The 288358-nt window shown below is 37.7% G+C and overlaps 13 protein-coding genes across 25 annotated transcripts; 8 read left to right on the top strand and 5 right to left on the bottom strand.

Annotated features, from left to right (window-relative positions):
* The first annotated feature begins 29119 nt into the window (after positions 1–29119).
* On the top strand, positions 29120–50199 carry LOC131430175 (golgin subfamily A member 6-like protein 25). The gene is made up of 2 exons (XM_058594910.1): positions 29120–29222; positions 47526–50199. Exons 1-2 carry the CDS (start codon positions 29184–29186, stop codon positions 48417–48419), a joined length of 933 nt encoding a protein of 310 aa, XP_058450893.1. The 5' UTR covers positions 29120–29183; the 3' UTR covers positions 48420–50199.
* A 44234-nt stretch (positions 50200–94433) lies between these two features.
* On the top strand, positions 94434–108728 carry LOC131429231 (uncharacterized). Its single transcript, XM_058593281.1, has 3 exons — positions 94434–94532; positions 100991–102571; positions 108543–108728. The coding sequence occupies exons 1-3, from the start codon at positions 94434–94436 to the stop codon at positions 108726–108728; spliced, it is 1866 nt and encodes a 621-aa protein (XP_058449264.1).
* Positions 108729–108934: 206 nt separating this feature from the next.
* LOC131430172 (uncharacterized) lies at positions 108935–132461 on the top strand. Its single transcript, XM_058594908.1, has 4 exons — positions 108935–109027; positions 130339–130779; positions 131042–131575; positions 131633–132461. Exons 1-4 carry the CDS (start codon positions 109004–109006, stop codon positions 132050–132052), a joined length of 1419 nt encoding a protein of 472 aa, XP_058450891.1. The 5' UTR covers positions 108935–109003; the 3' UTR covers positions 132053–132461.
* A 6090-nt stretch (positions 132462–138551) lies between these two features.
* On the bottom strand, positions 138552–174134 carry LOC131430170 (uncharacterized). 2 transcript variants are annotated; one of them, XM_058594907.1, is made up of 3 exons: positions 172735–174134; positions 145668–145735; positions 138552–138622 (listed from the first exon to the last, which is right to left on the bottom strand). In XM_058594907.1, the coding sequence occupies exon 1, from the start codon at positions 173564–173566 to the stop codon at positions 172769–172771; it is 798 nt and encodes a 265-aa protein (XP_058450890.1). In that variant the 5' UTR covers positions 173567–174134; the 3' UTR covers positions 138552–138622; positions 145668–145735; positions 172735–172768. The 2 variants fall into 2 exon arrangements, with proteins under 2 accessions (XP_058450890.1, XP_058450889.1); XM_058594906.1 differs by having other exon boundaries at positions 138553–138622; positions 172740–174133.
* Positions 174135–182757: 8623 nt separating this feature from the next.
* Positions 182758–185278, bottom strand: LOC131430169 (calcium-independent phospholipase A2-gamma-like). 2 transcript variants are annotated; one of them, XM_058594904.1, is made up of 6 exons: positions 185084–185278; positions 184846–184931; positions 184359–184770; positions 184083–184303; positions 183594–184026; positions 182758–183273 (listed from the first exon to the last, which is right to left on the bottom strand). In XM_058594904.1, exons 1-6 carry the CDS (start codon positions 185103–185105, stop codon positions 183032–183034), a joined length of 1416 nt encoding a protein of 471 aa, XP_058450887.1. In that variant the 5' UTR covers positions 185106–185278; the 3' UTR covers positions 182758–183031. The 2 variants fall into 2 exon arrangements, with proteins under 2 accessions (XP_058450887.1, XP_058450888.1); XM_058594905.1 differs by having other exon boundaries at positions 185151–185264.
* Positions 185279–189107: 3829 nt separating this feature from the next.
* LOC131430167 (Fanconi anemia group I protein) lies at positions 189108–194289 on the bottom strand. The gene is made up of 10 exons (XM_058594903.1): positions 193999–194289; positions 193253–193943; positions 192544–193199; positions 192144–192481; positions 191695–192082; positions 191472–191636; positions 191261–191409; positions 190326–191182; positions 190048–190264; positions 189108–189986 (listed from the first exon to the last, which is right to left on the bottom strand). The coding sequence occupies exons 1-10, from the start codon at positions 194092–194094 to the stop codon at positions 189161–189163; spliced, it is 4383 nt and encodes a 1460-aa protein (XP_058450886.1). The 5' UTR covers positions 194095–194289; the 3' UTR covers positions 189108–189160.
* Positions 194290–205929: 11640 nt separating this feature from the next.
* LOC131427020 (CD63 antigen-like) lies at positions 205930–207325 on the top strand. The gene is made up of 5 exons (XM_058589893.1): positions 205930–206242; positions 206313–206501; positions 206574–206744; positions 206813–207040; positions 207107–207325. The coding sequence occupies exons 1-5, from the start codon at positions 206159–206161 to the stop codon at positions 207266–207268; spliced, it is 834 nt and encodes a 277-aa protein (XP_058445876.1). The 5' UTR covers positions 205930–206158; the 3' UTR covers positions 207269–207325.
* A 177-nt stretch (positions 207326–207502) lies between these two features.
* Positions 207503–218421, top strand: LOC131430166 (tetraspanin-21-like). The gene is made up of 4 exons (XM_058594902.1): positions 207503–207754; positions 217428–217616; positions 217687–217857; positions 217923–218421. The coding sequence occupies exons 1-4, from the start codon at positions 207629–207631 to the stop codon at positions 218289–218291; spliced, it is 855 nt and encodes a 284-aa protein (XP_058450885.1). The 5' UTR covers positions 207503–207628; the 3' UTR covers positions 218292–218421.
* A 1429-nt stretch (positions 218422–219850) lies between these two features.
* On the top strand, positions 219851–231539 carry LOC131430165 (tetraspanin-7). 4 transcript variants are annotated; one of them, XM_058594900.1, is made up of 6 exons: positions 219851–219985; positions 220080–220301; positions 220397–220484; positions 230500–230688; positions 230746–230916; positions 230986–231539. In XM_058594900.1, exons 3-6 carry the CDS (start codon positions 220404–220406, stop codon positions 231406–231408), a joined length of 864 nt encoding a protein of 287 aa, XP_058450883.1. In that variant the 5' UTR covers positions 219851–219985; positions 220080–220301; positions 220397–220403; the 3' UTR covers positions 231409–231539. The 4 variants fall into 4 exon arrangements, with proteins under 4 accessions (XP_058450883.1, XP_058450880.1, XP_058450884.1 ...); XM_058594897.1 differs by having other exon boundaries at positions 220394–220484; XM_058594901.1 differs by having other exon boundaries at positions 220080–220332.
* Positions 231540–236441: 4902 nt separating this feature from the next.
* LOC131430164 (NADH dehydrogenase [ubiquinone] 1 alpha subcomplex subunit 13) lies at positions 236442–237124 on the top strand. Its single transcript, XM_058594896.1, has 3 exons — positions 236442–236466; positions 236530–236633; positions 236689–237124. The coding sequence occupies exons 2-3, from the start codon at positions 236537–236539 to the stop codon at positions 237045–237047; spliced, it is 456 nt and encodes a 151-aa protein (XP_058450879.1). The 5' UTR covers positions 236442–236466; positions 236530–236536; the 3' UTR covers positions 237048–237124.
* Positions 237125–239144: 2020 nt separating this feature from the next.
* On the bottom strand, positions 239145–254472 carry LOC131430162 (zinc finger protein 236-like). Of its 8 annotated transcripts, none has more exons than XM_058594890.1 (4): positions 253873–254472; positions 247546–247967; positions 240481–241662; positions 239145–240345 (listed from the first exon to the last, which is right to left on the bottom strand). In XM_058594890.1, exons 2-4 carry the CDS (start codon positions 247938–247940, stop codon positions 239451–239453), a joined length of 2472 nt encoding a protein of 823 aa, XP_058450873.1. In that variant the 5' UTR covers positions 247941–247967; positions 253873–254472; the 3' UTR covers positions 239145–239450. The 8 variants fall into 8 exon arrangements, with proteins under 8 accessions (XP_058450873.1, XP_058450877.1, XP_058450876.1 ...); XM_058594894.1 differs by having other exon boundaries at positions 254145–254472; XM_058594893.1 differs by lacking the exon at positions 253873–254472 and adding an exon at positions 248174–248629 and having other exon boundaries at positions 247546–247971.
* An 8361-nt stretch (positions 254473–262833) lies between these two features.
* LOC131430161 (peptidyl-prolyl cis-trans isomerase sig-7) lies at positions 262834–265294 on the top strand. Its single transcript, XM_058594887.1, has one exon. It carries the CDS (start codon positions 263176–263178, stop codon positions 265156–265158), a length of 1983 nt encoding a protein of 660 aa, XP_058450870.1. The 5' UTR covers positions 262834–263175; the 3' UTR covers positions 265159–265294.
* Positions 265295–268589: 3295 nt separating this feature from the next.
* LOC131430159 (zinc finger protein ZFP2-like) lies at positions 268590–270818 on the bottom strand. Its single transcript, XM_058594884.1, has 2 exons — positions 270318–270818; positions 268590–270260 (listed from the first exon to the last, which is right to left on the bottom strand). Exons 1-2 carry the CDS (start codon positions 270629–270631, stop codon positions 269162–269164), a joined length of 1413 nt encoding a protein of 470 aa, XP_058450867.1. The 5' UTR covers positions 270632–270818; the 3' UTR covers positions 268590–269161.
* Positions 270819–288358: the final 17540 nt, after the last annotated feature.

Raw genomic sequence — 288358 nt, 5'->3', positions numbered from 1 at the left:
GTCTGGTGTTGGTGCGATTTAGAAGAAAAATTTTCAGAAACAAGTTTATGTTTCGCTTATGTCTTTTTCTCCAATACAACATCGTATTCATACCTGCCAATATAGAGAATACAACCGCGACTGAAATTTTTTTCGGTAGTAGTCATTACGGTGTTAACGTTTTTTAGGTGACAGAGCGCCATATAGCTGCCAATTGCAGAAATTGAATTGGTTGAAAATAACGTTTTATTTCTCTAATTCAACTAAAAAATTAGTTGAATGGAAATAAAGTGTGCCTTAGCTAAGAAATGACAGCACGTTTAATTGGTGAATTCAACTAAAAAAATAGCCATTTCAACCAATATTTTATTATTATTAAGGGAATTAGAATTAAAAAATCTAAATTACCAAAAGTAAGATTTTTTTGTTGTCTCAAAAAATAACTAACTAAAATCAGAAAATCAACTAGTTTTTTCGCCAAAATGCTGATTTCGGTCTTTCCGTGTGAAAGTGGGTTTTTGCCATACGTTAAATCTATAAATTTTCATTGATCAGACCAGGTTAGTTCTAGGCCATTCAATTTGATAACGTGATTATTTTTTGGTTTAAGGAAGGAAGCTCTATTTTTATCCTAGTGGTGCAATGATGCCGTTCTCATATAACTATTTCATAAATATTACGAAGGGATTCTTATAAAAACTTCCCTTGAATCTTGAATGAGAACAAAAAAGTTTGTCTGGGCATACACCAACATAACCTTCTCAGTTTATGAACAATTTTGAGCCAAGTTTATAGTTTATCAGAACCTTCAAGCTTTCATTTGTGTCTAAGTTTGTGAAAATATATTCTCTGAGAAAATAAAGAGCTTGAGTTTTTGATTACTATTTCCAAGACTGCCGGAACCAGAAACTATGGGATTGTAAGACCTTTCATTTAAACCTAATCTTGTAAAAATTCATTCAGCGGTCTCTGAGTAAATCGAGAGCACACTCGGCCCTCCGAGCCTTGGTTCAAAAGCCGGGTTCCTCAATGATATCCTTTCTAAATGAGAAGGGCAAACAAAAAATTTTCTAACTACATAGTATCAAAAAGAGAAAAAGTTTAGATATGATACTCAGACGAAAATATTTTGTGAATTTGCAGTTGATTTTCATGGAGCAGGCAGTTGAATGGAAAGTTACTTTACAAAACTATGCGTTTTTAAATATACAGTCTTATTCAATAAAATGTTCAAATAAATGAATCCGAATGAAATTTTACATTCGATCATGGTTCTAAATCAAAAATGGCTTTTCAAATCAAAAACTTCTTCGGAAATTTGGACACCTTCTTTGTCCGTAAATGCTTAACAACGGCGTTTTTCCACATAGCGGTATAACAAACCAGATCCGGAAGATGATTGGAGTTTTCAAGCACGTATGTTTTGTCGTTCATTATGGTACAAATTTTTACAAAAAAAATGGGATTTTTTCTTATTCAAAAGACATTCTTATTCAGGCCTATTTGAGTACAAGCTTTACATGGCCGATTGAGCCGATTTTTAAAATTTTTTTTTTGTATTCGATCTCGTTGTCACCCTTTTTCTAGGGGGAGAGGAGCTTCCCTCCTGCGAGGATTGAGGGGCACTTTGTTCGTGGCTCGTCTCGTCATCCATTAACGCATCGGTGTTATTGTTGATTTCCGTCTTCTTTTCGTTTTCCTTTTTATTCGTAGTCTTGATCTCGTTGCTAGTTACTGTAGAAGCGCCTTGTTGTACATTGGTTGCAGTTGCTTGTTGGTTAGATGGTGAAGGTGTTTTTGAAACAGGAGCACTGAATTCACTAGTTTCCGTTGTTGAGCGGTTGTTCTTGTTTGTTTTGTTTGTCTTCGCTGTTTCAGTGCAAGATTTGCCGTAGTGTGCAGATTGTTCACAAAACTGACATGTAACCAGTTGATTTTCATACGTAAACAGAGTTTTACACGGATGTATCCCGTCTTGATCACAAATGATGTAGGTTGGAATTGCTTTACGTAGTTGCATACGTACCACTCGTACGCCATTCCGGATACCCGGGAAAAAAATCCGCCATACTTCCCTTTCGATAGAAAGAACTTGACCGTACTACGACATACTTTCCCGAACATACCCATCGCTGGTCTGCGGAGGAAGGTCGTGCACGCGTACTTCTATGGCATTGTTCACCATGTACACAGGGTTTTTAAATTTAACATTGTCATGATCAACACTGTGCACCCCGTTATTAACCGTAGCAAATGCAATTGCATCTTTTTCACGTTTGAACATAATGTACACACAGTTAGACGCATTGTTAAATTGAATCTCACTTATATCATTAACGTTTAGATGCATTCGTTCAGTGCTTGAACTCAATACAAACTGAATTTCTGGCTTTGTTAAATCGTATTTGCCCATTTCTCGCTCTCTATTGTTCACTACACTGTATTGTCTTTGTTTCTGTTGTCTCGGCGACTGTGTCGGATGAGATGCGAGCACGAACTGTGAAAATGGGATGAAGCTCCTTAGTAAGACTTTTTGTAGTTAAATTTGAATTGTTATCACGGTCGGATACCTTTTTACTTTTCTCATATAGAAAGGTTATGCAATCACAGTGAAAACCGATTTTTGAACCGAGGCCCGGAGGACCGAGTTTCATATACCATTCGACTCAGTTCGTCGAGTACGCAAAATGTCTGAATGTGTGTTTGTACGAATGTTAATTTTTTATGCACTCACTTTTCTCGAAGATGGCTGAACCGATTTTCATGAACTCAGATTCAAATAAAATGTCTTGTAACCTCATACAAAGTTTCTGAATTTTTTTTGAATCTGACTTTCGGTTCCGGATTTACAGGGTGATATGCGCAAAAAAATTAAAATAAGTGCACTAACTTTTTTCAGAGACGTCTGAACCGATTTCTACAAACTTCAATTCAAATGAACGGTATATTTGTCTCATACAACGTTCCTGAAATTTATTTCGATTCGACTTCTGGTCTTGGAATTACAGGGAGAAAAATTGTAAAAATTCCTCACTTTTCTCAGAGATGGCGCGACCGATTTTAACAAACTTAGGTTCAAACGAAAGGTCTCGTATATCCACACAAAACTCTTAAATATCATCCGGATCCGACCTCCTGTGTCGAAATTATAGGGTAAAGTGTATTGAAGATTTTCTACTCTCACTTAAAGCGGCGAAAGCTATCCTGATTCCCGGTTTTTGATTAACGATGGGAGATAATAGTCATATTCTCAAAAAAAGATCTCACATACTTTCCTCAGATATGACAGAACCGGTATGCCCAATCTTAGGTTTAAATGAAATATCTTCTGCTCCTACCAAAAATTAAGCGTATTGTTCGTATTCAACAAAAATTAACACCATCGTTTAAGGTATGATGTCAAAATCGTATAAAATCATCAAAACTTGAATAACAACTGGTAGAGTTTGTACGTCATGTTAGTTGATGGTCATACGAACCGACTTCGATTATTTTGCATCTCGGGTTTCGGTGCCGGAAATATCTAAAATAGTTTAACTCACTTATTTTTCTCGTGGATGGCCCAACCGATCAGAGAACTGTTTCATTATCTAGATTATACTAGTTAATGAACAAAGATTCTATTTGGTTCCTTTCAAAAATCGAAGAGAAACATTTGGAATAGAATACCTTAGTACTAAATATGAGAATATGATTGATATGAGAAAGGCATCATTACACCACTAGGTGGATTAAAACAGATTTTTTGTACTTTGTACGCCTTCAGTCCTTGTCTCTGCTTTAATTTTAGTGCATATGATTTTGATTTCCTAACTTTGCGAACCACATTTCGCAACGAAAGATTGGGATTTTTCTCAATAATGATTACCATTTTCTTCGTCCCGGATTGGCGGTTCAATGCATAGGACGCTGGCCTCACAAGTCAGTTGTCGTATGTTTGATTCCCGACCTGGAAGGGTTCTTAGTGTCAGTAGGATCCATTGTACTAGCCATGCAATGATTCTGTGTGCTAACAATCGGCTGCGAAGTCTGTTGAAACAGAAAGGCCAAATTCCACAAAAGGAATGTAATGCCAAGACTTTTCTTTACCTTCTTGTGCATTTGTCTTGAGCATACTAACTGTACCAGTTTACAACCTTCTGATCCACGGTTAAGCGCTGGTCAAATGATTTGCAAATATAAAAACGATAATTTTCGATAGTTTTAGTTTATTGACAAGAACGCCTACCGACAAATTCGTCGTTCGTACAGAATACGATTCCTTGTCATTTTACTGAATGTAACAAGAATGCGGAGAGTTGCAGGTGTCTCATGAGTGAAACGTCCTAAATTTAAAGTGCACAGGCTTCATAGTAAAAAAATGCTCTTGATTTTAAATACACTCATCCTATCATTGAATGTTTGCTATCCCTTCTCGTTCTGGTACAAATTCTCTAGTATTATAAAACCAATCCCTAATTAAAAGCCACAGTTTTTAACAAAGGTAGTCAAACATTCCATCACATTCAACAAAGTTCCTGCAGTGTGACGATATCGAATCTGCGATTTTGTAACTCACCGTGCAGCATTACATCCACAGAATCCGAGTGATTTACGATTTCATGTACCATCCTCGTTCACACCCTATCATCGTTTTGCTACATCCGCGGGAGACTGTAGCTGCCAGTCAACTCCGCTACCAATGACGGATCTCTATAGTAGCATGTCCGAAAAACGAGTAATTTTTGAGAACCTGAGGTACAGGTTCAAAGCCCTGGTAAAGGAGGATGGTTGTGATGGCACATAAAGCATAAGCGAACAGCAAGTGCTGCATCGTGCCAGCATTGAGAAGGCAGCCCCTCCAGCATGATGTAGGTAGCGCAATCCTGGTAAGGTGGCCTACCGAAATTTTTACCAACTACGAAAGGTAATGCCAGTCATTTAAAAACAAACGCGGAAGTTTGACATCCCAAAAACCGTTCTAAAAATCTCCTCCATGCAACAGCGTGTACAAAATAAAATGAATATCTGATGAATAATATGATTCAGTCGAATCACTTGCATAGGGCGAGCCACAAGCTTCATACGCATTCAAATCTCATATTTCGTGACACTTATAGAAGAGTCGTTATCCTTCCGTCGAGTACATGAAGCATCAACTCGCGAAACTTGACCCTCTGTTTTAACGTTGTCGATTCGTAACGTGATCAGTTATCCGGAGAGGTTTGACAGTTTTCCTGGCGCACGTCTAAATTTCGTTAACTTAAACTTGTCTTGATAGCAGCTTGCAACGACTCATTACATAAAAGTATAAGGCAAAGATATTTATTTAAAAAGTTGAATGTTTCTCGACATCAAGTGGAAAGGCATGTCGTTTACAGGTTTCATTCATAAGACATTTCTTGTTGACACGATAATAAATTACACAGCTCACTCTCGTTTTTACACTAATTCTGGAAGCATAATAAAAAATACACACACTAAGGACAGTCAGTAGTTTCGTTGTAGAAACCATCTCCTTTTGTGAACGTCAGAGAATGTTCATCAAATATATTAGCACAAAGCATACGTCGTACGTCTTGAGCGGTAGCAGCAACCCCACGCTTGGTCGAAACTTCTCGTGCCACTGCAACATTTAAAAGCCTACTCATGCACCCGGAAATTTTTGTGCTAGCAGAAACGCGGTTGACTTCGCCATCAAATGTGTCAAGTCCAAAACTAGTTTCTCAGTTTATAAAATACACTTACTTAAAAAGGATACGGGTTCTTTCTATTCCACCGAACCAGCGAAGCCTGTTATGCCGCTTAATGCTGACCCTCTTCGACCATACCAATGGCATTCATGCTATTTACTTCTATACTACACGGAATGTATTTTCCATATACCGACCAGCACCGAAGTCCGGCATGGCTGCAGCCTAAAAAGACTCCAACGTGCGACATATCACGAACCTTTACTTTTATCGCACGTGTTCAACAAAGGGACTGATGGAAAATGAATCGCAGACGTAATAAGTTTTTTTGCGTGAAAATAGCACACAATCAAATTTTTCTGCATGTTTCTTCCACAACATGTGGTCACGATGGTGCGGAGCCGAGATCATCCAGCAACCCGCTGGATGTGATTACGTTGGCTTTATTGGTCACAGTTGGACCCGGTAAAATCGGTCACTGTTTTCTGCAAGTGCGTTGGAATTTTATTTTCGTTCGTTCATTCCCAAACGGGTCGGCTAAACGTATGCCGATGGACCAATTTGCATGCTAATCCTAAAGTTGTTCGTATGAGTTTAGTGCGCGTTTAATCAGAAAGCTGGTAAGGGAGTAGAAAAAAAACATTTTGCTGCAAACTTGTTCAATGTTTATTGAATGTTACATAATGCTGTGTCTGTTGTGACCATGCCGGTCAGTCTATAGTTGGGTAACCGTTTTTTTTATGATCAGGGGAAGGTCGACGAAAAAAAAGTTAATTTCACGAGAATCTGCGAGCCATAATTACACTTTCAGATCAATAAAATATTGGATTATGGCATTTTTATGCATTCCAATATTAATTGAATCTCGATCTGTTCAATACAGAAGGAAATGGATTCAAGCTAATGTATACTAAAAATTTATTCTATTATGATCTCGGTAAAGGGTAAAATCATTATCGCTCTGTATCTGTATATCAATGATGGAAAGGGGAGAGTGAAGACTTTTGATATTTGGAAATATTAGATGTTCTGGTAACATTGCATAAACTGATCATAATAAGTCATAATATAAGAGCACTAACTTGAGTGTTTCTGTTGTTTAAGAAAATCGGCAAAATTCTAGATTTCATTTCTAATCTGTTTGAATGAATTCTGGATTACTACTTCTGGTATTTCTTGAATTGAAGCTTGAAACGACAGCCCGTTCAAATATTTTATGTCACAAGTTCTTTCAACTACAGGAACAAACAGCTTGTCAGATAAGTGATTTCTTTTCAAATGTTATGTCGAGGGTATTCAGTCGTTTATAATATATCTTTCAGTTCTGATCTGGTATGTGTTTTTGATTAACTATGACATACGTCGTGTTTCAGAATTTAAAAATGTTAAAACATTTGGGAATGGTTCACGACTCGACTGGGTAAGTTTTTTTTCTACGACCGCCCTTACTATTAGTCAAAAAGTAAATCGAATGTGTTTATATGGGAAAAAATGCCAGATAACAAACCTACAGAAATCACTCAAACAATAATTGAATCAATGAACATAAAAAAAATGGGTGTGAGTAAGCGAATCTGATTCGTACTGGTTGCTACAATACTCGCACAATAGATTTGCGATTGGTAAATCGTCCGTCAATGTACAACTTCCGATAACCTATATCCAGTTTTGCAAAGAAAAAAAATGAGAAATAAATGTGCCTTTCGATGCAAAAAAAAACATCTAAACCAAATGACGAATGAGTTTTTTTACACTGCCCCATAACAATATCAGAATTCGTAAAATCGCCCGACAAAAATTTATTTCTTGTTCAAATGTGTGAATTCCATTTTATCATTAAAATGACTCTCTAAAAGAAACGTAGACAAATGGTTTAATTTATTGAAAAAGTGACGAAAAATTTCATTACACAACAACTTTTAGAAAACAAGAATTCTAAAATTTATTGTGAAATGAGATTTTTTCTCATACCATTTTTGAACAAATAAACAGATATTAATGAAACTTTCACAGATCGTAGATAAAAATGAGTGATAGTAGCTAATACTATAAACTTCAACTTATTGTATAAGCATAACGAGACAATTTTTTTCATAATTATTTTATACAATTTTTGAAAACAAGTGAATGTTTTCAATGTTCTGAACTTTTGAAAAATCGGGAAAAAATATCATATTACAATAAAACATCGTTAAATCTATTTCCTTTAAACATCCTGACCAAAAGTTTGAGTTCTTTGTATTACCTTCGATCTGTGAAAGTTTCATTCATCATTGTTTATTTATCGAAGGATGGTATGGTTTTGTTGAAAATGTGACGAAAAATTCCGTTTTACTATAACTTTCAGATTTTTTTAACGTTTTTTTGGAACGTCATTTTGATTATTAAATGGAACGGAATTATACACAATTGAACAAAAACGGCGGGTGGGTAATGTCACAGACATAGCTGGGAGACGTGACATACGTCGCATGACACACCATAAAAATTTTTTTTTTGTGGATTAAGATACTTAGTAGAAGTAAACTTAGCATAGTCTTTTGGGAATATTTTAATGGTTAAAAAAGAAGTGATTTGCGGAATTTATTGGTTGTTTACAACTGTTGAGTACTTTATCGTCATCAAAACCAAAATTCTGGACCAGGATTCAGAGACTGAAACAAAATCCAAGAACTAAATTCTGGAGCAGACTCAAAATTTAGTTGCAGAAATCTGTTTCGAAATTCAGATCAAGAAATAAGGTCATAAATTTAGTTCAAGAATAATGCAAGTGAATTCATTTTCAGAATCCAAGTTCCGAATTTAGTTCTAGAACTGAATTCAAAACTTGAACTCCAAACCTTATTAAAGAAATTGAATCCAGTTCGAAAATCTAGTTCCAGAATTCATGTTACGAATTTATTTCCAGCATGCAGGTTCTGAATTCTGGTAATGAATCCTGAATCTGAATTAAATTCTGGTTCAGAGGTCAGTTTTAAAATTTATTTCCAGAATCCAGATCTAAAATTCAGATCCTGAATTTTGTTCATGAATTCTGAAGAATACAGGCTTCAAATCCCGAACATTGATTAAACAAGTAAACTCAATTTCAAAATCGAATCAAGATTTTCGTTCCATTATCCAGAATTCAGTTTTCCAGAGTTTTTAAACTATTTATGGTTATCTCGCACGCTCTTATGTAACAGACTGTAAATCCTTTGAAAATTTGTGGACCAGAAATTTGACTAGCTCCAGAATCCATATTCCGAATTTAGTTCTAGCATGCAGGTTTTGAATTGTGGAAATGAAATCAGAATTCAGTTCCTAAATTTACATACAAAATCCAGATCTAAAATTCATAATTTTGTTCATGAATTATGAAGAATACAGGCTTCAAATCCCAAACATAAATTGAGAAATTAAATTCAATTTCAAAGTCGAGTCAAGATATTCGTTCCATACTCCAGAATTCAGTTCTAAAGTTTTTAAGTTATTTATGGTTATCTCGCATAGTTGAAAACTTTATCATAAATTTCTGATAACATGGAGAAAGAATTATTTTGTTGTGTTTAGTACAACTCGAAATATTTACGATAAAGTTTTACCCATTCTTCCACAGAGCGAAAAGGCGTATTCATGGGAATATAAAAATGATCATTTTTGTATGGATGATTTCACGGATTCTCTATACTTTACAACATAAACTTAACAATATTCATCAATCATCTGCATCCAATGCACAACTACCCAACGGACATAACGCTTGGAAAGTAAACCAGCGGAGCCCATTAACGATGCTTCCAACGACAGTTGCATCGTTGAGTGGATGGATGAAAGCGTGAACTGCGAACGATTGCTCCGTCTTAATTCCACCTCTTCCCCAAGGAAAAGAGTAGGAATGAGGTCATATACAAAAAAAATGTAAATTTTTGTAAAACCGATCACGTTAAGATGAAACAAATAGCTTTTGTCCATCTCAATGCAAAGCTTTTTCAGGAGTCTGGAATATTTTTAAAGTATTGTAATTAAATGTTAAAAAGTGATTTTACGGAGCTTGTTTTGATCAGTGAAAAGAAAGTGTTATGTTAACATATTCGTAATTTTGAATGTTGCTAGCATCCTGAAACAACAAATGCCACACTAACTTAAATATTGGAAAAACATCATTTTCTGTACGTTAACTTCAAGATATTATTTTCCATGAACCTAATTATCCGATTTGGCTCAAATGTTCACCGTTTAGCTCTATAATTAGCTGCCATTTTAAAAGCTACTCTTATGTCTCTCTATGTATTGGTCCTATGATTATAATATTGTGTCTCAGAGTGCTACGTATTGTGCTTTAGAATGTGAACGAACGTGCTCAAGTGTGTCATTTGTGAGGAGTCCAGTCCCGGCCGCCCGGAATGGTGCGAATAGACTTTAAGTGTCTGATTCGATTGAACCGCTATCCCGGCATGATTGCCTTCAAATGCAAAGCAGAACCTTCCTTGTTTGGCCAGCATTTGAGTTACTTCATCGCGCTTCGACCATGTTCTTTCTCGCACAATGTTGTCATATAAGACTCACTTCTCATCCCTAGTTCCATCTGTTTAAAAAATGGGTTGATTCTGTTCTGTTTAACTTTGGCTTCGCAAATGGAAATTCTGTCCAATATGTTTATTTTGTGTTAATTGGTGTGGTACCCAAACATCAAGCATTCATTTGAAAATCCATATTTGTGCAAATGCTTCAATTCATAACATGTCAAGTTCGACTATCTTTGTGACATTTTTAATGTCTGCTCAGCGACATTTTTAACGACAGGTGCATCAAACATTCCTTAATGCAGACGATGGCAAAAAATGGCCCATGAACAGCTGTTACAGTTACGCGACCATAAATATAATTCACGATTTCAACCGTCAGGCTTCAATTTTTGACTTGGACAAAGATAAACTGTAAAATATAACTTTTAACTTTTTTTATTTATGACTTCTGGTGAGTTCTTGCTCTTCCTTGAGTACCATGGCTCTATAATTTCATATTCTTTCTCCTCTTATAATCTCTAGTTAGTCTGATATCGTTAAAAACCGAAAATGTAAAACATACCGAATACTCTCTTTGTTGACTTCCATTTTAAATACCCTGTAACTCACAACTGAATGCACCGAACAACAAGTTCCTGTTTTAATCCATCTAGTGGTGTAATGATGCCTTTTTCATATCAATCATGAACTGCTTAGTGCTAAACTCGGCAGTTCAATTTGAACCGCTAAGCAGACGTAAAGTTTCTGCTATTTACAGAACACTTTTTGTTTTGCAACGGAGTGCAATGTCTTTTCTGACGTACCGAACGAAAACGTGTTTTCGACTATTTCTGGCCGATGCAGGTTTGGTCATTTAGGGGTTATGTGCCCTAGCACAAAATTTGGCTAGCCCCTAAATGACCAAACCTGCATCGGCCAGAAATAGTCGAAAACACGTTTTCGTTCGGTACGTCAGAAAAGACATTGCACTTCGTTGCAAAACAAAAAGTGTTCTGTAAATAGCAGAAACTTTACGTCTGCTTAGCGGTTCAAATTGAACTACCGAGTTTAGCACTAAACAGTTTAATTTGAACTGCTCTGCACTGATGAGTCAAAGACGAAACGTAAAAATAACATAAAAAAAATTTATTATTACAAAATATCTAAATTAACTAATATAAACTGAAAACCTTATGCTACTAATCTTAGGCTAAATCGGCGAGTTAATTATCAATTTATTGGTTCAGTAATCAAGTAACAGTAACAAGTTTTGATACCGTCCGTAACTCGAGAGTCTGGCAAATGTTTCCATAACATTGCTTTGAAACGATATCAACATGAAATAATTTAACAACATATTTTATTTTAACAAGACAACTTACGACCATCACGAAGTTAGAATCTTTTCGCAAGATTTTTTTTTCAGTGTCGGAGAATAATTCGAGCAGGATTATATTGACAACGACAAATAATTGTTCCACTGTAAAATTTTATCTAAAAGTTAAAATAATTCGCGAGATGGTCCACAGCCTAAATGTATATAACACTAACCTGCTATTGATGAAACAGCAATGTTTTTTGGAATGCAATGTTGCAGTAAACAAATTATAGTCAGTAGTCTCGACGATGAGACATATCTTGAAAAAATCCCGTATGGTATGTTACAGCAAAAAAAACTCATTTGTCTTGACGATAAACTAATTTCTTTTAGCAGAGACATCTTTTGATAAAATCCCGCATTATTAACTGGCAATCCTATCGTAATCGTTTTGTTGATCGGACTCCAGTTTTTATTTTTATTCTCAGGATCGCGTATCTGTACGACTATGTCGTCCAAGCTCACACGAGTGACTTAGCTTTACTTCCTTTAAAAAGGATGGTTTCCTTTTACAGAGTACACACTAAATGAAAACACGAATAATTATAGTACCTAAGTCCTTTAATAAAATGTTCAACGATAAAATGTCGAAATTTACGAATAATTGCGGCATACAGTTTCTACTGGGTGCTACCATACCTAGTATATATCAGAGACTCTGGAGGGAACCATTAACTAGAGATTTGCTTAGGAACATCATCTCTTGAACTCTACTTTGTCGTCATCATTTCAGGATGTAGCAGAGTTATGGCGGCTAATGGTAAGATCTATCATAACGAGCTCTGAAGTTACCTAACCAAGATGAGTCCTTCGTGAATATCTTTCCATATTTTACCGATTACATCATTTGCTGCATCGGAGGGAACATTTGTTACCACCAAAAACAAACGTATAGTTATCTGAATATAGGCAATTCATCCGAGATAGTGATCATTGTGCAATAGTAACACACTGCACTACCTATAGTATAATGAATCGTGCTACCCGCCAACCGATGGTTTGCAAATGGTAGGTGGGTGGCAGAGCAGTGATGCAGCTCTTTAACTACCATTTGTAGCAGCAAATGACTTTGCTCGGCAGATACCGACCGACATATGCACCAACAAGATAATGAATACGGTGAGAGTCCGTCGATCGTTGCGTCTTTGCCAGCATCTTGATTGAGGCAAAGGAAGAGGCACCTAACCTCAATTGACAAGAACGGTTGGCTTTGCTCACTTGTTGGAATGAAGGCAGTATTTATTGTGGTGGCCGCAAGAGTGCCTCTACTCTCCAGACTCAAGTGGTAATGCACCCTGAACTGAAATGAACCGATTGTGGTGACCACGGTTTGCCAAAGGTTGAGAGTGTATGTATGTTTCTCCAGAAATGTTGTGCATGTTTACAGGTCGTTAAAAATTTCAACCATTCGTGTAAGTACTGATACAAATTTAAAACAATGGCTGGTTCATGCTGTTGTTCGCTGTGTTTCTGGTGCCGAGATAGAGTGACGGATTTGGAAGGCGTGTGAAGTTTCCGTGATATATAGTCAAGCGGTGCGGTTGATTTTAGGATAATTTACGGTTAAGAGTATGTATCTAAAGAGGTGTGTTGAGTAAATCGCTTTTTTATATGTACGTAACACTTCTTACACTAATTTCGATCATACTAGCATCAATCTAATAACTATGATGCGATCAAGAGATGTGTTTTGAAATATTTAGCTTCGTTTTATTTGGATGCACAACTTGGTGTGTTTTTGATCATGAACGATTACTAGAGTCTATGCAATCATCTGAGATATATTCATCTTGCTCATTCTGAGAATCGTTAGACGTTCGCAAGACGTTTAAATGTTTGTTACTGAAGATTTTATATAGATAACCTTTCATATCAAGTACCATGAATACCTCTGTACATCACTAGATTGCATTTTAGTTGCTGAGATGGTGCATGTCGTATTGGGTTAAACCTAAATTATAGAAACTTTCATTTTAGTCACGATTCTTGTCTGGTTCATCATGAGCACGTTTTTCGTTTTCTTTTTGCAGCCTATACTATTTGTATATGGCATCACGAGTCAATTGAATTAATTGTTGCAGCGTTGTGCCCTACTTCACTTGTCAGTCCCATTCTGTAGTTGCATAATTGATACACTCCCCGAAACTGTCTTCGAAAGTGTTCCAAGAAACCGAATCCCCATTGTTGGCTATCAAGTTTCTTCCCTTTCAACCGCAAACTGGTATATTACATAAATCTGATACTCGACCATTCATCCCAAAACGAAGAGGTAGCATCCATTCTAGTCCTTCAGAAGCGGTTAGATGTACAGAAGAGGTACTCATTGAATAGCCAGTAGTAAGCCAAAGCATCAACTTTCCCAGTTTTCGCCTTGCTTTTCCATACCGGGGTTCATTGCATAATATCATACTGCTCACGATTGTGGGTGCGATAATCCTACCACTCACTAACTATGCTATGTGATGTATGCAGCATGAAGGTTTCTGGGAGTTGAACAGGCTTGCACACAGGAAAGTCTGGGGTGGTTTTTATGCTATTTGATTGCGGCCAACTGGATTGCTGTTTGGTTCAGGTGGTTGAGATCAGCCGCAAAGAATTGAATGGGTGGCACTACGTTCTCCTGTCTCATACATTCCGGTTAACATTTTTAATACCGGGACGAAAGAAGCGTAACATACAATTAAATGACGTAAATCGGGTTGTTTTTACAATAGTTTGCTAACAAAGATTTTGGGTAGTTTCGTTTTCAGTATTTTGTTTATTTGCATATATTCATATTTATTCATGGTATTTTTTGAAACAAATTAAAAAACTACTTTTACGTTATTGAAGCATTGAATAAAAATTGCATCAAACCATTTCAATTGTTTAAATTTTGTGTTTGTGATATATAACATTGTAAAGCGAGATAACTATTTTAGATAATTTTCATGGGAGATGAGTTATTGTTCATGATATCAATCATTTTGCCCATGAAAGCGTAACTTATTATTCATGATAGACATTGTCGAGAATCGATGTTGTAGGGGCCGTTTGCTGATCGGCAGGCACGCCATCACGTTGCTCGGCTGGAACAGTAGTCGCTGTGACTCCGGAGATTATCCTTAGTCAGTCTCACGCGCTTCGTTGCACCCTTCGAAGAGCCATTATTGACTAGCCGCATCCGTTGAGGATGCTTGCTTGCAGTGTCCTCGGTTTGGTCCGATCCTTCCACCTCGAAAGTAGTCGCAAGCAGGGTTGCCACATTTAAATCTGCATTTTTCAGAAGAAAAATCTGTAAATCTGTATCGGGAGCTCAAAAACCTGTACATAGAAAGTGATAAGAAATCAAAGCACAACGGAATGAAAAGTCTTTAGAACCGAAATTTTAAGAAAGCAAAACTTTTCTTAGTCTGAATTTTATGTTGTTGTAGTTGAAAAAACGCTGGAAGTTGTTTTTGCGTTTGAGCCTCTCGAAATAATGATTTGACGAAAAACTTTTAAAATCCAATTTGAAAGTGAGAACTTAGTCTGATTATTTTCACTTTCGTTCATTAGGTATAATGCAATTAGCAATCTTTTTTCTTTACTACCTTACGTTATGGCCGAGGCCGTCATCTTTCCATCTTATCAGAAGCCATTTTTGAAAGCATACGCAATTACACTACACTAGTTGTAACTAAAAGTAAGCATAAACAAATCTTTATTAGCAGATATAACATCTGTGTTTACTGTCCTTAACATACTCTTTTATATAAGTTTTATCCTCTTTTTAGAATTAACACACAATCAGGATAATGTTTTCACTTTGAAAAAAAAAAATCAATACCATTACTGCCCATACTCGCATATCAGTCCCATATCGATTTTCGCCAATATTGAGTTAGCTTCAGGAATGCAATCTATCCTTAATATACTCTCAGAAATTGCAATAAAAGTTGATGGTTTGTTTAGAAAAATGTGAAAAAAATATCAACCTTTGTCTGTCCCATATGAAAAGTACCCGCATATCAGTCCCATTCAGTGCGAATATCAATAATTTCATTTGTTTCAATATTGGAAAAGCAAAGGTGTATTACCGATATTTCATGTAATAATACCACGATTTAGCATTAGGTAGCACAATAAATCAAAAAATTTGAAAATAAAATTTTAATCGTCTTTTTCTCGACATGCCGATTTTCCATATGGGACTGATATGCAAGTATGGGCAGATTATTTAATACATTTTTTTTCATTATACAATTTTTAATCCACGCTATCAAAAATCTGTACAAATCTGCATATACAGAATCTTGGTCACAAATTTATCTGAAAAATCTGTAATTGTAGATTAATCTGTATATGTGGCAACCCTGGTCGCAAGAATGAGATGCCGGCGAATCACGCACGAATTTATATGCTCGCGATGCATGTCTGCTTTTTCTTCTTAGAATACGAAACCCAGCTTACACTCGAAATTTGAACCAACAAGAATGACGGATGATATCATATGGTAAATCACAAACGTTAATTAGGGCTTTCGGAGTTCAATACTAAGTATAACATTGAAAACATTTTTTTTTGTATTAATTATTAAAACTCATATATTCTACAGACATGTTTCATGATTTTTAATCCGTGTACATATCCGTAATAAAGCGGGCGCAACCTCGAAATCAAAAATATCAAAATGGCTGGGATGAAAATTGCCATTCACATTTTGGCGCAGGAAACAATCGAACATGACCAATTATTGTATGTAATTGATGTTGCCTTGTTGACATGTTGCAACGTTTTCGTACATGAAAAATATCATTACATCTTAGAGTTGTTGATTTTGTCAAAAAAAATATGAAAAATGACGAGAAAAAAATATGTACAATAAAATACAATTGTTTCTGAGTTAAGACAAAAATTTAAACGAATGAAAAAACATTTGCTTCATAATCTAATTCAGGAAAGCAACTTTGTTGCGCTTATTATTGAGTAATTTGTCCCACTAAACGCAGCATTTGTCCAAATCATGCGATGATTCGGAATCTTCGCTCATCTTTTATGCTGCCGATTCTGCTTTGACAACGTTCAGAAACGTATACACCTCATCTGTAATATCGTATTTGTGTTTATCGATTATACTCGGATTATGAGTTTTTTTTGACTATTTTATTGATACGTGCTCGAAAGTATCGTTGAACTTCATAAAATCAGCAAGCTTTTCTAAAAAACAACCCACCTTTTTTGCCCCACCAAAATATGGCCATTTTCGCCTCACTGCTTCGTTTCGATTTTACCAAGTCATAATATAAACAAACATTATTTTATCATAGAAACCACTAGTACCATTTGATTCAGCGCATTAGCATAAACATTCACCAACTCAAAAGTTTTGAAACTAGAAAATTTGACTTTGACGAAAAAAATCGACACTTTCGCACGGCATCTTAAATGAACATAATCCATCACTGGCTTTAGTTTGTCACGCTAGTGATATAGCAAATTATAAAACAAAAGAATTAATAAAGATTCGTTTCAACTGATTCAGTTTCATCGTTTCTAGAAAACGCACTAAAGGGTGATTTTTTGCTGGTATCTTTTTGGCAGCACTGTTTTCGACAGATCACGCATGAGTCGTTTCTTGTGTCATTGTCAAACTTGTTCAATTTGATCTATAATTAAATCATTAATCGTCGTTTAGTCTATAATTTAATCATGAATGGGCGCTGGCAAAGATCCACTTTTTTTTATTGAGAAATTGTGTGCTAAACTCATTTCTGGTTGAATGGATACGTCAACAAGCAAAATTGTTGCATCTGGAGTGAAGACCAGCCAGAAGCATTGTAAGAACTACCGATGCATCCCAAAAAAGTAACTATTAGGAGTGGATTATGGGCCGGAGGCATTATTCGTGAAATACCGGCCGATATGTTGGAGAGAGTGTGCCGGAATTGGAGCTTGTGCATGGGCCATACAAATTAAAGCCGCGGCCAACATTTGCATGAAATCATCTTCAAACATTAAATTATATCAATTTTCTCATTCATTTATTGTTTTTTCAATTATTAGGTATTAAAAAATTACCTTTTACAAAGCTAAGAAGCTATAACGAAATAGGTTCAAAGAATTGCATCTTCGAAAGTACTTGATGTATAAGAAACTTTGCAATTTCGTTCTCTGACACTGTAGATTTAAATTAAAGCGTACATTCATCAAAATAAACAAGTTTTTAGAAGTGTTTTTCTGCACACATTTTATGCTTTTATATTTCTTAGTGAACTCGAGAACGCTACATTTGTTTTTCAAAAGTTTGGCTCATAAATATAAAATGTGTCGTCATATGACATGTGCGAGTGTCAAAATATTTTGAAGATTCAAATGTGAACATCTTGATATCGAATGCTTTGAACATAGGACTAAAATGTGTAACTTTATCTACGTAAATCAATGTCATAACATATCGACTTGAAGTGTCGACGAATTGATGGTTAAATGTTTTCGCAATAGACTTTACTCTCTTACAATAGCGACAATATCAAGTACAAAACACACACACACGCACACACACACATGTATATATATTTCCTACGTTCTTTTCACAACACTTTGTAAATGGAACGAAGCCTGAAATTATCGAATATCGGTTATTATCTGGAAATTAATGGAAATGTTTAAGTCACAAGACTAAGAAAAGAGTTGAGTTTAAAGTTGCTTGCTAATGCAGCCTTTTGTAAAATAAACCAAGTATTGTTTGTGTTTTCAATTCAATTCAAATTCAACTCAATTATGGACCTTCAAACAACATCGTGTTCATGTTCATGCGCAACAAGGTTTTTTTTCATCAGTCGGCAGTAACGAAACTAATCAAAATAATTTGGTTATCTAGGGGTTTGGATAAAAGCCGTTTTGTACTTTGGGCATATAACCGATTTCACTATTCTTCACGTATCGTTTTCGACTCGTCAGCGCAGAGCAGTTCAAATTGAACTGCTTTGTTCAAAAACTTACAGTTAAAAAAACTTTACAGTTCAATTTGAACCTCTTAGCAGACGTAAAGTTAACGCTATTTGCGATACACTTTTTGTATTTCTCTATAGAAGAAAGGTATTAGAATTGCTGGAAAAACCGACTATCGAATGGAGCCTCGGAGACCCATAGTGTGGAACCATTCGACTTAGTCTGACGAGATCGGAAAATCTCTCTCTCTCTCTCTCTCTCTCTCTCTCTCTCTCTCTCTCTCTCTCTCTCTCTCTCTCTCTCTCTCTCTCTCTCTCTCTCTCTCTCTCTCTCTCTCTCTCTCTCTCTCTCTCTCTCTCTCTCTCTGTGTGTGTGTGTGTGTGTGTGTGTGTGTGTGTGTGTGTGTTTTGTGTGTGTGTGTATGTGTGTGTATGTGTGTGTATGTGTGTGTATGTGCACTTACCGAAGATATTTTTACCGTTCATTTTCCTCGTTAGAAAGCTACTATTGAGCCATTGATCAAGTTCAAAGATCTAATGACTGCGACTTCTGGTTTCGGAGATATGTTGGTATAAGTGACGTAATCGACAAAACGCGTTGTTTTTTATCGCGCAATTTTCTCAGAGATGGCTAAACCGATTTTAACAAGCTTAGGCTTGTTTAAAAGCTACTATTAGGCCATTGATCAAGTTCGGAGATCAAATGATTCTGACTTTTGGTTCCGGAGATATAATGGTATAAGTGACGTAACCGACGAAACACGTTGTTTTTTATCGCTCTAATGTGTCAATGTTTTGGGAACACCTCTTATTTCGTTAAGCGCTATTGTTCAAAAGTTTAAGCACCTCAAAAAAGTCCTCATGGAAAATTTGAGCTAAATCGGACATAGGTAAAGTCGGACCTGACGGTTAAGGTTTGAAAATGTTCGATCTTCAAAAATGAGATTTCCGAAATTGAAAAAAAAAAATGTTGACGTCAAACGTCTTAGAATTGCATGAAACGTCGAGATTTAGTGTCATCTCAAAAAAAATTTTTTTGAGATAATCGTCCCAGAAGGACTTACAAAAATTTCGAGATTGAGGCCCAGAAAATCGATTTTTCGAAAAAAACAATTTTTCTAGATGACACTAAATCTCGACGTGTCATGCAATTTTAAGACTTCTGGCATCAACAAATTTTTTTCGATTTCGGAAATTTCATGTCCATTTAAAAAAGATTTGAAGTGTTTAAGTGTAGAGTTATATGCGACGAAATAAGGATGAAGATGTTTATCTGTGTAGAAAAAGTTTCAAATTAATGTCTTAGCATCATGAAACGGCGTAAAGGCAATGCATTATTGTCTTCGAGTCTAGTAGTCATTCAAACAAAAACGGCTATTTTACTGCCCGACGCTTCGACTGCTGATTTTGTTTTTGATGAATTTCTGACAAGAAACGTTAAAATATGTCTTGTGATTCATATACAAACTAGTGATCCAATTGTCGGGCAAAAACAACTGTTTTTGTTTGAGTGATCGCTAGTGCCGAATACATCACATAAATAATTTGAAAACAATCCAATTCGTTCGTTTTATTAAAAATATTGGTTTCCTAGATTGATATGACGCAGCCACACGACCAAAGTAAAAATAGCTTGGCGGCAAAAAGCCGGCGAGGTTACGTCGGCAGAGTTATCTTGCGACTAGCTGCCGGAAGCTACAGTCTCTCTCCTAAAAACCTGTAACTACCTCGTATACACAATGCTAGGTTTTTTTTGCCTCAGTTAGGTCCGAACGAGCGGCAGCGAGGTCAGACTGCAAGCGAACCTTTTTATCATTTTCAAAGCAAATGCTTTGATATCTAGAAATGATTTTTTCGGTGAAATGGCTCTTTCGACGAAATGGTGTTTCCGGAGAAAGGGGTTTCAGTGAAATGGCTTTCGGTGAAATGACAAATCAATCACTTTTTTGCATAAATAGTTAAAATATTATCTATCTCAAAAATATGCCTATAAACTTTCAGAATGGGATTCCCGTTATTTATCACAAGCTTATCAGAACTCATTGAAGTTCTTTATTTTTTACCGAACGCTATTGTTACTCACTCTTATTCTGAATACGACGTATTGATTTTTCGTTCGTATTACGTTTGTATTCCTCATAACGCTAGCAAAAGTAAAGGTAGGTAGGATACGATCGAAAATTCAATAGGGTATTCAGAATACGGGTGACTACACCTGAGTGCTCAGCTATCGTTACCTACTGTTCTTTACGTTTCGTCTTAGACTCGTCAGTGCAGAGCAGTTCAAATTGAACTGCTTAGTGCAAACTTAAACAGTTCAATTTGAACCGCTAAGCAGACGTAAAGTTAATGCTATTTGCAAAACACTTATATATTTGGTACCGAAGTACCACGTCTTTCCTGACGTGCCGAACGTTCCCTGCTTTTCGAATTTCTAACCTTGGGGTCTTCTATATTGCCAATCCACGTAGATAGCTACAAAAATTCCCAAAGTTAAAAGTTATTCAAGTTCTCATTATTCTCACTGTTTTCATGTGTCTAATTCGCTGCAGAAATAAGATTAGCATCAATTTGCATTGTCTGTTGTACAAAGCACCGGTTGGACACTTTTTTCTTGACCGACTGACATTCGACCATCGATGACTATGATACTTTTGCTTGATTTCATGTGATCTGAGTGACCAATTCAAAATTTTTACGGAAAGAGAAAGTCCTCGATTTCTCTACATGTTTGAAATGAGTTCGATATGTCTATAATAAGTGTTACAATGGATAAATAAGTTTTAATACGATAGAATAAACTTTCGATTATAGGTATGCACTCTACCGAAACATTTATCTTCAAGGTCTTCTCCAAGGTATAAATCATCCACGAAAAATATGCGGTACTTACGACCCATATTAGCCACAAAACTACTCCCAGATGAAGATACGGGTCAGTGTGCAAAACTGTTCCTCTTACTTTTTCTTCAGTTACCAATCGAAGCCGAACTGCGAGCATCAACAATAAAAAAAGTGAATGTACTTTACAACACACCGGAGAAGACAAATGCAGACGGAGGAACAGCTGGACAGAAACTAGCGACCTTGCGTTCAGTATGATGTAACATCAGTGTGAATCCGAAGCGGTGAGATATCCCCGATGTTGCTCCTATTTTCTTTACATTGAGTAATTTTCCTTAATTGACCGGTCAGAAGAGTCTAAAATCATTGCGAAAATATTGAATATTCTTGTTTTCAAGGCCAACAGTTGGGAGTTGATTTCATTGATCTGAAGTATTGAGTAAAGTTCTTCATTTTCAGTGAATAATATTTCGATAAATAGCAATGATTATGGCCTTAGTCAGCTATCGAAAGTAAAAGTTGTAGTAGCATGTCAAGGTTACTATCTCAACAAGGGCTACCTCGCTATAAAATCTGTAAGCTTTATTTGTCTGCTGTCGTAGTCGGAGATGGTATTCAGTTGGAGGATCCCATATATGGTTGGTTCGTTTAACGACGAAGATCGGTGCACATTGCAATATTGTTGATGAGGTCAAGCTTAAAGTGGTACGGTGTTTTGGATGCATGTTAAATTTAGCTAAATTTTAGAGGATTTAGATTCGGTAGTCCATATTTTTGAACCAGAAGCTGACAATGGATTAATTTTTTTCCGTTACTACTTATTATCATGTTACAAGAAATTTAATAATTTCTTGATAGAATTATCAAAGTCATTCTAGTGAAACATCAGGCATTTGGAATTGGTAAAAGAAAAAACGGTTTCTGAGAAAGTAATAGAAATAATTCATAATCTCGAAGCTGCCTCCAAAGTGCCTATCACTTGCAAATGTATGATATACAGTGACAATGCTCAACCTCCATCATAAGTTCAACGCAAAAAGCTTCTCTCATTTGCAAACGCCTTCGTCTGCATTTACGTTCATGCATGTCAATCGGGTACTACGCAAAGATGCAAAATCACCAGCGCCAGCCGTTTTATGTACACCCGGTGTGCTGTCGGCGGGAATCAACCATTTGATCGGTTCGCGCACGTGCGGTAAAACGACTCATTGAGCGGTGCCTATGCTGTAACAGCTCCCGTTGACAGCTGGAGATGAAAATGTGTATCCGGTGAAACTGAATAGCTCTGGTTTGCAATACAGATTGCTGTATCTAACGTTCAATATGATCGATGGATCGGTAGCCGGTAGTGTAACGTTGATGTAAGATACAGACTAGTTTCAAGGAACAAAGCAATGATCTTGTTTTTGTTCGGTTTGGGATGGAAGCTTATGTTTGCATTCAAAGCTAGGCCAAATAAATTTGGTGTTAATGAGAATAAAATCAGTCCGAATTCCAGTGTCGTAGAAGAGGGAACTGGAAACATTAACAGTTCACAAATTCTCAAATTTCCTCATCCGTTTAATTCAAAATTGCTTAGGACGTCAACTCATCCATTCTGTTCATGGCAATTTTGCAAGTATTTGCACATAATACCAACATTAAGCGTCACGCATCAGTAAAACTTGCGGCCCGTTTCCTTATTATCTGTATGCGGTTCTAGGCATTGCCAGCCGCTTCGAATGTGATTAAACTCTGAGCTGAATTCAGACTGGCAGATACTTCACAGATGATGTATTTTTTCTGGTGTTTCGTTTTCTTCATATTGGATTATGAATATCAGAGTGACCATCCGATGGATGTTGAACTGATTTGCATTTTTATGGTATTAATCCTGCGCGGCGCCAACATCAACGTTGTGCCAACAAAGGTTTGGATCATTACTATGCAAATAGATGAGGAAACCTTTTTCTGCTCGTGGCGAAGTTCACTGTTTAGAATGTTTGCACTCCTGAACTACAGTCAGTGTGATGGTCGTTGGAAGACAAATTGATGGGAAGCATCTTCATTGACTGTTGAAAATGAAACACCGGAACGATAGCTGTGCTAGCTCTCTGGTAAATTTGGTAAAAGTACGACTTGATGCTAGGGTCTTTCGTTAGGAGATTAAGCGCTAATCTTACTAACGCTTAGTCGACTCACCACATTTCTGCAGTGTTTCTAGTAATCGATTTCGCAAACCCTGATTTATTGAAATGTAATATTGCCATACAATAAAATTCTAACAAATGCGCCATCAGGAAGATGCAATTTCATTAAAGTTATTGTTCTCATCATGCCACCAAACAGGCAAAAACATGAGTTCCAAAAATATAGAGGAAGGTTTCCCAAAGAGCTGTGATGTATGTAGCAAAAAAAAAAGTATGTCAATATACCTACTTTTTGTGAGCCCAGATCGAGGAGGCGAACCTAACAAATAAAGGGTGTTTTTTGGCTGGTATATTTTTGGCAACACTGTTTTTGATAGATTACGCGTGAATCGTGTCTTGTGTCATTGTCAAACTTGGTCTATAGTTTCACCATGAATCATCGTTTGTTATATAATTTAATTTTGGAGGAAAATCCACTTTTTTTATCGAAAAATTTTGTTCCGCGACGAAGCTCATTTCTGGTTCAATGGATACGTCAACAAGCAAAATTGTCGCATCTGGAGTGAAGCCCAGCCAGAAGCATAGCAAGAACTTAAAAAGTCACTGTTTGGTGTGGATTATAATGCCGGTGACATTATTTGTGAAATATCGGCCGATATGTTGAAAATCTTCAAACATTAAATCATATTAACCGTTCTATCGATTCCAATAAAGATTTCATAAATTTCTCAATTTTTTGTGTGTTTTTTTAATCTAATCCCATATCTCTTTAAAAATCACCCTTTATAAGAACTTTTGAATTGTCAAACAAGTTGCAGCTGCGGGTAAAAAATTAAGTTTTCGTTACAAATTAGCTTTGAGCTCTAGACGAAGCATATTCTACCGTTCAGCGCGCAAAGGTCTTGTAAAGTTTTGATCTGATTTATGTCGTTGCCTCTTCAGGGCCTCCATGTGGGGTCGGAAATGATTCTCAATTGGTATATTTTAACCAATCCGTTTGTCCCGATAATGTAAGTTTAAACAGGTAGACCGTATGGCAACAAGGGGCATTGTGCTAACCAAGAATAATCCAACTAATATTTAATTTCTTATCGTAAATGGTGCCAAAATCATATTTGAAGGGTGTATTCGATGAAACTGGGACATCGCAGATCATTTGTAATGGTCCATGAAAAGATTTTCTGAGCTTGCAAATAAATTCCAGAGGCGACCCATCAAAGGATCGCTAAAAAAGATTGGAATCGCAAACACAACTGTGTCTTATGTGATAAGAACCCTCAAAGAGCGTGTGAGTGAGAGGGAGTGATCGTAAAAGGAGTTCAACGGAGAGTAGAATATCCAGGAAAGTGCTGCCAGGCATGTACATTCAAGATTACATTTTTACATATTTTCGTATTACAATTTATAACTAATTTAGCGAGCGGAAGAGACTGTCAAGAAACCCGATGAAAACGTGTTTGATAGGGAGAGTGTAAATGTCAAGCTCCTACTTTTACCATATCGGAAATTTTATACATTGGTACGAGTATATTTTACACCGATTCGAAGTGTATGTATGACGATCTTTCTCTTACAAGCAAACAATGGTCTGTTCTCATATTGATCGTCTATCAATGTGGAAATAGATATGTCTTAATTTACTTATTGTGGCAATGTCCTTATATATTGTAGTAGAATTCTGAAACAGAGCTAAGAGGCCTAAAGATTCAATTGTGTCTGCAGTAACGGATCTTTTTTGCCTTTCTCATAGAAGAAAAACTAACCAATTACTGTGAAAACCGACTTTTGAAACGAGGCCTGCAGGGCTATTCGAATCAGCTCGCCGAGATCGTAAAATTTCGGTGTGTATGTGACTAAAATATGCACTCACTTTTCCTCGACATGGCCAAACCGATTTTAACGAACTTAAGCTCAAATGGAAGCCACTATTGCACCATAATATTGTTCAATTTTATAAGAACTCGACTTTCGGTTCCAGAACTACAGGGTGACGATTGAAAAAACCTGCAAATTCAATAGTTAGATTTTACGAAAGAATACGTAAAGATGAGGTAATTTCTCAAAAATACTAAATAAATTCCTCTACAGGGTCCGCCATCTAACATTTTTTTGAACTAGCGGTTATTTCGACATTGGTAACCTTATTGTCACTTCTGATTTGACAGAAACTTAGTTTTATCCTTCCGCTGAATTGTTGTGTTGTGTATACGCTTGAGGATTGCGTGAAAATAGTGCAGTTTTAGCTTGAAGAGGACGCCGATTTTTGCCAAAAAACATCTTCTCGGATGAGGCACATTTTCATCTCGGCGGGTATGTTAACAAGCAAAATTGTCGCATCTGGGGGACGGAAAACCCGCACGTTATCATGGAAAAGCCGATGCATCGTCAGAGAGTGATGGTTTGGCGCGGATTTTGGTCTGGCGGCATCATTGGGCCATTTTTCTTCGAAAATGAGGCAGGAGTCGCCGCCGCGGTCAATGGCGAGCGCTACTGCGCCATGATTAGCGATTGGTTCTTCCCGTTACTTGAAGAGGAAGACTTGGACACCGTTTGGTTCCAACAAGACGGCGTTCCATGCCACACAGCCAACGCTACGATCGATCTTCTGCGCACAGTCTTCGAAGATCGAATTATCAGTCGAAATTCGGATGTCGTTTGGCCGCCTCGGAGCTGTGATTTGACGCCGTTAGACTATTATCTTTGGGGGACTGCCAAAGATAAGTGTTATGTGGACAAGCCAAAGACAATTCACGCCTTGAAGGACAACATTCGTGCAGCCATAGCTGAAATAAAGCTGCATACAATCGAAAATGTACTAAAAAACTGGCCCGACCGTATGGCGTACTGCAAGGCCAACCGAGGCAGCCATTTGAATGAAATTATATTCCACAATTAACCGGAAGGATTGTACTTTAATATGAAAAAATAAATTTTGAAATCGGATGAACCGTTTGTGTTTTATTGCATGTTTAAAAATAAAAGTTACATGGCGGACCCTGTAGTTCACAGGTCTGGCACGTTCCGGAAAAATCAGAAAAACCACTAAAATGGAGCTCCTTACTCACTTTTCGCCGAGACAGCTTAACCGATGATCTCGAACTTAGATTCAAATGAAAGGTCTTACAATCTGTTACGAAATTCATGGATGATGGCCGGATATGAATTGCGATAGGGAAAAATCTTCTAAACTGGACTCAAAACTGTTCCAATGTATAAGTCACGTAGTGGCCATACACACTTATAAAATTTCGCAGAATTCGGTTATTTTTTACCGAATTTTCAACAGATTCGATAATCAATTCGGTTATTGAATTGATTACCAACCGTTCGGTAATTGCTGAACTGTCAAACAACTACCGTAAACTGTATACCAAATGAATCTAACGGATTGTTCGGCTTTTTTTTATGTTTGTTTTCTTTTGGTTAAGATTCTGGGTTTTAGGATTTCAAAGTGATACGAAATTATTTCCTGCCTATAAGTAAACAAAAAGCTTTGATTAGCTGTAGTATTTTAAAAACTTTAGCACCTGTACCTCAATCAATTCGATGAACCCTTCCAGATTTTTTTTGTTTGGGTAATAAAAAGCTACTTACTGAAAATTTTAATAATTGTTTGACAGTTAGTTTTACGATTATCAGTTTTAACTGAAGTTCAGCTATGGGAAGATAATTTTACCATACGGACAGTATGGTTTTTACCGTACACGGCGACAATTCAGATTTACCGTATGAATTCTATATCTATTTACAGAGTTTTGTAATGAAAATTTACGTAAAACTAATCGTCCAAAAATTTGCATAATTATTGTAAAATAAAACTCATGTACCGAAATATCGGTTATTTCTATTGATTACCGAAAGTTTTCGTCAAAAATATTACCGAACAAAGGAATTTAATTTTCGTGTGTACAAACTTACTACGACTATACATGTCTTTAGAATCCGGTTCCGGAAGAACTGTAAATAGTGGTCAAAACGACCAAAATGAAACTCACTCACTTTTCTCCGAGATGGTTCAACCGATTTCCTCAAACAACCGAAACGGGAAAAAATTCTTGTAATTTCAACGCAAAACTATTTCGGTTTGTAGGCTATGCTAGTTTACGCTAAAAAAATTTTTCCTGTTTCTATTTACTGAAAAGTTCTTTTTTTTTTCAAGAATACCATAGTATTATTTTGGGGAAATTGAGTAATATGAGGCATCATCACTTCACAACGTGGATTAGAACAGGTTTTTTTCAACTAAAAATTATAAGAAACGGATCATCTCTATCTGTAAATCAAATGTAGTACCGAGGAACCACGAGGATAGGGATCGATAGTCGAAGTTTTGTTTCAAATTTTCATCTATTTTGCGTTATTACTTTGATTGAAATACTCGTAGCTCTGGACCCGGAAATCAGATTAAAAAAAATCTTTTACAATTACTAAATTAAGATCATCTTTCATCCAAATTTAGTTTTGTGAAGATTGATCTAGCAATCTCGGATGAAATCGAAGGCATTTTACACACTTACGAATATTTTGATATCTAGACGAACGGACACTCAGCGGTACGGGCATCGGTTGAAAAGTCGTTATTTCAGAGATTGTATAACCTTTCAATGTGGGAGAAAAAGAAAAAAAGTGATGGGTAACAGGCCATCGAAAAGTAATCAGATTTTGTGTCAATGAAATGATTTCGTGATTTGGGTGTCTTAAATTGCACAATTATTTATCGATTAACATATCCCTCATATGAAATATTTCCTTGGCATTTTGCTGGTTGTTGTTGAGTTTTTTTCTTTATTTTGTTTTTGTTGATGATTCTAGTTATACCAATGATACTGCAAAATTTGTATTTTTCATTCTATTAAAATTTTATTACTATGTCATCTTTGAATTTAACTTTTGAAGTATTATTCATATTTCATAAAAATAATTTTCGATACATTACCTCTATCTCAAATTGCAAAGTTAGACAAAAAACAAAATAAACCGATTATCCAGAATTCAATAATTGACCTGGCTTTAATTAGTGAGTAAAAGTTTGCCCAGAAACATTTCCCAAGCTGAAAGAATAAAGTCTACGAAAACCATTGCAACAATTTAATTAACAACATCAATTAAGAAATCATAGTTTTCGGCCCATTTCGCTAGCCCGAACCACCGCCGCCAATGTTTGATGTCTTTACGAATTCCATCGAGAGCATAACTAGCTGGTTTCTCATGAGCCGGCAGTAGGCGGCCGTTGATAGATTAACAACACCTTACGCACTCAACAGTTGGTAAACACATGGTGAGTGTGAGTGACTTCGCGTGTAAAACAGGTTTTAACAACTAGCAGCAAATCCTTACGCGGTCCCGAGTCACCCGACGGCAATGGGAACTTTCGTTTTCATTATGTTCATTTCTGGGCTCTGTTGACACGCGGTACCCACATTGCGTGCCCTGTTGATTTCATTCGTGACTGCATTCGAGTAGTTGCACGTGTTGAAAACAAGCTGTCTGCGCTCGAAAAATGGGGTGCACATGCCGTGAGTGAGTTACTCTCGCCTAGAATTGGCTTTCGCTTTTCAACTGAGAGTAGCGACTGAGCGCCTTCACTGGATTCATGCCGGCTGTTTGGGGGGTTTGAGTTTTTCGCGCGGTGAACCAGTCGGCGAAAGAGTTTACGCGCCAGTCGCGTGGAGAGAAAAATTTACCTTCGGTATAAAACGGTTGATCTTCTTCAATTTATTAACAGTATCAAGACCAGCGTGGTCAAGAAGTGTTGTGTTTGCTTTAGTTTTAGTTCAAAACTGATGCGTCGACCATCTAGGATGAGGTCGTTAGCACTGTTGGTTAGTGTCCTTTTTTCGATTATGTAATCTAACTAGTGTTTAGTGTTATAATAATTCTGTTCGAGAATATGGACTGATAAAACAACGAGGTTACGGACTGATTTACATCGTGCAACATACAGTGATTGGGATTCGCAAAGTCTCAATTTAATTTTAAATTTAAGTGAGCCGCCTGAAAACATTCAATACGTGGAAAATACTGACATATCAAGATGAAGCAAAAAAGGAAGGAGAAACATATCAAGATGAAGCAGTTGATTAATCTACATCTAGCCGCTGAACAGTAACTGTTTAAGGCTAAGGAATCTAATTACGTTGAACAATTTTTGAGCCACGTTGTGTTGACTTCCATTACCGGACAATCTTGTCGCAGAAAATGCTTTGCGTTGTGAAGGTTTCTGTTCTAGTGGATTTGATTAATTGGCATCGAATGCTAAATAATGCGATCGAAATCGAACTGCACTGAAGTGATGTGATTAATACAGGTCTCAAACCAAACTGTTACTAACAAGAAAGGAACTGTTCTAATCCAGTGATTAGTGATGCATTCTACATCTTGCTACATTAGTAGTGCTATAAAAAACTTTTAGAAACAAACATAAGTTTGTTACTAACAAGATGTCCGTGATTTCGTATAAGGTGTTGGTACTAGATATTGTGTGTTTCTGGGATGTTTTACTATAGTTTGATTTTCAATGATACTTAGGAACATACTCATACTGCTCGAACGGTGTTAAAGACGTAATCAAAATTTTTGCAACAAATTTTTCAATTTTCAAAGACATGAATTATGTAAAATGTTCATATCCTAGATGTTCGTCATTTTTTCTCGTACTTAGTGTACAAGTTGATGTCTGCTTGAAGCTGTACGAGACAGTTATCTCCGACAAAAATGATTGAAGTTTCTTAATCTTAAGTTATTCGGAATAACCTTCTTGATCTTCAATAAAAATCGCATGATTGCAATCCGTTTTTTCACACTACTGCTTCTAAAAAAAATGGAAAAATTTGTAGTTAAGCTCTTTCGTCGTGAGACGATTGAATGGTTCTATACGCTGCTGATCGGTTGTGGAGACTCCAAATTCCTGTTAATTTATGCTTCGCCTACAAAAAAATTCAATGCATTATGTTTCAAGAGATTGAAATTTGTAGACAATGAAGATTTACAAAAATATTCCAAGTAGCGCAATTTTAGTATTTAGCTTAAATCGTGGAAATCTTGTATCTTTTAAATGTTTAGTTTTCATACTGCTTTGCAAACTTAGAATGTAGTTTATCGAGAAGGGTGGGGTCTGTTTATTTCGTTATCACTTTCTAAGGATTTTTTGATTTGAGATTTGCAGAGCAAATCGTTACAAAGTAGTTTCATTTGGTTCTTCGTTCTGACAAACTTCGAACTTGATCCTTAAGTCAGAGGGCTTTTGCATGAGTTTCTTCGCCGAGATTAAGATCAACGTATTATTTTATTAATAAGAATTAAAAGCCAAGCCAGTTTACAATCCAGTTGTCGTATATAGGAGCCCCGGCCTGCAAGGATTCTGAAAGTCAGTAGGATCGTGGCACCTGCCATGCAATAGTTCTGTACGCTAAGATTCGGTAGCGAAATCTGTTGAAACAGAAAGTCAAATTCCACAAATGGAATGTAATGCCAAGGCTTTGCTTTTACATATCTAACAAAATTAAGCTACAATTGCTACATGAGGTGCATACCATGCTTGTCTTTCTTTATGTCATGTAAAAAAGTTTAAACAAGTGTTGAACATATTGATTGAAATTATTTTATTGACAATATTAGGTGTCACACGGGTAGTAATGAAAAATATGCTTTGTTATTAACGAAAGAGCCGCTCTTCGGATAGCGTTCAGCCAATAAATAGGATATGCAACAGAATTCAATATATCGTGATGGAACATATCGTGACATCGTGATCGAATATTCCTCTATCATACGAAAAACTATCGACTCGCAGAACGGTTACATAACTGTGCTAGAGAATATGCTGCATGTTTTTAGCATATTAGGACCCAGAAACGTTCTATTTGTACAAAAGGATCAAACTCTAGATTATTGATTTAATTTAATTTCTAAATAACTTATCGAGAATGAGTATACTTCAAAATAATAATAATCTAAAATCAAACGTAGAAAAATTCTAGCTTACATAATAACACAATCATATCGGATATCATCAGAGTCTATGATATATAAAAAGAAGTTTTTCGAATTGATTTGGAAACACTGGTAATCGTTTATACTGCTAAAAATATGTAATAACCGAGTTTAGTAGTTCTGCAGTTTCGAATTAGTCGTTAAACTCTTCAGATACGAGCCATTTTGTGAAGCCTAAAGATTGCATCTAACGTTTCCTCTTTCACGAATCATACAGATTTTAGTCGATTTCACGCCGTAGATAAGTACAAACTTCATACCTGACAATTCGGCTTCTGTATTGTTATTGCATTATTATTAATGAGGCGGATCGCAAAATTGCATCTTGACAGTAAATAAAAGGATGCATATGATCAATATACAGATTGATGTTGTTATACTATTACAAGTAAAATAGTAGGAAACACAGTAAGAAGAGCACCAAACCTCATCAGTTTGATTATAAAAGATGTGTCAAAAGTATTATGCATGCACTATGCATTTCCCGTTGATTTGTCACACTTATCTCATAGGAACTTGCGGAGGTGTTATTTCCAAACTAGAGTTTACTATTTTAAAATACAGTTATAAAATCAAACTGTTTTTGTGTTTGAGCTGTTGTAGATTGTTTTTCCCATGAATTTTGTTATTCTACTATGCAAAAGCAGCCCGTTTTGTGGAATTTGACCATTCTCGATTCTCAGTGTGCAAAATTACTGACACTAAGAACTCTTCGGGACCGGAGCACGAACATACAAGCACCCTACGCATTGAACTGCCACTCCGAGAATCTTCTATGCAAGTCACTATGAACGTCAGGTTCCAATGCTCTTGTCTCATAAACGTATTTCGACAGATTCTTACATTCAATATCAGTGTTGAAGATCAATCTGTTTTTGTATGAAACATCTAATGATAACTGTAAGAAACAGTCGAAATACGTGATAATTGGTAAGTGCACTGTGAAATAGTAATATAGAAGAACTCAAAGGAAAAGAAATCCTTAGTTTAGAAAAAATCTAAACTTTATTCAAGTTTATTGTTAAGACGATAGGCCGATAGATGCCTAACGAGTAAACAAAATGGAAAAGTCAAATAAATTGAAATCGTAGAAGTGAAAAATTGCATAAAAATCAACGCAATGGTGGGACTCGACTGTAGTTAAAGAAATGACCGTCGTCGATTTAACTCTCATTGAAAATTCGTTTCAAAGACAGCCAATGGAGATTCCCAACTCCATGTTTTCAGCTAATTCTGTTTTTTTTCGCTGATTATTTCAATTATTTATTTTGCTCAACATTTTCATATCGAGCGGTTTATGAAACTAATGCCGTTTTTCATTGAAAAACACTGGTGGCGTGTATTGCTCTGGTTTTGCACTTTCGAGCAGAAATGCAATATTTTGACGTTTCATTGCCATTTCTGCTCGAAAGTGTAAAATCAGAGCAATCCACGCCACCAGTGTTTTTCAATGAAGAACGACATAGGTTTGTTGAGTATTTTATTATCCACAAATGCAGATATAGATTATTCTACGACAAAAATGTAATTCTGTCTAAAGTAGAGTTATTACACACTTATTCATTGTACTCGTACTCGTACTCCCACTGCCACAGAGAGCAGTAGCACTTAGTTGACGCTGGTACTCAATCGCATGAGATATGATCGTCAATAATCACCATTTGTCGACCTTGTTAGTTATAAAAATCGTCAAAAATTGCTTTCGTACATATGTAAGCATGTTGCTTCATTCGCTTTGAGACTATTTCAGTGGAAGGCAACGAATTCGCACCAACAACATCAGGCTATAATTATTATTTTATCAAGAATACTCAACTGTAAGATTTCATTTTTTTATAAATCTTTTTTATAGATTAGCACAAGTTGATGACAAAGAATCTTTTCATGGGATGCACAACTCAGTCTTTAAACAATTGAATAGAAACAAGTACAGAGAACAATGAATAAATTGGATTCGGAAAATGTGTAACAAAAAAGTATATAATTAGTACCGCTTAGTACAAACCGTTCCTTGGAACCAAATCTTCAGATAAAGTATAGAATATTTTTCTATTTAAATGCAAAAGTTTAAAGAATAGTGAAATTTCTTTACACTCGCCTGTATAATGTAAATGACTGTCACAGCCTCATCAATTAGACTTGATTGGTTTAAGTGAATGACCGAGTGCATAATTTGAGCTCATTTGTTCTAATTTCAATCGAATTCTGAATACTCATTTGTACAAGTAAATTAATCTTTTATAACAGTTCGGCTGAAAAGTTCGTATCGTTTAATAGAAACACACATTTTTTTGCCAAAGTTCGTTTTTATTATTCAACATAATTGCCATCAGAGGCGATACAGCGATTATAGCGATCTTCCAACTTTTCGATACCATTTTTGTAGTACGATTTGTCCTTTGCCTCAAAATAGGCAGCGATTACCTCTTCATTGCTTCTAAATTTTTTACCAGCGAGCATTCTCTTAAGGTCTGAGAACAGGAAAAAGTCACTGGGGGCCAAATCTGGAGAATACGGTGGATGAGGGAGCAATTCGAAGCTTAATTCGTTCAATTTCAGCATGGTTTTCATCGACTTGTTTTTGATCGATTGTAAGCTCACGCGGCACCCATTTTGCACAAAGCTTTCTCATATCCAAATATTCGTGAATAATATGTCCAACACGTTCTTTTGATATCTTTAGGGTGTCAGCTATCTCGATCAACTTCACTTTACGGTCATTGAAAATCATTTTGTGGATTTTTTTCACGTTTTCATCGGTAGCAGCCTCTTTTGGACGTCCAATGCGTTCATCGTCTTCGGTGCTCATATGACCAGTACGAAATTTTGCAAACCACTTACGAATTGTTGCTTCGCCCGGTGCAGAGTCTGGATAACACTCATCAAGCCATTTTTTGGTATCGGCGGCACTTTTTTTTCATCAAGAAGTAGTGTTTCATCAACACACGAAATTCCTTTTTTCCATTTTTTTCACAATAACAAAAGTAGCTTCACTCAAAATGCAATATCTCACAAACTAATAATCAGACAGCTGTCAAATTTATACACGTATCTTTTGAAGGTTGGTACTAACGGAAAATGGTATGGATTTAATTCTAGTGGCGCCCTCTCATAGGAACGATACGAACTTTTCAGCCGATCTGTTATTATCCTTACTTGTTTTGATTTAGCAAACTATTTGTTTTGATATTTTCAGACTCAAACATCCGAAATGCATATTAACTATTATATTTGAAATAAATCAGTTGAATCTGTTATCAATATGTAAAACTTGAAATCTTGCCAAAACTGTTCAGATGTGCGAATCGTCATTTGTTATTTAGTAATGAAAGAGTTATATTTAAGTTGTGCTTGAGTGCAGATGGAATCCCACAATTCCCCAAAGACTTTCAAAAATCATCTGATTTGTTTTAAACGCTATAAGGAGTGTATCGAAAATAAGCTATCCACAAATTTCTCTTTCAAATTATGATAAAAAACGATATTTCATTCAAACTAAAAATTGATCCTTTATTGTACGAGGTCAAACTTGAGCATAAAGAAAACCGGATGAAATTTAAGTTATTCCTTCACGAGTTTTCGAACTTTTGATCGAACGCTCTTCATTAAGTTCCGGACAAGTGTTACATCGCATTTTTTTGACGCTTGAGCCCAATTTTTTTCGAACTCCTGCATGTTCCCAGCTGCCTAACCAGTCTTCTTGAAGACCCTCTTCACGATTGCCAGTAACGTTCGATGGGTCAAAGCTGAGGCCAATTTGGTGGATTGATATTTTTCTCAATGAAATGTATACCCTTTTCCGCAAGCCAATTGAGAGTGGTTTTGGCATAGTGAGCCGACGCAAAATCCGGCCAAAACAGTGGAGGTGTACTATGCTTCTTATATAAAGGCAGCAATCTCTTCTGGATTCACTCAGATCAATAGATTTCTGCATTTATAGTTCCGGTAGACCTGTCCGCATCGCTCACATCCTCCCCAACGACGACAGTAAAGTATTGTAGCACTGGAAGGGTTTTTGAGTCCTCTTTTACATAAGTCCCATCGCCCATCAAAACACATGCATCCGGACCCTGCAAAAGACGCGAATACAATTTCCGGGCCCTTGTTGCTGCTTGCTTCTTCTGTTTTACACTTTGTTCCGAGATTTTCTGCTTCTTGTAGGTCTTTAGGTGATTTCGCCTCTTGACACGCTGGACCATTCCGACACTCGTTCCTGCTGTTTTGGCAAAATCACGCATTGACATTGATTTGTTCTTCATGATTAGAGATACAACTTTCTGGTCCAGTTTCGGGTTGGAAGAACCGGGTTTTCTGCCTCTTCCTGGTAGCTCATCCTAAGAATAATGTTCCCCAAACTTATTAATTATGTTTTTAACACTAGCATGATGAATTCCAAACCGCAATTTTCGCATAGTAATACCCTTCTCACTTAGCCATGTGTCCAGAACTTTAATTTCCACTTCCTTTTCAATACGCGACATTTTGAAAACGCAGAATTTCAACCACACAAACAAGCAAAGAATCGAAAGCTGACAGCCAAACGCACAGCATGCTGCAATCTGAGCATAAAAACCATCACAAATACATGCGTACAACACAAATGTATGTGGATAGCTTATTTTCGATACACTCCTTAGTTTGGCGAGGATGTGAATTCTGCTCATGTAGTTATACCATATTTCAAAGAGCTTGGACATGAGACAATTTCCCCAGAATTTCAACGCTCTTACTGTTATATTGATGAAGCAAGGGTAGTTCTTTTGATTTCGATTTTATTTGATTTCTTAAGTTTACCGAAAGGCGTGTTTGAGGTATTCTCGGAAACTTTTTATTACACTTACGCTTGTGGTACCACTCTGGATAATAAATGAATAATTTTTGACCCCGGTGAACGACCAAAATGGTTCAGGAATCAGGAATCAGAACAAATTGGCTCAAATGGCACGTTCCCCTTGATATTTGGAGATTTGTGCCTTGCCATCAATTTGTTTTTAGCATCATTTTCCCGATATATAAGAGGGAAGGATTGAAAGGAAATGGTAAGGGTTGGACTAGGAGGATGGGAAAAATTGACGACACAAAAACACATAAAAGCAGAAGTAAATTCTGCACCCCTAAGGGATGCTGAACAATCTGCTGAGGATCACATTTAGTGGAAGCAGAAGGAAATTCTGAACCTCTACGAGGTCCCGAACAGTCTGCTGTTAATAAAACCTCCAACCCCCGAGAGGATTTAGAGATCTTACAAAAGCGACACCATTCTGCACTCCCGGAAGAATGCAGAACGACTCGCAGTATGTACGAGCAGAAGTAAATGCGGTACCCCCCAGAGGATGCCAAACAATCTGCCAAACCCTATTTAAGGTGAATACAGAAGGGATTCATTCACTCCAGGAAGAACGATGAACCCTTCTGACTATAGCTCCTTACCACATTGGGTGAGAAACGAGAGAATATCCTTCAATTTTAGCTCCGCATACACAGACTCAACCATGTATGGAGAACCAAAAACCCGGATACGTAGCTGCGTCAATGCGGGACAGTTACATATCAGATGATATGAAGTACCATAATCGCATTCACACAAATCACACGAATAATACTCAGCACGTTGAATAGTAGCCATGTGATAATTGAGTTTGCAATGTCCAGTCAGAGCTCTGACCAGAATACCTCAATGATACTTGGAGAAATGCAGTAGACACTTTGACATTTTCAGATTTAAATCTGGTAGAAATGCTTTTGTCTGAGCGCAAGTTTGCAAGCTGCGCCAGTAGCTGGCATGTTTGGATGCAGCCCAAGAACGTATCTTGTGCTTTATCCAACTAGTTGAAAGTGGTAAAGCTGGTTCAGGACCAACGAAATCATTCGTTGCACCAGCTCTAGCCAACTCATCAGCCCATTCATTTCCAGTAATACCAGAATGGCCGGGTACCCATATGAAGTAAACAGCATTTGAAATGCTGAGGTCTTCAATTTGAGTTCGACATGCGATCACTAGATTCGACCGTGAGTCATTCGAACTGAGTGCTTTTAAGGCTGCCTGACTGTCGGAACAAAAATAAATACGTTTACCACAGATCCTCTGCTGAAGTGCCGATTGTACTCCACACAGAATTGCGTAGATTTCTGCTTGGAACACAGTACAGTATCTACCAAGTGAATGAGACTGCTCCAGCCTATTTCACGACAGTAGATACCAGCACCAGCACGACCATTCAACAGAGAACCGTCCGTAAAACAAACTATGTGTTCATCAAGTTGTCGTTCCAGACAACCAGACAATCATTCCTAACGAAGAGGATAGCTCACATTGAATGTTTTAAAAGGAAAACTGCATGTGAGAGTTAGGTCACTAGGAGCGAGTAAATACTCATCCCACGGAACCATTTGAGACCACAAGCGAGTGTGACTGGAAGCATATTCTAATGGGTTACTGTTCCAAAGCCCTGTAACCCTAAGACGGTATGCACAAGATAATGCTTCTTGTTTTAGGAACACATGTAGTGGTTTAATGCACAGTAGCGCCTCTAGAGCAGCAGTAGGAGTTGTCGTGAATGCTCCTGTCATCGCCATTAGGACCATCCTTTGGAGATGATTTAGCTTTGACTGAACGGTCGCGACTTCTCCTTTCTGCCACCATACAAGACATCCATATGCTAAAATTGGTCTAACGATAGTTGTGTAGATCCAATGAATATATCTGGGTTTGAGTCCCCATGATTTTCCAAAAGCTCGTCTGCATTGGCCGAAAGCCATGCAAGCTCCTTTAATCCTGAAATCAATGTGAGCAGACCAATTCAGTTTTGAGTCAAGAATAACCCCGACGTATTTAACTTGATCGACCACAGTGACCCCTGAACCAAAGAACTGCAACGGACGAGCTCCTGTAATTATCCTACGATGAGTGAAAAGCACCATTGATGTTTTGCCCGGATTTACAGATAATCCAAACCTGACAACACCATTGTTCAACAGATCGCAGGGCTTGCTGCATTAAATCAAAGAGAGTGTTAATGCTTATACCGGTCATCAATATATGATAATCGTCGGCAAAACCATAAGTCGGAAGTCCAAGGTTATTAAGTTTCCTTAACAAACTATCAGCGACTAGGTTCCATAAAAGTGGGGATAGTACACCACCTTGAGGACACCCACAGACACTCAGCTTTCTAATCTCTGGCCTGCCGAAGCGATGATCAAAGAAGTTGATTGCTAAGCATTGCGTGTATCCAGTAAGGGAAAACCCAAGATATTCCGTTCACGACTGCAATGTTTAACCTCCTGCAGCCATTCAGCCATCGGCACGGAAATACACCTTGACTTAGGAGTTCCTATTTTTGTGGCCTTTTACGACATGGAATAGGAAACCAGTGGATCAATTCTTGGTAAAAAATAATTCCGCCGGATGCCACACGGCTTACCTGTTTGGTGGACTTATACCACCGGTACAGGTGGACCGTAGCGTTATTCTTAGCCAGTTGGGAAACCGCTACCGACACTACACGGCTATCTAGGCTGCTCAGAGAGGGAAGTTAACATTGATGGTCAACTTCCATGGATGGCCGAGCAGCCGGTCGAACGACCAAAATGGTTAAAGCCGGGATAAAATAAATGATATAAAAAGGTAATTTTTGAACACATTTTCAATTTCATATTTTTTGAAAATGTTAAAAACAGTTTTGAGTTTTTCTAAAAACAATAATTTTTAATCATCCATCAAAGTTATGTTGAAGCACATTGATGCATTAAAATACTATTTATTTATTACTAAAAATCCAGAAGTGCGAAAAAATACGTTTTAAAATTTAGGGTAATTTTTTAAAGCAAGAAATACATACTCAGAAAATTTGAAAGAAAGCTGAAAACCTTTCTGACAATGCCTAGAATATGAACAGCTAAGGCAGTGTGCCTTATTGAATTTATCGTTGAACTAAAAAAATGCCTAGAATATTCCGAATCCGCGGACCGGTTGCTTCCAAAATCAAATAAAGTGAAAATTAATTAAACCTTAGCTCCGTCAATATGACAGTTGCCGTCTTCAGTCTAAGGTCTTTCAAACATGGTGCAACAATATGAATTCCCTTTGGTGACAGATTTCACATGCTTATCCGTCTATAGCCTTTATTAGGTATTTGTAAGATAGATTATCGACTTAGGTCTCAAATATACTACAAACGCATTCTTCTCTTAATCAATCTTTTTGTATTCACAAAAAACAATAACTTAATTCGAAGAAACTGTCATCACATCGAATGATATAGCTTTATTAGTTAATCTCATATCGCCCATTCGAGGACCATCAAAATTAGCATAGACTGTTTCCCACCAATTAATTTCTTCTACTATCGGCGCTGAGCCTAAAGAAGCGACAAAAGAAGCATCAAAATAAAATGCTCATTTACACATATGGCACGTGTGAGCATATCTGCTTTCATTTGCATACAAATTAGGCGTAGCAAATACGGTCTCTTGGACTTTTTTTCTTCTGTTGAACCAATAACGACACCGAAGATATGACTGCCCGGGAATAATAAATCATCCGAAGAGGCACATTCACACTAATTATGATCATCATCCGCATCATAAAGCACCGGTTATGCGTAGAGATGAATCCGAAGCTGGAACTGGAGATGAACTGCGCAAGCGGGAGGCGTCTTCGATAACCATTCAATGCGACCGGTTTCCAAGTTTTCCATCCTCTTTCACCAACCGCTCGAACGTGTTTTCGTTTGTGGTGGCGCTTCGGGTGCGGCAGATGAAAGCATCAAGTCACTTGTCTCGGCATAGTCGGTTCTAAAGTGTGAACATATTACCGTGCTGGCAATATTTATGATAGCAATGATGACGATGATGATGGTGATGAGGTACTCTTGTTTATGCTTCCAGGTGCTCATCGGAGGTCTACCGGCCCACTGCACTGGACCACCGAAGCACTTGACATTTCAATGTCAAGGTCTATCGGCTTTTCTTGCTGATGCGATTGTTGCTCATTTGCGTGTGCTCTTCTACGTGACGACGGTTTTTGTCTGATATTCAAGGGTTTCCGATGCATACAATTTTTGTTTGGAGGTCTCATCAGCCTGTATTTCCGGCATTGCCAGCATACATAGTAGAGTGTGATTGGATTGGGTAGTAGGATTCGTTGTTTGCTTGGTAAGCAGGCACTAGCATTGGGATATGATCCATTGGGCGTTGAAAAGTCTTTTTCACATTCGTGCTTAAATTTTTTAGGGTAATATTAATAAAGGATTTTTTTTGTACCTGATAATTTGGTAGCTACGTTTTTCTACGCTAAGCTAGAATGCAACGTTTTTTGATAATGAGTATTAAGTTATGCATCCAGATGTTATCTAGAATTTGTTATCTGAAAATATTTTTTATATGTTGATGATGACTGATATTCGAACATTTTCTTCAGTATCATCCTGTCCAGCTCTTTTCTTAAGAAAAAATTTTATATAAAATTATTTCACTGTTCGTCCTTTTTCGAAACGAGTTTTAATTTTGATTTAAACATTTAGTCTATTTCTAGTCTGAAGGCGATTATCAATTCCCATTTTTTCATTTCTTTTCGTTGCTTTAATAATTTGCGTACCTTTTAATTTAGGTTATATTTAATTTTAATTTCTATGTTCCTTTTATAAATCATGTGAGAGATTTTCGGTCAAAATGCTATACTTTTGAACAAGTCGATATTTATAGAAATTAGTTATAGCTTCATAGAATTATTTTCCGATCTACCTGGATTCTCTGGTATTCAAACAAAAACGTTGCTTCTGAGATAAGTTATATCTTCATACCCAGAACTGAATTACTAAAGGAGTTTTGTATAACAAAATTGTACCAAAAGACATCTAATCAGTCTTCCTATAAACGGATTGCGATGTAATTCAATAACTATATCTTCAAAAACTTCGCTTCAACTGTAAGAAGCAATATCATACCAAAAAGAAAAATGTAAAAAACGTGCAAAACACTAATTAGTGCGCGGCGAAAATTCGTACCGAATGCATCTATTTTCAAGTTATCCTTTAAACCAACTGACTTGGACATTATTTTGCTAGCTAAATCAAGAAAGGTGAGCATTTTTATTTTGAGCATTTCATATTCTGAAGATATTGAACCTGGCAGAATTCGACCTGGTATCTCGATGAGTTTTGAGTTAAACAATTCAAAACAAAAGGTTTTTATCTAAAATGACTATCGTTTTACAAAGTATTCTTCCTGGAGATCAATACACTCTAGCATGCGATTGAACCAATTTCTGATGCACTTGTTTCATCCCGAAGAAAGTATCAGCGGAACATGCGTTGCCACCGTAATTTATGTTTGACATGTGGAAATAAGAAGACACAATCAAGGCTGTACGGTTTAGAGATGGGCTATCCGTTCGCGCACGGTTCAAAACTATGTATTTCGATACGGTCGGTGATTTTTAGAATGCAGTAGATTTTGCGTACACAAAAGTTAACGATTACTTCTTCAAATACATACAAGAAATTTCCATTGAACATTTTGTTACTAACTATATATAATTAATTGCAGAAACATTCAAATTTTCTGAAGAACGAATGAACGGTTTAGGAAAACTAGTTCCTACCGACTTCACAAATCCTTCCATATATTGAGCTTTGCATGTTTAAAATCATTAACTACAATGTAAAATTGATGGACGAATGGGGTGTGAATTTTTCGTTGAATACCTAATTTGTGCATTATATTTGCTTAAGTTGCTTTTTGGAGAAATACACTGGCATTGACCGAACCAATAACCTCTCGAGTTAACGGAAGCCAAACAACTGTCCCGTTCTATATGTTAAATAAAATAAAGCAGCATATCTTAGTTCCGTGGGATAAAACGATTCAATGTGGAATTCAGTTGAATGGAACAATTTTATCACGCTACAATGACTGCACCGAAAACCGAATGCAGTTCGGTTCAACACTGGGACGCCATTGTGAGAATTTCCTCCGCGGCTGGCAATTTAGTGATCTTTTATTATTCGCGTGCAGTGCAGTAAGCACTTTGCACGCAGATTCCGTACAGTAGAGTTTTGTTTACTTTTCAGTGCGAATTTAGTTTCAATGTAATGCTGTAATTATAATTGATGTTTATGATTGCTAAGACCTTTTGCCTTTTGAGTAGTACAGATGAACTTGTATGTCAATCAATCAATCAATCAAAAAATTGAACAATCGCTTAACAATAAATATAAATCAGACTGCTGTCGACAAGGGGCAGATCACTTTAAACATTCACATCTCCTTTGTTACATTATTCTACTAATAAATTATCCATTTCAAGTGAAATCTCATTAGATCTTTGTTAAATGCTTTGGATTCTGAAAAGAAGTGAAGGTTACCATTTCTCAAACTTTCAATGCAGTTGACAATTATTTCAACGAAAAAAATTTCGAACAAATCGATTACCTCTCGTTTGGTGAACGGCGCACAAAGTAAATCTGTGAATCCCTACAACACTAACGTTTGGCACAGAGTCGTGGCACCCATGATATTGAATGTCGTATTGATTGAAAATCGATTTCATAAAATCAAATTAATGAATATGAGAATGCTTGGTTCTATGTGGATACACTGAATTGTTTAGGAACTAAATGATAGTAATTGCAGATTATAACACTATCATTTACGGCCCTTAGAACTGTCGATTTGTATGAGTATTTTCTCCCTTCGGGTCATACTTTGATGAATTCTCCGCCCTTGTTTGAAGCGAAAACCGCACTGCGAACGAAGCGAACAATGAACGTAATAGATCAAAAATTCAAAAGAGCGGTTCTAGTGGCTACAAAAATAACAACGTATAGAATTTAAGGGTGGATTACTCAATTGCGGATTACCATTTTTCATTTTTTCGGGTCGATAAAATGTATTTTTTCTATTACTTGCACGCAAACGACCAGCAGCTGAAAGATGTAATCACGGAATTCATTTCAGGCTTTCAGAAGGTGGTGTTTTCTACGATATTGATATGCCGTTTGCTGGCTTTATTTGCATTCGTTTGGTGCGCCCAGAGAAAAGTGCGTAACCGTTTACCGTTTATTCAATAGTACAAACACATATCAGCAATAAAAGTACACTCGGAGTAGGAGAAAATCGATTTCAAACTGATTACTACTACTTTTTTAGTGTAAACTACGATTGAACATTGAAAAACTCTTTGGAAATGTGTGAAATTGGGTAAGGTTGAGTTTGTTCGGATCAACATTTTCTAAACAGAAACCAGTGTAATTTTTTTAAATTTAAAAGATTTTTTATTCAGGCCAATTTTCGTACAAGCTTTACGTGGCCGATTTAGCTATTTTTTTTTGTATTGGATCTCGTTGTCACCCTTTTTCTAGGGGGAGAGGAGCTTCCATTTTCCTCCTGCGAGGATTGAGGGGCAGTTTGTTCGCGATTCGTCTCGTCATTTATTGCCGCATCGGTGGTATTATTGTTGATTTCGTTGCTAGTTGCTGTAGATGCGTCTTGTTGTACATTGTTTGCAGTTGCTGGTTGGTTGGATGGTAAGTTGTTAACTGCAGCTGGTGTACTTTGTTCTATAGGGGATACGTTGGATGGTTTCGTTGAAGGGGATGCTTCGCTGTTGTTGGTGACTGTCACAGGTGTACTGGGGTTGCTTGGGGTTGGTGTGAAGGAAGCACCGTTGTCCTTTGGTGTTGTTGTCTCCTTGTCCAGTTTATCACATGGCTTACCGTAGTGAACAGCTTTTTGGCAATTTGACATGTGGCCATCTGATTGTCATAGATAACAAGTGATTTGCACGGGATTCTTGTATCCTGACCGAATGTCACATAAGAAGGTATAGGCCTCCTCAAGCGCATGCGTAACAAACGTACACCATTTAGAATACCGGGGAAAAAATTCTTCCACTTTTATTTTTCGATAGAGAGAATCTCTCCGTATTGGGACATAGTTTTGCGGATATAAGGATCGATGACGCTTGAGGGAAGATCATGCACATGCACTTCTATGTACAATTGAATTGCATCCAACTTTTTATAGAACTGGATATAAACAACATTATTGGTCTTATTGCATTGAAGTAAATGCACACGTTTAATGTCAAGATGCATTTGCTCCTTAAGCAAACCTTCAAGGTCTCGTATCGAAGGTCGAATTTTGCACTGTCTGAAGTCAACAACAATTGTATTCTTTCGTGTCGGCGGTAGCTTTTGTTCGTTTGGTTCACTCATTTCGAGGTCGTTCTATTGTTCACTACACAATACTGTACTTGGTTTCTTCTGTCCCGAACGTAAGCGGTTTTGTTTTATCGACTGACTTGGATGAGATGTGAATGCGAACTGAGAAACCAGTGTAACGTTGATTTCTCGAGTACTAGAATGTATAGTGATTGAGTACCATATATTTTGGATACATCATTTGTTATTTCCAGGCATTTGAAAAATGGTATTAAACCAAGTTTAACGCTCCATTCTAAATAAACGTTAGTTTTCGCACAATGAATTAAGATCAACATTACCATCTCAGAGTAAGAACTTTTCCTTCAACTTCTACTATAATTTTTCAAATGAATTTGCCCGTTTTTATAACAAATCGTTGAAAAGGTGGAGTAATTAAAAAATTTCCTAGCGATTTGACAGCTCTTGCTGAAAGTATCATCTCTAAACAAGCAGCGCCTCTACATTTCAGTTTTGCGACAATGCGCCAATCAATTGTGTGAATTACTTACTTCACTACTAGAATTTGAAACGACGCACCTACACTAAAATACGGATTAGTTACATCAAACATCCTGACACACAATTAAATATTACGAAATAATTTGTATAGTACTTTATAATAAAGTAATTGTGGTTCTGAAAAGAATCTTCTATGAAGGCGTCATTTACGTTGGAGAGTGACGAGTTGAATTTCAATGGATGCGGCAGACTTCCGTCATGTATTTCCAGGCTGACCTGCTGTACGTGGATGCGATACTGATATGGTTGGCGTAGGTACAGAACCGATTATATTTTTCAGGGAGGAAAACATCAATTCACTGGATTGATCAAGGATACAATAGGCCTATGATATGAAAAGTATTGAATATATCTATATGAAAAGTATGAACTGGCCACCAAATTAGCAACATACAGAATTTTGATGTTGATAATTTGTTTCATATGCATATTCCAGTGAAATAAAATATCAAAATGCTTTACGGGATTCATTTCTGGATTTTAGAAGGGCCAAATTGTGAAATTCTCTACGATATTAAACACTGTTCGGAATTTTTCTCGAACGCGAAGCAGGCAAATGCTGGCTTTATTTGCACATTCTAGATTTGCACTAAAGTGATGATTTTGATTACTCCGATATGCAAAAATGTACCCTTAATAGTTATTAAGATAACATTTAGAGCCATTAGAAGGACTGATTTTGTAAAATGTTCCCCATCGTTGTTCACATTTCGTTGTGTTTGTCTCCATGCAAACGACTTGCATCAGACTATTCACTAAATTTATGTTTGAGCTGTTAGTAGAATATTCTCACTAATAGTACTGTTGTTGTACCGTTGAATTCCACTATGTCACGTCATTAAACTTTCAGAAAGTCACTATTTTCACAGTCACTATTTTTCCGAAAGTGTGTCAAACGTTATAATACAGATACGTATTTCGGAATGTTATTTACATCCTTCTTCAGTGTATCGGTTTTATAAGTTTATTGAATAAACTATTGAATAAACTTATAAAATCGATACACTGAAGAAGGATGTAAATAACATTCCGAAATACGTATCTGTATTATAACGTTTGATACACTTTCGGAAAAATAGTGACTGTGAAAATAGTGACTTTCTGAGAGTGTAATGACGTGACATAGTGGAATTCAACGGTACAACAACAGTACTATTAGATCAGACTCTTGTTTGAAGCGATATTCACGATCAAAAACTTATCACTTTCTCAGAGGGTAAATTTTGAAAAGGTAAAATTAGTCGTATTCTTGACAAAAAATCATGTCAAACATCTTTATCTATCATTTAGGGGTTAGCCAAATTTTGTTCTAGGGCACATAACCGTTTTTATTATTTTTTACGTTTCGTCTTTGACTCATCATGACTGCCGAGTTTAGCACTAAGCAGTTCAATTTGAACTGCTCTGCACTGATGAGTCAAAGACGAAACGTAAAAAATCTTTATCTAACTAATAAAATAACAAATATACATCGACGACTGTATACAGTTATGACTCTCTTCTATCGTACAAAGGTTTTCTATCACTCATTTCTAAATTACATTTTTCAAGTGATAGAATTCATCAGAACGTAATTTATGTTGGCTCGCATCATTTCCCTTTCTTCGTCATGAACATATTATGTATCCGACCATCCCTTCACTCACTGCAGGTTCATAAAAAAGTCAGCCTCTCTACGAATTTCGGTAGCTACTGACGGGATAATCACGGCTCTTCAGAGCTGGCAAAATTATCGCGGACATTGTTTACTGCACGCACAAATAGGCATATAATTGCAGTATGCGAATAGTGCACGTATTGAAATATAAGCAAACAACCTTTACTTTTCGTGTTTACCTCGTTAAAGCAGTTCTTCGAAAAAATAATTATTTTCTTATTACTAAGATTAACCACTAGCACCTCTCAAAACTGACCTTTAAAGAAGAGTGGTTCAAAGTCATTTTACCGAAAATATTTATAAGAATGCCACCCCGCCGAAAGGGTAACTTCACTAAAACATTCAGTTGTCCTACAATGGCAATACAATTGATTTCAAATTCGGAAAATTTTCAGATATTAGTGTTTAAATCCAGTAAAATTTATGAAAATGCGTCATAAACTCATAATGAACGAAATATTGCTACAAACCGAAATCATTCTTGTAAAGTTCAGTATGAAATGAACAAGTTAGATTTTCATTAATTGCATAGTATGTGTAATTAGGTTTCTGTGTATCTAACTATCAACTTGAACATCTGTTTGAACATAAAAGAATTAGCTCTGCATACTTTCTATAGGCGTATGTATGCACAACTAGTAGTAAGCGATATTCATAATTTTAATATGTAGTAGAATCATGTTTCTTGTTGATCAAAATTCGATATATTTGAATTACTAATCACCATTTCCAATCTATCTTGCTTACCGCAGGTAATATCTGGCTGCCTTTGTGCCACATGGGCTCTAGCGGATGAATCGGTCGCAGTTCGCGAGAAACGTAGTCCGACTCCGTTCTTCTTCAACAAAGGGCACGATGATCACCACCACCACCCGGAACCGAAATGTGTGTGGGAGAAGAAACTAGCCTGGAAGGAGGACTGGAAGAAGGTCTGGGAGTCGAAGAAGATCGAAGTGTGGAAGTCCGAATGGAAGAAACAGCAGATTCCGGTCTGGAAGAAGGTCGAGGTACCGATCTGGCGTGAAGTCAAGGTGCCCGACTGGAAGATTGTGAAGACGCCTTACTGGAAGGAGACCGAGATTCCGGCCTGGAAGGAAGTCAAGGTGCCTGACTGGAAAAAGGTAACGAAACCGGTATGGAAGGAGGTACAGGTTCCCGTGTGGAAGGAAGTGCAGGTTCCCGAATGGAAGCAAATCTGGGTGCCGGACACCGTGAAAGTGGGTATCCCTGGTGAGAAATACCTCGGTAAGGACGAACACGGTTGGGAGTACACGAGCCACGATCTCTGGAAGAAAAAGATGGTCTGGAAACCACTGTGGAAGAAGGTATGGAAGACCGAAAAGAAGGAAGAGTGGAAGACTGAGAAGAAGCTGGAATGGAAGGATGAATGGGTTCAGGTATGGCGTACGGAAAAACAGCAAATCTGGGTAAAGAAGAAGGAAGAAGCGTGGAAAGAAGATAAGGTTGAAGTGTGGCGCATAGAGAAGAAACAGGAGTGGGCTACTGAGAAGAAGCTCGAATGGAAGGATGAGTGGAAAGAAATCAAGGTCCCAGCCTGGAAGGAAATTCAGATACCAGCTTGGAAGAAGGTGTGGAAGCCGGTTTGGGAGAAGGCCTGCGTCCCAGTCAGCCATGGATGGCATTAGTCTTGTATGTTAGTGAATTAGGATTTAAATTTTAGTTAGTCTCGTATCACGTAGGCTCCTCTTGAGATGTGCGCCCCTGCCGAGTACGTAACGTTAATCTAGTACACACATGTATCTTAAGCTATATCTTTCTCTTCATTTTCAATGTCGGAATATTTTTCCTCTATTACATCCAAAGAAACAGAGAAAGAGTGCTGCTCTGGACACGAGAGAGAGAGAGAGCGCGAAAGAGCCAGAGCTAAAGATCGCCCGATTTTTTATTGCAATTTACACACAGAAGCCATAAACTTGCACCTTGGTTACAACTCCACAGCATCGCAATTAATTGATCGTCTTCGCGAGGCACAGCAAAAAAGATTTCTACTACACTTTTCGCAGTTTATGTAAATACTTTCTTCTCAATTGGTCTATTATCTCACACTACTTCCCAAACACAAAATATTTCTTCCCCAACCAACAGTCATGCATCGAAAGCAGACGTTGTAATAGTTTCCTATATTCGTTTACAATGAAGCAATAACATAATAACTGTTCTTTTTTGGTGAATTAACCATTTTACGTCTTGCTTCGAGGCGTCCAACATCCCAAGCCGATCGGTTACAACTTGTCCCGGTCTCTTGATGAAGTTATCGAGTTGGACATCGTGTGCCATTAAAATGGGTAATGATTTGTCATAGCCTCGTCTATCTATGTGACAAATTCACACAAAATCAACGGGACCAGCCATGATTCAACCCACGAACATTGTTACGGAAACCGTTCCGTGAACTCAATTCAATTTGCTACCTGCTCGCAATTGGACGCAACCGAAGTTGGACAAAGTACTGAAATAGTCTCCGAAGCAGAGAAGTAATTCGAAGTGACAATTAACGGTCAACGTTCATTCAATTTTGGTGCAGCTCTATTTATCTCATAAACATTAGCTCATGTTCCGCGAAGCCCTGAACAAGAAGGGGGCGCGAGTACTACATTCATATCCGATCCGCCGGATAAAGATTTCCCATCACTTATTTTTACCAGCAGACAAAACTAAGCAATTGCCGAGTCCATCCAACATCAAGAGCCCCGGGAAAACACCTTCGAGCTGATTTTGTATTTATGATGTGGAATAATTAAACGCGAAACTGGCGAAATGCTCGAACCGAAAGGTAACTTTCCACCTTGCTTATGCACTCGTTGAAGTCACTGGATGGGGCTGATACGGTTTCGGAAATGAGTGCACAAAAATGGTAAATAGTATGAGGAGTCTATCCGGAAGCCTCGGGTGCGGAACAACGGCTCCGAGACAGACGCGTTAAAATGGGGGAAAAGAAAAGGTTGGAAAATCAGTTGGCTGTTTATGGTGCGTCGGAGGTGAAGCGAATTAGGAAGATTCAGAGACCGCGAAGAGCGCTGGAAAATGCTAAGTAGTGCGTAAATGAACTTCCACTATAGGGTCTAGTTGTTACCATCAGGTTCACAGCAAAGCGATCGTAAAAGTGAAATAATTTTAGATTATGATTTATTTTTGTATATTTTCATACAAAAAGCAAATTATAAATCATGTATTTAACAACGAACGGAGAAACTTTTTGGTGTAACTCTTATTATGATTTTATTTTCCTTGAATGATGCTATCGTGATTTATAACTATTCTATTTTTATTTACGAAAACGAATCCAATTTGCGAACGAAAACTGTTGAAGAAATTTTGTACATATTAAATGTAACGAGTTAATTATTTTGTAAATAGACTTTCTAATCGACAAAGAGTTCAACAAATAAACCCGAAGAAAAACAACCATGCTCCAAGCGGTATCAAGTTCATTACTGATGACCTTATCGGGCGCGGAAAAACGATTTTCACCTTGTACTAGGAAACACCAGCGGCGTATGTGTCCACTTCCCGCTGTCCCATAAACTGTCACAGCTGTTCCGCAACTGATTTGGAGTCGAACAGGTAAGACCACGGTTTCGTAACCTGCAACTTGTCGACTGTAGTCAACAACTTTTAACTCCGAATTACGCAAAAAAAAAATCCCAGCCTCATAATTATGGTCCGCTTCGACTAGCAGTCGGACAGATGAAACCTTTTTGTCCACCACCGTCCAGAAACAGAAGTTGTTGTGTTGGATCTTTTAAGGTCTCCGTATGTATGCCAACGTCTGGGAATGGAAAGCACCCATTGCCTCTTAAATTCGCAAGCCACCTCAGTAACGTAATCCATTTCCGCTCTCGTCAGTAGTTAATTCAAACGTAATTTAGGAAAAACTGAGTGTGTGTGTGTGTGAATTGGCGCGAAAAGATACCGGTCGCTTATGCTGCGATGTAGTTAAGCGAAGTTTGAGATTCAAGCGCGAGTCAAGTTTATGGTTGTGGAATGTACTTTTACTTTTATTCCCACGCTGAACCGTAAACTTGAAAAAAATAACATTACGCGCTGGTGTGTAAAATGGTTGTTAGTAGAGCAGACCGCATGTAATGGAAAAATGGCTCTTTGCTTTGGATGGGTGCAGCCGATTGAGGAATATGATTAGTGTTTTGATATGTTCGGTGGTGCGGCATACAGTGCAATAAAGACCGGCATCCGAAGTTGTGACCTAGAATGGCTGAGCTTATTTTATATAAGGGATGAGGGATCGGAGATGAGTCCAGCTGTTAAAAAGTTGTATATCTAACTGCACAGTATGTTTGTGTTTTATCATTTGAAAGCATTACGATGTTCTTGAAATACATTTTGAGCGGTATCAACCTGTTATTAATCACAATGTACAAAGAAGAAAGATATTTTATGATTAGTAACTTTCAAACTATTCTCTTTAAGGGGCTTCTGTTTTTTTTATTAAATATTTTTATTCAGTCCTTTTCGCGTACAAGCTTTACGTAACCGATTTGCTTACAATTTTGTTGCTTGAGAATAGTTTTGTTTTTTGCTATTGGATCTCGTTGGATCACATTGATTGCAGTTGGTTGGTTTGAGGCTGAAAGCATTTTTGAAGCAGAGGTACCGGGCTCATTTGTTACCGTTGCTGAACGGAACGGTTGCCCTTGTTTTCGCAGTTCCAGTGCAAGGTTTGCCGTAGTGTGCAGGATGTTCACAAAACTGACATGTAACCGGCTGATTTTCATAGGTAATCAGAGTTTTACACAGATGTATCTCACCTTGACCACTAATGATGTAACATGGAATTGCCTCACGTAGTTGCATACGTACCGCTCGGACGCCATTCCGGATACCAGGGAAAAATTCCGCCATACTTCCCTTTCGATGGAAAGAATTTCGTCGTACTACGACATATTTTCCCGAACGAACTTATTGCTGGCCTGCGGGGAAAAGTCATGCACGCATACTTCTATGGCACAGGGATTTTGTATTGAATATTGTCACACTAAACGCTATGTCCCTCGTTATTAACTAAAGCGAATGCAATTGCATCACTTTCACGTTTAAATATAATGTACACACAGTTAGACGCCTTGTTGTATTGAATCTCAGTTACATTATTAGCGCCTAGATGCATTCGTTCTTTAGGTAAAATTTCAATTTCGTTTGCTGTGGGTCTAACTTTACAGCACTTGGAATCAATACAAATTGAATTTGGTCTTGCAGGCCAAGTTTCAGGCTTTTTTAAATCGTATTTGCCCATTTCGTACACTCTATTGTTCACTACACTGTATTGTCTTTGTTGAGACGCGATCAGATGCGAGCACGAACTGACTTCTGTACTGCCCATACTCGCATATCAGTCCCATATCGATTTTCGACAATATTGAGTTAGCTTGAGGAATGCAATCCATCCTCAATATACTCTCAGAAATTTCAATAAAAGTTGAGGGTTTGTTCAGTAAAATGTGAAAAAATATCAACTAATGTCTGTCCCATATGCAAAGTACCCGCATATCAGTCCCATTCAGTGCAAATTTCAATAATTTCATTTGTTGCAATATTGGAATAACAAAAGTGTATTACCGATATTTCATGTAATAATGCCATGATTTAGCATTAGGTAGCATAATAAATGAAAAAATTTGAAAATAAAATTTTAATCGTCTTTTTCTCGACATGCCGATTTTCCATATGGGACTGATATGCAAGTATGGGCAGTGTAGTTCATGCATGTTTTGGAATGATGATTGTGACATTGCGAGTAATCAAACTATATTCCATAATGGAAATGAAATCCAAATGAATTTTTTTATGCAGTGATATTGACGATATTAAATTAATACTTGAAAAATCGATACCTTATATTATGAAATAGTTGAATACTCGACGACAAGACAAATGCATTAATACCGATAATTTCGGTAATTTTACCTGCCAACAACGACATTGAAAACACCGGGTACATACTTGAAACCGGTTCTCGAGTTCGGCGAATTGAATCGGCAACAGGACATTTTACAGATATTTCAGTAATTCACATACTCTTTTCCGAATTTGTTAAAGTAATATGCTGATATCTCGGTAAAGCGCGTTCTTTTGCCGAAGTTTGGCATAATATTATGCAGTAAACGTGTCAGTAAACAATAAACATACCGAAATTAGCAAACCCGTTTTCCGTTCTATCATTGATGACTCGGTAATTCATGATTCAAACTTGATCCCTTTTGTCGAACTAATAAGAAAAATTTCTGCTGACAAGTTTGGCAATAATTGATAGTTAATAAGTTTAGGTTCGCCGAGATTCTCAGTAATTATAAATTTTTTCCGGGACGGTTACCGAGCACTCGGCTGTGCAAAGCAAAGCATTTTTTTATCGAGATTCAGCAATAAAATTTTTGTGTGTATATTCTGTCGAGATGACAGCTGATAGTTTGGCTATTATTATTCATCAAAAACTAACACACAAATCGTTGGATCGTTTTCCCATTTAAAAAGCATTTAGTTTCCAATTTAGGAAATATTTTCGTTTAAAGTTTTGCAGTTCGTCATGTCTCTGAATATTTACTAATTGATTCGTCACAAAACATGATCAGTACTTCACATAATTACCCCACTATTCAATGTTGGATGACTTATTAATTGATAATGTTCACTTACCACTTGTTTAATCAGCGATTTAAAATTTCTAAAATTACCCGCTGTGCAATGAAAATCTTCTGAAATATGAGATGAAAATTTGCACTTAATTTTCTTGATTGGCACTTCTTTTTGTCTCATTTCGTATCGCAAGGCTGCCAAGTTTTTTCATAATATTACGTTTTGCCTTTCTCATATGGAAAGGTTATGCAATCACTTGAAAAACCGACTAGTGAAAATTGGCCCGGAGGGCCAAGTGTCATATACCATTCGACTCAGTTCATCGAGCTGAGCAATGTCTGTGTGTGTGTGTGTATGTGTCAAATAATCTCACTAGGTTTTCTCGGTGATGGCTAAACCGATTTTGACAAACTTAGATTCAAATGAAAGGTCTCCCAGTCCCATACGGAATTCCTGAATTTCATCCGGATCCGACTTCCGGTTCCGGAGTTATAGGGTAAAGTGTGTTCAATATTGTACACCGTCTGGTCTCAAAACAACACAAATCGATAGTCATTATCAGTAGGCAACTAAACAAACCGATTCCGGCTATCCTGGTACCCGGTATCCGGTTCCGGAAGTACCGGAAATAGTGGTTATATATACGAAAATGGATCTCACTTACTTTTCTCAGCGATGGTTTGACCGATTTCCACAAACTTAGATTCAAATGAAAGGTCCTACGGTCCCATACGAAATTACTGCATTTCATCCGGATCCGACTTCCGGCTCCGGAGTTATAGGGTAAAGTGTGTTCAAAATTGTACACCGTCGCTTAAACTGGCGGAACAAAAACCGTAAAAAATGTTATAAACTGGACTCTAAACCGTTATTTCCAATCTTAGGGTTAATTGAAAGGTCTTATGGTCCTACCAAAATTACTGCATATTTTCGTATGCGACTAACATTTAAATCGTAATTTAGAGTGCGTACTAGTAGAGTTTGTACGTCATGTTAGTTGGTGGCCGTACGAACCGACTTTGATTATACCGGTTCTCGGGATCCGGTGCCGGAAGTGCATATAATAGTGAACCCACTTCGTTTTCTTAAGGATGACCTACGAGAGCAAAGTATTGTTTCATTCTGTATGTTATACTAGTTAATGCACAAACAATCTCTTGGTTTCTTTCAAAAATCGAAGAAAAAATTGTTGAATAGAATACCACAATATTATACATGAGAAAGGCATCATTACACCACTAGGTGGATTAAAACAGGTTTTTTTTCTTTTATTAATTACCATCAATTTTTTTTCGGTATCCGTGACATTGGTTTGATGATATTTTTATTTCAAAAGAACAGTTTTGGCTCCGAATATTACTAGAAAGTGCGTTTTATAACCTTACAAAATGAGCTGGATGAACTCCGATTGACAGCTATCAGTGGTTTGTTTAACTGTTCATTCCGTATCATTCTATTCTGTTCTAGGTTATTCCCATATTAGGTTTTGCACGATGACAACACAAATGAATTGCCGATGAATCAAGTTCATCTTTGACAGTTGCCGTGTTTTGTTTTGCGACTGCAAGTTAAAGATTGAAAAAAAAGACGAAAAAGTGCCTGTTAAAAACGTATTCTACAGTGAAAATAACTAAAAAGATTGCCCTGTATGTGTTTCCAGCATCAAGGAGCGATATATGTATGAATCTGTTGAGTGTTAGGCGACTTGCAATTTGTACATTCGAACGATGAACTTCTGAAAACTTTTAAACTGTAAACAAGTACACGTCGATTGTCAAGAAAAGTTCATTCTGTTCATTTTTGTGAGGTTATGTCATGTTCGTGCAAAACCTAATTTTGTTCCTCGTTATTCCAGTGTAAACAAACCAGCGATTTCTGTCAAAGGTGAATTTGATTCATCGACAGTTCATTTGTGTGGTCACTGTGCAAAACCTCATAACCACACGGAACCACCCGCGATCCCATTTCAACCAGAATATTAGTTGATTTTCTGAATTCGATTGGTTAAAATTTGGTACAACTAATCGATTGTTGTTTTAACTAAACTGTCATTTTTGTTTTTCGATTAGCAGAAACGATGGTTGAAACAACTAATTTAACTGTTTGAAAAACAAAAATGCTGTGTTGTTATTGAAACAAAATTCTGTTAGTTGAAAAATAAATCGGTTTTATTTGTTTGTTTGTTTTGAGATCAGTAAAGATCTAAATTCTAAAAAAAATACTTCTGATTCGATCGGAAATGATTGATGTAGAAAAACGTTTTTAATCAGCGAAAGTGCCCGGAGGGGCGAGTAAATTAGCGAAATTATTAAATTTACCTAAAATGATGCCTTCAAACGGTTGAACTAAAGTTATGCACTGATAATTTTAGTCAATTTATATGAGCTTGTGTGTATCAACCGCTGGGAATTGGAATTTTGCGACGGCAATTCAAACGCGCCTTTCAATCGCACCGCGTTCTGCGTGTTTGAAACCCTTCGCTCCTGTTGCCTTTATAAATTAAATTCATGTCAAAAAGCGTTTTATTGCTAATGCATGAACATCATCATCGGTATCAAACAGCTGGAAGTAATACAGTCTGCTGGAAGTAAATCAATGATCGAATTTGAAGCATACAATTTTTGCGCATACCTGAAAGATTACGAGATGATCATTCATTAACATTTTCTAATTTGTCACCAAATCTTTTTCATCTTAAACAAGGTTAACTTTATCACAACACCGCTGTTAGATAAACACTTGTTATGGAACCATAAATTTCTCAAATCAAATGAACACAATTTCACCAAACGCTTTAATCATCGATGTTGTTTTCATTGACATTTTGAAGCGACGCGAACAGATTTCAACTTTAATTTTGCATTGCGATTATTGTTTTGCTTTCAACTGTCTCTGGCATTTGACAGCATTCAAAACAACATATTTTTCAACTACTTGAATATATGCAAATCAAAAATCATATTGGTTGAATCAAAATGAAATTAGTTAAATCAACTATCGCAAAAATCAAAAACTGCGATATCGCAATTTTATGATTGAAAGGTTCTCCGTGTATATTCTATAATGGAAATTAAATCCAAACGAATTTTTTTATGCAGTGAAATTGACAATATTAAATTAACACTTGAAAAATCGATATCTTATATTAAGAAATAGTTAAACACTCGACGACAAGACAAATGCATTAATACCGATAATTTCGGTAATTTTACCTTCCAACAACGACATTGAAAACACCGAGTACACACTTGAAACCGGTTCTCGAGCACGGCGAATTAAATCGGCAACAGGACATTTTACAGATATTTCAGTAATTCACATACTCTTTTCCGAATTTGTTAAAGTAATATGCTGATATCTCGGTAAAGCGCGTTCTTTTGCCGAAGTTTGGCATAATATTATGCAGTAAACGTGTCAGTAAACAATAAACATACCGAAATTAGCAAACCCGTTTTCCGTTCTATCATTGATGACTCGGTAGTTCATGATCCCTTTTGCCGAACTAACAGGAAAAACTTCTGCTGACTAGTTTGGCAATAATTGATAGTTAATAAGTTTAGGTTCGTCGAGATTCTCAGTAATTATAAATTTTGCCGGGACGGTTAAGGAGCACTCGGCTGTGCAAAGCAGAGCATTTTTTTATCGAGATTCAGCAATAAAATTTTTGTGTGTATATTCTGTCGAGATGACAGCTGATAGTTTGGCTATTAATATTTATCACAGACTAACACACAAATCGTTGGGTCGTTTTCCCATTTAAAAAAGCATTTGGGAAATATTTTCGTTTAAAGTTTTGCAGTTCGTCATGTCTCTGAATATTTACTAATTGATTCGTCACAAAACATGATCAGTATTTCACAGAATTACCCCACCATTCATTGTTGGATGACTTAATAATTGGTAATGTTTACTTTCCACTTGTTTAATCAACGATTGAGAACTTCTAAAATTACCCGCTAAGCAATGAAAATCTTCACAAATATGAGATGAAAATTTGCACTTATTTCACTTGATTGGCACTTCTTTTTATCTCATTTCGTATCGCAAAGCTGCCAAGTTTTTTCATAATGTTACGTTTTTTTTCTTTTATTAATTACCATCAATAAGTATTTTTTCGGTATCCGTGACATTGGTTTGATGATATTTTCATTTCAATAGAACAGTTTTGGCTCCGAATATTTCTAGAAAGTGCGTTTTATAACCTCACAAAATGAGCTGGATGAACTCCGATTGACAGCTATCAGTGGTTTGTTTAACTGTTCATTCCGTATCATTCTATTCTGTTCTAGGTTATTCCCATATTTTGTTCCTCGTTATTCCAGTGTAAACAAACCACCGATTTATGTCAAAGGTGAATTTGATTCATCGGCAGTTCATTTGTGTGGTCACTGTGCAAAAGCTAATAACCATTCGGTTTTTTACCGTCACTGCTAACCTCACTCGGATGAACACATTTTGACAGTTCAGCAGTACTGTTTGTAAACAGAAATTTCTTTTGTTTGTTTATTGACAAATTAAATCAGACCATTTACGGTTCGTATCGCCTAAATAAAATTTTAAAACATTTGTTGACGATTGAATACGGGTTGTTTTTGATATTTATTAAATAAAAGTGACTAGTTGCAAAGTGTAAAGATGATTGTTTTAGATGTGCTCTTTGATTTTTGTTTAAGCTTGTTTGTAAACAGTACCGCTGAACTGTCAAGGATGAATACTTGTTCATTTGTGTCGTCACGATAAAAAACCTAATAAGGTTTTGCACGATGACGACACAAATGAACTGCCGATGAATCAAGTTTATTTTTGACAGTTGCCGTGTACTTGTTTTGCTTTGCGACTGCAAGTTAAAAATTGAAAAAATGAATAAAAAGTGCCTGTTAAAAACGTATTCCACAGTGAAAATAACTAAAAAGATTGCCCTGTATGTGTTTCCAGCATCAAGGAGCGATATATGTATGAATCTGTTGAGTGTGAGGCGACTTGCAGTTTGTACATTCGAACGATGAACTTCTGATGAACTTTTAAACTGTAAACAAGTACACGTCGACTGTCAAAAAAAGTTCATTCTGTTCATTTTTGTGAGGTTATGTCATGTTCGCGCAAAACCTAATACCGGACGATAAAATTACACACAAAAATGAAAAGACCGAATAGAGTCAAATATCAAGATACCTTAATAAGTATGAAAAAAATAAAACCATTTTCGAATGGATTGTCTGTTGGTTCCATAACCTTCATGAAACATAATCCTGCTCTCCAGAAATACAGTACCCGAGTAACAATTCGAATGCCTTACGGTTCTAATTATAATTTATAAAAGTTTTGTAATTGACTCTGCGATCACTACAAGTTTTATGACAACTTCAATAATTGCCTCTTTTGACTTGACTTTTGACAGGAAATATAAGAGTTTTTAAAGCCTCTATATACCCTTTCACCCGATCTAACAACTAAACTAAAAATAATACAACTTGTGCTAGAATAAAACCATACATACACCCTTAATATTGCTTTCAAACATTCTCTTTAAAACATTATTGTCAGTTCAATTCTTTCATAAACAATTCTGTGTGTGCGTGTTCATTGGATGGCAGTTTCACTCAGAGCTAATTTGATGCTTCTGAAGTACATTTATGACAAATTTGCTGTGGGCTACTTGATTTAGTACTTCTTAGGTTAAATATAATTTGCATCAAGAACAATTTCATGGTCGTCATTTTGATGTTCTATACCGTACCATTTAATGACATCAAATAAACTACGAAATACAAAAACGAGGAAATATTATGCGCTTTAATGATTCCTTTGCACAAGTGTTGATGCAACGAAAACGATTTATACAAAAATGACGATGAATCACAAATAATATTTTTACAAATCATGAAGACTTTCTCAAAACCACATTTATTTCAAGGCAAAAATTTAACTCTTTTTTATCTCAACCCTAACGATAAAAATAAAAGCGCACAAAGTTTTTGCATTCAGAAAAAGGCTCGAACTCGTAAATAAAATCTAATATATTCTCAACAAAAAATTTGTTTGAATGCTCTGTTACCGTCTTATGTTTCAATATTAATTTACGGAAATTAAACTAAACATTGATGCTTTAGAATGCAAATGCAAAAAAAAGTTTGAATAAGTTTGCTTAACTGTTTTTCCGTTAAAAATCACAAAAGTGTTTTTATTTGTTCAATTTATGCCAAATAACGTATTTATGGAAGACTATTTGATTGTTTCGCTAGATATAATGAATGTTTTGCATAAATTTATACTATTTAAAGTTTTAATATTTGATAAAAAATAGAAATATGGATATCAATATTTGAGTACGTCTCAAGAATCCGTTAAGAAATTAAAGTGGGAAATTATGCGTCCGATAAAGCCATACTTTTTGTCCGACGTAGCCCCGCACAGACAATTCATTTTCAAGACGCAAGGTCGTACCTAGGATATTAAGCACCCGGGGCAAAATATGCTCCCCGGGAGATCGGTTTAGTGATCAAATTAAAAAAATGGTCCTACCCAAGGTTGCTTTACCCGGCCTAAAAAAAGTCGCGCCCGTAGCGATCCTTAGAGTCAATGGAGTGAGCCGAGATAGAAGAGATCACTTTAACTTATGGTTTGACTAGTTTGACTAGTCACTAGTTTTAAAGGTTTTTCTTGTTTGTTTTGTTTCTATATTAGGCAATGAAACAGTAGCCACGACTGCTATTAATTTTCGTCACTGTGAAAAAGAGAAGAATAAACATACCTAAATAGAAAAACTAAATCGTAAAAGTTGTTTCTTTTTATAAAATCCGAAAAACCTGTTACACACCATATTTCTATTTTGATGTCATCTGTCAATGAACTAACAGATTTTGGCAAATCGTATAAAAATATTACGGAGCATTCATTTTTATATTACTGATATGATCAGTAAACTCGGAAGTGAATTTTCAAAAGTAATTACTAACTTTTATTCGAAATGTCCTAATAAATAAAAGTATGCAGAATCAGTATTACCACCGCTTTTTTTGGATGGATGAACTGCTGTTAGAAATAAATTTGAGTTTGAATCTTCCAAAATTTTCCATATTGAAAATAACTCAACAATGGATCTCTGTCTGCCGAGTTCAATGAACGAAAAATATAACGCCCAGTAATTATCTGTTTAAAAATCGACGAACGAAAGTCCCGAATTGGCCTCCCGTTGGACAATTTGTTGGACATTCATCGGACCAACGGTTCAATGTATTGGACCAACGGAGGTCTTCCGTTGGACGTTCCTTTTTTGTTAGAGGGAATCTAGAATAACAAATCGTCCCACTTAGAAAAAAACGTTCAACGGTGGTCCTTCATTGGTCCAATACGTTGGATCATTGGTCCAATGAAAGTCCAATCAATCGTTCAACGGGAGGCCAACACGGGACCTTCGTTTGCCGATTTTGAAACAGACCGTTGAACCGAATACAATTTTTTTCGTTCAACAAACCGGCAGACAGAGGTCCATTGTTGAACCATTTTCAATATGAGGAGTTGGAGCCCCGTTGGAGTAGTTTTACTGCAGAATTTCTGAAGTTTTATCCACTTATTTGTTTAAATTAACAATACATACCTGCACAATACTTCTACTTCACGTAGAATAACAACAAATTTTCTTTCTATGTAAAGGTAACACTTAATTTTCACACTATTTTTGCAAGAGAAAAAACAACAACAAACCGTTCCAGCAAATTGAACGAATATTTCGTGCAATATGTCGTTCAACAAGCGCTCAAAAACTAACAAAATTGAACAGCCTGCTGAGAGGGGTTTCACCTAGCCGAACGAAAAAGGGCTTCTCGCTTTAACAAAATCTTCTCGCTTTCTTAGTGGGTACGGTTTCCAGCGAAACAGCATTGAACTTTTCACGATCAACAAAATCGCCTTTTCATATGCAATCAACAAACGATCGGACACAGTCAATCCATTGTGAGTATGGACAGAAGGGTGCTCGATGCTATAAGTTTTGCCCTAACAGATCTAAGATGAATTATAGCAACAACTGTTTAGAAAATGGTCTGAGTTACTAATATATTCTTGACGACACTGGCGATCTTGACCTAAATAAAGTTTAAAAGTGAAATAAGAACTCAAACGTGTGTTAGCTCAATTTCGAGACTTTTTAACATAAGGATCTGAGTGTACCAACATCTTTTATGTACTCTGTAGTACTCTTTCCAATGCTTGCATATGGAAAGGCGCATTACAATTTGCTTTTCAACAGTTTGCTTCAATAAAATGAGTAAGTAGTCAAACAATTCGTTTCATACGAAATCTGTACTGAGCCAAGTGATTTAGAATCTCGACGATACATGCATTTGAAAGACAACCGACATAAAACAAGAAGTTCGAAAAAGCTCAGAAATTCACATTAAAACAGAATAAAAATTCGGATCAAAACTGCTTAACTTTCGCATTACAAACGCACAAACACGTAAATAATTTTTTTTTCGGAATTCTGTAAACTTTGATCTTTGGCGAATTTCACAGCACTTTTCACTATTTTTATGTTTATTGATAGTTAAAAATTACCAGGTTCCGCTTGAAATAACTAGGTTCCGCTTGAAATCAACTTTATTTCCTTTAAACGTTGTTCCCTAACCGGGTAGAAAATCATGCAAATCAATAACAAATTTTATTCTTAGAACCAAACATTTCAATAGTAGGAATTGACGTTGTTTAGTTTGAAATAAGATTTAAAATATCAAAAATCAATACAAAGTCTGCATGAGAAAATAGTATAAAAATATTGTAATATCAAAGTAAGAACAAAATATTTATAGAAGACGAATTTTTCAGTTATTTGATATTCTAGCATTTAGAATAGAAAAATAGCACAACCATTTATCTTACCTGATTCTGATGCGGTTCATCTGCTAGTATATTATTTGAAGATAGAGCTACTGGATGAATTGAACATAAAGAAATTGGAATAACTCATCAATAACGAAATAAATATAATGACTAGTTTTGATGCTAAACAGATATTGTACAATTTCTTGATTCCTTCGATGAAATATCAATAACTATTAATTATCGGTATGATAGCACAGAAACATCGAGACAAATTATGATGGTAAAATTTGTTATTATTTTTATTTTCGTTTGTTATTTATATCTATCCGGAATTAATATCCTGGTTCGTGTAATTCAATCCGGGAACATTTGGTGGACCTTCAAGAGGGTAATTTGACAAATAACTGAGATATCAGAAGTATTTGCAAAATAGTTGAGATTTGATAAAATTCCTAAAAATTTCCAACCTGACCATGAAGTTTTTTTCCCCGTACTGTCAGTGCCAATCTGGCAAAACAAATAGCCTGCAATTTTTCGTGCCGGCAATGTGAGATAGAGCATAGTGGCCGATAGGAGAGCACCAATGCAGGATGATTGGCGAAAGGTTTCCTGTTTTACCGAATCGCTTGTCGCTCGCGGGGGAACCCGTCACAAATATGTAGGCCTTAATTGTCATGTCATGTGCTTAGTGGGTTGTCAATTGGGTTGCTTTGCAGTGATTGCAGTATTGGTGCTTTCACATTGCACCGTACGAGTCCGGGGAATTTACGTTGCATTTTACATTGTTGCACAATGGGATAATGTTTTGTGCTGCTGAAATTGTTAAGAGTATTGAATGCTGGTTGCAGAAATAATCAATATTACAGTCATAGACTGCAAACTGATATATTCTATAAAAACTTTAAGATGTGATGTTTCGTGTATGCGTATTAAAGTTTTAGGACGGAATTCACCCGTTCTTCGTAAGGAAAATGTTTTACTATTTTCACAATAAAATAATGATACAGAAATTCTGTTTATTGCAAAAATAATTAAAGTAAATAAGCTCAAAGACAAAGACATCTCGTGTGAATATAATTCCAATCGTATACAAGAAAGGTAGAAAGGCACATGAAAATGTTCTCTTGAACTACTTTACAGTTTTTTTTACAGCACACCTTAACTATATGGGTACAAGTTTCTGCGTGAGCAATTTATACGCTTCCGGTGCCATAAATCTGTTTGACTTTTCCAAGCCAATCCAGCCGTGGTTTTTCGCACTGTGTCAAATATCGCGTGTAGAGTTTTTTTTATCGCATTCATCGATGGCACCGCAGAAAACTAACAAGTAACATGGGGCTTATTGATCACCTATTGATGTGATACGTACCTCGGAAGCTACCAGCCACAAACACCGTATAGCGGAGTGATGGGAATCGCCCGAAGATCACGTTTTTCACATTTAGTTTTTCCTCATTTACCTATTTCTTTTTCCCGGTCGCCTGCAATATGGAGTGTATTGCGCAACCAGCGAAATATTATGCAAGTTGGTTGTTGTGACCGTTTAAGGGAAGACTGTTTCAACTCGTCTGGATGTAATCAAATAGCGTACTTAATAGTTTATATGGTTATCCAGTTTGATACAAAATTGAAGAGGAAAATGAAGTGCTTCTGAATACTGAAAAGTTTACTTCCAAGCACTACAGTTTTTTTGGCACAAATTTTAAATGTTTCCATTCTCCTCTAGTTTGAATTGGATCATTAAGTATATTTATTTAAAACCACTGCAATGTGATCCTCAAACAAAAGATGTATTAAGAACTAGAATTTGGCTCTTCGATCAAAATGCATAACTAAAATTCATACCGATTATTTTTTAATAATATTTCTATTGAATGGTTGTACTCGTTTCAGAGAAATTAGTTTTTTCCTAAAGCTATTTCGTGGAAGGTAGTTTCACAGAAGGGATCATTTTACAGAGCTTTACATTTACAATCCCTGGCCATATTATTAGACCCATAGTGAAAAATAATATATCGCTGAAGTATTGTTTTTATTTCCAACGTTGAAAAAATGGTTTGAAATTTGTATTTAAAAAATTACAAGACCACCGTTCTTGGTTGGCCGATTGATTCTCCAGACATGAGTCCTAGAGAGAATATTTGAGAGTTTTTGAAATGTGAAGTTTCCAAGATTGCTCCTACAACCAAGCAGGATCTGATTCGTGTACACAAAAAACCTGAAAAAATAACCAAGAAATAAGAAAAAATATTGAAATTTCATTGACAACATGCCTCGTCGTATAGCATCCGAATTGGCTGCTGAAGGTGACCATACAAAATTCTGAATTTACATTACCTGGCCATATTATCAGACCCATGATGAAAGATCACTTTTTTGGCAGTTTCGACACGTCGTGTACATTATTAGACAGCGTTGATTAAATTTTGAGAAAACTCTGTCTCTGCACGAAAGCTATTTTCAAAGCAAATATTGACAGCATACGAAAGCATTTATTTTAATGAAAATACTGAAATGAATGATATTTCACTAAATTCATACTGCTATACAATGAGGAATATTGTCAATGTAATTCTCAAACTTTTCTCTTATCCTTTTTTTAATTTTTTCCGAGTTTGTATTAGCACGTTTAAAAACTTCACATTTCGTAAAGTACAAAACATTCTGTACAGAATTCATGTCTGAAGAGTCACCCGTCCTGTCAATAACGGTGACTTTTTTCTTCTCTTAATACATTGATAAACGTTCAAAACGGTGGCATGGTGCACCACTATTTTTAAACCACTTATATATCGTTATGGCTTTTATCGTATCAAAAAACGCTCACTAGCAACTCTTCACACGATTCATTCAGTGCCATCAAAGAGAGACGGATATCATCGCAGCAACAAAAATCCGGTATGGTTCATTTAACATAGAATAGACACCAGTGCGATAGCGAATGTCTCTCGATGACCTGTCTGAGAATCAAAGGTTAGCTCGCTGCTGTGGGGATTCTCTCTGAAGCAACAAACGGTCGCTTATTCTCGTCTCGCGATCCGATTCTGTATGGACAGTGGATAATTGCGATAGACCCATTTTACTATTGCCGCTTATTCTAACTATGTGCATATAACCTTTGTATAAGTTGTGTCTATGAAAATGTCTGTGAATGCTCCACACAAGGGTTTTGAAATATTGCAACCTAGTACGAGAATCATCAAGTTGAATCATCGACTCGATTTTCTGCGATAATTGCCAACTTGCGATTCTCTCTTGGTAAATTTCACACAGCACCAATCATTATCATACTGTAATTTTTTTAAGGGTCGTGAAATACTCAGAGTATGAGGTGGAGCGAAGATATGTAGAAAAATTCTCTCACGGTTCATGCATTGAGAGACACGAGTTCTGGTAGCATCTTGTACCGAATTGACTATGACCACTTTTTGCCTTCATTTGGTCGATCCACCTTGCGCGCTATGCTTCACTTTTTCTTGAGCCTTCTGAATCACATTCAAGAACCGATATTATCCTGATGACATGTCCTGCCAATCGTTGCTGCCCAATTTCAGCTTTACGTATGATAGGTGGATTTTCAAGCAGCTGTTAAAAACCGTGATAAAACAAGGAATACACTAGGGAACTAAAGACTGTTTCAGAAAGTATGGACGCACTTTGATTTCGCTGTAAATAATTCATAAGTGTTAGATATTCAAATTTTATTCGATATACTGATAATATTAGACTACAACAACAGAATATTATTCTCAACATTTGCTACTTAGCCATTGTAGACTAGCTGGCGCACCTTCTTGCGAACGTTCCTCATTAAATTCCGTACAGACAAGTTTTGACACTTTTTTCCAATCTTTTTCGAACTGTTGAATGGTTTCGGCTGCCGAGACATGTTTCCTAAGATGTGCCTTCGTTAATGCTCAAAATTCCTCCATTGGTCGAAGTTGTTGGCAATTTGGTGGATTCATGTCTTTCGGGACGAAAGTGACAGTTTTGGTAGTATACCATTCTACCGTTGATTTCAAGTAGTGGCAAGAAGCAAGATTTGGCCAGAAAACAACAGGATCCTTGTGGCCCTAAATTATGGATAGAAGTCGTTTTTGTAAATAATCGTTGATGTATATTTCGCTGTTCATTGAAGCAGTGGTGATGAAGGGTTTCGAAATCTTACCGCAGCTACAAATTGCTTGCCAGACCATAGCTTTCTTACCAAATTTTTCGACTTCAATCGATGTCTCGGACTGGTTTAACACTTGCCCTTCTCGCACCGTATAATATTGTGGTCCCGGCAAAGATTTGTAATCGAGTTTCACGTAGGTTTCGTCGTTCAAGATTATGCAGTTCGAATTTCTAGCAAGAATCGTATTGTACAGCTTTCGAACCCTCGGCCTGATTGATGCTTCTTGTTTCGGACTACGTTTTGGTTGTTTCTGCTTCTTATAGGTGCGAAGATTCAAACGTTCTTTAGCACGAAGAACATTTGACTTCGAAGTGCCCACTTTTTTTACCACATCCCGAACCTTCTTCTTTAGCTAGAACGCCTTCAGTATACGTTTATCCAACTGAGGGTTAGCAGGACTTTTTTTCGACCGAACCGAAAAGGTTTATCCTCAAAAGTGTTATCCTCACCGAACTTCCTGATTGCATTTCGCACGGCATTTTCACTTACTCCTTCCATTTTTGCTATCTTTCTCAGTAACAGTCCGCGTTCTGTGCACCATTTGTACACAATTTTTCGACGTTGTTCTGCTGAAAGTCCACGCATTTCGAAACAAACTAATAAAAACGAATAAACAACTGCACAAGTGGTTAGAGAATAGTGTAAACAACAGGACGCAGCCATAAAAATTGACAGATTCTGAACCATTGCGAAATGGCAGCGGTTTTTGGTTGCGTCCATATTTTCTGGGACAGTCTTTACATTAATTAAATATCTCTCTCAGTCTATGCTTAAAATGACGCTTCAGTCTAGCCCCGAATAAGGCACGGCTCTGTATGTCAAGAGAAAGTGCGTTATATTTTATTGGACCAACAAAAAATAATCCTTCTTTGACCAATGTTTGTGACTGCTCGTACCCGAAGTAGATTTTTACTACGACATATAGTTCGAGAGTGAGTTAAAGTTGGAAACTGTAAATTATGGTGAGTTGATGGGTTGTGTAGGATATCATGAACGAACAGTAAGTAATGTTCGAACATCACATAAGTATGCTAGAGGTAAAATGTTATGGGAATTATTGGAGTACAACAATAAGCTTGAAAACATTAGAGGTTTATTGAAGATGATTTTGAGACACCTGTTTTGTAGAGTTTGCATTTTTTTTAGATGAGAGCTAGCGGCGCGACCCCATACCGATACCAAATAAATGAACTGTGAATGGATGTAACCAAATAAGAAGTGAACACGCTTAGGAACATATGACTTGACCCTCCACAAAATACCGCAGTAGGATGCCACATGTTTCTCAATAGATTTAATATGGTGAATCCACGATAACCTGCGAAGGGTCAAAATATATACCCAAATTTAAAATTATTGTTTGATTTGAATACAATAAATGTAAAATAAATGCAAAATGACTAATCAGTTCATAAATAAAAACTTTGAACCGTATATTAAAACCTAAATATTTGTCAATTCATTAGTTCTGATTCATGTTTCTCTCACTGGTCCTTCCTTATGAAAATTCTTTCTTAAGCTCTGAACTCAAGTTGTAGATAAAAACGTATGGTATTTAGTTCTAAGGGCATGTGATATATGCTTTTAAAACTAAATACCATGCGTTTCCATCGGATGATGACAATTTGATGGAGACGCATGGTTTTCCGAATGATTTAGAAAGTACCTTCTTTCTCCTCTTATAATCTTCAGTTAGTTTGATATCGTTAAAAAAACCGAAAAAAGTAAAAATTACTGACTGACCAGAAGTCATAAATAAAAAAAGTAAAAAGTAAAAAGATTTGATGGGATTCCATCACACACAGCGATGAGTGGAGCGCTGTCCGTGCGCCGCTTGCACCTTGGGACGCATAGCCATACGCTACAACTCCAGGCACTCAAGCAATAGTTTCGGACAAATCTTCCATTCCGGTGTTAGAACTAACTGTATGAGAAAATATCAACACAATGAAAACACATTGTGTGAGAAACCGTCGTGGGCAGAATGTGACAACTTCTCGTAACTTTACTTTTGCCGGTTCGGACAGTAAATGGCAAATGACCTTTTCCTTTACTTTCTGACATATCAGAGACTCGGATAACTCGTATCGCTAAGATGCCTAAGTTCGACTCCTCTGGTAGAAGGTAAAAGTTTAGATACGAGAAGCCTTCTGCTTACTTAAATGACCCTTGTCACGTCTCACTTTTCCGCACTTTATTCTTCACATCCTTGCTCTTCCTTGAGTACTATGGCTCTATGATTTCATATTCTTTCTCTTCTTATAATCTCCAGTTAGTTTGATATCGTTAAAAAAAACGAAAAAAGTAAAAATTACTGACTGACCAGAAGTCATAAATAAAAAAAGTAAAAAATAATTTTTTTTTCACATGAAATGCATTTTGAAAAATTCTGAAAAAAAATCAGAACGGTTTCCCATAATCCCTAAAACATTCCTGAATTTTTTTCAATTTTTTTGCTAAAAAGGTTTTAGAAAAAATTAAATAAAATGAAAATCAGAAGAATCACCCTAACTGCACCAATATGGCAGTTAAAGGGTTAAAATTTTGGGAAAATCATCTCCAATATAAACACTTTCAAACAGCGTATATCAATTTTTTCTGTTTGGGGGCAGTTTTTATATGCAAACCCGGCTACACCCTTTAAGCGATTTGTATGGGATCACAAAACGTTTCATTTGAGTTAAGTTTGTTAAAATTGGTCGCGTCATCTCTGAGAAAAGTGAGTGAGATCCATATTGGTATATAACCACTATTTCCGGAGCTTCCGAAACCAGATACTGATAATAGCTATCGATTGGAGTAGTTTCGAGGCAAGATTTGATTGTTTTACGTTTTTGAATTCACAGTTTTAAATGATGGTATCAAATTTTTAACACACTTTACCCTACAATTCCGGAACCGGATGTAATTTGGAAGTTTTGTATTTGACTATAAGACCTTTTATTTGAACGTAAATGTCATCTCAGAGAAAAGTGAGAAAGTAATTTGAAATTGGAATTTTTACACTAATCAACATGTAATTCCGGAACCGGGAGTCGGATCGAATGAAAATTCAGGAACTTTATATGAGACAATTATTCCTTTCATTTGAAACTACGTTCTTGAAAATCGGGTCAGCCATATCCGAGAAAAAGAAGTGCAAAAAAATGTTACATACATACACACACATGTAGACATTTTGCATACTCGACGAACTGAGTCGAATGGTATATAACACGCGGCCCTCCAGGCCTCGGTTTTCACAGTGATTGAATAACCTTACTATATGAGAAAGGCAAAAGCTGTTTCAATCCACCCAGTAGCGTAATGATGCCTTTCTCATATTACTCATATCTTCATAAATATCACTAGAGGATTCCACGAAAAATTTTAATTGAAACTTGAATAAAATCTAGAAAGTTTACTTGGGAATAAACTTACAGAATCATTTTGAATTTGAAAACAATTATGAGTCAAATTTCAAAGAACTTTTACATCTTCGCTCTAAGTGATGTTTCGAAATTTTGTACACACTTCTCTCTCGAGGTTTCGAAACCGGAAGTCGGATCCGGACAAATCTCGATAGCAGCTTATGGGACAGACTTTTGATTTGGATCTCAGTTTGTGATAATTGGTCTAGCGGTCTGTGAGTTTTTGACAACTATATTCGCTATTTACAGAATCAGGAACATATGGAACCGATATAATTAGCATCCATTCGATTGACCAGCAATCATGAAAAACTACAAATTGAAATATTTGTGTGCCAAATTTGTTAGATTTCTTGTCTTTTCTACATTTTAGCTTTAAGTGGCGATTTGTAATTTTAAGCACACAGTAGTTCCGAAACCGTAAGTCGGATGTGGATTAAATTCAATAGCAATCTATGGGACCATATGACCTTTCATTTGAGACTAAGTTTGTAAAACTCAATTGTGGCATCCCTGAAAATTTTTGAGTTTTTGACAACTATTTCCGGTACTTTTGGAACCGGGAACTAAAATGCGGTATAGCCGAAATCGGTTCATGTGACCAGCAACTAACATAACATACAAATTAAAATAGTTTTGAGTCAAAGTACCTCTTGAAGTGCCTCGTATTATCCTTCGGACACTTCTTTCATCAGCTTTAATAATCATTTTAATTCAACATCTCCTAATCTCTGAATTACAATGATTCTACAATTTTTTGGCTCCGCTCAACGAATGCTATATATTTCTCAATCGGATTAAAGTAGTGGTTGAATAACTTGTAACCAAAATTTCAGATAAATTGTATAAATGTAACACAAACTTAAGTATTCGTTTAAATATCAGAATATAAAAATCTCCTAGGTTCATTATGGAAACCAGAAAGTTAGCGACTGAGAATTCAGAAGTAGAGCAACCATTAGAATAACTGGAGAGTCGTTGCACATGACGAAGGTTTAGGAATGTCTTTTACCGGTGAGTTAGACATAATTTTTTACTTTCAATTCCAGACAGTTTCTTTTATATATGTAATCTTAATAATCATATGCTCGTAGAATACCAAGTCCTAAAACCGTCTAAATAACTAACTACGCGACACCAAGGAAAGAAGAAAGTGCTATGATCGATGTAAATCACTTTCCAGCTTCTAAGTTTTATTCTGAGAACAGATCATAGCCACTGGGGGCTAAACCTGATGAATATGGCGGATACGGTTGCAATTAGAATTTCTATTCATGGAAATTGGCCATCGAAACGATCGACTTGTGACACGGTGCATTTAATCAGTTGTGAGAGAACGCGACACCCACTTTTCTAACAATTTTTTTCATATTTTATCATGTCATTAACACAAAATTGAGAAAACAATTTATTTTTGTATCGTTCTGAGGTTGCCCGAATCTTCATTTTTTGATTTTGCATAACAAGAGAAGGAACTTTTGAGCCAATTTCTGGTAGTGACAGCCTTTTTGGACAACCATAGTGTGGGGCATTATCGGTGTTTGCACAAACACGTTTTAATTAAGCCTACCCGTCAATATTGGAGCACAGTCCGAATCTCTTTGCTTCCACAGTATTTTTTTACTGAAATTAGAAAACAGTGTTGATAACACACGAAAAAACTACATTGTGTCTAATTTTTGAAAAGTAGCAACACTGGAAGCGCAATAACTGATATGAACTGAATGTCGAAAAAATGTTAAAAATGACTTCAGAACGATATATTTATTTAATGCTTGAGAGATTTTTAATTAGCTACGCTATCTGTCTGTCAGATCGGAGATTTATTGATCATATCTACATATATTATACACGCCCTTTGAACATAACTCATGGTTTGAGTCGCGATTACTCAAATTCATAAACTGAAACAATATGTGAAAATTTGAGTATGGATTTAAGTACAATTTGCTCAGGCCATGAGTTCTCTCGCATTTGTTCATACAACAGAGTAAGCGTTGAGTTTTCAAACATTTGACAGAAAAAAATGCTTCTACACGCTTAAAAATAGTTACTCAAAAAATGAGTAAGATCCCACTCATCTGTAGGAAAAGTCGAACAACTCTAATTTAGAGTATCTCCTTAGTTACTCAAATTTGAGTTCTTCCACTGGAAACGATTTTTGGGTAAAATCTACTCATTTACTGAGTAATGTTTAATTTGCCCATGTGCCAAAAATATAGTAATTGGTTAAATTCTGAAAGAAAATTTTATTCCACATATACCAAATTTGCGTAAAATTGCTCCTTTTTTAATTGTATTGTATTGAAATATTAAGTAATTGACACGCAACACATAAAACAATCTTACTGTGTTTTTTTTTATTTTTCCGTTTACAATTGATTTCTAACTTCGAGATATCATATCAAGTAGCGATCGCTTGGAGTAGTGTGTCAATCGTAGCTTAACACACATGTCAGTACTGCTCAGACAACAAATCAGACACTTGTTCTTCATAAATGCCACACTTGAACATATTTGTTTCCGTCGATGGCACAACCAAGAGGACAGTCTAAAAATTGTGGTTTCTGCAGACACAACACCGTTTGTGTTAAGCGACTCACTCTTGAAATACGCGATCTCACTAACAAAAAAAGAACCTGTGTCTACAAATGGTTATTACAACTTTTAGACTGATCTTGCGAATAGTAACATAAAAACGAGTTTTTGCGTTAAACTCAAGTTTAGAGTAAGAGTTACTCATTATTATTGATGGTAACTACTCAATTTTTGACGTTTCCATGTATCATTTGAAAATGAGTAACTAGTACTTAAACTCTGAGTAACTTTTTCTAAGCGTATAGCAGTTCAGTGCACAGTGATTCAAACGCCCAAATTTACGCTCCTAATTGATAAAAAGTGGTTTTTTGAGGTACAGTATATTCAGCAAAGTTGCTTAGAATGATAGGCGCCATCTTTTGAAAATTTTATTTATGTGATTAATCCCCCTAAAAGTTAGATAAAAATATCAGGTGTACAACTTTGCTTCCGCCGTTTTCCGATAGGTGGCTGTACCGGCTGGGGCTGGTTAAAATACATAGATGATAATGCCTTTAAAGTGAGTGTGTACAGTGCCTAACGAATTGTCACTGAAACGGCAGTGACAGTTGTTCTTGTTTTCGTATTATTCACGCTCGAAAATGTCTGTTTATGTGCCCAATTCTCGCCATTTGCGGGAAGTTACAATTCGAAAAAAAATGCAACTGAAGCGCATCGAATGCTTTCAGAAACTTACGGTGATGCTGCTCTGAGTAAAAGAACGTGTCGGGAGCGGTTTCAACGTTTTAAAAATGGTGATTTCGATGTCAAAGACAAACATGATGGTGGAAGAGAAAAAACCTTCAAAGATGAATAACAATTTACTACGAGCTCTTAAAACCGGGTGAAAAAATCACAGGAGATCGCTACCGAACGCAACTGATGCGCCTTAGTTGCGCGCTAAAAGAAAAACGGCCACAGTATCAAGAGCGACATGGCAAAGTCATCCTCCAACACGACAATGCTCGGCCTCACGTCGCAAAAGTGGTCAAAAAGGACCTGAAATCGCTGAAATGGGAAGTCTTGCCCCACCCGCCGTATTCCCCAGATGTCGCCCCTTCTGACTTCCACCTATTCCGTTCGATGGCACACGGCCTGGCAGATCAACATTTTCAATCCTTCGAAGAGTTGGAAAAATGGATTGCTTCATGGATAGCGTCAAAAAAGGACTACTTTTTTCTAGCCGGGATCCAAAAATTTCCGAAAAGATGGGAGAAAGTTGTCGCTAGCGACGGACAATAATTTGAATAATACATCTGTAAGCACTTTGTCGCAATAAAGCTTTAAATTTTGAAAAAAAAAACGGTGGAAGCAAAGTTGTACACCTAATATTATTTTAGCTCAGGGTTAACATTAGGGCTAAGTAACTTCGACAAAGTTATGAAGAAATTCATTTCAAACAAATTTGCAGAAAGTACTATTCACGTAACTTTATGTGTAATTTATGGTATAATATATTTTATAAAAATGGTGTCCTAAAACCTTCTATAAGAAAATTTAAATATTTTCAATTTCTATAAGTTCTTTATGCACGAAACGACCGAAATCAGCTCTGCGCCTAATTCGTATTACTGTTTTTGAATTAGTTGATTTGAACAACAAAATTTCCAAAATAATTATGAAATTAGTTAAAATTGAGAATTTACTTTGCTGAAAAAACTCTTATTTTTAGAGTATGTGTTTAGTTGGCGAATATCCTGGACACAAACCAGCAATATTTCAATCCAACACGAAATTCTCATTGACAACTGATTTTGTTATTAAAATCAGAGAATTGGTTTCTATTTGTCTATCACCATCATTGCTGAAGGACAGTACAAAGAAAACAAAAATGAAGTTGGTTTTATTAACAAGTTTATTAGCCAAAAACTCATGAGAAGTGTCGAAGCAAAACAATCCATTAAAAATCTAAAAAGGACAGCCTTGTTGAAACTGCTTCCAAATTGTTTTGATGTTTTTCGAATGTGTTACGATATATCCACATAAAAATTTCTAAACAAATATGTAAAAATGACGTAAACTCTTAGTGGAAAGTGTATTTGTTCAGCATTTGTGCGCATTTGAAGTGATTGTGCGTAATAATGTTTTTACGCGGAACACTGAAGTGAGTTTCGAATGTTACACTCTAATTGTATATGTCAAATGATGTTTTTTGTATCTTCCAACCTTCCGGGCTACGCCGTACGGTGTACTACTTGTATTCGGTTTTTGTTTTCCGAGTGCTCAAAATTTTCAGTGAGAAAAATTGTCAAAAAGAAGTTCATGTTTCGTTTATGTCTTTTTCTTCAATACAACATCGTATTTATACCTGTCAATATAGAAAAGACAACCGCGACTGAAATTTTTTTCGGTGGTAGTGTGCCATATAGTGGCTAGTAGCCATTGCGGTGTTAACGTTTTTTCGGTGATATAATTGCCATATAGCTGCAAATTGCAGAAGCCAATTCAACCATTTATGTTGGTTGAAAACAACGTTCTATTTCTCAAATTTAACTAAAAAATTAGTTGAATGAATATGAAATGTGCCTTAACTAAGAAATGACAGCACGTTTAATTGGTGAAATCAACTAAAAAAATAGCCATTTCAACAAATACTTTATTATTATTAAGGGAATGAGAGTTAAAAAATCTAAATTAGCAAAAGTAAGATTTTTTTCAGTTATCTCAAAAAATAACTAACTAAAATCAGAAAATTAACTATTTTTTTCGCCAAAATGCTGATTTCGGTCTTTCCGTGTGTCATACAAAGTTTTTCATCATTAAAACTACACAACTTTCTCAAACATACTATGCCGCTATCATTACAGTGTAATGAAATAGTCATTTTTCGTGTTTTTTTTTTACATAATTCCAACTCGTCTATCATCAAAATGCACAGAAAGGTGCAGATGAGACCACTCACATATAAAACTACTTCAAAAGAGGCGTGGTTGAATTACTCGTCTGCAAGCGAGATATGTTCTTTTCAAATATCCATTTGCAATGATAAGATCATTGTATATCAGATCAGATCTCAGTACATATTCGTTACCATGGTAACTCTCGCATTAAATGATTTTTATGGAGTCCAAGTCTATAAATAGAAAAGTTTAGTCACCGGCACAGACGTTTTTTAAAAGTTACTGTCAGATGTTCTTCAAAAGCGAGATAAGATTTGCACGATATCGAAAAAAGGCAACCATCATGTCGAATTACGTAATGTCATTTTTTGGTAAGTTTTCCTATAGAAAAGCTCTGCGGATAAATATCGTACCTTGAAAACCAGGTTTTTAACGTGTTATCAATTTAGAGCGTAAAATTGAACTTTTGAACCACTGTGCAGTGCGTTTTTATTCTTATCGAATTTAAGAATGCAAAAATACGTCGTTTTTCATTGCCGTTTCTCGATCCGGTTTTTGAAACCATAATTCATCAATCATAGATTCTTTCAATAGAAATGTTGTGGTTTCAATAATGCGAAATGTACAACAAAAGGATACGATATCAAAATCGTTCAATGTCGACTCCAAACCGGTCAAAAGGGAACGGTTTTGAATCACTTTTTTTTTGGTTTTCCATTTGAAAGAAAGAAAAATGACTTCGTATATAAACATTTACGAAAAAGAATGCTTTATTTTGAGTGCAAGGAACTCAAGTTTTGAGTTAAACTCAATCAAATTTGTAAAAAATATGTTTTCCTTATTTTTAGTGAATAATATTCAAATTTTGACTGCTTCGTCCCTTAACTCAAAAATGAGGAGATTAGATGGTAACTCAAGATCAGAGTACGAGAATTTTTTTATGAATTTAAGTGGTGTGTCACTCAATTTTGAGTTATGTTCAATGAGAGTGTATATTTAGCATGGCAACGAAAATAGTTAAAATTAGAAGTTACTTCTAAGAAAGACCTTTGTGATATTTTGAATTAGCCAATGAAAAAATTCTGTGTAATGGAGACCATTTTGATTTGATATGTTTCCTACAGTGCATAACGTAAAACTAATTGGAAAATCAATTTCAGGATCGCTCCTTGGTCAGCTATACTTCAGTAGAGCAATCTGAAAACACTCAATATTAATTGTAATTTATTTCAGATACAAGGAACAGATCCACCGATGGAAAATATATCGTTCGTTCCTCTGCTTTCCGGACGAAAGCGAGAGCTTTACAAAACGGCCAACCGTGCAGGAAATTCATCGACGGTTATCTAATCTGTCTAAACTCGCAGGAGGGCGTAAGCTGCATGGAAACTCCGCCACGTTACTACTGCTGCGTAGACTGTACGAATTGGGCGGTAAGAACCAGCTTCACTGAAGGAAACGACGCACTGAGTATGATTTCGTTTTTAATTAACTTTGTGTCGTAATCTGAAATAGGCATTCGAGGAAATGCGTCTCGTTGTAAAACGGGAGTTTTTTTTTAAACCTCATGCATAAGTTAAAGTCTACCCCATTGATATCTGTCTCACGCAGCTGTAGGGAAATTATCACCACTACTAGGTCTACATTCGAAACATGCTATCGTGTGGAAATAAATTTATGGACATTGCATTGGTCTGGAAGAAGACATCACGGGTTGGGCTTAAATGAAACTAAAAAACAGAAAATAGTACCATTTACCCAATCACTCGTTCATTTTAATGCCCGATTCAATCTTTTCCGACTTGGCCTCGTGCCTTAGTACTGAATAGCACCGCCAACTGAAGAATAAGGAAGCATTTCAAAAACCAAAACGCGATAGGAAACGGGTATCCCAGACTGGTTATAGATGAATTACTGTTCCGTATGATTTTACAGGTTTATCTCCTCAGGCGGCCACCAGGTGATGGGATATCGCTTCGGAAAACTCGTTTTTGAGTAGCATTACCTAATAACAGACATTTTCCTCAGTACGTCTGCACAGTCTGCCGCATGCCTTTCTGTGATTGGGAAAAGTACATCGCACTCAGTTCCTACGCGGCAGGTAAAACCTTCCCGAATGTACCACCACTCGGACACCTTCATTCAAGAAGAAAAATGGAAAAACAACTATGTCCCCTTCGTTCGCAGAACCCACCCCTCTTCGGGCCGAAGCGTGGCTGCTAATTTTCTAAATGGCATTTACGACCTACCCAACTGCATTTTTGTGTCTGATTCCATAAAACGCTTCTGTTAGTGCACTCCATCGTCAGAGTTCAGACCCGGCCAAACTCTCACCAGGAAGTGTTCGGGTTGCTGCACTAAATTGGAATGTAATCTACCAGGCGAAGTTATGTGATGAGTGTGATAAATACTGCTAGGATCAAGCCGACAGCCGAGATTCACATTAATCGATATTACCACCAGAATTAAGTGAAACCGATTTAAATTGGCAGCAAATTGAAGAATCTTTTTTTACTGCTACTCGTTGGCATAATTCATAACAATCTTAATTATAAACAAAATAAGCGTGTTGTAATTTACAATTTCAGAAACTCAAATGGTTGTAGTAAATGTGAAAATAAGGCTTAACTGATATACAAACACCAACAGTCAGATGGCTGGAGACGAACATCCACCTTCACTATCAGATCATGGCATGAATTCGCCGCTCGCAGAACTGTCCTTTCCACTCTCATCCATCGAGTGCTCTTCAAGCAAGTGGAAGTGTTCCACAGCAGGAATATTATCCATTTACAAGTGTGGCACATGTTTACAACTCTGACTGGAAAGAAATATTGTTTGACTTTCTTTTTATCAACTTCCTTGAGCTGTCTATGTCGGATTCGCTGCAAAAGAGGTGCTTTCTGGTGCTCTGTCACCTTGTACTGCATGCAAACCGCTGTCTGCTGACCACATTGTATAACACTTTAAGGTGCTCTAAATCTCACACGTCGCATTCAGTGCACTGTCGGTGGATGTGAATAAAGCTTTTTAAGCTGTTGGTTGACCCAGTCGGCTGACGGAACCTGATCATGTTTTTATTTCAGTTATTCGTCAGTTGCACAACTCAACTTGATCAGAAACGCGAAAAACGTTAGTCCTTACACCTCAATGTGGGTTATACAATTCGACCACTTTCCATGCTATCAATTCTTAATTTTGTTTAGTTTCTTTGTATTTTTTAATTGCTTAGGGTGCATGACCAAAAGTGTACGGGAGTGCACGAAATTTCCAAAATCGAAAATTACTTTTTGAAGTCAGTTGTTTCAAGGTTATTCGAATACAAATAATCGGATAAAATAGAGTTGATTTTTGCTTTTTTTAGATACTTCATGTTTATTAGAATAGATACATAAGTCCGTTTATTGTTTCTCGACGCGGGATTAGAGATAACAATTTTCATTGCATCAGTGGCACTAAGTACAAGGTTGCACATGGAACACATTTATTAACCAGTAAATAAAATGAAGGTTTATTTTGAAAACAACAATTTCACGGTGAATGTTGTCCCGCTTACCGTCCAAGTCCCTGAGCTTGTTGTAAGTTAACTTTACTTTTTAAATTACATCATAAATAGACGCCACAGCTTGATTAGTCAGGCTATCGTGGCGTCCAAAGAAAATCAGTGCTTTCTGGAAATCATTCGCTTGCGGAAGTTTATTTTCCAACACTGCTAACATTTCTCGCGAGGTATAGCACGTGACTCCATCCTGCTGAAAGTACCCTCTTAGAAAAAAACGTTCAACGGTGGTCCTTCATTGGTCCAATACGTTGAATCATTGGTCCAATGAAAGTCCAATCAATCGTTCAACGGGAGGCCAACACGGGACCTTCGTTTGATGATTTTGAAACAGACCGTTGAACCGATAGCTGATCGATTTGTTCAACAAACCCAGCAGACAGAGGTCCATTGTTGAACTATTTTTTTCTTCAAGGCATTGGACCGCCATTGGACATGCTTTTGAGGGAGAATTTCGAATAGCTGGTACAAAACAAAAAACTTCGATTGAAATTTTTGTATTGTTCATATTGTTGTGTAGGAGATCTATCGCCCCGGTATTAAAATTTAAAGTATTTGCATTTCTCTTATATTAAACGAATATTGGGGATTAGAACATTTGTTAATCAGGTTAGTGAACTAGTTCCGAGTTTGAAGTAATACCCCTCGCATAACGTCGTCGCTTGCGTGCTCTGATGCTTTAGAGCTCTGATGAACGTTGTGTTCACTTCTTTTCTTTCTACGGAGAATTTATTCTGAGTCACATCTAGAAACAGATAGAAAATACATTTAATTTAATCAGTATCAGTATTTCTATTTTCTGCAAAAAAAAAATAATGAAAATTCTCCCCCTTTTCCAGACTATTAGTATGAGTGTGTCTTGATCATATAAGCACATTACTATTATACAAGATGCGGCGAAAATAAACATTAGAAAAGGTACCTTCAGCACTCGATAGTTGCTCGTTGTTTGTTTTCTTGTTCAATTAGTACGGTATTATCGGCAAACCTTTGCGTAGAATAAAAGCAAACCCAATAAGCTGCGTTCAATATTGCAGACATTTTTCAAAAATACAGGATATGACACATGGTAATTGAAAGAGAAAATAATCAACGAGAGACTATCATTTTTACATAAGACCTTTTCTAATTTACATTGAGAAAGAGGATACTATGATTCCAGATAATAAAAATGAACTTTGGATTCGCCGACTTGGAGTTTGATATGGGTCTCCTAGTATTTTTTTTAGTATTTAAAAATCAAATGTTCCAAGTAATATTTGAACAAGATTCATCTCCGATGCTCGCTTCGGTTGCATCAAACTACGAGCATTGTGAGCAGTATTTCCACTCCAAGTGATGTAGCTCGTATGCTCAAATAGTTGCCCCGAGAAATGTCTGCAATAATTGTATAGAGTTTCGGAGTTCTCTCCTTCAAATCGTTGACGCAAAACTGCAAGCTGTTTCCGAGTAATTTTCCAAATTCGCCAACTCTTCATCATTGAGAACTGGCATCTTGATACCCGCAGTTGAAATTGAAACATTGCCGAGGTGGGTTATCACATATCTCTCATCAGTGTATACAGGCATCGCTTGTTTGTTGCATGGTATAAATTCGACGCATGTAGCATTTTTTCTGTAACAATTTTTGTTTAAATATTGATTCGAATAAATGCCTTCCAAACAAACTCACCTATCTTGATGAGGCGCTCAATAGTACTGGATGATAAATCTGAAAATGTATAAGATCTGTTAGAATGGTATGTTATAGACTATGTATTGCGATCATAATTTCTGGTCATTTTTTATGGTGGAGAATTTCGGGCCAATCCAAGAAAGATATAAAAAGAAATCAAACGATTTGGATACCGAACTTTATATTAAGATCAAAACACATCAGCAAGAAATTTGATAGACGAATGACCATTCAGATCTGTTAGTATGTATGCATGTGTGTTTTAGTGATTGTTTGGTAAGTATATCGTAAAATTAGATGTAGAAAAGCTGAACCGATTTTCACAAACGAAAGGATTGATGATCTCATAGTCTGCTTTTGGTTTCTGATTCTAGAATAGCAGAGTGATTTTCAATTTCTAGGACGTTATTTTATAAAAGGTTGTTTCAAATGAAGTCCCAGGTTGACGGTTCAATGCAAGGTTAATATGACCGTAGAACTAGCCATACAATGACTGTACGCTAATAATCGTCTGTGAAGTCTGTTGGATTCGGGCACCCACGTAGAAACATTATACACCGACTTTAGCAAAGCTTTCGACTATATCAACCTACCATTACTATTCTACAAAACGCCGAAATATGACAAAACGAAAAAAACACAATCTACTTCAATGACTCAAATCATATTTGAACAATCGAGCACAAGTTGTTAGCTTTCATAACATTCTCTCTGAATCAAGGACTTCTTCTTTTCATACTGCATGTAAACGACCTTCCTTCATACTCAAATATCTCAAAGTAATTATATATGCAGATATGAAACTCTTAATAGAAATTGAAATTATCAACGATGCAGTGATATTCTAGAACGAAATCAATCTAGCAAAATTCATTTCAAAATCAATGTAAAAAATGTAACTCAATAATATTCAATAGGTAAAATAAAATTCTATCTTTAGACATAGATGTAGGAATTGAACTTGTAGAAAAATATAAAACAGAACGAGAACTCTTGTGACAGCACCACAATCAATAAAGCATAGCGCTTCCGTCATAACTTCCATGACCCATATAAAATTAAATTATTATATAGTACATATGTCTGACCTATTTTGGAACACCGCTGTTTAGTATGGAATCCATATATTTTTACGAAGAACGATTTTTTTTGTTCCAGAAACAATTTCTTCTATATACGCTTCGTAAATTACCTGGACAGCATTTTCTCTACATGCTGGCTTATCAATCAAAAAATCTTGCAATGCTATATTCCATTAACGACATTAATACGTAGCGTATGTAAACATTGAGAACTATTTGGTTTGCATTTGCTTGACGAAAAACAAAATAGAAATATTAATTTCTCAAGAATTACTACCCATTCGTGTGAGTATGCGCGAGTTTCTCAACTGTTCATGTAAATAAAATACATACCTGTACAAATGATACACTATTTCTAACATTTACGATTCTCGTTTTAGCAGAACAATTATGTTATATTTGTATAATATCAACACAAGCTGACGCAACAAACAAACTCCACGAATCAGCGATGCTAGATTGTTGTAATGCCATTTCCGTAGAAGGACATTTATTCCGGAAACCTAACCGGGGTAAAGCACGAAACGTACAATAGGCGACTTTAATTTTTGCTCAGCAGACATATTTTCCGCAGGAAATGTGAAATTCCGTTGAAATTGCCAAGTCCCGTAGATTTCCAGAGGAAAATGGATCCGAAGATTTACGAAGATTTCCGTAGATCTGACATCGCAGGTACGAATCTGAGTTTTGAGCTCGATTCATTTTCACTACCGTTTCAACCGTTTGCAGTTCACACAGCTTTAGCTCAACAGACGTTAAACGTACAACAAGATATTGCCGATTTCGCACTGGGTGGATAAGTGCGACTGAGACGACGCACAGTGGTCCAAAACTGGAAAAAGACGGTCAAAAGTCTGTACTGACTTTCACTGATTATTAAGAGCTAACATGTCTACGAAGAAATTTTACAAGATTATATTACGCTTCTTTTGAAAGTGGCACCTTAATTTTTGTTAAGGGGGTAGTACCAATCTCGAATAAAAAAAATTTTGTTTATTTTCTATCTCATTTTGAAGAAAACAACATTTGAAGTATTTTTGCTAGAGATATTAATAATGTAAAAAAATATTGTATGAGATATATTCACTTTATTTGAAAAAAAGTTTTTTATCTGCGTAGAAGCTACCTCTATAACCTAAGTATCTACTACAAACTGCGCTTAAACACTCATAAACAAGCTCATGCTTGCACGCGCAACTTAAGCAAATTGTTGTGATTTTTATTTTGTTTACTTTTTGACAATTAACAATATTAGAAAAAAACTAAGTGGAACTCGATGCAACTTTTTTATGCCTTTTCAAAGTTAGTTTTAAATATTGAAAATCCGAAAAATTATCAAAAGTTCAACACATATATAAAAATGGGAAAATGTTTTCCAAACAAAATATGAAAAAGTATTGTAAAAGTACAAACCTTTACGAAGAGATTTCATTTTTAAACGTGTAAATAAATTGAGTTATCGCGAAGCAACACGTTCTTTAAGACGATATGTTGATCGTGCGACACTTACTTAGAGATGTACGAAGCAGCTCATACCGGTTAGCAGCTCCGAACCGATCAGCTCACTAAAGGGAATCGACTAAATGGGCCGTATGAATAAAATGTAGTAAAGTATGTTGTTTGTAGTATCTTCTCAAAAACAAAGTCCACAGAGTATAACGCGGTTTGATATGAATAAAAAACAAGTTCGAACATGTAGTTAATGCTACTTCCGAATATAAGCATTTACTGAATACCGTATCGACACAGAGCCTGAAAAGCTGACATAAGCATCCACAAAGCAAGAAACGAACTTACATCTGTAAAAATGCCACTTTTCAATTTCTGTACTTCACTTTATCAGCAAACACACGAGTAGCAACCTCTAGAGCTACCTACCAAAAACTTGTAGTAAATACTACAGTTTGTAGCATGTTTTGACAGGAACGTGATCCACACGTAGCATTTACTACCGAAATTCAAGCATGCTACGTTTTTTTCATACGGCCCAATAATGTATCAGCTCATCAGCTCATTTAGATTGAACTGAAGGTTTGTTTTGAGCGTCGTTTTTTTTGCGCCGTTATTATTATGTCATATTTGAGAATATCTGCAAAAGTGGCATGCCTGAATGTACCTTAGCCTACTGAGTGAGAGGAAGGATTTCTTATTGACAATGGTTCATTCAATCTTTTAAGGAATGATGGATACACATTTGGAAGAACAAACACATTTGGAACTCGCTCTTCAAGACCCGAAGATTCGTTGAGCTCGTAGCTTGTTTCCACCTTACCAGTAGGCAAGGATAGCTTTTATCATATCAAAGAACGCTCACTGGCAACTCTTCACACGATTGAATCAGTGCCATCAAAGAGAGATGGAAATCATCGCAACAACAAAAACCCGGCATGGCTCATTTAACATAGAATCGACACCAGTACGATAGCGAATTTCTCTCGATGACATTTCTGAGAATCAAAGGTTAGCACACTGCTGTGAAGATCCTCTCTGAAGCAACAAACGGTCGCTTATTCTCGTTTCGCGATCCGATTCTATATAGACAGTTGATAATTTAGCATTAGCATTAGCATTAGCATTAGAGACCGCCCGTGTGTTGCTACTCCGTTATTGATCTGGACCAATTGAGATTGCAAAATGATTTTTTGAAGTAACATGTTTGGGAATAACACATTGTTTCACACTGTGCAAACTGTATTGAACCATGCATGCTGATCAATACCGACGTCGGCCACGTCCGAATGCAGATCTACTTGGGAGGGAAAGGATTGTTAGTTCGATGCATGTTGCTACTAAGAACCGAGGAACCCTCTGCATTCCCATATGCATCACAGGAGAGGATACTTTGTTAGTAAATGTTTTAATAATGTTATCATGTGTTTATTGCTCTGGGTAGCCGACTACCAAGAATGTTTTAAAGTATTATCGTTTTATGTGTTACTTTGTGCTGGCAATATAATGCACGAAACAGTCAATCTCCAAAATTGACAAAACTCCGGACAGCCGGCTGTCGAGTATGCAGTCACTTGTTTATGCATCTACCTTTCGCGTTTTTTAAGTCATGCAAAAAAAAAACACATGTGGATTGATAAAAAAAGGTATCATCTCACTGCTAGGTGGATTAAGTACGTTTTTATAAATGAAACTACGTGATACAAAATAAACGAACGAATAGGATTCAAACAAAAAAGTTGATTCATTGCATTGAAATATTCTAAACAGTTATTATAAAATCATTTTAAATCACCAAACAAAGGTCAACAGATTTCACACGCGTCTTGATTCTTTATTATTTCCGCTTTATTATTTTAATAATTTATTAAAATTATTAATTGGTAATATTAGTTGATCTGGGCAGCCGGCTACCGAGAAAAATATTAATTTACTGTTTGAAATATTAATATCAAGTGTTTTTTACTATGTATTCGAAATACCGATATATGTTATCTCTGTTATTAACTTTGTAATATAAACGGATTTGCGCAATGGTTGAATTTTATCATTCATTTTATAATCCTGAAAGACAATCAATAACATGGAAGAAGAAATCATTCCTAATAAAACTTTTCTCCGAAGCTAGACGGAAATTGATATCTGATAACTGAAAGGAAAAAGAAACTCCTGCAATTGTCGCCTTTTACGACATGGAGGCAGGAACCCAGTGGATCTATTCTTGATTCATTTTTTCCGCCGGATTCCACACGGCATCTAGGCTGGTACAGTCCGGAGAGAGCTAATAGGTACTATCAATCTCCTAGTGGACCCCAGCCCCTAATCTATATAGACAGTTGATAATTGCGATAGAATCATTTTAATATTGCCGCTTATTCTAACTATGTGCATATAACCTTTGTATAAGTTGTGTCTATGAAAATGTCTGTAAATGCTCCACACAAGGGTTTTGAAATATTGCAACCTAGTATGAGAATCATCAAGTTTAATCATCGATTCGATTTTCTGCGATAATTGTCAACTTGCGATTCTCTCTTGGGAAATTCCACACAGCAACGATCATTATCAGACTGTAAATTTTTTTTAAGGGCGTGAAATACTCAAAGTATGAAGTGGAGCGAAGAAATGTAGCAAAATTATCTCACGGTTCATGCATTGAAAGACTCGAGTTCTGGTAGCATCTTTTACCGGATTGAAAATGTTGTATACAATATAGATAGCAATATAGCAGCTTCTGTCAAATTTTCGGCAATCACCAACACTGATTGCGACTCTACTAGTGAGATGACTATTGGTACAATAGCCCGATATTTGTTTATATGTTTGTATGTTGCTAAAGATTCAATTATTTGATTTAATATTTGGATGTACCAGAGTTCAGCTTCGGACGATATCGGATGAACGGAGGTCAACTTATTACGAATCATGGGACCATGACGTGCAAATTTTTAAAAATGTTGCCAAATTACTATAATGACAATTGTCGTAAATCTGCCAAACTTATTACCATTTCACCTAGTCTCCTGGATCAACTATACCCGTGCCATTCACGCGAAAACCGCAAGTAAACCACCGACAATATCAACCAATCATAACCATTTAATAGCCATAATCAAAGCAACGAAGACAGGGGAACATAAATACAAAATAATTCGAAGGAAACCACACTATACCAACAGCAATCGCAAGCAATGGATGAATTTAAAAATCGGTCAAAATTTCAAGAAAAACACTTTGATTATTCACATTTAAGTATTGTTCTGTTTCGGTACGCGTCATGTCATAAACCGGCAATGAGGTGGAAACAGGAAAAGGTGAAAACAAATCCAATTCAATTCAACTACTACTACTAACAAACAGTGGGATCGTGAAGTGTAGGAATCGTTTTTTTTTTGTTCGATAAATCGATTCCCCCTTACCATGGTGGACGACAAATCATATTTATCCGGACGCAAATTATTCTAAGTGCCACTGCTTGTGAGTGAAGGTCAATGGAGTTTATTTTCTCTTAAAGCAAATCATAACTTTTAAATGCGTATTTGTTTTTGAAATTTCATTTGATCGAGGACCAAAATATGTTTATTTATCATATATGTCGTCATACTGAAGCACTTTGGACATGTTAACAGAACTTTGGTGTTCTACACCAACCAGTAATGTGCTCTGCCCCACCTGTCTCATAGCTCATTGGTCAAACGAAGGTGTAATATAATTATTAAAACCTCATGTAGTAAATACATTTAAGCATTTACAATTACTCAGCAAAACTTGCATGAACAAAAATTATTATTTTTTAAATATATAGTTATATCACAAACAACTGCGAATTCCCAGGTGACTTATTTCTTATCGAACATCTTGAAAACATAAACAAGCATTTAATCAATCAACGGGTGGTACATCATCATCCAACGTCAACAAACGAAAATATTTTATGACTTCGAATTCCTGCGGGGCGGTGTAAAGTACCACCTTCGTTTTAAAATTATGCCGGCTTGTTTGAGGGTTCAATCAACGTGCTCTTATATGTAGTTCGTACGCTTGCAATATGAATAATACCGCGCGGTGAATGTACCCTACTTGGTAGGAAAGCATTTACTGATCACATCCAGACATCGCCTGTACCGGTATTGATGTCACTCCGACGCCTTCGCATTTAGTTTTGTAGTGGAAAGCAACTACAACAATACTGAAGCTGAAGTGCGTTAAAAGAAAGAAAGAAAGAAAAATAACGATTGCTTTTTACTGCCGTTAATATGTAGGACTGTTGCAAGCACGTTTTTTGTATTTATAATGTTGTTGCGTAATGTAGCGCTTCAATCAAGCATGAGATATCGGAAATGATAATTGTTTTCGACTGAGTCCGAGTTTTCAAGGTTGCTGCAAAGTTAAGTTATGTCTGGATATGTGTCAAGGTTTCGATTCGTTGGATTTGTTAGTATCGGCATCGTCTTGAAAGTGTTGATGCTTATCCATCAGATAAAATAATCGTAACAAAATCGTTTTCTTTTTCTTCGACTCGAACCATACGTTATAGGCAGTTAATTATATCACTATTATATCTTACTATCCTGATGCAAAAGGACAAAGAGAACTCATTAGCTTACCCAACTGTGCTTGCATTGGTCATCGCTGGCTTTGCATGCCCAAAGTCGCTTGCTATTGTTCACTGCCATGATGAACTTTCAATGGCTCGCATAACATATCGTAATTTACAGGTGCGTGTTCGTCGCCTACCGTTCAAGTATCAGTCCTAGTTTTGCCGCTAAAGCCATACGACACGTGTATTGATGGATGTAACTTTGACAGAAAAATAACCGTGGTACAACCCGAACATAATTTTCGTGTTAAAGTCTGTTTACACTTATAACGTTTTCATAATTGATGTAGTAGCACAATATATTTGCTCTAACAAACTCAAACAAAAAAGTCTGCTTACTATTTGCATTGATGCAATATGATTTAATTCAATTTTATCGGACAATTTTGATGAGCTCTAAGGGTAAAAATTGTTTTTTAAAAATATTTGATAATCTGGGTAATGAGCATAAATTGAATGGCTAATGAACATTTACTTTTCAAGGCTTTATCAACACTGAAGATCATTCAGCACATTTTTACCTTTGTTTATAAATATAAAAACGTGTTTAATCCACCTAGCAGTGAACAAAAATGACAGTTTAGTTAAAACAACAATCGATTAGTTGTACCAAATTTTAACCAATCGAATTCAGAAAATCAACTAATATTCTGGTTGAAATGGGATCGCGGGTGGTTCCGTGCAGGAACCAGCATAACCCAAACCGATTCATATGGCCATATGACGAATAAATTACAACAGTTTTGAGTCCAACTTTGAAGCATTTCGGGATTGTCATCTTCTATATCGATTTGAATTTTAAAAATTCATCATCATGTAATTCGAGAACCGGAAGTCATAATTGGATAAAATTAATTAATTTTGTATATAAGTATATTTTAATTTGAATTTTTGTTTCTGAAATTCGATTAGGCTTTTTTTGAAAAAAGATTGAGCTTTGAGAAACGATTCGATACTGGAACCAAAATTCGGTGTAGCCGAAGTCAGATAAATTCACCTGAGTAGCTGTATAGTTTACATTTGTTTCAAAATATTTGAAAATCAGTGAAGACATCTTTGAGAAATCATAGCACGAATTAAATTTTTAGGTGCCTTCTGAATCGACAACTGAATACCACTAAAACTGAAAAAGGTAATTTTTTTATCGACTATCCAAATTTGCTAACCCGATAAACCTGAATAATTTATGTGGAATAGACATTTTTATACCAATCACCCTGTATCTCCGAAACCGGAAGTTGGATCTGACTGAAGAGCAATATGTTTTATAGAATTTTGAAACTTTTCATTTGAATCTTAGATTTCATTTGAATCTTAGATCGGTTCAGCCAAGAATGAGTTATACAATTTTGATTTCGTTTCACATATCATCCTGTAGTTCCGGAACCAGAGGTCGGAACTAAACATAATTCAGGAACTTTGTTTGGGAGCATACGACTTTTCGTATGAATCTGAATTTGTAGAAAAGAAATTTTCCGAGAAAATTGAGTGAAATTATTTGTCACACAGGCATTTGCTGATCTCGACGAACTGATTCGAATGGTATATGGATGTTATGTTCTTCCAGCATTTATTGCTGTAAGTAGTTTAAAACAATATAATTAAAAAAAATCTGCCATCATCAGGTTTATATATGTCATATTCGAACGATTATGTTGCCAAAAACGAGTCGTGCTAAAATCGGTTCGAGGCTAAATGTCATGAAAAAGGATGCTGTACACAGTCTTTTCGGTACTTAGAAACAATTGTATGTAACAGTATAAAAAATCGTGTTTTCCGTTGCTCCCAAGCTTTTCTTTGTCATACAGCGCTCAAAACTCCTACTGTTGGAATAGGGGGAAAAGTCGTTTACACAAAAATTTCGATATCTCCGTTAAAAATGGACGGGTTTTAACAATCTATGGCTTTTTGGATAGCTATTACCGTACGGAATCAAAGTCTGAAAACATATTCTGTCTCCCCGTCACCCAAAACGCTATTGAATGGTTTTGAGATCGGATGTTTACTTTTTGAGTTATACGAAGTTTTATGTCAAAATTTTCAGTTTTTTGACAGTATCTGTAACAATTGACCTTGAAAACAGAATATATTTTCAGACTTAGATTGCGCACGGTAATACCTATCCAACAAGCCATAGATTGTTAAAATCCGTCCATTTTTACGGGGATATTGAAATTTTTGTGTCAGCGACTTTTTCTCCTATTCCAGCAGTAGAAGTTTTGAGCGCTGTCTGGCAAAGGAATGCAACCTAAAACACGATTTTTTATACTGTTACATACATTTGTTTCTAAGTACCCAAAAGACTGTGTACAGCATGATATTTTGCCTCGGACCGATTTTAGCACGGTTCGTTTTTAGCAACATAATATTTCGAATATGCCATATGTAAACCAGATCATGGCAGAATTTTCGAGTTGAAAGGAATTCCATAATTGTATTGATTTAAACTACTTACAGCAATAAATGCTGGAAGAACATTACATCCATATACCATTCGAATCAGTTCGTCGAGATCAGCAAATGCGTGGGTGACAAATAATTTCACTCAATTTTTTTCGAATATGACTCAACCGATTGCTACAAACTCAGATTCATATGAAAAGTCGTATACTCCCAAACAAGGTTCCTGAATTATGTTTGGTTCCGACCTCTGGTTCCAGAATTACAGGATGATATGTGAAACGAAATTAAAAATTGTGATACTCATTTTTCTCGTAGATGGCTGAACCGATCTAAGATGCAAATGAAATCTAAGAATCATCTAAGATTTAAACGAAAAGTTTTAGGATTCTATAAAACATCTTGTTTTTCAGTCAGATCCAACTTCCGGTTTTGGGGATACAGGGTGATTAGTATGAAAATGTCTATTTCACATATATTAATCAGGTTTATCGGGTTAGCAGGTTTGGATAGTCGATAACCAAATAAACTAATTTTAGTTTTAGTGGTATTCAGTTTTCGATTCGGAAAGTACCCCACTACCATTTCTCAAAGATATCTACATTGATTTTCAAACATTTTGAAACAAATGTAAAGTATACAGCTACTCTGGTCAGTTTATCTGACTTCGGCTACACCGAATTTTGGTTCCAGTATCGAATCGTTTCTCAAAGCTCAATCGTTTTCTTAAAAAAAGCCAAATCGAATTTCAGAAACAAAAGTTCAAATTAAAATAAATCCAATTTTATCCAATTCTGACATCCGATTCTGGAATTGTAGGATGATGAGTTTTTAAAATTCAAAGCGATATAGAAGATGACAATCCCGAAATGCTTCAAAGTTGGACTCAAAAATATTGCAATTCATTCGTCATGTGACCATACGAAACGGTTTGGGTTATGCTGGTTCCTGAATACCTGCTCTGGAAGTACCTTAAATTACCCTAAACTCTAAAGTGGAAATTACTTCGACATATCATGAAATGTTTAATCGATAGTTACACTTTTAGATTCAAATTCGATCCGATTTGCAGTTTCGACATTACAGAGTAATGAGTGATTAAAATATCAAATTGCCACTTAAAACGACGGACATTAGAATAATGTCATGAAAACTGAAACACCGAAGAATATTCATGCAAAAAAACACATGCGGATTGATAAAAAAAGGTATCATCTCACTGCTAGGTGGATTGAGCACGTTTTTAAATAATAACTCTTATCATCATACTTGAAATATTTTTCAACAGCATGAATCATTAATGAAACATTCTCATGGATTGTGCAATCACATATGTTATGTGAACCAGAACTTCCAAGCAACTTGCAGCGTTCTGGTCTTAATGCTGCAAATGTACTAAATCCAATATTTCGATCTAGAAATTCCTCCTTATAACCCAGAAAAATTTCTTTCAATGGTGAATAAAGCAATCGTTTTTGTTTGCGTTCACACTTACCATTCATTTTTACTGTGACTCAATCTCTTAATCCCGGCATTACTCTGCCGACGTCATCGCTGTTGAAATATTGAAGCACCTAGTTCTCTATCGTTTCGTTCCTGCTGCGTCCCGTTTGTTTCTTGGCTTTTATTCGTTGATTCTCTTGCCTCCGACACAATGTATTTGTTCGCCTTGAATTGGGTGGCTATTTTCTCCTTTGACCACGAGTTTGGCAAGACTGACAACTAACGCACTTTTTCATTTCTAGTGCAATCAGGCTTAGCAAACTGCTCTATCATTTTAGTAATTACTTCATCCAACTCTGCTGCTTTCGTTTTGAGTAATTCTGGATCTTCTTCATCCGCCGGGAACCCGAATATTTGCTTGTTCATACCTCTTGAAATATCCAAATATTTTTCTCGAGAATAATCAACATTCTGGGTTTTCTTCGTTGATATCGGAGACACGTTGATTCCTACGATGCCCTTGTTGAAGAGTTCAATGTTGTGTGCTCTTGAATACTCCGCTGCGACTGATGCCTCAGTAGATGCTGAGTTGATTAAAGCTGCTGAAGGTACTTCTTCTAAATCGTATTGCGATGTGGATGGTTGTGGTTCCTTATAAGCCCGCCTACGACAGCGATCACAAATGCTTAACGTGGTATTCAATTTAACCTTGCACCTTTGAGCTTCTAATTTTCCTATTATGGTTTCTGTTAATTGGAAAAATTTTCCGGAACACACAAAACCAGGAAAAGGTTTACAAGACTTTGAGAAAACCATATTGTAGTATTGTAACTGTTTCGAAAGAGATTTGTTATAAACTGATATCTGTTCTATGATGCATAGCTATTTATAATGGAAACAGGTAGAATTTAGGTATTTAACTTTTTCGGATTATTTTGTAATTATTGAAAAAAAAATCAATTTTTGTTTCAGTGTATATTTTTTTAGAGTGCCCGATCGATTTCCTACAACTTCTTCCTAGACGCCATTTTTGTACAAATAACGGTTTCCGAGTTACAACGATTTGAAAAAGGCAATTTTTGTGAAATGCAAAAATACATACGCCCTTTTTAAAAATCAGTCGTGAGTCGGATTGACCTCTCCATCCGTTCAAAACTTTTGGTTTGCCATACTGAAGCCATGTGCAAAGTTCCATCCAAATCGGAGAAGGTCGATTCTGATTTTGTCACTTTTTCGTCTACTCATTCTTGGAATTGCTCAATGGTCCTACGCTTTTCTGGCCGTATTTAGTCTTATTCAATTACTAGAAAATGTTTTTAGTGGTACAAGGTCAACTTCGTGTCGAAGGACTTCAATCCCTTGAACGAATTGAAACATCGGCGAATTGAGAAGTACTCATGAAGCTCTTTTATTCAAACTAAGCAAATTGGTCTGAGATGTCATTGCAATCACTCAACGTTAATAATATAATATCATAAAATTTACAACAGAAATACTCGAATGGGACAGTCAAATTGATAAAACGGTTTCATTTCGACGAGAGTACAAAAATCGCATCCATAGAATGAGTCAGAGTCGCCAGATCTTCAAGTTACATCATTATTGGACAGGTTAAATTGGTTCCATCCTTTCCATCGACTTCTTTCATTACATCATATCCACTGGTAAGGCGTTTATGCGTTTTCGGTATAAACCTCAAGGCTCCATCGTTTCAAAAGATGTTGAGGCATAACCTCAATTGGAGTTCATCGGAACACGGAGAATGTGCAAATTGTAGAGTAAATAAGAAATCGCTTAACAATACTGATAGCAGTTGTTTGGCATACTGAACGCATGATAAAAATCGGGCTGTTATCCCTAACATCAAGCAGTAACAAGTTTACAACAAAAAGAAGTTCTATTAACAACTGCTGATATAGCTCTAGTCTCGTAAGTAGTTAAAATAACAAAATGTTGTAATAAATAACAAAAAGAATTATAGTTTAGATACTATGTGTTGATAGAGATTTGAGGTCAAAGTTCGAATCATCATACATAGAAGGTCAAAAACAATTAACGTGTACCTTTCTATCTAGTTTGATGGTTTAAAACTATATGACATAAACAACATGCACTAAGTGTTGAATGGATTTTCCAGTGCAATATCGTCAAGTTGCTAATTTTTAATCATTGTCACCTAGACGATGAATTCGAAACCACACGCACATGTAACCTGCTTCGATAAACAACCTATGAAAACAATGTAGGTTTTCGACCAAACACCTTGCGCCAATGGTTTAGTTCACCATATACGACCATCAATTCAGCTGGCTAAGTAGCGAAACGGATTATAAAAACAGAGCATAGAGCACTGCTACTTGAACGCTATAGTAGCATGTGTGGAGAGATTGAGGGTTACAAAGGCTCGTTTCGTATAGCCGATCAAAGTCTTCTAAGTAACTTGCTATAATTATTTATTTCTATAGTAATGAAATTCTATCAACGTCAAATATGTTTACAACATCCTTGGATGAAAAAATGGTTATGAACTATTTTTTCGGCGATTACCTCAGATTCATCCACATGTAAAATGTATATCAAAAGACCACATGTAACACATTCGCTCCTAGCAGTTCCACGATGCCACACTGCATCCTGCTTCTCCACGAGAAAACCCAAATGGGCCAAACGAAGATCTGCAGATTTTCGCATCACTCAAGTAGCTTATAATTAGCGACGGCCTTGGGGCCAATTCACACACTGTACCACGGTAGCCACGGGCTGGTGGACGAGGTAAGAAAATGCAACACTTGTCGCCGCAGGGAAACGACACGATGCGGTGTGATGTACAACCACCCGATTGGGACGGTTGTAGCGCCACCACCACCGCCGCCGCCGCAGCGCGTATGACGTCGATGATCTGGACCAAAAAGGCCGCTGTTATTATGCAAAGAAGTTGCACCCGTCACTGGGAGAAGGTGACCCGGCGTGAATTGGAAGGCTGGAATGGAGTAAAGCGTAACGAGCGCAAGTCACGCCAATGACGATCGGTGCGATTGCAGAAAAAAAGCTCTTCCACTTTGTCTTCCCTTTAGCGGGAACATTGGAGGAAAACTACTGGCTGGCTGGCTGGCTGCAGGTAAGGAAATAGCAACCGGTAAGATCGAAAAAAGTTGTACCGATTTCGTGAGAAAAAAAGTTGTCTCGTTAGGCTGCAACAGCATCAGGCTTCAGGTTACAATTTCACGTCTATACGCGGAACGGTTATCTTACCGGGATATAATGGTGACACAGTGAACGGATTTAGCGAAACTGCATTTCGAAGTGGGCCCCGCAGGGAAAGTAGTCTGGACTTTTATCTTGACTAACTGAATAGGTTTGTAGAAATGTTGCTCCTTGCCGAGGAGTGTTCACTGCGAATGTTAGATAAGTATCGATCGTGTCGGAGGAAGTGCTCATGCTAGCGAGAAAAATGTCATTTCCCGGAATAAATTTACTTACGTTATAGCTGCGCTGAACAAACGGCAAGTAATTCTTGTTTATTCTCTACGTTCGTCATAGTACAAAAACGGCTTTTAGTCAAATCCCTAAATAACCAATATAATTTAAATATGTATATGTATATATACAGTCTGTTACATCAGAGCGTAATCACGATTACTCGCAATCGGTAAAGTGGAATGGTATGATTTTTTAACATAGAGAACAATGCAATGCGAGAATAAATCAGCTGACTATTGTTTAAAATTCGATCTCAGCATTTTTCCAAAATGAGTATCGCGTATGCTACGCGCTTCGAAGCAGTTATTCTGTGCACGTTCCCGAAAGGTCCCAAAATCACCCACTTACTCACAAACTGTTTCGACTTTTGCATGTATTTTGTGCGGCTGCTTGGGTCATTTTGAGACCTTTCGGGTGCGAGCACAAAAAAACTGCTTCGAAGCGCGAAGCGTACGCGGTACACATTTTGGAAAAATGCTGAGATAAAATTGCTTTAATTCCATTTTATTACCCTCGTTTTTTTTTCATTGGATTTTGGAAGTTTTCATTAACTAAAACTCCAAACATATGAACATATGAACTCGTGTGAAAGGATTGGAAGAAACATTTAATTTGATTTTCTTCTGAAAAATGACCTTGAAACTAAAATCGAAGTTTAGTCAAGAAACATTCATATTGAAATATTTTTTCGGGGTTTCTGAACGTTTTAAGAAAGCGATTTTTGATGAGGATTGCTCACGAACGTATCGAAGCAAAAGTGTCATTGTCATGTTCAACAAAAACCAGTTAATCCGTTACACATTAGCGGAAGACAAGTTACTTATGTTGCTCGCAATTATTCAACTGGCCGAAGAGGTATCAAACGGAAGTGAAGACGATTCTATTCTCAATACCGCTGAACGTTTTTCAAAGTTTTTGAACTACATTACACCTGGATTAAGTTTCCATTGCACCAAATATTGAATATGTTAATTTCGTGTTGGAATAGTTCTTTTACATTTCTCATTTTTATAATAAGCTTCATGTCGTCTGCATATATAAGTTCTTTTTGATGTTTGAGATGGGCCAAATTTAAATGTTGGAGTACAACTGAAGTGTCATTTATTGATTTAATGTATGTGTTTTGATTACTTGAATCAGAGTGTTAGGTTTCTACACAGTTTGAATTGTCTATGGTATCCAAAGTGAATATAATGAACTTGTTGAAGTCGAGCGGCCTTTGAAAAATCCATGTTGTTTTGTGGTCATGTAATACAAGGTGAGATGAAAAAACTGCAACAAAGTAAAACGCCATAATTTTTTCATTTTTTTTTTAAATTTTATTGAATGAAAGCAAAAAATGTCGGAAATAACATCAAATTTGAGAATCGGTTTAGATTTGTTCGAATTGGCCACCTTTGGCACGAACTATGGCCTTCAAACGGCCAATGAAACCATCACACGCTGCCCGAAAGTGGCTCTGCGGTATTTTGTCCCATTCTCGGCGAAGCGCTTGCTTGAGATGATCGACACTTTGGTATTTTTTAGTGCCAACCTTGCTTTCCAAAATACCCCAGGCACAATAGTCCAACGGATTGGCATCCGGAGATTTTGGTGGCCATTGTGCGGTGGAAATGAAGCGAGGAACCTCATTTCTTAACCATTCTTGGGTGGCGCGTGCTGAGTGCGATGGTGCTGAGTCCTGTTGGAATGTCCAAGGTCTGCGGCCGAAATGTTTGCGTGCCCAGGGCTTCAGAACTCCCTCCACAATATTTTCGCGATAGATTTGCGCATTTATTTTGACCCCACGGTCGATGAATACGAGCGGCGAGCGACCATCGGCTGTTATGGCGGCCCACACCATCACCATGGCCGGCTTTTGAGTTCTGGTGGCCAACCGAAGTTGCAAATTTTCAGCTGACCTCTCTGGCAAGTAAACACGATCATTTTGTTTGTTTACAAACTGCTGGATAACGAATGGTTTCTCATCGGAGAAAACCAAATTCGGCAGTTCACCACTTTCGGCCAAGCGAAGCAACTCTTTAGCTTTTTCGAGTCTAACTTTTTTTGCGCATCAGTAAGATCTTGCACTTTTTGGAACTTCAATTGCTTTAGTCCAAGCTCATTTTTCAATATTTGCCGAATGGCATATTGCGATATGTTCAGCTCACGAGCCATTTTTCGGCCACTGCGACGCGGATTTCGTTCAATTCGCTTCTTCACTTTTCGAACCATTTCTGCCGATGTTGCTGTTTTTTTTCGTCCACTTCCTTGACGTCGGGCTACGCTACCAGTATCACGGTAACGAGCGATGGTACGAGACACAAAAGATTTATTCACTTTTAAATGCTGGAGGGCTCTAACGATAGCCACTTGTGGTTTTCCAGCCAAATGCAAAGCAATCACACTATCACACTTGAATTCCATCACAAATAACTTTTTTTCTGAAAAATTCCCACCAAAATGCTTTTGTGCGCTTGTAAATAATATAATGAGCTGTCACTAGAATAAATCTGACAGCTGTGGGACGAGCGGTTTAGAAATGACAGCAGTCTGAAGTTGGTTGCAGTTTTTTCATCTCACCTTGTATTTCACCTATGGAAAATTTTTACCATTTTTAATTTTTTCAAATAATTTTGTAATGCATGAGATAATGGCAATCTTTCGATAATTACGTAGGTGAAGGTATCGAACCATGAGGAATTTCGATTGACGGGTAATTTCGAACCATTCGTCGCATCGAACATTATCTTCCATAGATCTATACGAAAATATTGCAATCGTATTATCTTACATTCATGTATTTTTTCTGTAGCAGTCGAGCCGATCAGAAGGACTTTGTGGACTCTGCGAAAATCAAATGGTTTTTTAGACTCCAAATGTGATTTTTTAATTTTCAAAATTACCTTATTTTTCCAATTTTTTTCGGTGAAGCCAAACAGGCAATATCTTTATATCATTGTGCGTTTGAATATTATTAACACCTTAAAAGAATTTGTTGCATGACATTTTGTTTTCTGTCTCATTGGAGCCCACTTGCTTGTGGGCAATGTCAAAGCACTATGCAATGTATCATCAATTTACCGCTGTTAATTTATTTATTTCGTCAAGCAAATGTAAACTACATATAAATAATTTACAATGTTTACTTATACTACGCATTATTTCTACAATAAGGTTGGGTTTTAATTTGACTTTCCACATAGCAAGATCAAGATGATTACAAAATTGATTATAGTAACGAATAGTTCGATTGACTGGTTTGTATAATTTGTTCTATTGTGTCTTTATAAAAATAATTTTCGTGTTCGTAATTAACGGTCAGGTATATGAAAATTCAATTACGATCGTAGTGAAGATGATTGTTCGCGTTGAGAAATAATGTCGTTAATAAAAAAAGCCATTGAAAGATTCTAACGTTTTTCAAGTGTTTGTATATTGATAAGCATGCAGCGTGCTTCAAACGATGGCAGAGGAAATGCTGTTCAGTTTAATTTATGAAGTGCATTTGAAAGAAATTGTTTCTAGATCGATTCAATGCGTTCTTCGTGAAAATTAATAAAGGGATTCCATACTAGGCTGCAATATTCCAAAATAGGCCAGACATGACCAAAAAAGAACCGGACCTTATGATCAAAAAAGAACCGGAATATTCATTTTAAAATTCCCGCGCTTGTCCAATCGGTGAACTTTTATTCTCTCAACGTTGGCAACACTTTTATACACATTCTGTCAAATTTTGACGCATATCGTACGATTAGGTTTTGTTTGGCGTCTATACAAAGAAGTTGAAAAATTTTCGTGTGGCGATTTTTAAAATGGATGAAAATTTAGATCAACGTGCGTGCATCAAATTTTGTGGTGCTAATGGATTTAAGTGTTCCGAAACGTTGAAAATGTTAGAAAAGGCCTTTGGTGAATCGTGTCTAGGAAAAACACAGGCATACGAGTGGTATAAACGCTTCAAAGGTGGTCGTACAAGCTTGGATCATGATGATCCCTGGCCGCCCAACAACATCTGTTACATTTAAAACATTGAATCGGCGAAGCAAACCGTGTTGCAAAATCGTTCTGTACCGATTAGAGAGATTGCTGTGTTGTTGGGCATCTCTTATGGATCAGCCGAACACATTTTAACTGATGTTTTGGGTTTGAAACGCGTCGCTTCTCGGCTGGTGCCAAAAAAGCTGAATTTCATTCAAAAACACAGCGTTGGTTTTTGGCCGAAAACTCAACCAATATGATCAACCAAGCACCGTACTCTCCAGATATGGCCCCGTGTGACTTTTTCCTCTTCCCCAGACTCAAATTGCCATTGCGGGGAACGCGTTTTGAGATCATAGAGACCATAAAAGAGAATTCGCTGCGAGAACTAAAGGCCATACCTTCGGCGGCCTATAAAACTATGGAAAATTATGGAAAATTGGATCAAGCGTTAGCATGCATGTATTGCCGCAGGAGGAGAGTACTTTGAAGGCGATAATAAAGAAATTCATTAAAAATTGAAAATTTGCGTTTTTACCTTTTTTTATTTATATAAAAAATAGGTATAGAATTCGCTCAAACTTTCGAAAATTTTTCCGAGGCCCGGAGGGCCGAATGACATATACCAATCGATTCAGCTCGACGAACTGAGCAAATGTCTGTGTGTGTGTATGTGTGTGTGTCTGTATGTGTATTGTCAACTAAGAGGTCGAGATCTCAGAGATGGCTGGACCGATTTTGATCAAACTAGTCGCAAATGAAAGGTCTCCCCGTCACCCAAAACGCTATTGAATGGTTTTAAGATCAGATGTTTACTTTTTGAGTTATTCGAAGTTTTATGTCAAAATTTTCAGTTTTTTGACAGTATCTGTCACAATTGACCTTGAAAACAGAATATGTTTTCAGACTTAGATTCCGCACGATAATACCTATTCAACAAGCCATAGATTGTTAAAATCCGTCCATTTTTAACCGAGATATCGAAATTTTTGTGTAAACGACTTTTCCCCCTATTCCAGCAGTAGGAGTTTTGAGCGCTGTATGACAAAGCAATGCTTGGGAGCAACGGAAAACACGATTTTTTATTCTGTTACATGCAATTGTTTTTAAGTACCAAAAAGACTGTGTACAGCATCCTTTTTCATGACAATTTACCTCGGACCGATTTTAGCACGGCTCGTTTTTGGCAACATAATCGTTCGAATATGACATATATAAACCAGATGATGGCAGATTTTTTTTTAATTATATTGTTTTAAACTACTTACAGCAATGAATGCTGGAAAAACATAACATCCATTTACCATTCGAATCAGTTCGTCGAGATCAGCAAATGCGTGGGTGACAAATAATTTCACTCAATTTTCTCTGAAAATTTCTTTTCTACAAATTCAGATTCATACGAAAATTCGTATGCTCCCAAACAAAGTTCCTGAATTATGTTTGGTTCCGACCTCTGGTTCCGGAACTACAGGATGATATATGAAACGAAATCAAAATTGTGTAACTCATTCTTCTCGTAGATGGCTGAACTGATCTAAGATTCAAATGAAATCTAAGAATCATCTATGATGCAAATGAAAAGTTTCAAGATTCTTTAAAACATCTTGCTCTTCAGTCAGATCCAACTTCCGGTTTCGGATATACAGGGTGATTAGTATAAAAATGTCTATTCTACATAAATTAATCAGGTTTATCGGGTTAGCAGATTTGGATAGTAAATAAAAAAAAAGATGTCTTCACTGATTTTCAAATATTTTGAAACAAATGTAAACTATACAGCTATTCAGGTGAATTTATCTGACTTCGGCCATACCGATTTTAGAATTCCGGTTCCAGTATAAAATCGTTTCTCAAAGCTCAATCGTTTTCTCAAAAAAGCCTAATCAAATTTCAGAAACAAAAATTCAAATTGAATTAAACTTATATACAAAATTAATTAGTTTTATACATACATACAAAAATTAATTAAAATTAAATTAAAATTAATTAAAAAAATTAAAATTTATCCAATTAAGCTTCAAAGTTGTACTCAAAACTGTAATTTATTCGCATATGGCCATACGAATCGGTTTGGGTTATGCTGGTTCCTGAATACCGGCTCTGGAAGTACCTTAAAATCCCGTGTTGCAGAGTGATGAACGAAATGAATATAAAATATGGGTATACTACCAGAACGTTCGTGGTTTAAGGACCAAAATCGACGAGCTTTTCCTGGCAGTGTGTGACTGCAACTACGATATCATCATTCTTACTGAAACCGGGCTCGACGATCGGATCAATTCCCAACAGTTATTTGGAAATGCATTCAACGTTTTCCGCTGCGACCGCAGCTTAGCAAACAGTGTCAAATCAAAGTTTGGCGGTGTTTTAGTTGCTGTTTCTCAAAAATATGCCAGCTCTGTTGTACAAACGGTGAATGGTCGTTGCCTCGAACAAGTGTGTGTATGTGCTACCGTGCGGGACCGAAAGATATTTCTGTGTGGTGTGTATATCCCTCCCGATAAAAGCCAGCAAGTTGGTGTGATCGATGAGCACATTTCTACTGTTTCGGAGCTGTGCAGCAAAAGTTCCGCAAGTGATATTGTTTTTGTGTGCGGTGATTTCAACCAGCCACGGATAACGTGGGGTCATGGATCAAACGTAACACAATCTCCTTCTCTTCTACCCGTTGCCAGTACGACACTGATAGATGGTATGGATTATTTGAATTTATATCAAAGGAATCGCCATAAGAATCATCTCGGACGAACGCTCGATCTGATATTTTGTTCGTTAGAGAGCCAATTGGTAGTTGATCGTTGTGTTGCCCCACTACTACCCGTAGACCTTCACCATCCGCCTTTAGCTGTTTCATTGCCCGTTGATTGTGAAAGCGTTTCATGTGATACCCAGCTTATTGTCGAATCAATGCCATTGAACTACCGAAAAATTGATTTTACTGCCTTTCAAGCATATTTGCAGGATGTTAATTGGTCTGTTTTGTATGAAATCGATAATGTGAATGAGATGTCTTCGCTATTCTGTGATATTTTGTTTCAATGGCTCAGTTCTAATCTTCCATTAGCAAAACGACCCATTGCTACTCCTTGGACTACAGCGTACCTACGTAAACTCAAGCGGGATCGCAATGCCTGGCAACGCAAACATCGTCGTTTTCATAATGCTGAGACACAAAGAATGTTCAAACACTCCAGTGAAAGTTATCGTAAATTGAACGCGCGGCTATACAAAGATTACGTCATGCGAGTTCAAACTGACCTTCGACGGAATCCCAAGAAGTTCTGGACATTTGTCAACTCAAAGCGAAAATGTTCATCCATTCCTCCAAATGTTTGTCTCGACGGCGTGGAGTCTAACTCAACGGTGGATTCGTGCGAGCTGTTCGCAACATTTTTCGCTTCGGTATTTGCTGGAAATACTGCTTCCGACGCCGAAGCTGATGTCGCTGCTATGGACGTTCCTGAAAATTTAGTGCGTATGGATACGTTTATAATTACTCCTGAAATGATTCTTGCCGCTGCGAAGAAACTGAAAAAATCATATTCAGCCGGACCTGATGGAATACCCGCTGCAGTTTACACTAATTGTACTGCTGCTTTAGCTGAGCCTCTGTGCATTATTTTCAACAAATCCTTCGAGCAAGGCATTTTTCCTGAGATTTGGAAGCAATCCTTCATGTTCCCTGTATTCAAGAGTGGTGACCGTCGTAATGTAAGAAACTATCGAGGCATAACAAGTTTATCTGCTGCTTCAAAGCTTTTTGAAATAATTGTAAGCAATGAGATGCTCTTTCGCACTAAACATTATATCTCAACTGAACAACATGGGTTTATGCCTGGACGCTCGGTCAGCACAAATTTATTAGATTTCACTTCGACCTGCATTTCGCGTATGGAGGAAAAGGTACAAATCGATGCGGTATACACGGATCTAAAAGCAGCGTTTGACCGAATAGACCACCGAATACTCCTTCGAAAGATGTCGCGATTAGGTGGAACTCAAAAGTTCATTGATTGGTTATACTCTTACTTGTGTGGTAGAGTTTTACGAATAAAATTGGGCTCGAGCGTTTCATCTCAGTTTACGAATGTGTCAGGAGTACCTCAAGGCAGCAATATGGGTCCGCTTCTGTTCTCTTTGTTTTTCAATGATGCTATTTTGCTGCTCAGTAACGGCTGCAGATTAGTTTACGCTGATGATTTGAAATTGTACCATGTAATTCGATCTATTGACGACTGTGTCCGGCTCCAACAGCTCCTCGATACATTTGTTGCTTGGTGCAAAAGAAACTGGCTGATTATCAGTACTGCGAAATGTCAGATCATAACGTTCCACCGAATACAGAATCCATTGCATTTTGATTATCAAATTGATGGACAAACGCTCCAAAGAGTTGATCATGTTAACGACCTTGGTGTTTTGTTGGATGCCAAACTTACATTCAACCTACATCGCTCATCTTTGATTTCAAAAGCAACACGGCAACTGGGTTTTATTGCCAAAATCGGACGTGACTTCAAAGATCCCCATTGCTTGAAGGCATTATACTGTTCATTGGTTCGACCGCTACTTGAGAATGCTAGTTTAGTTTGGAGCCCGTATCAGATTGTTTGGAACTTACGGATTGAACGTGTTCAGAAAAGATTTGTCCGACTGGCTCTAAGAAATCTTCCCTGGCAAAACCCGCTTGACCTTCCACCGTACCCCGATCGCTGTCGTCTGATAGGTCTTGATTCATTGGAACGGCGCAGGAAAATTCAACAAGCTGTGTTTGTGGCAAAACTAATCAATGGCGATATCGACTCACCGCAACTTTTGTCTCTACTTGATTTCCGTGCCACGCAACGATTGCTGCGTTCTACTAGCCTATTTCAACCGAGATATCATCGAACGACGTTCGGATTCCATGAGCCGATAACTACATGTATAAGAACATTTTCCACTGTTGAAAATCTTTTCGATTTTAATGAACCGACACATAAGTTTATTCAGAAAGTGTTACGATCGAATATTTTATAACTTGACTGATATATTCATTAGGACTTATTATATTGTCAGATGAATAAATGGAATAAATAAATAAATTAAATAAATTAATAAATTAATTACCGTAAACTCTAAAGTGGAACTTACATATCATGGCATGTTTAATCGATTATCACACTTCTAGATTTAAATTCGATTGTATTTGCAGTTTCGACATTACAGAGTAATGAGTGATTACAATCTCAATTTGTCGCTTAAAACGACGGTCATTAAAATAATGTAATGAAAACTTAAACACCGAAGAATATTCATGCAAAAAACACATGCGGATTGATAAAAAAAGGTATCATCTCACTGCTAGGTGGATTAATCACGTTTTTATATATATAAAAAATAGGTATAGAATTCGCTCAAACTTTCGAAAAATTTTCCGAGGCCCGGAGGGCCGAATGTTATATACCAATCGATTCAGCTCGACGAACTGAGCAAATGTCTGTCTGTGTGTGTATGTGTGTGTCTGTATGTGTGTTGTCAACTAAGAGGTCGAGATCTCAGAGATGGCTGGACCGATTTTGATCAAACTAGTCGCAAATGAAAGGTCTCCCCGTCACCCAAAACGCTATTGAATGGTTTTGAGATAGGATGTTTACTTTTTGAGTTATACGGAGTTTTATGTCAAAATTTTTTGACAGTATCTGTCACAATTGACCTTGAAAACAGAATATGTTTTTAGACTTAGATTCCGCACGGTAATAGCTATCCAACAAGCCATAGTTTGTTAAAATCCGTCCATTTTTAACGGAGATATCAATATTTTTGTGTAAACGACTTTTCCCCTTATTCCAGAAGTAGAAGTTTTGAGCACTGTATGACAAAGAAATGCTTGGGAGCAACGGAAAACACGATTTTTATACTGTGACATACAATTGTTTCTAAGTACCGAAAAGACTGTGTACAGCATCCTTTTTCATGACAATTTACCTTGGACCGATTTTAGCACGGTTCGTTTTTGGCAACATAATCGTTCGAATATGGCATTTATAAACCAGATGATATCAGCATTTTCGAGTTGAAAGTAATTCCATAATTATATTGATTTAAACTACTTACAGCAATAGAAGCTGGAAGAACATAACTTCCATATACCATACGACTCAGTTCGTCGAGATCAGCAAATGCGTGTGTGACAAATAATTTCACTCAATTTTTTCGGAGATGGCTAAACCGTTTTCTACAAACTCAGATTCATATGAAAACTAGTATACTTCCAAATTTGGATCCGACTTCTGATTTCGGAACCACAGGATGACATGTGAAACGAAATTAAAATAATGCAATTCATTTTTCTCGTAGATGGCTGAACCGATCTAAGATTCAAATGAAATCTAAGAATCATCTATGATTCAAATGAGAGGTCTTAAAATCCTATAAAAATTAGTCAGATCCGATTTCTGGTTTAGGAGATACAGGATGATTAGTATAAAAATGTCCATTTCACATAAATTAATCAGGTTTATCGGGTTTGCAAATTTGGATAGTCGATTACCAAATAAATTTATTTCAGTTTAAGCGGTATTCGGAATGTACCCCTAAATTTTAATTCGCACTACAATTTCTCAAAGATGTCTACACACTCCTCAGGTGAATTTATCTGATTTCGGCTACACCGATCTTAGAACTCCGGATCCAGTTTCGAATAGTTTCTCAAAGTTTAATCATTTTTTCAAAAAGGCCAAATCGAACTTCAAAAACAAAAATTCAAATTAAAGGACTTAAGGTGAAATGTAGCGGAATGCGAAAATCGCGTTTTTGATCAATTATTCGAAAACTAGACCGATTTTCGAAAAACCAAAAACACTTAAGTTTTCGAAATCAAATTTATCATAACTAAGTATTCTTAGAATTTTGAAATTTTGCTTTGCCGAGCCGTAATTGGTTTTTGAAGTGTATAAACGGTAACTGTTCCGTTCCACGGGGATGATTTTAGAGCTGAAAAGTAGTGTTTGTAGCAGAATTTCACAAAGAATCTGAAAATGCAACTCAAAATTATAAAATTTTAGCTAAAACAACCGAAATTTGAAAAAGTTTATATAAACTTTTCCGCATTTTTTTTATTGCTTGCACGCTGCTGTTTCGTATTGAGGTGGTGTGAGAAATGCACGGTGGGCACGGTGGCATCATATCGTGAGCAAAAATTACATGTAAAATTATGAAGCGAATTTATGCAGCATTGGGTTTTGTGTTGAAATAAAAACGAGTTGAATACAATAAAATGGGTATTGTAAGAAATTGTTTATTTTCTAAGTAACTGTCATTTATAATGCTAATAATGTCCAATTCTGTTGAGTTCAATGCATTGATGTTGCTGAAGCAATAAAACTTGGCTGTGTGATATCGTATAACAGGTATTATTTTAGATTGTAGCAATTTTTATAGCAAAACTATAACTTCATCATTGACAAGCTACTGAATGAAATACAAATCAAGTATTATTGTGATATAAACAATGTGATAAACGTTGATAAACAACAGGCATATACATGGTTATCAAGTTGGTTAATACATATACATATAACCTCATGTTAGTCATTCATAATTACTCATGATTTATAGCTCTAATGTAAGAGTAATCACTAACAATAACGATTGTATTAGCATATATTCAAAGTGTGAAGGATTCAAAATCCATTACGTTCAATCTTTTTTACAAGCCAATATAACGAGAGGTAAACCCACTGCGCTCAATCATTGAAAAAAGTTCTTGTTTCTATGTGTCCGTTTTTCTTGGTATGCTTTGTGCGACGGTTCGTTCAACTGAAGCGGATAAAATTTTGCGCGCATTTTATGACGCTACATTTCACCTTAAGGTCCCATACAAAATTGGTGAATTTTATCCGATTCTGGAATTACAGATGATGAATTTTTTAAATTCATACCGATATAGAAGATGTAAATTGTTTGGCGTATTAATTCATGGCCATTCGAATCATTTTGGGTTATGCTAGTTCCTGAATACCAGCTCTGGAAGTACCATAAATAATGACAAAAAACTCTAAAGTGGAACTTACTTCGACATCTCATGGAATGTTCAATCGATTGTCACACGTTAAGATTGAAATTCTATACGATTTGCAGATTCGAAATTACAGGGTAATGAGTGATTAAAATCTCAATTTGCCGTTTGAAACGACGATAATTAAAATAACGTCATGAGAACTAAAACACCTAAGAATATCCATGCAAAAAAAAACACATGCGGATTGATAAAAAAAAGGTATCATCTCACTGCTAGGTGGATTAATCACGTTTTTAATAAAATTCCGGTTCTTTTTTGATCATAAGGTATGTACTATATAATAATTTAATTGTATATGGGTCCTTCAAGTTATTACTGAAACGTTCAATAAAGTCCAGCATACTATTTGCTTTATTGATTATGGTACTGTAGTGTTCCACAAAAGTGAGCTTGGAGTCTATGTCTATGTCTATGTCTATAGATAGAGTTCCATTTTTCCAACTGAATGTTATAGAGTTACATTTTTTGCATTGAGCTTGAGTAGACTTTTGCTGCACTACGTGGAATAGATTGATTTCGGAATATTGCAGCGTCGTTGATGTTTCTAATTTCCATGATGAGTTTCATGTCGTCAGCATATGTAAGCACTTTTAGATATTTGAGTTTGAAGGAAATGTCGTTTACAGATGCAGTTTGTATAACAGTAATGGTAAGTCGATACAGTCGAGAGCTTTACTAAAGTCGGTGTATAGAGTTTCTACGTGGTTGCCGGAGTCAATGATATTCAGATTGCAAGTGATAAATTCTAGAAGATTTGTTGTGGTTGTAAAGCAAAGTCTTGGTATTACATTCCTTTTGTGGAATTTGGCCTTTCTGTACAGAATCATTGCATGGCTAGTACTATGGATCCTACTGGCTCTAAGAACCCTTCCAGGTCGGGGCTCGAACATACGACAACTGGCTTGTAAGACCATGCGTCTTATGCACTGAACCGTCAGCCCGGGTTGTGGTTGAACGACCTTTAAAAAATCCATGATGTTTGTTTGTTATTACATTTTAAGCTCACACAAAAGTCTTCTGTGCAATTTGTGAAAATAAAGTCAAAATATGCGCTTTGTTGAATTTTATGTAGTTTTCAGGTCAAAGTTAGAAAACGACGGCAACTCTGTGGAAACAACATCGGATTATAATTTAACCTCTATTTCTCCAATTTTGAAAAATAACGATTTTGGTGGTGAATTGTCAGTCTGAGTCAAAGTGTTGTTTAAAATTCCCGCTTTCCCCAACGTCCGATTTTCAACCTGATTAAAAGACAGATACTAAGATATTAAATATTAGATATTACATACTACATATTTAATATTAGATTAGTTTTTCGTGGGTATATGTCAGTAGAAACATAGAATAACTTAACATCAAGTAGAAGTATTGAAGGTCATTCTCAAAATATAAAAGCTATTAATGAAGGTATATGAGAAATGTAAAAACTCAAATATGTTTGAGTTTTTACATTTCTCATTTCATATATTTAGTTGTTACATTTCACTTTTCATATTATTTCACTAGTGAAGAACCGTACCCCACACTGTCAACTCATTAGTGCTATAAACAGCGAGAACTCAGCTAACGGTACCGTTTGTGATCCGTGAATTATTTCTTGCTCAACCCACGTGTTAACAGTACCCCATTCGTAGCAAAGTAGGCGGGCACCTTCTACATTCTCTGTCTGTGTCTCAAAGCTTCGTCATAACACTGCCACCCTCTTCGAGAGCAACTGAACTCAACCTGCTGACGCATGTTTGTTTACTTGGCGGCACCGACGCCGGATTGTGGTCACACGCTCGGGACATTACGAGCTGCCTATGACTGCCGGCACGTTCCACGGTGAAGAGTGAAAGCTCTCTGCGCCCTATCGCACTGACTTAATGCACTCTCGCTTTCGTCGAAAAGCTTGGAAACTTCGTCGGGTGGTTGGATTCGGCATTGCGAAGACTCCGCTAGAGGTGGTAAAGCTGCCTCACCGTTCCATATATTAAATAGTAGCGGATGTAAACAGTTGCCAGTCAGTGTCAAAAACTTCCTCGGAGAGGATCCGTACTCCTAGTGATTGCGGCGAGCGAGACCCCCAAACTTCGGGAACCATGAAGCCCCGATGGAATCTTGTGGTTAGTGATTGTAATTTTGGTTACTTTTTTCTCAGTCCCGGACTGTTAACCCGAACTACAAATAAAGGTGTTGTGAGAAACAGTTTAAATGATAATGGTGCATATTCGGACGCTTCACTGAAGTGATACATGAGCTTTGTAATTATGTAATTATGGACAATGTTGCAAGTGTTTATTCTATTATCAAAAAGTTTGGAAAATCTTTAGCCTAAGTGATTTATTTATCTCAAAAATAAGTGTTAGCGTATTTCAAAATAAGATATCTGATTTGTGCAGTATCTTTTCTGAGAACCCTTCAACTTATTATCTGGGAAACTAAGAAATATTTCTGTGAAATAACACTGTAATAAAACCTATAATAGACATTATAAGTGTACTCACCAACCAACCAATGATCATTACCATATTTCTATTATGCATCAGGGGTAAAAAAAAAGTTAACCGCGGTTAATCGTAAATGTTTGTTTGGCGTGGTGAAATTGACGATCTGAGACAAATTTCACTTATGAAGATACCGCCACCATGTGACTGGACAGCGATGTGTCCAACTAGCCGGGGCAACATCCGTATGTTTGCTGTTTACGCGCTGAACCGCGCACTGGTTGTATAATCGGATCTGCTTCGTTCACTCCCATCGCGGAGGTTATGAATTATTCGGAAGTGGGCAAAAAATCATAGCAGAATAAATTTGTTAATTTGTGTGAAATGGAATTCTCTACGACTGCTTTGGAGCTGTCAGACCGAAATAAGACTGAAAGATGGAATTGGGTGCATGAAAGCGGATAGATTAATGATTTGGAATTGATATATGCATTTCTCTTTCGAATTGTGTAATGAGTGGGATCTGGAGATGAATTTTGTAAAACGTTTGCTTTCAAGTACTAAGGAAAGACACGATTCTTCCATTAGTTGACTTCATTAGAGGAGCATAGTTACATCACTTAATTAGAATCACACTGTCTGTTTGCTTCCTGCAAGAATCATTAAGTATTAATAGATATTTGGAGGCTTAATATTGCATAAGAATTTATTGAATTAATTGTATTTGATGTGAAGAATTCTTCTCATTATTAAACAAATTTTTCGTACGAATAATTGGCGAATTAGCATTCGGTCTCAACTTTTCATTTTTCAAGAAAGGCCTTAAAGCAACATAAAGTTGCTACCTACTTATTTGTTTTCGCTGAATCTCGGAAAAATAATTGCCGAGATTTGCACCGCCGAGTACTCAGCTTCATCTCAGTAAAAGACAAAATTGCCGAGTCTCGGTAATCTCAAAATTGACAAAAGTCAATTATTACTGAAATTGTCAGCATAAAGTTTAAATCACCAGCAAAAAGTTTTCGTCATTTCCATTACTGCATGTTCGGCAAAAGCAACGCCTCCAGCAATTACAAGTAAACAAAAAATTCGTTTTTTTAATTGTAAACATCCAATTGGGAATCAAGATTTCATTTTATTCTGGCATAAACATACAAAAAATACACATTAAAATACTTATGCTTCGAGTACGCACCATTGTAAAATATGCAATTCGAACCAAACGCCGATAGTCGAATATGTTGGTTGAAGTTCTTCGACATATCCTACGAAATCTTACAGAAAGCAGAATCTGGAAGGAGCTATTTATAAATAATCAACAATAATTTGTAATTATTATACTTACTAAATAGATCGTAGATTTTCACGTCTTCCTGTCTTCCTGTGATGGGTAAGTCGATACCATTCACGCAGCACACCTGAGTTCGATTTCTAACCCCAAAAATAGGGTCAGAAAGTTTTTCTGGTCCGAAAAGGGGAATGATCTCAAGGTTAAAGCCTCTATAATTGAATACAAAAAAACGAATAATTTAAATTTAAAAAACAATCAACTGTGACAATGGTCTGTGGAAGCTTTCGATGAGGTTTTCAACTCAATTGTCCTCCTAGCTGACGTGACAAAGGCGGCTCCGATGTTTAAGATCATTGTCTTATTGAAGAACTCAATTTCTGTTATTAGGTCTAATCATCTTCTTGACCAGCTTAATGAGGCATTGTTTGTAAGTTTTGAATGTTTTCACAGCATTCAAATTTTGCGTGAAAACTGGTCAAGGTGTAAATATTTCGTTCTGAGACAGACACTTTTACCGACCGCTATTTGTCAACAATGCGTTGAAAGAAATCGATACAGTTTCCTAACCAGATACGCTTCACTCGAACCCACACCCAAAAGTAACTTCATACAGGAAAACTCTGTTCGACCAATCGCGATCCAAATGATTCCCCATCCAGCTGACACATTTTTCCATATGGACTGCGCTTGGCTTCGTAAAAACGTGCTCTGATTGTATTTAGAGTGACATGAATTCTTGTTAGTTTAAATTTGTTTTTACGCTGCCGAAGAGTATGTTTTTTCTATACTTCTGAGCTATCGCTTTCTGTCTTTTCACTCACTTCTCAAAAAAAACTTCGAATAGTTTTAGCTGCCGTTTATTTTGTTTCCTGAGGAATAAGCTCGTCTTGAACTTGAACTTAGTTTATTGTTTCATCAGTATCCCACGGGCAAGCAGATTAGAAAAAGACTGACGAAAGGGATAGCAAAAATGAAAATTTGCATGAAACACAACTTGTACCGGTTTGATTCGTTCTTCAATATTGTGTCGAGATCACAATCAGTTTCAGTTTCAAATTTCTATGTCATGGAACAAGTGCGATGTTTCATATGCTTAAGCGTTGTAACAAGCATAATTTGTTTGTGCTTTTGAATCTTTCAAAATTAGATCCCATTTTCTTCTTGACCCCAATGTTTACTGAAGTAATTGAATCTTGTTCTAGATAAAAGTGAGTTTTAAATCCCATCAAACAACGATTGAGGGGTTGTTGTTTCACTGATCACATCTTCATTCATATATCCGTCGCTGTTATTAGTCTGTTTGAAACGGCAATTTGTAATTCATCACTATATTTGACACGGCTCAAAACCCTACTGGCTATACAGAGCCGGTTGCTTATGACTATTCAATTTATGTCAGTAAAATCAATATTATCGCTGTTATTATGAATCTCGAATAAAAGACGTTCTCAGTACTGTTTATTGCTGCTATTGAATTCCAGAAGTAGCAGCGCTAAGAGTCAGAAGTGGATCTTTCAACGGTTTTTTAAAGATATCTCATAAACTACCAATGAATTTTATTGGGATCCAAAAACTGATTCTGGAATTGTGAATTCTTGAGTTCGATTGACTAGAAAATTTCTTTTTGTTATATAACGTGAATCCGAAAATATGTGCACTTCTCGTTCCATTGACGACAAACTAAAGTGCGATTGTTTACTTCATAAAGTTTGCTTCATTTAGAATTGGAACTAACTTTTGCTCATATTGTGGCGCTCCTGGTGGACGGATTTGGAAGCTCTTGGCGCCCACGTGTCGGGAATTTTGCCAGCTTCACGTATGATTTTTGACATTCCGAAAATCGACTGTACTTTGTAAACAATCAACATGGAAGCCGAAAGAAGAAAAAAAATTGTGCACAGTTATTTGGAAAATCTATTGTGGTCTGCATCTAGGCTAGCTAAACAGCTGAAATTCCCCAGAAATACCGTATGGCGCGTTATGAAACGGTATAAGAAAACATTGACGACGATTCGGAAGCCTCAAGCCGATCGTCGGAGTCGAACTGACGACCGGAAATTGCGTGGTAAGATTTTGAAGACGATTAAGAGGAATCCAAATCTGTCGGACCGTGATTTGGTCAGAAAATTCGGTGCTGCCCATAGTACCGTGAAGAGAACTCGACTCCGGGAAGGAATCAAGTCGTATCGAGCTAGCAAACAGCCAAATCGGATCATGAAACAGAATAGTGTGGTCAAAATTCGTGCTCGGAAACTATATGACCAGGTGCTGACCAAGTTCAACGGGTGTCTTCTGATGGACGATGAAACCTGTGTCAAGGCTGACTTCGGTCAAATCCCAGGTCAAAAATTTTACTTGGCAACGGCTCGGGGGGATGTTCCAGCCAAATTTAAATTTGTTTTTGCCGACAAATTTGCAAGAAAATTTATGATTTGGCCGGGCATTTGCACCTGCGGCAAAAAAACGAAAGTTTTCGTTACAAATAAGACAAATGACATCGGAACTATACCAAAAAGAGTGTCTCCAAAAACGAATTTTGCCGTTCATTCGATCCCACGACCATCCTGTAATGTTTTGGCCAGATTTGGCAAGCTGTCATTACAGCAAAGCCGTTTAAGAATAGTATGCAGAGAAAGTGGTCCAGTTTGTTCCGAAAAACCTTAACCCACTCAACTGCCCCCAGTTCCGCCCTATTGAGAAATACTGGGCAATCATGAAGAGGAGACTCAAGGCAAAGGGAAACGTTGTCAAAGACATCAATCATATGACGACCTGGTGGAATAAGATAGCTAAAACGATGGACGAAGAAGGTGTGCGCCGCCTACTGAGCCGTGTTACAGGAAAAATTCGAGAATTCCTTCAAAACCGTGACGAATAATTTTATCCGTATTTTTTCTTAAAAGTATGAAGAAAACGCTATAAAAAAAGATCTTGAATACAATAATAAATAACTGAAATACAGGCAACTGTCTTTGTTCCAATTCTATTTGAAGCAAGCTTTATATTATTTATTTGTAATTCTCTGAATTTGAATGTTAATAACGAATTCTCCGAAGAAGCTCAATCCTATTAAAAAATATGAGAAAGGTATCATTGCACCTCTAGAAGATTCCAACAAAATGACATCGAAGGAGGACGCCATGGCCCATTGAATCTAGGTCGCTTCAGAGCACCCGTGTCGGCTTCAATTTCTTGCCCGGAACTCATATTGTTCTATAACGTCTGATAGTGCATCTCGGGTTCATCAACAGTTGATACCAGTAGTCCACTCGATACCGATCATGTAAGCATCAGAAATCAGAACTAATTGGCTCAAGTGACAAATTCCCTAGTTATTTGGTGATTTATACCTTGTCGTGGCTTCTCATCATTTTCCTGATAGGAAGGGATGGATAAAAGGAACATGGAAAGGGGTGGTGTGGGAGAACTGAGAAAACAGCACAAAACAAAAAGAAATAAGTCATTTTACATTCACGAAATGATGCTGAATTATCTTCAGGTGGCAAAACGAACATTTTATAAAACCTCCAACCCCCGAGAAAGCGACACCATTTTGCATTCCCGGAAGAATGCCGAACGGTGCGTAGTAGAAAATTGGGGATCCCATAAGGGATGCCAAACAATCTGCTAAAGCCTTTTATGGTCTATACAGAAAGGATTCATCCACTCCAAAGAGAACGATGCACCTCTCCGACTATAGTTCCTTACCACATTGGGTGAGAAAAGATAGAATATTCTACAATTTTTGCTCACCATACATAGTTGGATACGTAGTTGCGTCAATGCGGGACAGTTACATATCAGATGCTATAAAGTATGCAATTGTACTTACAGAAATCACAATAAACATACTCAGCACGAATAGTACCCATGTGATAGTTGAGTTTACAATGTGCAGTCAGAGCACTGAAAATTCTTGTCCTGCAATGGTGCTTGGAAAATTGAAATTGACATTTTAGACATTAATGCTGCTGTCTGAGAGCAAGTTTGCAAGCTGCGGAACTTCAGCAGAGAATCTGTGGTAAACGAATTTATTTTTGTTCCGACAGTCAGCTTTAAAAGCACTCAATTCGAATGATTCACGATCGAATCTAGTGATCGCATGTCGAACTGAAATTGAAGACCTTAGCAATTCAAATGCTGTTTACTTCTTCTGGGTACCCGACCTTTCTGGTATTACTGGATATGAATGGGCTTGAATCGTTGGCTAGAGCTGGTGCAACGAATGATTTCGTTGATCCGGAACCAGTTTTACCACTTTCAACTAGTTGGATAAATCACAAGATTCGTCCTTGGGCTGCATCCAAACATGCCAGCAACTGGCGCAGCTTGCAAACTTGCGCTCAGACAAAAATATTTTTACTAGATTTAAATCTAAAAATATCATGGTACTGCATTTTTCCAAGCATCATTGCAGTATTCCGGTCAGAGCTCTGACTGGACATTGCAAACTCAATTATCACATGGCTACTATTCAACGTGCTGCGTATTATTCGTGTGATTTGTGTGAATGCGATTACGGTACTTCATATCATCTGATATGTAACTGTCCCGCATTGACGCAACTACGTATCCGGGTTTCTGGTTCTTCATGTATGGTTGAGTCTGTGTATGCGGAACTAAATTTAAAGGATATCCTATCGTTTCTCACCCAATGTGGTAAGGAGCTATAGTCAGAAGGGTTCATCGTTCTTCCTGGAGTGATTGAATCCTTTCTGTATTCACATTAAATAGGTTTTTTTAGCAGATTGTTTGGCATCTTTTATGGGGTGCCGAATTTACTTCTTCTCAAACATACTGCGAATCGTTCTGCATTCTTCCGGGAATGCAGAATGGTGTCGCTTTTGTAAAATCTCTAAATCCTCTCGGGGGTTGGAGGTTTTATTAACCGTGCATTTTGGCACCTGCAGATCGGGATGCAGAAAGCCAAATCTTTTTGCCTTTCAGATTCAAAAAACGACCCGTAATTCAAAGCTCAAGAGAGATAAGAAAGATTACGTAGGATTTTAGCGTGATGAACTAACACTATATACAACTAAGTATTGCTTGAGAGCAAATAAATAGAAATGAATTTACTAGTGATGGCTTTAGCACCACTGGAATTCATATAATATGGAGAATATATAGTCATCGCTCGGTGAAGACCGGTTATACGTCAAATAGGCCGAAAAATAGATATAATTTCTGGCTATGCCTTCAATTATTCAATCTAACTGTGACACGGAGTTTTGAGCAACGCAAGGGCAGAGGCCACAAATGTTCTGTTTACGACTGCCGTTTTTAAGCTTTGGCACGGAAATTCACCTTGACTTGTGAGCTCCCGTTTTAGTGGCCTTTCACGACATGAAACAGGAAACCAGTGGTTCATTTCTTGGTTGAAATAATTCCGCCGGATGCCACACAGTTTATCTGTTTGATGGACTTATACCATCTGGACAGGTGAACCGTAGTGTTATTTTTAGCCAGTTGAGAACCGTTACTGACACTACACGGCTATCTAGGCTGCTCAGAAAGAGAAGTTGACATTGATCGAATTCACTTGGTGGCCGAGCAGCCGGGTAAATCTGCAGAATCTCGTCTTAAAAATTGTGGTTTCGTTGAAAATTCCACAATATCTTTTAGATATTCCATTCTTTATTGTTTTCATACCACCATTTCTATATTTCATTTCATGTTCAATTTCCGCCTAACAATTTCTCAGTATAACTCGGCTGTGCAAAATTAGAGGTAATTGTGTAGGTTAAAGTTCAGGTTGAGGTTGAGAGCAGAGGCATTTGCGCAAGGACTTTTCCAGCCACTTCGCTCAGATGTTTGTAAACCATCTTTGTGAGTCATTCGAGCTGACAGCAATTCCTTCAAGTTATATCTGTATCGAAGATTCGAAGCATTTCTGCATAGATTCTAACAAGTTCATTTAGAGCTCACACAATTTGAAGTGGACATGCCTCTTTATATGTTACAACTACGAGTAAACTGGTCTCATCTACAATTTCATCCAAACCGATCGGGAATCCAATTATTGGATGGTTTGGGATTACGATAATTTTTCCCTTTATGGGCTACTCTGGTCGAGGGTGGGGATTTTCAGGTTCCACACTTTCCATACCAGACGGACTAAGCTATTGTGACTCATTTTTGACGCTCGAATATGTCGGTCTTGGAAGACGATTTATCCGATTTTTTCTAGGCTTGCATATAAGCATAACGGTGTAATTGATGAATGAGAAAGTGCAAAGTATTCTACAATCGACAACAACAAAAAAAAAACAACTAAAACAAAAATTCCATGTAGTTCGGTTTTACATCTCCTCCAAGTCAGTCGATAAAACAAAACCGCTTACGTTGGAAACAGAAGAAACCAAGTACAGTATTGTGTAGTGAACAATAGACCTCGAAAATGAGTGAACCAAAAGAAACAAAAGCTACCGCCGACACCAAAGAATACAATTGTTGTTGACTTCAGGCAGTCCAAAATTCGACCTTCGATACGAGAACTTGAAGGTTTGCTTAAGGAGCAAATGCAGCTGGACATTAAACGTGTGCATTTACTTCAATGCAATAAGACGAATAATGTTGTTTACATCCAGTTTTATAAAGAGTTGGATGCAATTCAATTCGCAAAAGACAATAACAATGTGCACTATGTGGAACACGAGAACATTAGGTACAACATTCCAGTATATATGGATGATAGTGCTATAGAAGTACGTGTGCATGATCTTCACTCGAGCGTCACCGATTATTATATTCGCAAAACTATGTACCAATACGGAGCGATTCTCTCTATCGAAAAAGAAAAGTGGAAGAATTTTTCCCCGGTATTCTAAATGGCGTACGTGTATTACGCATACACTTGAAGAAGCCTATACCTTTTTATGTGATTTTTGGTCAAGATATAAGAATTCCATGCAAATCACTTGTTACCTATGACAATCAGATGGCCACATGTCAGTATTGTCAAAAAGCTGTTCACTGCGGTAAGCATTGTGATAAACTGGACAAGGAGACAACTACACCAAAGGACAACAGTGCTTCCGTCACACCAACCCAAAGCAATCCCAGTACACCTGTGACAGTCACCAACAACAGTGAAGCATCCACTTTAACGAAACCATCCAACGTATCCCCAATAGAACAAAGCGCATTAACTGCAGTGAACAACTTACCATCCAACCAACCAGCAACTGCAAACAATGTACAACAAGGCTCATTTCCAGCAACTAGCAATGAAACCAACAACAATACCATCGATGTGGCAATGGATGACGAGACGAACCACGAACGAAGTGCCCCTCAATCCTCTCAGGAGGGAAATGGAAGCTCCTCTTCCCCTAGAAAAAGGGTGACAATAAGATCCAACTCAAAAAAAAATTTATTTAAAAAATCGGCTCAATCGGCCACGTAAACATTCTAACGCAAATAGGCCTGAATAAAAAAGTTTGATCACGGTTTCGTAGGAACCGAATCAATCTGGCCAATGAATTAATTCTACAAAATTAAAATAGAATCCACTATCGTTTGTTAACTGTCTCAATAGATTATCATATTTTTCCACAACAAGAAACATTCTAAATAACTTCGGCGTGGCCCAGATGCTACGAATTTCATATTATATCATATCACTTCTCATAACCTCGTTAACACACGCTGGAAGACACGGAAGAAGAAGAAAGCATAGGTTATGGAATAGTTATGCGGCATTTAGCGCAGTAGTGCTAACTTATTCGATCAGATTGTTCACACTTACTGTGCATACAATACCAAGCGGTTCATCATGAAAAAAAATATTATGCACATGCTTGTTTTTTTTTTACTATCTTAGACGGATGAAAGTGAATTTTCCTGCTTCAGATATGGTGCTACTGTGTTATACATAGACTTCAATACACATCGTTGCATCGTACAATTATGATTGAGAGATAACGAATATATGATAAGTATAAATCAGTAATCAACTGCAATCTCTTCATAAAAAAATGAGTGCTGTGTATGCGCACAAGCATGTGAATATGGGCAAGCTGGAAATAAGCCATCATGCGTGATATGTTTCAAATATCTGTGAATGCATATTGAGTGCGCCAGTCATATTTTTTTGCTACCCGTACGCCATAATTAGTGATCATAAATTAATTTCAGCCGATATGATGAATGAAAAGTCATATGGATCAAACCACAACGAAATTTTCTTGAAAGTATCCGCTACCTTTATTTCTAGTTCTGTTGAATCGAATGTGTCAACCTAAATCTTGTGAAATATGTTGCAATTACAGTTTGCGTCTTGGTTGTTTATCATAACTATCGAAGCAATTTTAACTATTGCTAATATCAGCCTGAAATTACCAATAAAAGCTCTCAAAATGATATGAATAATCCAAATCAACTCTCGCAAAAATGCTAGTAATATAAATGAATCTGTCATGTTGTTATACGATTATAGTAGCGTTATGTTAAATCAATAACATGAATATGTATGATCACTTTTAGTAACTTTTGGTTTTGGAAGGCTATGCAATCGCTGTGAATACCGACTTTGCAACCGAGGTCCGGAGGTCCGAGTGTAATATACCATTCGTACCATAGTTCGTCGAGATCACAAAATGTCTGTGTGTATATGTGTTTATGTGACAAATAATACCGATCAACAAGGGAGAACAAAATTGTATCTGGGGTTGTTTCGTTTTTTTCTATCTAAATTAGTCATAATCTTGGTCTCGTTAATAGTTAAAATAACAGAAATTTTAACTCAATTTAATCTAGGTGGTAACTTTATATCTAAATTTGTTACAAATTTAATACGACTTTTCAGTTATTATTACCCATTTTTTGGGGGAAAGGCTTTACCGTGCAAATCTAAAAATAGATTTGCGACGTAAGATGAAATTGCATACCTTTAAGCGTTTTGATTTGCCATAAAAAAAGTATGCAGTTACGCGACTTGTGGTTTCGAACCGGGAAGTTTTGAGTTGCTGACATACGCTACGATTGCATTGGGGCATGAGAACCCACTGAGGATAGCAGGATATATTGGCGTCATATAATAACTCCCCACCTCTTTCGTCGTTTCTTTTCAAACGGCATATTAATGACAAAGGGGCTATTATAGAACTATGAGTAAGCTTTTTGGTACTGAAGAATAGTAATAAATGAACGGAAATGACTAAATTCAGTGAAACAAATTTCTTACTACCTTACAGAATATGAGGAAGTTTACTAATTAATGATAGTTTTTCAGTTTTTTTTCTTTTTTGTACCAAGAGGGCCGACTTTCAAATAACATTCGAATCAGTTCACTCGTTCAGTTGAAGTAGTGAATTGTCTGTACGTGTATGTATGTCGATTGGCGGGAATATTTGATTGAAATGTGCACTTAATTTTCTCGGAGATGGCTGAATCGAATTTCTAAAATTTAGATTAGAGTAAAAATTCGTTGGAAAGACAACGCAAAATCTGAAGAAGTGTATATTATATCGATTCGATTAGCATGTTTTTATGATTGATGATCAATCAATTGCCTATTAGTCAGATTAGTTTGCGATATCCGCTGCCTGAAGCTCCGCAAGTAATGTTCAAACACCATCGAAATTAAACTTTTATTCCGGTTTGATTGTTTGATATCTACCTAGACATAATGCGGATCGGTTGCTTTAAACTCAACATTGCAAATTTTAAAACCCAGCTCACGGTTCCGGATTGGAAGTAATTATAATACTACGGAATGAGATTTAAATTTATCAGATATGAATAAATTGAACTTTTCAAATCGAAGGTGCGATAAAATGTTTTTGTCTGAATCATGAATATAAAAATGTCCATGCAATGTAATTCGTAGATCTTATTAATTGATGACCTAACCAACTTATTTCGATTTTACTGGTTTTGAATCCAAAAATTGTGAAAGTGATTCGATATCACTTTAGTTTGCTTTAGGCCATGATATCATCAGCGCCACCAGTGAACATTTTTCAATATAATATTAGCAAAGAGATATAGTAAAACAGCTATCTTATTAGCAAAACCCTTGTTACCTTCTAAGTAGATGTTAAGAATTTATGAATGGGAGTGATAAGCATCTAATATCTCTACAAAATCGGCATATCACAAATAGAGAATAATATTCATCTAAAGTTTAAAATTAATATCCTTGACCCACCACAACTACGTAAAGAATCATCAGATTAACAGAGTATAAAGTACAGCAAAAACTAAAGATAAATCCATACGAGTTTTTTTAAGAATTTTTTTTCTCTATTTCCAGTATATCCGAGGGCCGGTAAAACTAAAGTCGCTATTTTCAATCTACAACTAAAGCTACTAGATATCGAAGAAGTATTGAGCTGAGTTTAGATTCTGATTTGAGCCCAGTTTAGATTTTGTTTTTCGTTTATTGCAGCGTCACTTTTGAAGACGTTTTGAAATTTTTAACACTTCTCACTCTATTTTTTTTTTCGGAAACAATCGGTTACCGATAAAGTTAAAGAATTCAAGCATTAATCTGACTCAAAGCTTATGAAAATCATCTCTGAGGAAACATTACAGAAATCAATGAACTGAGTCGAATGCTATATCACTTTATAAAATATTTCTTTGTTCGAAGTTTTGTCTTTTCAAAATCAAATACCAAATTATTGTTTTCAAAAGCATCTTCAGGTTTGTGAAATTGGAAAATATGTTTGTTAATGCTCTTTATTGAAGCATAACATTACTCGGGTTGAAAGTCCAAAACAAGATCGACAAAAGTGTTTGAACTCTTTTTTATCTCAGTATAGTTTTACTTGAAATATAACGGCCCTTAATATAGTATCTGGACTTGCTATAATCTTAATAAAATCTGAATGTTTGTTTCTGATTTGGAATCATATTTATAACATAATGAGATATAAATATTAGGATCATATATAATTTTGATATGATCCTGTTATGCTCTGTTGATCGGGATGCCACTCAATTTTCTCAGAGATGGCTGAACCAATTTTCGCAAACTTAGATTCAAATGAAAGGAATTATAGCCTCATACAATTTTCTTTCATTTCATTTGGATCCGACTTCCGGTGCCGGAATTACAAAGCAATATGTGCAAACTTATGAAAAAAGGCGCACTCAATTTTCTCTTAAATTTCCTAATTGATTTTCACAAACTAAGAAGCAAATAAAAAGTCCTTAAATTCGTTAAAAAATCCCCGAAAAGTTTATCCAGATCCGTTTTCCGGTTCCGGTATTATTATTAGATCGACAAGTGGAAATTTTCACAAGCGATAGCGAAACGAGGTGCACATTTTTATAAATCTTACTGCTAAATTCATCTAGTTGGTAGATCTTGTTAGTTAGTGAACATATAAAAATACTTTTGGACTACTAGTCCTCGGTTTCCGCTTCCGAAAGCGCCGATAATAGTGAAAAAAAATCTCCAACAACGGAACTCACTTCGATTTCTCAGCAACGGTTAAGCCGATTTTCACGAGTCATGATTCAAATTAAAGCTTTCATTGTCTTTAAATGTACTGTGCAATTTCATCCTGATCCGACTTCCAGTTCCGAAATTATAGGGCGATTAGTGTCAAAACATTCAAATCGTCATTCAAAATGACGATGCAAAACTAGTACACGACGGTACGAGCCGTTTTGCTCCATTCGCAGCGTGCTTTGTTCAATTTCGTATGGCGTGCAGGGTTGCAACATTAAAATTTATATTTTTCAGGTGAATAAAATATAAATTACCAATTCTTTTATTCACTTTGTACCAACTTGTTATCATTTTTTAACAGATCATGATAGCGATGCTTTGCTATGAAAGTAAATAAGTGCCTTTCTCATATAGAAAGTTTATGCAATCACTTGAAAAATTGACTAGTGAAAATTGGCTCAGAAGGCTGAGTGTTCTTTATAATTCGACACAGTTTATCGAGCTGAGCAATGTGTAGGAATATTATCTGTTCCTTGTCCTTAGCAAATCTATGTTCGGGCCTGGCCGGCGCCGGTATTGTTCAATAAATTCCGGATTTACCAGAAGTTGTACATTGAAAGTTGATTTGTCAGTCCAAAGTCTAATCATCTAGAAATTCTTTGTACATTTTCAGCTGCTCTCGGTCAATAACAGAATACCGACGAACTGCTACTGCCATTGAACAATTTCACGAAAGTTTGATTTCTTTAATAATGTGTGTTTTTTAAGAGGTATAGGATTTGATTTACAAAAAAGTACAAAAAATTAAGAAAATTGATGAAATCTTTATCGGAATCGATAAAACGAACAATATAATTTAATGTTTGAAGATGAATTCACGCAAATGTTGACCGCGGCTTGGCTTTAGATGAATTTCCCTACAAGAAATAGTCAGCCTTAGAATTTCCCTACAAGAAATAGTCCAAAGGTGTTAAATCATACGATCTAGGCGGCCAATTGACGGGCACAAAATGTAGGATAAACTGTTCACCGAAGGCGAATCTCAATTTAGTCATTGTTTCACGTGCCGTGTGGGATGTGGCACCGTCTTGTTGAAACCACATGTCAGGCATGTCCAATTCTTTCAATTTGAACAAAAAAAATCATTAAACATCACACGGAAGCGCTTGTCATTCACAGTAACGTTCCACTCATCGTCGCCTTTGAAGAAGTACGGCCCAATGATGCTACCGGTCCATAATCCACACCAAACAGTGACTTTTTCGGGTTGCATTGGTAGCACTTGCAATGCTTCTGGCTGGTCTTCACTTCAGATGCGGCAATTTTGCTTTTTACGTATCCATTCAACCAGAAATGAGCTTCGTCGCTGAACACAATTTTTTCGTTAAAAAGTGGATCTTCCTCCAATTTTGCCACAGTTCACCCAATTCACCAAATGTTAGCAGTTGTAAGTCGATTCATGATTAAATTATAGACGAAACTGAACAAATTTCACAATGACACAAGACACGAAACACGCGTGATCTGTCAAAATAGTGTTTCCAAAAGATACCAGCAAAAAATCACCCTTTAGAACACTTATATTACCTCAACAACTAATGTAATTTCAACCAAAACATTTTTCCAGTGCTCATATGATTCAGAAATTCGTTGAAGGATAACTCATTTTAAGAAACGTCTTGTTATGCCTAAGGGGACACTATTACGCAATCAATGGTGTTTTTTTTTCTCTCCAATCAGTTTTATGATGTTCTTTTTTAATATAACGACTACACAGTAATCATACTGGCCATATTCAATTATAAACCTTACTTTTATGAGTTTATGATTACGCATGATTACGCAAACATGTGTACATTGCTAATTAAAAAGTTGTTTGTTGGGACAAGAAAATCAGTTCTTGTCCATTTCAACAGTGCTTTCCATCTGATCTGACTGTTCAGTTAGAAAGCAGTAGTCAAAGTTATGTCAAATGTTGAAGTAACACTTGATTAATCTTTAAGCGTTATTTTGTTGAAGAAAGGAGCTTGACCATCGTAACGACCTGGTTTTTTTTATGGTATTAATGTTGACCAAGTAATGATTATATAATGTATATGTGTTAATATATGTTACTTGTTCAGAGTACTTGATAGACGTGAAACTGTATTTGTACTATTCAGGCTTTTCCTAATTTCGATCCTTGTGGATTAAGATCTTAAGAGAAAATCAAAAATCGGATTCCCTCAATGCTCATCATTACATGTTCTTCCGTCAGCAACCGGATCAACTAACACTTTTACAAAACATGTTTTTCTATAAATCAGCCATACCTACACTCTTAGAAAAAATGAAATTTACGCTTGACGTAAATTCAAACATGCCATAATTTCTTCGGTGATGACACAATATTACATCTACTAACATGTAAAAATAAACTTCGCGTCTATATCGATGTAAGCTTAAGCTACATTAACTGTGAAGTTACTGATATGACTTATCTTTACATGTTTTGAATCGTGAATGTAAGTGAATCTCGACGCTCCATTTATGTGCATCTATAAAGATGTAAACTTTTCTTAGTGTGTAGATACTATTTGTCGTTTGGGTTTCCCTGTTTGATTTCAAATAAATGAATCAACACGTATTTATTTAATTCTCACGTCATACCTTCACTTCAGATACAGTTCAGAAAAAAATAGTACAACAAACAAATTCTCCCAGATCCACCGTCTGACTTGGTCAGCTACTGACCAACCGCACTGCAGACACAATTCCCCACATATCGGATTTACTTTTGCGAATCATTTATAACCGGTGCGATTATGCAATGCCGGTACGTGTAGGAGTTCAACAGAGGAAAACCTGCCTCCTTACTCAAACTGGTCTTCGGGACAGGAGCGTCACCAGTGCAGTGATCGAGTTGTTGTTGGTGCGTTCATTTCAAAGTCGTGATGTCACATTTAGCGGAAGGTAGATTCGTGCGCAGTCTTCACATTCTGTCATACCTTTCTCATTCATCTCGATATTATGGAACACGGCACACGTGGAGTGCCATATAAAGAAAGTATTAAGTAACATAAATAAATGTGCTAAGACCTGACGGCTGATGTGAGCTGGTTGAGTGGAAACCGGTTAGGTGGATAATTGCTAGTTTTGATATTGAGATTTTGTTTTGGGTGCGAGTTTCGCATCAATATCTCAAGGTTTAGAGACGTGTAATTCAGTCTTTTGTACGCTGTAGTAATTTAGCCTTGGAAAACATCCCGCATGTGCTCCATTGACCTGGATAAATCTCGGTGTTTCAAATTTGGAAAAGGACTCAGGCTGCTTGTTACTTTGGGGTAGCAATATTATAACTGTGAAACTATTTGATTAGTCATCGATGATATAACTGAATGAATGGGCAGTTATAAATCCGCCCTATGCTCTACAAAGACGGTGTACGTGTGGAGTGATAGAGGACGATCGGAACAAACTGTTTATTAAATTAATTTGCATAATTGATGTATGGTTAACTACTGCATAATTGCTCAATCTAAACGATAATTAAACGGTTTATTAATTGAAATATTAGATCAAGTGACAATTTGATTACATCGAGAAACAGCTTTTAACTCATTATGAACACCACTGTGTGCACTTTTCGAAGCTAGTTGATCAAGTTCGAAGATCAAATGACTGCGACTTCTGGTTCCGAAGATATGATGGTATAAGTAACGTAACCGACAAAAAACCGAGAGCTTCCCGCCCCAAGGTGACTCCTCTGGTCGCTTCGGAATAAACTAAGAAAATTTTTCTATATCTTAACTACAGATTAATAAACATGAAAATTTAATGACTTATCACCATCAATTACTATTGTTTCCCATAGTTACGAACAAACTATCGCATGTTTCATTGAAAAATGCAAAAAGCTTGCCAAATCTGCTAGGAAATTCTTTGGATCTTTAGGTGCCTCGACTAAACCTTTAATACATACACTCAAGTCTCTTATTATGCGAATTTTCGAAGCTGTGGGGTTTTTCAAGCGAATTTTCCAAGTTATGCGGTTTTCATGTTTCATATTATAAATGCACGAAACGTCGTGATCTAGTGTTAAATTAAATCAAAATCTGGGACTTTCCAACAAAATCCGAATAACACCTGATCTTGACGTTTTATGCATTTCTAAATTATTTCTTTTTTTTTTCATACCGGACGAACTAGGCTATGGTGCCCAAATGAACACTAGTAACGAAGGAGGAAACCCTCCAACATGTAACCCAAGCAACAGATTCCTTTACGGTTATCAATTTGCAACGAAAGATACGAATATCTTCTATTACAAGTTCACCAGAGAGTTTGTTACTTGGGCAGGAAGTGTGTGCTTCAGCCTGTAACCAGTCAATCATTGAGTCGTGCGTCTGTATCGTATTGGTATTCTGTCATCCTACCAGCTGCTTCAGTGTCTCGAATGTCCTCGTCGATGAAACTTTGGAAATTTTGCATTGTATCCGCTTCGGTCTTGGCCCTGCTTTCCTATATAGTCTTTTATGCCTGAAGCGGTACTTACGATTATTATTTTAAGGTTCTTAAATCAATGTAGATATGTTTATAATAATAATTACAATAACAATAATAATATAAATAAAAATGATAATAGTGAAAATCACAACAATAATAATAACAATAATACTCATAATAATACAACAACAATAATGATAATAATAAAAGTAATAATAAAAATAGAAATATTGTGACTTACCAAAAGTGAATATGTTATCAAATGAGTTATTACATGAAAATACCTATTTTTCGTCGTTTTATTGGGGCTCTGGTTTTTATTTCAATTTCATTTTGGTATTCCTGTGGCACCCTAGGATTTTCCCGCTCCATATCGTTTTTGTCTATAATCTTTTATTTCGATAGTTTCTCGTGATACAAATAAAATAAAGTCATGGATGGATGCGCATTTAACACTAGATTGCCCATCAAAGACACTATATGTACACAATAGAAGGATTGCTTAAAATTCTGAGCTCTTATTTTATTCTTTATTTAACGGTATATGCACTAAGGCACACTGCACTAGCTTTTAGTTATTTTGTCACAGTTTTTTTTCTTCCAATCATTTTGACTGCTTTTGATCAATTTAGGTCTATACTAAGTTTTGGGCCTTCTAGTGTTGAACACGCATCCATGAAACAAGAACTACATGTATTTCGTGAAGAAATACTAGGTGTTGTTGTATGAATGGTCCACGTGAACCGCTCTCTTCCAGAAACACACATCTCACACTCTTAGTTAGAAGGTGACATCTGTGTCCAAGTTGGAGAAATCTAAGTACATTCAAACCTTTCCCGATTTGAGAGTGTATTTACACCTAATCAATCAGTTTCGCCGCCATTGCAATTTGTAAACATTAGTACCGATACTGAACTGGATCGCAAAGGTTTGAGAGTTCCTTAACGGTTCATAAGATGTCAATTTACTCCTATTCCTGATAGCACTAGTCCTCCTTTTTGAATTAAATTCTCCAAGTTCAAGACGAATATGATATATTAATATTCATCCCAACTGGATCAAGATAATTCAAATTGGTGATCAATTCCAGGCATAAGTATGCTCGAAACCACCTAATGACCTATTGTCATTTTCAAGCATTATTAGTCCTATCCACTCCGTGATCGATCCAGACAACATAATAATTTTCATCTTTTACATTTATAAGCGAACGATCGAACTCGCTATGGTCCGACTTTGTCAATACGAAGTATAAATTGACTCCCACCCCCATCCGCCTAAGGGGGGTACGCGCCCTGTAGCTCATCATCCAAACCCTAGAGTATTTCTAAATTATTTCGCAACAAAAAAAAACTTTCTATTTCGAAAACCTCTAAAATTTTTCAAGTTCGAAAGTCGACATTGTTTAACACTAGATATACGGATTTTGATTATATACCTATTTCTACTGGAATGAGCCACAAGAAAATTGAAATTTTTTGAAAAGAAAAAGTTCCAGATCAATTCAAATGAAATGTTTATTATCGGAACAATCATGGAAAACATTTTTTATCAATAATCTCTTGTTTTGAAACACATTTTCCACAAACGTGTCTATTAGATTTTACACGATGACGACACAAATGAACTGCCGATGAATCAAGTTCATCTTTGACAGCTACCGTGTGTTTGTTTTGTTTTGCGACTGTAAAATTAAAATTGAAAAATGACGGAAAAGGGCTTGTTAAAAATGTGTTCCACAGTGAAAAGAACTAATAAGATTACCATGTATGCGTTTCTAGCATCAAGTAGCGATATTTGTATAAATCTGTTTAGTGTGAGTCGACTTGCAATTTATGAATTCAAATGATGAACCTGTGATGAACTTTTAAACTGTAAACAAATACACGGCGGTTGTCAAAAAAAGTTCATTCTGTTCATTTTGTGAGGTTATGTCATGTTCTTGTAAAACCGGTCTTCGTAAATGACCGACACCAGAACAAACGAAGAGAGACGAAGCATTTTCGTTTCTCATAGAAAAAAGAGAGTATAACTGTCAACATCACTCTTTCCTCTATGACAAGACGAAGCCAAACTATCGTCTGGGAGCATCAGCAGAATTTGAATTCTCATTATTTCATCGATGTATTGAAAATCTGTGACGCTTGGCTACAAAGAGTGACTAAAATATGACAAATCGAAGTAATTATACCCCAGGACCTATTGGAAACCAAAACTACTACAGATTCGAGCAGCAATAGGTAAAAGAAATTGTGAAACCATTTTCTGTCATTTTCGATTCTCAAATCTTCGGTTGAATATCGACATTGCATACTATGGGATTTTCACTGAAAACCGCAAATGACTGAAAAGGCAAAGAACACAATTTTTGAAAATACTGTTCCGCTTATGTCATTGACTGGACATGGTTTCCGTTCTCATAGTTTGCAAGCGAAGCTGAGAGTGACATTAATTTCTCGTCATTTTCGTTTATTTTGAGTCAATGAAAATGACTTATTTGAAGGTTGACTAATATTTGATGAAAATACAATCATTACTCTTGAATGGTAGCTTATATTGAAAAACTTAGTTGAACAAATTTGTGCGCAATATTTAGTTTGACAACGCTTCGGAAAACGCTGCTCACAAAAAAATTAGAACAAAAAAAAAAAGATTTTTCAGGAGCCGCCCTACTTTCACTCCAAAAAATTGATGAAACTCGATCAAATGAAGAGCTACGAAGGTGGCTTCTTCAGTAAAGTTGTTCAAAAGAAAATTTACTACAATTTTCCTGTAAAGTGCAATAATTTTTGAATTCAATTAAGAAAGTTAGATTCCAGATTTCAATCAAAACATGGATCACCCATGACTTTTTACATGAAAAGATGCGCCAGTTGATTACAAACAACTTTTTTGAAGACACCAACTACAGAAAAATAATATTTAATAGCGAAAATATATTTTTGTCTCGCTAATTTCCCGTGTCGGACCACTGTGCATTGTACATTGACACAATTACGATCTCCCCCGTTCGACGAATCAGTGAATTGGAAACTTCTCGAGTTCAATATAGTATTGGCATAAACAGTAAAAGATTTTTTTTACTCGTACTGATCCTCTCTTCGCACAATAATAGGAAAGCTTCTATACGCTAAAGCGGGTATTGTTTGTATGTAATAATTACACAAAAATCATGTTCCTCCGGTTTGCATATATTTTTCTCGAAACGTCGTCACTAATGAAATGCAAGGTAGGCCCACAAAGAAAGCATCGTTTGTGCGTAGCCAAGAAATACCTCACCATTTGAACACTGCTCCTCATGCCTCTCACAACTTACCAGTGACTGCATAATTGTCGGTATCCATTCATTCCGAAGGTTACGCCGATGATCTGGTTGTTTTTTTTTTGCATATTTCACATAGGATATGCCCTACCTTTCTTATTATTCATTAACAACACCGCGAGTTTGTGCAAACAATAGCACTCGTTTTCCGATTGAAAGTTTTTCGACAGAGAAAATCTGATACGTGTGCAATACTATATCGTTTTAATTATTTTCCGCTTTTCATCGTGTGTGCGAGTTTACGCCTACTATGATTATGTTGACATTATGCTAATTGTAGATATTTAAGAGTGTAAGCGGAAAGTCTTTCGGTTAGCTTCAAATTGAGAAATAATTTTGATTTTGTGGCCAAACGCCTTACTGAAATATCTTAGGTCGAAACATTTAGGTATTGTTCCGAAAGATCATAACTTTGATTATTGTGCTCTACACCTCATGGAACACAAAATAATATGTTATCTCGTTCTTCTTTTCACAATTACTCCATGCAGGTTACCCTCGGTATATTACTTCACATCGTTGCTTTAGCACTGGCTAAAGCTATCATCGACCAGAAAACCGAGGAAACACAAAACAGTAATGTTCAATCGCAAACACACGTCGCTCAGAAACGTTTCGGCTACGATTATCCGGCGCCTGCTGTGCCCGTTAGCTTCGACGAGCCCCAGATTCAGGCGGAACCGGTTGTGGATCAACTTCAAGTGCAGCCCATAGTGGACGTCCACCACCACGAGGAGCACCTTCATGAGGAGCATCATCACCACGAGGAGCACCATCATGATCCTGGATACTGGAAAAAGAAACTTATCTGGAAGGAAGGATGGAAGAAGATTTGGAAACCTGGAAAGAAGCAAATTTGGAAGCCCGACTGGAAGAAAATCTGGAAGCCTATCTGGGTGCCAACGGAGATTCCAGTGTGGAAGGATATTCAGGTAGGAAGAAGGTTTCTGATGGTTGAGAAATTATGACCCGACTGAGACCTCCACAAGGATTGGACTTAAAATTGAGAGTTCCCATGACCTTGTAGGTAGAAGAACAATTCATCATATATCACAAATGACACTCAGGGTATGTTACAATTACTTGACATTTAATTTCTAATTCCGAACAAGTAGTACAGGGCACTCGGTGATCGGTAAAAAAGCGGATTTACTATATCACAAAATGATTAACATTCATTGGTTTATATGACAGGTACCAGCTTGGAAGCAAATCTGGAAACCGGTCTGGAAGGAAATTCAGGTTCCGGCATGGAAAGAAATACAAGTTCCGGATTGGAAGAAGATCTGGAAACCTATCTGGGTTCCGATAAAAGTTCCCGCGTGGAAAGAAATTCAAGTACCAGCTTGGAAACAAATCTGGAAACCAGTTTGGAAGGAGATTCAAGTGCCAGATTGGAAGGAAATTCAAGTGCCTGCGTGGAAGCAATACTGGTATCCTGCATGGGTGAAAGTTGGAATTCCTGGTGAAAAGTTCTTGGGCAAAGATCACGACGGATGGGAGTACACTAGCCATGATCTTTGGAAGAAAAAGCTGGTGTGGAAGTCGGCTTGGAAAAAGATCTGGAAAACGGAACAAAAACAGATTTGGCGTACCGATAAAAAGCTGGAATGGAAGGCCGCCTGGAAACAAATTTGGCGTCCAGCTAAGAAGCAAGTATGGGTGGAGGACAAAAAGCTTGCCTGGAAGGAAGCTTGGAAACAGGTGTGGCGAACAGAGAAGAAACAGGTACGTATTTTTTGCCATAACTTGGCCGGTTCGGAAGCAACCAAATTTTTTTTTCAGGTGTGGGTTCCTGAGAAAAAACTCGAATGGAAAGCTGCATGGGTCCAGATTTGGAAACCGAGCAAAAAGTTAGTTTGGGTGCCAGATAAGAAACTCGAGTGGAAGGAAGCCTGGAAGCAAATATGGGTTCCTGGATGGAAGGAAATTTGGCTTCCTGCATGGAAACAAATCTGGAAACCCGTTTGGATCTCTGAATGGTTCCCATCACCCGATCCACATGAACACCATCACGAAACCGAGCATGGTTGGGATCGAAAGGATAACGCCGCGTCGAAGGTTATCTTCAAGCGTAGTGAAACTGCCTCAGCTCAACCCAAAGCTGTTGAAGCCACTCCGGAGGGAGCTGCCAAAATTACGCCTGCTGTAGTGAAAACTGACAGCACAGAGAACAAGTCCGAATTCCGGTTTCCCGCATCTTAACTCTTGTTGAAAAATAGACACTAAGAAACTAAGCTTTAGCCTTCTCGTACACAAAGTCATCTAGTTTTTAACTAGAATTATCCCAGTATTTAAATAATCTAAGATGCATCGTATGTGAGAACGTGTAAATATTGCAAAGTAAAACTTGAGCTATTCCAAGATCAGTGAAGTTATGGTTTTGGTTTCATCAGAATAGAATACTCGTTTTCATCGTATCGCGAAACCCACAAATTAGTGATATGTAATTGTGAACCATATAATTTAGATGCTGCTAATCGTTCCACAAATTGGATCGAATCGATGTAGTACCGTGATCGCCATCCATTCATCCCTAGAATTTGTAGGATTAGTTTTTTTTCATTTTGCTTTTGTGAACGATGATCTGAAAACTTAAGAAAATAAATCGACTTGACACAGTTTGTTACAAGAAACATGTGATTATCCTGGAAACCGTAGCTAATACACTTGTTCCATACACACTTAAATTGGATTACCGATCTCAGTTGTTCAGACCTCGGTAGCTGATTTTTTCAGTAAAAATAACATTTCATCACAGCGGTACCTCAAGGTACTGCTGTCAACACATGTTTATATGTGCTGATATATCAGTAGAATGTAAATGTTCGGTAGTTCGGCTGTTTTAAACTCGTCAAGTAATAAAAAATACCGAACGAAGTTTAGTGTGTAGCTTGTCAGTAATGAGTGCAGTGTTTTAGAGCGAATGTATGTGTGTGTTCCTTAATCTAGATATCAAGATTAAAATCTTGTGACCAACGCTAATTTCGGATTTGTGTCGACAATCCAAGATTTACAAACTACGAAGAATGTTTTTGAACATTTTTTTTTCATCATAAAGGTTTTGTATTTGTTTTTTTTTTATTAATGGGAAATCTTTCCTAACCAGTTAAAAAGTGTAGGGGAAGGTGTTCGGTTGCCGGCAGTATTCGGTTTCCGGCACCCCACCGTAGCTTTTGACAGAAAGCAGATAGCGTCATTCCGAAAAATGTCATGTGTGTGTAATAGCAGCACGTTCTTTTTGTGCTGAATTGCGAATCAAGCAGTCGCTTGTACTTTTTGCTGCGTTCAAAATAAATTTTAACTCCGTGAAAATCAACACAACTGTTTTTTCACCTTTTTTATAGTATCATGAATTGAAGAGCATCAATCGGAAAGGTGAGTGGATTGAATATTTATGAGGTGAAACCGATCTATTTAGTGATTTAATACCGGGTGCTATCAAAATTTTCGTAACCAAAAATTTTTTTTGTCATGTTCAAAATGTCTACCGGTTACCGGCATCGAATTTTTTTTCGACAAATCGTTTAAAATTGTCAGTGATATGCAGGCTGCTGTCGAGATAAACATCTAGCTGCGCATACAGCAGATACTCCTGCTAAGAAAAAAAAGCAGAAGACCATTCAAATATTCGACCAAAAGAGCTAAGGCGAAGTCACTATCAGACAATGAAGACTTTTGTCCAAAACGCTTCCAAAAAGAAAAAAAACTGTTATTTTCTTTGAATAACTGCAATCTTTACTTATATTTTTCCATTTTTAGCGAAATTTCTTGGGGTGCCAGTAACCGAACACCTTTTTTAAAATGGAAAAAAAATTAGCGCTTTACTAAATTGATAACAATTTTTTTCAATCAAATGAATCAGCTTAGTTTCTTAATCAGTTGTTAGCCAGGGACTTTAGCTTTCCTTTGATGTATAGATGTCCGCATAATGTGCACTAAATCAGAAGTTATGAGCTAAAAATAAAAAGGGAGCCGGTAACCGAACACTCTCTCCTATTTATTACGATATATTTGAGAACACCACATTAAAACATGTATTAACGCAATATATAGGTTGAGCTATTATATATCAGTTCTGCAAATGATGGTGGGCTGCAGAGGATGAGAAAATATGTGTTGCAAGCTATGGTGCTACATGGTATAAAAATTATAGCCTATTGCAGTATAATAAATGTGTTTTGTCTCTTTTATTCGTGAAGCTAAAAATATCAGCATCGCTTCACTCGTCTATGCCACTACTCCATAATATTATTTATCAAATGGTTACTCCCACATACATTGCTATTGTTGTAGCTAACAATATTCTTTACATTTTTCTCGCTTACTATATTAAGATAACTTGTTCACAAAAAAAATTATCAAATCAAATTTAGGTATTTCTCGCTTTCAGCAAAACACTGACGTAAGACCTCTCGTGGGGTACATTTCTACCACAGGGCAACTTATAAAGGTTAAGTGAAATACCAATAACGTACCAGTATACACGAAAGACTAAACATAAGATTGAATTATCGTAACGGTTGATTATGGCTATAGTAAACCGTAATCAAATAACGGAGATTTAAAATAGTGTTGGGTTAGAATTCTCCTCCACGAGAGCGTTCTACGGTTAATTTCAATAGCCGAGTTACCTTATGATAAAAAAAGAACCGGAATTTTCATTTTAAAATTCCCGCACTTGTCCAATCGGTAAACTTTTATTCTCTCACCGTTGGCAACACTTTTATACACATTCTGTCAAATTTTGACGCATATCGTACGATTAGTTTTTGTTTGGCGTCTATACAAAGAAGTTGAAAAATTTTCGTGTGGCGATTTTTATAATGGATGAAAATTTAGAACAACGTGCGTGCATCAAATTTTGTGTTGCAAATGGATTTAAGTGTTCCGAAACGTTGAAAATGTTAGAAAAGGCCTTTGGTGAATCGTGTCTAGGAAAAACACAGGCATACGAGTGGTATAAACGCTTCAAAGGTGGTCGTACAAGCTTGGATCATGATGAGATCCCTGGCCGCCCAACAACATCTGTTACTGAAGAAAACATTGAATCGGCGAAGCAAATCGTGTTGCAAAATCGTGCTGTACCGATTAGAGAGATTGCTGTGTTGTTGGGCATCTCTTATGGATCAGCCGAACACATTTTAACTGACGTTTTGGGTTTGAAACGCGTCGCTTCTCAGCTGGTGCCAAAAAGCTGAATTTCACGATAATGCGCCGACTCACACAGCGTTGGTTGTGTCGCAGTTTTTGGCCAAAAACTCAACCAATATCATAAACCAAGCACCGTACTCTCCAGATATGGCCCCGTGTGACATTTTCCTCTTCCCCAGACTCAAATTGCCATCGCGGGGAACGCGTTTTGAGACCATAGAGACCATAAAAGAGAATTCGCTGCGTGAACTAAAGGCCATACCTTCGGCGGCCTATAAAACTATGGAAAATTATGGAAAATTGGATCAAGCGTTAGCATGCATGTATTGCCGCAGGAGGAGAGTACTTTGAAGGCGATAATAAAGAAATTCATTAAAAATTGAAAATTTGCGTTTTTACCTTTTTTTATTTATATAAAAAATAGGTATAGAATTCGCTCAAACTTTCGAAAATTTTTCCGAGGCCCGGAGGGCCGAATGACATATACCAATCGATTCAGCTCGACGAACTGAGCAAATGTCTGTGTGTGTGTATGTGTGTGTGTCTGTATGTGTATTGTCAACTAAGAGGTCGAGATCTCAGAGATGGCTGGACCGATTTTGATCAAACTAGTCGCAAATGAAAGGTCTCCCCGTCACCCAAAACGCTATTGAATGGTTTTGAGATCGGATGTTTACTTTTTGAGTTATACGAAGTTTTATGTCAAATTTTTTAGTTTTTTGACAGTATCTGTCACAATTGATTTTGAAAACAGAATATGTTTTCAGACTTAGATTCCGCACGGTAATACCTATCCAACAAGCCATAGACTGTTGAAATCCGTCCATTTTTAACGGAGATATCGACATTTTGGTGTAAACGACTTTTTCCCCTATTCCAGCAGTAGGAGTTTTGAGCGCTGTATGACAAAGAAATGCTTGGAAGCAACGGAAAGCAAAATTTTTTATACTGTTACATACAATTGTTTCTAAGTACCAAAGATACTGTGTACAGCATCCTTTTTCATGATATTTAGCCTCGGACCGATTTTAGCACGGCTCGATTTTGGCAACATAATCGTTCGAATATGACATGTAAACTAGATGATGGCAGATTTTTTTAAATTATATTGTTTTAAACTACTTACAGCAATAAATGCTGGAATAACATAACATCCATATACCATTCGAATCAGTTCGTCGAGATCAGCAAATGCGTGTGTGACAAATAATTTCACTCAATTTTCTCGGAAATTTTCTTTTCTACAAATTCAGATTCATACGAAAAGTCGTATGTTCCCAAACAAAGTTCCTGAATTATGTTTGGTTCCGACCTCTGGTTCCGGAACTACAGGATGATATGTGAAACGAAATCAAAATTGTGTAACTCATTCTTCTCGTAGATGGCTGAACCGATCTAAGATTCAAATAAAATCTAAGAATCATCTAAGATTCAAATGAAAAGTTTCAAGATTCTATAAAACATCTTGCGCTTCAGTCAGATCCAACTTCCGGTTTCGAGGATACAGGGTGATTGGTATAAAAATGTCTATTACACATACATTAATCAGGTTTATCGAGTTAGCAGATTTGGATAATCGATAACCAAATAAACTTATTTCATTTTTGGTTGTATTCAGTTTTCGTTTCGGAAGGCACCCAAAAATACGATTCCTCAAAGATGTCTACATTGATTTTCAAACATTTTGAAACAAATGTAAACTATACAGCTACTCAGGTGAATTTGTCTGACTTCGGCCATACCGATTTTAGAATTCCGGTTCCAGTATAAAATCGTTTCTCAAAGCTCAATCGTTTTCTAAAAAAAAGCCAAATCGAATTTCAGAAACAAAAATTCTAATTAAAATAAACTTATATACAAAATTAATTAATTTTATCCATTATGACTTTCGGTTCTCGAATTACATGATGATGAATTTTTAAAATTCAAACCGATATAGAAGATGACAATCCCGAAAAGCTTCAAAGTTGGACTCAGAACTGTAATTTGTTCGTCATATGGCCATACGAATCGGTTTGGGTTATGCTGGTTCCTGAATACCGGCTCTGGAAGTACCTTAAATTACCGTAAACTCTAAAGTGGAACTTACATATCATGGCATGTTTAATCGATTATCACACTTCTAGATTCAAATTCGATCCGATTTGCAGTTTCGACATTAAATCTCAAATTGTCGCTTAAAACGACGGTCATTAAAATAATGTCATGAAAACTTAAATACCGAAGAATATTAATGCAAAAAACTCATGCAGATTGATAAAAAAAGGTATCATCTCACTGCTAGGTGGATTAAACACGTTTTTTAATAAAAATCCGGTTCTTTTTTGGTCATAAGGTATAACAAACTTAGAAAACAGCAAAAGAATTTCTAGATTGTTCAATACTAGACCCGTATAGAACCTACATCATAGACGTTGGGCCTTTTGTTTGACTAAGTAAATGGCAGTGCATGAGTTATCACATTGTTCTATCTAGTAAATTACATGTGGATGTCGATCACATAAATGATACAAATGTAAATTATCAGTCACAGGCGTTGCTCGATTTCAGTCGTATGCAATTTTCGCTCGTAACGTGTTGATTAGATCCAATCGCCTGAGCGTATACTGAAAGAAAGACAAAATGTTACAACACACAGCATCATCTTTTCGCTTCCGTTACTCTACAGTATGTATCCGAGAAAAGAGAAAATGTTTATGACCGATAGAAAACATGCATCTTAACTCAATGGACCTACACACTAGAAAAAATCGTGTAAATTTACGTCTTCTGAGACCAACTTATTTTTGCAGTTGATCAAACACATGTTTAATGCTCTCTGCCATGCGGAGTGTGTTTGACATATATTGAAATCGTTTCTGTAAAATTCAGTCGTTTCACGATTTATGTTCTTTTGAAATGTATTGCATTTGGATTTGCGTCACCAATAATTATGATAACTTTTGGCTGTGTAGAATTTAAAGCCTGCTATAACGCGCACATGATAATCAATGTGGGAAGATTACGTTCCGAAAAGTTGTCTCACAATTCTTGGTATCATTTTATCCAGTGAAACCGAAAATTGGACACACGATTAGCATTTCAGTAATACCTACCCTTTGATATTTCGCCGTTTATAGCAGATTTTCAAATTAAATACTAACTTTATTGTTTTCTTACGTTATGAAATAAAACCTTACATTATTTTGTACATGTGACACGATAAAACCATGTCTAAGTAATCACAACTGAAAACCATAACTTGTAGACCGCAACCGCACACTGTTACATAGAAAGGAAATAACAATCATTCATCGAAGTTTCACCCATCCTGGAGGTGGTTTTGGAATCGGAACCCATTCGTTCACCTGCACCGGTCCCCACACGTGCTTCCACACGGCGATGTAGATTTTCTTCTCCTGCCACGATTTCACCCAGCGAGGTTTCCAGACGAAACTTTTCTTCCAGAAGCCGGATGCTTGTGGCGCTGCCACTACCACATCGTGATGTGAATGGTGCACGTGGTCGCCGTGAGGCTGTATCAGGTCATGGTGGTGCAGTTCAGTGTGAATATCGTGATGATGTAGGTCGTGATGGTGCAGGTCATGACGCTGCAAATCCTGATGCGCGGTGGTGGTGTAACTGCCAACGAAATGAGAAAAATCATTGAAGTAATTGAAAAAGATTTGCAGCACGTGGTGCTGGCAGCAGTACGATTGCCCTGATATATTAACCCGCAGTCGCCGGGGCCGTGGCAGCACTGTTTTTGAGAGATACTAGTAATGAATTTAATGATTTTTACGATGTCCTAAGTTCAACAAAGAAATGCGATGAGCTTTGTATTCTAAATGGAATACCCGCTGTGAAATAAATGCAAATGCTTCAGACTGGTAACAATCCCTATAAAAAAACAACAAAATTCGATTGATACAAAATGTTTAAAGAAGGGAGACAACGCGTTTAAGACGAAGAGCATCCCGGTAGACCATCCACACCAATAAACGGATAACATATAAAAAAATCGATTGACAATAAGAGACCTTGCTGACGATATTGGCATCTCGAAATATCATTTAGGATATTTAGGGCTTCAACCGCGTCAAATCTCGAATGGTACAAAATTGGTGTCGGTATTGGTTTCACACCACATTCACTTTAAGTGAGTTTTTCATCAAAATTTCAACAAGTATCTTTCCACAGCCACCGTTTTCGTCTGATTCGGCTCCAGTTGATTTCTAACTGTTATCCAAATTCATAAGACCACTCCGGAGAACGCGTTTCAAGTCGATTGAAGATAATAAAAATTGAAAAAAACTGCTGAAGCCCGTATTTATTGAGCACTATTTAGCATCCTTCGAGGACTGGATAACATATGGATAAAGGTGCATTTTTTTAGAGAAGATTTCTTTGAATATAGTGAAGTTGATTCAGAAAAAATTAATAAAGATTTCTCATTTAATTATCACTTTTTATTTCACTCTCTTTTACTACACAATTAGCAAGAATTTCTCTTTTCTAATACTTTGATAAGCGCGAAAACAACTTGCGTCCAATGCACACGTCTATTGCGATTCCAACCAGCTATTTCTTATTTGTTCAAGCTTCTTGTAAATATTTGTATCTTGGACTGGAAACCGACTTCCGGTGAATCTCTCAACGGGTGAAAGAAAGAAAGAATTTTGATCCGTACTTTGGCGACTCGACTAAGCCACACAGCGAGATCTTCGCTTGTAGTCCAGTGAAAAGAAAGTCCATTATACGAAAATTAACTGGCAATATAGCCTAAGTTGTTGTGCTATCAATCGGCACCATCTCAAGTGAGGTGACGCCAACCAGAAGAAAGAACAAAAAGAAGACTGGAAACCATAGCCGCATATGTCATTCACTTCCTTTATTGGGACCATTTATGAACTACGTTAACTCACTGTTTATAAGACCCAAGAAACCAATCAGCTATCAATTTCCGGTCGAACTTTTCGTCGCTCTATCATTGCACAGGTGTTGAATAGCAGAGATACCTATAACCGCTTATTTATCAGCAAAGTGAAAAATCAAAACAGCTGAAGTTGCTAACGAAGCTTCCCGAACTCTGAATACCGTTTCTCCAAACGTAGGGAGCAAATTTGAAGGCATTTAACTGAAGACGGTGGGTTCGCAGATCAGATCGGGTGAAAGATTTCAGAAGCGCCTCATCCTAGAAACGATAATGTGATGGGACGGGTATAGCGTGATGTCTTTCACGCCCCCCAGTCCGAAGAGACGAATGACCTTAAGGTGTCAAAACCTCTATAATTGAAATAAAAAAAAATGACCAATACTTTGAATAACTGTACTGTATTGAGACTCTAATGACAAATCGCGACAACAAAATGATATTTCTGTATGAAATGTTCAAAACGACGAATGTAACAATGAGAGATTCTCTTTTTTTACTTTCTCTTTCGATTATTACGAAACATTCCTGCTTTTTTCGGTAATTTCTTCAGTGCAGATTCAAAGATGATAGCTTTAGTTATTAGTATCGGTAAATAATTGGAGTGAAGGATTGCTAACAGTACCGTAATAATCGAAAGAGAAAGTAAATAAAGAGAATCTCTCATTATTACATTCGTCGTTTTGAACATTTCATACAGAAATGTCATTTTGTTGTCGACAGATGGCCCAAAAATTTATTGAAGTATATTTCAAACCTAAAGCGCAATTATGGTGGTTGGGCCAGACAAATGATTACAAAGCAGTTGAATATGGGAAGAATTTAAAAGGTTGGTAAATGGGTTCCACATGAACTGAACGAATGATAGATGAATTTATTTTATTTCGTTGAGCTGCAACTAACGAAAACAATCTGCAACTAACGAAAATGATCAATTCGAACAATGTAACAATCGAAACCGACCTAAATGGGCATGACAAGACCGCTATATTCGCCAGATGTAGCACCATCTAATTATCACCTCTTTTCATCGATGGAACACGCACTAGTGGAACAATACGTTTGAACACGGAACGACCGAAATCAGCATTTTCGCGAAAAATTTAGTTGATTTGCTGATTTTAGTTAGTTATTTTTTGAGACAACTAAAAAAATCTTACTTTTGCTGATTTAGATTTTTTATTCTCATTCCCTTAATAATAATAAAATATTTGTTGAAATGACTATTTTTTTTAGTTGAATTCACAAATTAAACGTACTGTCATTTCTTAGCTAAGGCACACTTCATATCCAGTCAACTAATTTTTTAGTTGAATTAAAGAAATATAATGTTGTTTTCAACCAATATGAATGGTTGAATTGGCTTCTGCAATCTGCAGCTATATGGCGCCCTGTCACCGAAACGGTAACACCTTAATGACTACTAGCCACTAGATGGCACACTACTGCCGAAAAAAATTCAGACGCGGTTGTCTTTTCTATATTGGCAGGTATAAATACGATGTTGTGTTGGAGAAAAAGACATAAACGAAACGTAAACATCTTTTTGAATTTTTTTTCTTCTAAATCACTGTTTCTTCATTCTCACTGAAAACTTTGAGCACTCGGAAAACAAAAACCGAATACAAATAGTACACCGGACGGCGCAGCTCGGAAGGTTTGAAGATACAAAAAACCTTCATCACAATTAGAGTGAAACATTCGAAATTCACATCACTGTTCCGCGTAAAAACATTATTACGCACAATCGCTTCAAGTGCGCACAAATTCTGAATAAATACACTTTCCACTAACAGTTTACGTCATTTTAACATATCGGTTTAGAAAATTATATAGGGATATATCGTAACACATGCGAAAAACATCTAAACAATTTGCGAGCAGTTTCAACAAGACTGTCCCTTTTAGCTTTTTAATGGATTGTTTTGCTTTGACACTGCTGTCCTTCAGTAATGACGGTGATAGATAAATAGAATCAAAGTTTCTGATTTTAATAACGAAATTAGTTGTCAATGAGAATTTCGTGTTGGATTGAAATATTGCTGGTTTGTGTCCAGAATATTCGCCAACTAAACACATTCTCTAAAAATAAGAGTTTTTTTCAGCACAGTAAATTCTACATTTTAACTAATTTTATAGTTATTTTGGAAATTTTGTTGTTAGAATCAACTAATTCAAAAACAGTAATACGAATTAGGCGCAGAGCTAATTTCGGTCGTTCCGTGAAGATATTTGAAAATGACACGATAAACGGATGTAAATGAAAGGGTGAAAATTTCTTTTGAGATGTTATTCGTCAAATGTCAAAGAGATGAACAAAATGTATTGGAAGCGAGAGCCAATGCTTTGAATAGAAATTATTTTTCCATCGTTGTTCCATACCTGTATATTTTTTATGAGAAATAAACGACTTTTTTAAACTTGCGCTTCTGGTATATAATATTCTCCAATACAAACCACGCACTAAATATTATTACATATGACGTAAACGAAATCATGCCATATTTTATAAAGTCATGACGGAATATTAATTGTAATAAAATTAGAAACAAAATATTGTACCTGCTCCGATGTAAAAGCCAGCTAAATTAGCTGTGTGATCAATAGCAATGCTTCTTACATTACAATTAGGTGAAGTGTGATGCTCTCTTGATGTACGTCACTACATATATGCTGCATGTTTTTGTCTTTCTCATATAGAAAGGCACTGCTAAAACCGAGGCCCGGAAGCCCGAATGTCATATACCATTCGACTCAGCTCGAAGAACTGAGCAAATGTCTGTGTGTTTGTATGTGTGTGTGACAAATATTTTCACTTACTTTTCTCGAAGATGGCTGGACCGATTTTTACAAACTTATACCGTTTTCGTTTTTGAACCTAGACGCGGGCGACTTTGACTCCGAACGAAACGAACACGTGGTACGCGCCTTAAACAACAACTCATGAAAAACAGAAAAAATAAACAAACTTGCATGGATGCGTGGTGCAACCCGAGAAAATTTTCAGAACGAAACTACGCGATTGGAGTCCGATCTAGAGCGACCTCAGGTTGCTAAAACAAACATATCAAACGTTGTTTGGACGACTCTGGGTCAGCTTTCAGGCTGCTCTGATCAATAAACGAAAACGGTATTAGATTCAAATGAAAGGTCTTATGGCCCCATACGAAGTTCCTGAATTTCATTTGGATCCGACTTCCGGTTCCGGAACTACAGGGTGATATGCACCAATATTGAGAAAATAATGTCACTCACATTCTCGGAGATGCAAAACCGATTTTCACAAATTTAGATTCAAATCAAAGGTCTCATGATTCCATACAAAGTTCCACAATTTCATTTGGATCCAACTTCCGGTTCAGGAATTACAGGGTGACATGCACCAAAAATGTGGAAATAATGCCTTAAAAATGTCACTCACTTTTCTCGGAGATGGCTGAACCGATTCTTACAAACTTCCGATTTTCATTCGGCTTAAACCCCTGCTTCCGAAGGTAGGGTGCTTAGTGTAAAAATGGCAGTTTTAAGAATTTTTTTTCATAAGCTACCTCTTTATATTTGCTAGTTAATTTCTCTAGTTTGCCGACCATGAGAGTCTGTAACCAAATAAACCAACCATTGATAATCCCATAAAAGATCTGCTGAATTCCAAAATTCAAATCTTCATAGAGAATCGTAAATAAATTGGTAGGTCATGTTAGCGTATGGTTGAATGAACCGAATGTAACTATGCCGATATCCAGCTTTTGGTTGCGGAAGTACCAACAATAGTAACTAAATGTAATAAAATGTAGCTCACACACACTCACACATGATTTAATATATTTTCACTAACTTACATTCAAATGTAGTATATCAATGTAGCAGTATTATGCAACAGAAATTTTCAAAACTATTTTCTAAACTTTTTTAAATTGTAATATTTCGGGGAATTTCTGCTGTTATATACAGGAGAAAATGAAAATGAGAAAGGCATCTTTACACCAATAGGTGAATTAAAACAGGTTTTTTCGTAATGTGCCACTGCACTTGAGAAAACATTAAAAAAATCATAAAGTGAGCGAGCCGAGAAGCGAGCACTATTTTTTGTCTGCCAGTGTCAGTCACATTAACTCAAATGATGTAAATTTGCTGCACTTTTAGTCGCGCGATTATTTTACAATCGAGTCATATCGCAACTTATTGCGTCGATTATCATACACACTCAAGCAGATAGTGAAATATTTAGATATCACATTGCTTTCTCAGTAGTGAGTCCCGGCGAATCATTCGGCATTTGTTAGTGAACCCTCAACTTTCCAATACTCTTAAATTAAACATTCACGACACAACATTATGGGACTATTTGTTTAAGCAGGCAATCAAAATCACAAGAATTTTTCATGACTCCATTCCTCGGTAGCAACGCGTATGCTATCGGTTACCATGAGAACGTAACAGTCAATAAAACCACACCATTCGGGTGTTCTCGTTTACTCATAACTCATAAATCAACTCGAGAAAGTAAAAATTTGCCGACTATGGAACAACAACACTCTCACAACAACAACAATAACAACAACCAATCAGAACGATTTGATTTTCACAACTCGAAATCTGCGCCACCGAAAAACGGTGCTTATTTTTCGCCACCCACGCTAATCATGCCGGCTAATCGGATTTAAACGGCTCGTTTGGTGCTTTGTTTATGTGTTCTGGTCGCTCGCTTCGGCACTGACGCCGCGCACTGGAAACTGCCAGCCGGACGTTCGGTTGGCTATGCTTTTATCACAAGAATTTTTCATGACTCCTTTCCTCGGTAGCAACGCGTATGCTATCGGTTACCATGAGAACGTAACAGTCAATAAAACCACACCATTCGGGTGTTCTCGTTTACTCATAACTCATAAATCTACTCGAGAAAGTGAACGATCATAAAAATTTGCCGACTATGGAACAACAACAATAACAACAACCAATCAGAACGATTGGATTTTCACAACTCGAAATCTGCGCCACCGAAAAACGGTGCTTATTTTTCGCCACCCACGCTAATCATGCCGGCTAATCGGATTTAAACGGCTTGTTTGGTGCTTTGTTTATGTGTTCTGGTCGCTCGCTTCGGCACTGACGCCGCGCACTGGAAACTGCCAGCCGGACGTTCGGTTGGCTATGCTTTTAATAGCCACAGGCGATTCAATCACGCCGGGACTCGGTTGGTCATAAATTTCGTAGCCGATCGATCGAAGCTGTGGAATCTCAATAACTTCCTTGTTTTGGCATGTGAATTTGAGGGAAATTTGTGCTTACACGAAAAGCCGATTCGAAAGGAAAACAACCTGAAAATGTGTACGCATGGTTTGTTTGATGCTGATCGAAATTTGGAATGTTTGGTTGAGGTCAAACTGTGTCCGATGGTACGTTAAAGTAATTGTTTGAGAAAAAGCCGGTTAATCTAGTTAAGATGTAAACATGTTTGAACGTTATTTCAAAATATACTGGAATTTTCTCTTTACATAACAGGCTCAGTGAAACAAGGACTGGCTTCGTTCTTTCTCACATCATTGAAACATGAAACAAGCATCATTTCACTTGGCGTAGTTTTAACAGATTTTGGATGCATAAAGGTCTTCTCAAAGATTTTTTACATGATGCTTATGAGATTTTTTGCATGACAGATTATTGAAATTTGGTTATGCCCATGACTAAAACTGAATAGGTGCAAATGTGCTTTAATTTTACAAAACATCGTTCAAAAGTTATTGGAATATTTACCTTTCTAGCTCGCTTGCTCCTACTATGGTGGATAACGTCAACACTAAAATTAGTACAGGTAAATGTATCTGAAAGAAACAAATTCGTCAAAATGATCATGTTAAAAAATGTTTACAATTTTATCAAAATTTGTTTTATTTGTGAGCTTGAGCTTGAGCGACCACCCCTGGTTGCTACTCCGTTACTGATCGAGATTAGCTGAAATTGTACAGGGAACTTCTAGATGATCCAACCTGGGACTGGTAAATCATCTTTCAATGTACATCTTCTGGTAACCCCAGAATTCATTGATCAGTACCGACACCGGCCAGGCCCGAACGTAGTACGTCTATGGAACGGGAAGGGATGTTAGTCCAACACTTGTTGTTACTAGAGGCCGTATATACTACTGCGCACTCCACAAGTGTCACGGGAGAAGGATATTTGTTCGAGGAAACTGAAGAAAAATTTGCAATACTATCGCGAAAAGAATAAAAACTTCCCTAGTTTTTATAAATGAAATTACGTGATACCAAATAAACGAGTGAATAGGATTTAGACAAAATAGTTGATTCATTGCATTGACATATTCTAAACAGTTGTTATAAAATCATTTCAAATCACCGAATAATGGTCAACAGATTTCATGCACGTCTTGATTCTGTATTATTGCCGCTTTATTATTTTAATTATTTATTAAAATTAAATATTGGTTTTTGTTTGAAATATTAATATCAAGTGTTTTTTTACTATGTATTCAATATACCGATATATGTTATCTCTGTTATTAACTTTGTAATATCAACGGATTTGCGCAATAGTTGATTTTTATCATTCAATTTACAATCCTGAAAGACAATCAATAACATGGAAGAAGAAAACATTACAAATAAAACTTTTCTCCGAAGCTAGACGGAAATTGATAGGTTGAATGAAGAGATAAAATAGAGTAGTCAGAAGTGAAACATTGAAAATATCTGATAACTGAAAGGAAAAAGAAACTCCTGCAATTGTCGCTTTTTACGACATGGAAGCAGGAACCCAGTGAATCTATTCTTGGTTCATTGTTTTCCGCCGGATTCCACACGGTTTCTAGGCTGGTACTGTCCGGAGAGAGCTAATAGATACTATCAATCTCCTAGTGGACCCCAGCCCCTATTTATCAAAATTTGTTTATTTGTCTACAAAAACTAATACCAAACCGTTGTTTGTGTCACCAAATGCTGACAGATTTTTAGCGAATTCTTTGCTAAGTAACTAAACCTTTCACAGAATCTGGAGAAAATCAACCATCAAGTTCACAAAATGTGCAGTTTTAGCTCTGCGTGTTCTTTTTGCTGGTTATTTGAAAGTACGGTAGAAGTGCCGAGTGGCACTGTCAACTACTGACAAATATCGCGCCAAATTGTTTTCGGAGTTGGCAGCACCCTCTTTTATTTCAATCAATTTGCTTAATCCAGCATTACTTTCCTCTTGTAAAATTTGACCTTCTGTATCAACAGATTTCGCAGTCGATTTATAGTGTACAGAATCATTTCATGACTGGTGCTACCATCCTACTGACGTTAAAAATCCTTCCAGATCGGGGCTCGAACATACGATAACTGGCTTGTAAGACCAGTGCCCAAGGTGTTGAACCGCCAACCTAGCAGTGAAATGAAACCTTTTTTTATCAAGCCACATGTATTTTAGCATGAATACTATTCGGTGTATTTAGGATTCATGAAATTATTTTAATAACCGTCGGTTCAAATGACAGTTTGAAAATTCAATCACTCATTACCCTGTACTTTTGGTTCTGCAAATCGGATCGAGAAGAAAAATTGTTTGAAACAATAAAATAATTTCTTTGATTCTAAACGTGTAAAAGTCGATTAGGCATTCCACGAGATGTCGAAGTGAGTTCCACTTTAGGTTTTTTGGACATTATTTATGGTATTTCCGGAACCGGAATTCAGGAACCAGTATAACCGAACACGATTCGTATAGCCATGAATTAATATAAAATAAGTTTGAGCTCATCTTTGAAAATTTGTTAGTATCGTCATCGATTTGAATTTCAAAAACAAAAGTCGGAATCGGATAAGATACATCAATTTTGTATGGGATAAGTCTTTTAATTTGAAACTGTAAGAAGTTATATTCTTTCAGAAATTATTACTGTAAGTAGTTTAAATCAATATAAATATGATATTGTTTGGAATTCGGAAATACTGCCATAATACCTTTCTAATACATATGTCTTATTCGAACGATTATGTTGCCAAAAACAAACCGTGTTAAAATCGAAACAAAGCAAAATGTCATGAAAAAAATTCCTAAGCATCGCTTTATGATACAGCGCTTAAAGTTCCTACTGCTGGAATAGTAGGGAATGTCCTGCACCGCAAGTTAGATCCGGATAAAATTGAATAGTAGGATATGGGACTTTCATTTGAATCTAATCGGTTAAGCGGTCTCTGAAAAAATTGAGAAGTTTGATGCAGGTGAAAGAACGACTACATATTTTTGTAACACACACATGAACACACACCCACAAACTGACATATGCTGATCTCTAAGAATTGACTATATGACTGGTATGTGAGGATCATTTCGAAAGTTGATTTTCTCCGTGATTGCATAACCTTTATAAGGTAAAAAGGTATCATCTCATTGCACAAAATGTCATGAGAAAAGATTCTGTAATACAATGAAAGTTCGATCCAAATAAATTTGCAGAATTTTCACTGGAATTTTAAGCTCTTTCATTTGAATCTAGAGTTTTGAAAATCGGTATGGCCAATCGAGTGCGTATTTTCCTCATATTTCGCACATGTCAGTCTGTATTTCCGGAGTCGGAAATTGGATCTAGTTTTGAATCAAAAGTTTTCTATGGGACCATAAAACCTTCCATTCGAACCTGAGATTGTGAGAACCGGTTTATCCACCTTGAAGAAAATCGAGTGCATAACAGTTTGGCTGAAAAGTTCGTATCGTTTAATAGAAACACACATTTTTTAGCCAAAATTCGTTTTTATTATTCAACATAATTGTCATCAGAGGCGATACAGCGATTATAGCGATCTTCCAACTTTTCGATACCATTTTTGTAGTACGATTTGTCCTTTGCCTCAAAATAGGCCTCAGTTTCAGCGATTACCTCTTCATTGCTTCTAAATTTTTTACCAGCGAGCATTCTCTTGAGGTCTGAGAACAGGAAAAAGTCACTGGGGGCCAAATCTGGAGAATACGGTGGATGAGGGAACAATTCGAAGCCCAATTCGTTCAATTTCAGCATGGTTTTCATCGACTTGTGACACGGTGCATTGTCTTGATGAAACAAAACTTTTTTCTTCTTCAAATGAGGCCGTTTTTTTAAATTTCGTCCTTCAAACGCTCTAATAACGCTATATAATAGTCACTGTTTATGGTTTTTCCCTTTTCAAGGTAGTGGATGAAAATTATACCATGCGAATCCCAAAATACAGACGCCATAACCTTACCGGCCGATTGTTGAGTCTTTCCACGCTTTGGGTTCAGTTCATCGCGTGCAGTCCACTCAGCTGACTGTCGATTGGACTCCGGAGTGAAGTGATGGAGCCATGTTTCGTCCATTGTTATATATCGACGAAAAAAATAGGTTTTATTTCGATATAACAGCTCCAAACACTGCTCAGAATCATCAATTCGTTATTGTTTTTGATCGATTGTGAGCTCACACGGCACCCATTTTGCACAAAGCTTTCTCATATCCAAATATTCGTGAATAATATGTCCAACACGTTCCTTTGATATCTTTAGGGTGTCAGCTATCTCGATCAACTTCACTTTACGGTCATTGAAAATCATTTTGTGGATTTTTTTCACGTTTTCATCGGTAACAGCCTCTTTTGGGCGTCCACTGCGTTCATCGTCTTCGGTGCTCATATGACCAGTACGAAATTTTGCAAACCACTTATGAATTGTTGCTTCGCCCGGTGCAGAGTCTGGATAACACTCATCAAGCCATTTTTTGGTATCGGCGGCACTTTCTTTCATCAAAAAGTAGTGTTTCATCAACACACGAAATTCCTTTTTTTTCATTTTTTTCACAATAACAAAAGTAGCTTCACTCAAAATGCAATATCTCACAAACTAATAATCAGACAGCTGTCAAATTTATACACGTATCTTTTGAAGGTTGGTACTAACTGAAAATGGTATGGATTAAATTCTAGTGGCGCCCTCTCATAGAAACGATACGAACTTTTCAGCCGAGCTGTTATTTTTTGCAACTTTTGCGCCTACGATTCTGTAAGTTTTCAATCGGAAGTCGAATATGGATGGACATCAAAAATTGAACAAGGAAATATGACGTTTTATGTGAATTTAAGTTTGGTACAGCCATTTTCAAGAAAATGGAGGGCACTTAGTTGATTCTTATACAACTCTCGGCTCTCTGGGTCTCGGTTCAAAAAAGGTTTGCACAGAGATTGCATGTGCTTCCTATATGATAATTGCAAAATGGTCGAAGCAGACCCGAAGACTTGGCTAGGTTATTTTGATTATTTTTTGATTCAATCGTTGAAGAGTTGCCAGTGAACGTTCTTTGATACGAAAAAGCCATCCTTGACTCTGAGTACAACAAATCTTTGATTCCCTTGGAAATTGCATGTTTTAGCTTTATAAAAAAGGATTGCTGGTTATCCAGCTTTTGATCGGAGCTCCGCAGACCCTTAGTGTTATATACCATTCAACTCAGCTCGACGAGATCGAATAACTGTGTGTTAATATATGTATGTGTGTACATCTTTTTACAGATTTTTATCCCCCACCGGTTTTAACAAACTCAGGCACGTTTGAAAGCTACAGTAGGGTTGTGAATTAAGATCGAAAATCTAGTGACTGTCACTTCTGTTTTCGGAGATATACTAGTATAAGAGACGTAAACGACAAGACACATTTTTTTCTCTACGCACGATTTTCTCAGAGATTTCTACAAGCTTGAGCTCGTTTTAAAGCTACCATTGGGTTGTGAAGTAGTTTCGAGAGAGTTATCGAATATGCGTCGTAAGCTCCGAGTCATACTTTTCTGAACTAACCGAAACAATCGGAATGAATTTGTGGTGAAAATCAGCACAAATTCGTATCAGAAATATGTTTTTAATGAGATTGTTTGAACAACAAGAGAAAGGTATTGTCACACCACTAGGTGGATTAAGAAGTGATTTTTTTGAAAAACAACAAAATGTCTAGTAGTATTCCTAAAGGTATTACTATAGTTCTCTATTCTACGCAAATTAGTATATGCTAATTGACATTCATTTTTGGTGAATGGTAATGGTTAATAACAATACACAATTCTCTCCTGTAGCGCAAATTTGATATAATGTGTCACACCACTAGAATATGTATACGCGTTTCTCTGAACTGAGACATTCGCTACTAGAGCACTTTCATTTTTTTCTCTGGTGGATAATATTACTACATGAAATGAGAAGTCCCGAGCCTAACAAAGAAAAAGTAGATTTTTTACCGTTAAAACTTTTTTCTTCTTCAATATAATCTTTATCTTAGGTTTGAAAATAGGTAACAGTCGCTGGGGGCCAGGTCTGGAGAATACGGCGGATGGTAGACCAATCCATACCGCAAATCATTCTATTTCACCGTTACTGTTTTATCAGGACACGAAACTCGTCCTTTTCCATAGCTTCATGAAAACTAGAACTCGTTCGACACGATCAGCTGTTATTCAAACACTAATGCATAGATTGTCATGAAATTTGGTATTGGGCCATCTAGAGGCTTGTTCTCAACAAAAAAAAATACACGGTTCGAAACTGTTCACGTCTTTTCTGTGAGAGGCCCGGGTCTTTTCATTCGATGTAGTAGCTAAACACGAAGAACCCCAACATCACAAAATTACAATTGTTGTTTCACATCTGTTGATTTTTCCATAACCTTTTGAGTAAATGAATTTTCTATTTTAGAATGCTATCAGTTGACTGAGAACGTAGTCAGCAAAAAGCAAAACAGAAATTCTCTTCGTTTCAGAAGAAACGTTTAATGCTGAAAATTTCAAATTGCAATTATTGAGCGTCGTTTTTGTCAGTTAAATTTTTTTTATGTTCTGAAACGTTATATCTGCAATATAAATGTTTTAAGTTCTGTCAGTAGTATATTTTCGTACAATTCATAGTAATGTAATTAAAATTGCAGCTGAAAATAACAGTATTTGTATTTACTCGAAAAGACGTCTCTAGTACTGGGTACATCAGAAATATTCTTAAAAACGGCAGCCTGCTTAATGTCCTGTAAACATTTCGCTGAATTATTACATCTCAGGTATTATAATCCATCATAGCATTTCAATATCATCTGTGAGTATAGTGTTAAAACTATACGCAGCTACTTGGGTTGTGGACCATTTTGAATTATTATTAACTTTTAGGTGAAATTTGACAGCCTAGTAATTATTATGTCGTTGTCGAAGCAAGCCCTGCTCGAATCTTGATTATTTTTGACATTTCGATAGTTATTTTTCGACACCCGAAAAAAATGTTATTTCAGGTCTTTAGTAAAAATTTCTTCTGTGTAATTTCTTTTTATACTTTTAGTCAAAGAAAATACCCTAAATGAAAAGATTCAACACATTGTCAAACGAAGTAAGTTTTCACCGAAGTTCTTATTCCGTTTTCTGAATTGCAATTATTTGACCACTTGATATCATTTTATTTTCAGTGCAGAATAAAATGAGCCGTTATTTTAGTTAAATTTAACTACTCGATGAAAAATAACTGCTCGACTTTCAAATTTTAACTAAAAGTTTAAATAATTCGCGAGATGGTCCACAGCCTAAGGTAAAATTATATTGTTCAAGCAGTGTACTTGACTAGCAATTCAGAACAAAAATTGTCCAGACTCAATGAAACTTTTCGAAGCAACATTCAACCAAAGACATCATATTATTAAGATATGAGCTCTCAGATTTCACGAACAAATCGTAAGTAACATACTGCGACCATGGCGTGCTCAGGCGAGTCCGCATCAAAACTCACACATACAAGTAAGTAAAAGAAATGTCAAATTCGTGCGCGGTAAAATAGCAGCACTGTGCACCCATACAATTGAAATGATATGTTCAATGCGATACCATATGATGGCGTAGCTGAACTGAAGACTGATTTCGCTCTAAGCTTACAGGGTCTGTCTCCCGAATGAAAATCGTATTCCATTACATTACAGCGCGATACCTTTCGAAGAGACACAACAGTACAAAAATGTTTATTAAAGTAGATATTTCTGTTTATATAACGGAATAATTGGTTCAAACAACTATGAAACTTTTTACTTTCATGCATACAGGTAACCCGAATACAAAGTGATAGCAAAACAATATAATAGTTTACTTTACGATAATTCATTTAGGGGTTAGCCAAATTTTGTGCTAGGACACATAACCGTTTTTATTATTTTTACGTTTCGTCTTTGACTCATCAGTGCAGAGCAGTTTAAATTGAACTGCTTAGTGCTAAACTCAGCAGTTCAATTTGAACCGCTAAGCAGAAATAAAGTTTCTGCTACTTACAAAACACTTTTTGTTTTGCAACGGAGTTCAATGAACTGCTCTGCACTGATGAGTCAAAGACGAAACGTAAAAATAATAAAAACGGTTATGTGCCCTAGCACAAAATTTGGCTAACCCCTAAATGACCATACCTGCATCGGCCAGAAATAGTCGAAAACACGTTTTTCTTTCGGCACGTCAAAAAAGACATTGCACTCCGTTGCAAAACAAAAAGTGTTCTGTAAGTAGCAGAAACTTTACGTCTGCTTAGCGGTTCAAATTGAACTGCCGAGTTTAGCACTAAGCAGTTCAATTTGAACTGCTCTGCACTGATGAGTCAAAGACGAAACGTAAAAAAAATAATTTACAATAATTGCTATTTTGGCATTATTTTATTATTGAAATGACAAAATAATGCTAGAGGTAAGATAATCTATGTAGATATAAGACCAACATATTTAATGAATTGTTAGAACATTTTGAAGAAAAGTTTTAGAAAATCTCGAATTTTCTGGTTATACATGTATATACAAACTTAGTAAAATAGTTATATATCGTTTTATTTTATTGTGTCAATCATTCGGAATGCATCAACATAAGAAGTATATTTTTCGAAACCGTCAATGGTGTTCCCTTAAAGATAATTCAAATACATTTTAAGTTTAGTAGCCGTATTTCACATTTCAATTGTGCTATGCTATTGTTTTGGTATTGGAAATACCAGATATTAGATATTATTCTTCTCATGCAGATGACAATTTTATGTACTCTCTTCTTCTTGTCGGTATGCAATGCATTAACTATTTTCATCTGATCGGGAACTGCTGGGAGTGTGACATTGCTTAGCACATGATAAATAAAAAAATACAGTTTTCAAAAACAATATTTGATTAGTTGTACCAAATTTTAATCGATCAAATCCAAAAAAAAAACAAACAATATTTTGGTTGTTTTATGATCGTGTAAAGTCGATGACAGACAATAAGTGTGACAACTGACAGGACTTTCGAATCATGCTATGGTAACATTTCACTCATTGCGTAGTTTTCTTAAGCACCATGTTCATTTATGCAAGAAAGTTCTCTCCGAAGTCCGAACTATCTGTCTTCTTCCACAATCCCACAATGCACTGCACAAATTTTAAAATGAACTTAGACTTTAGGTTGTCAATTTTTTCGAAAACTTTTTCTTCATTCTTAATCCACATTCTTCTTCATTTATGGAGCAGAACCACAAAACTGACTAAACTAGGAATACAAACACTTTAAATCTACTTACATGGCACTTCATTTCTTAGTAATCAACAGATAATTGCTCTTCGAACTATCAATTTGAAAGCACTTCCCTGTACTAGTAATTATTTTCGCCAAACATACATTTTATACAATGACCACCACCAAAAGCCACCGATTGATTATCAATTACGTTGTCTCCTCCCGTAAAACATGGTCTGCATCGGACGAAACCAAAACTAAGTCACAGAAGATTTGCGTAAAACCGTCAGTGCCTGCAAACAGTGATAGGAACACAATTACCAGCCAGGTTCGACATAATCCTTCGGTGCAGGAAACAGACACGCAAATGTTATCTCCCACTATCATAGCCGAATCGGACGATCAACGTGTTCACTGTCTCCGGGGAACTTAACCTAAAGATTAGTCCAAACAAGTTGGCATTAATTAGTAATTCGACTGGCGTTGCTATCGAAAATGCTTTCTTGTACCGAGTATGAACTCCGCGGTACATGCGATTTCCTAGTGGACAACAGTACAAAATACATGTTATCATGCATATTAAAACTACACATCATTGAGCGTATGTTGCGACACTCAGGCCACTGTCCTACAGTTAGTAGTAAATCATCGGAAACGATTTTTATGCGGTTTGCATATTCATGAAGTAGTGGGTGTAGCAGATCGAATTACATATTTGATAATAACCTACATTCGGTTGTGTAATACTTATTAGTTTGTGGTTTACTTTTGGGTATTTGAAATAAATAACGTTTGTTTCAAGGCTGCACTCATTACACATCGAAGCCCTTTATGTGAATGAAATAGTGCGCATATGTTTGAGGTTTTTGATCCCCATTCGGAATCATGAATTTTTGAAAAAAAAATTACGTCTAAAGAAAATAATGATGCTGCTAGACATGTCTCAAATCTGCTGTGATATCACTTCTGACTAAGGACACGAATATTTCCTACGCATCGCTGTTTATGTTCATAAATCTGCGAACTAAGTTGTCGGTGCAAAAACAAAACAACGATATTTATGTTACTGCTGACATATTTACACATTTCCTGTTAGCTTAATATACACTTGAGTTGGAAATTAACGATCAGCAACAGGATGGCTGAGCTGTATTGTATGAAGAAATAAATCATAACAAGTTGGGGAGGTACTGTTTTGAGTATGCAACCAGAAGAATTATGATCTCTTCAACGCAGATCATAGGCTTACGATTTTAGTTAATCCACTTGAATTTTCAAATGGAAGATCAGATATCAATTACGATTCACTCCAAAGTCGAAACTGTTGTCTTCATCTAGTAACAGTTATTGATTTTATTGGCAAATAATTACAACAACTTAAGCGTGTCAACTCATAAACAATTCATTGAACGCCCAAACATTGTTTGTAGGTTAAATAAACAGCATTCATTAGACAGTCGTTAAGAGATTCCGGAAAGATCTAAAAATATTTGACAAATTTTGTAAACGACACCACATTCTAGCGTCGGAAGTGTCAATGCTCGCTCTACAGAGCTGATGTACATCAGGTTTCGCCTACATAGGAGTAGCAGATGTGATCCATTACCACCTATCGTATCGGTCGAAGAGTTTATCTGTCTGACCACTCGAGCCTCCATTAGCAGCCATTGCATATGCTTGATCTCTCGGAAGCGGCAAACGCATTTTGGTGCTGATCAATTTGATCGCCATTTCACTTCAAATCCATATTGCTTCAATACATTTTCGGATATGTATCCGAATGGTTGCTGAACCCTTTCCGAAATTCCGAACCACTTTTGATCTTTCCTTTTCGCATTGCCCACATGTTGGTAGTTTTTGCTCAGATCATATAAACAAAGGTTTGATTAACTGCGAATTATTTGCCTTCAAAACACTGGTTTAAAAATAATGGACATATTACGACGCATATTTCCAACGGCGTCTGTAGGTAGAGTCACAAAACTAATGTTATTTATAACCTAGTCATTTTCGGGCCATAGGAATCTAAGTCATTTGGCAGCTGGCGCACGAATCTGTGTGAATATGTTTGTTTGGGTATTACTGTCCAACAGGATTAAATGTTTTCTTGGAAAACATATTTTTAGCCGTCGCAAACTAGACTACCGACAACGAATTTCGTGTTTGAAAACATTTGTTATTAATGAAACATAACTGCTCTGCTAATTGAGATTTCACTTTCATTTTGCTTCGGAGCATTCAATCATACGATAACCCAAAATAGGAAAACTGAACACATCACGTTCAAATTATTTTGTGTTCAATGCTGAACCAGCCGGTGGCTATTGGAATTAATTTTCGCTGATGCTAAGTTAATACCCGAGTAATTCAACTGCACAATATAAGCCGTTTCTCATTCCAGTAATACACGGTATGCCATTTTCCTGACAGAAGATTTTCTTTAATTGCTCTCAGGAGCTACTTACTATCGTGAATCAAATTTCAAGAATATATTTTGTGGTAAAAGAAAGTGTAGTTCGTGTTGGACATGGTTTACTTCTTGCAGGAAATCTAAAAATGTTTTTGAAGATCGTGAGCCAGGAAATGTAATCGCAACTAGAATATATATTTGGCACCGTCAAACAGGAAACCATTGATGAAATAATGAATGGAACGGTGTATGCGAATTTTTTCTTACACGGGACAGTAAATGCGAGATTTTTTATGTGTAAGTCTGAATACCAGTGCGGTAAAATTTCATTTTCAATCGAATAATATAAGATGAAAATGAAATTTATGGCCGCTGACCGTCAGCGTATCCCTACTAAATCATTTGACTTTTGCTGCCATTTTCAAGTGAAGCTCCCAGAATTCATCGTCAGTTGAATAATCGTACCTAGTCATTTGAAGTTTTGCTTGCTCAGTTTCAAGTGCCAAGTAGTCTAGCTGCTTCATTGTCTTCGCTCTTGGTAGTAAGCAGATTCAAACGAATGGAATTATAAATGGAGTAAAGTATTAAAAATGAAAACTAAAGGAGAGGAAACAATTAATTTATGTGTATTCTGTGATTGATATATCAGCTATCTGATTAGTCTTTCATCTATTATCTTGAACCAATTCGAATGTTTACATGAACCTCATTTGAAGGCTGCTCTCACACTGTTGAAAGAGATATTTTGTTACTTCAAGAGATCAACTGACGGTAATTAAACTGAGCCTCGACTGAAGAGAAACGAGTGATGAACTGAATGCTGCTCGTTCGGGCCGTCAGCAAACATTGTGTGTCAAAGAGTGAAGTTTACTACAGTGGAGAGATCATCAATGTGTTACACATTCAGTTTCAATTGAATTGAATGAAGTTTTACTGCACTGCTGAATACAAATAATTTGTCCACTATTGATTGAACCATGATAGCACAGACTAACAGACAGGACACTCAAATTAGATTCTTTAACCATATAAACGGTCATTTCGAATATTCCTTTAGTTGGGACAGTACTCGGATATGTCATGATGGCGCCACATTAGCATATCAAATACATCATGTCTGTCATCTAGACTGTGTTTATTTTTTTCATTTACCAACCGAGTTGCCATTCATACAGAATTACCTGTAATGTATTGATTTGTATACCTCCATGCGAATTTCTTGCAGGATACAGATTAATTACATATTGCCAAAACTATATACAGAATTGTGCCTACTTCTCATCCTACAACGCAATACAAAATCGAACCCGTTTTGTTACAATATTTACTTGCTTCTGGTCTTAATTTCGGATGGAAATTACCAACACAATCAAATATAGTCTAGATGAACAACGTTGAGTAAAATAAATGTTTTCTTTCCAACATCGCTAAAAAAGTTAAATATATTATCAACGTACTCCAATAATTTATTGTGACGATTCATTATCAAATATTTTGATGAAATCAGGCAACCCTGTAAGCAGCTGATCGGTGTTGACAAACGAGGGAAAACCAACTAGTAAAAAACCTTTTACGTAACACAAGGGGTGTACCGATAGTAAATAGTTCGCGCAGTACAATATAGGTGGAACTAGTGCATCATGAAAATGATTTTTATAACAATTTACTCATACTGTCATGTCTGTTAGTCTGTGATGATAGTATGTCGAACGTGAATTGAAATATTCGAAACATGTGCTTACAATTGAATTGAAAAATTCAAAATAATCACAATTGAATTGAAAAACTCAAATCCTTGCGATCGCTATCATGTTAAACTGCCGAGAAGAAAACCTGCGAACCGATCACGAAGACGTAGCAATCTGCATCATGTATTGTTTTCGCAGCCGATAGAAGAGGAGTAAAGCTGCCCAGGAGAGGCGAAACGAGTGACGAACTTCTAAATGTCGAGAGTGATCAACTATACGATACCATGCATCCCATTATACAGTACAGGCTGCATATAGCTATCCTCCGGTGGTTGTGAGCTCAATTCAACCGCGTCCTTTATCATTGGACCGTATGAATAAAACGTAGCAAGCTTGAATTTCGGTAGTAAATGTTACATGTGGAACACGTTCCTGTCAAAAGAAGAGACTTTACTACTCAACAACTTTCGAACATGCTACAAACTGAAGAGTTTACTACAATTTTTCGATAGGTATATCTAGAGGTTGCTACTTGTCTGTTTGCTGATAACGCATGGACTTAAAAGTCCCGGGCTTAACAAAGAGAAAGTTAACTTCATTCATCAACGCAATCTCCATCAAGATTAACGCAAACATTCCAGCGCCGCTCTAACATTTCAATAGCACTTTTGTAGAACGATTTATCTTTTGTCTGAAAATAGGCCTCAGTTTCAGCGATAACCTCTTCATTTGTGCGAAATTTCTTACCGACGAGCATTTTTCTCAGGTCTGCGAACAACCCGTACTCGCTGGGAGCCAAATCTGGTGAATATGGTGGATGTGAGAGCAATTCATGTAGTTTTGCCATTGTTTTGATTGACTTGTGACACACTGCGTTGTCTTGATGAAACAATTTTTTTTCTTTGCCATATGCGTTCGTTTCTTTGCAATAACTCACAAAGTAAATAAAATAGAAAATGAAATTTAAACAGCTGTCTTTTAAAGGTTAGTATTGACTGAAAAAAGGTGACTGCAATAAAACTAGCGCCATCTATGTGTTCGGCCCGGTACTTTCATAATGTTGAAAAGGTTAATCAAATTATTTAGTTTAGACGTGTTATGGGTTCTGTTATGAGCTGAGCATGGAACTAAACTAAGTAACATTAATTTTCAACTACGGAGAAAGTTGTTTTCCATTAACGATTTTTTTCAGATTTGTATACTTCCTTGAATGCCTTTATTGCATCAATTTTTCCATAAATTTGTTGTATTTAGCACAACATATACTACTTGGAATAAAAAGTCCCGGGCCTCTCACAGAAATGACGTGAATAGTTTCGAACAGTGTAGTGTAGTGCTGATCGTGCCAGAAGAGTTCTAGTTTTCATCAAGGTATGGAAGAAGATGAGTTTCGTGTCCTGATAAAACAGCAACGGTAAAATTGGTAAATGAGTGGCGGTACGGATTGGTCTACAATCCCCCGTATTTTCCAGACCTGGCTCCCAGCTACTATTATCTATTTCCAAACCTGAAAAGGGTTCTCCAAGGAAAGAAATTCTCGAAGGCAGTGACAATTTTTTTTTTCGAAGGGCATCAAAATGTTGGAGAGTATCGCTCTAGATGGAGATTATATTGAAGAATAAAAAAGTTTTCACGGTAAAAATCGACTTTTCTTGGTTAGGCCCGTGACTGCTTATTCTATGTAATAGTGTAATAGCACCCCCATTCATTTCGGCTCCAGTAGTTATCTCATATATGAAATTTACCCATTAGAGAACGTTAGATTTGCTGTCTCTGTTCGATAAATTGACTTTAAAGATAACATGAAAATAGGTGCATTCGCTTCGAGTTGTCGCGTCGCTATAACAGCAGTATTGCACAATTTTCGAACTATTATTTCTGTGGTATTGTTTCTTAGAGCCGAAGCAAAGATATTGTATCCGAGTTTATCACAGTTCGTTGATTAAAAATCGAGTGATCGGCAAAATAACATGGCGGCTCTACCAATGAGTACAATAGCCCTTTATTGATTCCTATAAATATTTCCACTATATGATTTAAATATACTGAAATTTAAACTTACACCAGGTGTTTTAACAATTCATTTCCATTTTTGATTGCATGGGAACCGTTAGTTGTTTTATTCGAAATTATTATTAATGTTATTTTATTTCATCCCGTTTTTAACTAGTTATTATTGTATAACTATTTAATAATCGTTTTCTACACATTTTGGCTATATTTCTCACAGTTTTTGGATATCTTGTTAGAAGAATTGACTGCCTTTGGTGATGCTACTGGATAAGCAATTTACTTCAATTTTTGAAACAATCGAAGGGCTGCAATTTATGTATTCTGGTCGATTTTTCGCACTTGGTCGACTCAGGTTGGTTGCAAGCTCCGTTGAAAGTTTCACCAGGATTCAAAAGTTCGAGGTAGGTTCTCAATTTGTCTCCGGTTAGTTCATGCTGCTCCCATTTTCTTTGAATCTTTCCCATGGCTGGTAGATGTTTGTTATGCAGGATAGTTTAATTGGTAAAATAATTTCTCCGACTAGGAGTTAGCTACGGGTTCGAGTCCCCCGTCTATGTGGAAACATTTTTGCGGTTTTGTAATTGTAATTGTAATTTATCAGCCCACAACCTGGCAGACCGTGTCCGCCCATCTGCTTGAGTGAGGTTCACTTCAAGCTGGTTGTGAGCCTACTAAAGCCTGACCGTTGATATGCACTAGACCGTATAGCACACCGGCTTCCTCCACCAGCAGACGCTGCTCTGAGTCCCACTGGTTTCAGATACATTGGGTTAGGGATAGTGGAGATCAATAGGGAAATATAGCATTTAGAAGTTTACTAACTACTACTAACTACTGTGTTTATGGCTGAAAATAAAGCGTACGGAACAATAATAATAATTATAATAATAACAATAATAATAATAATGATAATAATAATAAAGTGACAATAAAAATAATGCACTTACCCCTCTCTCCCCACCTTACCTCAACTTACCAAAAGTCGAGTTATCACACAGAGTACCACCTTTTCGTCATTCTCTTGGGACGCCTCAGTGTTCTTCTTCCTAAAATTTCCTTGCTCTTAGGCCTTCGATGACAGTTCCTTATTTCAACATTCTCGTTTCATTGCGCCCCCACCATGAAAATAAATAAGATGAAATAAGGTCAGGTGTTAATAAGTTTGTTGGATTATATGATGTAAGGTAAGGATGCGCATTCAACACCAGATTGTCCAGGGAAGCCACAGTATGTACACAATGGCACGATTGCTTAAAATGTCTTCACACCTGCCCGAATCAGTTTCGCCGTCAATGCAATTTGTATAACATCAGTACCGATATCAAACCGGATCGGAAAGGTTTGAAACTTCCTTAACGGTTCATAAGATGTCAATCCACTCTTATTCCTGATCAGAGATGCCAGAACTGCAGATATGTCTGTAAATCTGCAAATTTTACAGACTTTTGGAAATTGTCGCGTCCTTCTTTTTTTTTCAAGTTCGTTTAGTTATACATCATAGAGAAATTTCTGCTATATTTGCTAACAGCAGATTTGTTTTCGGATATACAGACTTTTGCAACGCTGTCTGAATATATTTGAAATTTTTATCTGGCATCTCTGTTCCAGAGCCGGGGTGAATAAGCATCCCAATTGCATCAGAAATGCCTGAAACCACCCAATGGCCCATTGTCAATTTCAAGCAGTATCAGTCATGTCAACTCCGTGATCAATACAGATGATATAATAAATTCGTTTTACAGTTTTAAGCGAACGATCGATCTCGGTATGATCCGACTTGGTCAACACGAAGTGTAAATTGACTCCCACCCTCATCCGCCAAGCAGGGTACGCGCCCTGTAGTTTATCATCCTAAGCTCAGGGCAATAGGATAGTTACTATTAATAATATAAAATTAATTATTTTTTTAAATAAAAGTTTACATGTTGCACACTTCCCACGTTGAGAATATTAGCAAGAGTCACAAAGTGGGTTGATAATCGAGACATCTATAGTAAGATGTTAGTTCCTTATCAACAGTTGCACTCTGTCCCACCGCTTGCTAATACTCCGCACCTCCTCATTCTGCTAAAAACAGGAGTCACCAGTCATCATTTGACACCGAGTAGGCATGAGGTCGGGGCTTGTGACGACCAGAGCTAAGTCAATCAAACTGCCGATACAAACAGTAAGATATGATATTTGTCGCTCCTTCCAGGATGTGGTGCACCTTTGACCCCCATGGAAACATTTTTGCGGTTTTCCTTACATAATTGCATTCACGTGTCAATTTTCCAATCAGTTTTATCCGTTAGATACTGATCATATTTATGTTTGGTATGTTTTTGTCTTTCTCATACAGAAAGGTTATGCAATCACTTGAAAAACCGAGTAGCAAAAATAGTGTCATATACCATTCGACTCAGTTAATCGAGCTGAGCAATGTCTGTGTGTGTATGTGCCTCACTAGGATGGCTGAACCGATTTTCACAAACTTAGCTTCAAATGAAAGATCTCATGGTCCCATACTGTATTCCTGAATTTCATCCGGATCCGGAGTTATAGGATAAAGTGTGTTAAATATTCTACAATGTCACTTAAACCGGCGAAACAAAACACGTAAAACAATTTCTAAACTGGTCTCTAACTACACAAATCGATAGCCATTATCAGTAGGCAACTAAACAAACCGATTCCGGCTGTCCTGGTTCCTGGTCTCCGGTTCCGTAAGCACCGGAAATAGTGGTCATATATTCATAAATGGATCTCACTCACTTTTCTCAGCGATGGTTTGACCGATTTCCACCGTCACTTAAACTGGCGAAACAAAAACCGTAAAAAATGTTGTAAACTGGACTCAAACCCGTTATTCTCAACCTTAGGGTCAAATGAAAGGTCTTATGGTCCTACCAAAAATTACTGCATATTTTCGGATACAACAAAAATTTAAATCGTCGTTTAGAGTACGACGGCAAAATTGTATAAAATCTTCAATAATTTGAATAAAATCTAGTAGAGCTTTGTAATGGGATCGATGCATGAGTTTCTGTATCAGTTGCACAATTTTAAATGAAGCAAACCAGGCCCGTACCCAGGATTTCGTTTCGGGAGGGGCCCAAAGATAACAAAAATAATGTTACTGAAGATTGTACCTAATTTTCGGAGTGCCTTTTACGGGTGTTTTCAACAGACACTTTAATCTTTTCCACTTGAACTGTTATTGTATAACATTTCTTTACGTTAACTGTCTTGTTATTTCTGTAACAAATGTCTGAGATCCTCTAAATAATTATATATCTGTTTTTGATTTCGGGAGGGTCCATGGCCCCTCGGGCCCCCCCTCTGGGTACGTGACTGAAGCAGACGCAACCACGTGTGAATTTTTTTTAAATAAGTTTCACAATCGATTCTTTCTACGGTAATATAGGCTAACGGCTCCCTATTTCATCTGAGCTTCTATTTTCATCTCATCCCTTCACCTCATTATTTTGAACATGAAGAATATCTTACAACGTACCTGAACCAAACTGTGGAATGTTTTTAAATTGATTATTCAAGCTATTGTCACACTTTCTCAATGGAAAAAATGATTTTAAATTCTTCGGCGATCGTTTTTTTTTTTCATTTAAAACAAACTCACTTTTCAATTTAAGACACATTTTCGTCTCAAGATTTACAGTTCGTCATGTTTCTGAATATCTACTAATCGATTCGTCTCAAAACATGATCACTATTTCGCACAATTACACCACTATTGAAAGCTTGATGACTTAATAAGTAGTGATGTTGCCAAGTTTTCTCATAATGTTTCAAAACAAAATTGTTTTTTTTTTTTTTTATATCGTTTATTTATACCCGGCTTTAACCAAGTTGCGGTCGTTCGCCGGGCTAAATTGTTTTTCTTCTTCAAATTATCATCAACAAATATTTTTTTAGTATCTGTGACATTAGTTTAATTATATTATTGATATTTATATTTCAATAAAACTATTTCGGCTTCGAATATTACCAGAAAAAGCGTGTTAAATACTAATGAAGTAATCATTGTGGCAAATCTAGTAGTACTGGTTTCTTTCCGCTATACGTCATTATAACACTGTTAAGTATATCTCCGTTGATTTTTCATTAGGGCGTATAAGCAAGTGACAGTTTCTCTTCAATCAATCTCTCTTTCGATTATTGCGATGTGATTAAAAAGAATTTCTTTGATTTCACTATTCTGTTTGAAAGTCGAAAGTTTCGGGTATCATTTCATGCAAAGAGTTGAGTGATGAACGTGGGAACCGCTTGGTAATTAATAGAAGAGAAAGTAAACAAAGAGAAACTGTCACTTGCTTATACGCCCTAATCAACCGAGATATGTGTTTCATCGGCTGTGTACAGAGATGCCAGATACTTTCATAGAAAATATGTATCTGCTCTATCTGTTTTCACTAATAAAATGAATCAGTTCAAATTGGTTTAAAATTTTAATATAAATGTTTATTAGTGTTCACCATCAAATATTTGCACAAAAGATTTCCATTTTAACATGTGGTTTGTACATTTATTAATAAACTTTTAAAAAAGTACTGTAACCAAATACTAACAGATACTCAGAGAGAAAAGTCTAACTTTTTACTTCTTACTTTTTATTAACCTTTACAAATCTGTATTAAATTCAGAAAATCTGTATAAAATCTGTACTCTGATTTAAATCAGTATGCGAACACAAAAATTTATACAATACAGATAAGTCTGAATAAATGGCATCTCTGGTTCTACATTTTGTTTTTAGAAGGGCTAATGCCTAAAAAGTAGCAATTCATTTTTTTTGTTTTTTTTTTAAATTCTTCGAATTACCTTCATAGAAAGATTTTAAATTTAAAACGAAAGGTGACGGAAAAGATCCAAAAAATTTTAAACGTCGAAATGATTCCAAACTGTTTCTAAAAATATCGTGTGTTGTCTCATAGTTGGTATTAGGCCCTTTTTTAGACAAATTCTAACATTTTGAACCTAAGAGTGTAATAGTGCAATGTTTTGTATGAGATGAATAAAGGACCAACGGTAGGATGAATATAAAACCTTTGAGATGAAATTAGGAGCACAGTAGTGAACATATCAGAAGTGTTTTTATCTGATTTTTTGAATATTATTTTAATTTCCAAGGAATGTGAATCAATTCCCAATGTGGAGCAAGGCGAAATAAGCAGAAATATGAAAAATCGTAGTGATTCAGGTTTTTAAGGTAACGTCCTTACAAATGAGATGAAATAGGGAGCCCTTACCCTATCTCTATCGTAACTTTGTTTTTGGTTATTATTTTAGTTAGTTTCACAACAGATTTTCGAAGTTTATGTTCATATAAACGTAAAATATATATAGAACTGCATATTTAATTTTTTTTTTTCATAAATACGTTTATTTCTTAAGGCAGTTTTCATAAGTTTTTCTTCGCCGTAGCATCACTTTTACATAATATTCTTATCCTAATTTAATTCTAACATAGTCACAACGTTTTGCATTTATTAAAACATATTCTCTTATTACTTAAATATCATCTTAGGTAACTCGTCATTAATTATGAAATCTACTCGAAAATATTATTTGAACCAAACGATTAACTTCTATAAATTATAAAATAAGCTGTTATTTTCAGACATTTTGTTAATAATTTCATAAACTGTTTCGAGTTTGTTTGTATCATTACATTATTTTTATTCTAATTTAGCTATTGGTTGAACTCATGGACGCAGCTGGGATCAGAACTAAGTCTTGAAAGGGGCCTTTATTAAATTGAAACTCCAGTTTTCTTTATGAAATGATAAATAAGTTTCATGTATGAAAGGTCACGACAAGCAAGAATGTCTCGAACTGGGATATTGGATAGTCTACCTTGGGTACGCAAAGAATTTATTAGTTGAGATCTGACATCACGATACTCCACGCATGTCCAAACGACATGATCAATATCTCGATAACCTTCGCCACAAGCGCAATGATTAGTCTCGGAGAGCCCAATTCGAAGGAGATGTGCATCTAACGTGTAGTGATTGGACATGAGTCTGGACATCACACGAATGAAATCTCTACTCACATCCAGTCCCCTGAACCATGCCTTTGTCGATATTTTCGGAATAATTGAGTGCATCCACCGACCCAGATCATCTTTATCCCAAGAAGCTTGCCAGCTGGCAAGTGTTCTTTGGCGAGACGAGCTATAGAATTCGTTGAAAGCAATTGGTCTCTCATAAATTTCACCCTCAATAGCACCACGTTTGGCTAAAATATCGGCTCTTTCATTGCCAGGAATGGAGCAATGAGCCGGGACCCAGACTATAGTGATTAGATAATTATTGTTCAATATGTCGTTCAGGCACTGTTTTATTTTGCCCAGGAAAAACGGTTCAGTCTTGCCAGTCATGTTTGACCGAATGGCTTCAATTGCACTCAGACTATCTGTGAAGAGGAAATAATGGTTTGGAATTAATGTGACGATTACACTCAAACTATAATGAACTGCTGCTAGCTCTGCTATATAAACAGATGCAGGTTCTTGAAGCCTAAATGAGGCCGAAACATTATTGTTGAACATACCAAACCCTGTCGCTTCTTCAATTCGCGATCCGTCCGTGTAAAACATTTTCTCAGAGTCAATATGCCTGAACTTACTTGAAAATATTTTTGGGATTTCCGTCGAACGTAGATGATCCGGGATTCCACGCACTTCGCGCTGCATGGATGTATCGAAAAATAAAGTTGAGTCAGGGACATTTAGGAGGCTGACACGGATAGGAATATATCTTGAAGGGTTGATTTCCTGTGACATATGGTTAAAATATACTGTCATGAATTTTGTTTGAGATCGAAGCTCGACTAGTCGTTCGAAATTATTAATTACCATGGGATTCAGCACCTCACATCTTATTAGCAGGCGTGATGAAAGCTCCCAAAATCGATCTTTTAATGGAAGAACTCCCGCCAGAACTTCAAGACTCATTGTATGTGTCGAATGCATGCACCCTAAAGCAATTCGCAAACAACGATACTGAATTCGCTCCAGTTTGATAATATGAGAGTTTGCAGCGGAACGAAAGCAAACGCATCCATATTCCATCACTGAAAGTATCGTTGTCTGATACAATTTTATTAGATCTTCCGGATGAGCACCCCACCAAGACCCTGTTATTGTTCGAAGAAAATTTACTCTTTGTTGGCATTTTGTTATCAGAAACCTAATGTGTCCTCCCCACGTGCATTTGGAATCGAACCACACCCCGAGGTATTTAAAAGTTAAAACCTGTTGGATCATTCTTCCCATCATATGGAGCTGAAGCTGCGCGGGATCATGCTTTCTTGAAAAGACGACTAACTCTGTTTTCTCCGCAGAGAATTCGATACCAAGATGAACAGCCCAATCGGACAAGTTATCTAAGGTATCTTGCAATGGTTTATGCAGATCAATAGCTTTGGGTCCAGTAACTGAAACCACGCCATCATCTGCCAATTGTCTTAGTGTACATGGGGTTACTAGACAGCTGTCAATGTCATTTACGTAAAAATTATAGAGGAGCGGACTGAGGCATGAACCTTGCGGGAGACCCATGTAACTATTTCTGAGTGTTGCCAAATCGCCATGTGAAAAATGCATGTGTTTCTCTGACAAAAGGTTGTGCAAATAATTATTTATAACCGCTGGGAGTCCATTTTGGTGAAGCTTGTCTGAAAGAACATCAATGGAAACTGAATCAAATGCTCCTTTAATGTCTAAAAATACAGATGCCATTTGTTGCTTTTGAGCGAAGGCAATTTGGATGTCAGACGAAAGTAATGCAAGGCAATCATTCGTCCCTTTATTTCTACGGAAGCCAAACTGAGTATCTGACAACAAACCGTTCGTCTCGACCCAAGTGTCGAGACGTCGTAGAATAATTTTTTCGAACAATTTTCTGATGCAGGACAACATCGCAATGGGTCTATATGAGTTGTGATTGGAAGCTGGTTTCCCCGGTTTTTGAATGGCGATAACTTTCACTTGTCTCCAGTCAGGTGGAACAATATTTTGCTCAAGAAACTTGTTGAACAATTCCAACAAACGTCTTTTTGCGAGGTTGGGCAGATTCTTCACCAAGTTGAATTTAATTCTGTCCAACCCTGGAGCGTTATTGTTACAAGACAAGAGTGCTATAGAAAATTCCATCATTGAAAATGGGTTATTATTAAAACCATTATTTGGAGGAGATTCCCGTATAATGCTCTGCGTAGGAACAGAATCTGGGCAAACTTTCCTAGCAAAGTCAAATATCCATCGGTTCGAGTATTCATCACTCTCATTGCCCACGTTACGATTCCTCATTCGTCTGGCCGTGTTCCAAAGAGTGCTCATTGAGGTATCTCTTGACAAACCTTCGACAAAATGTCTCCAATAGCTACATTTTTTGGCTCGAAGTATGCTCTTGTACTTGGTTTCTAAAACCATAAGTTTTTCAAAATTCTGAGGAGTTCCTCCTCCCCGTTTTAGAAACGTCTTGCAAGCATTTTGTTTTGCGAGTTTAGCCTCTGAGCACTCTTTGTCCCACCAGGGGTTGGGAGGCCTTCTGTTAGTCGTTGGCCCAGGAAAGCGTTTAGTTTGGGATTGTTCTGCTGCCTCCAGAATCGAACAAATGAGGAAGTCATATTCTTCAAGTGGAGGGAGCTCTTCCATTGAATTCAAAATACTAGAGATACTACTTTGGTATTTAATCCAGTCGATATTTTTGTCAAATCATATGGAATACTAGCGGAAGTAGCAATGCAATTGCTACTGCTAATTGAGATGATGATTGGTAAATGATCGCTACCGTGTAAATCAGGCAGTATTTTCCAGGTGCAATCTAGTCGAATTGATGTTGAGCAAAGAGATAGATCTAATGCACTTGGGCGTGCCGGAGGTCTTGGGATCCGTGTCATGCTACCCATATTTAATACCGTCATGCTATAATTGTCACAAATGTTTTGTATTAAAGATGATCTGCTATCATTGTAAACGGAACCCCACATAATACCGTGCGAATTTAAATCCCCCAGAATCAATCGTGGTGCAGGAAGGGCTTCAACCATTTCATTAAGCTGTTGCTGTCCAACTTGTGCTTTTGGAGGAATATAAACCGAAGCTATGCAAATATCTTTGCCTTTAATGTTTATTTGGCAAGCAACAACTTCTATACTAGAAGTTGAAGGGATGTTTAATCTATAAAAGGAATAGCATTTCTTAATTCCCAAAAGCACTCCACCATACGGAGAGTCTCTATCGAGACGTATAATGTTAAAATCATTAAAATTTAAAGCTATGTTTGAAGTAAGCCATGTTTCGCATAAAGCAAATACATCACATTTTTGACTATGCAATAATATTTTAAATGAATCAAGTTTTGGCATGATGCTTCGACAATTCCACTGCAGGACAGTGATTGTATCATTTGCGACGGGTGATAAATTATCCATCAAAAGATACAAAACCTGAGACAATTGGCCATTGAGCTGATAACTGCTTCAAAAAGGTTCTAGCTATTGGAAGGAATGCCATTATGAGGGTCTTTAAGGGTTCAGATATATTGAATGCTGAGAAAATCCATTCAACAATTTCCGAAAACTTCAGTAATCCTGTTGGTGGCTGTGAAATGGAGCCCACTGGATTATTATCTTTTTCTGTACTAGATCCTGGATTGGTTTGTGAATTTGACAAACCAGGAGGCACAGTCTTTGGTTTTGACTTTTTTTGTTTAACACGGGGATCTTTTTTTGAAGATGAAATTTTAGGTGTCTTTTTTGGTAATTTGGAGGAAGACTTCTTTCTCTTAACTGACCCTTGGGTAGTGATAAACGAATTACCTTCACTATTTTCGTCAGAGTCAGAGTCCTCTGGTTCCTCTAGATTTGAAAACCCGTTTTCGGTTTCCAAAGGGGGGACATCAATGACCGTTTTAAGCATTTCTGCATATGTGCGCTTAGACCGTGCTTTTAAAGAAAGCTTAATTTTGTCTTTGTGCACTTTAAATGCAGTGCATACTGAAATATCATCATGAGGACTATTCCCACAATAAATACATTTTTCAATTTCCTTGTTGCAACCATTATCTTTATGAGGCCCTTCACACTTAATACATTTTGGTTTATTACTACAGTAAGTAGCTGTGTGGCCGAATTTTTTGCAGTTCGTACAATTCATTACATTTGGAACAAAAAGCCGAACAGGGAGGCGAATTTTATCGACATAGACATGGGACGGCAACGCAGACCCGGCAAATGTCACTCGAAACGAGTCTGATGGGCGATAAACTTTTTTTTCCTCTTCATGAACTACTGAGTACAGTTGTTTGCACTCAAGTATTTTCACACCCTCAAGCATAGAGTTCTTGAAACGACCAACACCATGCTTGAGTAAATCATCTACCGAAAGACTCGCTTCGGTAACAACACCGTCAATTTCGACATCTTTGGAGGGTATGTAAACTTTATACTCTTTATTGAAATGTTCCGAAGAGACAATATCATTCGCGTGTTTCAAATTATTTACCACAACACGAATTTTATCGTTATTTACTTTTATGATCTCTTTGATTGAAGAGTATCGTGATGTCAAACCTTTATTAATTTGAAAAATGTTTAATGGCTTTGATATACGTCTAAAAAAGACTATCCAAGGCCCAGAAGAGCTCTCCTGATATTTTTTCGTTCGTGGGGGTATCGGATTCATGCTAGGATTTACGTCCATGGATTCATCCATTACATTAAAATTTTTAACTAAACTTTAAAATAAAATTTGAAACCAACACTACACAGTACTCAATCAAAAGGAAAAGAAAAAACTTCTACCTTGAAATTGTTGTCTATCTCCGTTGCACTGCCGTGTAGATCCTCGTTGCTCTAGATGTTCTTGTTGGATGTATCTGGACGTTGATACAATGCTGAAGCTCACTGTAGCGATAGAATATGATGTGATGCTACTGCTACCTGACATCCAGCACCACTCGAATTCCGATTTGCTTTCGTCTTCGCCAGCTGTAACCAGCGCAGGTCACCGGTGTATACCTGCGTGTTGTATGGCAGTGGAAAGACCGAGTTGTCTTGTCTCCTTCTTCCTAGTGCTCCGCACCGATATGCTTCTGCACCGAAGTGCCTTCGCACCGGTGTGCCTTTGCACTCTCCTGCTCAGCACTTGTGGCTGTATATTGCGGCCTGGGTAGAGTTTGGGAAACGCCCTTTGTTGTTTCCTTCACCAGCTTGGCCCAGCACTAGGGCTCTCTTATGCAGCACGACTATACGTTTTAACGGCTGCTGCCAACAGGTCTCCACCTGTAGTTCAACCGTTGTCGCATTTAACGCGTGTAAACCAACCAGCGTTATCAAACTGTACGCTTCTATACACAACCTTCTCGGTTGAACGGCTATTACTGAATGGCATATTTAATTTCTCTCCATAAAAAACATAACTCATATAGCTGCATATTCAATTTCTCTCCATCATATATCACTGATTGTAATATAACAAGAGTTGCATGGTTGTTTTTCGTAACAACGGAAGAACATAAAGATATGTTGTACAACACAGAAAAAGTGAGCTTCTTCCATAACACAACAGTTGCCAGAATTGTAATATAAACTAACTTGATAAGTTGCACACTCAGGGCAGCAACTTAATGTGCTACTTAGGTTCGAAGTCTGGACTCGAACATACGACATCTGACTTGTTAGTCTGGCACCACACCCTCTGAACCGCTGACCCGGGCAACATTACACTACACCCAAACCGCCGTTTACTTTTTCACGTTACTTTTTTTACTTAACTCTTTTTACGAACCAAATTCCAAATAATGTACACCTTTTTAACGAATCAAATTCCAAATAACGTAACTTTTTTTACGAACTACCTCCATTAACGAAACCCCGTTTAGTTCGTAAATGGAGGTTTCGGTGTATATATAGCGTCATAAACTCTTTTTTTTTCAATAATTCAGCAGCTAATTTGGTTTTTCATCGTGATCATATAACGAATTGTTAAAAAAATTGAAATTAGCAGTGACGGTAATAAAACTAATTATATATATGAGAATACGAACGAAATAAGAAAGGCATCATTCCACCACAAGCTTTAATTTGTCATAGATTTGGTTACAATATAAATTTCGTATCATTTGATCAATTTTCTTGTTGACAGGGGCAAAACCTAATATCAAAATCTTCGACGGGAATCAAACCCAATACAAAACCTTCATCAAGATCTAATTCCACCTACCTCACCTTCGTTATAATACGTTTGCCATCCAACTTTACACGAAAGTTGACCCGATGTCATCCCTCTGTCCGAGGCGTGTAATTCTAGCGTGCATATCCCGTAGCTTGGCCGAAAACACATCCATCCGTTGGTCCAGCTCCTCGTAGATGGCATCCTGACTCATTGACTGATTTCGGATCTGTTCGTCTAGCTTGGTCTCACTGATTTCCAACTTACGTTGAAGATCCACTAGCAAATTACTAAATTCCTTTATCTTGCGAGTGGTCGAGGCCTCCAGCTTCTTCAGAGTGGTACTACATTCTCGCTCGTGCTGCTGTTCCAGCTGATTCACTCGACTCTCAAGTGCATTAATTTTGTCCCTGTTTTCACCGGCCAGCTGGTCCAGCTGAGCGTCTAGTGCTATAATTCTACTTTCAATGTTCAGAGAAGCACCCGTCGGCATGTGACCAGATTTCATTTTCTTCTTCGCGGTTTCACTCACGTTCACTTTTAACGTATTAATTTGTTTTAATAGATCATTTTTACAGGCTGTTAATTCGTTTTTGAGAAACTTTATTTCCTCTGTTTGCTGAGACAACCGCTTCTCGGTCTTGGATGTATTAGATTTACTACTGGCTCGTTCATATTCCTCACTAAGACGCTGTTCCTGGATACTTTTCAAGGCCTTCAGTTCACTGCTAAGTTCACCGTATGCGTATTGGGTAGCGGTTAGATTCTTCCGAACGTTGTTCAATTCGTTGCTGATTTTGTGAATGTCGGCAGCCGTGTAGGTCGTTTTATGCCGGCTGAAGTATGACAGCCAACCGGTGTTTTCGTACTCTTCTGGCTGCATGGCCAACAAATTTCTGGCCAACGTTTGTTTCGACAGCTGAGTTCACACTGAATCAACAAATTAACCCAGATTCTTCGCGGTGCATCAGCACCAGCCGAGAGAAAATCTTTTCGAACACTTCACAGTTTCTCCCACAGAATAACACTCAAGCTTGAAAATGCAAAACCAAACAAAAAAAAAACGTACGCATACGCGAAGGTAATTAATTAATTACGAAAATAATCTTCTTCACTCCAGACTTGCAACCATCAATAACGGACCGTCATTCAGTTGAACAGAGAGCAGCTTTGGTGCGCGATAATTTCGCCTTCAATTTTCCAACGTGATTCAAAACTTGCGCGCCGCTAATAATGCAATGCTCCGTTAATGCTGTTGGTACGCTTCAAGCAAAATTAAAAATAAATCTTCCGACCGACTGCCTCTCAGATGGGCACATTTGGACGCACCGCCAAAAACGAAGTTTCGTCCGTTTATCTGCCGGTCGTGAACGGGTGAGGAAAATATTCCGAATGGAAACTACGTAGCCGCGTGTTTACTCTACGATGTCTCGATGCCGTCTAACGTATTTCGGATCGCCCCATACAGCATAGACATCTACTCCATGAAAATGCCAGTGAAAATTGAAATTTTGGCACCCGGTCGACCCGACGCGTGGCCATAGAGAAAGCGAGAAAATTAGAGAAAATCTCAGTCGAACTCCAGCGTCGCGTCGGTGGTGCAAAATTCACCAGTGAAAATCGAACTTGTTCGTGTAACAGACATTTTAATGTACTTCAATAGTCATTCTTCTAGGAGCCGACTTTGATATTTTTGTTTTGACTGAATGACTGAACGATTTTTCAAAAGTGTTGTAACACCAGATTATATTACATCGAAACACTCATCTGAACCAATTTTGACATTGATAAATGAAGTCAATATATTGATGATGAGAAAGTGTTGCAACAAACGTTGTATGCACCATAACAAACAATTTCGCAGTGCAAAGATTGATACAGTTGTTGTTCAGATTAACATAGCATGTTAAAATAAGCTTTCAGTGGTTGTTGGGTGGTTAGGCAAAGACAATGACGAGAAAAGTTTTTGCTTTGCTTATAGGCAATGCAATTAGCGCGCTAACGATATTTTCAATTCATGACTTGACTTAAACGTTTTCTTTGCCAAATTATGTGATCATTTGATTTATATATTTTGGTATTTTAACGTTTCGTGTTTTATCTTTTAAAAGCTGTACTCGAAAGAATGTAACTGACAAAAATGATTTATTTTAAATCGGGTATTATTGTATCTTACAGGTAATAAATAAACATATATTAGCAATGCTCTTACAAAATTGGTTAAATCAACCTGCTCTTCTTGTGTTCCCGCACCTTGCACTTAACTTTAGCCTTCTAATTCTGCGCTACACTTGCGCCATCCTTGTCGGTTTTGAAGACTTTCTCTGTTTTCCTAAGATCAGACCCTGTCAGCTTGGAGCGATCTCAATCTTCAGTTCAGCAACGCCATCGTACGGCGTCTCATTCAACATGTCATGTCAATTGTATGGGTGCGCAGCCCTGCTATTTTGGCGCGTACGAATTTGACATTTCTCTCCCCTACTTCTATGTAAGAGATTCGATGCGGACTCACCTGAGGGCGACATGCTCGCAAAAAAGGATGTTGCCAATTATTTGTTCGGGAAATGTGAGAGCTGGATATCTTGTTAATATAATGTCTTTGCTAAGATTCTATTTGAAGTTCTGGTGTTCTGGTTCTGGTGTATTTGCTTCCATCGACTCAAAAACAACATCACTGGCTTCTTAGCGCTCGATTACCGGTTTTGCGAAATGGTACGATGCCAGATCCCACCAAAAAAGAGTGTTACCACCGAGGAACCGGAGGAAAGGAAGCAGTCGCTCCTGGAGACACTCTTCTTTATATATCTGTAAGTTAATGGTGTCGGTCGTCATTATGGCTATACAGCCGATAAAGGGGGAGCAGTGGTTCATTGGTTCGATCTCGCTATTGTTGATGAGAGTATCGTTATTACTGTTGAAAATCCCAAGCGTTGGGTTCGTTGTTAGCTAGTGCAGGCGTACGTTGTTCTACGCTAAGACAACATGAAACAAGACGCCTAAAGGGGTTCTATATAAATTTGAACTAAAAAATCATCCAGATCGAAGCACATAATTTCAACAGATCGTAGCGCGCTGGTTCGACTTATAGGCGAACAAAGTTTCAATCATAGTTATATTCGAATAGATTTTTTTAAATACCTTTGCGGCGAATGTGATATCCCAAAATCTTTTCAACTAAAATCAGTTGAATTGATTTTTTTTTCATTGTTTTTATTAATATTCTCGTGTACTTGAACAAATCCTTCCTCACTTAAATGATTTTTTTCAATGAATTTTTTCAGAATTTAGAGCACCAGAAAACTTGATTTTCTAGCCAACAAGCTATTTTAAAGGACAACCTTTTTTTCTAGGAAACTGAATCGTTCAAGTACACCATAATACATCTATCATAAAGAAAATGTTCAGTCAAGCGGTACGTCTTGGAAAGTTTTTAGAAAAAGATAGGCTTTCTAGACATGGTCTTAACTCTGACAGTTTTTACCTTTTTATCTATTTTGCAACCCTCTTTTTCTTCGAACGTACTACTAACGAACTGTGTTTCGATTTTTCAAATAAAATTTGTATAAACCACTTAAAAAATCACCAACTTAGCCCACTTTATACATAATCCCTTGAGGTCAAGCCGCACTAGGCCGACCCGACTTCGAATTTTGCTTCACGGCTGTGGCTAAGCTGCACACATGATTAGTTAAAGTATCAAAAAAGAACATAATATCAGAATAAACTGAATTGGTGTCATCCAGTGTTGGTGATTGCCGAAAATTTGACAGAAGCTGATATATTGCTATCTATATTGTATACAACATTTTCAATCCGGTAGAAGATGCTACTAGAACTCGAGTCTCTCAATGCATGAACCGCGAGAGAATTTTTCTACATTTCTTCGCTCCACTTCATACTCTGAGTATTTCACGGCCCTAAAATTACAGTCTGACAATGATTGGTGCTGAGTGGAATTTACCAAGAGAGAATCGCACGTTGACAATTATCGCAGAAAATCGAATCGATGATTCAACTTGATGATTCTCATACTAGGTTGCAATATTTCAAAACCCTTGTGTGGAGCATTCATAGACATTTTCATAGACACAACTTATACAAATGTTACATGCACATAGTTAGAATAAGCGGCAATAGTAAAATGATTCTATCGCAATTATCAACTGCCCGTATAGAATCGGATCGCGAAACGAGAATAAGCGACCGTTTGTTGCTTCAGAGAGGATCTCCACAGCAGCGTGCTAACCTTTGATTCATCGAGTCATCGAGATGTCATCGAGAGAAATTCGCTCTCGCACTGGTGTCTATTATATGTTAAATGAGCCATGCCGGGTTTTTGTTGTTTCGATGATATCCGTCTCTCTTTGATGGCACTGATTCAATCGTGTGAAGAGTAACCAGTGAGCGTTCTTTGATACGATAAAAGCCTTCCTTGGTATCATCATTGGTGTTAAAGACTGTCCCAGAAAGTATGGACGCATGCTGATTTCGCTGTAAATAATTCACAAGTGTTAGATATTCAAATTTTATTCGATATACTGATAATATTAGACTACAACAACAGAATATTATTCTCAACATTTGCTACTTAGCCATTGTAGACTAGCTAGCGCCCCTTCTTGCAAACGTTCCTCAATAAATTCCGTACAGACTTCTTGGCGACAAATTTTGACACTTTTTTCCAATCTTTTTCGAACTGTTGAATGGTTTCGGCTGCCGACACATGTTTCCTAATATGTGCCTTCGTTAATGCCCAAAATTCCTCAATTGGTCGAAGTTGTGGTCAATTTGGTGGATTCATGTCTTTTGGGACGAAATGACATTTTTGGTTGTATACCATTCTACCGTTGATTTCGAGTAGTGGCAAGAAGCGAGATCTTGCCAGAAGACAACAGGACCCTTGTGGCTTCGAATCATGGGTAGAAGTCGTTTTTGTAAACATTCCTTGATGTATATTTCGCTGTTCATTGAAACAGTGGCGATGAAGGGTTTCGAAATCTTACCGCAGCTGCAAATTGCTTGCCAGACCATGGCTTTCTTACCAAATTTTTCGACTTCAATCGATGTCTCGGAATGGTTTAACACTTGCCCTTTTCGCACCGTATAATATTGTGGTCCCGCAAGGATTTGTAATCGAGTTTCACGTAGGTTTCGTCGTCCATGAATATGCAGTTCAAATTTCCAGCAAGAATCGTATTGTACAGCTTTCGAACCCTCGGCCTGATCGATGCTTCTTGTTTCGGACTACGTTTTAGCTGTTTCTGCTTCTTATAGGTTCGAAGATTCAAACGTTCTTTAGCACGAAGAACATTTGACTTCGAAGTGCCAACTTTTTTGGACACATCCCGAACTGAAACCACCTTCTTTTGCTCGAACACCTTCAGTGTACGTTTATCCAACTGAGGGTTAGCAGGACCTTTTTTTCGACCCGTTTTCGGTTTATCCTCACCGAACTTCCTGATTGCATTTCGCATGACTTTTTCACTTACTCCTTCTCTTTTTGATATCTTTCTCAGTGACAGTCCGCGTTCTGTGCACCATTTGTACACAATTTTTCGACCATTTGTACACAATTTTTCGATGAAACAAACTAATGAAAACGAATAAATAACTGCACAAGTGGTTAGAGAAGAGTGTAAACAACAGGACGCAGCCCTAAAAATTGACAGATTCTGAACCATTGCGAAATGACAGCGGTTTTTGGTTGCGTCAATACATTCTGGGACAGTCTTTATTGGTAGAACAGAATTGTATCCACTTTTGATGTTTCACCGGAAGTGATGAAAACTGCAACGATGCTTTCAGCTTCTCTGACCTCCTATTTCCGTTGGAAAATAATCAATATTCGTTCAACAATCCGTGTCGTATGCTTAAATATCCAATTTAGCTTGCGAATCAGCCTGCTTTAGAAATAGAGCAATTCCAGAAATTGACAACAGAAAAGCTGGCATAATCAGGTTTGACTTTCTCCAAATTGAGTAGAGCTTCACACGTTTTTAGAATGGCAAACCATTAGTTTTGCATGTAGAGACCAATACGACTCAGACCTGATTTTTAAAAGGGCGGTCGTATTTTTTCAGCCTCTTTTTTTTTCAAAGTATGATTAGTCGGAAACTGTAAATTGCACGAAATTGTGTCTAAAACTGTGAATAATTTCTCAAATGATTTTACCTTTTGATTAAAATTTGAAATTTCGATAGTTATTTTTTACCGTTAAATTCAACTAAAACTGCGGCCCATTTCAACGTTTGACGGATGGGAAGTGATTGATTTCAAGTGGCACAATAATTGCAATACATATAACGTAAAAAGAACGTTTAGAAAAAACTTACTTTGTTCGACAATGTATTGAATCTTTTTATTTGGGGTATTTTCTTGGACTAAAAGTATAAAAAGAAATTACACAGAAAACATTTTCACTGAAGATCTGAAACAAGATTTTTTTCAAGTTTTTTTTTCAGTGTCGGAAAATAACTTGTCAAAATAACCATGCTTTCAGGCAGGGTTTGGGGGTTCAACAATGACCATAAAACTGCTCTAGTGAAAATGTTAAAATAATTCTTGAGATGGTCAACAGCCTAGGGTTATTCGCAATACTGATTTATTTCGTGTGCGATGATCTATTATAGATCTACAACTAAAACATGTCAATCGCAACACTGAGATCTAGTGAGTTGACATAACACCAAAACATTTACCGACAAATATATAAACATATGACAACCTGTCATTTCTAAACAGATATCCATCACAGCATTGTGAATAGCCTTATGCAGTGGAGCACCTCGCGAATTATTTTAACTTTAAGCAGACCCTGTCAGCTTGGAGCGAAATCAATCTTCAGTTCTACAACGCCATCGCACGGCATCACATTCAACATATCATGTCAATTGTATGGGTGCGCAGTACTGCTATTTTGGCACGCACGAATTTGACATTTCTCTCCCCTGCTTCTATGTACGAGATTCGATGCGGACTCGCCTGAGGGCATTATGTTCGCAAAAAAGGATGTTGCCAATAATTTGTTCGGAAAATGTGAGAGCTGGATATCTTGTTAATATGATGTCTTTGCTTTAAGTTAAAATTTGACAGTCGAGTAGTTATTTTGTCATAGTCGAAAATAACCCTGCTCGAAAGCATGGTTATTTTTGACAGATCGATAGTTGTTTTCCGACACAGTAAAAAAACTTTCAAAAATAAGTTTGTGTTATTTTTTTATACTTTCAGTCATAGAGAATACTTCAGTAAAAAGTTTGAATACATTGTCAAGGGAAATAAGTTTTTCTCGAAAATTTTCTCTGTATTGCAATTATACCCGCTTGTGCGGAATTCTGGCAACCGTCAGAAGACTGGCTGCATTCCGGCTGCTGTCAAAATTGTTCAGGCGAAATTGCGTCATTATCTCGCCGTATGTGTCTTGTTTATTTCTCTCTTCCTTCTTTTTTCATTTTTTATTCGACTTCATTTGATGTTTGTCAATCCCGCATGTGCATACAAAAACCGAATCTTGAGACGAGTTAAATGAGATTGAAATATGTGTATGTTTGGTAGTGAGAAAGCACTGTTATTGGCAATAACATTTTCATAATTAGTATGTATGAAGGGCAATAATTTATTGCCTTTCATATGTACTTTTTAATGAAAAAATGAAACCAAGACGCTAAAAATGTAGAACCGATTCAAAACGGTTCTGCCAATCTTGTATGGCAAGAATCTGGCAGAAACAGAACCGTTACTAACCGCTAGGCGAAATTCTCTGCCGGAAACGGTTGTTGCATTGTTGCCAGACTTTTGCCGGAATTCTGGCAGAATTCCGGCAAAAATGGCTGGCAGACATAGCCAACCGTCTGGGGGGAAATCTGCCCGCCGAGTACAAGTGGGATCATTTTGTTTTCAGTGTAAAATAAACCCAAATAACTTTCCATGTCACCCGCATAGCGTTTTGGCTACCTGGGCAGCCATGGCCACCAGACGGCTACCAAAATTGATTCAGTGACTGTTATCAAATCCAATTTGACAAAACAAAGTCGCCTGTATCTAAGTTAGCCGAGCGTTTTCATCTTCTCACCTCCGCTGAAAATGTCAAAGATTTCAATGTGGAAAAATCCTGGTGGAAACGGTTGTATCGTTTGAGTTGTATATCTGGCAGCGGTGAGGCAGTCGGTCACCAGAATGTCTGCCAGCCATATTTTTCCAGCTGGCAGCGTTTAGTCAACCATCTGGCAGCCATGCGTATGCGGGCAGTGATGGCATTTCACCAGAGTGATACACTCTGGTGTAAGATTCTTCTGTACACAGGGGATTCTAGAAGCGGAACATCACACTAAAAGGAAAGCGCACTTCTTCTCAGTGTAGAATAGACAGAATTTGAGTGCGTGCTTGTGGTTAAAGCAGCTGGCGCGAGTGAAACACATTCTCTTCGCATGAATCGCTCTCACGCGCTTTCGCCTAAATACACCCCAGTGACCACTGAAGTGTGCTAGTGAGCGAACACTTCTGTGATTTAATTTTGAAATTTATAAAAGGTAACGATGGCCTTGCTATGACAATCTTTTTCTCGCTCTCATGATGCGTGCACACTTTATATAACAGTGGTATATATGTGTGAAAGAAAAGAGCTCTCGTTGATGATGTCAGTGCGAGGGGAGAAATTATACTTGCTCTTCGTTACACAGAGGAGATGGACATCTCTGTTTCCATCCATCAAATTTTGCAATGGGCAGCTGTTTTGGTTAAATTCAACTACTCGATCAGAAATAACCGCATGACTGTCAAATTTTAACTAAAAGTTAAAATAATTCGTTTTAATTCGTTATATTATACATGTATCGTGTGCATGTAATTTAAGAATCCAACAAACTCTTTTGCGATCACTGCGCTGCTCGAGTGGCGAGCTTTGAACTAAGCGATGGTGATAATTTTCAGATTTTGCTTGAAGATTCGAAAAAAATGCAGGGGTTTTATTTTTTTCTTATGAATCGAATACTAACATACAAAAACGTCTGAAAATTTGGTAAAAAAAAATCGATCATTAATGATTTAGTAACTTTCCGTGATATGTTGGATTGATATTTATGGAGAAATCGTAAGATGAAATATCAAATTCGAAGAAGTGAGGTTGGGTACTGTTTTCATATCTGGAAAATTCTTTGTTTTCATGATTGGATTCTGAGATTAATTGATAAAGTATGATCAAAAGCTGTATTATTAGTCTATTTACTCATGTTTTATCATCTAAATCAAATCTGTATGTAAACTGAAAATTTCAAATTTCATCCCAGATTTTCAAGTGTATAGGACAATTTTAAATCATATGTTTTATGACAACACGTGTATAATCATTTCTTTTACCCATATTTGTAAGGTTTTGCCATCTGCATTCGTTCAAACTCAAGTAATTTGAAAAATTCGTGCGAAATTTCTCTAAATACATGGGATATATCAAAACAATCACCATAACGCTATCTCGTGGTAATCACTCTGATTAGATTCTTCAATACTGTTATCTCTGTTATAATTTGAAAAATTTCGACTGGAATTTTTGAGATTTATATGTTTTAGAAATACATGGAACGTCAAGATCTGGTGTTATCTCGAGAAAACAAATTCTAAACTTTTTCTACGTCCAGAAATACGTACGCCGGACCAAAATGTGTAGAGTAGTCACCGTAATTTCACCGAAATCAGTAAATTAAAGGTACAAATTCACCGGAAACACGACAACCAAAGTTCGGTAAATCATCAAATAGCTGTTTTGCGTCAATTAAAAACTGTGTAGATAAATATTGTTTCAGTTTTTAGTGGTTTCAAGACCGAATGTAGCATTGGATGAATGAAGGGCATTTCTAATATTAGAATTGGCTGAACGTAAAAGTAATTTATGGTAACACATAAATTGCATGGATTCAATAGCCTTATACTCGACCAACAAAAATGTTCACACAAGCTCTTAAAAGTTCAAAATCTTGTTTCAAATACTCGTCGCTATAATGCTTTATGCTAAATAGATTTCAAGTAAGAATGAAAGCACTTGTAGGCATTTTCTTTTTCAGTATCAAACATAAAAGTCCACAGTTTTCGTTACGGTGATCAGTTCATGAAATGTTTATTCATTCAGATTTTTTGCAAAGAAGTTGAACTTCTTAGTCCGGTAACATAAATTAGAAACAATACTTTCATAAGTCTATCAACAAGTTCGTCAACAAATTGTTCAAACATTGATAAAATACTACTGACAGAGATAAAATGACACTAGATACACTGTTATTTTAAAACGAAAGTTAATCTAATACCTGTCAATATCTTTGGAACTGTTCTACTTATACTAACTTTTCATTAAAAAAAAAGATTAACTAAAAGCTGCTCGAATTGAGTCGTATGTTGTTGAGATAATACTCCGCTTCCGGGTAAGTAAATCAGCCACTAATTCGAATTTATCTTCATTCCTCCTGTAATACTCCATGGTATCCCGTTCCAGTTGAGCAAGTTTTTCCGGGCGTACCTCAACCATGGAGAGAAACTCCGTTAGATATGGATTGAAACGAAAGTAATGACCGGGAGGCAGGAGGTCACTGAGGATGGTGTGAGTTGCTGAAATTAAATAGTGGTTTTGGTCATAAAGTCGATTGTTGGAAAATATGCATTTTATAATTGAATTAAATATCTAAAGAAGAGAAGAGGGGTAACCGAGGCTAAATCGGACACTTTTTTGAAAAATGAAAAAAACAGCCTATACCACTAGATTTAACCCAAGTTATGTCTACCGTTGTGTAGATTCATACTTCAGCTACAACTTCCAATTGGTGATTTGGAAAAATATGCATTAGTTTTCATACCAAGTCGCACACAAATGACCCCTCCCTAGGTATACGCGCCCGATGTACATTAATATCATAAACCCATCAACATACCTTCTGTGTCTGTCGCAGAATCGAGAATTCGAAGAAACTTGGTTTTCCAGGAACTGGAAAGTGACGCTCGCTCTAGTATGGTTGGACTAATAATCTTTTGTCCATCTTTCCAGTAACTGTGTGGGTTTCGTGGCCTACCCGTACCAAAAGAAACTACACACTGCATTCGCTCTCCAGGCCATAAGCATTTGGCTTCGTGAATAGCAACCGTAGTTGGATTGTTGTATAAAATTCCGCCGTCCTGGTGCAGCTGGCCACCGAGCTGGAAGTCACTGAAATATGCTGGCGCCGCAGAAGAGGCCCTTACCACTTCCCATAAGCGCGCCGTGTGGCTTCCCGAGTACACCGAATGTACGTTCGGAGGGAATGTATAATTTCGAAATACATGAGCATCAATGTACTCCTCACAAATGGTCGTCGAAACAAAGCAAAGCTAGAATCGTTTCAAATCGTTATATTATAAATGTATCGTGTGCAAGTAAACTGTACCTTTGGAACATTAGGAAGTTGACATGTATCAATTATTCTTCGATGACCGATATGACGCTTCAGTAATGTTTCATACAAATCTATGTCGTAATAAGCGTGGCTTGAAACAAGGCGTGAAGCTCCTGTCAGTTTGTCCAATGTCGTTGGACGGTAGAACATTTTGCGACTCATCTTCTTATAGAGATGGATTGCATCATCGAGCGTAAGATTCTTTTCAGATGCTAAGCATATGTATTAGCATATATCAATGATAATAAGATGTCAAACAGTACATACCAAGCGTGCAAACAAGTATTGCTCCTGTTGACACACCACAAACTAGATCGAAAAGTTCAAATATCCTTCGATTGGTCAACTTTTCAATCTTTCGAAGCAGCTCCATGACAATAAGACCACGGATGCCGCCACCATCTATACTGAGAATTCTAATACCCGGACTAGGGAGCGGTGCCACATGCCCAAGCAAAGTCAATCCAAGTCGTGCATTGTCTACAATCGCCTGGTCTGAGGAGTGCAGCAATTCCTTTAATAGCTCAACCGCTCCTTCTTGTATGGCAAAACTTTTTTCGTTCGGTGCTCGGTCGAGTTTATCAACTAGCTCACGCAAAACCTGTCGCTGGCGATCAACTGGTATCGCCTTCCGTCGCAAATCCAACAAAGCATGAAGCGTTTGAGATTGATTCCAGCGCTGAAACGAAAAATTCGCAAAAATAATCAATGCCATAACTTATATAATTTTCATGACATGACAAAATTAGCGTACTTTTTGATACTGGGGAAACTTTTCTCGTTCAATCCACGTCCCCAAAGGTAAAATTCCGGTTCGATTGGATATTGGCAATCGACTGCCTGTGTATACAAACAAACGAATACAGCTATTTTATGGGGTAAAGCGTTTAAACTACTACGGATAAAAGAGTGAAATTTTATATCTTGATAAAACGATATATTTTGAACAATGTATGAAATGCGATCACATTATTCTTGTTACCAAAACGAACCAATTGCTTTCCAACTTGTCATAATTTCTCAGTTTTTAACACCTGGGAGATACAATTGCGAACATACTTTTTAGGAAAGTATGCATTTGATTAGTAAATTTCACAACATAATTCCTACCGCGCGACTATCTGCGAACAAAACATTTAAATATGGTACATGATGTATTCAAGTAAAAACAGTTGTGATTTGATTTGACAAGCAACAAAACAGTCATCTCTCAATTTAACGGAAACTTATAATTTTTTGAAAGATTTTGAATATTTGAGGTATTTTTAACAAAACTATTTACCCATAATTACTTGCATAGTCTGCTAATAAAATTTTCGGAAAACAATATTGTGTATGTTTTTACGAACCTTTACCACAGACTAACAGACAGGACACTCAAATTAGATTCTTCAATCATTTTAACGGTCATTTCAAATATTCCTTTATTTGGGACAGTACTCACATGTGACATGATGGCGCCACGTTACCCTATCAAAAACATCCTGTCTGTCATCTAGACTGTGTTTATTTTTTTCATTTACCAACAGAGTTGCCATTCATACAGAATTACCTGTAATATATTGATTTGTATACGTCTATGCGAATTTCATGCAGGATACAGATTTAATACATATTGCCAAAACTATATACATAATTGTGCCTACTTCTCATCCTCCAACGCAATACAAAATCGAACCCGTTTTGTTACAATATTTACTTGCTTCTGGTCTGCCGCCACTTAATTTCGGGTGAAAACTACCAACACAATAAAAAATAGTCTAGATGAACAACGTTTAGTCAAATAAATGGTTACCTTCCAACATCGCGAAAAAGTTAAATATATTATCAACGTAATCCAATAATTTATTGTGACGATTCATTTTGAAATATTTTGATGAAATCAGGCATCCCTGCAAGCAGCTGATCGGTGTTGACAAACGAGGGGAAACCAACTAGTAAAAAAACTTTTACATAACACAAGGGGTGTACTGATAGTAAATAGTTCGCGCAGTACAATATAGGTGGAACTAGTGCATCACGAAAAATTATTTTTATATGAATTTACTCATACTGTCATGTCTGTTAGTCTGTGCCTTTACTGTCTCCGTGAAATATCATTGAGACCGTACTGCGAGGAGACTAACTGTATGTTTGCTATGAGTATGTTAGTATGAGTGAAATTTTATGATATTTGCGATATTTAATTTTACACAACAAAGTTCATACGTTCAGTCTCGGGTACACTACAGAATCCTGTACCGACCCTTGAGAAAGCGGTTAGATCTTGTTGGGCATTGAGCGTTTGTTGCACGACATGCTGAACGAGATATTCGTTCAGTTTGCTGGAACAGTTTGTTGAAATTTTTCTCCTCAAAAATAATGTGGAAATTGGGTGTGTTTTTTCGTATAAAAAAATGTGTTGTGTTTCTACTCGAAGTAGAAATATTATACAGGTGTTTATTTAAAAAAACAGGTAGTTAGAATTCACCAAATGTTGTAATATCTTTGAAAACCCCTTCCTCAATAGGTAATTTAATGTTATTAGCTGCACATTGATGCATCATGGGTTACTTAACATCGATTAAATTCATAAAGTTTGTTAGGTGGGACAGAATATATGAATTGGCCAAAATACCTCTGTTATCCTACTTGTACCTACGAGCTTTTATGTGGACTCGACTGGAGGCGCCATGCTCGTAAAAAAGTATGTCGCTTATGATTTGTTCGTAAAATTTGAGAGCTGAATATCTTGTTAATATGATGTCTTTGATACTGTGCAGTTCTTTTTCTTATATAAACCTACAGGACTAGGCAGCCAAGAAGGAATCTATTATGTGAAATTGAAAAATCATCTTTATTTTTCCAAGAAGGAATCCATTATGTGAAATTAAGAAGCATCGCGGCCAATAATGCCATCTGTCGAATTTTTCTCTTCTGGATTTTTCGGACTGCTCAGTTAGATCGTGACATTCTCAATAAAATTTGGATGAATTTCATTTGTCACGTTTTATGATAATCATTTTAGGAATATAGTAAATTTTGTTACATAAACTAATTCACGACACATAGAAAACAGGAATGTTTTAAGTGATTGAGCGTAGTTGGCATTATTGCTTCAACAACATCAAAGCATTGAGCTAACCAGAGCTGGACATTGCTAGCATTTTAAAAGTCGGTTACCTTAGAAAATAATGATTTCTTATAATACCAATTTTATTGTATTCAACTCGTAGTTGTTTCAACATAAACCCCAAGGTTGCATAAATTAGAGTTATTTTTTATGAGCAATTTATGCTCACGATATAACCACCGAACCCAACGTGCGCGTCTCACACAACCACAATTCGAAACAGCAGCGCGAAAGCATTACAGGAAATGATAAAAAGGCATAAAATTCACTTAAAACTGTTTCAAATTACGGTTATTTCGGATAAAGTTTTATAATTTTGAGTTGCCTTTTTAGACTCTGTGAAATTTTGCTTCAAAAACACTATTTTCCAGTTCTAAAACCATCTCCGTGGAACGAAACAGTAGTCGTTTATACATTTCAAAAACCAATTACGGCTCGGCAAAGCAAAATTTCAATATTCTAGGACTACTTATTTGTGATAAATTGAATTGCGAAAGCTGTGTTTTCGGTTTTTCGAAATTCGGTCTAATTTTTGAATTTTATCTTTAAAAAAACTTTGAAGATGTTTTCAAAATGAAAACTAATCACATCACTTATATTTACGATTTTGATGACTTGGGGTTCCCATCACTAGAGTATAGAAGTTAAATTTTTCGCCATGATCAAACCACAGATAACAGACATCCAATTAGAGATTTCAATTTGTGTATGAAATTTAATGGTTGTTTTGGAAAGCAATCACCTTCGAGCAGCCCAGTAATTCCTTATGGGCTCTTGCGTTCGAGCTTTCATACAATGGTAATTTATTCGTGCAGTCATGCGCAATGTTGACTTTATCGGGTTTCTCCTTGTATGCTTCACACAGCTTTTATGAGAAAGTTTGTATTAGCTTGGATGTCTGTTCTGTGTGACCAAACGAAAATTGATTCCCCTTCGTTTTGAATAATTATTGATAGATTAAGATTCTCTGAAAAAGCCTGGATTGAGTGGGTGTACGTTATTTGGCCGAATTTTGTTTGGCATAACTTTGTTTGGCATAAATTTGTTTGGCATAACTTTTGTTTGGCATAAATCTATTTGGCATAATGTCGTTTGGCATAAAATAAAAAATATACACTGTTTCATTTGGCATAATTGTTGTTTGGCATAATTTTCATTTGACATAATTTCAATTGTGCATATTTTCTTTTGATTCGTTTTATTCTGGGAGTGATTTAAAAGGTTGAAATACATAACGGCCTGAAACACTTGGATTATAGGTTTTCCGATTAGTGTTCCGATTAGTGATTGGACGACTCGGACTGCGTTACCTCGGCGGCTTGGCGCCGCCGAGGTTGCCTTGTCCTCGTTGTGGTCTAAAACTAGAAAATATATTGCGGTTTTTTAATGCGAGGCCAAGGGATAGCTCCTAGCTTTGAATAGACCGGGCAAACGAGTGGATTACAGGTTTGTGTGCGTGGGCCGCCGCTTCCGACGGCGGGTCGGCGGCCGACTCAGCCGGCGTCGCCTCGGTGGCTGAGTGCCACCGAGGCTCCTTGGCTTCGTTTATGTGGCTGCGCCACATTGATAAACACATAACAAAGATATTCGCTTTAAAATCGAGAGTAAGAATCGAGCACTAATCGGAAATACTCCCGGAATAAATAGAATATCCAAAGAAAATATGCACAATTGAAATTATGACAAATGAAAATTATGCCAAACAACAGTTATGCCAAATGAAACAGTATGTCTTTTTATTTTATGTCAAAAGACATTATGCCAAACAAATTTATGCCAATCAAAAGTTATGCCAGTCAAATTTATGCCAAACAAATTTATGCCAAATAAAATTCGGCCAAATAACGTACACCCGGATTCAGTCAACAGTTTATGCGCAAAACCCAATAAAAACAACAAAGCGCTTTGCAAAATTAAGCTCCAAAGACGCCTATATTTCATTACATATTTTTGTACGCTAGGTTTTCTTATCAATTGTTCTCGACGATCGTCTTCCCGGACCGAGTGTTTTTGTCACTTTAGTTGCCGATGCAACTGCTGAAAGTTCATTAACCGTTTCTAAAGCTTTCTTATTAATTTTCGGGGAGGTTCCTTTCTTTTTCAATACCTTGCGTTTCTTAGCAGCTGAAGCAATGACACTGCTATGGTTTTCAACATCCCTCTCATCAGCGTTCATTCTTTTTTTCGCTGACCTTCGCTTACTTTTCTCATTTAGCAATGCTAAATTTTTCAAAGCCAAATTCTCATTACCAATGTCTGACAACTCCGTGTTAGACTCCTGTTCATCAAGTTGACTTTCTTCCGCTGCCACGGACGAAGCCCCAAGGGATGATGATGTTGGTTTGCTCAGTGGTTCAATGTGTTCATCGTGCCACGTGTCCAGATCGGCTAGATCACCAAACTCGGAGGAAGTCTCATCCTGCCTCCCATCGAACGCTTTCTTGATAGCCTCAACCAGTGCGGGTTCCTTTATTCGGAAATCTCTCACCGTTCCCAAGTGTAGCAGATATGTAAGATCTTTCTTTGTCTTTTTACTAAGCATTAAAACGAACCTGTTGAAGGTTTCGATTCGAAAGACCACCTTCGGTATGAGTTTTGTCTGACGAATTACTTTTTCCCTGTTTCGTTTAGCATCATTGGCTGGTTTCGATTTGGAAGTTTCCCCTAAATCATCATCTTCATCGGCCTGTTCCGTCTGTCCCAGAATATTTTCCTCGATGAATGGAAATAGATTGTAAATCCTCACAGCCAATGGTTTGGAAGACTTGATAACTAAATTAAACCTGCAAAAAAAGCATCGCTCAGTTTATGGTTTTATAAAGCCTAACAAACTTTGATCGCTACTTGGTAGAGTCATGAGAAACAGCCGCAATCGGATGTCTTGCAAGGAAGTGTTTAGTAAGATTCGACAAGCAGGAGTAGACACCGATCAGAAGTTTCAAAAGAGAGTCCATACATGTTCCCAATGGTAACTGCGTGTTTGCCAAATGCGTAGCTGCCATCATCACATGGACAAGCTGAGAACACATCGATCTTTCGACGGATTTTAATTGCTGTAAATCTATGAGAAATAGTAATTTTTATTTTGAAATTTAACGAATTAAAAGAAATACTTTTCTTACATTCTTCATTTTCGCCATGACCGTAAATCTTCAATCGACATAGAATGCTGTTCGTTCGCAGAATGAAGTGATCCACATCATCCAGTTGCTGTTTTAGAGCATTGCATAGAGCTATAAATGCAGATTCAACCGTTAAGGAACTGATCGACTTTAAGGTAAAATTCGGAACAAGTTCGTCTTGTTCAAGTTGACCGAATTTTTTTTCAACAAGCATAGACACAGTATCGAAATAGGCACCAGTTTGTGTTTTCATTCGCAAATCAAATAATATTCTATGAACTATACCCAAAGATTTTTGCTTAAGTTTGGTATTTGTGCAGAAATTTTGTAGCCATATATAAGCTGCATTGAGAAGATCGTTTTCCATGATGTTAGATTTGTATAAAATCTCCAAACAAACGAACAGATTGCAAACCGTCTTTTCTCCGGCCGTATCAGATTCTGCTCCATCATCGAAGTATTTATCAATAATTTCGTGCATCGTTTCGAATATTTCCCTCTTGAAATCCGACTGTGCTGAACAACAAATTAATCTCAGAAATTCTGCAAATTTCCGTTCGTACACATCCAGAGCGGTGAGCAACGCCTGTCGGAAGCATTCTCCGGCACCGAGTGCTACTTGGATGTTCCCATTACCGGCCAGTTGATTGGTTTGCTTTACACATCGCTCGAATACGGTTTTCCCACATTCACAGAGATGATTGAAAATGCGTTTGCTGTGTTTAATCTGCCAATATTCTGGGGTGTGGCGTAAAGCTTCCAGCTTTTCGGAGCTCACTTTTAGCACGAACAGGGTAAAGTCGCGGTTCGTTCGAAGTGCTTCTAGGTCTTGTTGCGGTCCGCTACTAGTTAAATCACTGGGAAATAGAATAGAATAATTTTTCAAAGCGCTACCTTGTGGATAAGCGAAAAAAAACAAATAAATAGTTATTTACTCAAACACAATCTTCAATAAGCGCTCCACCGTGGCAATGTCCCACGCATTGTCGGGTTTAAATACAACACCCTTTCCGCCAATACCTCCCGCAGTCAACGCAATTGTTTCGTTGTTAGCCTTTTTACCAGCTCTTTTCGGTTCCATTTTCTAGAAGTGAAAAAAAAACGAATTTGAAGTTTCAAATGAATCAACTGGATAAAACTTTGCACCTTAATTTTGTCGTAGCAGCTTTGATGGTGTTTGAAAAGCTTTAACAAATCACGATGACAAGCATTGTCAATTTTCGCATTCCAGATGCAATAAGCCATACCAGCTTCGATTGTATTCAGGTATTGACATCCAATATTGCTTGTCTTGGCATCAAGCGTTCCAATCTAGAAACAATGATCTTTTTAATTATAAATAAGGGTCACTTGTTTCAAGCAAACTCACGATTCCCAGACTGTCCAGTGAAATAGTATCGATTTGTTTCACTACATCATTCAGTAGCTTCTTAACACCTTCATTGTCGTGCTGGACATCATGCTGATCAGACAGTGTCACGCAGTGAACCATAAAGGCTGTCAGTTTGCCAACATTGTCGAAAATCTCAAATTGTTGCAGTTGATCATTATCTGCATCCTCTGAATTATCCTGTTTGTAACGAACACACTTTTCAAAGTCTATTTGAAATGCACCTTCAACCGATTCGTTAAAATAGTTGCAAAAATGCCAATCAATAAATTGCAGAACGTGGGGAAGAAGTTTGCTGTTAAATTCCACTGCTCTACCAAGACTATCGTAAAGTAGTTCACGAATTTCTATCGTTTGTGTAAAGCATCTGAAAAGAATTGCTCAACTATAGTAATCATCACACTAAACATAATTTCTGGATGGCTTACCGTCGAAGTATACCCAAAATCTCAAGTGTTAACATATCAAAGTGCATGTCGGGATTATCTGCGCGTCCAAGTGTGGACTGAGACAGCAATGACATTCCCGAAATGGACAGTTGAGTGAGATTTCCGGCCGAACCACCGAGAACCGCACGACGCGAGTTGTTGTTCTTGAGTTGTTTCATTAGAGAACAAAATCCGAATACCCCCATCATGCGGGTGTGAGTCGCGCTGTGATACATTGCCTTCCGGAGTACCTCTATGAAAGCGTCTCGGATCCTATGAGAAATACGAATTAACGGAAACAAGAAGGCCATGATACGCATCGAGTGAAGACCGTCGATCTAAAAGATTTCAATGTAATTTAAAGCCATAGACGTATCAAATGATGAAGAACCAAACTTACCATCAATAGATATTCCAAAATGTAGTCGATCGACGAATTACACTCGGACAAGGTTAACGCACTTGTGAGGCTCAACGTAATCAAACACTCGGAGAATTGTTGGGAATCAAGCTCAGCAAATAAATACTGCTTCAGTTTTCCTACTATTCCATTTCCAAAGATGAACCGTTTCTTGACAAAATATTGCATAAATGTGATAGCAATAGTGTGGAGTTTTGGTTGCTTCTTTGCAATCAACAGGGCAAATGCAAAATGTATTATTCCGGGAGTTACTACCTCCATGCCTTCCTGGCTATGCTCGGTCAAAATGGTCAATACTCGTTCGACATCGGGTACAGTACCAGATTCGATCCGTCCACGACACCACGCAGAATGCTTACAAATTTCGTTTTCGTTTTCATTTCCCAAAACTAATTTTGTCAAAAATAGCATCACTTGAGAAGACACTACCTTCATGGTATCCGGGCAACGGTTTATTTTGCTCATCGCAATAAGAGCACTTACTACAAAGGGAGTCAACAAAAATTCAGGCAAGCTTTGAAATGGTTTAAACATTGCCACCACTTGTAGCTCGTCCAAACGAAATTCAGTGACATTAGATAAATGATACAGTACTGTTTCTTCTGCTTCCCGAATTTCTTTATCCGAGACGGGCTCTAGAAAGATCAAAATTATAATATATCAGCTATATTACAATTCCTATGTTTACCAATGCTATCGAAATCCGTAGTGTCTCCTCCGTCACTCAACACCTTCTTGTAGTAATGCTTATGGAAATATTTTTGCAATGCATAGATGGGAATCACCAACAAGCTAGTATAGTTTAGACATATATGAAATAGCTGAAAAGATAGGGCTGGTAGTTCCAGGGGTTGAAAACCACGTATAGCATCACAGATTTTTTGAATAACTAGTGTTGCCTCATCTTTGTTCAAGGGTATTTCGCGGAACATCGCCGTAAATGATGTTAGAATACCGTTCTGAATCTTCATTTTGAGCAAATCATCCAGCACCTTTTTACGATACTCACTACCAGTCATGATAAACCCGTTTACGTTGAATTTGCTCACCTGTTCAAGCAACAACTTTAGTACATCTGGTAAGAGATCCTTCCAACCCATACATTTAGGATCTCCTGCTCGAATTGACTCTACACAGTATTCCAGAATTTCTACTAACTGATCCGCGCTGAATTTTGGTAGGTCCAACACTAACCGAGACACAATGTCAAATACAACCTTCGTGCTTAGTTCGGTTCGATTCAATTGATTCAGAACGGCCAATGCTACTTGAAAACGCTTTTCCTGTGACTTGCTTGAATGCGCCAATCCAACGAGAACAAAATGCCATAACGTAAAACCGTCGGCCGTTTTGATGTTGGACGCCACCAGATCGGTAAGCTAAGTTGAAACATTACGATTTTATACTATTTACTGTCGAAAGTCATATCCTTACCTCCTTATTCGGAATCCTCTCCAGAATCTCTTTCAGCTCATCATTTTTCTTCTGTTGTCCCAGTTTAATAACTGCAGCCGCTATATTCGGTGGCATTTTGTTCTACTTCTCTACTATAACTGAGGTTTCAATATCTTGCTTTTATTATTTACATCGTAACTTCACTATCGGACACCACATTTACAACGGCTCAGAAATTAATCATGAAATAACTTGACAATAATCAGCATATATTCGCGCTCATAGATTACCGGTTAAGTGTTGTTTACTTCGAACATGTTTCAAACCGATTCAAATGTCATGTTGCATGGAAAATCACTTAAAATGTTGCACAAGATTTTTTGGTGATCTTTCACCCACGTCATTATTTGGGGTGTACAAAAAGAAAGCCTATTCGTAATCCACCTAGTGGTGTCCACCACCTGGTGTGTGTCTTTCTCTTTTATCGATACAGTCTCATTAAAATACTTTCTACCTTTTTATTAAAACAATTTCTAACAATGATTTGGGCTTTTGACATTTGGGCTTTTTGATACTAACATTGATTCGGATAGTTTAGGAAAGCATGCTTCAGCGTTTATGTTACATATTTCTCGGTTATTTTTTTTATTTAAAAGATATTTTATTCAGGCCTATTTGCGTACAAGCTTTACGTGGCCGATTGAGCCGATTTTTTAAATATAAATTTTTTTGTATTCGATCTCGTTGTCACCCTTTTTCTAAGGGGGAGAGGAGCTTCCCGCATACGTATGGCTGCCAGATGGCTGACTAAACGCTGCCAGCTGGAAAAATATGGCTGGCAGACATTCTGGTGATCGACTGCCTCACCGCTGTCAGATACACAACTCAAACGATACAACCGTATCTACCAGGATTTTTCCAAATTGAAATCTTTGACATTTTCAGTGAAAGTGAGAAGATGAAAACGCTCGGCTAACTTAGATACAGGCGACTTTGTTTTGTCAAATTGGATTTGACAACCGTCACTGAATCAATTTTGGTAGCCGTCTGGTGGCCATGGCTGCCCAGGTAGCCAAAACACTATGCGGGTTCCATTTTCCTTCTGCGAGGATTGAGGGGCAGTTTGTTCGTGGTTCGTCTCGTCATCCATTGCCGTGGTATTGTTGTTGATTTCGTTGCTAGTTGCTGTAGATGCGCCTTGTTGTACATTGTTTGCAGTTGCTGGTTGGTTAGATGGTAAGCTGTTAATTGCAGCTGGTGTACTTTGTTCTATAGGGGATACGTTGGATGGTTTCGTTGAAGGGGATGCTTCACTGTTGTTGGTGACAGTCACAGGTGTACTGGGGTTGCTTGGGGTTGGTGTGAAGGAAGCACCGTTGTCCTTTGGTATAGTTGTCTCCTTGATATTTCTCGGTTGATTTTTCAAATGTCCGTATGAGCAATTGACAGTTTATCTTTCGATTATTGTGATTTTCACTGGCGGCTAACAAAGATTGCGATGCGTCAAGATAGCGACAGAATGCCGCAAAGATAGCGAAACTGTCATTTGCATCGATTCAAACTCTCCGAGACCACAAACCAGAAAAATATTTTTGTCAAATTGATCGTTAATTGACCATGATTTTATAACCAAAATAATTATACAATGATACTTTGTATTGATCGACGTCTTTGTCTTCAAAACATCGTGCTCACTCGGAACATTGTAAATATTAACTATAAAAATAAACTACCATAAAAATCTAAACCGTCTACTCTAAAACTTCAGTCGTCTTTGACAGATACATGCTTGTTGATGCTTTTAGTGAACAAACAAAAAATTCTTATCGATAGAGAATATTAATTTTCAAATCTGTAATTGCTTCTAATCCATCAGACGATTTATTTCTCTATTCACTCTAATGCTTGATATAAAAATTTTGTAAACTTCAATACAACAGACAGCGAAGTGGTTAAAAAACTGCCCAACTACTGGCAGAAATGCCAGATAAAATGTTCTCGTTTGCATATTAGGAATCCTCCAATGCAAGTGTTGAAATTTAAAAGTATGACGAGAAAAAACAAACAAGAAGGCCAACGCAATTTCAGAAGTCTGTAAATAGGATGATTTTATATAAATGTTTTAAAAACATGTAAAAACTCAGTTTTTGCAATGACTGAGCGGAAACATATATTGGAGAAGCCAAATGAAAGAAAAACCAACAGAAAAGATGAATTTTTGGAAAAAGATACGCTCAGAAACAGGACTCGAACCTGCGTTCTTATGCATTCCGTGCATACGCGCTACCATTTCGCCACTCTGATCTTGTTTTAGTCACTCTAAAACGCGAAACAGACATAGTAGAAACGTACATCGAACATGGTCTACATCCTGGCCGTCACCCGACAGATACCTTCTATCCAAACATCTTCTCTGTTCATCGAACACTAGTCCTCTCGCTTTATACCTATTTCTCCGATCAAGCATTGAGTAGGAGAGTGTATTTTTAATCGCTTGTCACCTTATTTAATGATGCCAGTCGCTAGCAGGACATCGTCAGCGACAGACCCCTATGAAGGTTGTATTGATTGTCTGCCCTTTCCTACCAGTAAAAACTACTAAACTGCAGAGTCTGCTTACAAAAAAATCGTCAAATTTACATGCAAATCTGCCACCTGGCACCTGTGATTATGACGCTTATAATTTCGCCATTCTGTGACGATTCCGTCGCATTCTATGCTCCGCTAAAAACCACAATATTGTGACGTGATTTAGAATTTAGAATTGGATTTTACAAATTTTAGAATTTCTTGGATTTTACAATTCTGTTTGAAAGTTGATGGTTTTGTGTATCATTTTATACAAAGAGTTGAGTGATAATCGTGTAAACGGTTATAAATAGAAGAGAAAGTAAACAAAGAGAAACTGTTATTTGCTCTTACGGCCGTTTTGAAAAATTAACCGAGATTTGCAACATTTCTCAGACCAAGCGTATCAGCAATAATACATTTGAACGTAATCATACACTGAGAAAAGAACCATAGTAACCGCAAACTGTTTTTCATTGTCATTTCTACTATACGCTAAAATAGTAGCAAAGAGCATGATATATGACTATTCACCATCTGTATTGTATAAATTACTAGACAACAAAGACTACGACTTGACTAAACTATTTGTATTAATGACTTTTCTGGCATGGTCATACTGACAATGGTAGTCATCTCAAATATAAGAACAAATAGTTAAACTCACAATTTCTAGTAATATGAAATTGCTCTTGAGCCTTGATATATGAGAAGCGAAAAAGTTATTGCTACCATGTGAATATGTTCACAGTATAATAATGTTACCATAAATAGATACATGGTTTGATAGACGATTATGAAGTTTGAAAACACTATTCATGTAGTCCATATCAACAGAATTTATGTAGTAATCACATTATCGTGTATTTTTTGTTTTTTAACCGACTATGTATTTCATTTGTGCTGACTATACAAATTGTCAATAAACGAATGTTCTATGTTATTGTCACATAAAGTTACAATATAACAGAAAATTTCGTACGTGGGTAACACATCAGTGATTGATATGAAAAAAATATTTTATATGATGACTTTGTGTAATTTGGTAGGTCTTGCAGGTGAGTAAAGTTTGTAGCCTTAATAGTTTCCGTCATTGAAATTCAATTTTTCAACCATTTTTCCGGCAACGGCTACGTTTTCCAGTGAAATCAACGTCTCGTATACGATTTATTATTCATTATCGGTCGCTGTAGAAATAACATCCAACATATCGCAGGTGGGTAACGAGGTTTACATCTGGACTTGGCTATTAATTTCTTTCATGCTGCTCATTCCTGCTTCAGGAAAAAATTCACCGGACATCAGAGCCTTTGATCAACTGCTGCTACCAAACAATGCTCCTCAGTGTCCACGTTGCTATTCAATATTTCACTAGGCATGTCATCATTTAATATGATGTGAAAATAAAATAAAATTCCATGAAACTATTTTGTTGTTCTTGTTCTAGAATTCAAATTCATAAAACTTTTTAACATTAGCTCATGTTCTGCTGATCTTCAGCATTGTTGAATCAACCACTGCCTTTAGTTTCGAAATAACTAGAAGTGAAATGTTAAAAATACCACGGCTCTGGTTATAGCGAAAACTACAATGTAAATAAAGATTCGGTCATGGTTAGCCTAACCATCTCAATCGTATTAGTTATTCATACAATATACTGTTCAATATTACTATTCTAGAGCCGATACCATTTATAGTAAACATGAACTTGACTATTGTTGAAATCATCTGATTTAATAGTCGGCTGAAAACCACTATACTCGCATGGTCAGGTTGGCCCTCTATATAGTAACTGTTACCATAATATTTTTCTGAGTGTAGGTCACTATCTGTAGAAAGGACCCTAAAGTCTCATGGATTGTTTATGAATTTGATCTAAATCCTTCCTCCCATTTCAGAATTACAAAATTGATTAGTGAAATAAATCAATTTCAAGAGATTGGTTTTATAAGCGATGATATATAGTGAATGCATTAGTGTTGATCAATAAAACATTTTGCTTTACAGAACGTTGAACTGATGGCCAAATAAACTCATTTAGGCTACAATGGTTCATTATTTCCGGTTTCAAAAGTATCAGAAGTTGTTGTCAAATAATACCGAAAGGGACTCACACCGATTTTTTTTAAAAGATTGAAATAGGTACAAAATAATAGCGCCAATAACGATTCCTAGTTTTAATTTACGAAATCAGTTAAAATTTCTCAGGCCAAACGAATTTTCATGAACATGAATTTATATAAAAAGTCCTAAAACCCCACAGACTTTGGCAAACCGGTTCCCGGTTCAGAGAAAAACCAGAAGTTGTTGTTCCGAAAATCCAAAATTCATCGATCGATTTCTCAGAGTATGTCTATAAAATTATCTATTGATCCGACCAAATGTTTCAGTATCGAAAGTGCACAACACGTAATAACTCCTCGAAAAGGTGCTAAAACACTTTCTATTTATAGGTCTTGTGATACCCGTTTCCGGAAGTACCAAAAATAGTGGACGAAAAATCCAAAACGGAATTTATTCCGGTTTCAAAATTATAGAACCGGTTTTCACAAACTTAGATGCAGATTAAAGGCATAAGGCATTCAGATCCCACGATTTGCAAAAACCTTAATTTTTTTCAGATTAGTTTTCCGATTCATATGGGGTATGCGCACAGGAAAATCTAGTCATGGTTTATTAGCCATATTATTTTTTATTTTTCAGTACAAAAATGTACCCTATAACTCTAACGCTATGTCATTTTTTTTTTTTCATAAATACGTTTATTTCATAGGCAATATACATAAGTTTTTCTTCGCCGTGGCATCCACAATACATAGTAGTTTAAACCTAATACATTTCGAATATCATATTAGTATGTTGGTACTCATTAGTTAATCTAAACACTGTTTTTATCAAGCGAGTTGCTATTTTAATTACATTAAATAAAATACATTTATTTTGTACATGATCTTATAACTATTTCAGGATTGTTTGTATCAGTTCACCACTTATATTCAATATCCTATAGTTGGCTATTGGTTGAACTCATGGAAGAGAAAACAGTTTAACATAAAATAAAATTTAAATTGGAACTCCAATGGATTTAATGAAATGATAAAGAAGTTTCATGTATGGAAGGTCACGACAAGCAAGAATGTCGCGAACTGGGACATTGGATAGTCTACCTTGGGTACGCAAGGAATTTATTAGTTGAGATCTGACATCACGAAACTCCACGCATGTCCAAACAACATGGTCAATATCGCGGTAACCTTCGCCGCAAGCACAATGATTAGTCTCGGAAAGTCCAATTCGAAGGAGATGTGCATCTAACGTGTAGTGATTGGACATGAGTCTGGACATCACACGAATGAAATCTCTACTCACATCCAGTCCCCTGAACCATGCCTTTGTCGATATTTTAGGAATAATTGAGTGCATCCACCGACCCAGATCATCTTTATCCCAAGAAGCTTGCCAGCTGGCAAGTGTTCTTTGACGAGACGCGCTATAGAATTCGTTGAAAGCAATCGGTCTCTCATAAATTTCACCCTCAATAGCACCACGTTTGGCTAAAATATCGGCTCTTTCATTGCCTGGAATGGAGCAATGAGCCGGAACCCAAACTATTGTGATTAGATAATTATTATTCAATATGTCGTTCAGACACTGTTTTATTTTACCCAAGAAAAACGGTTCATTTTTGCCAGCAGCGTTTGAGCGAATGGCTTCAATTGCACTCAGACTATCTGTGAAGAGGAAATAATGGTTTGGAGATAATGTGACGATTACATTCAAGCTATAATGAACTGCTGCTAACTCTGCTATATAAACAGATGCAGGTTCTTGAAGCTTGAATGAGGCCGAAACATTATTGTTGAACATACCAAACCCTGTCGCTTCTTCCATTCGCGATCCGTCCGTGTAAAACATTTTCTCAGAGTTAATATGCCTGAACTTACTTGAAAATATTTTTGGGATTTCCATAGAGCGTAGGTGGTCCGGGATTCCACGCACTTCGCGCTGCATGGATGTGTCGAAAAATAAAGTTGAGTCAGGTACATTTAGGAGGCTGACACGGATAGGAATATATCTTGAAGGGTTGATTTCCTGTGACATATGGTTAAAATATACTGTCATGAATTTTGTTTGAGATCGAAGCTCGACTAGTCGTTCGAAATTATTAATTACCATGGGATTCAGCACATCACATCTTATTAGCAGGCGTGATGAAAGCTCCCAAAATCGATCTTTTAATGGAAGAACTCCCGCCAGAACTTCAAGACTCATTGTATGTGTCGAATGCATGCAGCCTAAAGCAATTCGCAAACAACGGTACTGAATTCGCTCAAGTTTGATAATATGAGAATTTGCAGCGGAACGAAAACAAACGCATCCATATTCCATCACTGAAAGTATCGTTGTCTGATACAATTTTATTAGATCTTGCGGATGAGCACCCCACCAAGACCCTGTTATTGTTCGAAGAAAATTTACTCTTTGTTGGCATTTCGTTATCAGATACCTAATGTGTCCTCCCCACGTGCATTTGGAATCAAACCACACCCCGAGGTATTTGAAAGTCAAAACCTGTTCGATTATTCTTCCCATCATATGAAGCTGAAGTTGCGCGGGATCATGCTTTTTTGAAAAGACGACCAGCTCTGTTTTCTCCGCAGAGAATTCGATACCAAGATGAACAGCCCAAACGGACAATTTATCTAAGGTATCTTGCAATGGTTTTTGCAGATCAATAGCTTTGGATCCAGTAACTGAAACCACGCCATCATCTGCCAATTGTCTTAGTGTACATGGGGTTACTAGACAGCTGTCAATGTCATTCACGTAAAAATTATAGAGGAGCGGACTGAGGCATGAGCCTTGCGGGAGACCCATGTAGCTAATTCTGATTGTTGCCAAATCGCCATGTGAAAAATGCATGCGTTTCTCTGACAAAAGGTTGTGCAAATAATTATTTATAACCGCTGGGAGTCCATGTTGGTGGAGCTTGTCTGAAAGAACATCAATGGAAACTGAATCAAATGCTCCTTTAATGTCTAAAAATACAGATGCCATTTGTTGCTTTTGAGCGAAGGCAATTTGGATGTCAGACGAAAGTAATGCAAGGCAATCATTCGTCCCTTTATTTCTACGGAAGCCAAACTGAGTATCTGACAACAAACCGTTCGTCTCGACCCAAGTGTCGAGACGTCGTAGAATAATTTTTTCGAACAATTTTCTGATGCAGGACAACATCGCAATGGGTCTATATGAGTTGTGATTGGAAGCTGGTTTCCCCGGCTTTTGAATGGCGATAACTTTCACTTGTCTCCAGTCAGGTGGAACAATATTTTGCTCAAGAAACTTGTTGAACAATTCCAACAAACGTCTTTTTGCGAGGTCGGGCAGATTCTTCACCAAGTTGAATTTAATTCTGTCCAATCCAGGAGCGTTATTGTTACAAGACATGAGTGCTATGGAAAATTCCATCATTGAAAAGGGGCTATCAATGGAATCATCATTTGAAGAAGACTCCCTAACAATGCTATGCGTAGGAACGGAATCTGGACAAACTTTCCTCGCAAAATCAAATATCCATCGATTCGAGTACTCCTCACTCTCATTTCCTACGTTACGATTCCTCATTCGTCTGGCCGTATTCCAAAGAGTGCTCATTGAGGTTTCTCTTGACAAACCTTCCACAAAATGTCTCCAATAGCTGCATTTCTTAACCCGAAGTATGTTCTTGTACTTGGTTTCTAAAACCAAGAATTTTTCAAAATTCTGAGGAGTTCCTCCTCCTCGTTTTAAAAACGTCTTGAAAGCATTTTGTTTCGCGTGTTTAGCATCTGAGCACTCTTTGTCCCACCAAGGATTTGGAGGTCTTCTGTTAGACGATGGACCAAGAAATCGTTTGGTTTGGGCTTGTTCTGCGGCCTCCAGAATCGAACAAACGAGGAAGTCATATTCTTCAAGTGGGGGAAGCTCTTCCATTGAAGTTAAGACACTTGAAATATTACTTTGGTATTTAATCCAGTCAATATTTTTTGTCAAATCATATGGAATATTAACTGAATTAGCAATGCCTTTGTTACTGCTAATTGAGATGATGATTGGTAAATGATCGCTACCATGTAAATCAGGAAATACTTTCCAGGTGCAATCTAGTCGAATTGAAGTCGAACAAAGAGATAAATCTAATGCACTTGGACGTGCAGGAGGTCTTGGGATCCGTGTCATGCTACCCATATTTAGTACCGTCATGCTAAAATTGTCGCAAATATTATATATTAGAGATGATCTGCTATCATTGTAAACGGAACCCCACATCATTCCGTGCGAATTGAAATCTCCTAAAATCAAACGTGGAGCAGGAAGGGCTTCGACAATTTCATTAAGCTGTCGTTGTCCAACTTGAGCTCTTGGAGGAATATATACCGAAGCAATGCAAATGTCCTTTCCTTTAATGTTTATTTGACAAGCAACAACTTCTATACTAGAAGTCGAAGGAATGTTTAATCTATAAAAGGAATAACATTTCTTAATTCCTAAAAGCACTCCACCATACGGGGAGTCTCTGTCGAGACGTATAATGTTAAAGTCATTAAAATTTAAGGCTATGTTTGATGTAAGCCATGTTTCGCACAAAGCAAATACATCACATTTTTGACTATGCAACAAAACTTTAAATGAATCAAGTTTTGGCATGATGCTTCGACAATTCCACTGCAGGACAGTGATTGAATCATTTGCGGCGGATGATAAATTATCCATCAAATGATACAAAACCTGAAAGAGCTGGCCATTGAGCTGATAACTGTTTCAAAAAAGTTCTAGCTATTGGAAGGAATGCTGTTATGATGGTCTTTAGAGGTTCAGAAATATTGAATGCAGCGAAAATCCATTCTACAATTTCCGAAAATTTCAGTAATCCTGTTGGTGAATGTGAAATGGAGCCCACTGGATTATTGTGTTTTCTTGAGCTAGTTCCTGGATTGGTTTGTGAATTTGACAAACCAGGAGGCACAGTTTTTGGTTTTAAATTTGGCTTTTTAGCTTTAACACGGGGATCTTTTTTTGAAGGTATAATTTTAGGTGTCTTTTTTGGTATTTTGTGGTTTGTTAATCTCCTCTTAACAGACCCTTGAGGAGTGACAAACGAGGTATCTTCACTATTTCCGTCAGAGTCAGATTCCTCTGGCTCCGCAAGATTTGAAAAACCGTTTTCGGTTTCCAAAGGGGAGACATGTATGACTGTTTTGAGCATTTCTGCATATGTGCGCTTAGACCGTGCTTTTAAAGAAAGCTTCATTTTGTCTTTACGCAGCTTAAATGCAGCGCACACTGAAAGATCATCATGAGGGCTTTCCCCACAATAAACACATTTTTCAACATCTTTATCGCAAAGATTATCCTTATGAGGCCCTTGACATTTGATACATTTGGACTTATTACTACAGTAAGTAGCTGTATGTCCGAATTTTTTACAGTTCGTGCAATTCATAACATGCGGTACGAAAAGCCGAACAGGAAGACGAATTTTATCGATATAGACATGGCTAGGCAATGCAGATCCGGCAAATGTTACGCGAAACGAATCTGAGGGACGATAAGACTTTTTTCCATCGACAATAGATGCTGAGTACAATTGTTTGCACTCGAGTATCTTAACTCCCTCAAGCATGGAGTTTTTAAAACGGCCAACTCCATTTTTAAGTAAATCATCTGCTGTCAGACTTGCTTCAGTCACAACACCGTCAATTTCTACCTCCTTCGATGGAATGTAAACTCGATATTCAATAGCAAATAATTTACAGGTTACAATATCGTTTGCCTGTTTCAAGTCGTTAACTACAACTCGAATTTTATCTCTATTAACCTTACAGATTTCTTTAACTTCAGAGAAATGTGATGTCAAATCCTTTGTAATTTGCATCAAGTTTAAAATCTTTTCTTTTTTTCGAAGATAGACTATCCATGGCCCAGTGGTACCCTGTGGATAATGTTTAGCCCTCGGAGTATTTAAACTTTTACTAGTATCCGGAATCGGATTCGGATGATCTTCCATGAGATCATCCATTACATTAAATTTTTTTTGTAAATTAATAATACCAAAATAAAAACTTATGTTTAGTAAAATTTCAGATATAAGAAATAAAAAATAAATTAAATTAAATCTACCTTGTAGCTGATGTCTCTGTTCCTTTATCGTGAAGAACGACGTGAAGCTCTTCCAACGATTTCCAATTGGCAGTCTTTTGCTGTTTCCAATTGGCAGTCTTCTGTCGTTTACTGCTATCTCAGTTGCTCTGCCGTCGTTGTGAACACCACTGCACTTGCTGTACCTGACCCCAGGTACAGTGCTTTTGCTCTTGGTGGCGATCAAATGCGATGCTTGCAGTGTAGCACCTCGCGATATATGCCGTCTCTTTTGATCCTACGCAGCGTACAAATTCTGGTACCTGGTAGATCAGCACTGGGTTGCTTTAGCACCTCTGTGCCTTTGCACCCCTTCGTCTTCGCACCTTTATGCGATGGCACCTCTGTGACTCGTCACTTCTATGCTCTCGCACCTCTGTGTCTCTACACCTCTGTGCGTATGAACGGGATGGCCTTCGTTGCTAGCTTTCCAGTCGGGAAACGCCCCGAATATTGCGTTTGCTATGGGCAGTTTAACTACCTGAAGCTTAGAATTGTCTCGGTAGCAGCCGTTAACTCACGAGCCAGTACAATCGAAACACAACCTCTTCGCTTGAATGGTTTTTACTGAATGACGCTATGTCATTGTGTATGACAAATTTGACGTCTGCCCTCAATCTCGCCCAATTGAGGGATATTGAAATATCGTCGAACAGAAGTAAAAGAAGAGTAGAAAGGTGATTCGGAATGCGACAGAGATGAAGAGATGGTGGAGTAAAATGGCCTTTTGGGTATACCAAAAGAGTGCTTAATATATGATTTTCAAAGAAAAGTTCCAGATTTTATTAAAACCAAATCGGAATAAATTTAGTGCAATTTTCCCATATAAGTGATTCGAAAGACCTTTATGTTGAGTACTCAACATAGCTATTTAATAATCACGGTTTCAAAATTAATCAGTTTTTTGCGCCCAGACTGTTCTGAAAGATGTTTCATAATATTTCGAAAAATAATAGGTTAACACAAAGCACTTTTATTAAATTTCAAACTCACTAGAACTTAGTTTAATATTACACTTGGTATATCAAAACTTTGACTGCTATCCGAATGATAGCAATTAGTAAATTCAATAAGACACTTGAAGTTTGCAAAGCACTGATTTCTATACCAGGCAGGGTAAAACATATGATCGTTGCTCATTTATACGTTGGTAGTACAGTTGTTTCTTATCTGATAGCATCCTACGATAATATTTGCGCATTACGATATGATGCAGTTGATGTTGTGTTCCGTTTGGAGCTGTATGTCGGCAGTATGACTTTTTATCACATCACATACGAAGTAGCCGAAAGGTTTAGGTGAAATAATCTGATAACGAGCCACTAGGGTTGCCAACTTTACTATTGAGGCCATGTTCTACATTTCTAGTGAAGCTAGTGAAATAATCAACGCTGAACAGTTTGCCTGCAGAAGCTTTAGATACTAGTACTCTTCGAGGACATTGTTCGCAATGAAACCACAGCTCCAAAGTACAGGAAGTTGGTCGATGAGATGGATAAAGTTCTATTTATTTATGATCAATGTAATGTTCGTGGTGAGTAAAACATAAGTCTTGCGTACTAAAAACAACAAAGTAAGCTTTCGTTGTTATTGTTTCTTTCAAGTTCACCGCTATATTAGTTATATCAACCGGAGCTGCGATTCAAGCCGTCTACAGTGATTTTATCAGTTTTATTGATGAGAAGTTCTATTCACCGACGTTTTTGTTCATTTTCGTGGGCATGATAACGTTGGTAATTGCGATCTTCGGATTCATCGGTACCTTCCGGGAAAGTTCACTCTTGATTAATTTTGTATGTAATGAAACATGTAGATGATGCTTATTATGATTAGAAGTCTTAACATATAAGGTTTACCGTTTCCAGTATTGTGGCATAATTTCAGTCGTGTTCCTACTCGAAGTTATGGCAACTTTAGTTGGTATCTATCATAGCAATAAGGCGGACGAAATTCTGATGAATACCATGACGAATTCCTTACAGCACTATCCATGGAACAGTTACGTGCAAGATTCAGTGGATTTTATGCAGGTTGAGGTAAGCTCGAAGGAGATTTTGTTAATACCTAGATAGTATAACCAATGATGTTTTGAATTCCAAAATAGCTGGAGTGCTGTGGAGTAACAAACTACCAAGACTGGGAAACCATTTTTGCAGTAGTTGATCTGGATAGTGGAAATTTACGAGCCGAACTTCCCACGTCCTGTTGTCTCACCTATCATGAGGGCGAATGTGTGCCCTTTGCTAGTGGATGCTACTCGAAAATGTATTCCCTTCTACAGCACTGCTCACGAACGGTTGTCAGTGGACTATTGCTTGTAGCATTTGTGCAGGTGAGCATAACTGAAAATGATTTTCCATATTGTCAAATTTATTATTTTATTTTTTTTTTGTTCCAGGTATCGGCGGCTTTGTTCGCATTTATGCTTGGTAAGCAAATAAGACTATCAAAAATTAAATCTACCTTGAACGACATGAGGCAACCACACGTAACTTATGATTTCGATTATAAATGTTTAAATGAAACTTCGTCCCCGAAACTGAAAAATCAGCCATTGTAATGCGAACACTAGGTTATAATCTATGATAAAAAAACTAGCGTAATTTTGTCAAAATAAATAAAGCTTTCGTATCGTATATCTTGTCTTCCTGCTATCAATCGATATCTTATCATGGCTACCATTGGTAATACTTTTTTGTTGTGATTAGAAAAATCAAAAGAATTTCACATTTCGCCAACGGTATCACAAACCTTAATCGACGTCAGCTTAACTCAACACTACACAACAGGACGAACTCAAAATTTTAAACAGTTTCAACGCGCTGTGCTATCAATAAGGTTGACTTTCAAAAGCGATAATTCAATCAAGTCAAAGGTGAATCAACTGGAATATTGACGCTCATGTTACTACTTAAGCAGGATGACTGGCTACGTGGATAATTTCCAACGACAGATTCAGCAGCCGACCATCATCGAGCAGTCATCATCGAGAAAAATAGTTTCCATTATTAAATATCTCATCTTATTTCTGACAACCGTATGCCTGGTAGGTTCTATGTAATATTTCATTAGTTTAGAAACTGTGTGTTTTAATTGCCTATGACGACAGACGAACAAAGGCATCCTCTTTGTAATCAGCTCAGTCGGCTTAGTATACTGCATTGGATAAAATTTGGAATTCGGTAAATGTTGACATGAGACAATGTAATTTGTAATTAACATTTGGTTGCAAATCCGGGATGCTGTGCAAGATAATGCTGGGCAAACTTCGTTTACCGGCCTTGTCTAAAATATTTAGAGTACAATAAAAAGTGTCAAACGCCTACGTGTTCAAACTATGTAGTAGCTAATGATATTGATTGTTGCTTTTGAAGATATTTGCTATCATGAGATTTATCATTTATCGTCCCGGGATGGCGGCTCAATGCATAGAGCACTGGTCTTACAAACCAGTTGTCATATGTTCGAGCCCCGGCCTGTAAAGATTCACAGTGTCAGTAGAATCGTAGCACCAGCCATGTAATGGTTATGTACACTCTAAATCGGCTGCAGAGTCTGTTGAAACCGAAGGTAAAATTTCACAACAGGAATGTAATACCAAGGTTTTGCTAGATTTATCATTTCAATGGGACAAGCACAATGTGGTAAATAAGGAAACGGATTAAACATGCGGTAAAAATCGAAAAAAAACGTTATGAACGCTACTTTAGCACGAATAAGCATTCATTGTGACCCTGAGTATTCAACCGTAGCTCCAAGAGTCAAATGTCATATGGTCTTCTAATTAGTCTTTCGAGATCGGAAAATGTTGCCCGGCAATCCACGGAACAAGGACCTTCCCATCAGGAAAAAAACGCATTCGATTCTATTCTACATCGTTTGTTGCTAATAGATCGATCTGCTTCGGAAGATATTTGCACCGTACAAGGTTCAATTTTTTTCATCTTTACTTAGTAGCTGAGGCATCGCAATTGAACAAAATGTACATTGTTCAACATTGTAGAAGCAGTTTGGTCATTTTTAAAACCAATTATCGATCTCAAAGAAATGTTTATGGTACAATTGTTTGTTGTAGTTTCGCTCTCGTCAGCTCCGCCCGAATGGATGAAAACGTGTAATGGAATTAGTATTTAAATAAAATCCAATCATGCAGTTTGTGTCAGTATCAATTCAGTTGAACTTTATACAGCGTGATTTATATAAATACATGATTCAAACCTTAAAAAAACAATAAAAAAATGTTGAAATAATGATTTGATACGATTGATAATCGTTCGAGGTTTCTTGAACCATATTGACATCAGCTTTCCGGTTTCGGATGTTCAATAAGAGTTGCTCGTTTGAGGACAAACGATTGAAAGACAATTGATGATTGTGCGTGAAACAACAGAAGTCAAAAACTGAATCACACTGACCTTGCGAAAATAGTTCCATAGATTGAAGGGATAAACGTTACATTCACACACTACTTGATCTATCCACCTTGCTCGCTGCGCTCCTCTTCTTCTTGTACCAGTCGGAATAGATTCAAGAACCATTTTCACTGGGCTGTCGTCCGACATCCTTATGACATGACCAGCCCATCGTAGACGTTCGATTTTAGCTGTCCGTACGATGGGTGGTTCTTCTAGCAGCTGTTGCAATTCGTGATTCATACACCGTCTCCACGTTCCGTCTTCCATCTGCACTCCGCCATAGATGGTCCTCAGTACCTTTCTTTCAAAAACACTGAGGGCGCGTTGGTCCTCTGCCAACATAGTCCAGGTCTCGTGGCCCTAGAGAACAACCGGTCTAATGAGCGTTTTGTAGATGGTCAATTTCGTGCGTTGGCGTACTTTTCTCGTTCGGAGGGTTTTTCTGAGTCCAAACTTATGCACGATTTCCTGCCAAAATACGTCTATGAATTTCTCTGCTGGCGTCATTATCGGCGGTTACCAGTGAGCCCAAATACACGAACTCGTCAACCACCTCGATATTGTCACCGTCTATCAATATTCGTGGTGGGAGGCGTAGTGTTTCTTCTCTAGAGCCTCTTCCTCTCAAGTATTTGATTTTCGACGCATTTATGGCCATTCCGATACGCCTAGCTTCAGCTTTCAGTCCGATGTAGGTTTCCGTCATCTTCTCAAGGTTACGTGTCACAATATCAATATCGTCAGTACCGGAAGATCGTGCCACTTGTGTTGATCCTCGCTCTTCGAATCACACCTTCCAGGGCAATATTGAACAAGATACAAGAAAGTCCATCACCTCGACGTAGCCCTCTCCGAGATTCGAAGGGACTCGAGAGCGTCCCAGATACTCGGACGTAGCACATCACTTTATCTATCGTTGCTTTGACCAATCGCGTCAGTTTATCCGGGAAACCGTATTCGTGCATTATCTGCCATAGCCGTTCTCGATCGATTGTGTCGTATGCCGCTTTGAAGTCAATGAATAGGTGATGCGTGGGTACGTTGTATTCACGACACTCCTGGAGTACTTATCTTATCGCGAATATGTGACCCGTGGTGGCGCGGGCTCCAGTAAATCCCGCTTGGCAGGGAGACGGGTATAGCGTGATGGGATAGTCGATGCCTTTCACGCAGCCCGCCTGGGTTTGATTCCCAACCCCGCACATAGGGTCAGAAAGATTTTCTGGTCCGAAGAGGTGAATGACCTAATATGTTAAAGCCTCTATAATTGAAACAAACAAAAAATCCCGCTTGGTACGGCCCTACGAATTCCTTAGCTATTGGTGATAGACGGCAAACATTAAAACAACTGAAATTCTCTGTATGCTTTCACCGATATTTTTGGTTTCGAAAAAACTTTAAATTACCGAGATCTACGTCGCTTTTGAAAACAACTTACCCAAATTATCGGTGTTCAAGCATGTGAGCTAATACCGAGATTTTAGGCAATTAGTTAAAATTAAATTTTATATATAAAATAAACATTCCAGTTAAAACTCGTTATCATTGATTTAGGAAATTTAAATTTAAAAAAAGAAAAATATGTCGCATGAAGATAATATTGCCAAACATATACACCGTAGAATGGGTGCAGTTTCATGTTATTTACAGTAGAGAACACAATTCGATTTTCCACAAAAAATCAGATTCCGGCTACAACGAAAGTAATGGCTCAATAAAACATTGTGTATTTAAAGAAATATATCATACCGGAGTTCAATAAATTTCATGCAGCAGATTGGCGTTGCGAGGATCTTTATCCCGTTAGAATGCTCTGGGGGATTTCTTGTCACGAATAATCGTCGAACATTTTTTTTTTTTTTTTTTGTTATATAAAATATCGTTTATTTAGCTTACGTTAACTATTTACAAATCAATTTTTGATCAGAGTTCAATAAAGTCTTATTCCTCTAGACACAAAATAAACTCTAGCTCTGCTAAATTGATATCATTCACTTGAGTAAGAATGTAGTTCACGTATTTTGAGACTAATATCAAAATTTTGTTCTTTTTTGCTATTTGTACGTTGTCTAAACTCGGACGTAACAGATCATTGAATGTAGGCCTTCGCCAGCCTCCTAGGATGGCTGTTACGCTCCGTTGTAAATATGTCCATGCTGCCGCCACACGCGGGCACTCGCAGAATTTGTGTGCCAGTGATTCAGCTTCTCCAGTACAACGCAAACAGTTTGGGTTGTCTGAACGTCCGATCACGTGCATGAGTTTACGATGCTCTGTTTTCTCATTCACGAGAAGGTAAAGATCGCTGCGTTGGTTAGACGATAGACGTCTAGCGGTGATGTTTTTCCAGATTCTCCTCCAATCTAAGCCTGGGTTATTACGTTCTACTCTTGGAAGCTCTGTTTGCTCCAAGTAGAAGCGATGAATCACGTCACTGGTGGGGTTTTGTAGGATTTGCTGGGGAAGCAACGGAGTTTTTTGAAGAAGGATTTTAAGGCAAGGAAGATCGATGTGTGGGGTACCGTTTTGGTTAAGAAGAGAGCGATAAAACGGGAGAGAATCTATTTCCTGCAGATGTCGATTGATGAGAAGTGCGTTGCTTTTGAAGAACGGCAGTTGTAGTTTTAAACCACCCTGCAGTTTGTCTCTTGTTAACTGATGCATTGGAATGCGTGCTGGTAGCCCACGAAATATGAAGGATCCTATTGCTGATGTTAAGCGTGCAGAATGCATGTTTTTAGGTGGAATTATCGAGGAAATATACCACACCTTCGCTGTGATGAATGTGTTTACCAATATTATTTTTTGTTGTAGGTTGAGACTTCGCATGTTGTGCATCCAAATAAGTTGTATTACTTTAGAGACTAAAGAGTCCCAGTTCAACGTTACCATCTCTCGCACTGAGTTAGCGAATATAACGCCAAGAACCTTTATTGTTTCAAATGTGTGCAGTCCCGGCACCGTCAATGTGTCCCCATCAAAAGAACCGACATCAATAGCCGCTGTTTTCTGTCGATTTAATTTCGCCCCGGCTACTATTTCGAAGCGATTGAAAAGTTGGAAACAACGTTCAATCGTTTCTATTGTCGTGGCCAGCACAGTGAGATCATCTGCGTAGCCCACACAAACATCATCTCCACATGCACGCTCTAATCGTTCAACGAGAGGGTTGATGTAAATCACAAAAAGGAGCATCGACATCGGATCTCCTTGTCGCACGGATCGTTCAATTCGGAATGGTTGTGACAGATGTCCATTCACGAGTAGTCGGGACGTGGATGTGGTTTCCACTCGAGAGAGCCAGCCAACGAAGCTCGGATTGATTCCCATGGAGAGTATAGTTCGGTGCAGGAATTGATGAGAGACCCGATCGAAAGCATGGTCCAAATCGAATGAGATCAATTTCCCTCTCTGCTTCAACTTGATCAGCTGTGCTAAACGGTCTTTAAGCGAGAGTGTTGCTTGGAAGATAGTTTTGCGATTGTTGGAACATTTTTGCGCGTCACTCAACACTGGGTGATTTAGGAGAACGAGTTCTAGTCGTGTTTTCATCACTCGGCTCAAAATTTTATAGTCCACATTTAGTAAGCTGACCGGGCGATACCCTCTCACAGACTCGTCGTTTCCTTTCTTTTTCACTAATACGATTATGCCTTCGGTAAAGGCCGGAGGCAAATCGCCTGTCAACGCTTCGTTTATAACGAAGGAGAGCTCACGGTATATGACATCGAAAGTTCTCTGGTAGAACTCGATCGGTAACCCATCATGTCCCGAAGCCTTTCGTTTCTGGGATGTACGGATAGCGTTTTTAAATTCCTCAATCGTGATTTCTGCGGTTAGAGCAGCGTTGGAATCGTCTGCTTGGGGTATCGTTCTCTCGCTTAGGAAATCTTCTCCCTCAACCAGCCTCGATCCTTCTGCCGTGTATAGGTTCTGAAAGAAATTAAACACGTGCTGTTCAATCTCACGGGAGTCATGTATTTGGCCGCCTTGCTCATCCTGCAGCTTTGTGATAGTTGTTTTTTTCCGTCTCCTTTCTCCTAACTGGAAACTGGAAAGACACTCCCCGGCTACGAACGTCTGGTTGATACGAACGAAGTTACGTGTATGTTGTCTCTGCATTGTGAGCATCTGTGCTTTAAGACGATTGATTGTCTCTAGCAAAGATGGATTTTGATAATATGCATCATAAGCACTGCGTAGTTGACTGTAAAGTCTTTGGTATTCGGTGTTGAAAACCCGCAAAGCTTCATTTGATTTCCAGCGAAAAAATTTTGAGATGTTTTTTTTCGCGCATCTGGTCCACCATTCCATCCAGTTAGAGAAGTTTGTTCGTTGTCGTGTCCAGTACTGCCACCGTATTTGAAATTCCTCTATGTTGTCTGCAGTTAGCAGGTGCGGCCGTAGTGACCAGTAACCTCTTCCTGGTTCGTGACCGAGATGGGGGAGGCAGATGCGCGCAGTTAGTGCTTTATGATCCGTAAAGGAACAAACATGCGTGGCGGCACTTCGCAAGTGTTCACAGAGACCACCGCTAACGTAGATACGGTCGAGCCGCGATGCTGAATTATGCGTGATATATGTGGGTGCGTGTGTGGTGGGATACAATTTCAGCCAGAGATCGTGAAGCTGTAGCTGTTGTACAGTAGTCAGGAGAGCCGGACTCGAATTTGCGCCGGTAGCATCGCTAGGGCGTATTACGCAGTTAAAATCCCCAGCGAGAATGACATGTTGGGTGTTGTGACGCAGATAGTACGGCAGCGTTCCATTGAAAAACCTTTCTCTTTCAATTCGGTGGGCTGAACCTGCGGGTGCATAAACATTACACAGCGTCGTGTTTTGTATTCTTACGGTGACAATACGGCCATCGAGGCTCTTTTCTACATGTGAAAACTGTATGTGTTCCCTAAGTGCGATTGCCGTTCCCCTTCTTGTATGGTCCACATTACACATGACATTAAAACCGGGTATAGAGAATTGTTCATTCTCCACTTCTTGAAAAAAAACGATGTCGAGTTTTAGCATTCGGACAAACGTCCGGAGTGAATCCATCTTCGTTGCGTTTGTAATATTGTTGATGTTAACGGTACCGATGTTATAGCTAGTATATTCAGCCATTAGAGCGATACATCGCCTCCTTCTCTTTTATCGTCTTCGTTATCCACTCGGGGTTTCTTTCCTGGTTGACGAGAGCGAAGTTGCCTTTTGGAGCTAGATGAGTCGACCGACGAGTCTGTCTCGTTACCGTCAGCTTTATCTAGCGTATTTCTGCGTGTCACTGTGTTGGTGGATGGTTGGTATTGATCGAGCGCTATAACCTTGGTCGTCGTTTCGCCATTGGCTGGACGTGCTTCTGTTGATCCGGTGGTTAGAGAAGGAAAGTTTTGTTCGGTGTTAGCCGGTAATAGTTGCTTTTGCTGCAATTTGGGAATTTGTTTCGGTGGCGGCATGCTTGCCGACTTAACCGAGAGTGTAGCTACCTGTTTCGCTACCGAAGAACTTGTATTTGCGAGATTTACGTGGGGAGATTTCATCTGCTTTGCGGCGTCGGCATATGACTTCTGGACAATGAGTTTTTTGTTTTGCACACAAGTAGCTCCTATATGTATATGTTCACGGCAATGCCGGCATGTTTGAAGCTGACCAAAGTAAGACACTTGTGTCACTTCACCATCGATCGTTACCCACGAATCAATATTGCGCTTCACTAGCATTTTAACAACACGAATTCCGGTAGAGATACCAGGAAAGTCACAGTCGGCTCCTGTTTTCTGCTCTCGTATGTCGATGACGTCACCATATTTTACCAGAAACTCGTGTATTTTCTGGTCCGATACATCCTCTGATAGGTCGAAGAGGCGCACTTCTACTGCTCCCTCCTCTAGGGTAATCCGGAGGGGGTATTTTTTACCGTCCACTGAGATTTCGTGTTTGTTGTCGTGTTCTTCACAGATTCGTTGTGCTATTGCGAGGTCGGTGACCTTTATAAACGAAACACCAAGGGCTCTGCTGTTCTGGATCCGTAGCACTTCACCTTTCTTCAGACCCAGGATAGTCGCACAAAAACTGTGCACACGTGCAATGTCCGGTTTTTTCGGAACATTGGAGAAGTCTATTCTAAACGTATTTTCCCGACGGCCCATCGCGGATTCGTTTGGACGCGCAGCGACACAGAACGGCTCAACGATGAGCATAGAGAAAATAAAGCAATGTATACTTGATAGCTCGCCTCGCTTGTAACTTCCGTGTCGATAAAAACGTCTGTTCAGCTCGGAGGATGAGCGCTCACTGAACATTGAACAAATTTGTTCTTAATATCACGAAACATATCGCTATATTCGGATTCAATTTTTATTTGCACTAATATGAACTCAAGCCCTTATTTACATCACTCTGTTTTGCAGTGAATAAAAATTGCAACGTTCACGAATCACCGAATTTCGGTTGTCTAAAAGTTGTTTACCAAGGTTTCGGTAAGTTGATATCATTAATTTGCTGATTTCGGCAAAACGACCCATTGCTGGTAAACACGGTAATTGACAAAAGAAAAGTTTGTTTGACGGAGAAAACAATACTGCTTGAAACTACAAAACATTATTATCATTGACGAGGCAAAGACGAAACGTAAAGAAATTTCAAAACGGTTATGTGCCCTAAGCACCAATGATTATTATCAATTTTACTCAGTGGGTTAGTTTGTTTCAAATGACATTTTAATAAAAACAACAAATCTTTTACTTGTGCAATTTCACAGTAAATTCAATTTGCAAATTTGTTATAAATTAACGAATTTTAGATAAAGTTAAGAATTGTTGCAATTTAAACTCACAAACTTGTTGATTGAAATAAACTAACTTAAATTTAGTTATTTCAACTAACGCTTTTGCTTAGTTTATTTGCACGTAAAAAATTGTTCTCGGTTATTAGAAATAAAACTATTAGGGCATTTTCAGTAGTGTTCTAGTTCTAGATGCATAACCTATTAATCCGGCTCCTTCCGTCACAGTAAACCTCCGTTACCGTCAACATTAATTCAAATATAGAAAAAAAAAATAACTATAAGGGCATATTCAGGAGTGTTCTAGTTCTAGATGCATAATTTATGTAAGTTTTAAAATTTAAATCTAGAAATTATAACAAAATAAACTGGCAGCCCCAGCAGCGTTTTATGTGTGTTTCAAATATAGAAAAAATAGAACGGCAGTGTATACCAGTTTTAAATTTGACAGTAGAACTGGTCGAATAAATAAAACTAAAACGGATTGCTGGGGATACGTTTGTTTCAGTTTCATTTACATTATAGACCACCCATATGAATCTTGCAGTTGTTGAATTTTCTTTTACGGTTCATTTAAGGCCATCATCCAAGTATCATGCGCGCGGATGGTTATAGGAAAATTTGAATGGAAAATTTGAAAAATTTGCTTTTTTCTATCTGCAGGCTGAAAATGGCTGGAAAATTCGGAGTATTTTCCGAGTCTTATCAATAATAGCTCTGAAAAATGAGTGTATTTGTGATCTTTCACAATTATTTGGAAAAATAATGCGATGACATAACAATTTTTTTTTTTTCAAATAAACCTTATGCTGGCTACAAGGATTACACTCAGACACATTTTTGAAATAACTTTTTACGCTTTTCATGGAAAATCAATGAATTTCATATAACCGATGTCGTTGTATTTTGATGATTTGGAGGTACTAAATGATATACAAATTATTATGAAATGATGCTAATTCAATTTATAAACAGAATGATGTTATTTTTGAAAAAGTTTTCTAACAGAACAAGATTAACTTTTCAACAGAACAAGATTAACTTTTCAATGAACTGAAGAAAATCCGCTTCAGTTTGAATGTGCGTAATAATAGTATATAATAATAGTAAACTTAGTTGTATCATTACACAAATGAGATTTAACCATTTTATTCCTGATAAAAAGATATAGCAGAATTGAATCAACAAGGATATTGCCGATAACATTAACTCGACTTTGGTTAACATGCAATAAATAGTTACTTTATTTAAACAAAAAAATCATCCATAACAAATATAGTTTTCGTTTGGTTAGACCAAAATTTTAATTCAAATCAAACAGAGATCGTTGTTTATGTTGAAGGGCGAAATTGATTTGAAACAATCATATTCTAGCTTGAAATGACCATGAATCAAATTCAAAAATCTACTACCTGTTTTGTTATTTTAAACATGTTCAATTTCTCTGCGTGATATAAATAAGTAGCTCAAAACATAGTTCGCATAGACACTTTACTATATTGAATAAGCGTTTTATGTCTTTACAGATCCTGGAAATAATCACTATCATTATTGGCGCAAGCATCGGTAATATTTTCGCGGAATTTTCTATGTTTCTTGACAGAAGCTATCACTCGTTAACTCAATTTATAATAGTGCTCGGAATCATCATGTTATTGATAGTTTTGTATGGATGTGTCGGAATTATGTTGGAAAGCATGACCATTATCAATATTGTATGTGACTATTCTTAAAATTATCCGAATTTAATATGTTTCCTATTGATTATCCATTGAAAAATTTCAGTATATTATCGTATATTCAGTGACAATTGTCATGGAGATTATCATTGTTGTGACGGCTTACAGCATGGTGGATAACGCAGACTCTATGCTAAAAGAACGAATGAAGCATGCCTTTCTAGAATTTTACAACGATCGTGGAGCTCAGCGGTCTATTAACCACACACAGCAAAGGGTAGAATAACTTACTTACAATAATGTCATTTTTAAATAAAATTGCATATAAATTTACTTCATTAGCTGCAATGCTGCGGGTTTGATAGTTACTCAGACTGGTACAGCTGGCCGCATCATGAAGACTTCGAGAGTTCCATTCCAGTTTCCTGTTTCCCATCTCCGCATTATGAAATACCATTCCAGATCGGTTGCTTCGGACGTCTTAGTGAATTGATTACGCATTCCCTCAACATAATTGGTTCGGGAACATTAATCAGCATAATATTCCAAGTGATTTGTTTAATCAGTGCCATCGTTTTTCTCCTGCAACTAAAAAACTACAGAAAAGAAACCGTATCACAAAGTACTAACAATGGTAACAGTACTAACAGTGCTGCTGTGTCCTCGATTTTCGGTCTAGAGACGATTCCAGAAGAGAAAACTCCAATTTAAAGGCAGATAATAGAAATAATACGACGCGTAGGTTTAAGATAACCCATATATACGTTCATATGAATCATTCGAATAAATACAGTTTATAGATATGATAGTGTTATCAGCGAAATATCACTGCTCTCACTTAGTGTCGGAACGTCATCTGGTATAACCGGATGTTGTAATATTTCCATACTTAGTACAACCACTTCAAAATGTGTACGTTCAACAATTTAGTGTCTTGCAATAACAAAAAACCACTACTTAATCCACCTAATGGTGTGATAATGCCTTTCTATTGTAATTCAAACAGTTTCATCAAAACCTATTTTTTTCGTTAGGATAATTTTCAACACGAATTTAGAGTGATATTTTACACTAATTCATTCAAATTGTTTCGGTTAGCTCAGAAAATCATGACTCAACGCATACGTTGCAATAAAACATTAGAACTTGATCATTGGTTACTTTCTGAAAAAAGACGGATGTGTAACTGGATGACGTGAATACGAATAAAATTAACATGCTTTTACCACACCTCCGAGTATCGATAATCACACGTACTAGTTAATTGAATGACACTTATAACAATTATAACAGTTATAACGGAACACACGACAAGAACACACGGACAAGACCGATTACGATGACATTAAAAATGCAATGTTCAAATTCAATAACTTTTTTGTCAAACCCATCTCGAAAATATAAATTATATAGTGATTTGAAAGAATATCCGCAAACCGAAAGTATTGATATCAACTTGCCAAGCATGGACAAAAAGCATCTACAATTCCTTCAAAAATTCATGAGGAATGATAAAAACAAAAAGTTCCTAAAAACTCCACTTGCGTTCTTATACACATTTTATTTGCACTTTATTATCAGATTTATTTTCAAATATGCGCTACTTGTACCTGATCAATTCTACTGATTCAGTTTATGAATGCTTTGTCTTCTAGTGAATTCTGCCTCGTTTTGATAAAAGTTTGTTCGGGTTCGGGTCGGGTACTGGTAGAGATTTTTATTTTTTAGCGAGTACGAGTCGGGTTTGGATGAAAATTTATTCTCGTATTCGAGTCGGGTTAATCTTTTATCATTTTCGATCCGGTACGGGTCGGGTTCGGGTTCAAGAATTTGCTTACCAGACCATCTCTAACTGTCGTATATCAAAACCATATGTTAGACTGCAATCTATACCATTACTGCTCAATGAATTGATTCGAAGGATGAATTCAAAATTGGTGCATTTACTTCGCGTCGCTATGACAGAGTTACTGTGCTTTTCTGCGATAAAGCCATCTAGAACCAAAACGAAGCATGAGAACTCATAGCAATCCGTTGATTGTTTGCCGAGTAATCTGCAAGATAATGTACATGTTCAACTAATAAGATGACTATTGGTACAATTACCCTATATGAATATTATTCACAATAAAACAGCCTTATATCTCCGGGATAGTGCGTATGAGACATAAATTTTCAAGGTCGCTTAGTATGGTTTCCATAGTTACTATAAATCCAAACACAACCTACTACACCATCGCGCTCTGGAGGCAGCAAATACATCACGAGGTGAAATACTCAATGTTATAGTCTACTTTGTTCGTTTTACTAACTCTGAAAAGCTTAGAAAATATACACAATCATCATTATACACAATCATCAACTAATGCAACCAATAGTTATTCATCACGAGGATTATATGACTTGTAAGTAATACACATGCATTCACATTTCTTGAATAATAGTACCAAGTAACATATTAATTTCCCCGAGTGATAATCTGTAATCTAATATCCTCAGCAATACAAGTTAAATAAGGAAAACTCGGATCGGCTACCAATACTGACGCTTTAGCTCCACCGATCGTTATCAGGAATACCTGTAGCTATGTAGTATAGTTGATAAGATATCGCGAAACAGTGTGTAAAACTCTCATTGTACGAACACGAACATTTTACGCTTCACAGTTGGCGGAGTTAGTTCTAAGTGTAGTGCAATTGATCGAAGGAAAACTGCTGACAGGTGAAAAATACTGCTTCACTTACAGTAAAAGGTGAATTAGTAATAATAGATATTCCGAACTAATCTTTTCGTCAAACTATCATTCAATCCAGTAGTAGGAAAATGGCCACCGAACGGAATGATCTCAACATGGGAATGCGATGTGTGAAATATATGATATTCGTCATCAATATCATGTTTCTGGTAAGTTTAATACATTTCGTAAGCGAAATTCCAGGTACTGACAGACTCATTATTCACGGGACACTGATGTACCCTTTTATTCGTTTTCTTTATCTTATCGCTATTATGTTTGCTAACAAAGAAATCATAATGACATGATAGATAATGGATGCATAAATATACAAATATATGTCATTTTCATTTATATGTTTCTTAAAATGTTGCAAAAGAAATCGGATTATCTTACCATTTTTTAACCATGAATTTCAACTTTTGGAGTTAAACAAGCGTACTGTAGTACGAGAACGCCTACGCTTGTTTTAAATCTATTATGTCATTTCTCTAAAAAAAACAATCAATAAGTTGCTAATTCATAGTATTGTTTCCCAATTAAACACGATTTTTAATAGCCGATTACCGTTTCAAAAGAAAAGTAGTTATTCCTTGAGTGATTGGATTATTGAAAAACTAATTGTTAAAAAAGTTAGCTCACCCTAGACGTAAGCAATTCCCAAGTAGAATGTGAGATCAAATAGAGAACTCATTTTGATGTTGTGATCTTCGCATTTATCATTTACTCAAGTTGCTGTTGTTTTGGTCGTTAAAAAATCAAAATCGAAAGCAAAAATATATATTTATATATAATAATATATAAACTTTCATATTGCCTCGCGACACATGAATGTCGCGCATATCACACAAATGAATGTCACAAATGACAGTCATGACCGAGCGTTGAATGAATGTAGCGGCGATTGTCATGCTCGTTTTGGGTGATGAATGCAACAAAAGAATGATCAACAGAATGGGCTGCATTTTGTTTTCGGTGAAAATTTCATTGCTGTTAATAAATTTTAATGAAGAAATGTATAACGACGTCATTTATGACCGTTTCCACTTTGATAGTGTTCTATGAAATAGCCAAATTTCAAATTGCTGCTGTGAAGACGATAAAAAAATCGAAGTGCGTAAAGGAAAGAAAAGTCAATATTGATCAGCAATGTCTAGATTCCAACATTTTCAAGTTGCATAGGGTTGTCAACAAACCAAAATTGAGAATTTTTTGAAAAACTGTAATATTACCTGTATGAAAAGGGAAGTCAACGGTGATGGAAAACTACTAGATTAAGATGCATTTTTGAGATGCATAGGGTTGCCCATAAACGAACATTGACAAATTTTGGAGATCTTTCGTTATTTGGATGAAAAGAGAAGTCACTGTTGATGGAAAATCATAGATTCAATCATCTTCAAACTGCATACCCAAGTAACATTTTTAATATAAATAAATACTTGTAGCTATCTTCAATGCTACATAATAAATCTTGCATTAAAACTTTAAACTCTACGAAAGCCTACTGAAAACCTCTATAAGAGCATGTTCCTGCCAAGTGGACCATTCTTCATAAGGTTTATAAAGTAAAGTGAAAAATCATCATAAAGCTGCGTCACAACTTCAAATTCAAGAAAATTTTGAAACCAGCTTTACGAACATTAAATTTATTTGGATGGAATAAATTCTACTATGAATAAACTGTCGTTTAGGTAATATTTTTCTTAATTATGTGTGTGTCATACCTGCTTTGAATGCAATCAGTAACAATTTATTGGATTTTATTTACAAGTTTGAGGCTTTTACCGAACGTAAAAATTTCATGCGCTTTTATTTTTATCGTGAATGTATGGATAAAAATAAGAATTATAACTAATCGCCTTGAAATAAATACTGTTTTTGCGAAAGTCTCCATGATTTATGAAAATTATTTTCTGTGATTTATCGTCTTTTTTGTATAAAACTATTTCGTGGCGATAAAACTTGTGCATACGTTTTGAAAATGAATCGTAAAAGTCCATCATACTTCCTCGTTTTTGCATTTCGAAGTTTATTTGATGTTAATAAAGGCTACGGCAAAGAACATCATAATGGCGGCCATGAAATTTTCTTTAATGCAAACTACACTTAATCTAAGAAGCAATAGCCGTAAGCAATTCAAATAGCCCACAACAGGAGTGTCATAAATGTATTTTAGAACCCTCAAATTTGCTCTGAGTGAAACTGTCATTCAATGAACACGCACACACACAAATCTAGATTTATTAAAGAATTTTACTGACAATAATGTTTCAAACAAAATTTTTTAAAGGAATATTAAGAGCGTTTGCATGGTTTTATTCTAGTACAAATTGATTCATTTTTAGTCCAGTTGTTAGTCTAGGTAAAAGGTTTTATAGAAGCTTTAAAAACTATGATATTACTTGTCAAAAGCGACACTTATTATAGTTGTTATAAAACAAGTAGTGATTGAACAATCAATTACAAAACTCCTATAAATTATAATCAAAACCATAAGGCATTCGAATTGTTACTTGGGTAGGGTCGTCAAACTATCCAAATTGGCAAATTTTGAAAATTTTCAAATGTCACAAATGACAGTCAATTTAATTAATTAATTGGATGAAAAGGGAAGTCGATAGTCATCGAAAAAAAACCAAAATGCATGACAAAACGATCTCTCAGAAATTCGTAATATTCGATATTATTGTTCTCCATCGATAAGTATTGGACCCCTATTAATCAGTTGTCACTATTGACTTCCTTTTCCATCCAGATAATATGAGATTATATAACCAATTTTGATCAAAAAATGTTAAGAAAAAACAAACATAGGAAGTGAGAACAGCGCATATAATTTTTACGAGTATTATTCGTTCAATTTTGTTCGTCTTGCGTCTTCAAATTAAAATAATATCGCACAGATTAAGACTAAATCTAATTTAAGCATATTCTTACTTTTTGTTGGAACGTCTTTCTACAAATATTAAAATCGAAGAAATTATAACCTTTATTAAAATGTTGACAGTGTGTTTACACTGTAGAATTTCATCGACGACACGACCTGCCACTCGTCTATATAAACTGTATCGAAAATCTAACTACCCCTCAGTAACTGGTAATGTCAAAACGAGGTTGCTTGAAAATCTATTGAAACTGGCAACAAAAGTCGAAAACTGTTGATTTTAGATAACAGTTACCAGAACCATGGCTACGTATGTTTTTTTAATGGAACGTTCTATATAAATAACCACAAAACAAAAACAAGTTATATCTGTAAACCAAAAGAAATATGGATTTCTGTGAACCGAAAAAAAATAGGATCAGCTTAGCATTTACCTTCGCCCAGAACACCCCGAAAAGGCAGACATATAGCAATTATTTGACTAGATGTTCATAGCACAAGTTGAACGGGCGGCAGAAAATATTACATGCGATCGGATTGCCATTGGGCGCAGATTGATTAGAAAACAGTAGCAGGGCATATTCGCTTGTACTAGCTATGAATCATCGTTTTACCATGGACCTTAACTCTATTTTACCCACTATTGCAGATCAAATACTTCGGTATGAAAAATTCGTATGCGGAAAAAATAGCGATCGTACACGTTCTACCGTGAATAACCATCGTGCAGGGACCTTCCCGAAATTGGATTACTGAAATTGGAGCCTACAGCCGAGCGTAATAATCCTGTTTGTATCTATCAAGAACCATTATCTCACATCTTTATGCGAAGGGGATCATCTACGAAGAGTGCGCCATTTTATCGAACGAGAATGGGGGCGTCTATGTTTGAATTAGGGCGCGGACTGGCCTATTTACATTCTAGAATTCTATCCAGACCGTCGGGAACAAATTTTACGACGAAGATCATTTGATTCTAGAGCGACGAAATGTGATGTTGGTCGCGATCTTGAATAAGACTGTGAGCTACTACCAACTTTTACAATCTTTTGTTTGATTTTTGTATCCGTATTATACATCATTACAGCTATAGAACATTAAAAAACGCTCGATCGATAAATTATTTTTATTTCTCGATCATGAATTCGATTTTTTTACGAAAGTTTTGCAACTCCTGTTATTGAGAGTCCACCACCGCATGCAGCTAGAACATGTTGACTGGTTAGTAATTCAATTGCGTAAAATGGAAAAATTTGATACCTTCTTCGGATTTCATAGTAGAAGTAACTGGTTCCATGCTTGATCCATATTTTCTACTATATTGAACAAAATCTGTACACAATATGTACCTTTCACATATCTTGCGTTTTTAAATTGTTTGTTTATTTACTCTGAACCTCCTTGGTAACTAGTTCGTAGCAACATAAACAGTGTTGCTCAAGAAGATTATTTTTATCATTATCAAGGGGTCGCTATATTTGCGGTAACTGGCGGTGAATCGTTAGCGGACAATTTCATTGCCAATTTTTCTTCGAAGTGCCTGGTCGTGTCGTCGATTTCATTCTATGCAGTAATCTAATTGAAACGTTGAAATTCAATTTAGCAGTAACCTTTGAGTAGTGTTTCGTAACTCGAGGTTTGCGATCAGCAGTGATTCTATTGGAATGACGTTCAAAAAGTACACTGAAAATAATTTGCACGCTAGCATCATGTGCATTTGATCTATCACTGTTCGTAGAACACACGAAATTCATGAAAACATACACTTAACTCATAAAAGGAGTGTAAAAACTGTTGATATTTAGTGGAAATCATGGTACGTTTATATGAAATGCACACAGAAACGATAAGATATATCTGTACTTCTAGATTCCATATGCATTTCATGTGAATATCACATTGTTTTCTAAAAGGTGATTTTTTTGAGGTTAGGATTTTCATGCATTAGTATTTGCTCAGATTTTTTGAGGTTATGATTTTCATGCATTATTATTTGCTCAGTATGCTCTGACATTTCATCATGAATAGACTTACTAACGAGCAACGCTTGCAAATCAGTGAATGGGCCCTAGAAAAGTTGGCAGAAAATCCGCTTTTTTATCGACAAATTTTGTTCAGCGATGAGGCTCATTTCTGGTTGAATGGCTACGTAAATAAGCAAAATTGCCGCATTTGGAGTGAAGAGCAACCAGAAGCCGTTCAAGAACTGCCCATGCATCCCGAAAAATGCACTGTTTGGTGTGGTTTGTACGCTGGTGGAATCATTGGACCGTATTTTTTCAAAGATGCTGTTGGACGCAACGTTACAGTGAATGGCGATCGCAATCGTTCGATGCTAACAAACTTTTTGTTGCCAAAAATGGAAGAACTGAACTTGGTTGACATGTGGTTTCAACAAGATGGCGCTACATGCCACACAGCTCGCGATTCTATGGCCATTTTGAGGGAAAACTTCGGAGAACAATTCATCTCAAGAAATGGACCGGTAAGTTGGCCACCAAGATCATGCGATTTGACGCCTTTAGACTATTTTTTGTGGGGCTACGTCAAGTCTAAAGTCTACAGAAATAAGCCAGTAACTATTCCAGCTTTGGAAGACAACATTTACGAAGAAATTCGGGCTATTCCGGCCGAAATGCTCGAAAAAGTTGCCCAAAATTGGACTTTCCGAATGGACCACCTAAGACGCAGCCGCGGTCAACATTTAAATGAAATTATCTTCAAAAAGTAAATGTCATGTACCAATCTAACGTTTAAAATAAAGAACCGATGAGATTTTGCAAATTTTATGCGTTTTATTGTTTAAAAAAGTTCTCAAGCTCTTAAAAAATCACCCTGTACATAGATTATACTTGAAACAGAGTTGAGCGATTCAAGTGTTTTGCACATACATTTGTGCTGTACTCATTCCCACTAGAAAATTAAATGTTTAACACATGTAGTTCGATTCAATAGCAAAACACACCACATCCAAAGGAAAAACACATCAAAGCTAAGTGAGAAATAATCCAATCTTGCATCTTAGTGTATTTGCACATGAAATCTTGGAACAAATCGCTTTGGTTTTGTATTGAATTTAAAAAGCATGTTAAACTGAAGTGGTGTTTACATATGAATCGATCGTGCAAATTTTTATCAGTGTACTCAATCACAATTGATGAGCGTATTCGCGCAATCGCTTTTTCTACAATCACATTCATACCGTTTCTGTCACACCATATCAGAGCTTAAAATTGTCACACATTCTCAATGAAAGAAACCATTTCAGCAGTCTCATTTTCAATGTTTTACTGTCTCATTCGCAAATGACCGACACCAGAACAAACGAAGAGAGACGAAGCATTTTAGTTTCTCATCGAAAAAATGAGAGAGCATAATTGCCAACGTCACTCTTCCCTCTATGACAAGACGAAACCAAACTAACGTCTTCAGGTAGCAACAGCAGAATTGAAATTTTCATTCTTGCATCGGTGTATTGAAAATATGTGACGCTTGGCTATAAAAAGTGACTAAAATATGGCAAATCGAAGTAATTACATCCCAGAACTTCTTTGGAAACCAAAACTACTACAAATTCGAGCCCCAACTTATTGTGAAACCTTTTTCTGTCGTTTTCAATTTTGGTTGAATATCGACACTGAATACTATAGGATTTTCACTGAAAACTGCAAATGACTGAAAGGGCAAATGAAAGAAAAAACACAATTTTGAAACTACTGTCCCGTTTATGTCATTGACTGGAATTGACTGGATTTCGTTCTCATAGTTTGTAAGCGAAACTGAGAGTGACAATAATTTCTTGTCATTTTCGTTTATTTTTCAGTCAATGAAAATGACTTTTATTAGCTCTGCACCATATAGATTTTTTTTCCTTTTATTTTTCTTTGTTTGTTTTGCATTCATAACGACTATTTCGGAGTTTGTGTAAAGACAAGAAGCTCAATTTTGTACTCATCACTTCCAACGAGCAACAGACAAAGAGAAAAGATGGAAATGCATGAAACAGCGAAATAAAAAAAAAATAAAAAAATATCGTTTAGAGAAAGGACTCGAACCTCCACCCTTCCTCTTACCGAGAAGGTGCTCTACCTACTATGCTACTTTGGAGTATTCGTAGAATATGCTCCAGAACGAAAAAGATGAAATTGCGTTGAGCTTGTGTGTGATACTGCTCTCAAGCCGAGTGAGATTCAACTACTTCGACTAGCTGCTGGATGACCTCTTTTCGAAAACTAATACTCAGGCAACAGACCCCATCCACTCGTTCTCTCGTGTTTATCCAGAGCTCACCAGCAGGACGCTTTGAGATTTTTTTATTTTGTCTTGTGTCTTGCTGTTACACATCCATTTTTCTTATCAATATAATGAGCCACCACTGATGTCCATTGAGAAGCAGACGATGACAAATTGCATTCCCGTGCAATGATTATCGATAAAAAAAAGCTGTGTTGGTTTTAATTATTATGGGATTTGGGGTGAAGCAGTCTTGAACTCAATTTAATACGCATCACTACTAACAAGAAACAGATAGAGAAAATGCATGAAATAGCGAAAAATGAAGATTTTTGCAAAAAAGTGTCACTCAGAGGAAGGGACCCTTCTCCTTACCGGGGAGATACTTTATCAACTACGCTACTCTACCCCCGGTATCTTAGAGCTATGACGCTGTGTGCATTATTAAATATATGAATAATTTAACAAAAGAATTTCGCTACAAAAATGCAATTGCTTTTATAGCGACACGAATATTCGAAGCCAACTTCGAAATAATTTGCATATCACCTTATGAGCCAATGCATCGAACAGAGGTAGCTCATTCCAACTAATGATAAAACTAAAAACCTGTTTTAATCCACCTAGTGGTGTAATGATGCCTTTCTCATATCAATCATACTATCATATATAATACTGTGGTATTCTTCAAAATTATTTTTCTTAGATTCTTAAAAGAATAACCGAAATAGATTTGTTTGACCGTCTACTGATGAAAACTATCAATTGGAAAAGATTTGAGGTCGATTTAGAAAACTTTTTACGGTTTTTCGCTCTTTTCAATGATGGTATAAATTTTTTAACACTTTTTACCCCATATTTCCGGATCCGGAAGTCGGATCCGGAAGTCGGATCCTGATGAAATTCAGGAATTACGTATGGGACCACAGGACCTTTCATTTGAACCTAAGTTTGTGAAAATCAGTCGCGCCATCTATGAGAAAAGTTAGAACACATATTTTCATTTTTTTGCACATTTTACCCCATAACTCCGGAACCGAAAGTCGGATCCAAATAATATGCAGGAATTTTGTATGGAACCACAAGACTTTTCATTTGAATCTAAGTTTGTGAAAATCGGTTCAGCCATCTCCGAAAAAGTTAGTGCAAAAAACGTTACACACACACACACACACACACACACACACACACACACACACACACACACACACACACACACACACACACACACACACACACACACACACACAGACATTTTGCGTACTTGACGAACTAAGACGAATGGTATAAGACACTCGGCCCTCCGGGCCTTGGCTCAAAAGCCGGTTTTCACAGTGATTGCATAACCTTTCTATATGAGAAAGGCAAAAAACAAAATTTCTTTCGATTCTTAAAAGAATAACCGAAATCGGTTTGTTAGACCGTCTACTGATAAAAACCATCAAATTGGAAAAGATTTGAGGTCGATCTAGAATTTTTTTTTTAAGGTTTTTCCCCATTTTCAGTGATGGTATACAATTTTTAACACACTTTACCCTATATTTCCGGATCCGGAAGTCGGATCCGCATGAAATTCAGGAATAACGTATGGGACCAGAGGACCTTTCATTCCCACTTAGAAAAAAAAAACGTTCAACGGTGGTCCTTCATTGGTCCAATACGTTGGATCATTGGTCCAATGAAAGTCCAATCAATCGTTCAACGGGAGGCCAACACGGGACCTTCGTTTGCCGATTTTGAAACAGACCGTTGAACCGAATGCCATTTTTTTCGTTCAACAAACCCGGCAGACAGAGGTCCATTGTTGAGCCATTTTTAACATGAGGAGTTGGAGCCCCGTTGGACTAGTTTTACCGCAGAATTTCTAAAGTTTTTTCCACTTATTTGTTTAAACTAACAATACATACGATACATACCTGCACAATACTTCTACTTCACGTTGAATAACAACAAATTTTCTTTCTATGTAAAGGTAACACTTAGTTTTCACACTATTTTTGCAAGACAAAAAACAACAACAAACCGTTCCAGCAAATTGAACGAATATTTCGTGCAATATGTCGTTCAACAAGCGCTCAAAAATCAACAAAATTGAACGGCCTGCTGAGAGGGTTTGAACCTAAGTTTGTGAAAATCGGTCGCGCCATCTATGAGAAAAGGTAGAACACATATTTTATTTTTTTGCACATTTTACCCCATAACTCCCGAACCGGAAGTCGGATCCAAATAATATTCAGGAATTTTTTATGGGACCTTAAGACCTTTCATTTGAATCTAAGTTTGTGAAAATCGGTTCAGCCATCTCTGAGAAAAGTTAGTGCACTTATTTTCACAATTTTTTGCACATTTTACCCCATAATTCCGGAACCGGAAATCGAATCCAAATAATATTCAGGAATTTTGTATGGGACCACAAGACCTTTCATTTGAATCTAAGTTTGTGAAAATCGGCTCAGCCATCTCCGAGAAAAGTTAGTGCAAAAAAACGTTACATACACACATACGCACATACACACACACATACACACACACATACACACACACACATACACATACACACACACACACACACACACACACACACACACACACACACACACACACACACACACACACACACACACACACACACACACACACACACACACACACACACACACACACACACACACACAGACATTTTGCGTACTCGACGAACTGAGTCGAATGGGATATGACACTCGGCCCTCCGGGCCTCGGTTCAAAAGTCGGTTTTCACAGTGATTGCATAACCTTTCTATATGAGAAAGGCAAAAACTAAATAAATGAGACGAACGATGTATCTGAAATAAACCGTTACACTATACACTATTTTCTTTCAAAGCATACTTGATTTATAACTCATATAGAATTTTTCATTGAAAAATACTGGCGAGAGCAATTCACAACAGTGTTCTTTAGTGAAAGAGGCCATATGAGTTTCAAATCAAGTATGCTTTGACAGAATATAATATATAAAAGGTAAGGTTTATCTCTGCTCAGTTTTCCAATTAAACCCCCAATAATATGTTTTATTTTTTCGACAGCTCACTGCGATCCTGTTGGTTACTGTAGGAACAGCGATCGGAACTATTTTTGGCGATTTCGAGTACTTTATCGATTCCCACTTCTTCTCACCGGCCCATCTGCTTGTAGCAATCGGTTTCATCATGATGGTCGTTTCTATCTTTGGTTGCGTCGGAGCTGTCAAGGAGAGTACTGCAATGATCAATATTGTAATATAAGCCGAAACAAGTCAGCGCAATGCACATATTCATGTTTCTCAATTTCAGTATGGCGTCTTTTTGGCTTTAGTGTTTATTTTGGAAGTAGCTGCTGCTATTTCTGCATTTGCTTTACGAGGACAGGTTGAAGAGATGGTTCGTCGTACCATCAACGAATCGATGGCTAGCTACAACACTAACTCAGACGTCCAACAATCAGTTGACTTTATGCAACGTGTGGTACGCTATAGCTTTCTACAGTTAAATGTAATTAAAACCTAACAACCTTAACTATTTTTCCAAAAATAGCTCGAGTGTTGCGGTGTCGAAAGCTACGAAGACTGGGCTTTCTTCATGCCAACTCCGAACAGTCCAGATGATATAGAGCTACCCGAATCATGTTGTCTACCTTCAACGATGGAAGAAAAATGCGTTCCTTACGATTATGGTTGCTACTCCAGGCTGGGATGGGTTGTCACGCAGAGCGCTGGATTGATTGCTACTGGAGCTACCACCGTAGCTTTCGTGCAGATTCTTGGAAGTATTTGTGCCTTCATGCTGGCCCGCACTATTCGGCGAACCAAATCTCTACGAGCTGCACGCCGTTGGCAATTGCAGCAAAGTTTGGGCATCATGACTAAGCCACATGATCCTCCTTATACACAAATGGAGAAATCGGAGAAGAACGCTGACTCAGAGATGTATCTACCCAACAGTCCCAGTGTCAATTAGAAATTGACCCATTGAGCCATTGACACAATTTTGAAGCTGGTATAACTACATAATTGAGAAGTGCAGCAGTGGATCTATTTATTAAATTTAAAGCCGGGTATAAATAAACGACTTAACAAAAATATTTACTAAATAAATTCATCATTCAAAATGTTGTTTTAAAAAACAATTTTAAGAGTTCGGTTTCATTCCAAAATCCTGGATAGACAAAAGACTGAAAAATGAAATCGCATAGAAGGGTAATCAATTTTCAAACTGCCTTATACGTCAGATAACAGAATGATCACCCTACAATGAACAAAAGTCGTACTTCAAAGCGGCATGAGTGCCTGGAAGGGATGCTGAATGGGTCGGAAAAACCATGATGTCGGTTTTCTGGGATTGTTATAGTACAGTTTCGGAGGACTAAAAATACAAGTATTCGCGATCATTAATGGAGCGATTAAGGACCAAAATTACTGTGAAATGGCCTTACATTGAGCACATGAGCATCGCTACCATGGTTAAAATTAGCAGTTTAGGGCTTCAATCACATGTCCATCCTGATTTTGTTTCCTCGAACTATTACCTGTTCCCAAACCTCAAGGCATCTCTAAGAAATCGATGTGAGTTTCATTTTGGAATTTTGGATCGCTACTTCCAGATCCTGAAACAAAAATCAGCATATAACCAACCCCATCTCAAGGCGATGTTTGCATCGATTTCCATTCTCTTACAAATGGCAAGCTTGATTTTTTGCCAACATTACGGATGAGATGTTGTCACTCTGGTTATAGGCACTCTAATTTTGTGGTTTTCAATAATAACCCAGCTAGTTCCCACATTATCGAAATGACGGAATGCGTAATGAATTCTTACTCGACTGTATAGCAGCCCTTTCACGTGACAATATTATTGTCAATCCAAAGTATTGTCAATACCGTCAATCCAATTGACTTGGTAACTGGAGTCCGCATATTTCGAGAAAATCAAGCGTTTGGAGCTTCAAATATTGCAAATGAATATTAAAATATAGAGATAAGAGATTATTGCACATATTTAACAGTTTCTCTCTGGAGAGAAAGTATTGTTGGATTGATGAGCAGTTTTGATTTTTTTGACAATATTTTCGTCAATCCAATGAAGTTTCCATTACACGATCAAAAGTATTGTCAATACTCCTTGTACTGACAATAATATTGTCTCGTGTAAGGGCAGCTTATGATTTTTCAGTGCTCCATCGATTTAGTGCTAGAATTTTCGCCTGAGTTGGCTGCTCGATCAACCCGATTGACAGTGCACGGAACCGCAAATCAACCTAATTTTAAGTACATTCCACCCAATTTGGGGGTTTCGTTCAATAACCTAATTTTAGGTAAAGTGGCTCTAGGTAGTTTTCGTAAGACACGTGCAAAAAATACTCAAAGATGAGTTATATTTACTCTATAGTTGAGTCATATTGACTCAATTTCAAGTTAATACGGTTTACTTAATTTTAGCTTATTGAACGAAACTCTCGCTGTTGGGTGGTTTTGCTCTTTGTATTTTGACAACAATTGAAGGAGCGAATGAAAGGAAGTACTCAAAATTAAGTAAAAAGAAGTCAAATAATAGGTAGTTTTTATTTTCCGTGTGGCATTATAAATGTCATTGAATATTCGCTCATTTTATAAATGTGTTAGTGTAAAATGTAGGCACCTTAAGCCATTTCACTACACTCCAGCTAGAGGACTGGATGATGCTGACTAAGGTAGGCCGTTTTGTTAATTTCCAGCGAATTTCAACAGTTTATGTTGGAATTCTAAGAAGAACTGGTTATTTACTAGTTCTGTATATCCGAAAAACACGAAGATTTAAATTTGTATATTCAGTTATGTAACGTTCTCATTTAAAAATAAACTGTAAATCAGCACGAGAACGTGCAAAATTGGAAAAGAAGAAGAAGAAGACGAATTGACAATTCAGTCCGCACCCTCTCAGCAGGCCGTTCAATTTTGTTGATTTTTGAGCGCTTGTTGAACGACATATTGCACGAAACATTCGTTAAATTTGCTGGAACGGTTTGTTGTTGTTTTTTCTCTTACAAAAATAGTGTGAAAACTAAGTGTTACCTTTACACAGAAAGAAAATTTGTTGTTATTCTACGAGAAGTAGAAGTATTGTGCAGGTATGTAGTGTTAGTTTAAACAAATAAGTGGAAAAAACTTCAGAAATTCTTCAGTAAAACTAGTCCAACGGGGCTCCAACTCCAACTGTTAAAAATGGCTCAACAATGGACCTCTATCTGCCGCGTTTGTTGAACGAAAAAAATGGCATTCGGTTCAACGGTCTGTTTCAAAATCGGCAAACGAAGGTCCCGTGTTGGCCTCCCGTTGAACGATCGATTGGACTTTCATTGGACCAATGATCCAACGTATTGGACCAATGAAGGACCACCGTTGAACGTTTTTTTCTAAGTGGGCATCTTCTCACTCAACTCCGACAGATTTCCGAATCAACCGGTTGTAGGCGAAATTCATTCGGAATCGGTTGTTGCACTGGAGTTGGACTTGAATCGGAATTCCACATGGAATTCCGAATGAAAATTTCTCGCCGATTCGGAATTGATTCGGAATGCATTCGGATCTGATAATGTGGGTTATTTTTCACAGTTCGATAGTTATTTTCCGACACTGAAAAATATATTACAAAAAAGTTCTAATTCCATGCTTTTTTTCTTTTTATGCTATCGGTAAAAGAAATTATCAAACGAAGTTTTTCTCGAAGTATTTCTTACGTACTCTGTATGTCAATTATTATACCAATTATTATCATTTTATTTTCAGTGGATAATAAACCCAAATATTTTTACATCTGTAAAACTTTGAACTGGGCCGTAGTTTTATTTGAATTTAACCACTCCATAACAAATAACTATCGAAATGTCAAATTTTATCCAAAAGTTTGAAATCATTCTCAAAATGCCCAAATTATTGCCATCGTTGCGAATGAGATCACGTCCCTCGTAACTCTGGTTTTAGGAGCTCTAATACAGGGTGATTTTTTAAGAGCTTGAGAACTTTTTTAAACAATAAAACGCATAAAATTTGCAAAATCTCATCGGTTCTTTATTTTAAACGTTAGATTGGTACATGACATTTACTTTTTGAAGATAATTTCATTTAAATGTTGACCGCGGCTGCGTCTTAGGTGGTCCATTCGGAAAGTCCGCTTTTTTATCGACAAATTTTGTTCAGCGATGAGGCTCATTTCTGGTTGAATGGCTACGTAAATAAGCAAAATTGCCGCATTTGGAGTGAAGAGCAACCAGAAGCCGTTCAAGAACTGCCCATGCATCCCGAAAAATGCACTGTTTGGTGTGGTTTGTACGCTGGTGGAATCATTGGACCGTATTTTTTCAAAGATGCTGTTGGACGCAACGTTACAGTGAATGGCGATCGCAATCGTTCGATGCTAACAAACTTTTTGTTGCCAAAAATGGAAGAACTGAACTTGGTTGACATGTGGTTTCAACAAGATGGCGCTACATGCCACACAGCTCGCGATTCTATGGCCATTTTGAGGGAAAACTTCGGAGAACAATTCATCTCAAGAAATGGACCGGTAAGTTGGCCACCAAGATCATGCGATTTGACGCCTTCAGACTATTTTTTGTGGGGCTACGTCAAGTCTAAAGTCTACAGAAATAAGCCAGTAACTATTCCAGCTTTGGAAGACAACATTTCCGAAGAAATTCGGGCTATTCCGGCCGAAATGCTCGAAAAAGTTGCCCAAAATTGGACTTTCCGAATGGACCACCTAAGACGCAGCCGCGGTCAACATTTAAATGAAATTATCTTCAAAAAGTAAATGTCATGTACCAATCTAACGTTTAAAATAAAGAACCGATGAGATTTTGCAAATTTTATGCGTTTTATTGTTTAAAAAAGTTCTCAAGCTCTTAAAAAATCACCCTTTATAAACCAGTTCGCACCATCCCATTCTTATATTAACGCAGAAGACGATAGCACTCTGTCGACGTCGTTATATTGACCAACCTTAAGGTCATTCGCCTCTTCGGGCTAGAAAAGCTTTCTGACCCTATGTGCGGGGTTGGGGATCGAACCCCTGGTGGGCTGCGTGAAAGGCATCGACTAACCTATCACGCTATACCCTTCCCTAGCTATAGATTAAAATTTTTTGTAAATGGAAAATCCGGGGTTTCACGTAAATAAATTTTTATTCTGAATGAGCACGAAAACGCACAAAATTGGAGTTGAATATGCGAAAACGAGTACACAAATCAGTTCACTTTTTTTGTTTTTAATGAAAAATAATTGAAAACTAACGAACTGTGCTCTTTATGACAAACAGTAACTTTTTCCTTTAGCAAACCTTATATTTTCCAACGGAACGTTATAATGCTGCGCAACATTTTTTGTGTAATGCTACACTACATCGAAACGGTTCTAATACATTAGAAGCTTGAATTTTGACATTTTTCATCTTGACATTTGGATTTTGCATTAGCTTACACACTCGTTCAATGTTACTCTAAAGTGAGTACAATTTCACTCACTTTCGTTAAAAGTGGAACTAGTCTATAGTGAGCAGAGCTTGTTTACTCACTTTTGAGTAAATATGGTATTTGTCAAATTCTGAGTAACATTTATTCAGTGCTACAAATGGTAAAATTAGCTCGAGTGAGTAAACATTACTCAATCATTCGAATTGAATAAGGGATTGGAATAAGGAATTCTTTGCTTTAAACAAATAAGTATGTCAGTATTTGTTTAAAGCAAAGAATGAAGGAAGCCGCTACCTGTTCATCGGTCATTGGAAATGATCCTTCTGCCTTCCTCCGTTCCGTCTCCGACAAAGGGAAAAGTTTAGTGAACGTAAATTTTCACACAACGTTTTCAAAGCTCTGTGAGTAAAACTTGTTGTCAATTTAGAAACTGAGTCGAAGTTACTCATTCTTCTAAATCAATATTACTCACTTTTTGACATTTGAACTAAATGAGCAAAAGTGAGTACAAATTACTCACTTGAGAGTAACATTGAATGAGCGTGTAATTCGCTGGATATAAGAGAAAAGAGGTTTGTTACGGTGTTCTTCAAAAAATTTCTACGTTTAGTTTAATAAGTCTTCCGTTGATTCAGATTCAAGATGAGCACTCCTCCAGCTAGGCTACAAGAGATGCCACCAAGAGGTGGCTATCAAAGAATACTTTATGAAAGAGTTCCAGCGAAAAAATATTTCAAAGGTAGGTTCAGTTATGTCACCATTTGTTTTGATTGATTGACTCGGGACTATTTCAGGATGGCAGCTGATCGCCGCTTACGCTGGTTTTACCACATTCGGCCTATCATTGTACTACTTGAACTGCAAAGAAAACCAACGCGACGAGGTGGAGAATCGCTCCGCACGGAATGTTATGTATGCGGTGCTACTGGCCGAGCGTGATCGGGAGTATCTGAAGCAGATCAGACGAAACCGCGATGAGGAGGCAGAACTCATGAAGAATGTTAAAGGCTGGGAAGTAGGAACCTGGTATGGCGAGCCAGTGTTCAAGACCTTACCGAAGGATAAGTTTATTGATCCAACCTTCCAAGAGTTTTATGTTCATACTACAAACAAGGATATGGCAAAACGTAAGAACATCAAACTTTGGAGCTAAATGGAGACTATTTGGTGACATTTCAAAATATGCCTCGTGAAATTAGTGGATTGTAAAATAAATAAACGTAGGTCTTACTTGTGAGTCGAATAATGTTTCCGAAACTATTTTCTGTGTTAATAATTCTTCAAGTTATCCCCATCTTTCAATTAGAAGTAGCATTGCTTTCGTTCAATTAAAAAAAATCGGTTCTATGCAATTAATATTTTTGTTATTCATTTGATTCTAAATAATTCTTCATGTTGTTTTGGCTTATTTTTGCATTTGTATATTTTATAAACCTTTCTTATACATTCGTATATTCATCAGTATTGACCTAGTGGAGCTGGCACAGTCAATCTTATCAATCAAAGTAAACTAAAGCACGTGCCAATTCCCATTATAGTTGTGACGTATATGAGCTTCGTGTAAGAAACGAACAGTAAAGGTTTTTAAGCAGAATACACCTGTAAAATTTTCAGCCATCCTCATTACGAATCCCAAGAAGAGAGAACGACCTTTCATACGACCTTGGGGTATACGGTCAATTGGCATTAACTTATTTTGCATACACGCCATTTAGCATAACGGTCGTTTGGCGACTGGACAATTCTCATAAAATAGATATAATATGTATTAAGTTTATTTTTTAATTTACTTTTCCCGTATTTTTTTGTTATGGTAAATTTTATGTTTGTATTATATTAGTGTAATATGAAACACAAATACAGTTTGTAACAAGTTGAGTATTTCTTTAACATCTGTGCCACCGAATTGCAAACCTGTTATGATTTTGAAAAAATTATAAGTCAATTTACCAAATTATTTTCGCCAATCGATTTGTTGTACTATACAAACAGCAAATATTTTGCGGTGAAGCTATATACAATAAGGCAAGGGTACCAAGGCGGTGGCCACCGAGGGGCACTTGTCCTTGCTGATAGATTCCCAATGACATAATGCCAAATGACTACAACTGCAAATTGCTTGCCATATCATGACCTGCCATCATACATCAACTAGAATCTTTTCGGCACATCTCCACGTCCAGTTGCGATGTAAAACTTTTGACCGGTAAACAGTTAAATTCCTTAAGTTAAGTTTTGTAGTATGTTTCGTCATCGATCCAAGCACTTGTGTTTTGTCAAAACACCATCGTATGAGAGTCTTGGGCAATTCTACTACGCAGCTGACGATCCCTGGTTCCAGGTTATTCGTAGGTCCGCTGATTTCTTTCTTCACTCATGGTTTCCTTGTTGGTTTTGAGCTCTCGACAAATGATTGTTTTCGGCATCTTTAGAACTTTAGCCTGGTTTATGAACAATATATTTCTTTCTTTCGTGTTCCGTTTGACGGTATTTCTGAACGCAATCGACAATTTTCAACAAACTGGCAACATTTGCTGTCTATAGAAGTGTAAACAAAACACTAAAAATTTTTCGATTCCCAACCAGGGATGCCATTTATACAGATTTATCTGTATTATACAGATTTTTACATGCACATATAGATATCATACAGAATACAGATTTTTCAAACTCAATAAAGATTTATACAGATTTCTCAAACAAAAAGGAAAGAATGAATTAATTTTGTTCGTCTGAGCTCTCTTTGGTAGTGGTGACGAGATGAGAGTTTTGTAATCAATCGACAAATCACAAATGGATCTAAAAATTTTTAAATGGTGTTGTCAGTTTAAGTTGAGTACTGAGATCCTACATCAACTAACCAAGCCAACATTTTGAAAGTGTATGAAATTTAAATTTAGTTGATGAAAATTTGAAAGCATTTAATTTCGTCGTTGTAGAATGTGAATATTGAGCGCTATTGAGACCATAATTTTTTGGAAAAACATTACCTCAACAAATTTTCATTATAAATATCTCGGTTTTATAGTGGATACAGATAAATACAGATTTTTCACTCTGGGTAATACAGATTTTCTATGGAAATATCTGGCATCTCTGTTCCCAACACTAGCGGCGCGCGAGGGGTGTATCAGTTAACTTTAAATCCGCCTTTAGTAAGCAGACCCGAGGAACCAAGTTAATGTAAAACGGGAATGTTTGGGAACAAACCGCTCTAAAGAATCAAATTCATGACTACACACTGTGGAAAACCGAACGAAATTATGGCCAAAATAAGTTAGGTTTTATGATTTATTAACGATAACATATTACAATGCTGCAGCTCATATTTATTCTCGCTTAATAAACTTATTTCTAAGATAACCGAGGTCACTAAACATATCTATTCAAAATTATTGTTTTTTCTTTTCCGTCAAGAAATTTTAAATCTATGATTTAATCCTTATTGAGACATTGGAGTTGAATAAAAGGGCCTAAATTCAATAACGGCATTTGTGACGGTATCTAAATAACTGTGCAGCAGTTAACGGCATTATTTATTTGTTTGTTCACTACGTCACAGTACCTCTTGGTGGGAAACATCCTCGCTGGAAGAGGAATTATCTTGTTCTAGCAATCGTTTCAAATTCGGTGATGAATTAGCATTTGAACGAAGTGATTTCCTGGCGGGTGGCAAGACTAATTCTTCCAAATCATTCGAACGCGTGTTGCTTCTGAGCGGACGTTTTCTCAATTCGGCGCGCAGCGCTGGGAGATCATTTTCGTCCGACGCTGAACTCACAACTTCTGACTGACTGGATTCGGCCTTTTCCCTTTTAACCACAACCTGTTCGCTTGAGCTTACTTCCTCCGAATTTTCGTTTGATATTACTTCTTTACTGTCGTTTCTAGTTGTATCTACTTTCGACACTTCACCTCGCAGACGAGCCAATACGTTGGGCATTTCCGAGCGATGTTTCGCTAAACCCCGGGTAATTTCCAGGATCAAATCTCGACGTCTTTGTAGTACCGCTTCCGCCTTCTGTCTGTACGATGTAACATTTTTCAAAAAATCCGGATGGAACTTTTCGATGTGTTTCATGTAGTTGAACACATTGATCTGATATTCGCCACACTCAGCACATTTGACTCGACCGTACGAGTGGGACGATAGATGGCCATTGAGCGAGGACGACCTGGTGAACGTTTTGTAGCATACGATACACGTGAACGGTTGAACGGCAGTGTGAATTCTCAGGTGGGTCGCCAAGGTGATACCCAACGTAAACTTTTTACCACATTCCTTACACTTGTGGCGTTTCTCGGAGTAATGCATGGCGCGTATGTGCTGTCGGAGTCCGAAATGTTCGTTGAATAATTTCGCACAGAAGGAGCAACGGTATGGACCTGAATTCAGTGGCCTGGATGCTACCGCATTATGATTGACAGGAGTAACCGGTGGACGGCGAAGACTAAAAATAAAACAAAACAAAAAAAACAACTGTTATTAGACAGAGAAATTCATTCATCAACTACTACATATGTTATAAGGATGTAGTTTTATTGTAAAACAAAGGCACTATACTCTTAAAAGTGACAGACATTACCTCTCCTCCAGCACGGGCATTCGTCGCAAGGGAGGCATTTGTTGTACTTGTTGTTCGCTTGTGAACTGTTGACCACGTTCCATGGCGTCCAGTTGTTCGAGGAAACTATGATCGACCGTGGCCACGGCACTGATGACAAATCCACCCTCCACTGGTGAACCATCACGAGATGTTATGCCCGGTGGGTTAGTTGAAACTTCACTGTCATTGTTCAGGAGTTGCGTCAAGATGGGATTATCGGACACTGTTGAATTCACTTCATCGTCACCGAGGGCACTTTCGGGTTCATCTTTCACTTTAACTTCTTGTGGAAGATCGTCGTCTATGATGACGGGTGAGCTTGGAGACGACGGTTTAACGTCGGCTTGAAGTGCTTCCAGCAACAAAGGATTTCCGCTAGAGGCATTGGATGCAGTCGGATGGGCCATGTCCATATGTTTCTTCAGGGTCAATTCCTTCTCGAACACTTTTCCGCATTTGTCACACTTCAAACTTTTTTTGGAGAAAATATTCTTCTGTTTAAGATGCACTTTCATATGAAAATAAAGTTGATGCTTCTGGAAATTTTCTTTACACTCTACACATTTGTAAGGATATTGGGCATCGTTGCTCGGAACAAATGGTTGGTTGGCATTTAGCACGTTGTTAGTGTTTGTGCTATCTGAAGATAGTTTTCGGGTTGCAACTGGTCCATTCGGTAGAACACGAATTCCGGATTGGGACTGCCGACCAGATTGATTTCCACCAGCGCTCATTCTAAGAGTGTTACGATGCAAGTTTATATGGGATCGAAAAATCGTCAAAACAGAATAAACATTGCCGCAATAACGACATTCAAACGGTGCCTCGGGGACGTGCGTTTCCTCGTGGATCAGCAGAAGATCCCTATCAAAGAACGGTTCCTCGCACACGCAACAATCAATGGGCTGACTACCATCACCGGAAGGTTTCGGCAGTAGCTTGGGAAGTGCACCACCAGATTGCTGGGGCCAGGAAATGCCCGAACTACTAGGGCTGCCACCATCCGCTGTCGATGCTTGCTGCCGAAGTTGTTCAAATAGCTGAGGGTCACTTTTTGGGTCCACACCGTGAGTTCGTCGGTAATGGGATTGCAGATTACAGGATTGGGCTGATGAAAAGTTACAGATCTCGCATCGGTATGGTCTCTCACCGGTATGGGTCCTGCAAGATAAGGTGAGGTTGTTAATAATTTTTGGCATGTAAGAACAGACAAGTGTATATTGTGTAAAGTTTGTTTTTCCACCTGAGTTCTACATAAAGAATTATAATGTAATGCATTAGTTCAGTAGTTAAATTCTAAAAACAGCTTCTACTCTTAAAACCGCATCTCAGATTAACATAATAGATAGTAATTGTAAGTTACTGTGGAGTGTAAGGTCCATTAAAATTAGTTTAAAGAAATTAGAAGTTTACCGCGTTTCTAAAAGCTGATGAAAACCAAACTATACGATTATTATTATTATTACTATGGCAAAATTTCAGGAATTACTGTCGCATTCCAACAGTTTTAGTCCCCAGAGTCTATTTCCAGTTCTCAGATTCAAAAAACGAAGCTTACACGAAAGAGATAAGCATCAAATGATGAGGTCATCGCTGAGATTTAAGCAGGGACGCTTTTACATAGGGCCAGTGGAGGCAAGTGCCCCCGGGCCCACGGTCTTAGGGGGAAAGGACCAACCGAGCAAAAAAAAAAGACAAGACGGATAGGACCAACCAAGCAAAACGAAAACAAAGACAGTTAGCTAGGGGCACACAAAAAAATGTTGCCTCCGGGCCCATTAATACGTAAAAGCGGCACTGGACTTAAAAGTTTTTAACCATCTTTTGACGATTTGATTTATGTAATTAATTCTTCTAAAAGTGAGATACAAATATCATTTTGCTCCAGGGTCAATATAGGCGCTAAGTATCTTCAACAGAATTGTATATAAAGTAAATTCAAACAAATTGGGAAAAAGTAACATATCCCTCGAAAAAATCAGTTCGAGATTTAAAAAAAAATCAGTGAGTGAAAAAGTTACTCCCGAGATTTTCATCAAAGACATCATATTATCAAAATATCCAGCTCTCACGTTTCACGAACAAATCGTAGGTTACATACTTTTTTGTTAGCATGGCTTTCTCAAGCGAGTCCGCATCGAAACTCGTACATACAAGTCTCCGTAGCTGAACTGAAGACTAATTTTTCTCTAAACTTACTTACCTTACCTAACAGCTATAGGCCTGGGGTGTCCTTTGCTGTATCAAGCATACGTCTCCACATAACTCGGTCCATGGCTGCTCGTCGCCAGCCACTCAAGGCACGGATGCTTCTGAGATCACCCTCCACTTGATCGATCCACCTTGCTCGCTGCGCTCCTCTTCTTCTTGTACCAGTCGGATTAGATTCAAGAACCATTTTCACTGGGCTGTCGTCCGACATCCTTATGACATGCCCAGCCCACCGTAGACGTCCGATTTTAGCTGTCCGTACGATAGATGGTTCTCCTAGCAGCTGTAATTCGTGATTCATACGCCGTCTCCACGTTCCGTCTTTTATCTGCACTCCGCCATAGATGGTCCTCAGAACCTTTCTTTCGAAAACACTGAGGGCGCGTTGGTCCTCTGCCAACATAGTTCAGGTTTCGTGGCCATAGAGAACAACCGGTCTAATGAGCGTTTTGTAGATGGTCAATTTCGTGCGGTGGCGTACTTTTCTCGATCGGAGGGATTTTCTGAGTCCAAAGTACGCACGATTTCCTGCCAAAATACGTCTATGAATTTCTCTGCTGGTGTCATTATCGGCGGTCACCAGTGAGCCCAAATACACGAACTCGTCAACCACTTCGATATCGTCACCGTCTATCAATATTCGTGGTGGGAGGCGTAGTGTTTCTTCTCTAGAGCCTCTTCCTCTCATCTATTTAATTTTCGACGCATTTATGGCCAGTCCGATACGCCTAGCTTCAGCTTTCAGTCCGATGTAGGTTTCCGTCATCTTCTCAAGGTTACGAGGTTTTCTCTAAGCTGACAGGGTCTATTTTCAATCATGAAACAAGCATACACAAAACTCTGAAGCTCAAAGTTAACAAACTGATTTTTTGTGTCAGCGAAATTTGATGAGGAATTTTCACTCACAGAAATATCGCTAAAGAGATCATTGAGAAGGAGAAAAGTCTCCGATGATATTTTGATGCTGAATTTCCACTACGCTTCAGTTCGACACCGAAGTGACTCGTGTAAGATTTATTAATATTTTCATAAAAAAAAATCTCTGCTGAATTAATTCGCAACTGAGAAATAATGGATGCGATGCACGTAGGGTGGTCAATATGAGCAACAATATTTTTTTCCACATTCCAAATAGAGATTTTAGCGACGAAAGGCTGTTTTAATTCCAGCTGATTGTTTACACTACACTATTTAGATTGTACCTAATCAAACACTATTTAGCATGAATTTGATTCAAGTAAAAAGTAACAGGAACACAGCATTTTGCATGTCTCTAACGCAAAAAAAATCCTTTGTGACTGGTTTTATTAATGTTTTTACTATCCTTATAACTATGTTTAATCGCAGTACTTGATATTTTTTATTGATGACATTACTTCACCAACACGGTATTGCTGAATAAATCTCGAATTCATCACCACTATTGATATTCCATTTATCAACTGAGCATCAAATTGCAGGAGCTAAAAGTTTAGCTTTTTTTCATTTCAACCACCCTACGCCCACTGAACATTTTCAGAAAGGTTCAGTTTTTGTTCATCGGTGAATTTATCTATCATGTATTCTGCAAATTGTTGAAATATAACGGCTATAAAAAATCATTTCCCAAACATCTTCTGTTCCAGAATCATATCAGATATGTCCAGTGTGCGAATTTTTTTCTTAATCATCATCGAGGAAAATGTTCGCGCGTGAGTTTTCCACAACTGATTTATGTTACCATGTGAGATCAGTTTCAGTCTGAATCGCTTTTGCAAAACATAAAAAAGTAGTTGAACTGCCGAGTTTTGCATAAAGCAGTTCAATTTGAACTGCTATGCACTGATGAGTCAAAGACGAAACGTAAACATATCAAAATCGGTTATGTGCCCTAGCACAAAATTTGACAAACCCCTGAATGACTCCACGAGTGTTCTCAATGAAAAATAATATTAGAATCACATGAATCTGAGTGCGTGTGTGTGTTTGGGTATGTAGTAAAAATACGCACTCGATTTTCTCGGAGACGACCGATTTTTACAAATTTCATTTAGAATAAAACGTCTCTTAGTCCCTTAGTCTGCTATTTAATTTTATCCGGATCGAGCTTCCGGTTCGGGAGTCATGGCGTAAAATGTGCCAAAAAAGAAACAAGTGCACACGTTTTCTGAAACACCGCCTAAACGATTTCGTTAAACTTAAATACAAATGAAAGTCCCCATAGAACCCTATTTATCCGGGAACGACGTCTGGTTCCGGAATTGTAGGCTGAAAAGCAGAAAAAATTGAATTTCAAGAGTGTGTTTCTACACATGACACTGAAAATCGAACAATTAGCCGTACAATTCTTCAGCTGAGCAAGTCTGGATAGTTGATATCCGGGTATAAGAGGATCAGCTCTCGGTTCCGAAAAAATCGGAAAAGATGATTGTGTACTGGTGGCTGGACCGATCTTCATAAACTAACATTCAAATGAAAAGTATTAAGGTTGGTGTAAATTTTTGTCCGGATCCTGCTTTCAGTTCCGGAATTACAAGGTGAAGTATGTTGGCTATTGCAATTCGTCATTTAGAGTGACGAAGCAAAAAATGGAAATAAATCAATCGTTCCAATTTATAGTTTATGTTAATTGCTGCCAAGCGAAACTCAAATGAAAAGTCTAATGGTTCTATGGGCTACTATTGAATTTTATTCGGATTCAGTTTATTGGTTTAAAATTTCAAACCGTCATGTATAGCGACAATGCAAAAACCGGAAAAAAATTCATTGGAAATTTGGTTCAAAACTGCTACGAAATTAAAAGGTTGTGCTAGTTTATGCAAAAAAAATTGTTTCCATTCCATTCCATTGATTCAAGGAAAAGTTTTTTGAAGAATCCCGCAGTAATATTTATGAAAACATGACGGATATAAGAAAGGCACCCATCATTACCACTAGGTCAATGAAAACAAGTTTTTTGCGGTAACACCACGTTCCAAAAAACCATTGCTGTTCTGTTAATGGAATCATTTTTCTAGTAGGCTCGGAAATACCTGAACTATTCATGGAATAGTTACTATCTAGTCACAATAGTTTCGGTTCGTGCTCGTTGCTTCATTCCATATGATATTAGACTTGACAATTTGGCCTAGTGTGGTGACAGTCCCTTTACTTTCAACAGGATGCGGATGATCTTGGGTTATTTCTAAAATATCGATAAAGCACAAGATTCAGGTGTTAGAATGTTACTTGAGATTTCATCCGAGTGATGTTCAGACTCATGCCCAATCATTACACGTCGGACGCGCATCTCCGTCATGTTAGGTTTGGTGTGCTTGTGCCGTGTCGTTTGGACATGCATTGAGTATAATGATTTCAGGTCCCAACAAAAATAGAAATTCTTTCCGTACCCAAGGAAAATCAACCAATGTTCTAGTTCGCAATATTCTAGTTTGTCGTGATCTTTCATAAATGAATTTTTTTTATCTTTCCATAAAGACAACTCGTGTTTCAATTAATTTTTGCCCCTTCTCAATTTTACATTTGCCTCCACCCCTTCCATGAGCTCAGCCAAGTCACTTTAGTAAGCGAAATTCCGAAAGCCACTTCGTCTTAATTCAATTTTTTTCGAACAGATTCAGTGTTATGTGCAGCAAGATAGGCTATTATTAATTAATCTGACGCAAGCAATGAAAACAACTAGATAATTAGAATATTTATAGAGTAAACTTGTAAAAAGCAGAAATTAAGCACGAACCGAGCAATTCCGGAAATGTGTAGCAGGTCATCCGACTTCACATACATCGGAAAATTTTATTTTTCGCGGATGGAGAATCCAATCTGAATCAAGACTATCTTTTAAAACAAGCGAATCATTTTTTGTTTACTCTTTGTCAGATTACTTTAGCTCGGAAACTATTGATTGTACAAAAATGTTCTAGGAAATCTATTGAGCTCTCTGAAAAATATACACACAAAAAAGGCGAATGTTTTTCTAAGAATTGAAAAAATAGCACAGAAAATCAATTTCAATAAATCAAGAATTCTTGAAAATAGCTTAAATTGTTTCAACTGTAACTGCTGAATTTTTTCAGAACAATGTGTTGGTTACAACAACAGGTTTGAAATAAATATATACACTGAGGTCTTTTTTTTATGCGTTTTTTATGAGACTTTTTTATGCGAATTTTCAGAGTTATGCGGTTTTTTTAATGCGAAGTTTCAGAGTTATGCGGTTTTTAAGCGAATTTTCAAAGCTATGCGGTACATAAACTCGCATAAAAAAGACTTCAGTGTATATAGGAAATAAAATTTGAGATTCTTGAGAAATTGTTCGAGAAATTGTTGTTCCTGGTAAAAATACACTCGTAATTTTAGAAAATCGAGCTAGAGTCAAATTGAACGTTCGATCTATGCAAAATATATGGTTTGTCATACTGAAGGCGTATTCAAAATTTCATCCTAATCGAAACAAGTCGATTCTCATTTTACCACCTTTTTTGCTCTTAATTTCTGGGATCGCTCAACCAATCTCTTATTTTATTTTTATCAATATTATTACCATTGAAGTGACAGAATAATGACTCAAATTATATTTTACCAGCTGATTTTCACTTCAAGTAAATAATAAAGAAAACAGTTCCAATCAATTCCCTAAGCCAAAAGATACACTTTCGAAACAATGAATTCTACTCACTGTCTAGACAACAACCAAACCTCGTGATTAAATGCTATTGAACGAAACACTAAAGAAAACTATAACAGTGCCACTACAGTAGTAATCTACTAGTTCCGCAATGCAAAAATAGGTCAAAATAGAAGATAAGACGGACTCCACCGATACTACCTCGAACCACCTCTGGCAGTTGTTCTCACCTAAGATGAACTTTCAAGCTGGAAGACTCAATAAACGCTTTATCGCAGAGCTCGCAAACAAAGGGCCTTTCCCCACTATGAATCCTGTGGTGCCGCTGAAGGTGGCCCGCATGGGACACCGTTTTCCCACAAACTTTACATTCATGCATTTTCTCCTTAATACTACTGTCACTTATCACCGTGAAAGTTTCTTCCACTAACTTTTGCTTCACCGGACTGTCCAGATCGATCTGATGGATTTGCAGGTCCTCCTCGTCCTCGAAATCGTCATCGTCCATGCTGTCATCGACGTAGTCGTCATCCCCGTGACCGTAGTTCTCTCCAATGGGAAAGTAAAAATCCGGCTCAACCTTGATCTGCTCGACGTTTCCCTTGCCACCGGTCGTCGGTTCCATTTTTTTTTTGACCGTCGTTTCACAACACTGCCTGCAACAAAGCAGAAAATAATATTAGGCTCAAATTACGAAATAGGTAAACAAAGATGGTAATGTGCATTTGCCAAAGACCCTACACTAGCGGGCGAGTATTGACGGTACAGACACACACACGAAAACGACCTCCACCGCGGACGACGGATTGAGTAAATGTTGCTGTTTGCTTTTACATTGCTGCTTTGACATCAACCTACTTTTTTTTGTTGCTGTTTCACTGCATGTTGATCATTCCAATTAATATCTGGGCCAAATCGCGAGTGAACGAATCGACGAACGAGCGCCCGCCGCCCGAATATAGGGCAAAAGTGCTTCAGTAAGTACTGCCGCGCGACCCAAACCGCCGCGTGTGGCGTTCGTCGTGTGCGATGATGCGATATACTGATGGTTGCAAGAGGGAAAGAGAAAACTTAAGTCAGCGAGAGAAAGGGTGGTTCGGTTTTCAATGCTTTGGGGCTACGGCCGGGTATGGCGAATGATGCGGCGTCGCTCTGTTGCAAAGTATGCATTGAACCGGTGATGCTTTGGAAATCTGTATCTTCGGTGAATGGATTGTTTCGCACCCAAATCCAGCTAATTTGTGCAATTGTTTGCACTACGTTTCAACTACACATGAGTTGATGCATTAGCAAAAAAAAAATAGATTCGTTTAAATCACATTTCAAATGAGTACTATTGGATTTCGATTACGAGAATCAAAGATAATAGAACAAGTCATAAACGAACTTCGCACCAACTCGAACAAATTTTGGCAGAACTCTTTGATTTGAATGAAACTTTCTGGACATGTAGACTTTGTCCCAAATAATCGCTTTCCATATTTTGTTTTTTTTTTTCAATTTTTTTTTGTTTCGATTATAGAGGTTTTAAACTTAAGGTCATTCGCCTCTTCGGGCCAGAAAAACTTTCTGACCCTATGTGCGGGGTTGGGAATCGAACCAAGGCGGGCTGCGTGAAAGGCATCGACTTACCCATCACACTATACCCGTCCCCGTTTTTTTTTCAAAATTGATATAGACTGTCTTTCGAAAAGGGTCAAACTGTTTTTCGTGAATACTTTACTTTGCTATGGGGCGCTTTTTCAAAATTTACTCTGTACAAGAATGGGTAGAACTTAATCGCCAATATCTCTTGCTGTGTTTAAGGTAGCAACATAAGTTTTTCTCCATGCAATCGGAAATATGATCAGTTATTTATGATAAATTTGCGTGTTTGACTTTTAAAATCAGTAAATTCATTATTCGGTTGCGGCTGCCTGTTGTTGTTCTACGCTCCAATTCCGCTGCAAGAATTCCTCCCGCGATTTGGGAGGTCGCGGTCGATACTGCGTTCCAGTTCTCTTCACTGAGGCACATCCTCTGGACTAGGTTCTCTGGTGTAGTTTCTGTGTCACATACATCCAGTTTACACGTTTGGCTCTGTGAGAACTTGTATGCCCATCTTCAGGACAAGGATACCAGGTCATTTTCTCAAAAATCTGTGATCAATGCAAAAAACTATCTGTGCAAAATCTGTGCCCGTTTCCCGTAACACAATAGCATATCGGAATCATTTTGGTGAGCAAAAAAGGTCGCTGCTTTAATTTCCCTAGCAAATTGTGATCGCTTTCAGAAATCTGTGAAAATCTGTGACCGATTTCAGGAATCTGTGATCGATTTCAGAAATCTGTTTAATTTTTAAGATCTGTGCAGAATTGAATTGAAAATCTGTGGAGTGTGGACACAAATTAATCAGTGAACCTGGCATCTCTGCTTTAGTGGCTTATGCTTATGGCCAGAGATGCCAGATTCACAGATCAAAATGAGTTTCACAGATTCTCAATATGCCGCACTGATTTTTTAAATGACACAGATTTTCGAAATCGAGCACAGACTGGCAATGGTCCCTAAAAAACCTTTCGAAGGCGTTTGCTCACAGAAATGAGTGGGCCTTTTCTTTTGCTCACCAAAATGATCCCGTTCTGCAATGTTCCTCAATCGTTAGTTTTCATTCACAACTAACCGTTACATCTGACTTCATACCACATAAGCATAAATTTGGTCACGAGACACCACAGTTGACATCTCAGCAAAAAATATTCGAATAGAATAATTTCGCACCAAATCGTATTCGGTATTTGGCCCCACCCACAGCACCTTTGAATGAAATTTTCTCGAAATATAGACTTTATCACAAAAAGCCACTTTGCTTAATTTGTTTTTCCAAATTGTTATTCATGTTGAAAAGACAGTCTAGATCATTATCTAGACTGTCTTTTCAACATGAATAGGCTTTTTTTTACCATTTTTTTGCAAAAAATATCACGCGTTTTTTTTCTGCTAATATCGGGCAACTAGCGTAAGGAATTCGGTGTAATTTTCTAACAAATTGAATTTCATGGCAATCTTGGATGATAATGACTTGAGTTTAGTTTAGTTTTTGATATTTGTTATTACAGCGGGAAAAATACTACAAATTAGTAAATTTTAGTAAACAGTTTTGAAGATTCCTTTTGCAAAAGGTTAGAGGTTAGTAAAAATCGATTCAATCATATATCAGATAATGAAGCGAGTTCTATTTCAAAGATTTAGATCAGCATGGATTTATGCCAAGTCGTTCAGTCAGCACGAATCTCTTAGATTTCTCTTCCAGTTGTTTTTCGAGTTTGGAGAATAGAGTACAAATTGATGCAGTATACACTGATCTGAAAGTAACTTTCGACCGAATTGACCACCGAATACTCTTATGCAAGATGTTGCGGCTGGGCGCAACACAAAAGTTTACTGACTGGCTACGCTCTTACTTATGTGGTAGAGTCCTGCGAAGCTCTTGTGTATCATCTCCGTTCTCAAATTTTTCAGGAGTTCCTCAAGGCAGCAATATGGGTCCACTTTTGTTTTTGCTGTTCTCCAACGATGCTGTTTCGGTGCTCGGAGTTGACGACTGCATCCGACTCGGAGTTGACGACTGCATCAGAAACGAAAACTTCGATACATTTGTCGCCTGGTGTCGTAGAAACTGGTTGATTGTCAACATTTCAAAATGCCAGGTCATAACGTTTCACCGAATACTGAACCCAATTCGATTCGACTATGCAATTGATGAACAAACGCTCCAGAGAGTTGATCATGTTAATGACCTTGGTGTTTCGTTAGATGCCAAACTTACCTTCAATCTGCATCGTTCATCTATAATTTCAAATGCGACACGGCAACTAGGTTTTATTGCAAAGATCGAGCGGGACTTCAAAGATTCGTATTGTTACAAAATTTTCCCGTTCTATTTTGGTCGGGTTTGGAATTTGGCCATAACGGAAAAATAGCCATGGAGTGGTATGCAGCGATCAACATCCAAGTGCCAAGGGCGTGAATTTTCCTAACACTATTGTCCAGTAAAATTTTAGGACAAAAAAATAGTTATCAGTTAGATGAGGTTCACAAGACAAACTGGCCTTTTCCGATTATAAAAATGAACAAGTGGGTTGGTCAGTTCGTGCTCGCATCTCACCCAACACAGTCAAAAATCGTCTGCGGTTGAAGCAAAAGATACAAAGACAATACAGTGCAGTGAACAATAGAGTGTACGGAATGGTCAAATACGATTTAACAAAGCCTGAAATCTGACCAACAAGACCAAATTCAATTTGTATAGATTTCAAGCGTTGCAAAGTTAGACCAGCAGCAAATGAAATTGAAATCTTACTTAAGGAACGAATGCATCTAGACGCTAACAATGTAACTGAGATTCAATTCAACAAGGCGTCTAACTGTGTGTACATTATGTTTAAACGTGAAAGCGATGCAATTGCATTCGCTTCGGTTAACAACGAGGTGCACAGCGTTGAGTGTGACAACATTAAATACAACAGTCCTGTGCACATGGTGGACAATGCCATACAAGTACGCGTGCATGACCCTCCCCCGCAGACCAGCGATCAGTCCGTTCGGGAAATCATGTCGCAGTACGGTGAATTTTTTTCCATCGAAGGAGAAGTATGGTGGAATTTTTTCCCCGGCATCCGGAATGGCGTGCGAGTGGTACGTATGCAACTAAGTAAGGCAATTCCATCTTACATCATTTGTGGTCAAGGTGGGACACATCCGTGTAAAACGCTGATTACCTATGAAAATCAGCTGGTTACATGTCAGTTTTATGAACAACCTGCACACTACGGTAAACCTTGCACTGAAACTTCGAAAAGAACATCTTCAACCAAAGACAAGGTCAACCGTTCAACAACGAAAACTAGTGAGCGTAGTACTCCTGTTTTACCATCAAACCAACCAACAACTGCAAGCAATGTACAACAAGGCGCTTCTACAGCAACTAGCAACGAGCTCAAGACTGCGAACAACAAGGAAAACGAAAAGAAGACGGAAATCAACAACAAAACCATCGATGCGGCAATGGAGCACGAGACGAGCCACGAACAAAGTGCCCCTCAACCCTCGCAGGAGGGAAATGGTAGCTCTTCTCCTCCTAGAAAAAGAGTGACAACGAGATCCTCTTTAAAAAATTCTTTATTTAAAAAATAGGCTAATTCGTCCACGTAAAGCTTGTACGCAAATAGGCCTGAATAAAAATATCTTTTAAATAAAAAAAAGTGGGTTGGTCAACACGTGACCGCACCCGGCGGCCATTAAAAAGTACAGTATCAGCACGACGGTGTTTGGAAAAATTCTCCTGAATTTCAATGATGGATCGCACTGACAGAGACAGAGAGCGCAAAACGAATGAGAGAATCGGACTACAAAATCATGCGGAAGCCAAGAAAAAACTGCAGACAACCCTATGCAATTGAGAGTATCCTTCATCTATCAGTTCAGACGAACTGTTTTACGACGTCCTGAGCAAGGTATAAACTGCCAAACGGCCCCTAGATTTGTGGAAAATAACTCTTCGTTCCGTAGGTCTACGAAGATTTCCCTAGATCTGCCTTCTTTGAATATCTGTTGGATTTAAACAGTGGAGTAGATGCGAATTTTATTCTATTTGAGTATCAACTACTAGACTATTGCGCTGAAGCATTATATTTTTTTCTGATGTCTCGGGTGTAAACGAGTAGTAACTTGCGAACCTGCAAATCACAACATCGTTCACATCCGAGACACCAGAAAGGGCATTGCAGAATACAGATAGAGTAAGCTTAACGTTTGTTTGTCAGTTTAAATTAAACTGCTAAATTGGAATAATAGTTAAATTTAAATTGCTAATGCACTGGTGAGTCTAAAATGAAACGCGAAAGAAAATGAAAACAAATATGTTTAAATTTCATGTGTTGAATGAAGATCAAAGTTTAACTTTTTGTTTGTCACCAAGATTGACCGTGTCTTGTACACAACGCTGTAGTATTAACGGGGTGGCATGAGATGGGAACTAGTGAGCATTCGGTTATCGTATCTTTTCGACGGATTATCCCTTTGTCTACTTCGTACATATCTACTTCGCATTGAATGAAAAATTTTACTCGATTATATGTGAAAAGTTCAACCTTTAAATAAATACTGCGTCCAGAATCTGTACACATTATGATCCCCAGCATTACCAGAACCGGTTAGCCCTGTAACTCAACTCGTTACACATTTTCAATCATCATTGAACGCGTTCAACATCACGAAACATCAAAAGTCCATCTGCACACAATGCAGCTGTAGCCTAATTTCGGTGATTAACTCGACCCGTACGGACTTTCATTCCACCGCAAAACTGACGAGAGTCATTCGACTACCAAAACAATATACGAAGGTGTCAACTTTCACCCCAGTTCATCATTACCCGATGACTAAAGAAGCGATAGTCATCGAGGTCTCTGGTGCAACTTCTCGCTAAGGCAACCTCTATAGGGTAGCAGAAGCAGAAGCAGCAGCTGCTGCTGCTGTTGCCCGAGCAGTTGAGCTGATTTCGAGAGCACTTTTACCTTGTCCTCTTTCTGCTGATTGGGTCGCGCAGCAGCGCTCAGCCGTCGTTGCTACCACTGAGATGGTGTGATATTACAACGCACTGTTGAAGGTTCCCCCAAGCTCAGAACTAGATTCTACTTTTTGGTCCACCTACTGAATTTGCTTGTCTGCATCGCGCACACGCTCGCATGAGCAATCGATCACGAAATTCGGTCACCAACTCTTGAGCCCAATATACTATTTGAACTTTTTCTCAACTAACCACTTAGAAGCTCATTTTTATCACTACCTTTCAACTGATGAACTCGTTTTCAGCTGGCCTTCACAAACTCCGGTGTATGCTACTTTTTGGAGGTCAATTCCGAACACAATTCAGCACACGGGAAAATCCTTGAAACTCGACTTTACTAGTAAACTAGGGTACGATTTGTTGATTAATACACACGCGGCGACAGGCAACGATGCCCTAGAAATAAATACTCCAGTAAAGAGGATACAGAGTAGCAACAGTGGTATTACAATATCAACGAAAAATGGAACCGACGATTAAGCCGAAGCCCCACTGTTCGTGAGGAACTCAAAATCGTGTCTGATCTAATACCAAACAATGTACGCCGTGTATGCGAAACGCGAATCAAATGCCAAAATCGCGCAGGCAACGAATAACAAGGGGCACACGAATGCTTTTATTACTCACCGACTAAAAAATTGTATTTTTCAACTGTTTTTCACAGAAGGGCGAATCTTACAAAATCGAGTTTCTTTCTTCTACCAATAAATGCTTCAAAATCCTACAATTTTGCCCAAAAATTCGAATCCTGCAAAAATATCAATCTTAGTAATACAAAGAACTATGAAGAACGAAACTCTATTTGTTTACGTAAGCTTTGCCCTCCGTGTGCCATTTTAGATGGTTTCCGAACCCTTTACTATTGGAAATAGTAAATGAAACGTCTTAGTCGCAGAAACCCGTTAATTTTACGAAAAATGCGCAAAAGCGTAACTTCATAATTCACACAGGAAGCATAAAAGTAAACAAATTAAAAAAGGGCGGAACTCTCTTTATGTTGAATAATTCAGTGGATATAAAACCGAAAGTGGAACATTTTGCATGCCTTTTAAAGATAAACCAAAAATTTATCGATTAATCAAAAATTGATCTGAGAATATACGATAATTCCTAAATAGGATTCGAAACCAAAATCGAAACATTCATTGATGCTTTTCTCCATTTGCTGTGAATGTTTGATTCGCCCTTCTTTGAAAAACAGTTGATTTAATATACACACATACACACGCCAAAACATGTAAAAATAACCAAATTTTGGTTTCACACAAGGATTTATTTTCATTGAAATAGTGACAAAAGAAAACCTGGTTTGATATTGAAAATATTATTCTTTGAAACTACAAAACATGATAATCAATTTTACCCATAGGATTAGTTTGTTTCAATCAATATTCTGATGCATTACTGTCAATCTCTTTTGTCAAACATTTTCACGGTACATTTATTTAAAAAAAATCAGTGTGAACTGAACGAATTTTCAATGAAGTTAATATTTGATGTGCTTTAAATTTACCATATTTTTTTTATATTAACGATATGATAAGATGATTAGTTGTTTCAACTTACTCTTTTGTTTGTCAAAATCATAAAGTTTCATTAGAAATCGTTGAAAAGTTTTGTTTCGTCCATTTTCAAAATGCCAATTATTCAGATACAACGATCAACCCGTATCAAGGCTAATTTTTTTTTGCAGTTCGTGCTCGCATCTCATCCGAAACAGTATAAAATTGCTTACGGTCGAGACGACAATACAGTATAGTGGACAATAGAGTATACGAAATGGGCAAATACGAATTAACAAAGCCTGAAACTTGGCCTACAAGACCGAATTCTATTTGTATTGATTTCAAGCGCTGCAAAGATAGACCAGCAGCAACCGAAATTGAAGTCTTGCTTAAGGAACGAATGCATCTAAACGTTAATGATGTAAGTGAGATTTAATTCAATAAGGCGTCTAACTGTGTGTACATTATGTTCAAACGTGAAAGAGATGCAATTGCATTTGCTTCGGTTAATAACGGGGTGCACAGTTTTGATCATTGCAGTGTTAAATATAAAATCCCTGTGTACATGGTGGACAATGCCATAGAAGTACGCGTGCATGACCTTCCCCCGCAGACCAACGATCAGTTCGTTCGGGAGAATATGTCGCAGTATGGTGAAGTTCTTTCCATCGAAAGGGAAGTATGTCGGAATTTGTTCCCGGGTATCCAGAATGGCGTGCGAGTTTAATAATAAATACGCACGGTTTCAAACATAATCATAATCTGTCTTCTTTATTTAAATATCATCCTTTTATAGTCTATTCTCTCCTAACTTTGTTAAATTAAAATTTCCAGTATGGATTGCTATAAATCCGGGGGGGAGGAGTTAGAACGCGTAGCTTAAGTCTGATTTAACCAATGACGTGTCTCGGTCATTGTAATCTATTTGAGTAAGAGAGAGAGTGAGTAATGTTTCTAGACAAGTGTGTGAGTGTGATGCGGAGAGGGGAGGTTGAGAGTAGTCAGGTTTAACTCTCGTGAGTGTCGGTTCGAGTCAGTGTCTTTTCCTGGGTTACCGTTATTCTAGGTCATGCCATATGGCACTGTTTGAGAGAGGTGTAGAGGTGTGGAAAGTGGAGAAGCGGGGAAATGACATAACTGAATTGTTTTTAGTTGATATTTGATGCTCAAGTTTCCGTGTTTACGTTTGTTGTATAAATGCGATATTTTTCGTTGGGTTGAAGTAAGTGCTGACAATTTAATTGTCTTATGTAGGTGAAGTTTATATTTCAAGTGGGTTTCTGGGCTTCGTGACTTGGTGTCAAATGGAAATTTGTCGAGTACGTGTTTTATGGAAATTTGTCAAGTGCGTGTGGTCTGAAGTGTGGGAAAGATTTAATGTTGCATGGTCTGGGATGTGTGAAAGATTTAATGTTACATGGTCATATTGCACGAGTGTTACGTATGCAACTATGTAAAGCAATTCCATCTTCATTCATTTGTGATCAAGACGGGATACATCCGTGTAAAACTCTGATTACGTATGAAAATCAACTGGTTACATGTCAGTTTTGTGAACAACCTGCACACTACGGTAAACATTGCACTGAAACTGCGAAAAGGGCATCTTCAAACAAAAACAAGGACAACCGCAGTACTCCTGTTTCATCATCAAACCAATCAGCTACTGCAATTAATGTACAACAAGGCGCATCTACAGCAACTAACAATGAGCCCAGACTACGAATTAAAAGAAAAACGAAGAAAAAACGAAAACCAACAACGATACCGCCGATGCGGCAATGGATGACGAGACGAGCCACGAAGTGCCCCTCAATCATCGCAAGATAAAAATGGAAGCTCCTCTCCCCCTAGAAAAAGGGTGACAACGAGATCCAATGGTAAAAAAAATATTTTATCTAATGAAAACATGGCTCAATCGGCCACGTAAAGCTTGTACGCAAATTGGCCTGAATAAAAAAATTTTATAAAAAAAGGCTAATTTTTTTCATTCGTAACCGAATGTTCGAAGTGAACACACGCGTTTTCTTACAATCGATATCGGCAAAACGAAGGTGCCTATTGGCATATTGTCGCAAAACTGAAATGTAGAGGCGCTACTTGTTTAAAGATGATTCTTTCGGCAAGAGCTGTCAAATCGGTAAGAAAATTTCTAATTACTCCACCTTTTCAACGATTTCTAATGAAAACAGGCAAATTCATTTGAAAAATCATAGTAGAAGTTGAAGAAAAAGTTTTTACTCTGAGGTGGTAATGTTGATCTTAGTTCATTGTGCGAAATCTATCGTTTATTCAGAATAGAGCATTAAACTTGGTTTGATATCATTTTTCAAATCCCTGGCAAAAAACAAATAAAGGTTCAGTAATGATGTAATTTTATTGACCCTCCGTTAATAAGCGTCGACTTTTTCCGACAAAATGCCATTGAAACAATACAAGTTAGGAAGGAATCAAACATTTGAAGACAAACACTAGAAAAGGTTTTAAGTGCAACTAACAGTTTCTCTTCGTTTACTCTCTCTTTCAATAATGACGGCCCTATCGGCAATCCCTTTCGTTAACACTTTACAAAGAATAATGACTGAAACGATCAACTTTCGATCTGCACTTTATGTATTTGTTGAAAAATACAGGAATATGCCGAAATAATTCTCGATGAACATTTGAAAAGGTCCCAAGTGCAAATGACAGTTTCTGTTGGTTGACTTTCTCTTTCAATTATTACGGCAAATCCCAGTCATTTCCAACAAACTCTACAGTGCATATCGAAAGTTAATGGTTTTTGCTATTATCCTATATGAAGTGTTAGATGAAAAGATTGCTGATTGGACCGTAATACTTGAAAGAGAAAGTAAACAAAGAGAAACTGTCATTTGCACTAAGGACCTTTTCTCGTTTTTGTCTTCAATTGAAAAAGAAAGTAAACAAAGAGAACCTGTCATTTGCACTTGGGACCTTTTCTAATGTTTGTTTACATTCAGAACATAATGATTTCTTACCACAACTGACTTTAATGCTTTATGGGGGAACGTGCCATTTGAGCCAATTTGTTCTGATTCATGGGATGAGGCAATAACAAACTAAATAAATTTATAGCAAAGGTTGTAAGTATTTTTTTCTTTCTTATTGTAAGAATCTGGATATAAGGAAAAATTGTTCAATATCGTTTATACTGTAATTTGATATTTTTCCAAACATAAACAATCATCAGACGCTTGTTGTTTTGCTTCAAAAGACTGGAACTGACAGGAACCGAGCTTATCCAGGAGTCCTATTCAAATGATACATAAAAAATGCAGACTATTCTATCTTGAGTTTATCTTTATAAGACAAACACGAGAAAAGGTCCTAAGTGCAAATGACAGTTTCTCTTTGTTTAATTTCTCTTTCGAGTATTACGGTCCAATCTGCAATCTTTCCATCTAACACTTTACATAGGATAATAGCAAAAATCATCAACTTTCGATAAGCACTGTAGAATTTGTTGGAAATTACTGGAACTTGCTGTAATAATTGAAAGAGAAAGTAAATCAAGAGAAACTGTCAACTGGGACCTTTTCTAATGTTCATCGAGTTTGGTTCTATATTATAGTACACGCTCATTCAATGTTACTCTCAAGTGAGTAATTTGTACTCACTTTTGTTTATTTGGTGCAAATGTCAAAAAGTGAGTAATATTGATTTAGAAGACTGAGTAGCTTTTACCAAAGACGTCATATTAACAAGATATCCAGCTCTCACATTTTCCGAACAAATCATTGGCAACATCCTTTTTTGCGAGCATGTCGCCACCAGGCGAGTCCGCATCGAATCACATCAGAGCTTTCACCTTTCATTCATCAATGCGAGTGACTTGCAACAAAACGGTTCAGCGCAGCTACAGCACTCATACCAACAGACTGAGTTACCGGCTTCGATGCAGGAAATATACACGAGCGAACAAATTGGAGAACGAACCATTCCATACATACTTGCCGACGAGCGTGCCGTATTACGTTTAATACTATTGAACCTGTCTGAAAAAGAGTATGCAGTATTCTTTTTTCCCTCAAATATAGGCAATTCGTTCAAATAATTCATCGGTAGTATAAGTGATTCAAGCACACTATCGCTGGTGAACCATTCATCATCAAAGAATACTATTGAATTTGAATGTAAAAATAATTTATATCATTAAAGTATTTAAGCATAAAAAAGTTAAATTTAGAAGGTTTCACGGTGCTGTAGAATAGACTTTCCACGTCATGTTTCACTACCAGTAGCTATAATTCATGTTTTTGAGTCAGTTAGAGCTTATGTGCCTTCAAGTGTACGGAATAAGGAAAGTTTCGTAATGAATGGGCACTGCACTGAAGCATATTTCTCTCATTTCGGAAGATGATAAGCTTGATCGATAATCACTAATAGTACTGTTGTTGTACCGTTGAATTCCACTATGTTATATCACGTCATTACACTCTCACAAAGTCACTATTTTCACAGTCACTATTTTTCCGAAAGTGTATAAAACGTTATAGTACAGATACGTATTTCGGAGTGCTATTTGCATCCTTCTTCAGTGTATCGGTTTTATAAGTTCAGGCCCGTGCGCAGGGGGGTGTTTTGGGGGTTTTAACCCCCCCCCCATGAAGAATTTTTTAAAATTAAGTTTCATGAACAATGGAGTACTTATTATATTAAAGTGCAAATAACTTGACAATTCATATTTTTTTATCAATTTTTTATCAATTTATAAACTGACATAATTTGAAACCCCTCCCCCCTGCGCACGATCCTGTCAGAATTCGTTTTACATTTTTGGACACCCCCCTCTCCCCTTGAAACCCCCCCCATGGATGATTCCTGCGCACGGGCCTGTATAAGTTTATTGAAAGAATGCTGCAATGAAGTTCCTTTTATACAAACGTAAGTAGGTAGAAACGTAAGTAGGTAAACCACAAAATGAAAGGTAAAAACAGGTAACAGAAAACTGGAAGAGTTAAGTGTTTTCTATGTTTGTTTTTATCTTGGATATGGGTAGTAACTGGAAAAGCCAAGAAGATCTATTGCCTTGGTCTCGGTTTAATAAAGAGATGGAGTTATTTTTGAAAATTTCTAAACTTTCTGCTGAATCTAATTTCCATGGATTGGAAATTTGTCTTAAGATTTTTATGTCATTAGTAGAGAGTTCATGATCTTCAAAAAAGGCATGTTCTGCTACTTTTGACTTGAAGTGATGTGGTAGTCCCTTTTCCAATTCTTTGGATGCTTTCGCTATTTCTGAGATATGTTCCTTGAAACGAATATCCGGTGTTCTCTTTGTTTGTCCGATGTATATTTTATCGCAATGAGGACACGAGATTTTGTATACCCCAGACTTTTTCAAATTCTCTGTAGGATCTTTTTTAGAACCTAGTAGAGTTTTCAATTGGTAGTTCATACTGCTGAACACTAAATCTAAACCAAATTTTCTTAGTTTTGATTTTAGTGGGTGTGAAATGTTTTGATTGAAGTCCACTGATATTCTTTTAAAATTTTCAGAAGGGGGGGTCAAAGTTGTAAGTGATTGTTTTTTCAACAGTCTTGATTTTTTATCGAAGATGGTTTGAATTGTATGCTCTGGATATCCATTGAACTTTCCAATTTCGAAAATAAAGTTTTTCTCTTTTATCGCAGCATCTTTTCTAAGGGGCAAAGATAGCATTCTGTGAATCATATGGTGGAATGCTGCCATTTTGTGTTGATGGGGATGCTTAGAAGTATTTGGTATGACACGGTCCGTATTGGTTGGCTTCCTATGTATTATAACGTTTTATACACTTTCGGAAAAATAGTGACTGTGAAAATAGTGACTTTGTGAGGGTGTAATGACGTGATATAACATAGTGGAATTCAACGGTACAACAACAGTACTATTAGTGACAACATTCTACTAACAGCTCAAACAAAAATTTAGTGTTGATCGATAATGTTGCGCAATACGGTTTGCTTCAATGCGTGTGCTGTTTAAAGCAAGCACCAAGCACTTGCAAGCACTGGTGGACATTCATGAATCAGAATTAAAAATAATTTATCTGCCGTATGAACATTTAGCAGTACTTAAAACTAAAATTAGCGGTATTGGGATTGATATTATTTATAATCTCTCATTGGCTCTCTTATCATACTGAGCACTTTTTACTTCAATGTTGGTCCCTTTGAGGAACGATTTTTGCTTTTTGTAGCCATAGACATCACAACAATCCTGATACTATTAAAGCTCAAACAAAAGTGCGAATGCGAGCGAAGTTTGATCATTATACACCGAATGTGAAAGGGAAACAAAAAAGAGCTTTTCATATTGAGGTTCATTCGTTCTCCAAGCCGTGGCTGCTTACGATGCAAAACGAACGATATTCGCTCATAGCTTCGCCTTGTAATGTGGAAGAGAATGAGCAACTAATACCACTTCTATACGCTCACCTTCCACGTCCAGTAGTGCGTTAATTCACAAACACAAACAAATGTGAACCAAATCCATCAGACCAGAAGTGGATGATGAATGGTTCAGTTGCTAGTACATTCATGAACCAAGAAGCGTATGAAGGATATTAACTCTAATTCGGTTCATTCGTTTTCCAAGCACTGAATCTCATACATAGAAGCAGGGGAGAGAAATGTCAAATTCGTGCGCGCCAAAATAGCAGGGCTGCGCACTCATACAATTGACATGATATGTTGAATGTGATGCCGTGCGATGGCGTTGCTGAACTAAAGATTGATTTCGCTCCAAGCTGACAGGGTCTGCTTTTACTCAGTTTCTAAATTGACAACAAATTTTACTCACAGAGCTTTAAAAACGTTGTGTGATAAATTACGTTCAAAAATTTTTTGTAGAAAGTAAAATTGAAAAAAATGGAGCAGGTTGGAGCCGTGGTAGATGAAGAAGTCTATCGAAAATTAAGAGGTAATATTGTTATACCTCCTAATCCTAATAATGATTTAAGTTTTTCGTTGCCACATTTGTGCAACCTTCGTTCCAGGATACGTGAGGGAGTTTAAAGAACATTTTCAACTTTATATGGAAAAACTACAAAATATAAATAAGAGAATTGAGAAAATATTAAAAAATGTTGCATTGTTTTTAATTTACACGCAGTTTTGATTAAAATAAAGAATTCTTTAGATAATTCGAATGGTATTGTGTAATATTTACTCACTCGAGCTAATTTTCCCATTTATAGCACTGAGTAAGTGTAACTCAGAATTTGACAACTACCATATTTACTCAAAAGTGAGTAAACAAGCTTTACTTACTAAAGAGTAGTTCCACTTTTAACGAAAGTGAGTGAAATTGTACTCATTTCAGAGTAACATTGAACGAGCGTGTATATCATTACATATAACAAAGCTGGATTCGTGCATACCCCTCGCTAAGGCTTACTTCAATTTTGTTTGAAGTTGATCCACAGAAAAAAAAACAAAAAGGTGTTTTTTTCTAAATTGTCACTCCAATCGCTCCAGATCGTAGGACTAAAACGATAACAATTTGAGAGCTAGACCCAAGACCGGCAAGAACAGGTAAAAGTGAAGCCTATCATTCCCTAACAAAGTGGAACGACATACCGTAAACGGTCTAAACCGGTGTGCTGTTGACATTCACGTTCGTATTTTGGCAAAGCAAAACCTTATTCCTTTGCGGAGATTTTCTGTTGCTGCGTGAACGTTAAAAACTTGAAATAGTGTTTAGAGTAGACATTTGTCGATGGAGCAAGACGCACTCCAAAATGTCGGTAGTGATTGAAACGACTATCGGTGACGTTACGGTAGACCTGTTTCTCACGGAGCGTCCTCGTGCGGCATTAAACTTTTTGAAGCTATGCAAGCTTAAATTCTACAACTTCAATCTTTTTCATACAATTCAGCATGGATTTATTGCACAGACAGGCGATCCCAGTGGTTCCGGAGATGGTGGATCATCGATTTGGGGTGTTTTAGAGGGTAAACACAAACGATACTTCGAAGGTGAGGTGGTCCCGAAGATCAAACATACGGAACCAGGTCTCCTGTCGATGGTGTGCGCTGGCGAGGGACTTATCGGCTCTCAGTTTTTCTTCACTTTGGGACCGGACATAATTTCATTAGATGGCGGTGGGCATGTTGTGATTGGAGAAGTTACAGAAGGACATGAGGTTTTAAGGAAACTGAATGAAGTGATATGCGACGAAAAACATAAACCGTACCAAGATGTTCGTATAACCCATACCGTTATTTTGGAAGATCCATTTGATGATCCGAGAGGATTCAGGGAGCCGAGCCGTTCCCCGTCACCTTCGGCGGAACGTTTGGCTGGTGGCAGAATTGCTGCAGATGAAGACATCGACGACACTGATGGCAAGACGGCTGAAGAGGTGGCGGAAATGTTAGCTGAAAAAGAAGCAAAAGCTCGGGCCACAATACTGGAAATAGTTGGAGATATCCCCGACGCAGATGTGGCTCCCCCAGAGAACGTGTTGTTTGTTTGCAAATTGAACCCGGTAACTACGGATGATGACTTGCAGATCATTTTCAGTCGATTTGGAAAGATCAAAGGTTGTGAAGTAATTCGAGACAAAGTCAGTGGAGATTCGCTTCAGTATGCATTTATAGAGTTTGAGGATCAAAAGTCTTGTGAGGATGCTTATTTCAAAATGGATAACGTTCTGATTGATGATCGTAGAATTCATGTTGATTTCTCTCAGTCCGTTTCCAAAGTCCGCTGGAGGGGTAAAGGTAAAGGTATCGAGTATCTAGATGGAACCGACAAAAAATCGTTCAAAGACATAGATGACCACGCGACAAGAAGAGACCGCAAACGTGCACCAAGTCGATTGAGGAAATCAAATAGTCGCGGGTCTCCCAGCAGATCCAGATCACGTAGTGTCAAAGGCCAACGTAGTCCAAGAGGTCTCAAGGGAGGCGGACGAAGAGATCGGTCACCTTGGCGAAGGGGCATTGGAGGAGGCGGCGGTGGCAGTGGACGCCGTCGTGACACAAGAGAAAAACACGACAAACGAGTTCGACTTTCGGAAACAAATTCTGCATATCATGAGGAACGTGAAGGTCGCGACATTCGTGTTGTTCAAGGCATGGTGGACTACAAGAACCGTCCATATCCGACCACCTTTATAAAACGGAATGCTCCAAAACAAGATTCCGGTCCCAGTCGCCTTGGTGCACGTGCGCGTCGTTCCCGTTCGCCAGTTCAAAATCGTTCTCAACGACGTTCGAGATCTAACGGACGACAACGTTCATCACGTTCTCGTTCTCGCAGTTCGAGTTATCGCAAAAGATCTACATCTCCCGATCGTTATCAGCGTCGAGACCGTGATCGACGTCGTGTTTCTCGTAGTCCATTGGAACGCAAGCGCCGATCATCAGCCAGTCGCTCACCGAAACATAAGCCTGCTAAAAGTGGTCGCTCGTATTCTACGGAACGGCGCACTGAACATAGCAGGAGTCGCCGTGACTCAAGTCCGCCGAATCGACACAATCTGTCCGATTCTAAGATCAAAGAGTCGTCGAGTAGAGACAGACGCAAATCTTCTAAGGACAAACATCGCTCACTAGATTCTGGATCTGTGAATGAATACTCGGATGACGAGAGGTCAAAGAAGAAGAAAAAGAAAAGTGGCAAAAAGAAATCCAGGAAAAGTAGTGACAGTGATTCTGATTCGGATTCCCGAGACGGTAGGAAACACAAGAAAAAGAAAAGCAAAAAACGAAAGTGAATGAACTGGTTGAGTTTTTTCAGTTGTTTTAATCTTTTACATGAAAATACCTATTTGAAGGGATGTTATAATTACTGATTATACCATAAGAGAACTCTTGAATTCTGTATAATAAAAATTGTTTTGTAAAATCCCACCACTGCATGTGTTTTACATCGTGAATTGTTGCAAGGTTCATGTTCCTTCAATCTATCATTTTCTGTTTTGCTGGGTAATAAACTGATGCACTGATAGTCAATCTACTCATCGAAAATATTTATGATCAACTTAGAAACTGGTCCAGTGGAAAAATACGCATTCTTCAGTCTGAGTGGATTCTGCATTAACGGTTTTGATTGATCTATTATTTCTCTCCAAACCCACAAACCTCGACACCCTCATTAGAACTTTACGAGAGAATAGACTTTTTTCAAGCCCTCAGTCTTCAGTTTCGATAAGAAATTCACAATCCAACTAACAAATTTGAATTTATTTTGTATAGAAAGGGCTTTTCTATTCATACACTAAGTTGGGAAGGCGCTAAAAACCTGTACAAAAAGCAACTCCTAAGACTTAGTTCTCGTAACACGGGTTGGCGGTTCAATGCATAGGACGCTGGTCTTTACAAGCCAGTTGTCGTATGTTCGAGCCCCGACCTAGAAGGACTCTTACTGTCAGCAGGATTCATAGTACTAGACATGCAATGATTCTGTACACTAAGAATCGGCTGCGAAGTCTGTTTTAACAGAAAGGCCAAGTTCCACAAAAGTAATATATGCCAATACTTAGTTTTCGAACATGATTCACAATTCAATAGTAGCATTCAAACGCGCCTAAGCTTTTTTAACGGTGCAACCATATCCGAGAAAACTGAGCGGAGAAAAAAAAATGCATTTTGTAGGGTTACGTCACTTATACCATTATATCTCCGGAATCGGAAGCCCATTGATCTTCGAAATTGATTCACAACCTATAATGTTAGCTGTCAAATGCGACTAAGCTTAATAAAATCGTTTAAGCCATATCTGAGAAAATCTAAGATTTCATCAGTACAGCAGCAAAACACTGGAGAAGACTGAAAATTAAACTGAACATTTTCAAACTTCATTGCGTTATAATGTATTATTTTACCTATTTCTTGGTTCCGGAATTCTTCACTTTCAATTTGCGTCGGTAATCCATTTTACATTTGTTTTACCGACAAATGCTCTGTTGGTAGATAAAGTTTAATTTAGACTAGCTTCAATTCAAAGAACTTATCTACTTTTCTATCAGAACTAAGACATTTCTTCAATGTAGTTGTGGGGTTGTGAATACCTTCCTAAATATATCTAGACATTCGTTGGAAGCAAACTAGTCACAACAATACACCCCTGGAAATAACACGAGGTAGTGTGATGTTTGTACCCATGGTAATGTGTTGTTTGTATCCATGGCGATACCACGCTTGTCATTATTCAATCGTAGTAAGCGATCAACGAATTAACTCGTCCTCTTTCTTCTTTGGTCGCTTGAACAGGTAACACGCATTATCAAATTGTCTCAGCTTGGCTGGGTGATTCCAGACTCTTAATAAAAGAAAACTCACAGTAGTAACTCAATTTAATTTAACTATTATCATTAAAGTTTGGTTGCTTAAAAATATAGCATTGAATGCTAATGTATATGATGTGGTTTTTACCCTACTGCTCATGAGAGAGGCGCTCTCAATGCCCAATACCCAGTGCATTGAGGGAGGGTAATACCCAAGTAACCACGACGCATTTTAACCCAACATTATTTCAACTTTGAAGATTCGCGCAAAGTAATTGACTAAATGCTATACAAGTTATAAAAGCTTCTTTAATGCTATTATAAAGCTGAAACGAAGAATTGTTAGACTCTTCTAGGATTTAATACGTGAAGCAGGAATTGTTCATTATTAATGCAGATACCTTATGATCAGAAAAGAACCGAAATTTTCATTTTAAAATTCCCGCGCTTGTCCAATCGGTAAACTTTTATTCTCTCAACGTTGGCAACACTTTTATACACATTCTGTCAAATTTTGACGCATATCGTACGATTAGTTTTTGTTTGGCGTCTATACAAAGCAGTTGAAAAATTTTCGTGTGGCGATTTTTATAATGGATGAAATTTTAGAACAACGTGCGTGCTTCAAATTTTGTGTTGCAAATGGATTTAAGTGTTTCGAAACGTTGAAAATGTTAGAAAAGGCCTTTGGTGAATCGTGTCTAGGAAAAACACAGGCTTTTGAGTGGTATAAACGCTTCAAAGGTGGTCGTACAAGCTTGGATCATGATGAGATCCCTGGCCGCCCAACAACATCTGTTACTGAAGAAAACATTGAATCGGCAAAGCAAATCGTGTTGCAAAATAATTCTGTACCGATTAGAGAGACTGCTGTGTTGTTGGGCATCTCTTATGGATCAGCCGAACACATTTTAACTGATGTTTTGGGTTTGAAACGCGTCGCTTCTCGGCTGGTGCCAAAAAAGCTGAATTTCATTCAAAAACACAGCGTTGGTTGTGTCGCAGTTTTTGGCCAAAAACTCAACCAATACCATCAACCAAACACCGTACTCTCCAGATATGGCCCCGTGTGACTTTTTCCTCTTCCCCAGACTCAAATTGCCATTGCGGGGAACGCGTTTTGAGACCATAGAGACCATAAAAGAGAATTCGCTGCGTGAACTAAAGGCCATACCTTCGGCGGCCTATAAAACTTGTACGGAAAATTGGATCAAGCGTTGGCATGCATGTATTGCCGCAGGAGGAGAGTACTTTGAAGGCGATAATAAAGAAATTTACTAAAAATTAAAATTTTGCGTTTTTTTTGGGTTCTTTTTTGATCATAAGGTATAATGAAAATATCTACTTTATCGATGATAACAATAAATACAAATCATAATAATTTGGTATTTGGTAAAAAATTCCGTGGTTCTCTGGATTCTTAACTCACACTTTTCAACTGATGAATGAAATAGCGAAAATGAAAACTTGCAAAAAAATACAAGGGTGACAGGACTCAAAGTGATGAAACTGAACTCATCTTCGTATATATTTTGCAGTCAGAGTAATTCTTTTTACAGTCTCGTAACTGTGATCCTCTGTAGTCCTGCTTCGCGGGCAGGTACCAAACAACGCATACCGAGTTACCAACACAATTTACTGTTCCGTTCCTTACTGGGTTATGATATATAAGGCATGTTTTGTTTCTCTTTCGCCACTTGGGCTCGTCAGAACACTCAGTTTACTCACGGTGATGCGAGTAAACTTGATACAGCAATCGGAATTACTCGAGATGTTCGACGAGACCACCATACTAATATCGAAAAATGACAAGATAATAAATAATCAGGACGGTTGTTGGATTGTATTGTAAGAATGGGACACTGACTAACGGTCATATTCACGATCAAGTAAAACGACATTTTTAAATCTATAGATAAACAAAGTTTATTGTTTTCGCTTGTAAACTTGACTGATCGTTTTCTAAATAAAAATAAAAATATTCGCATATAGACTATTAAACAAAAATAACTTAATATCCAGATGCTGCTTAGAATATTTGATACTTCTGCACATCAGGGTCAGAGTTTTCGCACGACTTGATTCCGAGCATGAGATTAACAGCTGCGCGTGAATGCTTTTTCGATTGTTTCGTCATCCAAAGACTACACGCCTTTGAAATATGTTGTTAACGATATTGAATAAATATAAGATTTAAAAAATGGTGAAACGAAACAAAACCATTTGATTTTAGAATACTTCTAGGTTTCGTATCTACGCTTATGATGAAAGTTTGTTTTGTAGAAACTTTGCTCGCTTTTTCTTTCGTCGGATTGTCAATCAACTAATTGTGAGAAGTAAAACCGTATTGCAAACAGATGAAGCGAAATTTTAAATATCAAAATGACTCTTCTGAAGTGTGCTGAAGTTCATCACAAAACTCTGTTTCTTATCAATGTCATCGAAAACACGATTCATTTGCAGGTGAAACTAGTTTTAAAGAATAGCAAGTTTACGATTGTGTTTGATATTGTTGCTGTGGTTGCTGCGGATGTTGTTGTTGCTGTAAATGTATCTGTGCCTGCTGCATCACCTGCTGCTGCTGCTGCTGTTGTTGTTGTCTCAGGTAGTTTTGATCTAAAGCTGTGATAGGAGTTATCACAATACCTCCACCGTTATTTGTCGCTGAGTTGTGGTCGGGTTTCAGGTTGATAAAATTTTGTATGGGAATAGCTTGTCCGGCAGAGCAAGATCCAGCAGCGGCTGGTGAAGCTGAGTGAATTGGAATGATTTCGATTTGATTGTTGACCGGAAGCAACTGGTTTATGGGCCAGGCAGTCGTGATCGGAGTAATCGTGGTGGCAGTCGTTGTAGCTTGTGGAGGGATTTGTTGCTGTGGAAATGCTGGAACCAGTTGACTGCTGTCGAAGGTTTGCACTGGAATCAAAATAGGTGTCCCATTGTGCATTACAATCATAGTTGCCATACTGGGGGTAGGGTTATGATGCTGACTAGCAACAGCCGTTACCGGTATACTAGTCTGATGGATCTGCTGCTGTACAATTGCAGGGGAGATATTTATCGATTGAATTTGAATTGGACTTTGCATAACCTGCGTTTTCTCGTGAGCATCATAATGATCTCGGGCATCGTCTAGCTGCTCAAAAGCATTGAAACATATTTTACATACAAATGGGCTGTTATGGGTTTCCTCGTGTAATCGCAGATCTTCTTCGGTCGGAATGTAAACATCACATACACAGCATTCTACCGTCTGGCCGTAGTCTTCAGGTTCGTCAAAATCATCTTCTTCCAGGTCCGGCTTAAAAGCGGTGTCCTGTTCTAATTCTTCTGCATTTTCTTCTTCTGGCTCCTGAGCCGCAGGTAGCGATCGTTGTTGATCTACAATTTGAACTCTGTGAACTCGTTGTTTTTCTACAGGATTGTCTGGTCGAATCGCTGGATTCAGTTTTTCTTCCATTTTTTTCATTTCCCTAGGTCGTATTTTCAAGCAATGATAACGCAAATAATGTGTTTGTAAACATTTCAGATTCGAAGTTGTGTAGCTAGGGCACCCCAATTGGCACTTCAACGCTTGGGTATGTTTAGCTCTAGGAGAATAAGAAAATTAATCAAACCAGAAAAATTATCAAATTGCCAAAACATACCTTTTATGAATATTCAATTTGTTCGTATCGAAAAAATATTTCCCGCAGTCTCTGCAGCTATGGTTGTCCTCAAAATGGTTTCGTATATGGCCCAGCAACTGCATGGTTTTATTGAACACCTCATTACACAATTTACATTTGAAGCCTAGTCGGAGTCGCTGTTCAGAACCATCGGTCACCACCCTGAAATGTTGCACCATTTTTTCGATTTGAAAGTCTCGAAAATTAGGGAAATCTTCCGGTAACGATGGTCTAGTGTTGTCTTCGGCCAGAACGTCCGGATCATCATCTGCATGACTGCAATTCGTCTCCATTGAAAATTGTTTCGCTGCTCCAGGCAGACTTTTTAAATTGGTTTGCTTGCAATTTAACACCAACACTCAAACAATTTAATTTATCTAACACAAAATTTCATTCACAAATAATCGATTTTTTGCATAAAAACAGAATTCAGGTGTTTTCTGACTGTTCACAACTTTTTTTCTATTTATTTGTTGACAGATACAGCTCCGCTTTATAGCGAAAAAGCAAGTAAACAGAGGAAAAAGACGAGCAGAAAAAAAATCCCGGTAAAAAAAACTACGGCGTGATACATGCACGCTGTGCGTGGAATAATATCGTTGAAGGTAATTCTCACCCAGCATGCATGAAAGTGTCATAGAAAACAGATCAGCTGTTTTCCAAAGGAGAGCGAATCTAACATTGACAAGAAATGGAGAAACAATTCGATGAATGTTTCGAATTTGAACTCAACTCCTACTTAGGAATTATCGTCCTCAAATTAATTTTTGATGAGTGAATGAATTGTTGGTTTATCTTTGAAATGTATGTAAAATTTCCCGCTTTCCTTCAATATCAACTGAATAAATCAACATAAAAGAAGATGAGCTCTTTTTCGTTATGTTTACTTGTATGACTCCTGTGTTAATAATGAAGATACGCCCTCGTGCATTTTTCGGGGAATTGGCTGGTTTTCACGATTAAGACAAATCTGCAGATTATTTTATAGTCTCATTTATTATTTCCGGTAGTGAAAAGATTGATAATCATCTAAAATGACAAGAAAATAGTTTCGCTCTTTTTTTCTAGCAATTGAAGTATCGCCCTGTTAGTTGGCATGGAACACAGAGTGCGAAACATACGAAAACAAATGGAATGACCGTTTTTTTCTTTACAGTAATCTCGATGAACATTAGAAAAGGTCTCAAGTGCAACTGACAGATTCTCTTTGTTTAATTGCTCTTTCAGTTATTACGGCATATCCCAGTATTTTCCAACAAATTCTTAACTACAGATCGAAAGTCGATGGGTTCAGTCGTTATTCTATGTAAAGAGTTAGGGGCGATATGCACGTTGAGTTAACACAATGAACCGACTGTTTTCGATGAAAAGTGTCACTATTTCAGCGCGTTGTTTAGGTGTGAAGTGATTCACTGAATTAACGTTTTCGTACTGAATTGACGATTGTACTGAATTGAAGTTTTCAAAACATATCTGATGCAATCGCTCGGTTGGTGAATATGAAAGTTATTCAGCGTGTACATACGGACATAAAAGATGGAGCACCCTGTACTAACATGATCTACAAACAGGTTTGAACTAACATGATCTACAAACAGGTTTGAATTCGGCTTAGAATATGTTTTACGATTTTCTATAATGGATTGAAATTAAAAAGAAAACAGACCACCTTGTAGTTTTTTTGTATGCGCTCAAAACTATCGACGGTGCACAGCACTCGTCGCACAGGAACGCCGGGACTCAATCTCGAGCAGCTACGTAGCGTTCGTACTGCAGAGGAATACGCGCAGCAACTAGAGCAAGTGCTACCAACGGAAGAGCAGCTTGGCGCGGCGACTCTTGAAGACGACTGGAGGAATATTTTTTTTTTTTTTTTTTTTTTTTTTTTTACAAGGTGAAATGCATTTACGCACGGAGTGTGGGACTCTCCACAGGACTACCCAACTGTTGATTGGAACTACCCACTAAAACACCTTGGATCTCCAACCCTACCTCCCCGGCACCACCGCTAGGTATTACTTCGGGGTGGAAGGCTATTGGTGCTCACAGCACCCTCCCCAGATTTATGCAGAATGGGGATCAGCATCCTGCTCTCGAGGGATCGACCAGTTGGATGACGAGGTCGGTCCAGTGATGCCGGCTGGAGGGTAACTTCCGGTTAACTGGCGCCTCGACGACCCAAAACTGATGCTACGTCGCGGAACTACTCGACTAGTCTCCGCCAAAGATCTAGTCTACACCGACGGAGGGTTCCCCGACGAGGGAAGTCCTCCCGAACCGACGCTTACGGTACGCGTCTACGACCCGACCGAAAGGATGCCTAAGTCGATCCAATGATTCCGGTTGGAGCGTGGCTTCCGGTTCACTGGCGCTCAGACGATCCTATCGGTATCACGCGACGATCTACTCATCTAGTCCCCGACAAAGGATCTAGACTACTCCGACGGAGATTTCCCCGGCGAAGGAGAATCTCCCGACACTGATTCTCTTACACCACGCGGGACACCCGATGGAGTGCCGAGGTCGGTCCCGCGATTCCGGTTGGAGCATGGCTTCCGGTTCGCTGGCGCCTCGACGACTCGAATCGGTGTTGTGGCGGCTACTCGACTAGCCCCCGCCGAAGGATCTAGCCTACACCGACGGAGAGTTCCCCGACGAAGGAGGCCCTCCCGAAACCGATGCTTTCGATTCCCGTCAACGCCCGACCGAGAGGATGCCTGGGTCGGTCCAGTGATTCCGGTTGGAGGAAAGCTTCCGGTTCACTGGCGCCCTGACGATCCTAGCGGTATTACACCACGATTTACTCGTCTAGTCCCCGACGAAGGATCTAGACTACTCCGACGGAGATTTCCCCGGCGAAGGAGAATCTCCCGACACCGAGTCTCTTACACCACACGGGACACCCGATGGAGTGCCGAGGTCGGTCCCGCGATTCCGGTTGGAGCATGGCTTCCGGTTCGCTGGCGCCTCGACGACTCGAATCGGTGTTGTGGCGGCTACTCGACTAGCCCCCGCCGAAGGATCTAGCCTACACCGACGGAGAGTTCCCCGACGAAGGAGGCCCTCCCGAAACCGACGCCTTCGATACCCGTCAACGCCCGACCGAGAGGATGCCTGGGTCGATCCAGTGATTCCGGTTGGAGGAAAGCTTCCGGTTCACTGGCGCCCCGACGATCCTAACAGTTTTACGTACTACTCGTCTAGTCCCCGACGATGGATCTAGACTACTCCGACGAAGAGCTTCCCGACGAAGAAGGTTCTCCCGGACCGACGTTTATCCGCTGATCCCTCTTGAGCCTGCTACGGTACGCGGCTGACCTGTTGTTGATCCGCACTCCATTTCCGCTGCAATATTCCCGCAATTTGGGATGCCGCGGTCGACACTGCGTTCCAGTTCTCTACGCAGTGGCACATTCTCTGGATCAGGTTTTCCGGTGTGGTGTCCCTGCCGCATGCCTCCAGTAGCTCACTCCTTTGAGCCGCGAAACGGGATCATGCGAACAAGACGTGTTCAGCCGTCTCGATCTCGTCTGGGCAGCCAGGACATACAGGGGATGTCGCGTGGCCGAACCTGTGGAGGTACCATCTGAAGCACCCGTGCCCTGTGAGGAACTGCGTCAGGCCAAAGTTCACTTCTCCGTGAGGTCTATCTAACCAGCTCGAGACCCTAGGTATGAGCCGATGTGTCCACCTGCCCTTGGTTGAGCTGTCCCACTCTTGTTGCCATCTGCGTAGAGAAGCGGCTTTGGAGGCCCTACGGGCGTTCCTGTCTCCTCGCATGCTGTAGCGCTCCGCGTCTTCCTTCACTATCAGACTGATAGGCATCATGCTTGCAACCACGCAGGCCGCATCCCTCGATACAGTGCGGTATGCACTGATTACGCGAAGACACATCAGTCTATGCGTACTCTCCAGCATCTGTGCGTTGCGTTCCACATTCAGTGCCGACGCCCATACCGGGCTGCCGTACCTGAGGATCGAAACTGCCACTCCTGCCAGTAACCTTCGTTTACTGGAGCGCACAGGCGAGCTGTTGGCCATCAAACGAGAGAGCGCCGCGATCGCTGTTGATGCGCGCTTGCAGGCGTATTCAACGTGCTTGCTGAAACTGAGTTTGTCGTCAAGCATCACACCCAATTGCTTCAGTGATCTCTTGGAGGGGATCACGCAATCTCCGGCATGTACCAGCGCCTCCTGTTCCGATTTGCGGTTGTTTACCACCATCACTTCTGTTTTGTGGTGCGCGAGTTGCAGTTTCCTGCTACGCAGCCAGTCCTCCACCAAGCAGATTGAGTGTGATGCACTCAGTTCGACCTCTTCGATGGATTCGCCGTAGACTGTCAGCGTGACGTCGTCCGCGAACCCGACTATCTTGACACCCGGAGGGAGCCTCAACCTCAGTACTCCATCGTACATTATATTCCACAGGATCGGGCCCAAGATAGATCCCTGTGGTACTCCAGCCGTGATTGGAGTGCTACGTGTGCCTTCGTCGGTCTCGTAGAGCAATACTCGGTTCTGGAAGTAGCTTTCCAGAATCTTGTACAGCCCTTCCGGTACTCCTAGTCGAAGTAGGGAATCAGCAATGTCTGCCCAGCAAGCACTATTGAACGCGTTCTTGACGTCTAGCGTTACTATCGCACAGTAGCGGATCCCTCGTCGTTTGCGCTGTATAGCTACCTCCGCCGTGGTTACCACCGATGTTATGGCGTCCACCGTCGACCTGCCTCTGCGGAACCCGTACTGTTGACTGGACAGTCCTCCTACCTCCTCTATGAAGGGGGCTAGCCTGTTGAGGATGATTTTCTCAAGGAGCTTACCCACAGTGTCTATCAGACAGATTGGTCTATACGCCGAAGGATCCCCTGGGGGTTTCCCAGGTTTCGGTAATAGTACCAATCTTTGTCTTTTCCAAATGTCTGGGAACATACGCTCGTCCAGACATCTCTGTATGACCTCCCTGAACATGTCCGGTTTTGTCATTATAGCCGCCTTTAGAGCCACGTTCGGGATACCGTCTGGCCCCGGGGCTTTCTTTGTATCGAGTGATCTCGCCGCAGTGAGCAACTCCTCGTTCGTCACCTTTACGACTTCATTCGCTGGTAGCGGAGCTGGCTGCCAGGGGGACGTGTCGTGGTGGGGAAAGAGAACCGTTATGATTTCCTTCAACCTCGCCGGACTACGTTCAGGGGGTGCTAGCGCCCCTCTCGTTTTGGCCATCACCATCCTGTAGGCATCGCCCCATGGGTTGGAGTTGGCTCCCTCGCATAGCTTGTCGAAACAGGCTCTTTTGCTTGCGCTGATGGCCTTGTTTAGTGCTAGCTTCGCCGCTTTGAACGCCGTGTTCCTCTCCATCCTCATCTCCGCTGATCGAGCTCTTTGCATCCTTCTTCTAGCCCTGAGGCAGGATGCGCGAAGGCGTGCAATTTGCTCGTTCCACCAGTAGACCGGTGGTCTATTGGTCCTCGGTTGAGCCTTTCTAGGCATGGTCGCGTCACACGCCCGTGACAGGATAGCGACCAACTCGTCCCCTCTCAGGTTCGCGTTGTTCTCCTCTAATTCGAGGGCAGCGCAAAACGTTTCGCGGTCGAAGTTAGCCACCTTCCACGCTAGAGTTTTGGGAGTATTACTCCTCCTTGTGTTTCTCGCCAATTGGCCGATCGTGTAGCGAATGGCTAGATGGTCGCTATGGGTGTAGCCATCATCAACTCTCCAATTAAGATCTCCAGCTAGGCCGGGACTACAGAAAGTCAGGTCGATAAACGACTCGACTCCGTTCCGCTGGAAGGTACTTTTCAGTCCATCATTCGCTAACATGACGTCCAACTTGGCGAGGGCCTCCAGTAGCGTCTGTCCTCTCCTATTGGTGAAGCGGCTGCCCCAAGCCGTTGCCCAGGCATTGAAGTCTCCGGCTATCACCACCGGCTTCCGACTCACCAGGTCTGCGGTCAACATGTCGACCATCCGAGTGAACTGGTCTATTGACCATCTCGGTGGAGCGTAGCAGCTACAATAGTAAACTCCGTTTACCTTAGCTATGGCTACTCCCTCCGCTTGTGTTTTCACCACCTCTTGCACTGGGTATCGACCAGTCGTCAAGATCGCCACCGTCTTGGCTTCGTCAGACACCGAGTTCCCGTTATCTACCGGTGTGTGATAGGGATCCGAAAGAATCGCGACATCAATGCCCCATTCCGTCACTGACTGGTGCAGCAATTGCTGGCCAGCTGCACAGTGATTTAGGTTCAGCTGTACTACTTGCATGCTGTTTTACTCCCTCCACTTGTTGAGCAAGTAGGTCCGCCCATGACGTGGTTTGTGGCCTTCTTCTTACTCGCGCATAGCATGCAACGGGGCGTTCTTTCGCATGCATACGCCTTGTGCCCCTCGCCGCCGCAACGCTTGCAGAGGTTGCTTCGGTCTGGGCCTTTGCAATTCCACGACTTGTGGCCAGGTTCGAAACACCTGAAGCACATGTCGACCACCGGCGGTTGGTAAGCGGTCACTGGGCATACCGACCATCCGACCTTTAGCCTGCCCACTTTGAGGACCTTATTGGCATCCGTGGCCGATAGCTTAAATGTAGCTATCTGGGTGCCCTGTGGTCCTTTCCTCATGCGGATGGATTCCCGTGAGACATCCACACCTCCTTGCTCCTTGATGGCCATGGCAAGTTCTTCTGCGGTGGCGATTTCGTCCAACCGTTTGCACTGGAGTGCAACCTCGTTACGCAGGGCTCTAACTTCGGCCGTATCGCCCAGGACTTGTTGGGCAAGCGCAACAAGCTCCGTTCCGCCCTGAGCTCCCTTTTTAAGCTCGAGCAGCATCTCTCCCGTCTTCGTACGACGGATGCTGCGAACCTCTTTGCCAAGCTCGGCTAGCTTTGCCTCGCTCCGCATGGCCTTGAGCACATCGGCGTACTTTTCTTTGTCGGCCTTAACCAACAAAGCCTCTCCTTTGTCCCTAGCCTTCCTCGCGGGAATGGGCCCGGCCTCTTTTGGGACCTTTTTCTTCTTCGCGACCTTCACCCATGGATTCTCGCCGGGTTCGCTTACATGGCTCGGATCCGGGGTTCGAGTGCCGAGGTTTGGGTTGAGCCCCTCGCCACGTTCCTTTGCCCCATCATTTCCGCCATGGTCTTTGCTCCTTTTGGCCTTGGGAGTCAGGCGTTTACTGCCTGGAGAATCCCTGGCGCGTTTCCGGCGCTGTTTATTCCGCTCAATCGTGAGCCGGAGCGCATAGTCGACCGCCTCCTGTTTTTTGTCGGTATCGAAGGTGAAGGGCTCTGTTTGAGAACACTTCTCCGACTTTCCGCCACCCTCTAGCCGCACTATCAACGCCTCTTGGTCCCTTTTAGCTACGTTCACGGCCTTACGTAGCTTCAGAAGGTTCGCCTTCAGCTCCTTGCTGATGTTGGATTTCTCCTGCGCGAATTCAATAATCGCGTCGAGTTGATCTATGACCGCTGTCATACTCGGCTTGATTATTTCCTTCCCTTGCTCCTGGGACTCAGGCTGGTTCGCTGGTTTGACATGGACATTGCTGTCACTCGTCTCCTCAGCTACTGCCTCGCTCTCCTCTCTCGCACCCGTTCTGGATGGAGATCTCCTCAAACCCCCTCTTGCGAAAGGGTTTACCTCCTTACTCGACGTCGATGTTGTTGATGTAAAGCTCATTTTATATGGGTCCCCCTTATGGCTACCGTCAAACCCAGCCGAAAGTAGTCGCTATCATGATCCCATGGTTACCTATGCGGTGCAGTGAGGCCATGCGAGGGTTGGCTTTACGCTCAGAGCCGGATCAGCGCAAATCAGGAAAAGGGCATCTGAACCTACTTCCACCCAGTCATCCCAACCGGGTGGCTGAAAGTGAGACGGCGTGCCATAAGGCCTGCCACGGTTTTATGGGACGGAAGGCAGCTGCGGCATTAACCTACTCGCCATTTCAAGCCGGTTCCACCCTGCTTTACTGAAGGAGTAGAATACCGCAGCTGTCAGCCCTAGTTTCTCTATATATTCCGATCTACCGTATCGTATCCATGGATGGTATGGTAGCCAGTATGCCATAGTTAGGACCTCACTGGCGTTAGTCCTAACGTGCCGAGAAGGCACTCCCGTTGGGCTTGTGCACTTTGAGAGGCACACAATCGCTTTGGTAGGACTTGCTTGCGGATACATGCAGCTTTTTGTAGGGGATTAGCAGAGCCCACTGCCAAACCCCACCGCATCCTAGGCAAGCCCTACAACTCGCAGTTGCCGGGGGAGGGGTCGTCAAGCCCTTAGACATAGTCCCTGCTGCCCCAACTGGAGGAATATAAGGTCCGCCGTGAGTAGCACTGCTTCAACCGTACTAGGTACGAGGTTATCTCATCAAGGAAATGACTGGTTTGACGGCGAATGTCAGCAGTTGGTCGAAGAGAAGAATGCAGCTGTAACACCGCACTAGAGCGAACGAGGAACGATACAGACAGGCACGGAACAGACAGAACACGGTTTGCCGGAGGAAAAAGCGCCACCAGGAAGACCAAGATCGCGAAGCGATGGAACAGCTGTACCGTGCAAATGACACACTGAAATTCTATGGTAGACGGTAGACAAGTACTCCAGAAGTGTCGTGAATACAACGTACCCACGCATCACCTATTCATTGACTTCAAAGCGGCATACGACACAATCGATCGAGAACAGCTATGGCAGATCATGCACGAATACGGTTTCCCGGATAAACTGACGCGATTGGTCAAAGCAACGATGGATAGAGTGATGTGCTACGTCCGAGTATCTGGGACGCTCTCGAGTCCCTTCGAATCTCGGAGATAGCTACGGCAAGGTGATGGACTCTCTTGTATCTTGTTCAATATTGCCTTGGAATGTGTGATTCGAAGAGCGAGGATCGACACGAGTGGCACGATCTTCCGAAAGTCCGTACAACTTTTTGGCTTCGCTGAAAGATATTGATATTGTGACACGTAACCTTGAGAAGATGGCGGAAACCTACATCGGACTGAAAGCTGAAGCTAGGCGTGTCGGACTGGCCATAAATGCGTCAAAAACAAAATACATGACAGGAAGAGACTCAAGAGAAGAAACACTACGCCTCCTACCACGAATATTGATAGACGGTGACGATATCGAGGTGGTTGACGTGTTTGTGTATTTGAGCTCACCGCTGAGCGCCGACAATGACACCAATCGAATCGTGCGTGGACTCAGAAAAACCCTTCGATCGAGAAATGTACGCCACCGCACGAAATTGACCATCTACAAAACGCTCATTAGACCGGTTGTTTTTGAAAGAAAGGTGCTGAGAATCATCTATGGCGGAGTGCAGATGGAAGACGGAACGTGTAGATGGCGTATGAATCACGAACTGCAACAGCTGCTAGGGGAACCACCCATCGTACGGACAGCTAAAATCGGACTTCTACGATGGGCTGGGCATGTCATAAGGATGTCGAACGACAGCCCAGTGAAAATGGTTCTTGAATCTAATCCGACTGGTACAAGAAGAAGAGGAGCGCAGCGAGCAAGGTGGATAGATCAGGTGGAGGGTGATCTCAAAAGCGTCCGTGCCTTGAGTGGCTGGCGACGAGCAGCCGTGGACCGAGTTATGTGGAGACGTATTCTTGATACAGCAAAGGACACAAATCGCCAGTCATCCCATGACCACTTATGAAAAAAGTCGGTTTTCACAGTGATTTCATAGTCTTTATATGAGAAAGGCAAAAAAATACTCTTGAAATTGACACTTTTCCTCTAAGCAGTCTACTGTTATAACCGATAACTGCCGGTAGGGAAGTGATATTTCTTACTTAGTAACTATACGAGGTGTATGATCTAACAGTCAACTGTAAACTATATATTGTCTTAAACTCTGAACGCTGAGCCAGCAGCTGTTCATTCAGGGCTGTAGTGCCGGGTGGTCACCACATCTACCTCCGGAAGTTGGAACTGAGTAGAAATCGGGATAATCTTATGGCATCTTAAGATCTTTCAGCTGAATCTGAGATGGTGTGAATCGGTTGAACCACACAGTTAGAAAGATTTACATCTTAATAGATGCACATAAAAGAATCGTCGCGATTTACTTACATTCACAATTCAAAGCATGTAAAGATAAGTCATATCATTAACTTCACAGTTGCTTTAGCTGAAGCTTACATCGATACAGACTCAAAATTTAATTTTACATGTTATTAGATGTAATATTGTGTCATCACCGAAAAAATTACGGTATGCTTGAATTTACGTCAAGGGTAAATTTCATTTTTTCTAAGAGTGATCTTTGAGAAAAGGGAGTAACATTGTTTATATTTTTTAATACACATCACCCTGTAACTTCGGAACTGGAAATCGGATCGGGATGAAATTTGGGGACATTGTACGGGATCTTAGGGCCTTGTATTGAATTCTAAGTTTGAGAAAAATCAGCCTACATCTCTGAGAAAATTGAGTGACATCATTTTCATATCACGGTTTTGTGCATATTATTCTGTAATTCCGTAACCAGAAGTCGAATGCACGTAACAATCAGGAATTTTTAAGACGTTTCATTTTAATCTAAGTTTGTGAAAATCGTTTCTTACATCTCCGAGAGAATTGAGTGACAATATTTGTAACTCACATACACACAGACATTTGCTTAGCTCGTCGTGCTGAATCGTATGGTTTATAGCATTCGGTTGAAAAGTCGGTTGTCACAGTGATTTCCTAGCCTTAGGACTTTCAAATTAGTTTGCCCATAAAAGACTATCTGTAAATATCACATAAATAAAATACAACACAAAATGATCAATGGTCTTTGTATCACATGTACATACTTGCTGGAATGTTTCTTGTCAAAGATATGATTTTAAATTTACTTGTCAAGTCATCATGTGTTATTCGAATCAAAATATTGCACACGTGGAAGCCGTCGCCAGTAGATAGGGCAGCATAGAAAATCACTGGGCCGAACGCGCTTCCATGTCTCGTGCCAAGAATATAATCGTCATTTGTCTACATAACAGAAGTTTTTCTCCATATTTAATCATCATCATAAAGCCATTTTTTTTGCCGTTCGGTTCCGGTTTGCTGGAGCAAAACCATCATTCATAAGAACCAGGTAGGTAGAGGCGAACCGGACGGCTTCTTCATTTCAACTGTCTGCGCATGGTCACTGTATCTCATTAAGAATTCGCGCCGCGTAACGTCGTACCGGCTGAGGTGTGGTATATACTATATCCATAAGTGGTCGGCGGTTCTGAAAATGGAAGGGGTACCCATTAGTGTTTCTTGTTGCCACAGGAAGCAGCTGGACGCTTACATCCAGGAAGACTCTACCAACCCTATCGGCAACATACTCACGCACAGAAAGAGAGAGAGAGACTCAGAACAAACGGTGCTGGGTCGTTCAACGAACAGTACGTTATGTGGTTTATGGTTCCTCTCATACAGGCATAGTGCTGGGTAGGCAATGCTTCAGTTACGCTTGTAAGCCGATGCTTACCGGCTACCGACGTTACGGCTGGCCGATTATGTAATTTATTCAGTTTATTTTTCTTTTTATTGTTTTCAATTGGGATTGTTGGATTCAGTTCGTTATATCTGCAAAAAATATACATTTTCGAATGAAAATTAACAGTAAAGTTCATTATTTTTCATTACTTTCTAGTGGAGCAGTAATGCCTGAGTAACTTCAAACAGATGGCCAACGAACAGTATTGTTTATTATTCTATAATTCAAAAGTTAATCAGCTCAAAAAGAATCTTTGGCAGTTATTAGTTTGTCCCGAAATCGCCGATCTGTTTATGGAAATTTTTCATATTATTTCATCGTAAAAGTTTTCACACAATAAGTGACGAACCCTTCAAATAAGGGAAACTGCGCCCTGGAGACGGTCGTAATCGGGTAAGAATTTTTTGCGAATGCGAGTCGGGAACGAGCAAATATTTGTCAAAGATTTTCATACGGTCTGTGTGTGTCTGTACAAGTGAGTTCTTTTCCTTTTTTGCCTTTCTAATATAAAAAGGCTATGAAATTACTGTGAAAACCGAATTTTTAACGGAAGACCGGAGGGCTTAGTTTGTCGAGATTACAAAATGTCTATGTGTGTACATGCAAAATAATGTCACTCGATTTTCTCATAGATTGCGGAACCGATTTTCACAAACTCAGATTTAAATTCAAGATTTTATGGTCTCATGGACTACTATTACATTTTATCCCGGATTGACTTCCGGTTCCGGAATTACAGGGTGGTATGCACAAAAAATGAAATATAATTGTCACTCACTTTTCTCAGAGATGGCTGAACCAATTTTCACAAACTTACATTCAAACAAAAGGTCTTATGGTCCCATAGCTTGCTATTGAATTTTATCTTTATCCGATATCCGGTTCCGGAATTACAAGGTAATATGTGCGAATTTATAAGAAAACGTGCACTCAATTTTCTCAGAAATCTCTCAACCGATTTTTACAAACTAGGATGCAAATAAAAGGTTTTGAAGTTATTTGAAAAGTCCCCGAAAAGTTAATCCAGATCAGACTTCCGGTTTCGGTATTAAGAAACGAGGTGCAAATTTTTATAAAAATTTTTGGTAAATTCATCTAGTTTACAGACCTTGTTAGTTAGTGGATATATATAAATCTACTTTGGAACTACTAGTCCCCGGTTTCTGTTTCCAAAAGTACCGTTAAAAGTAAAGAGAAGCTCCGAACAAGGAACTCACTTCGGTTTCTCAGCAACGGTTGAACCGATTTTCACAAATTATGATTCAAATTTAATCTCTCATTATCTTAAAAGATACTATACAATTTCATCCAAATCCCACTTTCAATTCCGAAATTATAGGGCGATGAGTGTCAAAACTTTCAAACTGACATACAAAATGATGCAGAACCGGTACGCATCGGTACGTGCTAGTACGGAAGAAAACAACACCACCGCCTAGCACACAGCGTGCTTTGTTCTATTTTGTATAGCGTGCAGGGTTGCCATATTCATATCTGTATTAAATTGACATAACTGTTTACAAATTGAAAAGGTTAAAGATCCCAACGTTTCTGTTTGATTGTTTTTCATTTTCTTGTGGTTGCTTAAAGTCAAAACTACGATGCTACTTCACTGGTTTAAGCGCAATTCATACGATCCGTCAGGCTTCTTCCAAGTCATCTCTACCGCGTCATCTCTAAGCGCAATTACAAAGTCAATCCATGAATAGAAAGGCAAAATTGCTAATTGCTGAGAAATTAGCGGTACCTCGAAGACCCATAGTGTTATATACCATTCGAATCAGCTCGACGAGACAGGAAAATGTCTGTTTGTAGGTGTGCGCGCGCACCTTTCAAAAATTTGTTTTCACCGTTCAATTTTCTCGAAGATGACTGAACCGATTTTCGCAAGCTCAGATTCATTTGAAAGCTACTATCAGACCATTGATCAAGTTCAAAGATCAAATGGCTGTCACTTCCGGCTCTGGAAATATAATGGTATAAGTGACTCAACTTAACTTAAATGAGTTTTTTGTCGTGAATACGACTTACTTTACTATGGGGTGCCTTTTCAAAATTAGCCATATGGAAGAATGGGCAGAACTTAATCGTGAATATCTCGACTTGTATTAATGGTAGGAATTTAGGATAATATTTTGAACAATGTGAGATAACCACAAACAACTCAAAAATTAAGTTTTTTCAAAATTTGAAAATAATGCGGAAAACTCTTTACTTTCGCTTGGATTTTTCGCTCAAGGACGACGATTTTGAGGTAGTCAGGCACATATCTTCAACTGAATGCGTATGAAAGGGAAACCGTGGTCGAAAATCGATCATTTCTTTTCGTGCGTTCGGTGGAAGCAGACGTCGTGGGAGTTGAACCATCAACCAGCAGCGACGGAGAGTGCACCTTTTGCGTGGTTAAAACCTCAAACGCTCAGGTAGCAACTCTCATTCGCTTGCTGGCCATCAAGGCGAGAAGACTGCCATCGCGAGAGTTAAACCATCAACCAGCAGCGACGGAGAGTGCACCTTTTGCGTGGTTAAAACCTCAAACGCTCAGGTAGCAACTATCATTCGCTTGCTGGCCATCAAGGCGAGAAGACTGCCATCGCGAGAGTTAAACCATCAACCAGCAGCGACGGAGAGTGCACCTTTTGCGTGGTTAAAACCTCAAACGCTCAGGTCGCAACTCTCATTCGCTTGCTGGCCATCAAGGCGAGAAGACTGCCATCGCGAGAGTTAAACCATCAACCAGCAGCGACGGAGAGTGCACCTTTTGCGTGGTTAAAACCTCAAACGCTCAGGTCGCAACACTCATTTGCTTTTCGGTAGTCGTAACGAGAAGTTCAAATTTCAGATATTAGTTCCACAATATAGGTTTAGTATTCAGAGCCTGCGTGCTGAAACTGTATTCCGGAACTAATTTCAGTTTCGAAATTGCAGTTCTAGAATTCAAACTGGATTCTGAGTCTGTTATTGGTTCTAAATTTAGTTCTTGAACTCAGGGTCCAGTTCTTTATTCCAGACTTCTTCTATTCGGTTCTTTTTAGAACCATAATAATAATCGTAAAGAATTATGCGGAAATTTACTTTACTGTACTCTATACAACTCATTCTGGTAGTCATGGCGGTCTTCAAGTTTCAGAGCTTAGTTCCGGAATATGGGTTTAGAATTCAGAGTCTGCGTGCTGAACTAACTCAACTCGTCACTCTTCATCACGAACGCTTTCATAAAAAGTTCTTTTCAGAGCCACCATTTTTTATTATAATGAACTATACTGCTTTTTTTTTTTTTTTTCATAAATACGTTTATTTCTTAAGGCAGTTTACATAAGTTTTTCTTCGCCGTAGCATCACTTTTACATAATATTCTTATCCTAATTTAATTCTAGCATAGTCACAACGTTTTGCATTTATTAAAACATATTCTCTTATTACTTAAATATCATCTTAGGTAACTCGTCATTAATTATGAAATCTACTCGGAAATATTATTTAAACCAAACGATTAACTTCTATAAATTATAAAATAAGCTGTTATTTTCAGACATTTTGTTAATAATTTCATAAACTGTTTCGAGTTTGTTTGTATCATTACATTATTTTTATTCTAATTTAGCTATTGGTTGAACTCATGGACGCAGCTGGGATCAGAACTAAGTCTTGAAAGGGGCCTTTATTAAATTGAAACTCCAGTTTTCTTTATGAAATGATAAATAAGTTTCATGTATGAAAGGTCACGACAAGCAAGAATGTCTCGAACTGGGATATTGGATAATCTACCTTGGGTACGCAAAGAATTTATTAGTTGAGATCTGACATCACGATACTCCACGCATGTCCAAACGACATGATCAATATCTCGATAACCTTCGCCACAAGCACAATGATTAGTCTCGGAGAGCCCAATTCGAAGGAGATGTGCATCTAACGTGTAGTGATTGGACATGAGTCTGGACATCACACGAATGAAATCTCTACTCACATCCAGTCCCCTGAACCATGCCTTTGTCGATATTTTCGGAATAATTGAGTGCATCCACCGACCCAGATCATCTTTATCCCAAGAAGCTTGCCAGCTGGCAAGTGTTCTTTGGCGAGACGAGCTATAGAATTCGTTGAAAGCAATTGGTCTCTCATAAATTTCACCCTCAATAGCACCACGTTTGGCTAAAATATCGGCTCTTTCATTTCCAGGAATGGAGCAATGAGCCGGGACCCAGACTATAGTGATTAGATAATTATTGTTCAATATGTCGTTCAGGCACTGTTTTATTTTGCCCAGGAAAAACGGTTCAGTCTTGCCAGTCATGTTTGAGCGAATGGCTTCAATTGCACTCAGACTATCTGTGAAGAGGAAATAATGGTTTGGAATTAATGTGACGATTACACTCAAACTATAATGAACTGCTGCTAGCTCTGCTATATAAACAGATGCAGGTTCTTGAAGCCTAAATGAGGCCGAAACATTATTGTTGAACATACCAAACCCTGTCGCTTCTTCAATTCGCGATCCGTCCGTGTAAAACATTTTCTCAGAGTCAATATGCCTGAACTTACTTGAAAATATTTTTGGGATTTCCGTCGAACGTAGATGATCCGGGAAACTATACTGCTTATTTCATAATATTTAATTGCGTTTCAGAATGTTTAATTTAACTAATATGTAATTTAGTCTAGGCGCATCGTTTAAATTTTTTAAATTTGCACAATTCAAACAATCGATCAACTACCAATTCGAATTCGGAAGCATAAATAAACCGTGTCATATTCGTATTCACGACATCCAGTTATGTCTTTGACATTACACACCCGTACTTTTTACTGTTCAATTTCCTCAGAGATGGTTAAGCCGATTAAACTTATTAGAAAGCTACTATTCAATTATGGTTCAGATTCGAAGATCAAATGGCTGTGATTTCTGGTTCGTGAGATATAATGGTATAAGTGACGTAACCGAAAAACACATTGTTTTTTTAAAGCACAATTTTCTCAGAGATGACCCAGCCGATTGTAACACGCTTAGGCTCATTTGATAGCTACTATTGAAGTATGGATCAAGTACAGATTTCAAATGGCTGTCACTTCTTATTTCGAAGATATAATGGTATAAGGGACGTAGCCGACAAAACGCATTATTTTTAACCGCTCAATTTTTTCACAGATGGCAGAGCCGATTTCAACAAGTCTAGTCTCGTTAGAAAGTCACTATTGAATTTTTGAAGAAGTTCGAAAATCAAATGATTGTCACTTCCGGTTCTGAAGATATAAATGACTTAACTGACTAACCGCATATTTTTCATCGGCTGAATTTTCTCGAAGATGACTCAATGAATTTCGATAAACTTAGACTTATTTGAAAGCTAATAATTTCAATCAAATTATGGAAGGGTTATTTTTCTGAGACGAAAGAATCAATTTAGAAAGACTTGGACAATTTAGAAAGACTTGGAGATTGGAAAGCTACTATTAGGTTCTTTGATAAGCTCCCAATACTAATTATCGAGGATAGAAGCTCATAAATGTTTTAATGATACTATTTAAACGGGAAGGTATTATCGACAGAAAATTTTGCACGTTCAGTTTAACCTTCTTGTTCACACCAAACTCCACTCGGCCATTACGTTGATCATAAATCTATGAAGAAAATCTACTCAAACGGAAGAACTAGGAAAAGTTGCAGTAAACGGCACATGACGGCACGCTATGGAACAAAAAACCCAATATCAATCTCGCTCCCGTAAAAAAAATCTACAACGCAGAAACTTCTCTGTTTTGGATTGTGTTGGCTGTCATCATAGCACACGTGCCACAAACAAACGAAACATAGAAGCCAATAAAACATGAAAACCTTCCCATTAGCTCATGCATCAGGTCTTCCCTCTAGACGTTCAAAACTCGAGATTGGTTCACGTTAGCAGTAAAGTCACCATGCAGTTTGAGCTCCCTGTTCTGGGTTGGGAGCTGACATGTGAATTAGTTATTATGCATAGCAGATCACATGCTTTCAGATTTCAAAATGAGGTCTACATAGAAAAAGACAGTAATGTAGTAGACCTTCAGTTTTAATAAAGTAATCATTTCAATCCACTCATTAGTAAAGCTAAGCCTTTCTCATATCATTATAACATGACTGGAGATGGAGATGAGAATGGGTTAGGTAAAGTTAAACTCATTTTCCAACAGTTATAGTTATTTTCGATGAAGACTTCTCTAGCAGTTATAGAAAATCTTCAAAAATTTTCACATCCTTAAGTAAAACGGGAGTAACTATAACAATTGTGTAGGTCGAAATTGCTACAAATCTCTTGTGGAAGCAAAATGATGGTCTCCGTAAGACAAAAAATGATAAACCGAATTGAGAACCTTGCTGTAAAAACTATTTTTCTGCACATTCAATTCGTATTCAAAGCAACTGTACTAATCATCATCTAATTCGTTGTGCCACAGTCGATGCATGGCCAAAAAATCAAAACCAGAGCTAATAAAAGTCATTTTCATTGACTGAAAAATAGACGAAAATGACAAGAATTTACTGT

This window comes from Malaya genurostris, chromosome 2 (assembly GCF_030247185.1).
Source record: "Malaya genurostris strain Urasoe2022 chromosome 2, Malgen_1.1, whole genome shotgun sequence".
Taxonomy (NCBI): Eukaryota; Metazoa; Arthropoda; class Insecta; order Diptera; family Culicidae; genus Malaya; species Malaya genurostris.
This window is presented reverse-complemented; position numbering and strand designations above follow the sequence as displayed.

Coding starts and splice junctions, on each gene's coding strand:
- LOC131430166 (XM_058594902.1), top strand. CDS start 207,629: ATGACTGGCTACGTGGATAATTTCCAACGACAGATTCAGCAGCCGACC. Junction 207,755..217,427: donor TTCTGACAACCGTATGCCTG/GTAGGTTCTATG, acceptor ATGTCTTTACAG/ATCCTGGAAATAATCACTAT. Junction 217,858..217,922: donor TTAACCACACACAGCAAAGG/GTAGAATAACTT, acceptor TTACTTCATTAG/CTGCAATGCTGCGGGTTTGA.
- LOC131430161 (XM_058594887.1), top strand. CDS start 263,176: ATGTCGGTAGTGATTGAAACGACTATCGGTGACGTTACGGTAGACCTG.
- LOC131430172 (XM_058594908.1), top strand. CDS start 109,004: ATGAAGCCCCGATGGAATCTTGTG. Junction 109,028..130,338: donor AGCCCCGATGGAATCTTGTG/GTTAGTGATTGT, acceptor TACTCCATGCAG/GTTACCCTCGGTATATTACT. Junction 130,780..131,041: donor CAGTGTGGAAGGATATTCAG/GTAGGAAGAAGG, acceptor TTTATATGACAG/GTACCAGCTTGGAAGCAAAT.
- LOC131430159 (XM_058594884.1), bottom strand. CDS start 270,631: ATGGAGACGAATTGCAGTCATGCAGATGATGATCCGGACGTTCTGGCC. Junction 270,261..270,317: donor AAATTGAATATTCATAAAAG/GTATGTTTTGGC, acceptor TTATTCTCCTAG/AGCTAAACATACCCAAGCGT.
- LOC131430170 (XM_058594907.1), bottom strand. CDS start 173,566: ATGCAGCCAGAAGAGTACGAAAACACCGGTTGGCTGTCATACTTCAGC.
- LOC131427020 (XM_058589893.1), top strand. CDS start 206,159: ATGAAACCACAGCTCCAAAGTACAGGAAGTTGGTCGATGAGATGGATA. Junction 206,243..206,312: donor TGATCAATGTAATGTTCGTG/GTGAGTAAAACA, acceptor GTTTCTTTCAAG/TTCACCGCTATATTAGTTAT. Junction 206,745..206,812: donor TGGATTTTATGCAGGTTGAG/GTAAGCTCGAAG, acceptor ATTCCAAAATAG/CTGGAGTGCTGTGGAGTAAC.
- LOC131430162 (XM_058594890.1), bottom strand. CDS start 247,940: ATGGAACCGACGACCGGTGGCAAGGGAAACGTCGAGCAGATCAAGGTT. Junction 241,663..247,545: donor AGCTTGAAAGTTCATCTTAG/GTGAGAACAACT, acceptor CTTATCTTGCAG/GACCCATACCGGTGAGAGAC. Junction 240,346..240,480: donor ATGCCCGTGCTGGAGGAGAG/GTAATGTCTGTC, acceptor TTTTATTTTTAG/TCTTCGCCGTCCACCGGTTA.
- LOC131430164 (XM_058594896.1), top strand. CDS start 236,537: ATGAGCACTCCTCCAGCTAGGCTACAAGAGATGCCACCAAGAGGTGGC. Junction 236,634..236,688: donor AGCGAAAAAATATTTCAAAG/GTAGGTTCAGTT, acceptor GGACTATTTCAG/GATGGCAGCTGATCGCCGCT.
- LOC131429231 (XM_058593281.1), top strand. CDS start 94,434: ATGACGATCGGTGCGATTGCAGAAAAAAAGCTCTTCCACTTTGTCTTC. Junction 94,533..100,990: donor GGCTGGCTGGCTGGCTGCAG/GTAAGGAAATAG, acceptor CCCGTGTTGCAG/AGTGATGAACGAAATGAATA. Junction 102,572..108,542: donor AGAGTGGTGACCGTCGTAAT/GTAAGAAACTAT, acceptor ACGTGTTAACAG/TACCCCATTCGTAGCAAAGT.
- LOC131430169 (XM_058594904.1), bottom strand. CDS start 185,105: ATGACAAGTTGGAAAGCAATTG. Junction 184,304..184,358: donor AATACTTGTTTGCACGCTTG/GTATGTACTGTT, acceptor ACATATGCTTAG/CATCTGAAAAGAATCTTACG. Junction 183,274..183,593: donor TTCTGCGACAGACACAGAAG/GTATGTTGATGG, acceptor ATTTAATTTCAG/CAACTCACACCATCCTCAGT.
- LOC131430167 (XM_058594903.1), bottom strand. CDS start 194,094: ATGCCACCGAATATAGCGGCTGCAGTTATTAAACTGGGACAACAGAAG. Junction 193,944..193,998: donor AGAGGATTCCGAATAAGGAG/GTAAGGATATGA, acceptor GTTTCAACTTAG/CTTACCGATCTGGTGGCGTC. Junction 191,410..191,471: donor GCTGCTACGACAAAATTAAG/GTGCAAAGTTTT, acceptor TTTCACTTCTAG/AAAATGGAACCGAAAAGAGC.
- LOC131430165 (XM_058594900.1), top strand. CDS start 220,404: ATGGCCACCGAACGGAATGATCTCAACATGGGAATGCGATGTGTGAAA. Junction 230,689..230,745: donor GTACTGCAATGATCAATATT/GTAATATAAGCC, acceptor TCTCAATTTCAG/TATGGCGTCTTTTTGGCTTT. Junction 230,917..230,985: donor TTGACTTTATGCAACGTGTG/GTACGCTATAGC, acceptor TTCCAAAAATAG/CTCGAGTGTTGCGGTGTCGA.
- LOC131430175 (XM_058594910.1), top strand. CDS start 29,184: ATGCGTCGACCATCTAGGATGAGGTCGTTAGCACTGTTG. Junction 29,223..47,525: donor TGAGGTCGTTAGCACTGTTG/GTTAGTGTCCTT, acceptor TGCTTACCGCAG/GTAATATCTGGCTGCCTTTG.